This window comes from Watersipora subatra, chromosome 4 (genome assembly GCF_963576615.1).
Source record: "Watersipora subatra chromosome 4, tzWatSuba1.1, whole genome shotgun sequence".
Taxonomy (NCBI): domain Eukaryota; kingdom Metazoa; phylum Bryozoa; class Gymnolaemata; order Cheilostomatida; family Watersiporidae; genus Watersipora; species Watersipora subatra.
This window is the reverse complement of record NC_088711.1, coordinates 62,156,595-62,391,595: the sequence shown is the minus strand read 5'-3', so window position 1 is coordinate 62,391,595 and position 235,001 is coordinate 62,156,595. Positions and strand designations below refer to the sequence as shown.

General features: G+C 35.9%; 7 protein-coding genes across 10 annotated transcripts; 4 read left to right on the top strand and 3 right to left on the bottom strand.

The window, feature by feature from the left end:
• The first annotated feature begins 20,363 nt into the window (after nt 1–20,363).
• On the top strand, nt 20,364–37,206 carry LOC137394457 (D(2) dopamine receptor-like). Its single transcript, XM_068081179.1, has 4 exons — nt 20,364–20,645; nt 32,177–32,289; nt 32,505–33,277; nt 36,983–37,206. Exons 1-4 carry the CDS (start codon nt 20,364–20,366, stop codon nt 37,204–37,206), a joined length of 1,392 nt encoding a protein of 463 aa, XP_067937280.1.
• A 1,925-nt stretch (nt 37,207–39,131) lies between these two features.
• LOC137395266 (upstream stimulatory factor 1-like) lies at nt 39,132–52,244 on the top strand. 2 transcript variants are annotated; one of them, XM_068082134.1, is made up of 6 exons: nt 39,132–39,244; nt 43,119–43,278; nt 46,371–46,500; nt 48,969–49,108; nt 50,897–50,995; nt 51,460–52,244. In XM_068082134.1, exons 1-6 carry the CDS (start codon nt 39,213–39,215, stop codon nt 51,688–51,690), a joined length of 792 nt encoding a protein of 263 aa, XP_067938235.1. In that variant the 5' UTR covers nt 39,132–39,212; the 3' UTR covers nt 51,691–52,244. The 2 variants fall into 2 exon arrangements, with proteins under 2 accessions (XP_067938235.1, XP_067938234.1); XM_068082133.1 differs by having other exon boundaries at nt 48,969–49,112; nt 50,901–50,995.
• A 114-nt stretch (nt 52,245–52,358) lies between these two features.
• On the bottom strand, nt 52,359–120,342 carry LOC137395265 (receptor-type tyrosine-protein phosphatase mu-like). Of its 3 annotated transcripts, XM_068082132.1 has the most exons (21): nt 120,240–120,342; nt 108,294–108,426; nt 106,203–106,323; nt 95,889–95,953; nt 83,319–83,431; nt 69,427–69,517; nt 65,953–66,075; nt 65,717–65,814; nt 64,782–64,898; nt 64,206–64,363; nt 62,681–62,816; nt 62,269–62,412; nt 61,651–61,750; nt 61,483–61,559; nt 60,140–60,271; nt 58,897–59,019; nt 56,065–56,112; nt 55,108–55,301; nt 54,270–54,405; nt 53,509–53,617; nt 53,051–53,162 (listed from the first exon to the last, which is right to left on the bottom strand). In XM_068082132.1, exons 2-20 carry the CDS (start codon nt 108,361–108,363, stop codon nt 53,537–53,539), a joined length of 2,127 nt encoding a protein of 708 aa, XP_067938233.1. In that variant the 5' UTR covers nt 108,364–108,426; nt 120,240–120,342; the 3' UTR covers nt 53,051–53,162; nt 53,509–53,536. The 3 variants fall into 3 exon arrangements, with proteins under 3 accessions (XP_067938231.1, XP_067938232.1, XP_067938233.1); XM_068082130.1 differs by lacking the exon at nt 53,509–53,617 and having other exon boundaries at nt 52,359–53,162; XM_068082131.1 differs by lacking the exons at nt 53,509–53,617; nt 56,065–56,112 and having other exon boundaries at nt 52,359–53,162.
• A 7,591-nt stretch (nt 120,343–127,933) lies between these two features.
• Nucleotides 127,934–144,949, bottom strand: LOC137393550 (uncharacterized Golgi apparatus membrane protein-like protein CG5021). The gene is made up of 7 exons (XM_068080147.1): nt 144,836–144,949; nt 142,377–142,453; nt 140,134–140,288; nt 137,665–137,744; nt 136,635–136,760; nt 132,723–132,851; nt 127,934–128,461 (listed from the first exon to the last, which is right to left on the bottom strand). Exons 1-7 carry the CDS (start codon nt 144,848–144,850, stop codon nt 128,396–128,398), a joined length of 648 nt encoding a protein of 215 aa, XP_067936248.1. The 5' UTR covers nt 144,851–144,949; the 3' UTR covers nt 127,934–128,395.
• A 118-nt stretch (nt 144,950–145,067) lies between these two features.
• LOC137393291 (uncharacterized) lies at nt 145,068–146,148 on the top strand. The gene is made up of 2 exons (XM_068079777.1): nt 145,068–145,553; nt 145,922–146,148. Exons 1-2 carry the CDS (start codon nt 145,136–145,138, stop codon nt 146,143–146,145), a joined length of 642 nt encoding a protein of 213 aa, XP_067935878.1. The 5' UTR covers nt 145,068–145,135; the 3' UTR covers nt 146,146–146,148.
• Nucleotides 146,149–146,194: 46 nt separating this feature from the next.
• LOC137393290 (serine/threonine-protein kinase 31-like) lies at nt 146,195–208,061 on the bottom strand. Its single transcript, XM_068079776.1, has 23 exons — nt 207,936–208,061; nt 201,685–201,776; nt 199,040–199,138; nt 197,008–197,088; nt 195,058–195,112; nt 194,382–194,522; nt 189,613–189,687; nt 188,689–188,838; nt 183,570–183,739; nt 182,635–182,719; nt 178,094–178,260; nt 177,129–177,291; nt 173,949–174,077; nt 173,392–173,490; nt 170,211–170,300; nt 166,095–166,205; nt 165,710–165,826; nt 160,837–160,977; nt 159,251–159,430; nt 154,407–154,505; nt 152,138–152,251; nt 148,526–148,672; nt 146,195–146,333 (listed from the first exon to the last, which is right to left on the bottom strand). Exons 1-23 carry the CDS (start codon nt 207,984–207,986, stop codon nt 146,331–146,333), a joined length of 2,559 nt encoding a protein of 852 aa, XP_067935877.1. The 5' UTR covers nt 207,987–208,061; the 3' UTR covers nt 146,195–146,330.
• A 2,103-nt stretch (nt 208,062–210,164) lies between these two features.
• LOC137393757 (zinc finger protein 474-like) lies at nt 210,165–216,263 on the top strand. The gene is made up of 4 exons (XM_068080445.1): nt 210,165–211,146; nt 211,584–211,788; nt 213,678–213,879; nt 216,069–216,263. Exons 1-4 carry the CDS (start codon nt 210,167–210,169, stop codon nt 216,239–216,241), a joined length of 1,560 nt encoding a protein of 519 aa, XP_067936546.1. The 5' UTR covers nt 210,165–210,166; the 3' UTR covers nt 216,242–216,263.
• Nucleotides 216,264–235,001: the final 18,738 nt, after the last annotated feature.

The window sequence follows — 235,001 nt, the reverse complement described above, 5'->3', positions numbered from 1 at the left end:
CGGCAGTAACAGGCACATACTCGGTTTACTGCCCTGAAATAACAGACACTCATAGAAAATCAAAGGATTTTTCCCAGTTTTTTATGAAACTTTTTAACAATGGTGACATCTACATATAATTAAGTGAGTGGGCACAATCATTGTAAAATACTATCAAGCATATAAATATTTTAGTATATGTGTGGATGAAAATATAAAAAAATTTCACCTTTACCATTTCACTGCAGACTCAAATAAAAAATAAATAGAAATTTAAGATTTATCAAGACGAGTGCCTTTGAGGTTTATTTGTCTTTATTTAATATATAAATAATTGCGATAAATGTATGCATATATTTAACAGTTTTTATGTCATACTATCTAGTGAGTTCTAGGTTTAACAGTTGTGCTTTTTGTTTTATGGCAAGCAACTAATATAAAGGGAACAAATTAGTCAAGAGATCACTTGCTGTATATAAATGCAATGAGCTCCCAAGTCTATATCAGCTGTGACAATGGTGCTTAGGCTAGGAGAGCTCTTTGAAACAATGATTCAGTTGCTTGGTCAACCAATCATGCAGCAGCAGTAGTATAGTATTTAGGTGTTTCTCAACAGCCAACCAGATTCCAGTGCTCCAAAATCTGAACAATCATAACTTTTTAATTGGCTAATCTAAAAATAGGTAAACCTTCAAAAAGATAACTAATTAGTGTGAGTTTGCCTGAGTTTAGCTATGATGGAAAATTGAGCGCTTTTAGTTTGCCAACACGCAATGAGTTTCAATTTGACCTTTCATTTGACCTCTGTACCCACCACCTTAGCAAGATTCATAACTCTGCTCATCATCTACATCAGCAAGCCGCTTTTAATAGAAATTATTGAACATCTTTTCTTATGAGCTACATGTATGTATACATGTGCTCCAACCTTCGTGCTGTCAATCTGCAAAACTATAACAAAATTTATTAAATCTTTTATAATGTATTATAACAACAATTATTACTAGCTATCATCTGAACTATTCTTAACTGGTATGACTACTTAGTTGGTGTTTACAAAGGTGATGATGTATTTCATTTTAGTTTTTATTTGGTCATCAGACAAAGAGGAATAAAACTGGCGTTTATCAACATCTTTCTACTTTTTTATCATCTTTGACACCGTAGTCACGATAATTTTTATCATTTTTCATCTCCATTTTTGCTCTTTACCAAAAAATGAAATAAAATAGTTTAATAAAACCATCAGCTAGTTTATTTTATTACGGACAGTTAGCATTTTCCTTCTTTTTTACGTGCTGAAATAAAAAGAGCCCATTTATACGAAAGATTATTTTGTGCTTATCAGAGAAGTGATAGGAAGAGAAACACCTCACCTGGTTGCATTAACTACATCTAGGCCTTGTTTTATTTTGTTTGTTACAATCTTTGCCACTTCATCTGAACGTGTTTTAGAATTTCTTCAAGACTATAGCAAAACTGATAAGAAAGAGCAGCAGTACCACTTGAAAGAAATAATGGAGCCATTTGAAGAGCGTATCACAATGAGGAACAAAGGGGTTAAAACATGCGGCAGTCTTGCTTGTGGTGCAGTTACTAGGCATACAACAAATTTCCTAATTACAAAACTACTTAACAGCTACACAACATGGTAGCTGGCCGACTTAAATTTCAAGTAATAGAAATTATATGCAATACCCATAGAACAGGCTGGAATATTCAGCCTATTCTATGGGTATTGCACAGAAAGCTGAACTAGTGGAGCTGAACCGGTGAGGACCTTACTGGTTAGTACTGCCCACCAGTAATATTGACAACCCTGAAGTCACCATGAGATATGCATCAAAATAATGTACCAATTACCGATAGCACTCTTGGGCTAGGTGGTGTCTGCCCATTATGAAGCATATAATAGTAATAACACTAAGTAAGGTAAGGTAACTCCTTCAGCTACTTAGCCTTTTGTTTAAAATCACCCATCGAAGAACTTTCTCATAATGTTCTAGACTTTAACAATGCATCTTATGAACGCAATTGTTGGCAGATGTCAACTACTGTCATTTCAATTATTAAAATTTCATCCGTATTTAAAACTTTTTTCGGCAAAGGTGTAGGCTAAATTAAAGTGTTCTGATAAAGAGTTGTCTTACTAATAAATTTAGATTTTCAATAGGTGTTACTTAGGAGAACGTGAAATTACCTTAGAATTTAAAACAAGCAGGCTGAAATATCTTCTCAGAGACAAGCAAGCCTCATATAATGATCCTAAGTAAATGATGTAATACAAGACATTTTAATTTAGAATGATGTCATAATTGTAGACTGGGTCTTGCTGATAAGGGGTGTTTGCGCTACTAAGGGGTACGAGCTGTTTTCCGCAGGAGTGCAAGACTCAATTTTTATCTCTTCCATACATAAAAAATAAATATCTTAACCTCAACAATCCTGAAAATGATCTGGGCAGTTTACTCAGCCACGAGAAACTACGTTTCAAGCAGATAATAACAAAAAAGTGCTGGAAAAAACCGGCAAAGATCATAAAGAGAGTTATTTGTTATTTGTTGCTGTTTTGTGAAAACTTTAAACACTTCTTAAACTGACCTTCCAAAAACAAATTTTTTTCATATGCATGTGTTCCAAATATTTCTGTTATTCATTATGTTTTGAGCCTTTTTGTTTCATTCAAAAGCTTAATTTTGAATTAAACAGCGCTGTTTTTAATCAAACAGCGCTGTTATAACTATAGACTGATATCATAACTACAGACTGATATCATAACTATAGACTGATATCATAACTATAGATTGATATCATAACTACAGACTGATATCATAACTATAGACTGATATCATAACTATTGACTGATATCATAACTATAGACTGATATCATAACTATAGATTGATATCATAACTACAGACTGATATCATAACTATAGACTGATATCATAACTATTGACTGATATCATAACTATAGACTGATATCCTAACTATAGACTGGTATCATAACTATAGACTGATATCATAACTATAGACTGATATCATAACTATAGGTTGGATGCAATAATTTTAGACTTCTAAATTTTAACACTCAAATATGAATTATATCACATGTTTAGATTGCTGTTACAACATTGAAAACACTTAAATAATGAAAGGGGAGGTATGGGACAGCTAGCAGGCTCTGAATTGATGTTTGACTGTTTGTCTGAAGTTAGCACGTTTGACTATGATCTGAAGATTAGCAGTTTTGCAATAGCTTTCATTGAATAATCAAGATTAGAAGTCATGCAAATGTTCACATAGTGTTCTGAAAGCTTTGCCGTGCGTATTAATACCTTGTCTGTGATAGTTATGCTTTCTAGCTTACCTAATTTTAGGCATATGAAAGGATTATTATGGCAACTACAATACAGCTAATCAAGAAACACAGGCTTCAAAACCGGAATACTGTTAATGATTCGACTTTGTTAAGAGCAAAGTATATCATTTCTAATTTGCTATAAAGTCACATTAAATTAATCTCATATAAACTCAAATTAAACTAGTTGCTAATCTTGGTTCACTTATTACAGACCGAGCCATCATAAGAATTGCCTCAACTTATCTCAATCCATTACTCAGGTTTCTCAGAACGTTCATCAAAACTTAAGCTCTTGCTCCGTGCAAAACTCGCGTCAGCTTTTTTCCAATCTTAAGTCTATAATTTCTAAAATACACTGTATAAACAGTAGAACATAACTCTTAGTAACAACATATGTGATGATTGCTAGAAATCCATTGGTGTTGAAATAAAACATTTTTGTGCAGTCAATTGACCATAGCAGATTAAAAGTACTCGAAACTGACCAATAACGGGTAATGAGTACTCTAGATTGGCCAATAGAAAGTTATGAATCCCCTAAATAGCCAATTATGAGCACAATGAATTGGCCAATAGAGAGCCATAGTTCATTTGAGCAACTACACATTTCTCGTTTAGTAATTTTATCACACGCTGTTTGATTCATTAATAATTAATATTTAAAATGAAACAGATATGCTAGGCGTTTGTTTGTTGCCATTGGCTGTTCTCTAATGAATTATATAGGTCGATAAAAACAAGTCTGAGATTACAAACAACTGGTGTAAATAATCCAACTGCTTGTTTACTTGAGTTGCAACGTTTTTCAATAGACTTGGATACAAACCTGTTTTATATTGCTACTTATAGACTCTGGCCCTAAAAATAATGAAGCTGACAAGGCCTACCGCGTCTCCTGCGATTATTAAATACGAGGAGACTTTGGCTAACAGTTGAACTGAGTCTTAATCAAAGTTAGTCCTAGTCAACTTTTACTTAACCCTTATGGGTTTTTATCAGTAGCACAACTTAAAGTTGTTGTTCAATCTTTGAGCTTATATTACCGTAAATAGATGCTGCTCTTTTGCTGATGAAGGGCTGCTGACATAGTTTACTGTTTTGCCCCTAAACTATCTGGATAGCTCATTGATACATTTTTGTGTTGCATTGATTTATAATATCAGTGTACCAAAAATCTGTTTTTAATGAGTTTTTATTTTTCTACTAACTAAACATACAGTAACTTATTAGAAAACTACATCATTAATAGTTTGGCCAAACAACAAATACCATAAGTGTAGTGTGTCAATATTAACAAGTGACAGTTTTATAATGGACAGGTGACAGTTTGACGATATAGACAGGTGACAATTTGACGATACGAACATGTAGCAGTTTGACAATATGGACAGGTTATAGATTGAGAATATTGAAATGTGACATTTATGACAGCATAGAAAAGAAACAGTTTGACAATACAGCCAAATGACAATTTGGACAGGCGACAGTTTGACAATACGGACAGGTGGGCAATATAGACATGTGATAATTTGAAAATATGGACAGGTGACGACAGTTGGATAACATGGACTGGTCAATAACTTGCCTGCTACAAATTGTAAAAAGCAGTGCACTGTGGGAAACTCTTCGGACAATAATTAAATTGATTTTCTCTGCTGAAGCATTAGCTGAAGTATCAAAGAACGAGACTTCGATCAGAAGAAGTCGCTGTCATTGATGATGGAGAAACAGTCTTGGGATCACAAGTCGATCCTAGGCTAATGACTTTGGCTAAAGACTGCAGGATTATTGATGCCTTGTCATTGCAAAGTACGACATCGTACGCTACTGTTTGTTTGCTTCACTTTTATGCAAGATATAACATAGTAAACAAGACACAGGGAGAGCGTGTTACATAGAGTAATGAAAGGAGATGCTTGACAGCTTCAAAAATAGTAATGGCTAATCGAGGTGCGAGGCAAAGGAGAAGCCAGCTAGCTAGCGGCTCGCCGGCTGCGTTTAGCTATATTATTAAAGCTAATAAAATACAGATTCGACACAAAATATGTGAAATATAATTCATATTCTTATATATTTGAAAATGTGTTTTAGCACAAAAAAATTGTTTTAAAGAAGTCTCGAGCGTCTCAATAATTTTGGACAAAGAAATCTGTTTGCAGCTAATTAAAAATGCTTGCTGACAAGATTTTTGCAAGGCTGTCAAACCTTACAAACCTTTCCTCAAAGATATTCACCAACAGAACTGAACTAGGCTATACACTAAAGTGCAGTTGATGGAATTATCTGTGATCAGACTACTCCAACTATTATATGAATTATAATTTCATTTATTTGATACGAAAGTGTTAAACAGCGGCAGCACTGAGTATGATAATTATATTGATTGAACAGCAGGCCATATCAAGCGAGTTATAGGCGGGTCAACAAAGACCGACTGACTTTGGAATGGCCGAGCTGATGGTCTATCTAGCATCTGATCTCCTCCCTCATTAACCATTAGCCAGGTCAATATAGAGCTCCCTGCAGCGCATCACTCTATGGCTTTGTCTATATAAAGGCTGTTAGCTCTATAACTCAGCTGTTTCACCAAGTTACCTAAGGTAAGAATATAATGATTGTAGAGGCTAAGTATTAGTTGGCAAGCTTTGAAGGCGGTTTTAGCAACTGACAGTCCATCGGAGATTTTGCAGCAAACCTGTGGCTTTTCAGGCAAGTTTATGCTATTTCCATTTGGTAAAAAGTTTTATTGAGTCTGTTATGAATTGGTTCATTTTATTTTTTTCTAAAAATACACAAAGTATTTATTGTAGCTTTTAAAGAGAGAGCATATTCAAAGTACTATTACTGAGTAAATGAGAAAGTAACAACTACAAAAATTTACAAATACAGTTATTTTTGTCAATTTTATGGAGCGCTGAGCAAAGCAAAAGGCAAAAATCTCATATTAATTGGCCAGAATGTGACTTAAATATTTTTCAAGAATTTTGAAGTTTGCTATTGAAATGCTTCTACCATGTTTGTAGAAACAAAGATTTGTAAATAAAGAGGCTTTTTAAGTTAATTAAAGTCGGATATCTGGTTGTCACTAAAATCAGATATCTGGTTGTCACTAAAGTCAGATATCTGGTTGTCCCTAAAGTCAGATATCTGGTTGTCACTAAAGTCAGATATCTGGTTGTCACTAAAGTCAGATATCTGGTTGTCACTAAAGTCAGATATCTGGTTGTCACTAAAGTTAGATATCTGGTTGTCACTAAAGTCAGATATCTGGTTGTCACTAAAGTCAGATATCTAGTTGTCATTAAAGTCAGATATCTGGTTGTCACTAAAGTCAGTTATCAGGTTGTCGCTAAAGTCAGATATGTGATTGTCACTAAAGCCAGATGCCTGATGGCAAGGTTTTGATGATTGTAACCGACTAATCAAGCGATGCAGCTTACCTATGCCTATGTTTCTGTTAATTTAGCATTATACATACGTGTACCTTATGTTTACCTTATGTGTACTTTATGTATACCTTATGTGTACCTTATGTGTACATTATGTGTACCTTATGTGTACCTTATGTGTACCTTATGTGTACCTTATGTATACCTTACGTGTACCTTATCTATACCTTATGTGTCTCTTATGTTTACCTTATGTGTACCTTATGTTTACCTTGTTTACCTTATGTTTACCTTATGTTTACCTTATGTTTAATTGTCGACTGAACAACAACAGCTTTATGGTGAATATATATGTAAATAACCGCATGCCTATGTACTAAAGATTGCTGAATATTTTACACGTAGGATAGTCTAAATAACCCTTGAAAATTGATTTGCAACAAAATTCATATTACTGTTGTTTGGTATTAAAAAATTCACCATGTCTTAATCTGCTGTGTTGTAGGTGCAAAATATGTGGCAGTGTGATTACAAGCTTTTAAAAGCTCAAAAACGAACAATTAATCGCAGCCATCACTAAAACGCCATAGTTTGGAATCTTTTTATGTTGAGGACGTACTCAAACTTTGCGGTTATTGTTTTGACAGGTGATGTTATCACGTGAAATTAAAGGCAAATAAAAGGCTCAATATTAAACATCTCGTAGCACTATATTATGACAAAAAAGCCGAAAAGCCCATATCAAATATAGATGCTCGCAACTTTACAGTTTCATTTCAGCCTGGTCTAATCATTTAGTTGTATTCTGAACATGTGATCCATACTTCCTGCCAAATAGCGCGAACAATTTCGGCAGCATTTTTTGACTATCACTAGTGACCAACTTGGCTCGTCATGTTTATCGGATAATGATATGCTCTCCTTCAAGCTAAGGTTAAAAAATTAAACAAACTTTTACGGTAGATTTTGAGATATAAGGGCTCATAGCGACAGCATTACAATGACAATGAAATTGATACGTAAGGACAACAGACATGTTTATTGAATGCGTGAAGTATATTTGTGAAAATATTTTGACGAATGAGGTTGCCTGAAAGTGTTAACAGAAGCCATCGTGTTCAATTGCATCCCACTTGAGCCGTTTTGGAAAGAGATTCCAATCTACGGCGTTTTCGTAATGGCTGCGATTAACTGTTCATTTTTGAGCTTTTAAGAGCTTGTAATCACACTCCCACATATTTTGCACCTGTAACACAACAGAGTAAGACATGGTGAATCTTTTGACACCAAATAGCTGTAATGTGAATTTTGCTACAAGTCAACCTTTAAGCTTATGCAGGTGTGCAGTTGATGTGAACTGTGATAGCTATGAAAATGCTAAAGGATACAACTAAATCCTGTGCCCGCTTGTACAGTAATCACATTTCCACATAATTTGCACCTATAACACAGCAGAGTAAGACATGGTGAATCTTTTGATACCAAATAGCTGTAATGAGAATTCTGTTGCAAGCCAACCTTTAAAGTTTTCCAAATTATAATTACGAATATTCTACATGTATGATGTTAAACTGCAAGAATACAAGAGTACAACACTCTCTTCATTTTCACAGCATCCTTTTTTGTTTTCAGTTTTTCACCTTATTTTTACATAATGTCATTTTAGTTGGACATTTTTACAATAAACGGTAGGACTTGGTGCATCAGCGGCGAAGCAGTAGATTTTGTCAATAATGCTGTCTAAGAGTTATCCCCTTTGATTGGCCAACTTGACAACCTTGTTATGGCATCATTGTCTTGGACACGAATAGGCGCTAATTTTGTGGCTGAAATTCTCACGCTCAAAGTAAGAATTAAAATGATTAAGCAGCGTTAGTCTTTAAGTTGGTCTATGTAGAACAGAACAGGTATTTATGCCGTATGTTCACAGATATCAGTGATAGATGAGATATTCATCCAAATACTACCATAGCATGCCTGGCCTATTTTGAGTGCACTTCTAGTTAATGTAAACTTATAGCACTTATAGTCTCGCAGCTTTTATAATGTAATGCTGTCTTTGGGAGTATGCTGTTGGCTACCAGCCAATAAAATGTGTTAGTCAATAGCTAGTAATGTGACAGTTGTAGTAAGTTTTTATTGTTCTGTCGAAGGCTCTATTAATAGGTGCTCTCATTTAGCCAGATATAAGAACATCTAGCCAATCACGGCAAATATAGGAACATTTAGCCAATCGCAGAAAATATAACAACATTTAGCCAATCACAGCAAATAAAAGAACATCTAGCCAATCACAGCGGCTATAAAAAGTTTCACCAAAATCAAGTCAACATGAGCACGATAGAAAACCAAAACCTCATATTAATTTGTCGAAAAATGATATAAATACTTTTTGAACACACTGCAACTAGTACTCTGGTAGTCTTGCGTGCCTTTAGAGAGCATCATGTGTAATAACTATAAGCATAACTATACCCTAGTGTAGTAAAGTGATTCAGTGACACAGTTGGTAGAGTACTTGGATGAAAATTTGTTTATCTGGGTTTGATTCCCGTGCAAGGCAATCTTTTTTCCTAATGCTCTTAGCGTGGCTTGAGACAGACAGACAGGCAGACGAACAGATGAACACAGATCTTATTATAGAAATGATTTGCTATCTTATTGCTCCATAAGCGTAAGAGACAATTTATAAACGAAAGGACTTCCCTCCCTCCTACTATTAATAGTTGCTATGCCAAAACACATTCGCTCTAAGTTAAATATATTAAAATTTTTCTCACAAGTATCTCAAGTTCTTCAAATCGCTAACTAGTCACAAATAAACGAGTTAAATATAATTCTTAGCATGACTTTATAAAAATTGCTGTGTTTATAAGCCTAGAAGAAGACTGATGAGCATATAAGTTGCATGAACTCACTGCAGGATCTACAGATTCGTGCCTCTATTCGCACACTTCTACTTTTGTCATAAACATTTTGTAGAAGAATTCAAAGCTTCAAAATGATAATATTTTATTTGTTACAATAAATATACCTTGTATACCATGCAATCTGCCAATATAAAGTGGCCTTGGATTCAAATCTGTGTAAAAAATATCAAGAATATCAGAATAGTCAACCAAGCCAGAAATCATTAGACAAAACCGCTGTCAATATGTCACGCTAGTCGAGTAAAACTATAACTTGATTACAAGATATTATAATGATTATAAAATTATTACCTTATCATCCTTATTTTATTTGTTTTTCTTTCCTTTTATAAATAATATTTTACCATATTCTTGGAAGATTTCCATCATATAACATTAATATCATGCACGATATTGATTGCAGCGTCACTGTCTTTTCTTCCTTGCAATTCAGCATGGGAACAACCGCTGCCTCATCTGTAATTACTCTTCTCTGAAAGCGCTGACTCTCCGCCTTGCTGCACCTCAATAGCGCTAACCAAGAAACAGTCAATATTTGCAATAATTGCTTACTTCCTGACATAAGCTGGCAGCTAGCCAGCAAAACAATGAATTCTTCAACAATGTCTTTGCCAAAAAAACTGATGGCTCTTAGAAAGCTGTCAAAAGAACCACTAGTAGATTTAACTAGTAGATTTAACTATTAGATTTAACTAGTAGATTTGACTAGTAGATTCAACTACCCTAGGAAACTTATATTTCGCTAGTATTTAGTTTCGTGAGTAGCATACAGAGTAAAATTTCGCAGCAACTTAATTTCGCAGCTCTGATGAGTGCGAAAATATAGTGATGTGAAAATAAATGCAGTGGAACAAACGTAATTAGATTCCTCAGGTTCAGTTCATCGATAAAAAAAGAATTTCAATTTGCGACTAGTTTGTAATTGTGAACTGCAGGTAGAATGGTGTGGGCAAGGTCGATAATGCAATTTGATCGCTTGCTGCCATTTGTTTCTTGGACTATCAACAGGCCCGTATTCCCTGGGGCGGCTGGCGGGCCCCAACTTTTTGGAAATTTTTCACAGCTAAGTACAGTCAAACTCAGATAACTCACCCTTGGATAAAATGTAACATTTCATCTCAAACACAAAATTAACTCGAACGGATTTGTTTGGTCAGTTCCAACGCAATGATAAATTGCTTCAGATAACTCGACCCCGACATCATTTATTCGAAAAGTTATTTGCCCAACGGCCATGGACACGGGTTTTATCGCTGTAGAATATCACTTCATTCCAAGCTATAGAGACAAACATCGACTTTTAGTAGTTCTTAGGCATCATTATTATCATCATCAGCGGCAAAATATTCTTGTTAACGACTTTTATAAAGGTTTACAAAAGATCAAATTTTACCAAACACCCGCTTGGCCATGTCCCATCAAAAGCGTAAAACCTCCGAATGAACTTTAAAAAAATCCGCAAAATTGATCTTCGTTAAAACGTTCAAAAGAAAAATATGTCTTTTTTTTAGCGTTTTAACTGCGGTCAAGTTTTGCCTATTTTAATTTAAAACCATTTAGTCATTCACATCACCTAAAACAAAACAAACCTCAAAAAATAGAAAAATGTTGATACTTTCCGATAAAAACTTCACACGAGAGGCCCGGCTGAGGCCCTACATGAAAGAAACCTGTTGGGGGCTTACACTCCCCCCCCCTACACACCCTAGGTGTTCATAACTAGTCGCCTAACATTAGCCGCCCCAACTTGCAACCAGTGAATACAGGCCTGACTATCAATGAACAAACCTATTTAATTTCGCGTTTTCGCTCGTTCGTTATGATAGTTTAATTTCGCACATGAAATTTTCGCGAAAGGATGACTCCGCGAAAACGCGAAAGTTAGACGAGGCGAATACATAAGTGTCCTAGGGTAGTAAAATTAACTAGTATATTTAACTAGTAGATTTAACTAGTAGATTCGACTAGTAGATTCGACTAGTAGATTCGACTAGTAGATTCGACTAGTAGATTCGACTAGTAGATTCGACTAGTAGATTCGACTAGTAGATTCGACTAGTAGATTCGACTAGTAGATTCGACTAGTAGATTCGACTAGTAGATTCGACTAGTAGATTCGACTAGTAGATTCGACTAGTAGATTCGACTAGTAGATTCGACTAGTAGATTCGACTAGTAGATTCGACTAGTAGATTCGACTAGTAGATTCGACTAGTAGATTCGACTAGTAGATTCGACTAGTAGATTCGACTAGTAGATTCGACTAGTAGATTCGACTAGTAGATTCGACTAGTAGATTCGACTAGTAGATTCGACTAGTAGATTCGACTAGTAGATTCGACTAGTAGATTCGACTAGTAGATTCGACTAGTAGATTCGACTAGTAGATTCGACTAGTAGATTCGACTAGTAGATTCGACTAGTAGATTCGACTAGTAGATTCGACTAGTAGATTCGACTAGTAGATTCGACTAGTAGATTCGACTAGTGGATTCGACTAGTGGATTCGACTAGTGGATTCGACTAGTGGATTCGACTAGTAGATTCGACTAGTAGATTCGACTAGTAGATTCGACTAGTAGATTCGACTAGTAGATTCGACTAGTAGATTCAACTAATGGATTCAACTAGTGGATTTAACTAGTAGATTTAACTAGTAGATTTAACTAGATTTAACTAGTAGATTTAACTAGGGAAGGTAAGCATTTACGAAGAACCGTTGTATACCTGCCTAAAATTTAGAGCTTATTTCTTCACGTATAGGTTTAAAATTTGAAACTGTAAATACTTTTGTAAGTTAGAATTGAGAGCCATAGCTACATCTGCTAGAAATGAATTTTTTAAAATCCCCGAGTTATTTTCCGTTTGACTTTCTCAGCATAGATTGCGCTTCCAAGTTCGAGTTCACAAACATTTTTTGGTCATAGTTAAACAGATCAAACAGCAAGCATTATAACAAAACAAAAATGAAAAAATGAACAAATAACCTCGTCATCGGTTGGTGTTCTGCCTTAAGCAGGTCCCAAACGGTATCCTATGCAGTTTTCACCACTTGCTGGTAGCCTCTTTAGTTTGTTCTGTTCGCCTCCTTTACCGCCTCCTTTACCTTTAGCAATTGGCTGTAAAACAAAGCTCACTTCTGCATTAGATTGACTGCAGATTGAGTTGCCATAAGACTGTTCTGTTGAACATTACAGATCTGTCAATTCAGGCATTCTGTCAACGCATTCGGCTTTTTTAAATCCATTTTCTACCCATAGATGCTGAACCTAAAACAACACGTTATTCGACTGTTTCTTACCAACAACTAATTGCATTGGACTAAGCTATATGGTTATAGTACACAAGTTTCAAATGACAGTCAGTATTGGTTAGCAGAATCTCGGTGTGACACTAGCGTGACCTTCAGAAATGAGAGGCATTAACATATGTATGTTTTTGAACAGTGCCGATGACACATTGTCATAAGTTTGAGACGGTAGAAAACTTGGTGAAAAATGCTTGAAGATGTGAAAGATGGTAATCCTGTAAAAACTTTATATCGGTCTCTGTAAGAGTCCTTTGGCACGCTGAGCCAGCTCGCTGCCGCATCTCAATCCGCACCATACTACCTTACTGGACATTTTAAACTCTCTTTACTTAAACCTGCCGCTATGTCAACTTGTGACCAGAGACAGGTCTCATACTAAATGTTTGAGGCCTATTTACCTGCTTCCTGTTAATTTCAGGTAGATAAGATGTACCGCTACATTTAGAGTGACACTGAAACAGTAACTGTTAGATAATCTGAGATAGCTCACCGTGAGGTCTATTTGTTGACTTTCAGGTCCAGCGTCTTGATTAGCCATGCTATTGCGCATTGAGGTCTGCATCACTACTTTAATGATTGATAAGTGATAAAATATTTGAAGATGTATTTTTTCTTATCTTGATTATTGCTAATTTTAGATTGTTTATGGTCAACATCAATAGAACAAAACAAAAAACATAAAAGTAAAAGGACAAAGCATCTAGAGGTGTGCAACTAACGGTAGCAGTTACTATACTAGTAGTTATCAACTCTTTTCAACGCTCAGTCAACGTCTTATCTATATATATAAACCTCAGTTCTTGTCTTTTTGTTGGTCTTTTTGTTTTATTCTGTGTTCATTTACAGCAACTAAAATCTAGTAATTAAAGGTAAACTTTACCGAGAATTTTAATACACAACATTCAGAGTGCAAGTCTACAAACAAGCGTGCATAACCAATAGACTAAGCCTTCTTATCATTACTAGTGCTCCTACATATAGGTATATCCTTATCCTTATTGTACATGCTAAATATGCACTTATTATTATTATTACCTTTTACTATTACTGTTTTTAGAAAGATTTTTTAAAAGCCTATTTTTTTCGTAATTACCCCATTACCTATAATTATTTTATAATTATAGGTAATGGAGTAACCTATATAAAATATAATTATTTTATAATTATATTTATAATTATTTTAGTTTGTAATTTTGAAGTGTGGCGTTTAAGTTTCAAATGTGTAGCTGCACTCTTACTTCCTGTTTCGATAAATCTGTTAAAGCTAGATACCTTTCAGGTGGACAAATGTATTATCTGCAGTAGGAATTGCCTCTACATTCTCTCTCCATTTGGTCAGACGAAGTATCCGACAAAGATAGTCTGATATCTCATTTTTACGTTTGTACCAGTATCGAGCGGTACCAGTATCGAGCGGCACCAGTATCGAGGGGTACCAGTATCAAGCGGTACCGGTATCGAGCGGTACTAGTATCGAGAGGTACCAGTATCGAGAGGTACCAGTATCGAGAGGTACCAGTATCGAGCGGTACCAGTATCGAGCGGTACCAGTATCGAGCGGTACCAGTATAGAGCGGTACCAGTATCGAGCGGTACCAGTATAGAGCGGTACCAGTATCGAGAGGTACCAGTATCGAGCGGCACCAGTATCGAGCGGTACCAGTATCGAGCGGTACCAGTATCGAGTGGTACCAGTATCGAGCGGTGCCAGTATCGAGCGGTACCAGTATCGAGCGGTACCAGCATCGAGCGGTACCAGTATCGAGCGGTACCAGTATCGAGCGGTACTAGTATCGAGAGGTACCACTATCGAGCAGTACCAGTATCGAGCGGTACCAGTATCGAGCGGTGCCAGTATCGAGCGGTACCAGTATCGAGCGGTACCAGTATCGAGGGGTACCAGTATCGAGCGGTACCAGTATCGAGCGGTACCAGTATCGAGCGGTATCAGTATCGAGAGGTACCAATATCGAGCGGTACCAGTATCGAGCGGTATTAGTATCGAGCGGTACCAGTATCGAGCGGTACCAGTATCGAGCGGTACCAGTATCGAGCGGTACCAGTATCGAGCGGTACCAGTATCGAACGGTACCAGTATCGAGCGGTACCAGTATCGAGGGGTACTAGTATCGAGCGGTACCAGTATCGAGCGGTACCTGTATCGAGCGGTACCAGTATCGAGCGGTACCAGTATCGAGCGGTACCAGTATCGAGCGGTACCAGTATCGAGCGGTACCAGTATCGAGCGGTACCAGTATCGAGCGGTACCAGTATCGAGCGGTACCAGTATCGAGCGGTACCAGTATCGAGCGGTACCAGTATCGAGCGGTACCAGTATCGAGCGGTACCAGTATCGAGCGGTACCAGTATCGAGCGGTACCAGTATCGAGCGGTACCAGTATCGAGCGGTACCAGTATCGAGCGGTGCCAGTATCGAGCGGTACCAGTATCGAGCGGTGCCAGTATCGAGCGGTACCAGTATCGAGCATCAAAAACTTGAATACAACGAGCTTCTGCTGCAACAGCAACCTTTTCAATACATACAATTCTATGTACCCATTGCTTGTTTTTTTCTCTTAATTTATTTGAACTGCGCGAAAACACTTCTCTCATGATATGTGGTTTGAAAGTTAGAATAGTAAATGTTGCTATATGTTAAACAGAAATAAGTTTTCTGTGCAAAAACCTTTTGATTACCCGGGCAGCGCCGAGAATTCATCTAGTCTTGTACAATTTTTCACAGTGTTGTTTTTATTTTATTATGTCGATATAAGTTTTTTATGTTTTTTTCTAAGTAAAATATCAGGAGTTATTGAAGACTTGTGAGTTTTAAAAAAAAAATTTTGGTCAATTTGTTAGCATTCTGGTGCTGTTAGCGTTAGATATTTTCACGAAGTTGCTGAGAATCTGTACGTGATATTTCGAAGGCTGCAAATCCCAATAATGTTCGACACTAAACAGACTAGACATCCTTATAACAAGCAGGTATTTGTTATTTGTTGTATTTCTTATATTCATGTGATCAAGTAGCAGATGTTACACTTTGGTCCGTCCTGTAAGCTGCGTATGCTTCTTGTTTCTCCATTCAACTGAAGTCTTTTTGCCTGCCTATTTAGATACAGTAGCTTAGTTTCACACTCGTATTACTACTGATATTTCTGTTGCGTACTCTGGGCAGTAACCTTATACTTCCTTTGCCTTTTTTAAATATCCTTATGATTTGCTAGGGCTCAAAACTAGTTTATCACTTAAACAATAACAGGCTGTTTGAATGTGTGAATTTGGTTCAGAAGGTTAAAATGTCAGAAAAAAATAACATAGTTAATGTTTGAAGAACACTTACAAATTCAGAATCCTTCAGATTGTTGCGTTTTGGATAAGCGCTTTTCCTAAGAATTTATTTGTCTTCAGTCTAGTAGTACGCATGTGGTTTGCAATTTACAAGTTAGACTTTTGCATTTGTAGAACAAACATAAGTGGCAACAATTAACACCTTTAATAAAGTATTAAGCGCATCAACTGCATGTTTGCATCAACCTGGAAGAACATTTGTTGAAATTCGCTTTATTCCATTTAGAGGTGACCATCACTATATGATTAGACTAAGAGTGTTGCCTGAGTACTAGGCTAGTAGGTTAATCTGAACACTATCTATTATAGATATTACACTGATTGATGAACATGCATCAACTCGTGCATACAGTAAAGGCAGTAAAACGTTAAAATTGCGCTGTATTACCACTTCCACTGTATCTTCCACTTAATGTTAATTCTCTTAACAGAGAAAAGTAATTTCATCGCTATATGTCAAGCAATTTATTTAATTTTACTAGCTAACTGTTGCCTTTTTTATTTTTTTCACGGTTTTTGTATGGCATAATATAAAATTATTGTCAATAAAGTAATATAGGTACAATTTTTAAAAGTTCATATGAATTAGGATTTTAGTTACTACTATCGTAAATAAAATCTCAATTTTCTGATTTCATGAGAAAAACAAAGATTTTTATAATTGGTAGAAGCAAGTGCAACTATGAAACTATGAGGAACACCTAGCCTGCGCTCTTCCACTTCAACCGGTGTAGTTTGCAAACAAAGTTCACTTTGCTAATCTGTAAGCATTGATTATAAATTTGTTGTATGGCTTTGGAACAAGACATCTAAGTTGATAATTCTTGATAGCGATTCTAGTCAACTACCAGCACTGATCCTAATAAGGTTTCAGCTTTCAAATCTCGTGTGATATTATTGGACACTTTGACCTGTGCTGACTGTCAAATAAACTGCTGCCAAGAGCTAAAGTTAAAAGACTTCAACAAGTTATAAGTAGTGTTATTTTTAACAATCCTAATAAAATGAAGTGTTTCTCTCTGTGATCATCAACAGTTCACTGCCAGTATATATCATTTTATCACAACTTACCACAGAGACAATGTAATTGTCCGCGCGGGAAGATTGGCCTTGACCTAGAATATAGTAATTGAACTTTACGAAAAATATTTCTTAACAGGGGGTCGTAAAGTGTGGCTGCATCGGTAACATAATCATCGTGCGCTATAGCTACATCTATAGCTGGAATACAGACAGAATTGTACTCTATCTACTTCCTTCTTCTCTATGTTCAGCGGCTGCATTTGCTCGCGTAAGTTTGCCCCTGCTTCCAGTGCTCCCACAATGATTGGTACTACCATCGCTGAGGTTTTCCATATTCTTGATGTCTCTCTTGCCAGGTCTTGATACTTCTCCATTTTCTCTTTTTCTGTTATTCTTGCGTCTCCTGGCACAGCTATGTCACGGGTTCATGTGTGGTGATCTCTTTGTCTTGCACAACGTCTAGTCTGTGGGCTGGTGTGATTTATTATTATTATTATTAATATTATTATTATTTTTATGCTTATTATTGTTGTTATTTATATTATTATCATTGCTATTAAAAAACTGTTTTCACAACCAAAAGGGTGGTAGCAAGTGAGCCCATGCTTTAACTTGAAGCCAAATGGTTATCACCTTAATGATTATTTTTACTGAAGAGCTTTCCTGAGAATCTGGGCAGGCCCTAATAACGCTGTTTTCTGAAATGTTTCATAAGACAGTTCAGCGCCAAACTCAGCGAGATATAATATAAGCTAACTGCATATTGTTCTAAGCGCTCTAATTATTATAGGTATCACTTTTATGTAGACATTCCACAGCCTTTGAAGTTCAAATCCCAGTTTTTGCACACCTTCTTTTATCTTCTTTCCTCTCTACCCTAGCGTCTCCTGGGACTGTTATATTAATAATTTGACACTCTGTGGTTTCTTTTGTTGCTTAGTAATAAATCTGGTTTCTTGGTAAATCTGGTCTAATTATTATTATTTTTATAGTAATTTGTAACAAAATTGACAATCTACTGCACCTCAAGCAAAATAACGTACTTAACTTTGAGAAAATAAGTAATTTGTAAGTTAAGTTTTATCATATTTATTTAACTGTCCGGCATTGCTAAAATAATAGCCATGTTTCTCGCATTTTTTGCAGCTATTAATAATTGAAGAGCTATATCATGTTTGTCAACTTAGAAGACCTCAAACAGGTGCCATACATTTCAGCCAATTTTTTTTCTGCTGCTAAAATTTTATTGCTGGCCACACTTTCCACACTTTACAACATGAGTGCTTATCATGGCCAGTATATTATTTATGTCGGATAACTAGAAACATTGTGTTAACATTTGTTTAACATACAAGTAAAATCTTTTGTCAACTAACCACCAGAACAGCTGTCATGTCAACAACTATATGCATGCTTTTGTGGTGCAAATACAAAATTATACAATTTATTAGTGACAGACAACATTTTAAAAACTGTTATTATAGATATATTAAATATTAACTATGACTATTAACTACATTATATTAACCATATAGAGAGTAGACTTCTGTATATATTATTAACTATAGAATTAGTAGACTACTGTATATATTATTAACTATAAAGTGAGTAGACTCCTGTATATATTATTAACTATAGAGTAAGTGGACTTCTGTATATATTACTAACTATAGAGAGAGTAGACTCCTGTATATATTATTACCTATAAAGTGAGTAGACTCCTGTATATATTATTACCTATAGAATGAGTAGACTCCTGTATATATTATTAACTATAGAGTAAGTACTGTAGACTACTGTATATATTATTAACTATAAAGTGAGTAGACTCCTGTATATATTATTAACTATAGAGCGAGTAGACTACTGTATATATTATTAACTATAGAGTGAGTAGACTCCTGTATATATTATTACCTATAGAATGAGTAGACTCCTGTATATATTATTAACTATAGAGTAAGTACTGTAGACTACTGTATATATTATTAACTATAAAGTGAGTAGACTCCTGTATATATTATTAACTATAGAGTGAGAAGACTACTGTATATATTATTAACTATAGAGTAAGTAGACTACTGTATATATTATTAACTATAGAATGAGTAGACTACTGTATATATTATTAACTATAGAATGAGTAGACTTCTGTATATATTATTAACTATAGAATGAGTAGACTACTGTATATATTATTAACTATAGAATGAGTAGACTTCTGTATATATTATTAACTATAGAATGACTAAACTGCTGAGGATCCATACATTCACTCATAACAGGCAGAGAAAACCTTACTGTTTAAGAATTGAATTGATAGCATTGACGTTACCCACAGCTGTCATCCGATTTTCTAGTCATAAAATATAATGAAAACATTTAATTACCTTAAAGTTGTTTTTCAAGACTCAGCGTTCAGAATAAAAATTGGTTCTGTCTCACACAACGAATTCCTGATTTTTATAAATGCTGATTTAATTTTCATTCAGTTCTAAATTTGAATGGAAATTTACATTTAAAAGTTAATTACATACTTAGCCATCAACAATAGTAATGGTTTTTGTTCATGGCTTGGTATTTTGTAGCAAGGCTTCAACGGGCATTGCCATTGGCTAAGAGTAAACTGTATTATCCAGTCATAAAGACTGTTCATTCGAGTGCTCCCTAAGCAGATAAATTTCTCTATGTCGTTGCGACACTTGGTTGTAACCTTTGAAGCTACCATAGAGATTTGCCAGACGATTAAAGGGAAAGAGCATGAATTATGTAGAGCTTACAGCTTGCCCGAGGGAGATGACAGATGCATAAAAGTGACGGAGTTGATGAAATTCTGTTCATTCTTAAAGAGCGTGGCTCTCAACACAACTCAATACAACTTTTCACTTGTTTGCATATTGATTATCATAATAGCTAGTAACATTTTTTGCTTAGACTACAGAAGAGGAGAAAAGCAATGGTTGTCTGTCTGCGGATCCCATTCTTGGTAGCGTAACAGTTTTCGAGTGGATGACAGAGATATGGCTCTCGTGATGAGTGACTACATATGGCTCAATAGCAACCAGTCGGTGCACGATGTAACTAACAAGACTGCTGACACTAGAGCCAATGAGTCATTACAATACCCAGCAGCACTCTTTGCTATCTTTATTGCTCTCACTCTCTTTGGAAATATTCTCGTAGTCCTTGCTGTAAAAAGGGATCGTAACCTGCACACCGTAACAAACTATCTTATCGTCTCGTTAGCCGTGGCAGACCTCACTGTCGGATCTTTGGTGATGCCCTTCGCGGTCTATGTAGAGGTGGGTTCATTTATACTACCACTAACTATGGTTTTACATAATATAGATAATGTTTAAAAGTTATTCCTAAAATGTAAACTTCACCAAAACGCAGTGTCACAAGGTGAAACAATGTCTGAAATGGCTAAAAGTCAGGCACAAAACGAAATGCTAAAAATACCAATACCGATCTCTCCTGCAACAAGCGCATTTGTCTAAACATCTGTATTTTTGTAACCGGTCTATCTAATGGTAGAAGTTGTTTAGTTTGGATCTTAGGCTACGCTATTTGAAGTTTTCTTCTATCAGTATGCATGACTGATACATCCTTTGATGTTGCATCTTATTGCCATATAGGCTATCAAGTTAGCAAGCTTTCTTGTTTGATTAGAACCCTATCGCTCTCTTTTTGCTTTCTCTCTCCTCGTTGTTCATAGTTACTGCTGACTGGCTGTCACCCAATTCTTCTAGTCAACACAAAAAGTTCAATGTTCTATTTCGTTCAACAAACGCCTTTAATAACCTTGTGAAAAGCACGTGTTTGACCAAATGTAATTAGGGAAAGAGAGATCTACAGTAAAACGAATGAAAGTTTCACCTGCTCGTAATTGTGGGAGTGATGAAGCATTTTTTGCGTGTAAACAACATAATTACGTGCAAACATTACGGTTAATATGAGATCAGTGCAAGTAAGCTCATGAGACCACCAGAGACCAGAGGACCAGACAAAGTAAATTGAAGCTTGTAATTAGACAGGGCTAAAGTACTTGCTGTGCTTGTCATAAAGAGTAGCCGCATGACTGCATCACAAAGACAGCTCTCTGTCTTCGTAATAACACTGTTGCTTTGTATTTCATATTGAATACAAAGCAACAGTGTTATTGAAGCTACCATGCAATTTTTTTTAGTGTTATTGCATATGTAATATGTGTGCTCTCTCTCCGGACATTTGAGAAATGTAAACGTGCTGTGGTTTCTGTAGGCAACAACTGGGAATTACTGAATTAAAATTATAATTAAGCTTCCTTCTATTTCTTTCTAGTATTTTACCTTGAGATCTCAACAGCATCCAGCAGACAAAATACGACCAGTGGTTGTAATCAGGCGGCTGGCTTGTAACTAGGGTCTTGAAATGATCTGCTAGTCTGCAGTCTTATAATTGGGATTCCCAGGAGGAAAGTTTTCCGGACATTTTAATAAGAGCAATTAATGACAACTTTTGTTCTATTATGACATTGTTTGCCAATTATTATACGGTCTCAAGGAGCAGAAGTGATGCTAAAAGGTGCAGAAAATATGCTAACAGCAACAAATGGCTGCAAATGCAATCAAAGATTTTAATTATTGGCGAACTATACTAATTGTCGCAGAAAAACAGCTCATGCTCATCTTGTTGACAATGGATGGCCCTAAATATAGGCAGTCGGTTGTAGCGTTCGATGCAGCAAGAGACAAGATCATAGAAATGACTGAGAGTTTGCATCATCCTAAGGACAGTTTTCAGCATGATGTGCGCTCACTTAGTTAGTCCTATAAACTTAAGTATGCACGTGTGATTGTGTGACTGTGTGATTGTGTGATCGTGTGATTGTGTGACCGTGTGATTGTGTGACTGTGATTGTGTGATTGTATGATCGTGTGATTGTATGACCATGTGACTGTGTGATTGTGTGATTGTCTGACCGTGTGATTGTGTGGCCGTCCGATTGTATGACCATGTGATTGTGTGACCGTCCGATTGTATGACCATGTGATTGTGTGACCATGTGATTGTGTGACCATGTGATTGTGTGAGCATGTGATTGTGTGAGCATGTGATTGCGTGACCATGTGATTGTGTGACCATGTGATTGTGTGACCATGTGATTGCGTGACCAAGTGATTGCGTGACCATGTGATTGCGTGACCATGTGATTGCGTGACCATGTGATTGCGTGACCATGTGATTGCGTGACCATGTGATTGCGTGACCATGTGATTGCGTGACCATGTGATTGTGTGACCATGTGATTGTGTGACCATGTGATTGTGTGACCATGTGATTGTGTGACCATGTGATTGTGTGACCATGTGATTGTGTGACCATGTGATTGTGTGACCATGTGATTGTGTGAGCATGTGATTGTGTGAGCATGTGATTGCGTGACCATGTGATTGTATGACCATGTGATTGTGTGACCATGTGATTGTGTGACCATGTGACTGTGTGACCATGTGATTGTGTGACCATGTGATTGTGTGACCATGTGATTGTGTGACCAAGTGATTGTGTGACCATGTGATTGTGTGACCATGTGATTGCGTGACCATGTGATTGTATGACAATGTGATTGTGTGACCATGTGATTGTGTGACCATGTGATTGTGTGACCATGTGATTGTGTGACCATGTGATTGTGTGACCAAGTGATTGCGTGACCATGTGATTGCGTGACCATGTGATTGCGTGACCATGTGATTGCGTGACCATGTGATTGTGTGACCATGTGATTGCGTGACCATGTGATTGTGTGACCATGTGATTGTGTGACCATGTGATTGTGTGACCATGCCCATTAACTGTTTTGCAATGTGTAAGTTAGAGTACGGTTCTCCTTGACAAGCTCATTGGCAGCAATAATGCCACAATACTTGTAGTAGTGAGCAGGTAGCATTCAAAAACTTGTAAAACTTGTTGCCATCTGAGAAAATATTTGTAAGCATTTATTGACAATGACAGTGCACAAACAGCATAAGGAGCTCTCGTAGTACACCTGTGGGCCTTGCAGGGCCTTCGAAAATGTAGGAGAGTTTGGCACACAACAAAAAACATTGGGCTATCATGTGTTTTTGTCAGCACCTCCCAAGGATGAGAAAATTAAAAATAACTTTGAAACTAATAATTTCAAAAACTTTTTGAGTATAGCAGCTTGTACACATCTGCAGGAACAAAAGTATGTCTGCAAAACAAAGTTACTTCTGCGAGAAGCGTAGAACGTCTGTAGGAATAAAAGCACTTCTGTAGGAGCAAAAGTATTTCTACAGGTACAAAAGTATTTATTTAGGAGCAAAATTACTTCTGCCGGAATAAAATTATTTTTGCTTGAACAAAAGTATTTCTTGTAGGGGCAAAGCAAAGAATAGGCACAAGTAGTGCTGATAGTCTTTCATGCCTCCAAAATTAATTAACAAGTCTGCATCGGACCAAATGTGGCAGCATAATCCAATTAGGTTGTAAGGCTAAGGAATCAACAGAGTGCACATGAGAAACTGTATCCTCAAAGACGCATCAATATTAGTTTTGTTTTTTACCACTTGAGCGTAAAAAGAAGACGGAAGGCTAAAGGAAATTGCTGAGTATGAATACAGCGTAACATCAACATGCTGTGTGCTACATTCATGGTTTTCAATTAAGTGCAACAGAGAGCTTGCCTGATAGTCTTTGGCTTATGCATAATTCACATTAACATTATGAGGCATAGAGACTATGAACAAGGTCTGGGCAGCTCATGTGAATGAAAAAATATTTCAAGACTAAACTTTCTGGCTATCTTGTACATGTCTGAACAATACTAAGAATGGGTTACATTGCGGAGGGATTTTCCTACCTTGTGTGTGCTGGAGCTTCTTGTTTTCTATTTGAAGAGTTTTTCTAGGGTGTGAATAGTTGCATTTGCAAACTACTTATCGATCTGTGACCAGCACCAATCCGAAATCTCGAGTCTCTTCAGTCTATATGGCTGGTTGAACAACAAAACCATGATAAACAGGCTTTACGCTAGGCTGTGATATCTGATATGTGAACCAGGTTTAACACACACAGCCGGTTTAACTGTCAAAAAAGTCTTTTGCTTGACCAACTCAAACTCTACCTCAACTCAAACTCAACTCATATCAACTCATACCAACTCCTTTTGCCGTAACATTTGTTGGCTTGCTAAATATCTTTTATTCCATTTCTTGACCACTTCAACTCGTAACCTCGTGTGAAAAGTAAGGATTCTCTAGAGACAGCAGTTCTTTATTATATTTGTGAGACCTCTCAGTTTGTGGAGACACCAATGAATAATGCATAGTTTTGTTTGGTTAATGTGGTTGAGATCTCATTTAGGCTTTTAACCAGGTAGTTCTCCATCGACAGCTTTCATAGTGGAAAATAAGTAAATGCAAAACATTTTTCAACAATAAAACTTTATTTTTTCTAAACTACAATAGTTCTATATTTAGATAGTTTTTGTAGTGTAAACTTCTTTAATTAAACATTTTACCAGAAAGTTTAAAATGTTATTTAATGTTCCAAAGATTCTCTCTCTTGTAGTCTTAGTCTAAATCTAAGACTTCCAGCTGAATGGCTGTGGTTCTGCCAGATACAACTGAAACTCACATATGATTGGACACTTTATTATTAGCGAGTCCAATATTCACTGCTGCTCCAAAGTTGACTCACAATGTAACAAATGGATTCGCCTGACAATATGACCTAAAAAGCTGCTACAAAATTAATTTTTAGAGTTTAATTTGTGTGGGCGATCATTGCAAACTTTGATTACTTTGGTTTGAATATGGGCTCTCACGTTTTTACTATGTTGGTAGTTTGGTGACATATCTTTAATAATGTCGTTTCAACAACGACTGTCTTATAGTATAGACTTTATCACTTACTTCCATACTGCTCTCTTCTCTTGCTATCTGTTTGTGTCTAGCTTTCTCAATTCTATGTTATGCTTCGCTATATCTTTGTATCTGAGTCTAGATCTGCCCTGATTCCTCTTTCCTTCATAGAGTTGTGAAATTAACCAATAGTAAAATATACAACTTTTGGAATTTTCAAGTCTGTTGCTTTAAAATCTTTCATTCCAGAAAATATTTCATCCTTTTACACTCAGACTAGCCTCAAACTTCAAACAACGTTTTATATAATCATGTGAGAACACAGCTTTTGCTCGATGACCATATATGGTCATAATGAATAAGATGATAAACATCGGCTGTCCAGTATAAGAGTTGACTGTGGCTCCAACTGATCTTTCTTGTCTCACGCATCGGCACTTCTGTCAATATTGAAGGATACCTTTACACGTACTGCTTCTTGGGACTGATATCACGTGTCAAAAATACTAGTTTTAGCTACACAACTGTCTCAATGTAATTATTTTGATGAAAAACATCACAAGCTCAGATTTGAAAAGAAACTCATATGGCGTATATTGATTTTGATCCCTTGCAAGGTTATCATCCCTGTTGTTCTCTTTATTATTAAACAGTCGCCGTAGTCAGTTTACGTTTAGCAGTCAGCAGGAAGCGCTGCCCGGCTGCTAACAGAGAAAACTTACGGTATACATATAATGCCAAATAAAAGTGCGTTACTATAACACAATTGCTGAGACGAACTTAGAATGCTCTGGTAGAATTGATTTACTATTAAACAATTGCGACTTGATTGAAAAGAATGGAGATAAAGGCGTGTGGTTAGACTATGGAAGACTCACTGCTCATGTTTGAATAGCTGATAGCTGTTCATGAATAATAAAAGCTAGGTGAGTGATGAAAGGCACACGAGTGGCAGAATCTATATATGAATGCTGATATCCTGTTGTTCTAACCTGAGCGTGCGATGTTAGTCGCTTTGAACACGAATCTTTCATGTCTGTTATAAGACTAATAAGCTGCATTCTGACTCGCAAGTATCAACAGCAGCCTCGCATACAGCGGCCACATACATCGGCATACAGCATCACGGCCAATAAGAAAGTTGTAACAAGCCTGCTTAGCGCATTACGCTTGAAGCTTGTCAGTATTTTCATTTAGCAAATAAAAATTAGACATAAATAAACAGCTTTCAGTTTACACTATCAATCAATAATCATTTGAGCTCCACAGAAAAATAAAAAAACTACTTAATTTATTTACCTATTTTTCACTTTTGCTGGCAGCAGACGGCAAGATAACCTGCAGGTGTAAGATAGGAGCATGCCTATATTTACCTCTCTTTAGTATGTTCAAACCTTGAATTCTAACTGCGTGACAAGAAGTGAAATCAGAATAGAATATAAATAACTCAAAATATTGTTATACAGTGGAACCTCGGTTCTCGAACACAATCCGTTCCAGAAGGTTGGTCGAGAACTGAGTTGTTTGAGATCCGAAACAGGTTTTCCCATTAGAATTAATATATATAAGTTTTAATCCGTTCCAACACCCTGAATGTTTACCTTTTTAGTATTTTATACATTATTTTATGCATGAAATTGCACATTAAAACGCTGACCAACACATAAAAAGCAATGTATATCTCAGAAAATGTTAAGCAAAATGGCAGACAAAAATAACATAAACATAAATGTAACCCAGGCTAATCGTACGTTCGCGTTGTCGTAATCTTCCATACGAAAGATTACGCTAACATGAACGTGTAGAACTAAAAAAAAGGATAAAGAAAAGAATTATGAATAGGATTTTTTACTCGGCTACAGGATGTTCTTTTCTCTTAAAATACCTATCCAATGACACTTGCGTCTGCCTTCTTTTTAGCACTTTTCGGGAGTGGTTCATGATAGTGTCGTTAAAGTCATTGATGACTCTGGTGGCTGCAGCTGTATCGGGGTGGTGGAGTTCGATGAAATTTTGTAACTCGGCCCATTTGCTACACATTTGTTTAATCTCGGACAATGCGACAACAGTTGGTCACGGAGAGAGCGATCTACACCCGTACGCCGCTCAGCATCCCACCCTCACGTACGCACTCACGCGTTTGTACCGGCGTTCGAACTCCTATTTTTGTTCGAACTACGAAGCAAGAATTTCTCGAATTTTTTGTTCGGACTCCGATTTGTTCAAACTGCGAGTCGTTCGAAAACCGAGGTTCCACTGTATAGGACAGCGGCTATCTGTTTTAACAGAGCTATGGAATAAGCTTGTTTGTTGGTTGCAAAACAAAAATAGTTTTGGCGATTGTCTTCTCTTATTGTTGAATTTTAATACTTATTCCTTTGATCTATTACGAGCTTAAAAACTCATATTAGTTAGAGTTTTCAAAAATGGTAACCATTTAGTAAGGAAGACACCTAAAATTCTTTAACATTACTTTGCCAAATGTTGTTGCTATAAAAGTGCATCTTACAACCCTGATTATTATCATAAATTTTAGTTGACCTTATGTTTACCTTTTACCTAAAGTAGCTTGAAAATGTGTGGCAAATGGAGTCATTAGTTGCAAGTAGTTGCCATTGTTCTAGAGAATAACCATTGCTGAAACTGGTACCCGATATCTATGCTAGTTTAATATCCGTTTAGCATCGCAATCATTTATCAAAAGTTTTTCAGCTTTGCAGTTTTTATCATTGGGTGAGATTATGACCATTATTTACATATTGTGTTGGCTTCCTGTAATGTTTGCAAGCTTTAACAGCATTGAACTACAGCTGAAAATATTTTGTATACCAAGTTTTGATGGATTCATAACAATTAGCTGTTTTGTGTTTGTTATGATTCTATTGATTTTTGCCCTCACCCACAGGCACATTATTTAAACCTTGACAATGTTGGTTCACACGTTAATATTATAATCTTTGCTTTTTTGTGCAAAGAACAGACAGCCTGTGTGCTTGCCTCTAGCTCTAAAGGCAGCTTTTTATTTCATCTTTGATATTAAGTACCAGCGAGACTACTCTCTGTGGCCTCATGATGACTTGCATACCTGACGATAGTTTATATTAATTATTTGAATATACAATATGTTTATGTTTCATCTATTACCATTATTAAGCTCTTTTAATGCAAGTTAAGACAACCCTTCTGCCAGCAAAAGTGCGTATTTCTTTGTTGCAGTTTTTTGCTTAGTGTGGCGTATCTAGGATCGTATATTGAATGCTTCTTACACACATATTTACTCACTAAATCAACTTGACAATTTTCAACCAACAATAAAAGGAGTAGCTCCAAAGGATTCACCAGGTAAACTTTAGAAAGCATCTGAAATCTCATTGTGTAGAGAGTACGCTAGGGAGATGCACATGAGGTGTTTAAATGCTAACCCAGTACTCCTCTTAACTGTAAGAAAATTATGGTCTTTACCGTGATTAGAGTGAAAGGGAGACGATAACTCGCTTGGATAGGGTCTGTTGATAGCGAGTAAGCGAGCGTGTTATTACGCATCGGTAAATGCTGTAGCACGATATCTTTATAAAAGCTTAATGCTGGTAGACTGACAATTGAATACTTGTACTGTACTTGCCTAATATAATATGTATTTAGTTAGAGCTAGAAATCCGATTGTCAATAGAGCACTCACTATGCTGGTCACGCATCTATAAAAGTACATGGTGAGGACAACTCCAAGCTTTCATGTGGGAGCAGGATTAAATAAATAATTCAAATAATAAATAAATTCATTTCACAATAAAGACTCAAAAGATTTTTTGATAGTTTTATGTATTAAATGTAAAAAACAATTTCGTTTCTATATTTTATTAGAAAAAATTATAAAATACCTTTAGATTTCCTTACTGTATCCTTTTAGAGTAGAAGCCTAAAGGTACTGTTAAAGTGGCTATTGAAATAGGTAATCTGAAGAGCGCGTAACAGTGCTACGTATCATCACACTTATATAAAAGGATGAAGTGGCCTTCTGTGGCTACAAGCACTCTCTCCAACAGGTTTATCCACTTCAAGTAAACTAGATGTCATCTTTTGTATAGTGAGCAGTTAAAATAACTCAATCTTTCTATCAGCTAATCAGTTTGTGTCTGGTGTTCATCACAAGTTCCAATAGCTAGCCAGTGTCTTGAGTTCTCGGAAACATCACATTTGTTTATCTACGCCTTTTCTTGGTGGCCGAGTGTGAAAGGAGTGTACTACAGTCAGAGGCGTTAACAATTCTATCGGTGTATTATTTAACAAGTGAGAGTAATGTGATGTCGACAATTTGATAGTCTGTATCGTCCTTAAACATTCCGAGATGGCACGGGTCTGGGTGATTACAGAAATCTATTCATGATAGTAATAATATCAAGATATTAGTAAAATCGGTATTCGCAACAGTAAGTCTCTCAAATATAAATTCAACGCTTAATAAAATTTGTAATTTTAGCTTGTGATTCAGCGTGCAGCGTCTTTTGTGCTGCAGGCATACTAATCTAGGCTATAGGAAGAGCCATCATACAGGCTCTACCGGTTTTAAGACTCAGAGTACATATCTACTCTTTCTCTCTGTGGTTGATGGGAATGGGACTCCTTTACATAAATTTGCGACGATTAGTGAATCTCTTAGCCATAAACTGTTATCATTATAGATTCAGCTCTACAGGCGACTCGCTCTAATGTATACAGTTAATTGCTAGCTAAAGGCAGTAGCAGTCGGTGCACTCTCAGCCCCATTACGCAGTATTTGACTGCTTGCTGACTTTCTATTTTAAACCTTATTCCTTCAAGGCTACCGGATGTCACAGGAACAGATAAAGGGAAAGCCCAGAACTATTATAATCCATTTGAGCTGTTTTCAGGTCGATGCTAAAAGCAACTGTAAAACCTAGTTGTTGACCCTTAACTAGATAAACCTATCTCTTCACTGAATATGATAGAAGTGAGAATATGCTGGCTGACATTTTAGAACCGGCCATTGTAATATGTATATTTATTGAAGCAAATGAAAATTGTTTTTGAAAACGCTGTACAGTTCCAAGTTAGGTGCTGAACAAAACCTTTGTACAAAATGTGTTTTTCCAAGTCAAGGACTGAGCAAGACCCTAGTACGCAATGTACTATTCCAAGTCAAGGACTGAACAAGATCATTGTACGCAATGCACTATTCCCAGGCAGGGACTGAACCAGGTCCTAACACGCAAAATAATATATAAAATTTAGTTGAAAGCTCGCTAAAGTGAGGTTAATGTACAGATAATCATAAGGTTTAAATTGATTCTTTTTCAAAGTAGGGAATTGTGGAATGGTGTGAAAAGAGAGTGTTAGTTACTAGTTATTTAAGTTATGGCGTACTAGTCACTCATCAGGTACATGAACGCAAACACATTTTAGAGACATCTTTTCTTTCGCAGGTTAAGGTTTAAGTTATTGTAAACTTTGATGTTAAATAATTGCCTCGGTTCATGAAGCAGCTATATCGCTGTCATAAAAACTGAGGGTCAATTGCTATTTACCAGTAAATACTTCAAGAATGCTGTAAAATGGTTATTAAAAGCTCACCAAGTAGTTATAGCTAAAATATACTGACACTTATTTATACCTAAATGTATGGCCATGTATATTAAACACATGACCTTATGACTTTTCTACTCAGCTGTACATGTACTCTTGCACAAGTTCATTTATTACTGTTATAAAATATGAGTCGCAACCCTTACTGAACATTAACTATCAAATATGAAACCCAATTAAAACACTAAAACATTTGATTAATAAAAATCCTAGACAGTAGATATAAAGATTTGCCAAACCAAAAACGAGTTTTTTATATAAGTATATAAAAATTTGTCATTATGCAGAATAGCGTTTTATCTAGTCTGTCTTGACAAACTGTTGTTTTTGCGGAGTTGTCCCCCATCGAGCGGCGCAAGCAAAACAACAGCTTGTCACAATACGCACTGCACCTGATGCATCAGCTGCACTAAAAGGGAATTGTTCTCTTCTTGGCCGCAATGGCTTGGCCGCAATGTTATGCTGGTCGCTCCATTGATAATCATAACGGATTTAGCCTAAAAATATATGTAAAAAAAAGTACGATAAAAACGTTTAACTAGAGATCAGTGTCTGCAGTAAACTTTAATAGAACTTAAGAACTTAGGCAACAACAGCAACTAGACATATTGTTATTTGTGCGCTCAGTCAGTTTTATTTGTTCCAAAATAAATTCAGTTTCATTGCTGGCTCATTCATTGTTTTCAATTGATTAGATTATAAATAGATAAGTTATATGGATGCCGAAATTTAGTTACCATGGCCTCTGCTACAGAAGTTCAACATTAGCCAGATCAGGTCATTACAGTATGACTTTTTGCAACCTCAGTTGCAGTTTTAAGATATGTTAATGTTAACGTTTTTATCTCATTTTTTTCTGCATAAATTTTTGGGCTAAATCCGTTATGATTACCAATGAAGAGACCGCCATAACATCGCAGCCAAGTCGCATAGACGGAAGATAACAACTCCCTTTCAATGCAGCTGATGCATCAGGTGCAGTGCGTCTTGTGACAAGCTGTTGTTTTGCTCGCGCCACTCGGCGGGGGATAACTCCACAAAAACAGCAGTTTGTCAAAACAGGCTAAATTTTATCCTACTTGAAGCTTTTTGATACTTACAAAAAAAATTTGTGAAAAGGATTCTCTTAGCATCCAATGATTACCAGAGTGATGCAAGAGACAGTTGTTACATTATATTGTCACTTTTTAAAAAGTGCTCAGCAGGTTTTGTCACTGAGCAGTCTCTCAGCCTACCTTTTTCCATTTTGCAACAGACACTTTTAACTGTGTTGGCAAATAATTAAATAAAGGGGAAATCATTACCACAAGCATCTAGGAGTACTTGAGGTAAGGAGTTGTACTAGTATATTATGTTTTTAGATGATGGGCGGGCAATTTCTTTTACATAGAACAGTCTGTGACTTGTGGGTAGCCTTGGATGTTATGGCCTGCACTTCTAGCATTGTAAATATGACAGCAATCAGCATTGACAGGTATGCAAGTTTCTTTATTAAGAAGAAAAAGCTACACTTTACATTTTTCTTACTACTCAGTTGTGTAATACTTATTGGAATAATGCCAAATTTTGCAATTTTCTTGTCACTAATACAAGTTTATATATGACAACCTGGAGTTTTCCTACACCGAAAGCCGATAAAACCAAAGTTTCTAGAGCCCACAACTCTAATAACCCCTTTTGATGTTGCAGGTACCTCGCTGTGTTCTTCCCCCACTTCTATAATCAGAATAAGACATCCACGCGGTACAGGGTGGCTATGATCAGCCTTTGTTGGATAGTTTCCATAGGAACCTGTCTTCCTATTGCACTCGGGGCTAATAAAACCGACTCTCAGACTGAAGGAATCTGTACTTTCTTCAATCCGTATTACAGTGTAATATCATCATGCGTGTCCTTCGTCATACCGACCATTGTCATGCTGATTCTCTACTATAAGATACTGCGCATGCTCCACAAGCGTGCAAATACCAGGGCTAAAGCGAGCAAGAGCAGACTTAAACCAAATAATTTTCCTAAAGAACAAAACTCAGACAACAGCGTTAAAAGTGACGAATTCTGCAACTCTAGCAGTGACCCTCCATCATTTAGAGAATCTAGTTCTGTCGCCACACGCCAACCAGTAGTGGACGCTTTTAACTCGAAATTGATAAGGTCTAATAATGAGGTGTACAACAAAAGCACTTGTACAGCGGATGAGAAAGGTTGTTTAATTTCTAATTGTACCACTTCCAGCCCCTATAGTACATCTCCGACTATCACCAATGAGAACAACAACGAACTTTCGTCAGGAAAGAACGCGGAAGAGACTTTTCTGACCACAGCTAAAGTTGAACTAGAAAATGGCACAAACAGAAAAATCAGTCGCCTCAATTCTGTCGTTCAAGTAGCTCAAAACAGACTCAAAACTGACAGAAATACAACAAAAGAAAGGAGGGCTATCATCATGTTGATGGTGGTTTTATGTGAGTTCCTTAAACTTATACCCAAAACTTCTCTTTAAAAATAAACCTACACAAAGTTTTTGTAGATTTTATCAGAAAGTATCAGTATTTTTCTATAATTTGTGATTGTTTTTGATGTTTGAAATGATCTGACTGCCAGGATGTTTCAGATTAAAATCGACAAAATTTGATGGAGGTTACAGCGCTCAAATTCAAGCAAAAGTGTGATTTTGGCATCTATAATTACACTTAAGCAAAGAGAGTGACAGAATAGAGACACAGGATGCTGCAACTTGAATGCAATAGTTGATATCAATAACAAAAGAAACAGACAGTCGCCTAACTAATGACATCATTTTGTCAAGTTCTTTTTTTTTGAGCGTTTTAAATTCATTTTTCAAATAGGCATTAATTTATATGTATACTAAGTGAATGCTCGGCGTTCTCTGGGTAATAAAAAAATCTTTAAACAAAAAATTTAATTTTATTTAACATAATGATACAAAATTTACCATTCTAACTTTTAAACTTCACATCATGAAAGAAGTGTTTGGTTGAAATAAATTAGGAGGAAAAATAAAACTGTGTGTTTTAAGGTGTTTAAATGTAAATGTGAAATAATTAGCAAGTAATGGCTAAATATAGTCTGTTTTGCTACAATTACAATAAAAACTTATTTGGTATACAATTATGTGATTTTAGTTTATTTCAATGTTTGCATCATAATGCGAAAATATTGTATAGACATATAGAGTGGTATAGAAACCCATAGTAATTATCTAATGCAATCACTGCCTGGTAAAAATCATCAAAATCATCATCATTAAAATAGTAACAAACAATATGTTAACCTTATTAACTAAAGTTATCTACGACAACTTTAGTGCATTTTGTGGTTATGATCTGTAAAAAGAAGAAACATTACAATGTACTAGACAGACGTGTAACATAAATGCTGAATCTAACTTAAAAAAATTTAGCTTACTAAAAACATACTTGAAGGAGGTTTTAGTTCGTATTTTAGTAAACTCCAAACATTTACCTAAAATTTTATCCCTTATCTGTTTGCGAATTCATTTTTACAATAGCGGGTAATGCAGAACTGAGTGAGATAGAAGCAAAATAACATATCAAATTTTATTTTTATTTTGTCGTAATTAGTACAGCAATCGTCAAATTTTAATTTTGAGAAAAATTATTGTTGATATCGTATGACAGAAAACAAATTCGCTATGGTATGGCAAGGACAAAAAAGCGTCGTGTCTCATATAGTCAGGCAAAAAATATTTATTAGCAGAGGTATCATCACTCATGGGCGAAATGTATCAATTAATATGTCATTTAATGTGTGCGATTGAAAAAGGGTATACAGTAGGTGATAAGAGCAATAGTACTTAAGGACTGTGTAGCTCAGTGGTTAAATGCGTGGATAGAAACTTGTGGACTCAATCTCTGTGAGTTCAAAACAAGCGCAAAACGAGCTTTTCATTTCAAGGTTTCAATAGTTAGAGCTGGGCACACTGATCCACAGACACACAAACACTGAGATTTATATATATAGAAGAAGATGTAGACATATGTGTGAATGTAGAAGTAGTTGTAAATGTAGACATATACATAACAATAGTAACATTATTTAAATGGCATTTATTTAATTGCAGCAGCATGGACACACTCTGTAGAGAGAGAGTCAGCCTTCTAAAGAGATTTCTTTTATTAGCCTATCTAGTTGATAGTTCATTTTAAATATCTATTCTACTTTATTATAAAACTATTTTATGGTTAAGTAATTGTGTCATCACATTTATTATCATTTTATTGATCTATTTTTGTATCTATCTATTTGTCATGTTGTCTGATTACTGATACTCGTCTTCCTTTCAGACTGCTTCACCTACTAAATCCAGATAACCACTTGTCTGTCTGTTTGTCTGATTATCTACCTGTTTGTTCACATTTGCTTGTATCCATCAGCTGTCTACTGTCTACTTGTATGACTAGTTGTCTGTTTGTCTGCCTGTCTGTCTTCCTGCCTGTCTGTCTTCCTACTTGTCTGTTAGCTGTCTGTCTGTCTGTCTGATTGTCTACGTTATTCTTTTTTACTTGTCTAATGGTCTGTTTACCTGTCTGGTTGTTTATCTGTATGCCGGTCTATCTGTCTGGTTGTTTATCTGTATGTCTGTCTACCTGTCTGGTTGTTTACCTGTATGTCTGTTTACCTGTCTGATTGTTTATCTGTATGCCGAGCTATCTGTCTGGTTGTTTACCTGTATGTCTGTTTACCCGTCTGGTTGTTTTTCTGTGTGCCGGTCTATCTGTCTAGTTGTTTACCTGTATGTCTGTTTACCTGTCTGGTTGTTTATCTGTATGCCGAGCTATCTGTCTGGTTGTTTACCTGTATGTCTGTTTACCTGTCTGATTGTTTATCTGTGTGCCGGTCTATCTGTCTGGTTGTTTACCTGTATGTCTGTTTACCTGTCTGGTTGTTTATCTGTATGCCGAGCTATCTGTCTGGTTGTTTACCTGTATGTCTGTTTACCTGTCTGATTGTTTATCTGTGTGCCGGTCTATCTGTCTGGTTGTTTACCTGTATGTCTGTTTACCCGTCTGGTTGTTTTTCTGTGTGCCGGTCTATCTGTCTGGTTGTTTACCTGTATGTCTGTTTACCTGTCTGGTTGTTTATCTGTATGCCGGTCTATCTGTCTGGTTTTTGCCTGTAGGTCTGTTTACCTGTCTGGTTGTTTATCTGTATGTCTGTCTATCTGTCTGGTTGTTTACCACCAAATTTGTCTACCTGTCTGGTTGTTTACCCGTCTGTCAGTCTACCTTCTGGACACCCAAGAATCAGTATCGCTATGTTTTTGTCTAGAGTTCTATCCAGCAAGCTGACAACAGTCTCTTTAGACCCCTTTTCTGTTTCTACATACTTTTTAGTATCGATACTATAAAACTCAGATTTTGTAATCTAGCCTGAAACTGCCTCACTGAAGAAATGACAGTAATTGTAGTAATTTATAAAATAACCACTTTCAGCAGGACTCCAACTTGCGATGTTCAGTCTGGTAGACCAACACTCGACTCTATTTGAAACTAAAATACACGTAGAAAATACTACTTTGTTCACGGCAGCTATTACACACCTATGTTCTAGTAATGCATACATGAGCTGATAACTTATTCTGTATGAATGTTTACACAAGTTCATAACTTCAGTCGAAAAGTCTCCATACGTTGATAACAAATTATGTAAAAAAGTTTACATGAGTTGATAACTTCATCTGTATGCATGCATACAGGAACTGATAATTTCTACGACACATCAGGTCACAAACAATATTTTTAGTCCAGAAGCTAGTAATTATATCTATTCATACTGAAGTATATATGCACCTTGGGCGCTTTATTTAAGAAAGTTTATGTAAAACCTTTTTTCGAAAGGTTCGCATGGCAGTAGAAACACATTAGATAATTTATTAAATGACTTACGACCATGTTTTTGCACTATGCAGCTTTGCCTAACCCTAAAGTTCTTTGTGAATTTAAGCAAAAGTATTTATTTAGTAAGGGTGGTTGTCTTTTACCATTTTTATTATAGCTTGTTTAGAGGCTTTTACAGCTACAATATGTACACTGTTGTTAATCCGATTGTTGAGAAAGATGACAGCATAAACTAAAATAAGTGTAGACTACCTTAACTGTTTCTGCTGCCAATACTGAATGTTACAGGTGTTTTTCTCTGCTGCTGGTTGCCATTCTTTATAACAAACAATCAGCAGGTGATATGCAAGTATTTAGAGAAAGATGGGCCAAGCTGTACCGTCCCTGATAAATTGATGAGCTTCTTTATCTGGATCGGCTACATCAACAGCATGTTAAACCCTCTAATTTATGCTATCTTCAACGCCGAGTACAGAGCTGGCTTTAAAAAGCTTCTAAGATGTCTGAAATAATAATTATAATAATAATAATAAGTTAACAAATTTAGAATGTTTTTATTAAAGCTTAGTATTGTTTGGAATGTATTTTATTTTTTGTAACATTCTCGGTTTGATAAAGTCGTTGTGTAGGTGACATTGAGCTAGAGAAGACAACTCATCTTGTCCGCGTGTGTCGTTTAGCTTAGGTTTGAGTTTTGGTTTGTTATGTGTATCATCCTACCTTGAGATGGGAGTTTATAATAGATTGAAGATTGATCTACATGTATGTATAAGTATAGCCCACTCTTCCATTAGGGCTTAATAAAGAGTTTTGAATGAAGTACAATGTTTACTTTATGGAGAAATTCAAAGAGATACTCAGAGTTGCAATTGAAAACAATCAGATATCAAAAATCTTCAGCTACACTTTTTTTAGTTAATTTTGATTTACAAAATTTTTGTACGTCAAATATTTGAGCAAATAAAACAGGTTCATTGCAATGGTGACATTTTACAAGCTCATCTTAACAGCTCTATGACCGACTGTGTTATTTTGCTACATTTGGTTTTCCTTGGTAGGCAACAAGGTACAAACATACTACATTGTAATAAATTAAACGCAGAAGATACTGAAGCCCTTAGCTATGATTGCAAGATCAACTAGATCTCTTGTTCATTAGTTTATGTTAGGTTTATGGCTATTTCATAGATACAACCATGAAGTTATTTTTTGAAGCAAACTCTCCTACACCAATCTATGAGCAAAAATGTATCAGTCTACATATGAAACAGTGACAACTAATACCTTGCCTACTTAACAATTTACTGACCCTGCTATGACCTATGACCTACAAACAAGTTCTAAGTAGCCTTCAAATCATTTACACTATTTATTGCAAAAGTTAGTGCCTGGCAGCACCTGACAGCGCTAAGAACCATCTCACAGCAAGCACATTATACGACCGGTTTCTCTCCAAGATTATAATTATATTCGCATTGCGGAAGACCCTATCAACATACAATAAAACTGTGCAAGCATCTGGGGCATAACTTCAAATAATGACACATAGAAAATGCTAGAAATGTTGTTATTATGACAAGAGATGACACCATGTGTAAACTGCAGGCAAAGGACTTTGTTTCGAGTTTGAAGTTTTTACAAGACAATACCGCATATTAAAACAAAAGCCTTAAACTAAACTGAAGCTTTGGTTTAAAAATAAAACCTTATCAAACTACGAAACTGAAATCAGCTTTGTGTATGCAGATCCTTAATTAGAAATCCCTATTTATCATCATGCCCAGATGCTTTCAATGAATGGTATTGCATGATGTCAAACTAAACCCCAGACTAGTCATCATTTGATTTCCATGATAGATTTTTTGTAAATTGTGCACCTGAATTTAGCTAAAAAAGTTTTTAAAGCAATGCATGATGTGATTACTGTTCAAGTACTCTACTTAAAAGCCAATTCTAGTTTAGAGTGTGGCTGATATTATGTTGCTGCTTTTGAGTTCACATCGCCCTAATTGAGGTAAGATCAATATTTATGAATAGTCAGATTCTATCGATGTAGGCTATTAATCTTTCACAGTTATTTGTGACCGTTTGATCAGAGGCCATCAGACATGAACGTTGATAGATAAGTTACCGTATTTGAGTGAGTTTGCTGCTTAGCTACCATCGCCATTGTTGTCTTCCCTCTTTTCATCTAAAGTGTAGGGAAGAACAACTCTATATTGAAGAAATACCGACGCACGCACATATAAATGCCTCAAAGCAACAGCATTTTGTAGGTGTAATAACATTAAAGTGCATTTAATGCAACAACAAAAAAATTAAACAACAATGCAATCATTTATTTTATGAAAGCCAAATAATTGTTTAAACAAAATTAAATTTTGCTCAGCATTACAAATATTTTGGTGTACTACTTCGCGCGAGTTTCACTTTGTCGACGCCATTTTTTCTCATGTGATCCATTTGTTTGGTCCCGTGATCAGAAGCACATTTTCCTGCGAATTTTGAACAATCACATATGGATGAGCTGCAGCCAGAGTTAGACAACCCGTAAGTCGACCGCAAAACCATTATAACACAAAAATATTGTATACAGTTGTTTGTTGGTCGAAAAAACATATAGTAGAAAGTACGATGAACATTTGTCTAGTATCATGTATTTATAATGCTTAATTGTGGACTTACGATAGCTAGAAAAGGAAAGATTTGGAGTGTTAGCATGATTGAGCTAACGTTCCTCTAAGGGAGCCGAGATAATTTCGCGGCAGTGATGCCCAATCATTGTTCATGTCCTGCAAAAACAGATGAATCGGAAGCAACTAAGAAGAGGTGAAACCATGTTGACCAGCGCCAATCTATTTCCACTGTGTTAGATTTTGTTCAAGGAACCTCATGTAGCCTTATAGACACCTCTCGATGCGGAACAATGTGTTTGGCAATGAAGCTTCTGCATTTATTAAGCATCTAGTACAACACATTTACAGTAGTACTAATTTACTTGCAAGTTTGCTGCATACTTTATCTGAACTTTGCTATGCAGTATCTTAGCCTCGATACCAGTGATGTAGTGCTAACCTTTTTAACCATAACTGTAAAGTTGAGATAAGTGGATGTAGGCGACCAAGACTTGCAACACGTCTCCACCGCCACGTATTGGCGGTTGGAACAGCTGGTGAGCTGTAAGCCCCCCCCCCCCCCAGTGCGGTCCGGGGTGAAGCACCGGCCACCAAAACCTACAGGGCTTTAAAATCATGTATATGATATGAGAAATGAGCACATCTGTAGTAATAAATAAGTTGAGAAAATAATAAAAATCAATGCCTTTGTCCTTCAGCACAAATGCCGACTCCCATTTGTTTGCTGTAATCTGGTCTTAGCCTTTGTTGTAGACAACCAATTAGGATCACAATCTTGTCATGTTACATGGCCATTCCATCACTGAATTGTACTGTATGCTGCTTTTATATTGAATGGTCATTGAATGTCGACTATAATGACATTAGTTTACTTGAATCAATGAAATAGAGCTATTATTTACATTGAGAATTGGCAGTCGAAAATTTTTTAAGCTTATCTATAGTTATACTTGAAAAACACACGAATTTTCTATCTATAACGTAGTTAAGAAGAGTTAGGGTAGCACGACATCACTGCACGATAAGCTGCGAGAAGTGGCTTTTTCCTACATGACCATGATAAATGAATCTAAAGACACGACCGATTTTGTGCTATTTGCAAATATCAATAGATTGAACTTATTAAACAACAGCGTTTAGCATGTTCTCACATTCAAGTGATAATACCTAAACTGTTTGGTGCTGATTACAACCCTCGAGTTGCTGCAAAACTCTTTGCAAAGTGAGTCAACTTCACTGCTGAGTCTTTGAAAAGATGTATTAAACTTGTAAATGCTTCTTACTTCAATTACATTTGCTCATTTCGGTAATTGGTGCAATTTGAAAGCCAATGTCCTTACACAATTACATATACAGTAGCCACTCCTATGATGTATACCACTTATAGCATAAATTCTAGATGACGTAAAAAATGATGTAACATTTTTGCTTCGTACTACGTAAAAAATTTTATCTAATGTAAAGTGCCAAGTCGGGGAGAGCTCTCAAGTTCGATTTGAATGGTAACATATTTCCCCACATTAGTGAGAGAAAAAAAATAATGTCCGTATAGCGGTATATCTATTATATAGGGCCTATACAATATAGATAGATATGACAGATCGCCAGATGTGTCGCCAAAACAGAGAATAGATAGTGACGCAATTGTTCATAAATACTAAAAGGTGATCGATTAGTGCAGGTATTACAGTGTCGGTCGACCAATCTAAACGGGACGAGTTTGAGTATTGTCGAATGTTATCTTTTATCTTATCCTTGATCTCTGTATACAAGTGAACGATGAACAGGTAGACACCTCCCTTTTTACAGTAAAATATTTTTTGTTATGCTTTATTGTAGATATATAAAATATTTGTTATTAGTTCTACTTTTTAAAATAGACTTTGCTGTCTAAAAAAATAAACAAATCCTTGTAAATGGACCTCGAAATGTACATCAACTTATTGTAAAATTACCGTAATCATGAACCATAAAACGAGTGAAAGTGATGAGAAAAAGGAGAAAAGTTGTCGATGCGAACCAATAATACTGTAGTCACGGTACACCCAACAATTTAAAAAGTTTATTCTAGCTTTTCTTTTATGTATGACCAGAGGGGTGAGCTTGGAAAGATCTAGGAACGGATTAGGCAATTTACATGTATTTTGCTGTTCTTATAATGTACTATCTTTATAACATAGACGTTCTGGGAATGGTTTATTTACATTGTAGGAACGTCTACTGTATATCAGTTATATCGATCTAAATAGTTAATATCTGCTCTTTTTTTAGCTCCAAGAGCTGCTTCAATTTTCTAAATTGCCATATGAAATAAAGCTGTTGCTTTTTAGTAATTTTACGTAAAAGAATAGTTTCTTGTAATCCTACAAATAGGCTATTGATGATTTCAGCCTGAACTGAGGTCAAACATGGGTTAATTTAAACTAGACGAATTATTACCAACCCAGTACCCGCTGCCATCACCCATCTTGTGAAGTGCTACCCTCTTACCCTCACCTTCACTTTTAGTCCACCTTTCGACAACTTTTTTAAACTGATCTGATGAAAAAGACCGAGCGTTGCAGTGTTCGTACTCAGTTATCTAACGGCTGCATCGAGAAATGTCTCGTATGCTCGCATCTCAAATTATTCTCATATCTCAAGGAAAAAGCTTGCTCCGAGTTTTACTCATATCTCAAATCTCTCCCATTCCGGGTTACTTGTATGCTGAGGTATCACTGTTTTTATCTCTGTGTTTTATCACCTCTGTTCATGCAAGCTTAAATCTCTCCTACTTTTGGCAATTTCACTAACTTGAACTGGAATGCCAAAGTTTCAGCATTTTACAAGGACAAATACTGGACCAACAACCAAATTTTAGTGCAGTGCCCTTGTGAAGTCATATTCATGTTTGAATGAGCAGTCATGCAAGTTGAGGGTAAACACATACGTTACGTTATTATTACTACTATCTAGCAATTATTTAAAATTTGGATGAGTTAATATATCTTCGGAAAAGTTGTGTCAAGCCTCCATTCAATTTTATAATACATATCAACTGTTTTAACAATAAAATAGTCTAATAAGATTAGATAATCTTGGAATTGGAATGCCTCCGTTTGAGATGTGCCAGAATTTGTAAGCAAATTTTGAAGCTGGAAGATTGTCTTTGCTTGTGCTGATATTCTCAATACAATTGACAGATCTCAACATTTCACTGTCAATCATTAAGATATTGATTGTTTTAATGCAATGTTCTATATAGCCATGCCTTGATATTGGCAGGGATGACAAATTCTTTGTGTCGTATGGCTTGATCTCAAAGTGCGCTGGTATGCAGTTTTAATACCCGTAGGAGTCGTGTTCTCACAGAGAGGAACTATTCTCCCTTTTAGCACTCATCTAACAAACTTGTGAATAAAGACTAACTACCGTTTATTACTATGATTAAGGTTTTTGCTTAACTTTTATCTTTTGATCTCATCGTTGCATTCTTTGTGAAATCAAGAGAACAGGCCTAATAAAACAACTTCCAATAAGCATCATACCCGATTCTAACGAACGCGTCTAATATAAAATCTGCTGCTGCACAATTTAGCAGTTCTGCACATAATAAGATGACACAGACTTGTGCATTGCTTTTGCATTCTTGGGTTATGTTGAATATGAACTATGTATATGTTTAGAGCAAGGTGAGATCCTCCTCTGTAAATATGTCTATAGCCATCTTTTTGCCATACTAGGCAGTTTTCGTCGATTGAAGGAGGTTTTCAACTGCATGCTTGCAATTTATTTGTCTGTCTGTGCAGGACGATTGCTGAAGGGGACATAAAAGAAGCGAGTCTTGTTGAAACAGAGGATGCAGCATTTCAAACAGATGGCGGCCAGCCAGTTTCTTACAGCGTTTTGCAGGTAGCAGATGGCGATGACCACACACTGAGTCTGCCTACAGGCTCTACTGTTACACAGGTAACTATTATCTGTTATAGCAGTACTCCTTGTATGTACATGTATATAGCAAGGGTGGCTGTCATCTTGTTATTCGTAGTGTTCACACTCATCCTTGTAAGTACAGTGCGCCCTCGCCATATGATTTTACTCCATTCTAGGGTTGGTATCGTATAGCGGAAATTTTGTATAAAGGAGTATAGAAACTCACAGTAATTGTATAATGCAAACATCCTCTGGTAAATAAAAGTAATAAAAACTTTATATAAGTACTGTACATGTATATTAAAAATTTGTAACAAACTAGTATATTAACCTAAGTAACTAATTACCTACAGTAACCGTAATGTATTTAGTGGTTATGATCTGCAATAGAATGTAACATTACAATGTAAAATGTGCAGTATGTACCGTAGGAAGTTCTTACCTTTGAGACAGACGCATGACATAAACTTTAAGTTTAACTTGAAGGTTGACTTGCAACAAAATTCACATTACAGTTATTTGGTATCAAAAGATTCACCATGTCTTACTCTGTTGTGTTGTAGGTGCAAAATATGTGGAAATGTGATTACAAGCTCTTAAAAGCTCAAAAACGAACAGTCAATCGCAGCCATCACAAGACTGCCGTAGTTTTGAATCGATTTATTTTGACAACGTACTCAAGCAATTTGGTTATTGTTTTGACACGGGATGTTCTCAGATGAATTGAAAGGCCAATAAAAGGCTCAATATAAAACTTCTCATAGCACTAGTCGATGACAAACACTTCTGGTTTTACCGAAGAGTCCTCTTACCAAATATAGATGCTCGCTACTTTACAGTTTTGCTTTGGCTCGGTCTAATCGTCTAGTCGTAATCTGATCATGTGACCCATACTTCCTGCCAAACAGCGCGAATAATTTCTGCAACATTTTTCTACTATCACAGGTGACCAACAGGCTCGTCATGTTTATCAGAGGATGATATGCACTCCTTCGAGCTAAGGTTAAAAAAATTAAATGAATTTTTACAGTAGGTTTTGAGATATCCATTAAAATTATGAAATAGACAAAAAAGACAATAGACATGGTTTTATTGAATGCGTGAAGTATATTTGCGAAAGTATTTCGACGAATGAGGTTGCATGAAACTGTAAACAGAAACCACCTTGTTCAGCTACGTCCCATTTGAGCCGTTTGGAAAGAGATTCTAATCTACGGCAGGTTCGTGATGGCGGCGGTTAATTGTTCGTTTTTGAGCTTTTACGAGCTTGTAAACACATTTCCATATATTTTGCACCTACAACACAGCAGAGTTAGACATTGTGAATCTTTTGATACCAAATAACTGTAATGTGAATTATGTTGCATGTCAACTTTCAAATCCATTTAGCTTACTAAGCACACACTTCATGCTAAGTTTTAGTACATCATGTATGTGCATATTTTTAACTATTTTACTGAACTTCAACTTTTTCATCAGTAAAATTTTATCACATATCGGTTTCTGGCGCCTTTTCGTTGTAAGTTTTAGCCGACCTCATTAAAACGTTCTACAACCTAATTTGACAAAAAAGCCCGAGCAACACTGTTCTTGTAATGAAGCAGATTTTTGTTAGCAGATTAAGAGAAGTTGTCTGTTCCCTGGCCCTTTGTTCGAAGGGGTCGCAATTTCAACTTTTGTTACTAGTTTTGAAATGAAAATTTTATGTGAGGCTTTTCACACGAGGAATGCCGAACTGAAAGAAATCGGTCATCGTATCTCATTCAGGCGTTGTGAGGTTTTCGACGAACAGCATGCCGGCATCTTTGTTATTTTGACGTAATACGTATACCAACTGCAAAATTTGAATGTTGAGCGAAATTTTTGTTGAATTCGTATAGCGAGATAGAATTTGTATGGCGAGGACAAAAAACCATCCTGTTCCATTTTGTAAGGCCAAAAAAGTCATATAATCGAGGGCGCACTGTACATGTATATAGCAAGCATGGCTGTCATCTTGGTATTCGTAGCGTTCAGTAAAGTACAGTGGAACCTCAATTAACCAAAGACTCTGCATGAAAAATTTTCAAATTACAAAACGTCTTTTGGTAGAAATTTTGCTTCGATTTACGAAAAGTGGTCTAGCTATGAAAGGCCTAAATTTTTCCAAAGCACGAAAAGCCTTTTGTATTTGGGCCCATTTGCTTCTCATGGGTACAACATGATGTACAACCCGTCTCATTCAGTTTCATTTGCTAGCAAAAGTCTGTAAGAAGGTGTTTCGTTTTTGTTCGGTGGATTATAATTTAGTGTTATTATATATCACATAGGCCTACAGAGTAGGACAACATTTGTTTCTCGCACTTGAACTCTGTTTTTTTCTTTATAATGGCGGTTTTTCAGTTCGTGTCGATGTAAATAAATCTTTTAACATATGTTCTTAAATACATTTATTTTGAGCAAAACAAAACCAAAAAGCAATACAACACCCACCTTGCTTAGCCCTCATCCAGACGGCCAAGGGTAAACAAGCATACAGTTCATAGTTTTTATTCGTGATTTCTCACTCTTCTTTCCATGTATACTTTTTCTGTGCATTATTTATTGAAATGATTCTACCATGTATTTGTTATACGTTTTAAATTATTACATGTATTTATAATTTATATTAATATGGCCGCATTTTGTGGAGTTTGCAACGAATTATCGTTTATACAGTAAAATTGTTTTCTACATAGACAATTTTTTTACTTGCGGAATAAATTAATTTCTTAAGTAGAGGTTCCACTGTAACTCTAACATAAAGTTGCCCTCTTATATATATATATAATTATATGTTGGAGTTATCCTCTTGTTATGGTCACTTGACCAGGCTTTATTTACCTCAGACAAAAGATGCTTTGTTCTTGGTTTAAGGCTTAGAGTAGGAAGTAAAAATTAAATGTATTTTTGAATGAACTAAACTTAAAAACTGCTTATTAAGAACTCTTTTCTACATTTATAATCATCACATTTCTATAAGGTTGTTTTTAAAAAAGCCAACAGTTTCTGCATTTATTTCACTGTCCCTCACTTTTTCCTCGTCTATCTCCCCTTCCCTTTCACTTTTCCTTGTTGTTAGTTTGCTGATCTATGAGATGCATTCGCAGGCAGTCATATCAAGTCCATTCACGGCGACAGATGCCAACTCTGACACAACCTTTGCCTATATACCTGCTGGATCGGTGAATGCAGGAGGGGACAATGAAGCGGTTGTGACTAATATAGCTTCTACCGGAGGTGAGCTTTCTTCTTGTTTTAACAAGATGAGAGTTGGAACTGGCTCTTTGGAGTCATGCTTTTTAATGTAGCAAATGTAAATTACTGAAGGGTAGAATATGTCATACAGTGATGTGGCTGATCGCTTAGTCTTTATGTCCTGTAGTGTTCAGTCAAACTTCACTTACCAATTTGGCACACAATTTTTTGACAACAAAAATCTCAAGCAAATGTTTGTTTCACCTTACAAAATAATTTTTAACATACAGTTTGAAAGTATCTTAAAGTATTGCAGTTTTGTAAATCGGTACAGACAAAAGCAGTTGTTCTATAGTTTGGCTCTACAGCGCACAAATAACATTCAGCTGCTTTATGTCTCCCTTTATCAATATATCTCAAAATCTGTTGTTCAGTGTGTCCAGCTATAGCTATTAAAATCTAGGGATGAAAGATTCGCTTCATTCTGGATTGGATCTCGGAACCTCCCATTCACCAGGTGATAACCTAACCAATTGAGTTATGTGAGATGCAATGAATTTGTTAGGCGATATGAGTCATTATGTCAGTTAAAATACGCATAGCACTCTGCGTTACGCAACATCACTGAAGCTTGCTCTTTCGGTTCTTATTAGTAAGTTTAGCAATGCGGATACTAGCTTACTCAAGTTAGTCATTAGCAATGTGCTAAGCTAATGGCAAGTGGCAGACAACTATATTACCTGCCACTGTTTATAAGCTGCTTTTTGATACCTGTGAGACGCCGGGCCTTGGGCTAGTCAGCTACAAAATCATGTACCCCAACAAGACAAGCACGAGACGTAGTAGCGGTACAAGGGTAATGTTTGAATTTAAAGACAGCTTTTCTTAAAATTGGAAAATCAAATACAGTAGACCCCCTCCCCCCATACGACATTAGTTCTTTCCAGTGTTGGCATCATAAGACGAAAATGTTGTATGGAAAGGTGTAGAAACTAGAAAGCCATAGTAATTAGCTAATGCAAACACTCCTCGTAAAAATAATCAACATTTTATATACGCACTGTACATATTAAAAGTTAACAAAATAATATTTTAACCTTAGTAACTATAGTTACTTACAATAACTGTGGTTTATTTAGTAGCTAGTTATGATATGCAATAAATTCAACATGACTATGTACAGTACATATCGTCTGAAACTCGTACCTTCGCGACAGACAGATGTATAACATGAAATTTGTATTGAACTTAAATGAATTTTGCCTACTAAACACACGCTGGAAGCCGTTTTACTATGTATTTCATTAAACTAAACTTTAATTTTGTCATCATATTAATCTACATTACCTGCTTTCAGTTTTATTTTCACTGTTTACTTATAACGCATAATGCTGAACTGAAAAAGAGAGCGTGCATCGTATCTCTTTCAGGTCGTGTGGGATGGATTTCGGCAAATGGCATATCAGCATTTTCGTTATTCCGACGTCTTCAGTACACCGATCGACCCATTTAGTTTTCGAGAGAAATTTTGTCTATGCCATATGTTAAAAAAATGCCGTAAAGAGGGGATGAAAAAACATTGTGTTCCGCATCAAAAGACAAAACCGTAAAACATGGTCATCGCAACTCGAGGTACACTGGAATAGAAAGCCCTTGAGTAAATGCATTCAGAGTGATTATTTATGAACTCTTCGAAACCAGCTAGCAGTTGTGGTAAGAAAAAAAGTGATGCGAAGGAAAAAACCTTAGATGAGTGAAAGTAGAGATGATTGTTGAGAGAATAAAAAACAACTAAAAATAGAAAATCAAAACAAAATTATGTATAGATGGTCAATATCAATTTGAAGCTCATGTGGTCCGAGTTGACTTGCGCCGTATCTCTACCACCACCCTTACCTACACCCATTCTGTCTAAGGCATCACAAAGGCTGCACTTCAGCTCACCTGTCTTTAGTATAAAGGTGATGTGGTATAAAGACACCTTTCTATTAGTTATCTCTTGGTTAGTTTTGTTTCTATGTGATTGAGTTCCCTGGCAGTCTGGCATGCCGTGAGAGCTCATCAGGTGTAATAAATAACTGCGCAATTATTCCCAAATATGACAAGATGGTTGATTGGTGCAGGTGGCAGTGTTGGTCTACAAAGCTGAAAGTTATGAGTTCAAATCCTGTTGAAAGCAATCTTTTCCCAACCTCTAAGCATGGTGATGGGCTGTCACGGCTCTTATTGTAGTAAAGATTAGATATAGCGTGCATTGTGAAGTGTTTCTGGCAGTGAATGAAATTAAAATGTTATCTTCTGCGTATGACAGCGTTGACAGATGTGTTACTTGAAATGTGTTGAGGTTTGACTTTAGTTGATTGCGCTGTCGAACATTTAGACTGCCATGTAACCGAGGAGTGACACTGAGACTTACTTAAAAAACTACAGAGACATCTAGTTCAGGAGAGCAGTATGTAGCATGCCTATGTTTTTGTTTGCTATTTCGACTGGCTTCATTTCTATTATAGGTCAATTCTACGTGATGATGTCACCGCAGGATGTTATACAAGGTCAGAGACCATCGGCAAGAGGGTTAAGTGGTGGTGGCAGTGTAACATCTGGTGGCAAGTACAATCGTGATGATAGGAGGAGAAACACACACAATGAGGTAGGTTTGCGTTGTTATCGTCTGTCGGGTTGCCGAAATTTGGTCATTTTACGCAAAAAGTTCCACTTAACAACACGGCATTAACGAATCGTTTCACATAGAGATGGCTCAGCAGGTCATTTGAGCATCGAACTTGCCATGACAATGGAATAACAAATTCCTGTCTCTTTCCTTTTGGTGGTTAAAGGTTATACACTCTCGCAAATACTTATTTTTTAAGAGTGAGCGTTTGAAAATAAAAGCTAAAAATAAACCTTGCGAACTGTGAAAAGTAAGATATACAGCATAGTCTAAGTTTGACTACCTCTCTATCTCTACCTATGTATTGTCTGTCAAATATATCGCTGCACCTCGAGTCATCTGTCTTTAATGGAAGGGCACAGTGACGATCATACCTTTTTCTGTCGATTATTAATTCATTAGTTTATACTCTTACATATGATTTATCTTCATGCAGTGCATCTGTTTTAATGCTACATGAACTCGTCGTAAGTGTTTATATCATCAAGTCTTTTACAGTATGGTTTGATATAAATCAAATGGAATGTGTTTTGATCAGAATCTTTGCTATAACACGATTTTAAAATATAAACTTCGTCACGTTTCAACTGTAAAGAGTTCAAACCGCTAACACTACTAATTCTAAATGAAGTTTTATCAATTTGCTCAGGATTTGTTAAGGATGGGCCTATTCGATGCTCCATAGGTTCACAGATGAACACAGTCAAGATTGTTTTAACTTGCTTACAAGAAAACGCCATTTTCCTTGTGTATATGACAGAATTTAGGGATTACACAATTTTTTGTCTGAACTATAAAAGGTTTTCCACGTATACAGTAAAAGGTATACAAACATGTTTGAACTATATAGAACTCCTTTTACATTGATATTAGGTTCTGTAGCAGACAAGAAGACATTAATTGCTCCCTTGGTAGCATCAATATATGTAAACCTGACAATTCAGTTGTCTTCTTTCTTATATATTTGCTTGACATACTATTTTCTTCCCAAAAAATATACACAATCTGCAACGCTAGTGAGCTGGTAAGATGAATATGTTAGAAATACGTCATCACGGAAAGCAATAATGCTTGTCATCGATCAATTTGCTATAGAATTTGGTCTGTCTCCGCTTAGATAGGTTATTGGTGATCTATTGCTCATTTATCAAGTTCTTCTAACACTCACCACATTCATCTGTTTTCTTCTGCTTCAACCTTATGAATGGATAACTTGCTTGTTTGTCAGAAACTAGAACACTGTATTTTGTAAGCAATCATAATTATGAAATTGTAAAGCTCTTTTCATATAATCGTCTTTACTATTCTAATTTTACTTGCAGACCTCTGAATACACACCTTAAGACAAATGCAGACCTCTGAATATACACCTTGAGACAAATGCAGACCTCTGAATATACACCTTGAGACAAATACAGACCTCTGAATATACACCTTGAGACAAATGCAGACCTCTGAATATACACCTTGAGACAAATGCAGACTTCTGAATATACACCTTAAGACAAATGTTGATTATTGAGGTTCAACTTTGCAACGTGTGAATTAGTTAGAAATGACTCACATGACATGTCCTTCTTTCACTATCAAACGGCATCCTCCCTCTCAAATAGACTAAATTTTGACCAAAGACAAGTTATGCATGCCCTGTGCTTCTTGTTCATGTAGGTATAATTCTAGGTTAACTTTGCCTCTTTATTTATGCAAAGTTTGAAATGAGATCTGCCGTTGCATTGATGTATATTTAGCCCAAATATATATTCACAGGTAGAGAGACGGCGGAGGGACAAAATAAACAACTGGATAGTTACATTGAGCAAGTTGATTCCTGATTGTGCGGAGACGAATGCAGCGTCATCTACTGTAGTGAGTCACATACTATTTCTATTATATTTCTATGCACACTAACCTAAATAAGTAACTAGTTTTCTGTTGTCAGCTGTTTTCAAACAACCACTCGCCACGTCAGTTGCTCGTAAACTTTTTTCGAGGCTTCAAATATTCATAAAATAATGTTCTTTTTTCATTATGTCTATGACACAGAATGTGAATAGTGTCATTTGCAATTTGTTTTTAAATTATTTCAAGGCCTTTCGTCTAATGCTAACAATATGTTTTCAATGTTTTATCGATATTGCTGCGCTGCACCATAGCTGACTATTGTGAGGAGAGTGATTGAAAATTAACGGTTATAATGCCTCCATTTCTCAGTGTCTCAGAATTACTGTCTCTGTATAGCAAAAGTGCTATCCTGTCAGTGTCTCATAGCTACTGTCTCTGTATAGCAAGAGTGCTATCCTGTCAGTGTCTCATAGCTACTGTCGTTGTAGAGCAAGAGCGGTATCCTGGCCAAGGCTTGTGAGTACATCGCTGATTTGAAAGAAGCAAATCTGAGACTAGCGGAGAGTCTGAAGGAATCAGAGACTATTGCCATGAACAATGAGTTGCTACGGCAACAGCTAGAACAGTCTAAGGATGAAATTAGTCTTTTGCGAAGAACTCTTGAGCAAAATGGTCTTGAAGCAACCGGTTTGCCTACCGCTCCACCTGATGCACAGTAGAAACTTGGCTAATATAAATTTCTATGCTCGTTTTCTCTCGTATGTCCTGGGGCTTTTGGGATGCCGTCATGAAATTTCAAGGCACAATTCCTGTATAGAATTCAATGTTATACTCCTAAGCCTCTTTTATACCTCTCTTTATTCTATGACACCCCGAATGAATTCCACTTTATGTATGTTATGATATCTTTTTCATCTGTGCTGCCCATGCTTGCGCAGTCATGACTTGTCCATCACTTTTTCTATTGCTTTTCCACTAAATACTTCATTTTGCCGACTAGTAGCTAGCCGCCATCAGTCAGTTACTAAACAGCAGAGGCTCTCAAACGTATCTTTATGGTTATACTCCCCACCATTATCTCTTTGTTAATGTTCCATTTGTATGCGGATCAATACTTAGGTAGGCCTAATAGCCAGCATCATTGCTAACCAGGTTTACAAGTTATGAAGTACGTAGTAGCTCATATATTACAGCTTCATCTGTAGCAGCGTTAAGAGTTAACCAAATTACATCAGGTGCATAACTTTTCAGAAATAAAAATATAGAACTTGCATAGTCAAGGTGTAATCTATGTACATGATAAAGGGTATATATGAAGGCTCTGTTCAACGATCGGGATAAGATTTCGCTCACACCAACCATATAATAGTGTAGCTCTTGACAAAAATATGCAGACTAGAACAAAAGTCTAGCATTCAGTTTTTGGTGTAGACGTTTGTCTAATTTTGTTTTAGGGTAATAGCAAATACTTGCACTCTAATAGCCCTCCGAATAAGTAAAAATAAACTTTGTTGTAAGTGTATAGTAGATGAGACGGTTTTCAAGATCTGGTTTTAGAGACTACATACATATCAGATGCAAGACAAACTAATCATAGTTGGGCCTAGTTAGTTGGTATATGTGTCATGTATTGGCTGTTGAACAGCTGCGCTCCAAACTCTGCGTTATCCAAACTTAATACATCGGAATCCATCTTGAATGAACTCGCGGTTGACAAGTTATCTTCCTGATACCTCTGGGAGTCTGCGTCCTCCATGTCAAGCTCAACTGGTTGGGCATAGTGGAGGAATCCTTTCCCGTCAGTAAACTTTTTATTGATTGGCTCACTAGTTACTTGACTGCATACTTGCCCGTTGAGGATGCCTGATGGGGTCCTACTTGATATGCTGATCTCACTCTGCAGTGTACTTGTACGTGCACTTGGTAATGCACTGATTTGGCTCGTATCTCTGCTTGTCCTACTCACCGATGGTTGGCTGCTGACAGAATCGTTAACTAGGCTACTACTGCGGTTACTCAGCATTCTGGTGCTTTCGGTGTGGCATGATCTGTCGGTTGATTGTGCTCTGGAAACCGGTGTGTAATTGTAGGTGTCAATCTCAAGAGGAGGGATCATTGCTTGGTCATGGACATTTGGAGAAAATCTGCATATCACATCTCTCATGTATGTGTACAAGCGTGTGTACTCAGCCTACAATATATTGTATTTGGTGTGAGAACTTGAGCGTTCCAAAAATCTTATCTATTCTTTTGGTTCAACCAAATTTTAAATTTTGTAAAATCATTAGACAAAGGGTGTAATACTGTTCTCAAGGTTGTGTAAAACTCTTCTAAATGATAAAAATTATTACACCATTTCCTGTCATTCATCGGTTAATTAAAATATTCAAATTTAAGTTTGATGATGTGAGCTACCGTAGTTAACTTTGCTACTCGGTGCATGGCCTTGCACAGTCCTTGAATGGGGCCCAAAACTACAGGCAGCAAGCAAGCATGCAACAAGCAAAAAAATGTTGGCACTGCACTCTGACACTAACATCTTCATCAGCCACCTGAGTGCTTCTATCATCGAATATGTATGTTGGATAGAGACGATATCCTTTTGTAGTCGATGTCAACGCAGTGGTAAACCAAAAGAAACTCAACCTGAAAGAACGTCATGTTTTAAAGAATATATGCAGAATTCATATTTTATGATTAAAAACATTTATGGAAAAACTAAAATGGCACCATTACAATAATAAAAGAACTACGATTATGAGACACCGTAATATTTAAAGATAAACTTGTGCAAAATTTTAGTAGCTTTTATCAGAAATTATCGGTATCAACTTATTATCTGTCAGTGTTTTTAATGTTTGAGATGATCGGACCACTAGAATGTTTCAAGATTAAAATCGACAAAAATGCGTGGTAAGACCCCTCAGAAAAGAAAATGTGCGAAATGACATCACTAGTTGCTATCGTTGATATCGACTGTTGCGTTCAAGTCGTAGTGTTACGCTTATCTATTCTGTCGGTGTCTTTGCAACTATAGATGTCATAATCGTACTTTCGCTTAAAGTGAGTGTTTTAACCGCGATCAAATTTTGTCGATTTTAATCTTGAAACATCCTGGCAATCAGATCACTTCAAACATCAAAAACAATCACAAATGATAGGAAAATATTGATACTTCCTTGTAAAATCTACTTAGGTTTTGTGCAAATTTATCTTTAATAGCTATAAAGATTGATGCGTGTGGCGATAGCCTGTGGTACCCACTTATTAGCTTCGCAACAACATTCTGGTTACCTACCAAGTTCTCAATAAGCTGTGGTCTGTTTTGCATGACAGTTCTGGCAGCGTTGAACACATCCACCTCCCCTTCATTATGTAGTTTGTTAAGACAGATAGAGGCAGCACAGAAAACTCCAACTCTGCTGACTCCATTCCTTCAATGAGGATAATTTTACTGTATGTCTTCAAGATGGTAACTGTTGTAATAGCTATGGACCTAATACAGCTGCCTCAAGGCAACTGGGCTAGTTAATTGGCAGTTTGTTGGTCAAATTATGAATTTTTCAAGAAAATTAGTTATAAGCACCCTATATGTGTACTTCGCGATAATGATCTAGTGTACAAATCCTATATGAACTTTTTACCAAAATCTTTGAATATTTTATGTGATGCTAACGAGGTTTGTTTCACTTTAGACAAAACAAACAAATCTCATCCGCAACACAAAATGTGTCAACTGGATTTAATTAAAAATGGAAAACTCGTGACAAGTCAAGTTGTCATTTATTATTTGATAGGCTGTCAAATGTGTAAATAATATAAATGCTATTGGCGAATGGTCGAAGTAAAATTTTGTTGAAGCTAAGAAATTGGTTGCATTTATAATTTAACTGTACAAGCCAAAGAATAACTATAGTATCGTTCTATGTAGCTACAAAAATTCCAGCTCAATGTGCAATTTTCATTAGTAATTGTAGACTTTCATCAAAGTCACGCTATGTTTTTTCTGACGGGACAGCTGTGTCTCATTCTTTAAGAACTTGTGTGCAAAGAAAAGGCCTTCATCTCGAGAAGATAACTTCCACTAGTTTATCTCAAAAATGAATTATAATTCAGATAGGAAACGCTCGACTCACTTGCTTACAACGAGTGTTGGAGTGTTGTTTGCGCTCTGTAAATCCTTCCATTGCGTGGAAACCTCGAGTAAATCTAGTATTGCGTAATTTTGCAAAGGAATCTTCTGCGAGTCTGGCCAATTTTTAAGGAAAATAATCTGAACTGGTCTCGTCTCAGCTCCAAATGATGAGATGTCTGCTGGATTCACCAAAGCCTATAAAATCGATAGCGGAAATTTGTTATAGATAGAAATTCAAGTGGCAAGATTATTGTCAAGAACTCTAGACAGTACCTAAGTTTTATTATAAGGTAATATTCGAAAGGGAAAAGACCTAGTTACATAATTCACTGATGACATTCAGCAGCTGGATGTAGCACCATGCAGCAATGACCTTTGGTAAGATTGCCTATGAGCCAGCAAGAACATTCAAAGCTGTGTGACTCGATCTGTCTGCAATAGTAACCTCTAAGTTCATGCATTGGAAAGGCTAGTCACTTGCTTTCAAAGAAGCCGCGCTGCTCTGGTGAAGAGTAAGGAGTAAGCGGGTAAGGAGGCCAATCATTGGTTGGCAAAGTCCAATCATACTCCGCCATGACAAAATGAATCCAGATATAGGAAAGTTATGATTTCAATGCCTCAACCAAGATGTTACTGCTGACATATTCATGGGGCAAATCATGAAAGTGCTTATATGCTATGATTAAGGTCACCAGCATTAACTTGAAAACTCATTTAGTTTGTGGCTGCTCTCAGAAAAATTCAAATACTGTAAACTGAGTGGATATTGCAACTGTAGATAAAAAACTATCAAAATATGTTTTTATAATTTATAAAAAATGATGTCGTGCTCGAGATTTTTAATGCAAGTGTAACAGAAAACAATTCCACTCAGTACAGCCTTAAGATGGATGTTATATCTGGTTAGTGTTAGAGAGTAGAAGTGGTAGCTAACTGCTCGTTAGGGCTAAGCATTCACCTGTCCCATTTCATGGATATGTCGATTTATGTTCTCGTACAGAATTTTCTAGAAAACAAATAACACAATACACAACACTTGCTGGTATATAACCTATATTACGGGCATGGAAAAGAGAGAGTAAACAAAAGTCGTTTGCTCTTATCAAGTACTTATGAACAGACGATTCCTGTTTAAATTAATTATACATCTACTATGAATGTGCACAGTTATGAGTGACACACAAAGTTGGTGAAAAAATTATTAGGAGTAATCAATATTCAGCCTGCACAGAAATGTGTTGAGCTGTGATCAGCTGTCACTTGAATTTCAAATGCATGATATTTGTAGATGCCAAACTCACAAATAAACTAGTGCAAAAAGGAAACAGTAGACCTTCATTTAATCTTTCCTTCGAGTGACACAGGTCTACAAAGATATGATGCAAGTTTTAAATTTTGTTTAAAATTTTTAAAGCACTTAGATAAAAATAAATAAACAGACAATTTTTAAAATTGTGTTGCCATAGTTTTCTTAAATTTACTAAGGTACAAGCCATTTTTTTAACTGACATCTTGTTGAAATAATACAATAAATAAAAATTAGTTTTTCCATTTTTATGTATTCAACAACCACATCAATTTCATAGCATGTTCATTAGTAAAAACTTATAAGCGTTGCTTAAAGAGAATTTTGAACAAATCATGAAATTTCTTTAAAAGTAGTTGTTATATTTATTGCTAATTTTTATAAAAAGAATTATGCTGTTAAATTTAAATTGTTAAATATTAACATTTAATGTTGTTAAATAAATTTGTTGAAAGAATTTCCAGTTTTAAAATTAGAGTAGAAGCTGTAAAAGCTAAACAATTTTGAGTAGTGGAATTGTCTTCTCTTCAGCCTAGTGGAATTGTCTCCTCTTCAGCCTAAACCATTTGTGAATTTGGCACTTTCAGAAAGATTGTTAATAGGCTGCTATTTCTTGAAAAGAATCATAATTTGGTTCATATTGATTACTTGTTAATGGAATTATTAGACTTCACAGTAAGTTACCGTCACACTTTGGGAAGCATGCAAATATAAAGTATAGCAAACCCATAGGTTGAGAATTGAAGAACAATAATCTTTATAGAAATTGACAAACCAATTATAATATGCAAAATGCAGCTGGTGTTTGGAAAGTCTCATACTAAATCAGAGCTACCAGTTTTCCAAAGTGATGTTATTGTGGGCATTTTCATGGACCCGAGTTCTTTTTCTGCCGAACATAAAATACTTAATCTACTAAAGCTAGCAAACAAGTTTAATTAATTGGAAGACAAAGGGCTCATTTTATTTACACTCCCTAATTTAGTTAGAATAAATTTTAAAGAGTTGTATGCTCATGATGGCAAGGTAAACCAAAATCAGTTATTTTCTTTTATTAACTTCAGTTATTTTCTAACTTCTGTTAGAAAATAAATCTGAAGTTGGCTGTTTGTAGAATGACACAAGCAGCTGAGATGTAACGTTCATCCGCCTCCATCAAGAAATATTAAGCTGAACAAAGTCAACAAACCTATAGTTGTAAAATAGTAATCATGAGCGGTTGGACGCAAAAAGCGGAAAGAATAAAGATCACAGGAGCAGAATCAGCAGCCGTCAAAGCGAGACAGCTCAGAAATGACAACTTAATACAGCAACTAATAATGAATAACATTTAATTTGAAGCTTAATCAGAGCCAGGCTAGAGTTCAAAATTATTCACTGGGTTTATTGTGTCTTGGAGAATAGCAAAGTCATAAAATATTATTCATTTATGATTTGCCAAAGATCACGCCCACAATCTTGGATCAACATTATATTCAGGTAGAGAAGAGGTAAATGGTACAAGTAAAACCTTGCGTATGTAGAACCGTAATCAGACAGTTAGCATAGAAGTATGAGAATAGAAGTGATTCTTGGTTGTCGTAAGAATATCAGACACAGTTGGAACGATGATATGGTTGATGCTGGTTATAGTTAATAGTTAGAACGGAGTGCAGAGAAAACTACCGGTTGTGAGGACAGGGAAGGCTCTGAGAGAGCTTCATTAATACAATTGTAGAGAAATAAAGCAAACAAGAATAGGAGTTGTCTACTACCTCTCGCTCGTATCTTGAGCATCCCTCCGACTGCACTATGTCGTTATAATAAACCTGAACACATGGCAAGGTAGTTGAAGGCATGGAGAGAAAGCAATATATGCAACAAAACAAAAGCATGATATCGAAGCATCTTTCCATTTGACTACAAAAATTTATTTTTTGTTATATACTATAATAATGATATTATAAAAAACTCGTCTCACTCGACTGTGTAAACATTCACCATTCTCCGTGTACTTTGCTTACAAATTACTAATAAATAAATAAATTTAGCTACCAGCTTGCTACTCTCCGTGTATCTCTTTAGCCAAGTATATTTAAAAAGTGAGTGAAATGGATGAGATGCTTCCATATCTAGCTTTGTGCACACCAGTCCACACCAGCAATCACTAAACAAATGAATAAGCAAAACCATTTTCAACTTTTACAATAAACTGCGCTAGCTATGCGGTAATAGAGTTGTTGGTAATAGAGCTATTCAGTGATGGTTGGGGGCAGTAACTGAAGACATCAAGCTGTAGTTAATTTAGCACAGTTTTACATACTTCAACATAAGGGCATATCGTTAAAGTCAACCAATAGAGCTGAACACACTTTAAAAAAATGAGAGAGTTACAAAAGCTTCTAAAATTACTCAACGTTTTTTGGTGAAAGATAACTAATATTTGAACTGCCAACAGATTATCAAAACAGAAAGCAAATGCACAGCAAGCGCTGCCTGTCTCACCTTTTTGATGTCGAAAGTTTTGATGATGAGGCTAGGAGTGCTCTCACTCTTGGTGAGAGTTGAGCAGACGGGACCAAACCTCTCTTTCACACCTTCCTTCTTTGGCCAAAACTCGGGAAAGTTCTAAATATTAACACAAATAAATGAAATTATAAAAACAATAAAACTTTAGCAAAAGGGCGAAACTTGGTGTTTCTACAGACATTATTAAATTTGAGCAAAAGTTAAGCTCAAGTAGGTGCTCTCAGACAAATAGAGATTAAATAGATATTTCAAATCTTACATCACTTAACATCGCAACTCCTTTGAGCTTATTATTTAAGTAATACTTTTGCGGTCAATGTTTATAATATTCAAAATTTTTTTTATTTATCTTTTTATAGATTTTTTTCTCTGGCAAATATGAGCAAACAACTCCTATTTTTGTCGTAAGTTATTATATTTCCATGTTGTAGACTTTGTTTTAAGGTTCAAACCATGTCAGTTCTGTAATTAAGAATTTAATGGAAGCATGAGGGAAACATATACAAAAAATCTGTCGCTAGAAGAATCCCTTGGAATATCTAACAACAAGAGCAGCAAATAAATGTGGAAGTTAAGTGCTGCCCGAGTCATAATTTAGTATGCTTGAAGCCAAAAATAAAAATTCGAATTCAGCAATTCAATTGACAATTCTAAATTTAGAATTTTTAAAATAGCGTTGCCATAGTTTACCTAAATTTACCAAGGTGCAAGCCATTTTTCTTAACTGACAGTCTGCTGAAATAATACAATGGAAATAAATTGGTTCTTTCATTTTTATGTATTCAGCAACTACATAAAGTCTATAGCGAGTTCATTATTACAGACCCAGAAGAGTTGCTCAGAGAGAATTACAAATAAAGAGATATAGGCTAAACTCTAAAGGACTATCAGATAATAAATTTGACAAGCTTTGTGACATCTGACATCTGACATCTTTGTGACATCTGATAGCCTCTGGTTTAAGCTCAATTAATGTTAAGGAAGATATTATTCTCATTTGAATTGTCACCCATGTATATTTTTTTAAAAAGTCAACACCCAAAGTATAGGCCCCCCCCTACGCAGTAATTCATCCAGGTTACGGAGAGTGAGCACAACGGATAGGCCAGCAGAAACTAAATGTTACTTGCTGTTGGTAGCTACATGTATAATCTCAAACAGTCAAGTGCATAAGATATATGCCAGTAGGCAAGATCGTAAGAATGCAATCAGCACGTACCCTGGAAGTACATGAATCGTGAAGGACAATGACTGAAGTTATGTGCGCATCAAATATCAGCCTCCAAAAATCTTTGCATGTGTTCTTCAGAGGCCACTGTGTGACCACAAACTCATTGGCTATCCTGTAACCCTAGCAAATAGAGATACTCACTTTATGACATCTACAGATATGCAGACACGAGGAATACATTAACAATTAATGATATATAAATATTGATAGGGGTTAACATGTACTGCTGCTTTTATTGAGATCTGCTGACATTGAAAGGTTTTTAACACATGTAGAAACATGCAATCTTTCTCATACATTATCTATATACTAACAAACCTCTACAGAGACATGTGGGTGCAAATAACCGGAGAATTAGTAGGGTTTCTGGTTCTCAAAGGATTAAACTGACCAGCTACTTGCTACACAGCAAACAGAAGGCGGTGCTTCAGAGCACCTGCCTGCATGTAGTCAATGGCGCATGTCATATGAGCTAGTATTTTAGGAGCTACTAAGCATCCATGCGATACATCAGCTATGCTGAACTGTACTGTAGATAGCAGTTATAAACAAGAGTTAGGAAAACAAAAACAATATAGTAATTATCACAGCCACTTCTGATTTTAATACTTTGTTTCAGAGTATAGACTGGCACAAAAGTGGGTCAGTAACTCTGTCGGCTCCAATCAAATTGTGTAAGTGAACACAGGAAAATTTCACAGACACAAAAAGGCACAGTTAATAAGCTACAACAAATATTTTATGCTACATTTTTTTATTTGCATTTACTAAATAAAGTAAAAACACTTTTGGGCTACTTCCACAGTCTCTGTGCATACCATGAACAAAATGTAGAAGAAATATCTATGGTGCAACAAGCTATTTGAGTTTATCCTCTACATGCTGATTTTAGTGATATATGATGGACACTACAATTGCTTTATCAGTTGCCTAATAAAACAGTTTTAGCATTTACTAAATACATTTGTTATAAGGCAGTGCAGTTATCATAGCTTAAAAACAGAATATAATATTTCAAAGAGCTCAAGCTCGGGTCTTTATCGATGCATCACTGTATACAGGCTTATCTACTGCCAATAGTTATTGTGATCTATTGCTAATAGACTCTCCCCATACTAGGTTATTGTGTACTATTGAAAACAGAATCAAGGCAAAATTACCGCTATTCTCATCAAGTGTGAAGAAGGTATGCAATAGATGCTCTGATATCTCACATCTACCTCATTTACCTACCACCACATGTAGGAAGCACCGATATATATAGAATGTGGCTACAAGTAGAACAGCATACTGTTAGATGTTCATCAAATACTTCTTTGATAATAACTTACATTCACATAGACGGCATTAATAAAATCTGAGCTATCGCTGCTGTCAAAGGTCATTAGGTAGGGCCTGGCTCTCTCGGCTGCAACAACAAAAAAGGCAAACAAATTCATGTTGGAAAATAAGAAATAGTTGATGCAGAGGTTATAGCTACAGTTTATAATACTACTTACGAGGCTGTATCATTATATCCCGACTTTTTCTTCTATTCTCTACTCGATGCCCGCCGGCACAGTCTCCGATTGTCAACCGTGGAGTTATTTCTTTCAATACCTATGTGAATCAGATAGATGAACATATTTCTTTTTATATATAACTTGTCAAAAGTGCATAGAAGGTATTACTAACAGCCAAGTTGACATTCAAGGATTAGACCTACTTATGAATGCTGCTATGTAGAAGCTGCTAGCACATGGTCTATCGATGTCTATCGATGTCTATCGATGTCTATCGATGCGTATTTATGACTCCTGGTACTCAGTGCGGTCCAGTGCACCGTTAGAGGTCATCAGGTGTAATAATAAGCTGCACAATTGTTCCCTTTGATTTGGTCGATGGGCTCAAGTGGTACATTGCTAGTTTACCAAGCGTTCAATTCCAAGAAATGCTACAGTTCGTACTAAATCACACCGAGGACTTGGGAGTTCTATTCCTGGAGAAAGCAATCTTTTTTCTTACCCACACCAAGCGTGGCTGTGGAGAGATGTGTGAAAAGATAAACGCGTCTCTTATTGTAGTAAATATTGATGTCTCTTGATGCATCTAACTTAGCAGATCCTCAAAACACTGACCTTATATTCCCTTTCAAAGCCTGAGATCTTTGCTGAGCTCTTTGCCATCTGCTGCACAAGAGACGTGAGCTCTCCCGCTTTTATAACTGTACTCCCACAGGTTAATATATTTGCTACACACTGGTAGATCAACTTGAGCTGATTCTATATAGGCGTACAAAATGCATGTCAGGTAGCACTTGATTAGGTAATGTACAATATAACTAGGTCATATAGAACCTAACTGGGTCAGACAGACAGCTTAGCCAGACCAGTGTAAGTAGCAAGCTAAACACGTTGCAACTTAAAATGATATGCATCAATCACAATACAACTTTGTATAACTACATCCAAGTTTTGGCAAATGTTTAATCTGACATGTATTACACAAGAGTTATCAACACATGGAAAAAGAGAAGTTAACTCCACTTACCAGATGGTCGACCAAAGAAGGTCTGAATTTGCGAATGTCACAAATTGTGGAGAGAATGCTAATAGTCTTTTTATTTCTCATGTTGTCTAGCACAATATCAAGAGTAATGTATGCCCCAGTCCGACCGGCCCCATCTCTAAATCACATAGAACGAACGGGGATGACATTATGCATGAACTGAAACATTAATAAGTATAGTAACCACAATAACAGTGAGGCCACTGGATATATTTGCTACCTAAATGAATATGCATAAAAATTCATTTGCAAATAATTTACAGATAGCTAAGAGTCACTCCTGTGTGTCAAAAGCAAAGGTTTATACAATCTTACATGTAAATAGTTTTGATGTACTGAAATTTAAAATGGCGAATGCTTGCATAAACATAATCTAGTATTATTAGAGATGAACATGTCTTTGATAATCATGTAAGTGATTGAATTAAATACTTGCAAGATATTTGCAAATCTGCACAGCTGTTACTCAAATATATAACCTGCATGGTTTAAGGGAGGCAACTCCCACTATTTACTAGATTTTATAAAGTTCATAGCTTTTAATACCTTTTTACGATTGCCTTCCATGTTACATGTAAAAGACTTGTTATAACAGTGTATATTGTCAGGTTATCCTCACAACATACAAACTAAGTTACTGTTCGCAGGACTTCTGCTAGTTCACACAGAATCTAATCCTTGTCAATCAAATGACTCGAGTTCATACCGAGTCATAATAAACTTGGTCACATGACATCTATATAGGTCACATGACATCTATATAGGTCACATGACAGCTATAGCCTATACGCATGGCATTTGAGTTCACCTCTTTTTATCGCCTGATTAAAAAGCCTTAGAGAATTCTAGATAGAATGAATAATTGCTGGATAATTTTGTTCTTCTTCATGTAGGAGCTAATGCGTTCTGTCAGCTCACCTCTCCAGGGCTTTCTAATCCTTAGCTGAAAGCATCATCGCTCTTAGCAACTGCATGCATAATCAGCTGCCACTAATATGTATGGCACTTTCTAGTTAAAAAATTTGGAATGCCTGTGAAATATTTTGAAGGTCATTGTACAGCCTGAATGCACAGGATACAGTCTGCCCAGGCAGGTACTTTTACTTGCCAATTGAAACTCATCAAGTACGCAGTCTTCGGTATTTATTTCCACATAAAGTTGCTCATGGTTAATGCACACCCTAACAGTCTATGGCTTTGGCATTTTAATGATAATTGTCATCCGCTAATATTTTTATAGTATTCTATAGTTTATAGTAAGTATGGTTATTACACAATGCCCTAATAAAAAAGCTATGCAGATTGGACAGCAAAGAGTTTGTCTATCATATAACTAGTAGGCGTAAATTTGCAGTTAAAATCAATAAACACCCAAAATTTGTTAAAACGTTTTTCATTCAAATTTTTAAACAAATATGCCTAATGTAATGACCAAAAAGGTTCAAGATGGGTGAAAAGTGTTGACCTACTTTTTCAAGTCTCACTTGCAAGGCTCCGGTTTACTTACCCACAATGCACTAAAATAGGAGATGGTGTTGAGCAGGAGTTGTACCACGCTTTAACCTTTCGTCTAAACTCTAGCACTGCAGGGCAGTCAGGTATTTCCTGCTCAGTCCACGTGTGAAATTGAAAATGTGATACATATCGAGACTTCTGTTGTCCAACCTAAACAATGACCCAGAGTAGAATCTCAGGCTATTTGTACTTAACGCACTGTGTGCATAATAAGAACGAACCACATCACCCGAGCTGATGGATGAACTTGTTGAAACCTTGAAAAGTCAGCTTTGTTCCGCATGCATGTCAGTCAGTTGATGAATGAGAAGGCTGCCGCAGCAGCTGTCTACTCAACTTTTTATATCATGAGGAATCAAGATGAAGGCTAAGTTTAGTACAAAGTTTGGTAAATAACCACTAAACAACAAAAATCTAAAGATCATTAATTGTTAGCGTCGAGTTGACAAAATTTATAAGCCTGCAACGAATGGAAAGTCAAAAAAGTGTACTAGCACAAATGAATGAGGAACGAGCAGCTGTTGAACAGGAAGTAGACTGTTAAGACTGAACAGGAAGAAGAATTCACCTTGGATATGCTGAACTGTCTGATGGTATAGTGACACGTCGTAGCAACACTTTCGTGTCTTACATGGATATCGCCGTACATGCTGTATGTGTTATGCCAGTACTTCTCACATTCTTGCTGTTAACAAACACAAGAGCCGACAACTTAGTCTATTTGCCACTTGCAGCAACAGCAGATGCACCACATGCTACGCTGTTGAATGAATAAGGTGCAAATCATCTAATCAAACATACTGGAATATACAGTGTACAAAGGCAGGCAGTTAGAGTTGAGTGGGTCGGCTTATCAAATCGTAAAACCCTACTTATAATAGCAGAAGAGTGTCGCTAACACAAGGATATGAAGTTAGTAAAACTACAAAATTAAATGAGTATTTGCAGTATGTGTCACTACAAATGAACATACGTGTCACTACAAATGAACATACGTGTCACTACAAATGAACATACGAGTCACTACAAATGAACATACGTGTCACTACAAATGAGCATACGTGTCACTACAAATGAACATACGTGTCACTACAAATGAACATACGAGTCACTACAAATGAACATATGCGTCACTACAAATGAACATACGAGTCACTACAAAAGAACATACGTGTCACTACAAACGAACATACGTGTCACTACAAATGAACACACTTATGAAACTTATGAACTTAAGTCACTAACGTTTTATTGTCATTACAAAAAAGAGCATTCTGACTAATTGCAAATCTTATATCATATTTCAGCATATTTTAATTCAACAAACAACCTTTCCAAATCTTTGCATTTTCTTACTCTGTCTATTCTAAATGTTTATTGTACATCAATTTAAATGCTTTATGTCACACCATTTCTTCAATTTTATTGGCTAACTATTGCTCTTTTTTCTAAATAAATTTCTAGTCTAAAGAAAATCTCAGTTGATCAGTTCAAAAGCGATACCTTAGAATAGCTGAAGACATTGGTCAGCATAACTATCGTAGTTATGCCCTCCTGCCACACCATTCTCCAGAAGTCTGTGACAGTGTTGGATAGGGGTCCTAGCACAATAGATAAAAATAGCACTTTCTAAAAACTTTGAAAAAATGCTTTGAAATGCATTCAAGATGCAGCCGAAATAAAACAAGTAGGTAAAATCTGACCGGCGAAAGTCATGGAATGAAATAAATAGTACTTACCTTGAGCAGCAATGTAAGCTTTTACTTTTTTATCTTTCTGTTTTTTATAAATAAAACTAGCATTTATATAATCCGTCTCGACCAATGCTGGAGGAGCCTCCAGGCACACACGGCTGTGATCATCTGAAATAGATAAAAAAAATTCAAATGGGGCGGTTAGGAAGAATTTTCTATTCATGGAAAACAATCTTATGACAACCGAGAGATCACAGGAGTTATCTCTCTTGATATTATACTCATGCAGCATACAGTGAAGTTATTACTTCTGCTGCTGCTTTAAATCAAGGGTAAAGGTAAGTTTTCTTTTTTGATTTTACACTTTTACAGAGTATAGTAAAGTTTCCTCTCCTGATATAACTCTCAAGGAAACTGCAGTGGAGTTATCTTTCTTGACACGAGACTTGCGCAAGATGCAGTGGTGTTAGTTCTCTTGAAGCTAGAACTGCACACATGCAGGCTACAGCGAGGTCAAGCCTATCATGGCTGACATCCTCCATCAATTTCCCTAATTATTTGTGGCACTCTCCAATCAGATCATGGATTGTTGAAGGAATGTATTTTATTAATTACAGCTATTATCTTGATTACACAATTGTAGTAACAGTCTGTATCTATAAATGCTCTTCATATACTCTGGATTATTTTAGATGAACGTTTGTCAAGTAGGAATGTTCTCAGTTGCGAATGCAAGGTGTGGCTTACAGATTCGCAATCAATATGAGTCTGTATAAACAAGCAACTCATTCAGGTCAATGATTGCAGTTAGTTCAAAGCTGAAGATGATATCGCGTAAAAATGTGGAAAACTCACAATATGTATTGTAACAATACAGTTTTCCTAAAATCCTTGATGGTGTGAGGTAGCAGTACCTGGTTTATATATAGAAGATTCCCCAAGCTAATGGTTACATATGATTTTATTTATGTTCAGCAAGGGCATAATGTAGAGCATTAAGTGATAACATTTCATAGTTAACTAATTACAGTAGACTGCCCTACAACATAAATAATTCATTTCAAGAATGTTTTTTTTTAATAGAAATTTTACGTTATACGAATAGTGGAATACATGTAAATAGCCTAAATTACCACAAGATCATCTCAAACTCATCTCCCTTTGGCCCTTCGAAAAAATAACTTAACTTTTTATTTAATGACTGTACAGTAACTGTGTTATTTTTGATTTTTATCGACAACTTTTTCTGTTTTTTTATCACTTTCGATTGGTTTATGGTTCATGTCTACGATAATTTTATATTAAGTTAAGGAGAGTACACACCGTCAATGTCAATTTAAATCAGTTTTTTTCTCTTTGTTCTACACAGCAATATATATGCTACAAAGAGACCGATGTATATGTATAAAATAAAGTAAATCAACTATATATAAGTACGCCACTCTTATTATATCTTCAATATAATAAGAGCGGTGTCTGTCCGCCTTTCCAAAGCCAGGGTTAAAGGTCAAGATAAAACATCGCTTTTAACAAGATTCCAACTCATGAGATTCAGATTGCTAGACCGACACTCTAATACCGGCACCAATCAACCACCTTTAGGTATTTCTGAATCACTGAACATCTAATTATTCTCTGTGCTTCATCGACACACCTTACAATCTATCACGATGAACTAGACTATCAGGGTACTAGTATATAAGATAGAGATAACACTATATGTCAAGGTACTAATATATATGATAGAGATAACAATATATGTCAGGGTACTAGTATATAAGATAGAGATAACAATATATGTCAGGGTACTAGTATAGATGATAGAGATAGCACTATACATGTATGTCAAGATACTAATATATGTAATAGAAATATCCTATATGTCAGGGTACTAGTACATATGATAGAGATAACAATATATGTCAGTGTACTAGTATAGATGATAGAGATAACAATATATGTCAGGGTACTAATATAGATGATAGAGATAACACTATACATGTATGTCAAGATACTAATATATGTAATAGAGATATCCTATATGTCAGGGTACTAGTATATATGATAGAGATAACAATATATGTCAGGGTACTAGTATAGATGATAGAGATAGCACTATACATGTATGTCAAGATACTAATAGATGTAATAGAGATATCCTATATGTCAGGGTACTAGTATATATGATAGAGATAACAATATATGTCAGGGTACTAGTATAGATGATAGAGATAACAATATATGTCAGGGTACTAATATAGATGATAGAAATAACACTATACATGTATGTCAGGGTACTAATATATATAATAGAGATATCCTATATGTCAGGGTACTAGTATATAAGATACAGATAACACTATATGCCAGAGTAATAGTATATAAGATAGAGATGCCCCCCCATTTTCAAGGCTAGCTATGGTACTCTCATTGATCAAATCAAATTTGAAAATTTTTAGAACTGGAACTTTTTATTTAATCTGAAGCGAAAACTTTACATAAGTTGTTTACATTAATTGGATTTTACATAATAAAAGGTTTACGTTATAGAAGTGTCCACTGTACCTTTATAGGAGTGTTTACTGTACCTTGCATAATAAAAGGTTTACGTTATAGAAGTTTCCACTGTACCTTTATAGGAGTGTTTACTGTACCTTGCATAATAAAAGGTTTACGTTATAGAAGTTTCCACTGTACCTTTATAGGAGTGTTTACTGTACCTCGCATAATAAAAGGTTTACATTATGAGAGTGTGCACTGTACCTTTATAGGAGTGTTTACTGTACCTTGCATAATAAAAGGTTTACGTTATAGAAGTTTCCACTGTACCTTTATAGGAGTGTTTACTGTACCTTGCATAATAAAAGGTTTACATTATGAGAGTGTGCACTGTACCTTGCTTTTCCTTGTTTACGGGTTGTTCAAATGCCAAAATCTTTTGGCATTTTTGCTGACGACGTCAAATTAGAGCTACTATTTGTCTTGACGTAATACATGATTTTCAGCAAACAAAATCCAAAATTTTTTAAAACATTACAATTATGTTGGGGTAAGTAAAATATTGGTAGCAAATAATAATAGCACAAAATATGTAAACTAAATTAATTAAAACTACATTTAGCGTAAAATAAAGTAAGTTACAGTAAATTACACCACATACTTTTCTCACTCACTTTATCACTGAACTTATGCGTTGCTGAGCTTCCACTTTCTTTCATGTGTATCTAAGGTAAACTTACAATAAATAATTACTACTTTAATAAATCTTACATATAAGTTGAATCTTTACTTTTATTTTCTATATAATTTTATATAATGCACTTGTTTTAATGCAATGTGTAATTACCTAAAGAAATTATTGTTGTTCCTGAGATATAGAACAAATTAAACCAAATACAATTAATTTGTATAAGAATACTTGCTCCAACATACAGCAGTTTCTACATAAGTAGCAGATATAAAATGAGTAAACTCCACATGTTGAAGTCAGAGTGTTCACACAGTACACCGACTACTCACATGGTAAGACATTCCTGGCGTTGTTCTTAAGGAAGTTACATGGAAGACGAGCAATATCCTGGGGATAGTCTTCATCCCTCTTATGCAGAGCCTGTAAAGATATGACAAAGGATATCTACCAGGAAATCTATCAGGATATCTAGCAGGATATCTACCAGGATATCTACCAGGATATCTACCAAGATGTCAACCAAGATTAACACTATGAGTATTTATTTCTTTGTAAAAGTTACCAATTATCTTAACCAGTTACCAAAATAGTTGTGATCAGAGTCACTAGTCATTATTAAGAATAAAAAATATGGAACTTGTAAAAGCTTAAAGATGGCCGGTATTCGAGTTATCTACCTTGGCAAGCCTGTAGCAAAGCTAACCACAATGCATCTCATTGTCAGCATTTGGAGTCAGCACAGAATTAATATGCCAAGCAAAGGCCTACAGCTATCAGTTTAGCAGTTTTCAAGAACTCAATAGACAATAGAGAGTAAGGGCTAGTGGCTATAGACTCCTCATTTACTAGATTGTCTTTTATGGAAAATAGTATTTTTTAAATTTAACGTTTTTTATGGAAATTCATTCTAAGTCTATGCTGGTTACGAAGTCATCTTTCTACTGCAGCAAAAAAGATAGTTAAGTTTATTACCAAAGATGTCGGGTACCATGCTCTAACAAATTTGTGACTCTATACTTCGCAGCATGATTTGATCTCTTTACGTCTAGTTATGTTTTACACACTACAAAACAATAATAAGTATTTTTTGTTCAGAAAGTCAGACTATATGTTTGTAGTTAAATATTTAAGAGCAGTAACATACCAAACCAATAATTTACAAACTTGAAGCATTGCATTTCAGTCATTTTATGTTGAAACAAATACACAGATGTATTTGCTATTTTAGTGTGTTGCAATAAAAACTGCTTCAAGTTGACTATTTTTAGTTAACAGTTAGGTTTGAATGTGCAATATGCAATGATCTGCAGTAAACAAGACAGTTGTATTTATATATCATAGGTGAGCAGCTGTTTGACAGTAAGTTAAGAACTGAAATAGGTTTGTCACTTTTGCCTACTAGGTAGTCAGATGATTAAATTAGTGACTATAAACAAACATAGAGGTCATCATCTGTCAGCTGTTGTTATACAAACATTTTAAAACATTTTCTAAATATACCTCGAGCCTTTAGTCTATTTAAAGCAAGTTGCTCAAATACTAAAACAACATTATATATACAAGAGAGAGAATTACCCCGAAAAGAGAGTGCACCAAAAAATTGTAGAGTTTTCTTTGGTTGAGTAAAGAGTGGATAACTTTACAAAAAGAATTACGATTGATAAATTTATTAAAATATTTTTAAATATCTTGCAGTTTCTAAATAGTGGCTGCTATAAATAAAAAAAATGTAGTATTATGCAAAATAAGCTTTAGCATTAGCAAATGTCTTTAGTATAATTTACTTTGTTTAATCCAACGATAGAATGAAATAATAGAAATTTCCCAGACTTGTATTATGCTCTAGCACTATGAACTAATCTACTGATGTCATGTAACAATACAAAGAAAACATGACCACTTAACTCTTTGAGAGTACTTCAACTATAGCAATACATGAATGGTCACTAGAACAATACTAGGACAAATCAGCATAAGAACACTTCTGTTGTGGTGATGCAACACAAATAATAGTTAACATTGCTACATGGCCAGCATGAGCTACTGAGTATATATTACGTGATCTCCTGATAAGAAAAAGGGCAACAGTTTATTTAACAGTTTTATTGATGACCACATTTCATTCTTGTTGGCAATTACAATCAACTGACTGAACTTTTGATAAGCATAAGAATAGCAGAAAGAACAATGCTGGGTCAATTTGAGAAAAATAGCGTTAGACCATTCATATCACTGAGGTTTAAGTTACTAGTAGTTCATGTCATATAATTAGCTTGACCAAGGATATGTTGGTGTGAGGCGAGCCCTGAGCTCGCCTCACACCGGCGATGTGTTTAAAGCCAAGGAGCAGTGTTACCATCTGCTTAGCGATAGTGAGAGATAGTGAGAGTGTAACAAGTAACGCCAATAAAGTTACAGACACTAATAACTCTGTCGAGCTTTGACCCGTCTTCTGTGATAAATGACATTGATTTGCTTGTTAATGTGTATAAACAGACTGGTGTGATCTAAAGAGAAAGCTGTCGGATAAAAGACAGCAATCGCTTGCCATCACATGAAAGAGTGTAATAGAATAAGAAATGACGAAGTAGGCTTATGGAGTTTACCGCTTGCCAGTCAATTGCCAGTATTAATTTAATTACACGCAGCCAATTATTGTCTGTGTTTGAGTGTTACATGAGAGGCGTGTTAGTTGGCCTGCTTTTTTACATAAGAAGCGAGTTAGTCGATCAGCTTTTTCAATTGTTTGGTTGTCTTTTATTGTTAATCTATAAATATTATGACACTAATCACACTATGAATATTGAATTAGAAACATTTATGAAAATATTTTTGCTTGTTTCTTCGAAAACTTTCAATTTCAACATTCCAAGCATATTGCAGTCATGTTGGATGAAACTGCCTTATCTTCAGCAGCTGAAGTCTGACTTTATTCTGGTGAATGGCAAACTGTCTATCTTCTTCATTTGATAACATACACAGTTAACGAATATCTTATCAATAGTTTGGTACATGGTCAAAAAATCTCTTTGGCCTCAAACAATTTTAGAAGCTATTGTGAAAAATTGATTATGGAAGCTGCTGCAGTAGTTTGGTTATCGGGTTGATAAGAGGAGTGAGTGACAAGTGTTCAATAAACATCACCAATTGGCAGCGCTGACCTTCGACAAGGTATTATCAGTGTCAAAGGTCGTTTTATTATAGCAGCAAGGAGTCTTAATTGTATTCTGGTTGCTTGTGAGGCAAGGTTAGACCTCCTATATATTAACATCTACCCTCTCAATCATAATGGACAGGTTTTCATAATCTCTAATAGCATCCAGCGAGGCTAGCATAATCGCTTGAAACAAAATCTAAACAAATCTGCTCAGCCCTAGCTTCAGTTTAAAATGAAACAAGCTGAACTAGTTTAGCATTAGTTCCAATTCTATTATATGAAGTTGAATATACATGGTATCGTGCACAACTAAAATATTCTTAGCTTGAGAATTTGATTCAAGCTTTCCTTGGCAACACTGCCGATTGTCATTAATAACATGATAGTATTTCAAGTAGTCATCATGTTGAATCAATAAAATAGTCTTCTCTTGAAGAACATGACGAGTGAGCGATGAAAGTGATAATGTATGACAGGAGCTGAGCTGAGGCAAAATAGAGGGCAAATACCAGGCTTGATAGGCAGCAAATACCAGGCTTGATAGGCAGCAAAACAAATGATTATGGAAAGTACACATAGTTGATATGTTAATCCAGTAAACATAACTGTACAGATCAAACAAACACGCCTCTATTTTGTTACCTAAATCTTCAATAATGAGCGACTCACTGTCAATAACACAAATTTTATTAACTGAAGGTCAATACATAAATGATCAGCAAATTTTAAACCTGTGGATGAACACATATCTCCAAGATTGTTACATATTGTAAGAATACTACAGTCATAATACAACACCAAAGTCCGACTTCGTCAAAAACCTTTGTTCAAGAAAAAGGTTGCTTTTGAAATGCCAACTTGCTCGTGCTAAAAGATATCGGTAGTTTTACAAAGAAACAAATGCGGTTGACAACTTTTGTAATTTTAAGATCTTATTTCTAGTAATTAAATGCTAGAAAAATATAAGACAAATTAAGTCGCAAGATAAAATAAATAATTTTTAAAGTATTCAATATTGACGTGACCGCTACAACTATTACTTTGATGATCATCAACACATAGAGTGAGTCGTCATGAACTTGATTAAACTAATTACCAAATATTGATTGATAATTATTGATTAACAAATTTATAATGATTAACAAACGGTGATTAACAATTATTGATGAAAGGTTGACTTGCAACAAAATTCCCATTATAGTTATTTAATATCAAAAGATTTACCATGTCTTACTCTGCTGTGTTGTAGGTGCAAAATATGTGAAAAGGTGATTACAAGCTCTTAAAAGCTCAAAAAAGAACAATTACGCGCAGCTATCTCGAAAACGCCATAGATTGGAAACCCTTTCCGAAACGGCTCAAATGGGACGTAGCTGAACAAGATTGTTTCTGTTTACACTTTCATGCAAACTCCTTCGTTGAAATATTTTCACAAATATACTCCACGCATTCAATAAAACCATGTATATTGTTCTTACGCATTTATTTCATCATCATTGTAACGCTGTCACTTTGAGCACTGATATCTCAAAACCTACCGTAAAAATTAGTTTAATTTTTTAACCTTAACTCGAAAAAGTGCATATCATCATACGATGAACATGACGAGCCACGTTGGTCCACTGTGATAGTCAAAAAATGCTGCAGAAATTGTTTGCGCCTTTTGGCAGGAAGAATGGGTCGCCTGATCAGGTTACGACTAGATGATTAGACCAAGATCTAAAGGCTGGTTCACACTATATCGCCGTATCTCGGCATTGTCATTTCTGCATTGGTCGGCGATTATGTGAATCGTGAATTGATGTCATCGACGAAGCATCGGGGACACGTCAAGAAAGTTTGCAGCTGTCAGACTTTCCTATGCTTCGCTGAGCATCGACAACCGCCTTTCAAATTTGAACCATTTCGGCGATGATAAGTCACGGTCATGGATAGCGTGATGTATTCATATCCACTTATGATAGTCGCTGAGGAACTAGTGTTTGATTCCCACATGCGAAAAAAAAGAGGTTTTTTTCGCGAAAGTTTAAAAAGATAAATGTCACGGAGTATTTTCTGATGCAAACGCGGATGGGTTTGTGATAGTGTGAACATAACATTGTTATCATCAACAATCACCAAAGTATTGTGGGATCAACACCGTGTCTACGGCGATATAATGTGAACTAGCCTTTAGACATAAGAAAACTCAATATCTTAACCATAGAGAGTCATCGCTGTAAGAATGTCTGCTGAGTTTGCTGACAAGAAGAATGATGCACTCTAGCAGGGGCCCTAAAACTGTTACCTGGCAGCTATTTACTCTGTTTGACCAGACAGTATAAGTTTTAGAGAATTAGCATAAAGTATTCACAATGATTAATTTGAACAGTTGCTAGTACTTTTAGGCATTGCAAGAGTTCATATAAGACGTTCATTATCCAGCATGTCAGATGATTTTATACTAGTAAAGGTGATATCGAGTCCTATTTATTTGTAGAGAAAAGCTAGTAAAACATAATAAATATCCAATCCCCATGCCTGAATGATACTATGTTAATAGCTAACATGTGACATCAAAATACTCCATATTATGATGTGAATAAGACTGAGCTAAAATTTTAGGAACTGAGGCTTTGCTTACTTTAGTCGTCACTACTGTGCCTTGATTGAAGGTCATTTGCTAATGATGTGTAGATTTATTGCTAATGATTATGTAGATGTCATTTACTAACCATTTACTAACCATTTACTAACCATTTACTAACCAGTAGTTATGAATATATACATGAGAGAAACTACTTAACAACAACTAGACTGAGAGTGTCAAGGGTCAAGGGTCAAGGGTAAGACAATAGATCAGCTCATCACCAGTCCCTAGAGATTGTTGGTAATGCACAAACATAGATATTGGTTTGACTCATGATTGATTAGAGGCTGTATCAAAGCTTGCTTGTCAAAAACCACAGGCCGCTATTCACTGGCCACTGGCCACTGGCCAGTGGCCAGCCTTGGCCAGTGGCCTGCCTCTGGCCAAGCCTGCTCCAAGCCTTGCAAGTTATGTCTTCATAGTTGAGGACTATATAACACATTAGATGTGTTTGGATTTCCTATAAGAGTCAATTTGAATTCTAATGATTTTACCCTAACAATTTTAGGAGAATAATCATAGATTTTGTATTGATTAGTGTACACTGATTAGTCATGATTGGATAAGTTAGGGTATGTTAACAGTCGGTAAGTGCATATGTTGAGATGCATCATTAGAACCATGACCTTAGATCGTTGTAAATAATTCACTCTTTGTAGGCTGTAATTTTGTGTAGGCTAAAAAACTTTCATGGAATTCATTTTCTGGTTACCAACAAAGTAATCACGGTGTCGGCCGCATGTCGCTAAAAGTAGCGCACGGAAGCTTGTAAGACCAATTAATACCTATCATGTGTCTCACTACACAGTAATATATTTCTATATTCTGTCATGCTGATTATATTTAGGGATCATGTCGGAAATCTGAAATACTCTTAACTCTACCAGCTCCTACCCAAGTCACTCTAACTAAATACTCTTAACTCTACCAGCTCCTACCCAAGTCACTCTAACTAAATACTCTTAACTCTACCAGCTCCTACCCAAGTCACCCTAACTAAATACTCTTAACTCTACCAGCTCCTACCCAAGTTACTCTAACTAAATACTCTTAACTCTACCAGCTCCTACCCAATTCACCCTAACTAAATACTCTTAACTCTACCAGCTCCTACCCAGGTCACTCTAACTAAACACTCGTAACTCTACCAGCTCCTACCCAAGTCACTCTAACTAAATACTCTTAACTTTACCAGCTCCTACCCAAGTTACTCTAACTAAATACTCTTAACTCTACCAGCTCCTATCCAAGTCACTCTAACTAAATATGTAACCAGACAGTCCATTTAGTGTCAAAGTCTGCCAGGCTCACTGCTTGTATTATTATTTGGTAATGTTAGTAAACCGTAGAAAGCTGAATAATATGTTACCTTTACAACTTTGCTTTGGAGCTGCAGTGACGCCTATCATATGATAACATACATGTGCTCTATGCTACGAAAAAGTCCTTATTCCTTTCGAGAAATAATTGAGTGCAGGTTTCTATAATAGTTGGATTTTTCAAAATAATTATATTTATCTGCAGTGTCATAATATCAACCTATTATGAACCACAGACGCCAAAGCAGAAACTATAAGGCAAATTCTTGAACACCAACCAGATAGCCCTAACACTAGTTTAAAATCTTGAACATAAACCAGATAGCCCTAACACTAGTTTATATCTTGAACACAAACCAAATAGCTCTAGCACTAGTTTATATCTTGAACACAAACCAGATAGCCCTAGCACTAGTTTATATCTTAAATACAAACCAGATAGCCCTAACACTAGTTTATATCTTGAACACAAACCAGATAGCCCTAACACTAGTTTATATCTTGAACACAAACCAAATAGCTCTAGCACTAGTTTATATCTTGAACACAAACCAGATAGCCCTAACACTAGTTTAAAATCTTGAACATAAACCAGATAGCCCTAACACTAGTTTATATCTTGAACACAAACCAAATAGCTCTAGCAGTAGTTTATATCTTGAACACAAACCAGATAGCCCTAACACTAGTTTATATCTTGAACACAAACCAAATAGCCCTAGCACTAGTTTATATCTTGAACACAAACCAAATAGCTCTAGCAGTAGTTTATATCTTGAACACAAACCAGATAGCCCTAACACTAGTTTATATCTTGAACACAAACCAAATAGCCCTAGCACTAGTTTATATCTTGAACACAAACCAGATGGCCCTAGCACAAGTTTATATCTTAAATACAAACCAGATAGCCCTAGTACTAGTTTATATCTTGAACATAAACCAGATAGCCCAGCAGCAGTTTATATCTTGGACATAAACCAAATAGCCCTAGTACTAATTTATATCTTGAACACAAACCAGATAGCCCAGCAGTAGTTTATATATTGAGCATAAACTAGATAGCCCTAGCACAAGTTTATATCTTAAATACAAACCAGATAGCCCTAGTACTAGTATGTATCTTGAACCCAAACCAGATAGCCCTAGCACAAGTTTATATCTTAAATACAAACCAGACAGCCCTAGTACTAGTTTATATCTTGAACACAAACCAGATAGCCCAGCAGTAGTTTATATCTTGAACATAAACCAGATAGCCCTAGTACTAGTTTATATCTTGAACACAAACCAGATAGCCCAGCAGTAGTTTATATCTTGAAGGCATCCTTTTTAGGACTCAATTTTTCCAAGAATAAAGGTCACAGGGAAAGATCTTTGCATAGGATCAAAGTGTGTAATTTTGTTTTTTTCCATTTATCAAAGAATGTTGCATAGGAAATATTTCAAGCAGGGAAACACCATGGTTTTGGAAAGTCACATAGTTTGAAATAAATCCTTTTGCTGAAGGGAAATTCGGCCATCTTTGCTTTTCTCCACTCATCTCTTTCAATCAATAAGCGTGATCAAAGTAGTGACACTAATCATTATTGGGTATGAGAAAATATTCAACTACCAAAATCACAAAACTGTTTGTGATAAAAAACCCAAACTGTGCCTGATTATCAGTGAACTACTGTATAACAGTTGGCCAAGTGTTCTCTTGATTGTTTGACAATGCAGCAGAGAATCTTTGGCCAAATGTCTCTTGAGTGTTCGGCAATCTAACACAAGAATTCTATGGGTTCGTGTCTCTCGGTTGTTCCATAACCAGCAGTACCCTTTTAAACAATGTAGCATATGCCAAAATCTTTTACTAATATCTCTACACTCTTTGCTTACAGTAAGGCAGCAAAGATAAAAGCTTGTGAGAAGTTTTATAGAAAAAAAATCTTCATAGAGCAGTTGTCCTACCTTGATTGCACTAGTTGCTATGGTGAAGAAGTTGTAAGCGGATGAACAGAAGGGCAGCAGTAGAGGATGTTGTGCTAGCTATAGACATAGCAGCTCATCTAACAGAAGGGCAACAGTATAGTATGTTATGATACATATAGACTTAGCAGCTCATCTGTATATATTTCTATCAGACAGAGATATGACTAGAGAGCTGGTAATGAATATACATGATGAATAAACAAGTCAGAGAATTCACTAGTCATCTCAAGTACCTCCAGAGAATGACTCAAATACAACCTGTTTAATATGGAGGGTTTCCTTCCACCCTACTTGGCATGTGTATATATAGCTATGTATAAACATAGCAGTGTATAATACCTGTACAGGCGTATAGTTGTATTACTGGCTGAGATGTGCCTGTTTAAACAAGTCTGTTACAACACAAATACCAAATCGCCCTGAACCTGGGGAACTACATCGAGGCTCTATCAAATGAGAGTGCTTGAGTGATAACATATTCAAGATGTAAAATTATCGGTGCAGAAAATTTTAGTTTCGCAATAAAATTTGAAAAGATCTAACTACAGTCAACCCTCCATTTACCATGACTAACTACAGGCAACCCCACCCTAACGAGCTACAACCAACCCTCCACCTATCATAACTAACTACAGTCAACCCTCCACTGACCACACCTTTGCATAAAATTTGTCATATAATATGCCATGTAAAATTCTAGCAACCATTAGACTTCAAACCCGAAATAAATTCCAATATTGATATCTGATGTCTCTTCAATCATTACAATCAAAGAGTTTATTGAAACTTGAAAAAAAAAAAAAAAAAACAGGAAATAATTCAGTTTAAAGTTGTACGTACTTTAATTTAAAGTAAATTAAAGTACGTACAACAGTCAGTACCTCCCTATACCTCTGAACTTACTTGTGCAGGCGGCTAGAATAGAGTAGCAATAAAATTAAATATTACCGATACTTCAGTTTTATTTATTTTAAAATTTAGTATTTCACTTTTATTTTCTTTACGTTATTGTATATAGTCCATTTTTAATGTAGTAGGTAACTCCCTGATGTATTTCATAAAGAGCTATTCTAAGTTTTTAGCCTGTTGAGCATACAAAACAAATTAGAGTGTGTGCTTTTACAAATATTTATAGCAAAATATGACTGTTTTAACAGACGATGAAGACCTGAAGATGAATTCATTTAATAGGCGGAGCTTGTACTATATATTGAAGCCGGCTACTATCACTATGTTTCCATGGTGCGCAGTACTGCGGTGCAGCCCCCTCCGAAGTCGAGGGGATTGTATGTTTCCATGCTGCGCAGTGGTTTTCAGCAAATTAGCCAGAGAAGAGAAATTGTATAAATCGAATCGCCTGATGGAGAAATAGAATCGATCACGGATACCGAACGTCAGAAACGGTCTTTTTATGCTTCTGTCGTCATTATACTTTTATTTACAATACACATTCACAAGGTTTTGCAAACCTTAACACAATTTTTACAAAGTAATATATTTTTAATAAGTATTTTTAAGTAATATATTATTTAAACGTTAATTTAGGACTTGCCACCTATTTTTCGAAAAGTGTTGGCATCGATAACAAAGTCTAGAAAAGTAATCACCTCATCATCCTCGTGGGTGCAGACCATAAATAAATATAGGTGAAAGAAGATTAGAAGAATAGAACAAAAACACAAGATTAGCGGGATAACATTTGTACTAGTTTATGGCCCTCGAAAATCCGTCTCCACGGCATGAGAGCTATGCGCAGCCACTGCGCAATCGCTGTTTCCTTGCTACGAATTTGCACTGGCTTCGCACTGATCAGTGCGTAGTGATTTCAGTGCGAAAACGCCGTTTCCATGATTCGGTGAGGGCGCAACTCCGAAGCACTGCGCATCATGGAAACATAGTGTATGAGAGATACTTGGTATGTAGAAACAGATTGAAGCGTGAAAACTTACTAATCTGTGTTGGCTCCATGATTATAACCACAGTGTAGAAGTTAAGCGAAATTGCAGCATGAAGTGACGGAGTACTGTGGTGCTTAAATTATTATCAGCATAAAAAAATTAGAGCTCCTCGTATCAAAAACTCAAATGCTGAAACATATTCAGTCTAAAGATCTGATGAAAATGTAAAAATGAAAACAAATTAACTTCCTAGGAGTCGCTGAGCCAAAGTAACAGGTTTTGCAATAAACTGAAAGTGTCACTGTCGGCAGCGTCAGCAGCTATACTAAACATATTCACCGCTGATAGCTTTGTGCATTTCAATAGATAACTAAGAGAGTCTTGTCAGAAATACTTTGTTTGCTTCTGAATAAATAATCTTATGGCCATGCTAGCCAATACTGTAGGGCTTCACGATAGGGCGATTCAATTGTTTGGTGCCGATTGTGAAGGTAGACGATTTGGAAATTACCACCATTTAAAAATATATTGCCAATCGCATAAACGATATAATTGTATCCTGACGATTTATCTCACATCTTATGATTTTCAGAGTGAGCGATACTGGAACTAAAACACATGCGCCTTCTAGTCTTATAATAAGCTCATTCCATGGCCTTCTGTGTATACAGGCATTCATAAAAGAAACGTTTCTAGTTATCACAAACACAAAACAGTCTCTTTTTAAGTTAAAATATACAAACAAATCTTAACAAAAATGTGGAAGGATTTTTGTGTATAATAATAATATCGTGGTATATCATGAATCGTCTATAAATAGACAATTCGCGATATATCGTGATTTGATATTGCGATATCAAATCTTGTGGTGAATTTTGGAAGTCACCAAGCTCTAACTGTAAACATATGTTTGAGTAGAGATATTACTCTAGTCAGTTACAGTAGTGGAGACTTCTAACAGCATTGTCAAACATGAGATGCTCTGCCAACCCGTATTCAGCTGTGCATGAGATCCTCAGCTATCTCATATCCAGCTGTTGCCACTGACCTTTTTGATCTTGTAGATCAGATTGGTCAGAGCTGGGCTAATGGTCATTGACCTGAGCTTGCCTATAGACAGCCAACCTACTGAGATAGCGACATTTACATACACTGTAGCTAGAAACAAGACAACTCCAAACTTGACAAACCGACACGTGGCCGGTAAGACCAGACTGGTAACAAAGACCTATAACTAAATGTAAAAATGCTGTGAAGAAAAGGAGATTGGTCTTGCTAATGATATATAAGTTGACACAGGAAGGCAAGTGCTGTCAGGGCAAAATCAGTAAAAAGCGAGATGAAAATGAACTGATGGGTAAGATAAGACGTACTGAACTAAATGGTTTATCAGCCGAGAAATCTATCCCAAACTTTTGAACAAATGTGCGACCTGATAATGTTTATTATTATATGCTTGCATATAAATATGCTTAATATTGTGATATTTTATGCACACAATAAGGGTACTGGTAAAAAGCATCTCATAATACAATACAACTTCCGGCTCCGATTGTCCTAGAAGTGCATTCTCAAGACTAGCCATCTCTATTAATAGAGTACTTACAATAAATTTGATGTATTCTGTATATTATCTGCTCTTTTGATATTCAAAATAAATGGAAAAATGTTTAAAGAAATCATGTGGTAGTCTTACAACAATTTAATATGATCTAAATTCATTTTAATGAAAAAAGTCATCTCAGAGTCTAAACGAGTTGTTTTTAACAGGTTTCTGGAATGGTTTGTGACTGAACACCGATTTCTGTTGCTACTGATATCTTAAATGTCGGCATGGAGTTCTACAGCCAGCCACAAAAGGTTGCGATAAAATTTTCTAGCAACATATAGGCTAATGTTTTAAAGTTACACAGGCCTATGCATTATCTTTATTATATGCCACAATACAATGTCCAACCAAGTTGTATATTGGTAATATATTGTCCAATCAAGTTATATGTTGGTGATGCATTGTCCAATCAAGTTATATGTTGGTTACGTATTGTCCAATCAAGTTATATGTTGGTGATGCATTGTCCAATCAAGTTATATGTTGGTTACGTATTGTCCAATCAAGTTATTTGTTGGTGATGTATTGTCCAATCAAGTTAGATATTGGTGATGCATTGTCTAATCAAGTTATATGTTGGTGAGGCATTTTCCTTTCAAGTCATATGCTCAAGAATATTATATTTGTAGTCAAGAATTATCCTTATGATTCTCAGTTATTCATAAAAATATACTAACTATAAAAAACACTCACCAACGAGACATGAGTTACATTTATGTAAAAGTACGTCACACAAACACCAGCACCAAGAAGCATGTGTAACCATAAACCTATTATTAGACAGACCTAACCATAGACCTATTATTAGACATAGACCTAACCGTAGACCTATTATTAGACATAGACCTAACCATAGACCTATTATTAAACATAGGCCTAGACCCAACCATAGCCCTATTATTTGTGAGTGGGCAAGAAATTTGCTAGATGATTATTGAAAAAACTCCATCCTTTGTGTGACTGGTGCTACCATGAGTCAAAATGCTATCCTTTATTAGAACGCTCTTCATTTTTCTTTTTAACTCCGCCCTTAACTCCGCCTTTCCTCTCTCATATATTTATTAGCAAACTCGCTGCCAAGCTACTGTATGATGGGGATCCCAATGGACCCGAGTTTGTGCTTTCAGATAAAGCTTTAATCGAGTAATGAGCCGACCTAACAGGATATAGACAGCTATTAGAGAGCGCATCACACAGCAACAACATAAACAACACAAAGTCGGAACATTTTGACAACTAGGTTTAAGGACTCTCCTTGAAAAATGTTTAAAATAGATGTAGATCATAGACTCGTACGAGAAGAAACGGTTGATTCAAATTTCGCTCTACCTGTTCTACATGATTAGCAGTGAAATGAAGTTTACACAGCTGTCTCAATGCTCCCATTTTATTGTACAGACTGTTGTCTCCGTTTCTGATTATGACAGACACATATATACCCAGTCGAAGAAACTATTATATAAAATAAAAGTTTCATAACCAGCTACCTTGCTTCACTTATGATGATTGTAATATCCCAAAAGTAGTCATGACAGCTACAAACCAGCAACTCGTTAAAAAGGTGTGTTCATATTTTATCGGACTCTTGGATCTGAGAGCTACCATAGCATCTCTAAGAAAGAAGCAAAGACTCACCTTGAACTCTATGGAGAAAAAGTTATCTTTGAGCTTTCGCTTGTAAGAAGAAAGGAAGTCAGCATATAGCACAGGATCCATAGACACCTCCCCGATCCTCTTTTCCTCTAAAGCTAGACAATTGAGTTTTGAGGTTAGTCGTGCCGGTAAGGTGTGGTAAAGTCGTAGTTGTAAATACTCGATGCGCCGTTGGTTTGACATTCTCAAGTAGCAAACCATCTACTGCACACGAGCTGTTTCTTCTTACTGTCTGCTCAAGAGAGCGCCACACCCCTCACCGGCAATACAACTTTTGTCCCACTAGCCAAACTGAGCAATAAAAGTAGAGCAGAAAGAACGGTAACGACGGTAAAAGATTCAAGTAATAAATAGTCTTTATGTACGACGAGAGAGACAAGAAAGGGCATTGACTGAAAAGGCTGCTGGCAGCGGTTACTAACGGTTGTCAGCGCTCCCGCAATGAACAGACATATTCCCCATATCAAATCGTATCAAATAACAAATAATTCCCTCTCAGCATGTCACATAATACGATGTGTAAACACTGCACTCTACGCTTCACGTGCACAGCTCTTACGCATGTCTCTTCGCATATGCAATAATAACCCTTCTAATACTTTTAATCTCTGGCCTACACACAGCCTCTCAACAGTTCAATACTAAGTCTACTTGATGCTTGCGTTGACATCTTTTGCTTAACTCTGATTCGTCGGTAGCCTCTGAAATGTCTTTAATAGATGCCAGAGACGACTCTAGGGGCTTTCCGATCTGAACGCCACTTTCGCTGGACAGCTGACAATGCGGATAAAAGGTGAACTGTCGTTACTACTCGTCGTTACTCAACAAGCGTGGCAATTGGATATACGCGTGTTAGTCTCGGACTTTATTTTAAGCTGTAAGATGTTTGGCGCAGCAATGCCTCAGATCAATACTGTGAGAAGCTTAGATTGCACAATTGTGATGTATTAGTTTGCTAAGGACGGCTTTCACCACTTCGCGAGTCAGCTGATCTACTAGAAGAAAATAACAAATTTTCTCAAATAAAAACATTATTTTTGTACCATTTACTAACCTAACAAATGTATTTCTAATAATGGACTTGTTTTATTTGAAAAAACTAATGACGAACTCATGACCTATAACATGTGTATACTAAATGGTGTTGCATGATATATTTAAGGCTGCAGAACATGTATTTTACTATTTGATTGATCTAGTTGACTAAAAAGTTTTTAAGTAGCTATCCTTTTGTGAAAATAAAGTGGGATTTAAACTACAGATAAAAACTCAAAATGCAGGAGCTATCAACTCAATGATTATACAAATTAACCTATATTGTATTTTGGTTATAGAACTTCTGTAGTAAAAATTGTAAAATAATGCCACAATGAAAAATCAATGTTCGATTTGAAAATTAGCTTGTTTTAGTCAAAAGAGCAATTATGACTGAGACAACTCCCCGTATCGAACAGGTTTAAATATTATGCTTATGTGTTTGACTATGGATTAGTGTACTACACGTGTTTTCATTAGATGTACCGCCACATTGTTAATATTTAATATACATCTAGTGAGTGGCGAAAGCTTGTATAGAGCCGTGTCTGTCTGTCTGTCTGTCTGATGCTAAGGCTGGAGGTTGGAAAAAAAGATTGCTTGATGGGGACTCGAACTCTCAACTTTCAGCGTAACTGTACGTATGAACAGTCATACCTCGACATACAAGTATCCCAACATATGAGAAACTCGAGCTATGAGCAATTTTTTGAACAAGTCAATGACTTGAGATACAGGAAACCTTTGAGAAACGAGCATACAAGCCGATTCTCAATGACCGTTAAATGGCCAAGTATGCGAGCGGCCGCTTTCAAGAACAGTATTAATTGGTCTTTTTCGTCGTACCACTTTGAAAAAAGTTTCAGTAAGGTTAGCTAAAAGTCATAGTGAAACGAGGAAAAAACGTCAAACTGGAAACAGATAACAAAAAATTGAAATGATACAGAATTAAAGTCAAGTTTAGAAAAAGATTAAAACTTAGCTTCAGGTGTTTGAAAAGTGAGCTAAATTTATTTAAGTTATGTTCAAAATTCATGTTATGTTACGTAGCGTCTTGAAAAGTCTAATGTACTAAATGAGTTGCTGTCAAGTCTCCATGACATGAGGCGCTACACTTGTCTTGAAGGTAACAACTCCATACAGTACTGTATATAGTAATTTTACATTTTATTGCAGACCAAAACCACTAACTAGGTACATGTAATTGTTTCGCTTTGTGAGGGTAGGTACTGAATTCGAAAATTAAAAACATGCTTTTTTATCGTAATATCTTGTTTTTAGGTGGTTTTTCATAGTATGGATATAGATTAATTTGTATTTAGTTACTTTATAAAGGAATACTGCATTGACATACAAGCGTATTGACATACAAGCTCAGTTTCAAGTTGCGTTAAGCTCGTATGTTAAGGTTTGACTATATAGTTATTGCAACGGACGATCTCTCACGACACACTACACCGCCTAAGCACTATTAAGAATAATAATTTATAACCATATTGTTACGTTCTTTGATTTATCAATAACATTTTATGATTAATATTCTGCTTTCGCCTAGTTTCAGATTATTGCTATTATTATTTTTGTGATTATCGACAGCTGCAGAAAAATTGAAACAGTAAACTGCAGCAGAGCACAAGTATTATCAGTAAAAAAAGGTTTGGCATTGAAACATAATAACGGCACATAATAACCATCCGCTTATTTGGTCTGTAGTATTCAGAACAACTTGCCAGGCCAAAGGGTTGTCAATTTCCTAATTTCTCGTACAATCTATGAGAATATGGAAAACAATTATTTTTTAATGTTTATCAGCTAAAATAAAAGCTGAAAAGACAGCTAGTGTATCTGCATATACAGTCAAACATGGATAACTCGCCCACGGATTGCTCGAACACATAGTTAACTTGAACGGTTTCTTTGGTCCGTTCCCACGTAATGATAAATTGCTATAGATAACTCGAACTCAACACTGTTAACTCGAACTGATTTTTGCCCAACGGCTACCGAAACGGTCGTTATCGCTTTAGAAAATCACTTTATTTCAAGCCCTAGAGGTAAACCTCAACTTTTCGTAATTCATAAGCGTCGTTATTACCACCATTGGCAAAATATTTTTGTCAACGACTTTTCTAAAGGTTTGGTGAAATTTGATTTATACCAAACATCCGTGTAGCGATCGCCCTTCGGATGCAAGGTAAAGTAAGGTAATCTTTGCATAAACTTCAAGAAAAATCGGCAAAATTGATCGTGGGTAAAACGCTCAAAAGAAAAAAATGTCTTTTCTTTTGAGTATTTCAACAACGATCAAGTTTTGCCAATGTCAATCTAAAAAACGTCCTGGCAATAACATCACCTCAAACAACGAACCAATCTCAAGTGATAGAAAAATCTCTATACTTTTTGATAAAAACGTTTTAAACTTTACATTAGAAGCATTTAATTTGAAACAAGCCATTTGTGCTTTTGATTTATATTATAGTTTGTATATGTACATGTATCTACTAATAAATAAGTAAATACATGGACTTGTGACAGTGCTCTGATAACTTGGACGCTCTGATAATTCGAACACTTTCGCTCGGTCCCGTGAAGTTCGAGTTATCCATGTTTGACTGTATATTTAGTCACGGAATTTGTGTGTTATTTCACAGAATCGAATAAATCAAAATAGTCTTTGTAGTATATGAGCCACAGGCTTGAAAATAATATAAATATGTTACCTCATCCACATAACAACTTATGTATTATAAGCACAACACGTGTACATGTAATTAGATTATAAGCAACTGGTTTGAGTACATCGATGCGTGGTGTAAATATTGTTTGAATATACAATGGACAATATGTCCTGTTTACATAATCTAATATGTACATAATGTTATTACTGTAACTAATCATTTATAATATATCTACAGGGTCAGCAAGGTCTACGAGGTAGGTCAGCATAGCTACAAGAGGGTATTCATCACTTTATTGCAATATTAGAATGCTGCTTGCTGCAGACAAATCTGATAATATGCAGTTAGGTCTGATACGTCATTTCACCTTGTACTAGACTAAAATATTGAAAACAATGTTGAAACCCTAGCCTTATTTTTGTCATGCCTGTGCTAGCCTGAGAACTTGATGAGAATTTCCAATAGTAGTCACACTGTTAAAGCATTTCCATCGCATAACCGTATGATGAGTTTTACCGTTATACACGGGCTTGTCTGACAGAAGAAAACTCTTAAACAGCACTGGAGTTTTGCTTGTATTCTGTAAATTGTAGCCAGGTAGACTATAATTTATTGACAGTTATGCATGTATATGTACCCATTTCCTCTTATATTAATGTTTTACAATTTAATGTAGTCTATTAGTAGTCTCTGTACTAATTACAGAATTAATTTATGCTTCAGTATAGCTCACCAACGGAAATATTAAATATGTTTGTTGTGTTTTGTGCAAGTTAAATTTTAAAACATCAAAAACAAAATATATCTGATATGCAACATAAAGCACCAGTAACCATGGTAACCAGTTAATTGTAATTTGTTTGTTTAAAATCGAGTTTAGCTCAACTTTTTGCTATCATCTCCTGGCAAGCTTATCATACGCTATTTTCAACTAGTTTTCTGAGCAATAATTAGCTAGGTGAAAACTTGTATAATTTATATGCCAACTATAGTATAAACTAATCTGCATATGAATTAACTAATAACAGCAATTAGTGTAATTTTATTTAATTTAGCAATTTGACATGGTGCACATTGGTCAGCAGACACTATGAGGGTGTCAGGGGAACATATACTCGCTTGTCTTAAAAGTACTTTATAAGTTCCGTAAATACTAGCTAGAAGCACACGTGCCTGACTGAAAAAAGAAATCTAATAGGTCATTTATTAATAAAGCTTTTCTTTCCTCTAAAGGTGATTCCTCTTTTTCATCATAGCGCGTGACTGTAACAACACTAGTTTATATTTTACCTACAAAGATCTTGTATTCTATTCATCATTAAACATGGTGAAGGTGTGCAAAAAATAAAATCTCTAAATAATTAAAAATTTTAATAATATGACAAATTATAATGCTTTTATGTGACTGTAGAACACAAAATTTATCTCAGTGACATGAGAGAACAATTCCTCATATATCAAATGTGCTGTAAGATATCAAGTTTACCCTTGATATCTGAGCATGCCTTTATCACTCTTATCCGTATCACTTGCTCATACTCTTCACACTGAGTAGAAGGCCATATGTGATAGCTACATGACTGCCGGCATGCGCTTAGCACCATGTGCGTACTATTTACACGATAAATGACTCCATAAAACAAATACAATTAGACATATCTGGGAGTCGGCCATTAATGCTGGTAGTTAGGGCAACCTATTTAGTTTGCATTGATGAGTTATTACATAAGACTAGAACAGTTACAAAACAATTAGCTGTAATTATGTAGCCTACATCCTGCTAGGTGAATTCACAGTGATTAGCCGAGATTCCAGATTCTGCCCTACACACCACCTCGTAAAACATCCATAAGAACTGCAATCGTTTCAAACTTTGAACATTTCTAACCGATTAACCTATTCTGCTTCTGTAAATATTTTACTATTGCCATGTTTTACCCGCATGTACTGAGAGTATGACAAACGTTGATGAGTTTTGAGAGTACATCAAAACGGTTAAGTTTTTATGAAACTTTGGTAGTCAACGCTATCAATTCGCGCATCAGTGAAGTGTGAGGACTCTTTGACATAAAAAACAAAAAATCAGAACTTGTAAGAGATTTTATCGTCGTGATAAACTCAGATATTCCCAAGCAATCATTTCAGTTCATTTATGTAAAGAAGTTTTTTCAAATCTTTTTTCAAGTATTATTGTTTGTTGCGCTTGCATTGTATTTATATTTATATTCCTGTTGTAAGTTACATTGTTATACGGAATGTCATTTATATAGTAATGAAAAATAATATATATGGCAAATATTAGCTAGTAGATTTATGGTCAATCTCTATTGCTATGACTATGGTACTTTTAATAGCCATGTTCGTTTAAAACGATAACCAACATTTCTTTGATACATTCAAAGGGACATTTTTTTAAAGACTGCACCCGTTAGTTCAGCTTACTGTCATATAAGGTAAACTTCTATTTTAAACTAAATTTATAATATTAATGCAGTTGTAAATAAACAGTTAATTTTTACAGCATTGAAGTATGATGAATTTTTAAACTAAATGATAAAAAAGCAGAACTTCTAAGATATCTAATCATCATGGTAAACTCAGACATTCACCACAAACATTTCTGCTTGTTTGTCATGTTTGGATTAATAAATGTATAAAATACATTATATATAACAATGTAACTTACAACAAGAAAACTGATATAAATACAGTGCAAGCGATAGATTAAATAGCATTACCCTAGGACACTTACGTATTCGCATCATCCAACTTTCGCATTTTCGTGGAGTCATCCTCTCGCGAAAATTTCATGAGCGAAACTAAACTATCATAACAAATGAGCGAAAACGCGAAATTAAATAGCTTTGTTCATTGATAGTCCAAGAAACAAATGGCAGCAAGCGATCAAATTGCATTATCAATCTCGCCCACACATTTCTACCTGCCATTCACAAATACAAACTAGGTCCAAAATGAAATTTTTTTCTCAACAGTGAGCTGGACCTGAGGAATTTAATTATGTTTATTCCGCTGCATTTATTTTCACATCACTATATTTTCGCACTCATCAGAGCCGTGAAATTAAGTTGCAGCGAAATTTTACTCTGTATGCTACTCACGAAACTAAATACTAGCGAAATATAAGTGTCCTAGGGTATGATGGAAAATAACACAGTGAAAAAGATTTAGCAAATTTTTTTACATAAAGAAACTGAGATTTTATCCTTATAAAAAGTAAAATAAAAAATATGTGAATGTATTTTTTAAAAACCTCATTCATATTAGCATTTTACAGTAATCCTTTATCATCAATATATCAGCTAGCCTTGACTATAGATGTAACAGCTAACCTTGACTATAGATGTATCAGGTAACCTTGACTATAGATGTGTCAGGTAACCTTGACTATAGATGTATCAGCTAACCTTGACTATAGATGTATCAGCTAACCTTGACTATAGATGTGTCAGGTAACCTTGACTATAGATGTATCAGCTAACCTTGACTATAGATGTATCAGCTAACCTTGACTATAGATGTGTCAGGTAACCTTGACTATAGATGTATCAGCTAACCTTGACTATAGATGTATCAGCTAACCTTGACTATAGATGTATCAGCTAACCTTGACTATAGATGTATCAGCTAACCTTGACTATAGATGTATCAGCTAACCTTGACTATAGATGTATCAGCTAACCTTGACTATAGATGTATCAGCTAACCTTGACTATAGATGTATCAGCTAACCTTGACTATAGATGTATCAGCTAACCTTGACTATAGATGTATCAGCTAACCTTGACTATAGATGTATCAGCTAACCTTGACTATAGATGTATCAGCTAACCTTGACTATAGATGTATCAGCTAACCTTGACTATAGATGTATCAGCTAACCTTGACTATAGATGTATCAGCTAACCTTGACTATAGATGTATCAGCTAACCTTGACTATAGATGTATCAGCTAACCTTGACTATAGACGTATCAGCTAACCTTGACTATAGACGTATCAGCTAACCTTGACTATAGATGTATCAGCTAACCTTGACTATAGATGTATCAGCTAACCTTGACTATAGATGTATCAGCTAACCTTGACTATAGATGTATCAGCTAACCTTGACTATAGATGTATCAGCTAACCTTGACTATAGATGTATCAGCTAACCTTGACTATAGATGTATCAGCTAACCTTGACTATAGATGTATCAGCTAACCTTGACTATAGATGTATCAGCTAACCTTGACTATAGATGTATCAGCTAACCTTGACTATAGATGTATCAGCTAACCTTGACTATAGATGTATCAGCTAACCTTGACTATAGATGTATCAGCTAACCTTGACTATAGATGTATCAGCTAACCTTGACTATAGATGTATCAGCTAACCTTGACTATAGACGTATCAGCTAACCTTGACTATAGACGTATCAGCTAACCTTGACTATAGATGTATCAGCTAACCTTGACTATAGATGTATCAGCTAACCTTGACTATAGATGTATCAGCTAACCTTGACTATAGATGTATCAGCTAACCTTGACTATAGATGTATCAGCTAACCTTGACTATAGATGTATCAGCTAACCTTGTCTATAGATGTATCAGCTAACCTTGACTATAGATGTATCAGCTAACCTTGACTATAGATGTATCAGCTAACCTTGACTATAGATGTATCAGCTAACCTTGACTATAGATGTATCAGCTAACCTTGACTATAGATGTATCAGCTAACCTTGACTATAGATGTATCAGCTAACCTTGACTATAGATGTATCAGCTAACCTTGACTATAGATGTATCAGCTAACCTTGACTATAGATGTATCAGCTAACCTTGACTATAGATGTATCAGCTAACCTTGTCTATAGATGTATCAGCTAACCTTGACTATAGATGTATCAGCTAACCTTGACTATAGATGTATCAGCTAACCTTGACTATAGATGTATCAGCTAACCTTGACTATAGATGTATCAGCTAACCTTGACTATAGATGTATCAGCTAACCTTGACTATAGATGTATCAGCTAACCTTGACTATAGATGTATCAGCTAACCTTGACTATAGATGTGTCAGGTAACCTTGACTATAGATGTATCAGCTAACCTTGACTATAGATGTATCAGCTAACCTTGACTATAGACGTATCAGCTAACCTTGACTATAGATGTATCAGCTAACCTTGACTATAGATGTATCAGCTAACCTTGACTATAGATGTATCAGCTAACCTTGACTATAGATGTATCAGCTATTCTCAAACCTGTGTGTGTGCTCGCTGAAAATCCAGAATTTTTTGCTAAAATCTTGAATGGCCAATAAATTTCAAAAGAAAATTATTTTTGGTTAGGTAAAACAGTTTCGAAAAATTAACTGAGCATCAGTTTAAACTTGTTCAATTTGTGAGCGATTGTTGGGTTAAAACAACCAATCGTAGCAGGTGAAATTTCATCTTTGCATTGAAGCCGATTAATAAATTGAGCAGTTATGTTTTAATATTTGTAATAAGTACAGCCCTAACCAAATGATCATCAATGACTTATTATCATTAATATTATTTTATATTAATGATAGTAAAAATTCAATGATGACCATTTGATTTAAGCTGTACTTGTCATATTAGTCATATGCGGTATATTCGATGGTTGAGAAAGTGCTGAAAAAACTACAAAACTCTTATTAAAATTTATTTTCTAACAAATTTCAAGCAGAAAAAAATTATCTTCTTTATGATTTGACAGTTGCTGAAAGGAAGCAAATTTTTGTGTTTGGCTACGCAATATCTTGCCAATGACATCATATGTGTTTAACTCCTAGTAGCAACTCTGCTCGTACTTTTATTAAAATAGTACTTAGTGCTAAAGCCAACTATTGTCTACTAAGAAGCAATTTACTAACTTTTAAATTTGAATTTGAAACTAAAACGTCAGCAACTGATTCATACAAATAACTAAAAATATAGATAGTAATCTAAATTACCTAATTATAACCAACTTAAAGTATTTAAATTGAGAAATTTAGATTTTAAGTGACCTTTTCTGATAAGGATTTTTTTAAAGGCAAAACTGCTTCTATAAAAGATATATTCAGAGCATGGAGTGATAGTCATTGAAGTTAAATTAGCTAAACCAATAGACAAATGATTTTAGCTCTTGATGATAAGCTCTTCTGCAGATATGCTTTTCTGCAGATATGCTTCAAGCACTAAAAGAACTGAAACTATCTCAGCTTTTGCCTCCAAATCCTATCAATGGCTCTACTCGACAAGCAAAACAAGAATTAGAAATTGGCTGACAATATACGCTGTCTCGTAAAACCACTTCATTGATAGCTGCAACTTCAACCAAATTCTTTTTACAAACATAACTATAGCTTCAACTATAGAATACAAGTACCAAGTCTCAAAGAGCATTAACTCTCCAAAGACTGGGCCTCTTGAGTCCAAAAAGATTTGGCGAAATAAAAAGAGTAGTGTTGTTTTGCTTTTTTTTTGCACTTCTCATATACACGGAATTACGAAACTTTGGTTTCTTTGTACCTGTTACGTTCTTAGTTGAATTCTGAAGTCTCACATTAATAGAACTATTACTTTTTGAAATATTGTTAAAATGAAACACGGCTTTTGACAAAACATCAGTCTCTAATGATACACGGATTGACATTTTTGGTAACGAGAGACTCGAATTAGAGAAAGCTAAAAATCTTCTCTTCAGCAACATAAGATTTACACAAAATCTGGTTATTTTTCTATTAATAGCAAATGTAGACATACTCGGTGGGACGCCACTATCATGTTTCTCAGGCTATCTCTAAAACATATCTTTTCTAAAACATCACAAAACTATTAACTCTATTTGATTTCGGATTTTTCCATTGAGTTCTGTAAGCTTGTAACTTCAGTATGGTACAGAGTTAAAAAGGAATTGTGCTATTCTAAGTCCTTTCAAAATTGAGGGAAAGTTGTTGATACACTTTAGGGTCAAGCCGTTCGTATATACAGTATTAGGCTTGAAAGTGTTAACAATGGCAGTTTTTCTACAAAACTCTGATAAACACTACAGCCTGCCGTGGATGACGATTATTTCGAGCAAAAGATTTTTTAAGTGAAACTCTTGAGGTACTTGTCAAATGTTGGCAAATGCTGCCTAGTAAAAAGTTGCTAATTGTAATTTGTTTCTTCAGTATACACATTCTAGAAAAATTAAACTGAGCTGTACACAAAAGCATACACTCACCAAAAGGATGTAGAGCAGACAAGACTGAATCGGTAGGTGACTGCTTGGCAGAAAGCGACCTTGACAGGTTCTGTTGAAGATTGTTTGACTTTCCGCCATTCAGTGACACTGAACGAACTGGCTGTGAGAACTTCTTTATTCGATAAAAATATCCCCCATTCTCTTTTTCAAAATCCTCAACAGACATACCTTCGAGTTGCAATTTTAATTTATCGGCGTTGACAAGTCTATGCTGACGTATCTATGTCTTTACGGCAGCTTTATGTTTCTAATAAATTATTAGTAATTAATCTCTTCAGCTAAAAATTCTACGACGACACAGAAAAAAGTGGCTACTGCGAGGTAAGCTAGAATACGTCTGCTGCTTTCACGCTCGAGTAAAGGTAATAACAACTGACCAGCATGTGTCTAATTTTATATAAGGCTAGTTGCTCCTGTAATGAGCTAACTTAACCTTTCTTGCTGCCGTCTACTGTAGTTGTAACGGCAGCTCGTGTTGCAAAAGTAAAACCTGTTAAACTTGTTATATCACAAGCACGCCCCTTGAATTCCTCACTATGTCAAACCGGTGTAGCTAATAGTGTGGGAGGAAGCCATACGCAGTCCGTTTTCCTCAGTACATCAAACGAATGTAAAATTTTATCACATAGTATTATAGTTTTGCCATCTTGGAAAATGCACATGTCAGTCGGGTAATGCCTTGTATGCTCAAATGCGTATTCCCGAGCTACACCAATAAAGGTATTTGCATGCTCCATCAAACAACATTCTTCGCTCATAAACAATAGCTTGTGGGAGGGTTACGGAGTCTCCAGCATCAACAGAGTGGTTTTGTGGCCTGTTTTATTCACTCATAACACCTGTGATGTAAGAACTTGTGGCCTACAAACATGGCCAGTCTTCTGAATAATCAAAACAGGAAGATACGAATGTCGACTTATGCTGAACAGCACCTAAAAGGTCAGTTACGTGCGTCAGTCTTTAGCCCATAACTCTTCTCCTTCAAAGCTGTTCGCCAGCAAAGAAAACAAGCAAATCTAAATATGCAACTCTCAGACAGTATGGAGCCGTCTAATCAGCGCCCCCAGCCAACTGAAGGAGTCACAGATTACCTGCCCATTTTTAAACTCCTATTTTTTAGCATCGTACTTTTAGCCTCGTATTTCTCTAGTCGAACGCTGAGAGAGTGTACTATTCAGCTAATTCTTAGACAGTAATTACAAGTTAATTGGCCAGTTCATATTGTCTAACTGCCATATTTTATAGGTCAGCCTCTTTCTCAAAACTAGCAAAAAATAGGCAGCTCTTTTAAAAACTGACTATATATTCACTGTATACTGCCAGTATATCGTGGCAGTCTGGTGTACTGTGAGAGATCACCCGGTGTAATAACTAGGCATTCAGTTATTCCAGAATTTTCAGATTTCCAGAAGATTCCAGAAGTTGTTAGAACATTGGACCACCACGTTGAAAGACATGAGTTTGAATCTCATAGAGCGTAATATTTTTTGCCAGCCGTCAACCGTGGTTACGACCAGACAGATGGACACGGCTCTTATTATAGTAAAGGTTTACAAATCCTTACCTTTGCCTTTTTTTGCTTTTTGTTCTTTTATTTTCTTTTTAGCAGCTGGTGTGTCACGATATACTCTGCAATAAATACCAATAAAACATGTGAGAATTTGTGGAGTAGCTCAGCTAGTGTGTCACGATATACTCTGCAATAAATACCAATAAAACATGTGAGAATTTGTGGAGTAGCTCAGCTAGTGTGTCACGATATACTCTGCAATAAATACCAATAAAACATGTGAGAATTTGTGGAGTAGCTCAGCTGGTGTGTCACGATATACTCTGCAATAAATACCAATAAAACATGTGAGAATTTGTGGAGTAGTTCAGCTGGTGTGTCACGATATACTCTGCAATAAATACCAATAAAACATGTGAGAATTTGTGGAGTAGCTCAGCTATCAACTATTATAACCTTTTTCTACATATTTTAAAAATCTAAAGTTTTAATATATTTATATTTGAGTGAATAAACCAGAATGTTTGAATTCCAACAATTATACATGTATTTTAAGTCTATCAAAGCATTTTAAGTTGCCTTTTAGAACAATTATTTATAATTCTTTGTGACAACTTAATCAGCAAAATTCATTAATAGATGTTTCAAGTTGCATGGACACTTTTAAGATTCGTGTAGCTGTAATTTATGTTATTATATTTGTTCTCGTGTTTACGACTTTTTAGAAAAATATTAAAAAGCATATTTTAGTACTGCAAAAAACGTTTGGCAGTAGGTGAGTGTGCAGCATCAACTTCTTTTAATACTCATAATGAAATAATATAGTATAAAAATTTTATACTAATATTTTATATATTATATTATTTTATATTTAATATAAAATAATATAATATATAAAATAATATATAATATCATTTTATATATTATAATATTTTATATTTAATATAAAATAATATAATATATAAAATAATATATAATATTAGGCCCTTATATCAAAGGAGATTTTACTAAGCTCTTCTTTCAAGACAGTTACTAAGCACTATTAATACCGTAAAACCTCTATTTGACCGCCATGGCGCTCTATTATTCAACCCTCTCCTTATAGTCGCTGTCAAATAGAAGTGGTGTTTAAATAGAGGTGGCGTTGTATTTTTCAAATAGCTCGTCAGAAATTTGGGAAGATAAATTTAGCCCTTTTTCTGACAAAGGGAATGTTGCCTATATTTTGCACTATCCTTTGCGTAGAGCAACATTAAACCTTTTGGGTGCTATAAATCTGCTATAACTTACCTCCAAATTCTCATAGATCTCTAAATAGAAGCCGGGAAATATGTCTAGCAGTTAATATCTATTGCTTGCAATTAACCTGCAATGATATTATAGCCTGTGCCCAGCTTTGCAATTTGTTGGAGCTTTCAATTTTTTATTTCATTCTAATTGTGAAGGTATATTTTCAGTGTATAGGCCTAACTATATTTAAGAATGTTGTATAAAAAGTTAAAACTCGTTGAACTCATTGATGTTTGCTTACAAATTGCAACCAAAACTGGCTTTTTATGTGCAATAGAAGAGGAGTTATGAATTGTAAGCCGAGTTAAGATGACTGCAAGTATGCTATTATATAATATGCTATAAATCTGCAAATTTAGAAGTTATATAATAATAATAATCTATCAAATGCTACATATATAATAAAAAATGACAATAACCATACTTATAACACATCTAGCAACAACAAAATAAAACTTTTGAAACAAAAATATTTGCATCATTTACTCTGGCAGTTTTTTTCTGATTGTTGCTTTCACTTGAAATAATTTCATCTTCTTCTGGCAGTTAAATACCTTCCACAATGTTTTCTGACCTCAACTCAACCTCCGCACTGCTGACTAGTCAATATTAGCATCCAAACAATATTTTGAGTAGAGCAGAGCTATTACACCTTGCACTTCACACAAATAATGATAAACTTTTAGCTGCATGGGTGCTAAGCACACAACCTTTAGCCTTAAACTAGTCGTTCATATACGATACCATCGTAAATGTAATCCATTTTTCACATACATGTATGTCGAAGTATTAAGACTGAATTAAACAAAGAATTACTATAATTATCCTGGCAGAGTTATTAATTATTTCTATGGTGTTGTTTGAAAAATGTAACGAAAAAAACCGAAAGCTTTGAAGTTGGAAAACAGACTTCGATACAAACAGGAACAACGAAAGAATTAAACGTTATTGCTATAACCGAGTCAATATTAATACGATTTTGTGGGCACTTTTCTACGGATAACTTGCTATTATGGGTTTGTGAACATCAAAAACTGTAAAGTGGCAGTCAAATGAAGGTGCGGTCAAATGAAAGTGCGGTCAAATGGAGGTGCGGTCAAATGGAAGTGCGGTCAAATGGAGGTGCGGTCAAATGGAGGTGCAGTCAAATGGAAGTGCGGTCAAATGAAGGTGCGGTCAATAGAAGTGCAATCATTTTTCAACTCTTCTCCAATTGGGTCAGTCAATTAGAAATGGCTCTCTAATAAAAGTGGCAGTCAATTAAAGATTAAACAACATGTTTAATATCAAAAGATGTGAGCCCTACCAAACTATTGAACAACAAGAAGTATGTATTATTTGCATCATTATTTGTCAAATTTAAAAATTAGCGCTAAAATTTTAGAAAAGTTACAATATCCTAAAATGGTTATTACAGTGAGTACAAATATTAATCTTAATAAACAATTTTAATCAAAAATTTAATTACAGTTTAATCAATTTTGCTAGTTGAATTTAATAGTTTTACTATAAAAATGCTGAACTGCGTATCAAATCCAACAATATCACTTTTTGACAATAAATATCAAAAGAATTAAAATAAGATAGCAAAATGAAATAATTGGAATAATAGAATATAATGTAAACTACTTGTAGGACAAACTTAAGCCAATAGAAATACTTCTAGATAAGCACTGAAAGGGAAACAAACTTCATCGCAATAAAATAGGATTTTAAAATGTATTTGTAATAAAGAACATTGCAAAGTACATTTAATAATATAATGTATAAGTTACCACAGAAACATTACTATAGTATGCTTGATTCATGACCCATGGATGACTTAATTAACAGCACATTGAACCGAACTGTTTGATCTTTATGAAACATGAGAAACTATTGACTATTGAGAAATCGAATGTGGTTTTTAAAAATGAACTCTTTCCAAAAATACAAAAAGATTCAGTAGGATACACAACCTTTCAGTTTTTAAAATAATGCAGGTAATATCATCTAGGTTTAAATGCCTTTCTTAGTTTAACGCTCGACTGGTTGCAGAACAATTTAATTATGATAGTTTTATTATGATAAGTAATAATCACAGTTCAATATTTTTAGTATATAATGCATCTTTATTACACCTTTTTAAAGAAAGTTTCATAAACTAGGTTGGCTTTAGTTAACTCTGGAACGTTAACAGTGGTTGTGATTTTAAAATTATAATGATATTTTAAAAACAATGATAATTTTAATACCTCAGTGTATATTTCTTTAACAAAAATATCTTTAGTTACCTTAAAGCTGATCAATACAGTTGATAGAAACAATGCATATTTATTCTTTTGAGAACGCTTATAACCAGAAGAGTGTGTTGCTATAATAACATAACGTGATCATCAGCGTACATAGACATAGACTTGTCTTCATAGTAACATAACGGGGTCATCAGTCTCCATAGACCTAGATTTGTCCTTATAGTACATGTAACATAGAATGATCATCAACATTCATAGACATATACTTGTATTTATAGTAATTTTTCAACCTTTTTAATCATTCAGCAAACCAGAGTTGTTTGGAGCTGAATACTTCGATCACCGATTTAAAAGACAGAAGTTGTCTCCTCAACATCAAACAAATATAACACATTTTATGCCAGATCATCTGTTTTGAATCAGTAGGTAGACTTTGGTAATAAGTAGCTAGTTAATAAGCAAGTACTTGCAGATCTTACCCCAGACTACAATTTGTTTCAAAACTTCTGACGTTTGCAAGAACATTGTTACTCAGCATTGAATTGGATGAATACATAAGCACGAGCAAGAAAAGGCAGTGTTGAACAGTATAGCAGATAAATACGGGTATGAACAGTGGCTTGAGCCAAAGTGAAGCGCTACCTTCCAAAAAGTCACACTGTAAGGTTTATCTTTTATCTGAAAAGTTTATCTTATACTGTTTAATCCTCCCAATAATTCAACTAACACTTAACAATAGTGGCTGGTGATATGAGCTTAAAGCTAGATAAGGTGAGACATAAAAATTGGTAAAATTTAATGAATTTGGTGGAAAAGTCCATAAAAAATAATGCTATTTCCCTTCAATTAGAAATGGTTACTGCATGTCCTTGACAGTTCCAGGAAATGCATCAACATAACAGACTCACATGTGATTTCTACAAAACAAATATTTACTCACTATCTATACTCAAATCTCTGACATTAAACACAACAAAACTTGGTTGATTCAATTTCAACTTTCACCTTTTTTAAAAGTATATTATATTATTACTGTAATACTGGAATGCTTTTGTGTACCATTACAATTTGGCTGCATATATTTTACTAATCATGAAATTGATTAGTAAAATAATTTTATCAAACTATTTGAATAAAGTATGGCTATTTTGCAATTTTTATAAGCAAGTCTTTTTCACATTTTGCGAATCACAGTAAAACTAAATTTAGAGTTGCTTCCCTTGGTCATCCTGCCAGGGGATGACAAGCCCGAATACAGCTGACTGTAATTGCACAGCACTATGCCATATTTTGAATAAGTTTATATGGCAGCTAATTGAACAATCAAAAGTTTTTGTATTTCAAGGTAAGTTGAACATTTTGAGCATGAACACAGGATGAGTCATGAGCCAAGAAAACTATTAAACTCATATCGCCATAACAGACAGAGGAATCAGGGCAGATTCAGGTTGACATACCAAATAAAATGAAAGTTCTAATTTTTGCTTTTGTAGGACTTCAACTTGCTTTACTAAAAAATTAAAAAAATGATAATTTACTTTGCTTACTTTCAAATTGTTTCAAAGTTTTACATACTGTTAGTTACTAGTATTATGAAATAGCATTATGCAGCTGAAGGCGTTTAGATTTGTTAATAAAACATTAGCTCGAGACTAAAGCAAACATTAGTCAGCAAGAAGTCACCGGCCATCGTATTAAGTTATGTTCAATAGGATAGAAGTAGGTAACAAGCTGTGTGTTTAGGATGAATTTGTGAAGGCACTAAAATGCCACTCTACATGGCTGTAGGAGTATTGAGTTCAGATAATTGAAAAATTATTACTAATTCATTGAGTTTGACACAATATCAAAGCCATGATAGTATTGATCAAGCCACTGTCCAGAATGAAGAGTTCATTAATATACAGCAGGACATCTTAGTTCAGTTTGTTAAATTTAGTAATTAATAACAAAGTTCTATAAAAACATCAGATAGGGAAATACCGTGAGCGCATATGCTCAATCATCAGAAAAACTTATGACAATATTATTGCTTCTGGTTAAAACCAAATTTTTCAGTTTGGCAACAATTTTTACGAAATGTTTTGTTTTACCTTCTTTGAGTGTATCATCTTTTCTATAAACCAATAACTGATGCTATCATATTTTTGCAGAAAATTATGATGAACCTTATTAAAAAGGAGAAGCTAGATTTATGAAAGACAAGTATTTATGAATTTTGAGAAATATATTTTATGACTCGTGTCTTAATTAGTGATGGTTTATTACTAAAAGATTAGGGCGAAATTTACAGTTGTTATATCTGTAAATTGGTCCATGATATTTTGCATGATTCAACTTTTTTTGCTAAGAATTCCTTGCTTCTTTATAATAACCCTGGCAGCAAGGACAACAGTGTGTCTAGGTCGGTAGTAATAGATGATTCAGTCTCATGTGCTAATTGTTGGCCATATGTGTAGGTTTGCCATGTCATGACTACTTTGTGACACATTTGGGTCAATTTCTGATGGCAATCATTTTTTCACTAGTAATAAATTTTTAACAGGATTATTATTTTAAACTGTCTCGATCTAATTTCTGTTGATATTTTCTGGCACAATTTCAGTTCATGAATATATTTTTATTGGTGTTCTAAACTATCATCATTTAATTATTATTATTTGCGCCATGATAGCGAGATATTGTAGTCACCTAATCACTGTACCATGATTGAGAGCAATAAAATTGAAACAAAATATATAAAACCATATATTTTAAATTCATATTTCAATTTATACATAAAACAAGTACACAATACACAGTGTTTGCAGAACAAATTCTTTTAAAATTTTTCTAATTTTAGTTTAAAATATTGGATGAGATGCAATCCTAACAGACATCTTCACATCACGACAGAGCAACTATAAAAAGGAGACTGAGCATTACTGATCTAGTATCAAGCAATAGCTAGCCTCAGTACCTACAGCATTTGTGATCAACTATCAAAATATCTAAAAACTGCACAGTTCTAGACATGGAGCAACTGTTGCTCCAAGTCTAGAACGATTAAATTTCAAATTCCTCAACTCTGAGGAAATTGATACCAGACAGACAGTGAGCCCGTTACATTGACCCGAGTTGCTTGACCTACTGGAAATTCCATGAAACATTGTCTATTGACCCCTTGATTGAGTTCATATTCAGTAAACATACTTCTAGCCTGTGTACCTTGTATGAGTGAAAAAATCATTTTACCTTCACGACTGTACAAAAAAAATACACTATTTACTATTTTCTAACATCACGTTAGATTGAGAAAAGTAACATATCTCCATTAAAATGTGTGACAAGTTGCTAGATTCAGCATTTGTAGGTCAAGTTATGGAGGTTTGCGCCTACATTGTATACTTTCTATCAGAATGTCCGCTATCCATGGAGACATTCTGATAGAAAATGACTAAAATGGCTGGAGCATGAGCACAGGATGAGTCATGAGCCAAGACAACTATTATACTCATATCGCCATGACAGACAGAGGAATCAGGGCAGACTCAGGTTGACATACCAAAATGTAGCTACATGTAAGTCTAACATGAAGCTGAAAGAACTAGACACAAACAGATGGTAAAAGAAAACAAAAAACAAAACAGTATGGAAGTCAGTGATGAAACCTAAACCATAAGACAGCCATTGTCGAAACAACTAACTGCAAGAAAAGAGAGAGATTACACTTTTTCTTGCCTCGTGTATCTAAGTCGCACATGTCTGCTAGGAGTGAGTTTGAGTAATATTTAAACAGTAAACTTACAGACTTTAGCACAACATTGGTTCCAATTACATGCATCAAGAGCAAACATTCTATCAGTGAAACTAAACCATTGCTCAAGGTACATATTACTTTGTAGTGTAACACTCCTGGCAGGAAGTGTCTATGAAACACACATCTTATCAAGATGCAATAAAATTTCTAGCATTTTTGCCTCTGAATTGTCCACATCCTTGTAGTCATGTTTTATTTTTTTCGAAAAAATGAAACAGAGGTAAGTATACACATTCCCATTTAGTAACATGAAAGTAATATGGTATTACCGTTTTATTGCATTTATAATTATATTTATAATTATATAGCCCAATAGCGACTACTGATTAAACATGTAAATATTACCTGCTGTCGGACTGTCAATTGTAATGTAGAGACCACCATGTTTAGAAACATACACGTAAATTGATGCATGAATAATGTAAGCCCTTCTGCGCAGATAGACCACCCACCATCAATAAGCAGGTGGATCTAACTTTGTCTTTGTGCCAAAAAGCTAAGTTGCTAACTAGTACTATGATCAACCTTTGGCTCTTTTCATGATTAATTAAAGTGCATTTATTATTAGAACACTTTCTAGCGCGTAGCTCACATGTATCTGGGGTAAATCACATAGAAATTAATTGGTTGTAGATTAGTTAAAAAGCGGTCTACATCAGGAGTTCTCCAGATCTTTTGAGTTATTTATCGAATTGTCACGTCAAAGTGATATACTTAATATAAGAATCCAAAGCATACTCATGTTTCAGGTGTTGGCAGTATGGAATTCTTTGTTAACTAACCTCAGATAAATAAGCAAGTTTAATCATTCAAATCAAGTCTCAAGCAACACATTGACTCGAATAGCTGCTGTATATTTTTTCATCTAAATAAATTAACCAACTACTAACCAGGGCCCAGCCCCACGACTAGCTATGCTGCTGAGCACATAGGTCCTCAATGCACATTATTTTTCTTCTATTTCTCACTGCTATGTACTTTTTTTGATAAAATAAAAAACAAACAAGCATACTCGCTTACAAAACAATGCATTGAGTTTGGTCGATATGCATTCCTTCAGTAACCCATGCTTTACCCAATGTAGTTTGCTGTCATGCTGACTTGCTTTGAGTAAAACCAGGCATGTTTGTTGCAAGTCAACCTTTAAAGGTTGACCAACAAAATTCACATTACAGTTATTTGGTATGAAAAGGTTGAACCAACAAAATTCACATTACAGTTATTTGGTATCAAAAGGTTCACCATGTCTTACTCTGCTGTGTTGTAGGTGCAAAATATGTGGCAATGTGATTACAAGCTCTTAAAAGCTCAAAAACTAAGAGTAAATCGCTGCCATCATGAAACCGCCGTAGATTGGAATTAATTTATTTCTCTGATGTAGTCAAACGATTTGGTTATTGTTTTGACAAGTGATTTTCTCACGTGAATTGAAAGGTCAATAAAAGGCTCAATATAAAACGTCTCGTAGCACTAGTTTATGACAAACACTTCGGGTTTTACTAAAGAGCCCTTACCAACTATAGATGCTCGCTAGTTTAAAGTTTTGTTTCGGCTTGGTCTAATCGTCTAGTCGTAATCTGATCAGGTGACCCATACTTCCTGCCAAACAGGGTGAATAATTTCTGCAGCATTGTTCGACTATCACTGGTGACCAACAGGCTCGTCATGTTTATCAGAAGATGATATGCATTCCTTTGAGCTAAGGTTAAAAAATTAAATGAAAGATATCAGTGCTCAAAGTGACAGCATTACAATGATGATAAAATAAACGCGTGAGGACAATAAACATGGTTTTATTGAATGTGTGAAGTATATTTGTGAAAATATTTAGACGAATGAGGTTGCACAAAAGTGTAAACAGAAACCATCATGTTCAATTACGTCCCATTTGAGCAGTTTTGGAAAGGGATTCTGATTTATTGCAGTTTCAAGATGGCGGCGTTTAACAGTTCGTTTTTGAGCTTTTAAGAGCTTGTAATCACATCTTCACATATTTTGCCTCTACAACACAACAGAGTAAGACATGGTGAATCTTTTGATACCAAATAACTGCAATGTGAATTTTGTTGCAAGTCAACCTTTAAGTTAAGTGTACATTATAGCTCAGGCCCGTATTCCCTGGGGCGGCTGGCCGGCTGAGCCTCCCCAACTTATTAGGAACTTTCCGCGGCTAAGTGCAGTCAAACTCGAATAACTCGCCTTCGGATAAAATAAAACATTTCATCTCAAACACAAGGTTAACTCGAACGGATTTGTTTGGTCCGTTCCCACGCAATGATAAATTGCCTCAGATAACTCGACCTCAACATCATTTATTCGAAAAGTTATTTGCCCAACGGCTATGGAGACGGTTTTTATTGCTGTAGAATATCACTTTATTCCAAGACATAGAGACAAACAACAACTTTTAGTAGTTCCTAGGCGTCATTATTATCATCAGTGGCAAAATATTCTTGTTAACGACTTTTATAAAGGTTTCCAAAAGATCAAGTTTTACCAAACATCCGCTTGGCCATGTCCCATCGAAAGCGTGGAAACCTCCGTATGAACTTAAAATAAAATCGGCAAAATTGATCTTTGTTGATCAAAACGCTCAAAAGAAAAAGATGTCTTTTTTTTGAGCGTTTTAACTGCAGTCAAGTTTTGCCTATTTCAATTTAAAAATGTCTCGTCAGTCACATCACCTAAAACAAAACAAATCTCAAAAAATAGAAAAATGTTGATACTTTCCGGAACTTTTTTTAAAAACTTCCCATGAGAGGCCCGGCTGAGGCCCTACATAAGAGAAACCTGTTGGGGGCTTACACCCCCTCCACACCCCTAGGTGTTCATAACTAGTCGCCTAACATTAGCCGCCCCAACTTGCAACCAGTGAATACAGGCCTGATATAGCTTATAGCAATCACGTTTGAGTATCATGTTTCAGTCGTGGTAACAAAACATGTTTTCACATTATTCGGAATAGAATGATTAAAAAATTCAAAAAAACTTTTTAATATGTATAGAGGAGTTGGCTTGACCTTTTTAGGAGTTGTTACCTCTTACCTTAACCACTGAACTGTGGCTATTGCGAAAACAGCAACAGAAAACAAGATTATTGTTGTGACAAAGATAATGTTGCTTTGATTCCAGATGATGGTCCCACTTGTAGAGTTCAATTGAAAATCTAAAAAATACAAGTCGCTTTGATCACCCAAATATATAATATATAATTTTAATATATCACGCAAAATTTGTCTCCAACTCATTCAAATGCTGTCTAAATATTGAAAGCATGTCAGCTAACCAGCTGCACATTCAGTGCTTCTTCAAACTCTTTGACAGCTATCCATAGCAAAATCGACAGCCTGGAACCAAACACAGCTCAAACCAGTATTTTTTCAGCATTTTTCAGCATTTATTATTGCATTTATTATTGCATTTATTATTGCATTTATTATTGCATTTATTATTGCATTTATTATTGCATTTATTATTGCATTTATTATTGCATTTATTAGTTCATTTCATCACATTACTATGTTTTCTATTTCTACTTTTCTGTATTCTTTTTTAGGTATCAACTCATTTTTGCACAATTTATTACTATATTGCTGTATTATTTGATTACTGTAGAGTCAGGTTTGTCTTCCTTGCGGACAGGCAACTCCAAAAAAGGGAGTGGGAACAGAAACACCGTTATGTAGAAACAGTGTTTAGCATGTTCTCACATTCAAGTGATAATACCTAAACTGTTTGGTGCTGACCACAACCCTCGAGTTACCGCAAAACTCTTTGCAAAGTGAGTCAACTTCAATGCTGAGTCTTTGAAAAGATTTATTAAACTTGTAAAATTAAACTTTCAAATGCTTCTTACTTCAATTGCATTTGCTCGTTTCGGTAATTGGTGCAATTTGAAAGTCAATGTCCTTACACAATTACATATACAGTAGCTGCTCCTATAATGTATACCACTTATAGCATAAATTCTAAATGATGTAAAAAATTATGTAACATTTTTGCTTCGTACTACGTAAAAATTTTTATCTAATGTAAAGTGTCAAGTCGGAGCAAGTTCTCAAAGTTTGATTTGAGTGATAACCTAACTCGCCGCACTTGTAAGAAAAAACGACGTACGTCTAGCGGTATATCTATTATATATACAACTTCTATGACATTCTAGTTCCTTGTGGTAGATTGCCAGATGTGTGAAAAAAAACAAAGAATAGGTGGGTGCGCAATTGTTCATAAATTCTTAAAGGTGATTGATTGGTGCAGGTGTTACAGCATCAATCTACTAATCTGAATGTCACACGTTATTCAATCATCAAAAGTTATTTTTTATTCTAACCATGACCCCTGGATACAGATCAACAACAAACAGGTACCTAGATACCGCTCTTTTTACAGTAAAATTTTACATTTGTTTTGCTTTATTGTAGGCGTATAAAATATTTGTTATTAGTTTTACTTTGTAGAATATACTTTGCTGTCTAGAAAAAATAAACAAATAATCGTAAATGGGCATGGATTAGTTTGATAAGTTATGGATGTGTGCTCCCCATCAACTTATTATAAAATTATCGCAATCATGGTCTATAAAACCAGTGAAATTAATCAGAAAAAAATAAAAAAGCTGTTGATGCAAACCAATAACACTGCAGTTACAGTACAGCCAACAAATTAAAAAGTTATGTCTAGTTTTTCCTTTTTGCGTGCCTAAAGGGTAAGTTTGAAAAGATCATGGAAATTATTAGACAATTTACATGTATTTTACTGTTCTTATAACATAAATTCCCTATAACATAAATGTTCTGGGAATGGATTATTTACATTGTAGGAGTGTCTACTGTAGCTAGTTTTGACATAAAACCAATTATGAACAAACTATTAAAACATGAAGTTGTTAAAATTCTTATTTCTTGTAAACCCAAACCAGTGCCAGATTTTTTCCAGGTGGGTTTTACATAATTGCATTTCATTAGGACCCTTAATTCTTTGACTAAGAATTTAAGGTACATCCCTCTCTGTCACGTAAAACTTGATTGCACTAGAATGACTAGATGCTTTACAATTTAAACTTAGGTCAGATTCTTCAGCATGCAATTTGATACGCTTCTGCTAGACCTAAGGATTTGTCTCCTCTCCGCGACTTACAAGTTGTATTTTCGTACAGAACTCCATTGGCCAAGCGGAGATCTGATTCTTCTGACATTGTACCAGACATCAGATCAGTCTTGAGATTCTCTACTAGAAATCACTTTTCTTCTTGTGGCCCTCAACTTCATACCTTGAATCAACAGAAACAATAAACGTGATCAGGATTGACTCGGTTTAAACCCGGTTTAAACTAGCAGGTAAAAACCGCTCTTCATGGTTTTTTCCACATTCTTTAGCAGACCACAAATGGCAATCTACAGCTTTGAACACACTCATTAGATGCGGCGCACACACACACACACACACATACACGCACGCGCACACGCGCACTGCGTTTCTATTGTACAAATGATGCAGAGTTGGAGTTGTGCACACATTGATTTACCGCATGATAAGTGTTTCAATGGACATTCGTATATTGAAGATTAACATGAGCGCATGTCATAGTCATAGCAGCGCATGTCATAGTCATAGCAGCGCGTGTCATAGTCATAGCAGCGCATGTCATAGTCATAGCAGCGCATGTCATAGTCATAGCAGCGCATGTCATAGTCATAGCAGTGCATGTCATAGTCATAGCAGCGCATGTCATAGTCATAGCAGGGCATGTCATAGTCATAGCAGGGCATGTCATAGTCATAGCAGCGCATGTCATAGTCATAGCAGCGCATGTCATAGTTGTAGCAGCGCATGTCATAGTCGTAGCAGCGCATGTCATAGTCATAGCAGCGCATGTCATAGTCATAGCAGCGCATGTCAGTCATAGCAGCGCATGTCATAGTCATAGCGGCGCATGTCATAGTCATAGCGGCGCATGTCATAGTCATAGCGGCGCATGTCATAGTCATAGCGGCGCATGTCATAGTCATAGCGGCGCATGTCATAGTCATAGCGGCGCATGTCATAGTCATAGCAGCGCATGTCATAGTCATAGCAGCGCATGTCATAGTCATAGCAGCGCATGTCATAGTCATAGCAGCGCATGTCATAGTAAGAGCGGCGCATGCCATAGTAATAGCGGCACATGTCATAGTCATAGCAGCGCATGTCAGAGTCATAGCGGTGCATGTCATAGTCATAGCAGCACATGTCATAGTACTACCATCGCATGTCATAGTCATAGCAGCGCACATAGCGTACAAGTGCGCTTCTATGACATAGACATAGTCATGTCTATGTCATAGCGGCGTACTTGAGTCTCGTCAAAGCGAACTAGGAATGACTGAAGTTTGGAAAATGTTTAAAATGGAACAGCTTACACGGCATTTTTGTGCACATCATTCGCAAGTGTCATTACCATCTTTTACAAGCATGAGACATTCGATAAGGAATTGTCGGTAACAAAATTCGCTTGTTTTTTTCGTCGTTTTCATATTGCGGATGACGCAAACTCGCGGAAACATGGAAACTTACTGATTAAATTGCTTGAGAAAAGTCTAACATTGCCAGGCTTGTCATTTCTGACTGCCTTCTGCGTCATTTGAGCCAGTCAGATTGTAATCTAAGAGTTTTCAGGTTGGAGTGAAGCAATCAATACACACTTCAGCTACACAGTCTGTCTAAATCAAGTTTAGTTAGTGCCCGGTGCTCCTGCTAGACCTAAGGCTATGGCTAACAGTTGCTAATACAGTGCAGGATCACATGCTACTTTTCATGGGACTATCGATGAGACTTCAAACTTGACTAGTTGATTGCGCTTTGAGTCCTCTATGTCTTGAAGTCACACTTGATAATTAAGTTCTGTATTACAAGCTTGCTTTAAGTTTTACTTGCAACAAAATTCACATTACAGTTATTTGGTATGAAAAGGTTGAACCAACAAAATTCACATTATAGTTATTTGGTATCAAAAGATTCACCATATCTTACTCTGCTGTGTTGTAGATGCAAAATATGTGGAAATGTGATTGCAAGCTCTTAAAAGCTCAAAAACGAACAGTTAATCGCAGCCATCACAACAACCCCGTAGTTTGGAATCCCTTTCTAAAACTGCTCAAATGGGGCATAGTCGAACCCGATGGCTTCTGTTTACACTTTCACGCAACCTCATTCGTCAAAATATTTCCACAAATATACTTCACGCATTCAAGACTACAAGCAGCAAAGCTTTTTCTTATATCTCTAGCAAAGCATAAACAAACAGAAACATCTTTCGAGAAATACAGACAGTTTTTACAAATCCCTGAATGAAGTACAATAAAGAGCATACCAGATGAAAAATCAGCTATCATTGCAAACAAAGCATATGAAAAAAAGGTCTATCACTTAGATGTATGTATGATAAACTTTTTGCACATAATCAATTTGCCTCGACCACAAACTTGATTTTGGGTTTCCAAGAAATAATTAGCCTAAGGTTGCTTTCTGATTTCTTCTGACTAGGGGAGTACTTTAATTGGGATCCACATAAGGCATTCAAATTCCACTTGCACACCTTGCCTTGGTTGGTGTACATAATACTACACGATAACGGAGTCGGTGGGCGATTCTATTGGCAGTCGATAAAGGTGTCTGTGGTGATGCAGTATTAATCCTTTGACAGGCGTGGCGATGTTTACTTGTCTATATATACTCATCTGTATTATGCACATTCTTACGAGCAGAGCGACGCTAATTGTTGCTAGTGACAGCATTCTTTTAAAATTATTTTTGATATACGTTAAAATATCATACAGGTTTCACTACACTCTGTATGATACACTACTTTACCTAAAACATATTTGACTTAAAAAATCACTACTTACGACTTATTTTGATAATGTTGCTGTTAAAGTTTTGAGAAAAACCCCAAAATGCTATGGAGTTCGAAAACGGACTTTGACATGCCATAATAATGGAAGCGCCTGATGCCAGTGCAGTACACTTAAAGAGGTTTTTAAATGTTCTTGTAAAATTTTTTAAATCTCTAGATTTAATTGTGAACAACCTTATGAATGAACTGAAACAATGAGTCAAATTTAGACCTTAGTGACTTCTAATCAGAGTGCAGTTCTCATGATTCCGACAACCGATCTTCTCGAGTTACCGTTACTAAAACCATGGCAACTATTACAATAAAAAAAGAATTCCTGGATATTGGTGCAGCCTAAAGAATTATTTACTGATCTCTTTTTATTGTCTGTTTATAATATTCAACAAACTAAATGATGAGTATAAAAAAATCGATAATTTTTTGAAATTAATTTGTCTGCAAAGGGAAAAACTCGAAAATAAATTTGCCTTCCAAAGGATTAAAGTCTGTAGTTCGGATCTTTTAGCTAGCATAAGCCACGAATTGACTTAGAGCAAATGCTGTTGGTTTATGCTATTCTCTTTTCTGAATTTGTTCAGATTGATCTGTGATATAGTAATTACTGTGTCAGTAACATTCCGTTGAAAGCAGCGTGTAGAAGGTAAGCTCAAATTCATAGGTACGTGTCGAACTAAAAAATTACTCATCACTTTCTCCACGACAAATATTTTGTTAATTGTACCTGTTTGTCTTTTAACATTCCTGATTTGTTGCGCAGAAACATATCGGCCCTTATTTCTTAGGTAACACCCTTACATACGCAACATATATCAAAATCTTTTTTAAAGCGCAGAATATTTAGCTAATAACAAAATAAAACATTTATCCTGAAGCTGTAAGCTTTGCTAGAAAGCTACATAAGGTTTCCGATGTCAGCTAGCAAACTAGTTATATAACAGTACCTCTTTAGGTTTTGCATCCGAAAGCATCATAAATCTCAAACCGATGAGAGAGCAAGCAATACTCATCAGCACCTGCTACATTGAAAAATTAATGACATTCATGTATTTGTGTAGAGTTTTTAGACTGGAGTTTGTTGGCAGTTGTAGTAGATGTTAGACGTTTAAAAATATTTTGGTATGTATTGTTTGAGGCAGAGAACTGGAGTTGGCATCTCTTTACATTCTATAAATGTATTTGTTACCTAATGTGTACTTGGGAGACCACTGCTTTACATTTCCTATTTAACCAATTTGAAAAAGAAACCATTTTTTCTAAACATGAAGAACAAGATAGCATTGCAGCTTTTCTTCCTGCATAAAGTGAAGCATACAAATCACTCTATGGGTGACTGCTTTTCAGGGTGTTCATAGAACATACCATTTTCATTTATTTTAACTTTGAGTTGCTTTCTCATGATGACTTGCGACTGCAGCATGGTATTGTACTTTTAGATATGATTTTGTGTTTTGTACAACAAGTTGTGAGCATATCAATTGAAAAATCTATTAAATAGGTGCCGTCTTTTATCTCTTTGGTGTTCTGTCATGGGACAGGGCACTAGGCACCCCTTCTCCCTAAGTTACACACGGTTAGGACTCAAGCTAATTGTTATCAGATGTACCTTGAAGTTGTGCACAGATAGTTGATACTTTCTTAATGTTTAAGTACTTCCTGAATTCAATGTCTGTCAAGAGATCAATAAAAAGGTTACTTTTGAGAATATGAAATCTCAGTCTAATAAACAAGCATAAATGTTTTACACTGTAATTTTCGCAAGACAAAAGCTTTACAGTTTTGGAATTAAAGGGTGCCCCGAACTCCATACGTGTAAAAGCAAGATACCAAAGCTATTTGCAGTGCTTGATACGATATTAAAAAATGTCTAGGAACCCAGAGGTCTGATAGTAAAACTCACCTTTCTAAAATATAAACTGTAACTACTAGTATAGTCCTTATCATAGTTATTATCGCATATCTACTGTAGTATATATATTTCTTAAAGTCCGTATTTCGGCGTCGTCTTTGTCGTCTGCATTCCAGCTATAGATCTTAAAATCTTGATATTAAAATTCTGCATTCTGATGGCTTTGAACTCGCGACTAATAACGCGAACACATACACAAGTTTCTTATCCAAGCGCTCTACCACTGAGCTAGAATGTTCTCATACACCTCATACCCCATGTGCATGCTAATTATTTCAGCACTTCACCCACCCGTTACGATGCGTCTGTTTAGAAATATTTTGGGACCTACGTTTATGCAACACGATGCTTCTTCGGTTTTTTTCCTTAGGGCTGATAATGTATCTCGAACTTAGAGTTTGACAATTTTTATACTGATTATATACGTTACCAAAATATATACGTTGCATTGACATTTCGTAGTTTACATACTTGCTATTTATTTTACATCTACATGTACATTTAGTACGCTAATAATTTGTTCCAGCGGCTCAGAAGACTTTTTTCCCAGCTAAATTATGTTTTTTGGATTCTAATTTAGGAACCTTGCGTTCCACAATCATTAAATACAAACAAAATCTTTGTTATGTTAAAAAAACTAAAAAATCTTTTTACGTAATTTCTTTTAGTTCAAATTAAAACAACTTTGTTTGTATGAATATTTTTCATTTTGTAATTTATTGTTTATTTTAATAGTGGTATAGTATATTAACAAGCGCTATCACCTTTCCTCAACAGCCGAATGTTTCGTTCGTTAAATGCGGGTTTAAAAAAGTTCCTATCAGTGCTCGCTTTGTGTCTTAGCTTACACATATTTCCTTCTAAATCTAACGAATTAGTAGTTCATAATTATTTTCACATTTTACAACAATCATTTGTAAGAATAATGTAAGATTATATGTAAGATTAATGTAAGCTTATCCGTAAGATTAATGTAAGATTATCTGTAAGATTTACTGTAAGATTTATCGTTAGTATCAGTTATTCCTCACTCTCTTATATTTACATACTTTGAGAAATATATAGATAGATAAATTTACATTCTCTTATTACATTTATAAATTTCGTATAACTTTTGAAGTTAATAGTATAAGTTTTTAAAGTTTTTTGCATTATCATTTTTATTTCAACTTGCATTTTTTAAACATAATTTGAGTATCTGTTTGAAGTTTAAACATTATTCATTTTTCTATCACTGTTATTATTACTTAGTTAGTTTCCAATCTTTATTATTAATATTAATTTTTCATTCAACAATTTTGGCAGACCTGGTTCTAATAAAATTTCAACTACAAAATATTACCATATTCTGTCATATTTTTTTATTAATCTGTTAAATACATGTATGTTCAGAAGTTACACATTCTCTAATGCCTGCAAAAGAAAGAACCTGTTCTGCACACAATCATTTCCTCATGATATAAAGTTTGAAAGTTACAGTTGTTTGACAAAGTTTGAAAACCTTTATAGTTGTTTTTATTTTCTCTCTAAATTTATATAAACTACACGAAACACTTCTCTCATAATATGTAGTTTGAAACTTAGAATGGCAAATGCTGTTATATATGTTAAATACAAATCAATTTTCTGTCCGAAGACTTTTTTATTACCCGGGCAACGCCTGGTAGCACAGCTAGTCCTATACGTATAAAGTGACAATCCTAGCTAAGGATTTACAGAATTCATAGCCTTCTAACACAAAACAAGATGATATCAATGATTTATATTTATTTCATCAAGTAAAACCAAACTTTTCCTTTTCCATCAAGTGTTATATATACTTGCATATTAGCCTAATTTAAAATCTAAAAACAATTAGTGATTAATACATGTGCACACAACTCCGAACTAATACAAATAAAAAGACAGTTTTCAGATCACGCAAACTTTTTCTAAAATTTCTTCTATGCAGCTATAAAAATTCACACTGCACTATATAAATTCACACTGCACTATATAAATTCACACTGCACTATATAAATTCACACTGCACTATATAAATTCACACTGCACTATATAAATTTAACTCCAGCAAACTAGAACAGAATTTACATTTTAATGCTACCTTAAATAAACTTTAACAACACCAATTTGTGTCTACTCTGGACATTGCCAGCTTGATTTTGTATTAACTGGAATGATCATTGATTGGTAAAACTTTCTAGTTTTTAGCTGTACTCGTGATAAAATGGCGAGAAATTTAACCGTGCATTGTTAATGAACCTTTATAAATACATTACATATTAATACTTGTTTGTTGTTAACCTTTTACCAAACAAGTATAAGTTTTCTGATCCTAGATTGTATTAACAACTTTCAAGAGTGAAAGCACTTAGGAGAGCACAACTCCTTTGAACTGAGTATTATTTGAAAGCTTCGTGTTTGTAGAGCTCAATAAAACAGCAAAAATCAAATATAGTAAGTTTTTTTCGCGCTCTTTCCAACATGTGATTTTTTAAAGGTAACTGATAGTTCTAGTGTAAAGCTTTTGAGGTGAAGAAGAAAACGATTTCTATTTTTATCTTCATTACTAAAAATTTCAGTCAGTGTGTCATTAGAAGCTGTTGTTTTGACAGCAGCCATTTTTCATTTCATAGTCAGTTAGAAATGCTCTCAGTATTTTGGTAATATCTTAAAAATAAATATTCTAATAAACTTGACACCTTAAAACTTTACTGAAAGCGTAAGAGACCACAAAAAAAGACCAGCACTAGGTAATTTTAGGTAAACCCGAAGTATGAAAGTGCAAACAAACTAATATTATATTGGTGTTATTTTTCATGTTATCTCTGTATTTTGGCAATAACTCAAGAACTAACAGTTCAGTAGACTTGACACTTAAGAATTATACTGAAAACATGCCGAAAAAAAGCAATTTAAATCTAATAATTCTACATAGAATGGAAGTATGGAAAAGTAAGTCAAAATTATGAAACAGAGTTTACATGGGCATAAGATCTGGTTGGAAAACATTTCTTTGAATTGTTCCCTGCCCCAAGCTTCATGATTTCAACCTATCACATTTAAGTTCAGTTAATTAATGAGTTTTTTTATAAAATTCTTTCTGTCTTGCTAGTTTCTAAACGGCTCTTATGCAGCATATTCTATGTCTCTAGACTACTAGCAGCTGTTGCTCACATCACATGACATACAGTAGCCACTATAATTACAGGACTGTTGACCTACAGTATAATAATAGGAACAAGAGTTGGGTGACCATTAGCACAATAGACCCTTGTGAAAGTTTAGCTTGTGATAATCAGAGATGTGAATTCCTTACAATGAAAAGTTTTGATTCACGAGATAAAAGGACTGTCTATTTATTTTCTACATCTTCCTGGGGTACCAGAGCCAAATTTAGTGAACGCAGCTGTACTTTTACTAAGTTGTGATTTGATCAGGTTGCAAACACAAGGTGTATGAGTGATGCATGAGTGAAAATATATGAACGACAAATAGTAACCTTTCTTGCTCGAGGCTGCCTTTTGGTGCCTGTTTTTTACTCACTGTGCCCCTCTCCATCACACAAAGTCAATAGATAAAAAAATCGATGCATTGAACAATCGATAAAGCACTATCGATATAAGCACTGGCTGGCATCACGCCAGCAACAATTGATCGTTATTGAACTAACACGATTGTTGCAACAGAATTGTAAAATAGAGCCTGTTAAGAAAATAATCTTCATAGAAAAATGCAGTACCTGAAATGTGAAACTGACAGCTGCCAATAAGTGGCTGTTGCATTAAAAGTAATAATTAAACTAAGTGATAATCTAAAATAGTATATGATTTAACTAAAACGCATATCCGATGATTACTTCAAAGCAGGCGTAAATAGAATAGAAACAATCGGTCAAGAACGACCTTGTGAAAAACTGTGAGCTAGCAAATATCACAGTTTTCAGAAAAATATTTCATTTAGAATACCAACTCAGTTTTGGTCATGGACTGTGTCACTGTGGGTAAGTGACGAAATGCTTTAAAAAGGTTCGGGTGTTCAATCTATGCAGGGAGACACGTTCTCTCTTCTCCCTAGGAAACACATGGCTAATACTCAAGCTAAGTGTTCCAATTTGCAGTAGTTTTAATGGTCTTACCTTGAAGCTCTGTAGATATAGTCAAGGTTTGCGCTTAAAGGTAAATTTCTTGACAAATTTAGCAATTTTTAAAAATGAATACAAAGACGCTTCCGAGCATATGTCTGTCTAACGAACAAGCAGAAATGTTATACACTATAATTTTTAGATAACAGAGCATTAAAATCTGCCCCAATCTCTACACATGTGAAAACTGTGGATACTACTTGTTATGGTATTACAGCATGTGTAGGAATCCAAAGGTCTGATAGTAAAACTCTCCCTTCATACATCTAAACCGTTAGTCCTATTATGGTCTATCATAAACCATATTATAAAATTATATAAATATTTTAGCTTTATTAAATTACAGAGCAGCAAAAACTAAAACAAACAAGCATCGGCATATGCAGAGCCAGTTTTAACCTGTCATGTAACAAAAGCCAAAGAAAATGCCAAAAAACATCAAACTAGATGTCCAAATTGGGTATTGAGTGTGTATTGAGCTCTAAAAACTGTGCATGCTGCCAGAGTACTCTGAAAAATCCAGAAAGCTGATAGATTGAAACTGTCTACTCGTAGCCTCATACTCTACCGCACAATTACAGGTGTCTACACAGGAGATGCCCCGAGGTCATACAGAAATACCAGTGCTAATTTCATCTCTCCTACCTACATTGTGCTACTGCCCGAGGTGATAAGTCACACCTCGCCGCTAACAGCTGACTAGCTCTGTTATCTGCTACACCATCAGTTGGTCATTCGGGTGGCCAGTTTTCATTCTCAGAATTCTCTAACCGGCTGGTAACCTGTGACTTATAGAATGGAGAGCAGCAGTGCAGTAACACTATTTTCTCTGAGGCTAACCTTAACCCACTTTATCATGTCAACATGAAATTATACAAGGCTCTTCCTACCTATGATCAGCCAAAAAACATTATTATTAAGTTATTAAGTTGTTATCAAGTCAAAAGGCTTTAACATCACGGATGTCACATTAAACAAGTTTCTTAGCTGTGATCATACTTATTTGCTTGAGAGAAGTTACTTACAATGATAAACTTGCCATCAGAGAATTTAAATTAATAGTAAAAAATAATGAACACTATTCTTGATCGGGTGAGTTGATTGGTTAATGCACAACCATCGCATGTACTTCTCTTCAATATACAACCAAGGCCAATGTATAACACTGATAAAATCGACCACAATGAAACAAGGACCGCTATTATTGGCCAGTACGCAACTAGCAAAGTTATTATTGGCCAATATACATTGTAAAAACAGCGAAGAAAATATTGGTCAATATGCAACAGGCCGAAGCCTTATTTTTTCAATACACAACCAGCTTAGGTATTTTTGGCCAATACACAATCAGCTGTGAAGTTATTGGTCAATGCACAACCAGCTGAGTTATTATTGGCCGATATACAACCAGCAGACATATTATTATATGTAATACGTACCAGCCGAGGTGTTAATGACCAATATATCAACAACCAAAGCCAAAATGGCTGAAATACAAAAAGCTGAGGTATTAATATATATAGTAACAGCTGAGGTATTATTATATATACTACAGCTGAGGTATTGTTACAAAACCAGCTGAAGTATTATTGGCCAATATATAACAAGCTGAGGTATTTTTGGCCAATATATAACACGCTGAGGTATTACTGAACAATGAACAACTACTCTATTGTACTAATAAATAACCATTTTTAAAGTTTCGGGAACAAGGCATTAGCAATATCCATCTGTCAGCATAGTCATACAAGGTGATGTCAGCATGGTCACACAGGATGTCAGCATGATAGTAATAACTGTATATAACATGATAGTAGTAATAACTGTGTATAACATGATAGTAGTAATAACTGTGTATAACATGATAGTAGTAATAACTGTATATAACATGATAGTAGTAATAACTGTATATAACATGATAGTAGTAATAACTGTGTATAACATGATAGTAGTAATAACTGTGTATATCATGATAGTAGTAATAACTGTATATAACATGATAGTAGTAATAACTGTGTATAACATGATAGTAGTAATAACTGTATATAACATGATAGTAGTAATAACTGTGTATATCATGATAGTAGTAATAACTGTGTATAACATGATAGTAGTAATAACTGTGTATAACATGATATTAGTAATAACTGTGTATAACATAATAATAGTAATAACTGTGTATAACATGATATTAGTAATAACTGTGTATAACATAATAATAGTAATAACTGTGTATAACATGATGGTAGTAATAACTGTATATAACATGATAGTAGTAATAACTGTATATAACATGATAGTAGTAATTACTATATATAACATGATAGTAGTAATAACTGTATATAACATGATAGTAGTAATTACTATATATAACATGATAGTAGTAATAACTGTGTATAACATGATAGCAGTAATAACTGTGTATAACATGATAGTACTAGTAGTGGGTGTGTGAATTTTAGCAAAGATGCACACGTTATTACAGGTCATATTCGTCAATAATATCTCTTTAACACTCGATCAATCGGAGTTGTCTGCTTTTGAATAAACTTACACTGTTGCACAAGGTACTGGTTTTTTAAGAAATGAGCTATTGGCATGTTTTTAAGGACCATCGCCATCAGTGAGTCACCTTCCATTGAAAAGTGTGGTTTTCCAAGAAAATTTAGCCATCCGTGTAATTTTTGAAAGTCATGCGAATGTCAAAACATTGATTATATTGGATACTGAATATTAAGTTAAGCCTGAATTTTGGTGAGCACACGACGCTATGATTGACTTTTTTGAGTAGTGCAATATTCAATAATGTAATGCTGCTACTAAACCTACAATGGATATAAACTATGCAGATCCAAATAAATCTATATTAGATTAACTATTATTTGGGTTAAACTTTGTGTTTCTTCAACTACATACTTTGTACCTAAATAAAACACCAAAAACTCTGATATAATGTTCATGCAAATATAGAAAGTCTTAGTTGAAAATGGCAATGTAAGACATTTCTCATAAAAACTGTGAACCATTGCATAAGCTCGCTTGACAGAACGGCACATTCTCCAATACAAATAAACATTAGCAAACTTTTAATAACAGGAAATTACTATCGTATGAGTTTCCAAAATGTAATATACTACATACCATCATGTGAGACTGTCCATATAATCCATACAGCAGGTCTGACCATGGAATGGCTAATATGCTACTCAATGAGAGACTACACTATTAGCTGTACAAGGGAACTATTACTAGTGTTAGACATTCAGGTGCAGCACTAGCTCACTCTTCAGTGAGCAGTGACATTACCCCTAAAGCTAAGGGCATTCTGATGACAGTATGTGGGACTATACACGCCCCTACCTATGATGATTCACAGCCTACTAGATAATCACATGACTTTTTGACACAATGTCAATGTTTACATGACCTTTGCTGACCTCATAATTATGAAAAACGTGTATGGCTGCCTTTTTAGCAGGTGATTGGTAGTACGCATAGACCTAACTGTGATGTAGATGCTGTGACATACCGGCAGCTGACAAAATAAAGCATGCCTTGCAACACGACAGTCCCATCATCAAAGTAAAAGAGAGCTTTGATATAAAATAGTTCAAGTCAGTTTTTATGCAGATAAACATGTTACAAAATATTGTAAGCTTTCAGACTAAAAGCTAAACATGGACATCCAAGATACCCTACTATACTGGGTTCCCAATCTGATTGAGAGACCGTCCATGAACCAGTCTCTATACAAATATTAGTGACCTTATTTAACTGAATGAAGAGATATGAAAGTGAACTTGATTGAGTTATTTGTTCGTTGAATTTTTGAGCTGAATGAAGATATTTTAGTATGGAAACAGACTTTGAAAATTTTTTTCAAAAAAAGTATGTTTCTAACAAACCAAGAAAGGAAATCATTACAATTGGGTTTTATTGGAAATTTTGATTTATCATGTAGCAGAGTTGTGATGTGACACTCAAGCAGACCAATGAAGTATACACAGTAAATATATATTATTTATGTGTGCCGGCAAATCCAGTTTCAAATTCGTTAACGGTATTAGCCAATTTGGAACATATTTGAAAATGCATTTTACCTGCTGCCAGAACAACAATATAATGCTTACATAATTGGACACTAACCAAAGCATGGCAGTTGTAGGACAAGGGGAAGTGACATGACTGCAAATTATGTTAAAAGGAGTAGCAGCAACCGAATGTTAATGAATTCTGAGCTGACATTGAAAGCACTCATATAGTACAAGTATATTTATTAAACAAAATAGGCTATACATCAACAAAAAGATGCACACAAAAAATGAGAACCCAAATTAGGGAGAGATCAAGACAATCCAGTTAATGGTCGGAAACTGTTCAGCGCTTGGAAAGAAACCTTATTGATGTCAATGAAGCATAGCCTGGGCTCTAGAGGACTTCAACCTAATTTTCCCTGGTCTATTTCAAACAAACAAAGGCTGTATTTAGCATTTCATAATGAAACAGGGCTACAGATTGTCTTGTCTCATAGTACCATCCGACCATATGACTAGCTCTGGACTAATCTCTACTTAGTATTTTAGCACCGGGTGCATTATTAGGTGAGATTAAGGAAATTATTCTTTTTTGATAGTTAATCCAAATTTAGTGATATTTTCTATGGGTGAAGTTTGTCCAATAGACAGACTGGGATAGATAGTCATCACTTTCTACGCCAACAATTAAACACCCAAGAACCGATGTTTGTTTTATAGCCTTGTCATAGGCGACTAACATCTGGAGGAATTCGTGATAACCAACTGGTACAAGTGGAAACCCATGTGGAGTTGAGCACTCACCAGACAATATGTGGCCTACCTGCAGTCATGTGAGAGTTTGCTTTGTAGACAGACAACCACTCTGGCTTTAGCCCTATTGTGTCCGGCAGTTTCTTTTAATCATATAAAGATCATTGCCTTACAAACTATTCATCTTGGCAACCGCCTAAGTCCTCCCTGGCACCTCTTTTCTCAATAGGTGACGAGTATTTCACCTGTGCCAGTCATCAGCAGCGGTCTGACAGTGTTGAGCCATGAGATGCCAAGCGCGGAATGCATACATGCAATTGCTATTATTGATACAATTAGCAATGCATGTGTTATGTAGCAAATTAACCTAGGATTTAAAATCTATGACACACTTGTTCTACTTGGGCTCAATGAGTATAAAGCCTCTGGCGTGAGGCCTAAGGACACACGCTACTAGTAGTAATTTCCAACTAGAAATCTGAAGGTGACAAAAGTATGTTAAGCTGAGTTCCACGTTTAAATGGCTCTATTGAATAAGACGACCCTCGAGTTATGTTCACAGTGGGACTTCAGTATCATTCTATATCTAGTTAGTTGGCTTATAACTCCTCCGCTCTTTTCAAATTCTCTCAAAGTCAAAAATATCTACATTCCACTATCTCACTTCTAAAAGCAATAAACTGAGGAACCGATCTACGCATAAATAAAGACCTGAAGGATTTGAGATTAATTTGGTCAAATCAAATCTCAGTATCAACAACAAATCGGTGACAATATTTACATGCAGAACCACTATGGTATCATAACATTTTATATACATGTATTTGTTTAGCTTTCTATTTAAGCAAAACAATGAAAGAATGGAGGCAGCCGTAATATAGCATATTGTACTGCATTTTTATTCCCTTCAAAAGTTGATGCACAACGCTTTCTTATTCAAATAGGCCGTGTTGTTATAGCAATAGAAACACATATTAGATTTTGTAGATAAATCATCAATAAATCACTATAAAAGGGGCAGCGGCCATATTTGGAGAAGTATAGACGACTCCTAAACCATGCAAATATTCAAATGGCAATGCGTCATGAAGAATGTTCCAAATGATGATGACAAACAGCTCTGGGTGTAGGATTTTATAAAAATTATTTAAAAAATCAAAATTTTTTAGTAAGTAGATTGTGAAAGAATCTGTAACCAACCATGTTTATAAAGCAGATGAAGCATCGTTATCTTTATGCTTGGCTAAGTGTTAATTTGATAGAATATTGCCAAATTGAGTGATCACAATTTACTACTACGATAAGACAAATCCTTACAAACACCGCAAAACCATGATCACCTGTTTCATTATTTCTCTTGACATATCACAGCTGTTTTGTGCCTACAAAGATTTAACAAAGTTCCTACAAAAATAAAGCTTCTACTTGACCAGCCACAAATAGCACCTGTTACAACTTGCAAAGTCAGTGCATGGAAAAAACTAATGTATACCCTTGTGTCAGCAATACAAACAAAACATCAAGCATCACAGCTGTACGTTTCAAGGATTATGGGGACATAAGCTGACAGAAAGCCTGAAGTTCTGAAGGCCTGAAAGGTCTGAAGTTCCACTTGTTCTCTCCGCTAATATTACTCTTGATGTCTAGGGGTCGAGTGTCTATAGATTAAACAGCTGATTACAAGTGAGTTCACACATGCCTGCTGCCTTCCACACCCTAATATCTATCCCATTATCCGTTATCTCTTGACAGTCTCAACATCTCAACAAACAGATTAGAGATCTAATCACAAAGTAAACACTATATAACAATGAATAGAGATGAGTGCTGCACACATTAACTTGGAATACAAGAAGAGACCGAAAGAGAAACGGCCCTGTCTAGAAAAGATTATAACCCTGGTAAGGTAAAGTGTCTTAGTTGTTAGGTGACAAACCTTCTTCTCTTTTGACAAATAAAAGCAAAGTGGGAAGAAAGATGATATTATAAAAAAAATCAGTGACCTCTGTAACATTAGATGAAAAAACACTTGAAACGCTGATGTTGCAAGCCAAGATTATAAGGGCATGCCGCAGTCAAGTTGAAAAGGAACAGCAGCATCCGCTGAGTCATGACTGCAGAAAATAATATTGAAACAAAGAGCACATAACGTTAATGTATAGACATGCATGAACTTTAATGTAACTATAAAAGACTGTAGAATGAACAAAGGTGCAAATATCACATGACACCTTCCCTAACGCCACCATGAGCTAGAATTGAGCAAGACTTTTGTATAAGAGAACCTTTTTGGCTGTTTCTACATACAGCTTTGTGTACAACTAAATGTACCAAGATTTACTAGTTCCTACCAAAAGTTCACATGTATAAAAATATCGACTGTCGATGAAGTTATAGGAATAGCGAATGTCGATGAAGTTATAGGAATAACGAATGTCGATGAAGTTATAAGAATAATGAATGTCGATGAAGCCATAGGAATAGCGAATGTCGATGGAGTTATAAGAATAGCAAATGTCGATGAAGCTATAGGAATAGCGACTGTCGATGAGGCTATAGGAATAGCGACTGTCGATGGAGTTATAGGAATAGCGAATGTCGGTGAAGCTATAGGAATAGCGAATGTCGATGAAGCTATAGGAATGAAGACTGTCGATGAAGCTATAGGAATAGCGATTTTTGATGAAGCTATGCTTGACTTGTTTAAGTCGTCTCAAACTACGGGTATGTGCATTAAACTCTGTAAAATTTTCACCATGCGTTGAACTCAAAAACTAAATTTTTTCACATGTAAAATTTGGATCAAGCAAACGGAAAATAGGTAAAAAATAAACACCAATAGAAGAATAACCCTATTTATAGATCACCACTACAGTTAGAGAATGTTTAAAAAAATGTTATGTGAAGCCAAAAACCTATTTTTTACTTCAGCATGTTTCATTACCAGAACAATTCACTCATTTAGGTATTCATGATGCAGCATAAAGGAAAATATGAAGGTGCATCACGGGGTGGGTAAACATGAAGCTGATATAAAGTACTAATTACGAAAGCATTGGACTGACTTAGTAGGTTTAGTACACTGACCGGATGATCGGCTGTACTTTGACTTCCTATTATGCACTTCAGTAATAACACCATAAAATAATCCATAACTATTGTCCATGCAGAGGTAATTCTATGCACAAGTTGGCTTGCTGCTAAAATAGCAGAATTATTTTCTTATGAGTTGAAGTAAAAAATTCAAATTAAGTTTGTGGATATCAAAAGGAACGATAAAATCATTGGCTTTAAACTTTTATGTACCCAAAAGAGTACGCATGCATAGAATTATGAACATGCGACTTACGCAAGAAGGCGTTGATAGCATGTTAGCATCTGGTCATCTTCCTAAATATCAATTATAAACATTCTGTATGTATTCTTTGAGTTGTTTCCATAAAGCCGATCAAGAAAATTCCTGGTACAGTTTAGGAGGATTGAATTAATGCCTGCAAAGCCTTTGCACTGAATCAGATTGTCATTGTCAACAACTTTGAAAAATAAATTTATCAAGTTGCATCTCATTCGGAGAACTTTTAACACAACAGTTGATGAGATATTACGAGGATAATTCAATAAGTAATAATAATTTCTTTATACATTAAAATATTATTGTGACACATGCATAATTCTTTGGAGTTATGTTCTTTTAGGTGTTGTTTTCACACAGTAATGTTTTTAAGACCTTTTGAAGCTATCCATTTTTGGAGACTATTTCAAAATGGCTGCCCCTCTTGAAATTGGCTCACATGTTGAACAGAATGCTGTAATAGGATTTTCGTTAAGCGAAGGAATCAGACAAAGTAATATTTGTCGGAGAGTGAGAGCTCAATATGGTGACAGTTGTTCCATCCAAAACAGAGTTCTCGAATGGTCTAACCGTTTTAAGGAAGGACCTCTATTGAGGATGAACCAATGTCAGGTGGGCCACAAGAGGCAGCCACATTAGCCAATTTGGAGGCAGTGTATATACAGTACTTTTCAGGGCAGATAGGAAGGTAAATGTCAAGGAAATTGCTGAATTATTGTGCATCTCCATTAAAACAATACATTCCATCCTTCATAAAGATCTTGGTTAAACAAAGGTCTGCTTTAGGTGGGTACCAATAATGCTCAGTTATGCCAGCAAAGCTAAGCGTTTGGAAATGTCTAGAAAGCATCTGTACAGGGTTCAACAAGACGGAGATTCCTTCTTAAACAGATTTGTGATTTCTGATGAGACCTGGGTGGCGCTATGAGCCAGAGCAACAGTTAGTGAGTGAGGTGGAAGCAGCCATCATTTCCTGCCACAGAGAAGTTCAAAGCGCAGAGAAGTGTCAACGGAGTCGACAGTATTTTGGAATGTGAATAAGTAAAGTGAGATTTCTTGAGCAGACAACCACATAGCCTGTCTTGACAAACTGTTGTTTTTGCGGTGTTGTTCCCCCGTCGAGCGGGCGAGCGACACAACAGCTTGTCACAAGACGTACTGCACCTGATGCATCAGCTGCACTGAAAGGGAGTTGTTCTTTTCCGTCTATGCGGCTTGGCTGCGATGTTATGGCGGTCGCTCCATTGGTAATCATAACGGATTTCGCGCAAAAATTTATGTAGAAAAAAAAAAGATTGCAACGTTTAACTAAAGACCAGTCTCTGTTGTAAACGTTAGTAGAATTTAAGAATAAAATGAAAATAAAATCTATAAGAACAAATAAAACTGACTGATACAAAAATAGAAATAAAACTGACAGATCACACAAATAACGACATGTTTAGTCGTTGCTGTTGCCAAAGTTCTCAAGTTCTACTAAAGTTTACCGCAGAGACAGGTCGCTGAGTAAACGTCATCTTATTTTTTCTACATAAATCTTTTCGCGAAATTCGTTATGATTACCAATGGAGCGACTGACATAACATCACAACCAAGCCACATAGACGGAAGAGAACAACTTCCTATAAGTGCAGCTGATGCATCAGGTGCACTACGTCTTGTGACAAGCTGTTATGTCGCTCGCCCGCTCGACGGGGGAACAACTCCGCAAAAACAACAGTTTGTCAAGACAGGCTAGGAACCACAGCATACCGTGAAAGTTACTGCCAACTGATACACTGAGTCAAAAAGACATTAAGAACAAGAAAAAAGACGTCTAATCTCGAGGTGCCATTCTTCGGCAAGACAATACAAGGCCTCATACCGCTACTCGAACCCCTGAAACCATCAACCATCGAGGTTGAAACTCTTGGACTACCCACCTTACAGCCCTGATCTTGCCCTTCTGACTATTATCTCTTTGGTGCCTTAAAGCCCTATACCAGAAGCATTAATGTGGAGACTCACGACGAGGTCAAAGCTACTGTTAGCTAATGGTTACGAAGGCAATCTACAGAATTTATGCTGATGGAATCGAGGAATGTGTACCAGGATGCCAGAAATGCGTTGATGTCTGGCAATTATGTTGGATAATAAAATAAAGTATCAACTCAACTACAACTTGACTTTTAGTAAAACTATCTTTACTAATTGAACAAAAGTTTATTGTTTCATCTAATTCAGCTGAACCTGAGCCTAAATAAAAAATGTGTTCATATACCTAAACAAAATAATAGACTCTGGCTAATAACTTACAGGTGCCCATAACGAGAAGGAGGGTGACAACTCTTAAAATGTCTATTTTTAGCTTGTACTAGTAATGGCATGACTAACGAGTGCAAAATTTTAAACACCTTGATTCCTGAAGCATTTATTTCCAATGCGTCTTCGCAAGAGGCTAATATTGCTGTTAAACAGTTGTTTCGTAAACTATCTGACTCTCAAGTCCTAAACTGGGAGATAAGACATGACAACTCCTATGCCCGGTATTCAAGTGTGTATATAGCATATAGCTGACCAGAGATTTCTCGCCCACTCTCAGCCTCACATTCACTTATATAGCCTTTTTTTTTAATTATTACTTTTTCAGAATAATTGTAAAAGCTACAACAAGGGATCAGCAAGCTACAGCAGTGCGAGTGAGAGCTGAGCTGAAAAATGTCTTCCAATGTCCAATCATATGTATTTGAAAAATATTTTGAGAAAAAACAAAAAAGGAATAAATTCTCGCTGAAAGGAAGTTTATACATCTAAAAAATGCTCGCAGATGAGAAGTAGACGTCTCACTCAGAATGAACATTTGTGTCCAATATCAGTGTGAAGAGAATTAGAAAGACTGAACGATATGACATAATGCATCCGGTCAAGAGCTGACAAGTAGAAACGTTTCAGCTACCTGCTAAGACTTATGTTTTATAGCAACCACCTACTATATGACTCTAAAATGCTTCAAACCATGGAGTTCACTAAAACAAGACCTGGATGCATAGCAGAGTTATCTTCTTATTTTAGAAAAGAGGGTAACTCTCAATGGATAACAAATAACACTGAAGGTAAAAAGAATAAATATAAAGGTATTACAGCAGTAATATGCATAACACAGTTACCATGTGACTATCTCAGACCACCTGCGTGCCCTGCCTTGATTGAGTTGTTGTTGAACTCTTGGTCAAGGATGACAGCGCCTGCAAGTGGATGGAATATTGTATGTCCTTTCAGTTAAATACTAAACGACTTCAGAGGAGATGGCTAACACTAGACTTATCCAACCCTTTTACACTGAAACTGACACTTCTCTAGCTGACGAGTAAAAACAGGCTACAGAGTGAACGGATGAATATACTGTTGTAGGTTTACTGTCAAGTAGCCTGAGAGTTGCTGCTATCAGTGGACACAGACTATGACACTATGGACAAGTTTGAACAGTAGAAATGCATGGTCGGACTAGTTTATCCTAAAGATTTTGCTATACAAATTCCAGAAAGCTACTATACAACATGTTATACATACTATACATGCTTTTTACACAAGCCAATAGAGTTGTACGATAATAGAGTGTACATGTTGAGCAGCAGAGAAAAGTATAGTACCTGAAAATTCAGTTGAAAAATTCAGTTTGAACAAGCAAGTGCCTCTTCCTATATTTATTGCTTAGGCCACTCATTTTATATTTTTAGGTTCACAGATTTTTTCAACACATTTTAGAGTATGTCGGTCGAAATAAAAATGTCAATGTCTGTTTTTTCTTTTTTTTAATGGCAAATTTTCAATGTCGAAATTAGAAAATAAAATAGACACACACACACACCACACACACCACACACACCACCACCCACACACCACCACCCACACACCACCCACATGCATACACGCACACATATATATATACACAAAAACTATACAAATAAATATTTCCATGCAAATATAGATAATAACATAGCTCACTAAACAAACAAATTATAGACATATACTACGTGACTAGAGCTTGTCAAGCAGATATTAAAAAAGAAACACACAAAATTACAAAAAGTTTAAATCAGCTGTTACATGTATGCAGCCCCAGAAAATCCTGAGTTGATTTCCTTGCAATGAAGTAGATGTTTTCACGTAAAAATAGTGTGAAGAAATTAGCAAACATACTCGATATGTAAGCAATAAGAAGAAAGCTGCGAACAAATTTCTTTTTTTCTTGAAAGTTTCAAGATAGTTCTAAACACGGCTGCTTCGCGCAGCGTCGATATAACAATAATAGTAATGATAAAGAAAACATTTTAAATACAGTTTGCAAATTGTAATCAGTCAAGTGACTATCGTCAGAATAATTCGTCAAACTGCAATAAGGCTAGTAAAGTCAACCAAGAATTATTCTACATTATCCCGTAATTGGCTTCCCATAACTATCAAAATATTCATCTTAAGTGGAAGTAAATGTTTTGAAAGTCCAGAAATTATGGCAGTCGTCAAAATCAAAACTCTTCATCAGTTCAACAGCGTCTAGCACATTTCAACTTAATCGTTATCATTAAATATGTGAATCCAGAACAGACAAAACCAAAAAGTCCGTTTTCCATTCCTTTCTTAGCAGTAAAAAGGGTGTCGAAATGGATTCGCTAGGTTTGCAACCACTAGTAATATTCTGAAAACGGGCTCTGCACGATACGTTCACACCTTTCGTCCGAGCATTGTCGACACTAAACAACAAGAAAATCCCCGTTTAGCCGTTCTGGATGCTGAAATTTTGCTGCCTCATAGAACGCACTCATAGAATTTTGCTGCCTCATACTGTTTCATGAAACAGCCAGAAGCTGCCTCATAGAACAATACGGCCCTGGTTACAAAAAAGCTAACGTTACGTTTTCAAATAAAAAACATTAATCAACAAATTGCAAGTTTCGGCGGTTCAAATAAAAATAAAAGTACACCTAGACTTTTTATTTTTTCAGCGGTAGTTTTTATCTCGCGTCGGCTGATCCGTGAACCTAATAATCAAAAATGAGTGGCCTTACTTCCTATTTCCTGTCATTATTGTGTTTTGATATGACGCTTTTTATCCATGCGGACATATCAACAAATAATTGTAACTAACATTGCAGTTAATCCTTGAAGACAAATTCTTAAGGTAGTGACTACAAAGCTACGGGTGTCCTATCCACCAACTAAAACTATTGTACGTAGGATTAGATGGCTAATTAGTACTTGAAACTTAAGGCCCTAGTGTGATCTGAACAAAGTAAGAAGACATGGGAGGCAATATCTACCTAACGTAAGGCACTAAACTAGGACAATGCCAAGTATTCCAATGTAAGCAAACAAAAACAAAAGAATTTTATTTAAAATTAGTAGAAACATGGTTTCCATGAATATTTACATCAATGTATCACTTTGCTCATCCTATAAGTGAGATTATATCCCTTATAGGATGCGCGGCATACATAAAGATACCCGGTACGTGCTGCCAGCGGTTCTGATTGCAAGCCAGTCCTGCTTTAATCTCGAGCAGCACTTTGAGACTTTATTAGTTAATGATAAACTTACACAAAACTTTAGTAGATTCTATCAGACAGCATTTGTATTTTTCTATCATTTGTGATTGTTTTTGATGTTTGAGGTGATCTTGCTACCAGGATGTTTCAAGATTAAAATCAATAAAACTCAATTGAAATTAAAAATGTTAGAAAATAAAAAGAAAAGCATATCAAAATAACGTCACCAGTTACGCGGCTGCCTGTCTCTCACGTTATTGATACCGGCTATTTTGTTGGTCACTTTGCCAAAGTGCGACTATGGACTTCATAACCGTATGTTCACTTGAATCTCAGCGTTTTAACGGCGATCAAGTTTTGCCAATTTTAATCTTAAAACATCCTGGCGGTCAGATCACCTCAAACATCAAAACAATCGTAAATGATAGAAAAATAACACGAGAAATTCTCCTGTCATACAGCCCACGACCAAAGTGATATTGGAAAAAAGAAAGGGTACTGATGGTTGAGAAATGCAATATTAGCAGTCAAATGGCACTGCAGTGCAATAGGATAACTGCAATGGTAGCTGCAATGTACTGGGTGTTATTATGTACAACAAACAGCTATAATGAAAGGAAAAGATTATGTGTTTTTATCTCTCCACAGCAATAGGAGAAATGCAATATTAGAAGTAAAATGGCAAGCTGCTGCGTAATATACACATGCGGGGGGGGGGGGGGGCTGTATATCATTGGCGATAGCAACCAATATATCAAGAAGTTGTGATATTTATTTAAACAGATTTTAGCTGGTTGTCATAGAAATAGATGTATATTTATAAGAAAATGTAGGCCTATTACTTAATTTTGCAAATATTAAAAACGGCTTGGCAGTACTGCGATATTGGGCACAGCCGAAGTATCATCAACAAAATCTTTAGAATAATAATAACAGTAACATATTGCACACCATCGGTCACTATATACTTCGATTTTGTGAATTCATATGATTATTCTTATAACTAAATCTCATAATAATCTTATAAAATCAAATAATTATTCTTACAATTAAATATTGTAATAATCTTATAAGAATCGTTAAGAAAATATCATCAATCAAAGAATAAAAAAATGTTCTCGTCATAAAGGGGCATTGTAGTTCGGCCCTAGCTTGTACATAAGTCGTAAAGAATTTCGGCTAACGTTTTAAATAATTTAATGAAACCTTTGGTGATTGGACAAAAAACATAGGCTGATAAACTGTGTACCACAATTTCATACTTGTAAATCGGTCTACGCCTCAAGTAGTCTACGTTTATTACAAAAACCTTTGGATAAATTTGATTACAAGTAAACAATGCCATAGACTGGTGAAATGAGCACGGTTTTCTCGTGAAATGCGCACTGCTAAATAGTTCTGTCTGTCGCACGGCTTTATTGGCGTATAGTAGGCCGGTCTCAACTTTTATTAAACCAAGCTTTTCAAGCGTTTTGTGGCGATTTTCGGCCAAATTAATCTGTCTATTTGTGTATAATCCGATCAGATGGGTAAGTTTTAAGATACTGTCGACAATTTACAAAAACTTGATAACATATTTAAATAGGCTTATATGTGTTTTGTATCGTTATTATATTTTAACGACTCTACAAAACGATGGTTAAATTTGTTGATGAGATCTCGAAACAAGGGTTTGCGACGTTGTTGATGAATAATTTTCGTAAGTTGTGTGCACATGCATTTATCATAATAATCTATCTAATAATAAATCTAGTAAGCTTTGTGTATGTTAAACTAGCATTATATAGGCTAGGCAGTCCGGCTATTACATATATTCAGACAGTGTTAAGTTTGTGAGAAGCGCATAATAATAAGGTGTGGCGGAATAGAAGAACTTGAATGGAGATTCCCTCTGCCCAATGTTCAAACAATCACCATTATGAGTCAACTCAAGTTCGGAGTTATGTGAATTTACCGTACTTACAGAGGAAAACATCTGCCTAGATACAACGCCTGAAGCGTAATCTTTCAGAGACTTTCCAGCACCAGCCCTGCATTTTATATATCCGTATAGATTAGCTCCATTCAGTATGTTTGCTATAGCCACTACAACCTGCGGAGAAAATGCCAGGGCTAAAGACCCTTCTAACCTATTCATCATCAAATTGGACCAATAAAAATGACTGTTTTATATTAATGACAGTTTTCATGACAAAGCAAATATGAAGCTAATAAAACTCCCAAATTTACTACTCGGCCATCAGCAATGAAACTTCTATAAGACCCAGAGAAAGAAAGCAGCAACGGTTAATGACCTCTGCTAGGAATGAATATAGAGTATAACTAATAATAACTACCATAACAGGGATGTAGGAAACATACCACTGAGATATGGTAGTTTTAAAATATGTATGTTGTATAAAGGTGTAATTAGGGGGTTATCCTGCCCTTATGATATGTATGTTGTTTATACTGTAGGTGTAAGTAAGGGTTCATCCTAGCTAGGGACGATATGTATATTGTTTATAGGTGTAAGTAAGGGTCATCCTACCTTCATGATATGTACATGTATATTGTTTATAGGTGTAAGTAGGAGTTATCCTACCTTTATGATAGGTATATTGTTTACAGGTGTAAGTAATGGGTCATCCTACCTTTATGATATGTATGTTGTTTATAGGTGTAAGTAAGGGGTCATCCTACCTTCATGATATGTATATTGTTTATAGGTGTAAGTAAGGGTCATCCTACCTTCATGATACGTATGTTGTGTATAGGTGTAAGTAAGGGTCATCCTACCTTCATGATATGTATGTTGTGTATAGGTAGGTGTAAGTAAGGGGTTATCCTACCTTTTAAGATATGTATATTGTTTATAGGTGCAAGTAGGGGTTATGCTTTGTTTTCAGAAACAGCAAAAACTAAATTACAACTTTAACATGGTGACATCAACTTAAATTATATTACAAGACATAATTATCCTTCATAAGTCCACACTTTAGCTTACTTGTATGTTGCACTTGAAACAATATTTCATATTACCAAAGGGAGGGTGACAGGTACCTCTCGTATTGATAATAGGTTTCAGAGATTTTATGACAGTGATTGAATATATAGGTTACCCAAAGGGGCACTGATTTAATACATTGTAAGTGTGATGGTCATGATATGTTGTCACGGTTGTGACAACTTTATACTGAATACTGAACTGATCAAGGAATATGGCTAGTAAACAGGAGAAACAAGTTAAGATGTAAAAAGGACATCTGATGCAGGCAATAAATCAATAACATGATGACAGCAGTGTTGATCATGTTGTTCAACCTTAAGGTTGGATAACTAGCCAAACATTATTTGAGCAAGAAAACCTGAGAAGCGTAAAATGGTGCAAATGAAAAAGCTAATAATGCAGTATCACACTACTACACACTCTTACCATCCACTACACACGCTTACCATCCACTACACACGCTTACCATCCACTACACGCGCTTACCATCCACTACACGCGCTTACCATCCACTACACGCGCTTACCATCCACTATACACGCTTACCATCCACTATACACGCTTACCATCCACTACACACGCTTACCATCTACTACACACGCTTACCATTCACTACACACGCTTACCATCTACTACACACTCTTACCATCCACTACACACGCTTACCATTCACTACACACGCTTACCATCTACTACACACTCTTACCATCCACTACACACGCTTACCATCCACTACACACGCTTACCATCCACTATACACGCTTACCATCTACTATACACGCTTACCATCCACTACACACGCTTACCATCCACTACACACGCTTACCATCCACTACACACGCTTACCATCCACTAAACACGCTTACCATCCACTACACACGCATACCATCCACTACACGCGCTTACTATCCACTGCACACGCTTACCATCCACTGCACACGCTTACCATCGACTACACACGCTTACCATCCACTACACACGCTTACCATCCACTACACACGCTTACCATCGACTACACACGCTTACCATCGACTATACATGCTTACCATCCACTACACACGCTTACCATCCACTGCACACGCTTACCATCCACTACACACGCTTACCATCCACTACACATGCTTACCATCCATTACACATGCTTACCATCCACTACACACGCTTACCATCCACTACACACGCTTACCATCCACTACACACGCTTACCATCGACTATACATGCTTACCATCCACTACACACGCTTACCATCCACTGCACACGCTTACCATCCACTACACACGCTTACCATCCACTACACACGCTTACCATCCACTACACATGCTTACCATCCACTACACACGCTTACCATCCACTACACACGCTTACCATCTACTACACACGCTTACCATCCACTACACACACTTACCATCCACTACACACGCTTACCATCCACTACACACACTTACCATCCACTACACACGCTTACCATCCACTACACACGCTTACCATCTACTACACACGCTTACCATTCACTACACACGCTTACCATCTACTACACACTCTTACCATCCACTACACACTCTTACCATCCACTACACACGCTTACCATCTACTACACACTCTTACCATCCACTAAACACGCTTACCATCCACTACACACGCTTACCATCCACTATACACGCTTACCATCTACTATACACGCTTACCATCCACTACACACGCTTACCATCCACTACACACGCTTACCATCCACTACACACGCTTACCATCCACTACACACGCTTACCATCCACTACACACGCTTACCATCTACTACACACGCTTACCATCCACTACACATGCTTACCATCCACTATACACGCTTACCATCCACTACATGCGCTTACCATCCACTACACGCGCTTACCATCCACTACACGCGCTTACCATCCACTATACACGCTTACCATCCACTATACACGCTTACCATCCACTACACACGCTTACCATCTACTACACACGCTTACCATTCACTACACACGCTTACCATCTACTACACACTCTTACCATCCACTACACACGCTTACCATTCACTACACACGCTTACCATCTACTACACACTCTTACCATCCACTACACACGCTTACCATCCACTACACACGCTTACCATCCACTATACACGCTTACCATCTACTATACACGCTTACCATCCACTACACACGCTTACCATCCACTACACACGCTTACCATCCACTAGACACGCTTACCATCCACTACACACGCTTACCATCCACTACACACGCATACCATCCACTACACGCGCTTACTATCCACTGCACACGCTTACCATCCACTACACACGCTTACCATCCACTACACACGCTTACCATCCACTACACACGCTTACCATCCACTACACACGCTTACCATCGACTATACATTGTTACCATCCACTACACACGCTTACCATCCACTGCACACGCTTACCATCCACTACACACGCTTACCATCCACTACACACGCTTACCATCCATTACACACGCTTACCATCCATTACACATGCTTACCATCCACTACACACGCTTACCATCCACTGCACACGCTTACCATCTACTACACACGCTTACCATCCACTACACACGCTTACCATCAACTACATACGCTTACCATCCACTACACACGCTTACCATCCATTACACACGCTTACCATCCACTACACATGCTTACCATCCACTATACATGCTTACCATCCACTACATATGCTTACCATCCACTATACATGCTTACCATCGACTACACATGCTTACCATCCACTATACATGCTTATCATCCACTACATATGCTTACCATCCACTATACATGCTTACCATCCACTACACATACTTACCATCCACTACATATGCTTACCATCGACTACACATGCTTACCATCCACTTAAGGTTGAGCCGAAAGGCGCTGGTGAAGATATAGAGTATCCAGATGAGCTGGTTGGTGAACATAGAGACCCAGAACATCCTGCTCTCCGCAGCTCCTATTGTTTGCAGATCTTTGCCCTGCAAGGTACATAGTATCATAGCAGCTCAACCCGAATAGATAACAAACCTATCACACATATTACAAAATTACACATATTGCAAAATTACACATATTACAAAATTACACACATTACAAAATTACACACATTACAAAATTCCACATATTATCAAATTAAAACATGACAAAATGAAAAAAGATTCCATTCAACACATAAGCTATGAATGATGATGCTCTTAGAGCTTCTCCGGTTTAGCTAGACTGCTACTAGAGTACAACAGAAAAAGGTATTAACTAATAGTAGCTCTCTTCTAGTACTTAAAGGTTGACTTACAACAAAATTCTTGTTACAGTGGTTTGGTATCAAAAGATTCACCATGTCTTACTCTGCTGTGTTGTAGGTGCAAAATATGTGAAAATGTGATAACAAGTTCTTAAAAGCTCAAAAACGAACAGTTAATCGCCGCCATCACGAAACTGCCGTAGATTGGAATCAGTTTATTTCTCTGACATAGTCAATCCATTTGGTTATTGCTTTGACACGTGATGTTCTCACGTGAATTGAAGGGCCAATAAAAGGCTCAATATAAAATAAGGCTCAATATTTTTGGCCTGAGTGTTTTTACCGCGATCATTATTTTTTCCATTTTAATCTTCATAAATATCTTGACAATGAGATCGCCTAACACAACAAACAACTGATAGACAAAAAATACTTTCTTTTAAAATTAACTTAAACTTGACGCAACAACATCTTTAAGAGCTTGTAATCACATTTCTACATATTTTGCACCTACAACACAGCAGAGTAAAACATGGTGAATCTTTTGATACCAAATAACTGTAATGCGAATTTTGTTGCAAGTCAACCTTTAACTTTTGAGAAGGGTACCATGAGAGTAATGTATGACGTGTAGGCCCTACCTCCTTTGACTCGTACTTCCAATGACTCTTGCCCTCATCGTCTATATAATTCCACCACCTCAATCCAACTAGGAGCCGACCTATAAAATTCCAAGTTCAAAACAGCGAAATAATCATCAACAACATGAGATATGGTGCTACCAGAGAATGGAAGCTGCACAGACGGAATGTGCAACCAAACCTCAATTCATGACCACCTGAACAGATTAATCGTTGACACCAACTGTAAGGTTTGTTTTAGGTTAGGCTTTTTAGAGTAGCCTACTAGTTTCAGCTGAACATTTTGTGCAGAATGTCACAAAAATGAACTGCTGAAGATCTACTCTTTTCAGACCTATTTTATTCAGCTATAAATACAACAATAAATTCACACAGCAAGGTATTCAGCTAACTTTAGTGAAAACTCGCTATAAACAACAGTCATATTTGCAATATTGTTACCAATATCATGCCAGAATCTAGATTGAGAAACTCGACACAAACCTACTTATATAACTTAAAATAATTCTTTTCCTTTTCAGGTCGCAATTTTATCGTTAAAATTACACAAAACATCCAAACTGTTGAAAGTTGAAAAAACATCGCAATTGACAATAATAAATTTAAATAATGCCCAAGATTACTCATACATAGTTTTAAACTTAAAATTCTCTCCTTGGAATACTCAATCAAGACTCCACATAATACTCACTGCCTAACTAGGCATCAAGGGCTGAATGTCGTAACCAATGTGAGAGTCCAGTTTACAAATGTGTGTGTAGCGCAGAGGACTGCCAAAATTCAGAATAAAAATCAAATAACTCGGTGCAAGCCCACTCCTATAACTAAAAAGTTGTTTCCTTTTTCCCTATTTATATTGGCTACTACTTGAAGATCAAATTTTATTGTTAAACTCGGCGCAAAACATAATAACGCTAATCAATATGAGTGGGTTCATAGATATGCATTACCCTAGGACACTTATATTTGCTAGTATTTAGTTTCGTGAGTAGCATACAGAGTAAAATTTCGCTGCAACTTAATTTTGTAGCTATGACGAGAGCGAAAATATAGTGATGTGAAAATAAATGCAGTGGAACCAACATAATTAGATTTCTCAGGTTTGGTTCACCGGTAAGAAAATTTTTTTCAATTTGGGACTAGTTTGTAATTGTGAACCGCAGGAAGAATTGCGTGGCCGAGATCGATAATGCAATTTGATCGCTTGCTGCCATTTGTTTCTTGGACTATCAATGAACAAAGCTATTTAATTTCGCGTTTTCGCTAGTTTGTTATGATAGTTTAGTTTCGCACATGAAATTTTCGCGAGAGGATGACTCCACGAATACGCGAAAGTTAGATGAGGCGAATACATAAGTGTCCTAGAGTATATATAACAAACTGATAAAAATGGCAAAATTACCTAAACTTCTACAGAAATCATTTTAAAGCGTACCGACCCGCAACCTAGAGCATTTACGCTACGAAGTCTGATTACTAACTGTATAGACGACTCCCTGTTATTCACATAGGGCAACCAGTGTAATATTTTACTCATTTTGTAGAATGCCAGACATATGATAATGAATTTCAATGAATCTAGTGGTTAATAGAGCCTTTCTATTAAAAAGGTCAAGATGAGTTCACAGCAGGCCCGTATTCCCTGGGGCGGCTGGCCGGCCCCAACTTTTAAGCAATTTTTTGGCGGCTAAGTACAGTCAAACTCGGATAACTCGCCTTCGGATAAAATGTAAAACTTTATCACGAACACTTGGTTAACTCGAACGGATTTGTTTGGTCCGTTCCACTGCAATGATAAATTGCTTCAGATAACTCGACCTCAACATCATTTATTCGAAAAGTTATTTGCCTAACGGCTATGGAGACAGTTTTTATCGCTGTAGAATATCATTTTATTCCAAGCCATAGAGACAAACATCAATTTTTAGTAGTTCTTAGGCTTTAGTAGTCATTATTATCGTCATCAGTGGCAAAATATTCTTGTTAACGACCTTTATAAAGGTTTGCAAAATATCAAGTTTTACCAAATATCCGCTTGGCCATGTCCCATCGAAAGCGTGGGAACTTCCGTACGAACTTAAAATAAAATCGGCAAAATTGATCTTTGTTAAAACGTTCAAAAGAAAAGGATGTCTTTTTTCTGAGCGTTTTAACTGCGGTCAAGTTTTGCCTATTTTAATTTAAAAACGTCTCGTCAGTCACATCCTCTAAAACAAAACAAATCTCAAAAAATAGAAAAATGTTGATACTTTCCGATAAATTTTTTTAAAACTTCGCACGAGAGGCCCGGCTGAGGCCCTACAAAAGAAAAACCTGTTGGGGGCTTACACCGCCCCCCTCAACACCCTCAGGTGTTCATAACTAGTCGCCTAAAATTAGCCGCCCCAACTTGTAACCAGTGAATACAGGCCTGGTTCACAGAGACAGCTTATGATAGCCTATATTGAAACGAAGAACTGACAATCATACCTGAGACATTTTTTGTGGTCCAGAAATCAGCAGCAAGGAGAATAATCAAGATGATAAAAGTGAGGACAAAACTGCTAGAGAAAATGTTGCAGAATAGATAGACGAGAATTGCGGAGATTTTAAAGAGGAGATGGAATGTGACAGCTATGGGGTATCTAAAACAAAATACAACCCGTTGTAGTTGAGCACTCCTGCTCTGTTCCATGAACTGTTAAAGTTTAATATGCTGTCAAAAGCGAGCATGCACGCGTGAAACAAAGGCTAGCAAGCTAGTAAAGAACAAAGGCATACATGCCAGTATAGTATATAACAAATAAAGGTTCACGCCATAGTCATTTAAAATTGTGATACTAAAACATTGGTTTTTGAGTGTCCCAAGTCCTAAACACATCGGAAATGGAGCACAAAACTTGAGATGTTCTGCTTCGAATGCTGAACAAACATCTAAAACTTAGAAACCATTGAGATAGCTGAGGAAGCCCGAAGATGTCACTTGATTAGCAATTGAGGTCTCCCTCTCTTTTCGTCTCACATGATTTTTAGAATTCAATCGTTATACAGATATGTATACATGGCATTGTATACGTATGCATGTTCAATGTGGTTTACTAAATACTGAATGTATTTTGTGTTTTGACTAATTATTGGTGTATCATTGTATTTCACTCTTTTAGTGTTTATGATTGACACAAAAACCTGTTGAGGCAAGGTTAGGGTACAAATTGCTACAGATATGGCAATGCAAACCACGGATAGCTTTAGTTTATGAATAAAGTATTTATTAGAACACCATGGTATTTAAAATAGTGCTATCTTTCCCAATTTACAGCTTTTGATATGAAATAATGTAGAAATGCTTGAAACATTGTTTTTTCTTCAGAAAGAAATTAACTACAGTCAAACATGGATAACTCGGCCACGGATAGCTCGAAAACATGGTTAATTCGAACGGTTTCTTTGGTCCGTTCCCACGTAATGATAAATTGCTATAGATAACTCGAACTCAACACTGTTAATTCGAACTGTTTTTTTGCCCAACGGCTACCGAAACGGTTGTTATCGCTTTAGAAAATCACTTTATTCAAAGCCATAGAGGTAAACTTCATCTTTTCGTAATTCAAAAGCGTTGTTATTACCACCATCGGCAAAATAATTTTATCAACGACTTTTCTAAAGGTTTGGTGAAATTTGATTTATACTGCTATACGATTAATAGCACGGGCTTGCCGGGTCACGCGCGCAAGGATTTTCGCCACGCACATACAAAACAAAAACAGCATGTTGTTTTGTATGTGCGTGGCGAAAATCCTTGAGTGCGTGACCCGGCTAGCCCGTGACGAATAGTTTTCCGACGTTGATTCCGTGTTGAATCAACGTCGGAATGTTGAATGTTTAAAACGTCTTAAAATTGTTTTTATTAAACGTATACGTTGTCTTAGCTGAAAAAACTATTCATCGTTTGACCTAAACACAGAATACGTGTGTACATTCAATAAGTATCCATTCAAAAAGTGTGAGTGATATACAATGTACCGTTAAACCTCGTAAAACTTTTAATTGAACTGCCTCGGAGTGTTGCTCTTAACGAATCCCAGGTAAAGTAAGGGATTTTTCTTTGGTAACTTTTTCTTGAAGTTGCATAAACTTCAAGAAAAATCGGCAAAATTGATCGTGGGTAAAACGCTCAAAAGAAAAAGATGTCTTTTCTTTTGAGCATTTCAACAACGATCAAGTTTTGCCAATGTCAATCTAAAAAAACGTCCTGGCAATAACATCACCTCAAACAACAAACCAATCTCAAGTGATAGAAAAATCTCTATACTTTTTGATAAAAACGTTTTAAACTTTACATTAGAAGCATTTAATTTGAAACAAACCATTTGTGCTTTTGATTTATATTATAGTTTGCATATGTACATGTATCTACTAATAAATAAGTAAATACATGGACTTGTGACAGTGCTCTGATAACTTGAACGCTCTGATAATTCGAACACTTTTGCTCGGTCCCTTGAAGTTCGAGTTATCCATGTTTGACTGTACCTAGTTACATAAGGTATATGTCATGAGAAAATTGTTCTGGAATTCAAACAAATTGTATGTAGAACAGCCTCCTGGAACAGATTAGTCGAAAACAGTAGTTGAAAAGTATAAGTAGTAATTTTCAATACTAAAGCTAGAGAACATTTCTACCTGATGCAAAATCTATTCTTAAGTGAGAGTATGAATAAGAAAAAACCAACTTGAAAGTCTTGCTAGGTGCAACCTTGTCTTCTTCTCCGAACTCAATTGTATCATCATGCTGAGAGGACAGAAGGTTCTGAAAAGTGCAACAATATTACCGGGTAAAACCAAGGATATAAAATCCCCCACAAGGATAGGCGGCGGACATCATGTAGGCGGCATTTAATGATCGAGCCCTGTTGGGATGAACCCGAACACGGCTAACCCGAATATGACGATGAACCCGAATAAAGCCGCTAGTAAATTAACAAATATTATGAATAATAGGGGTTATTATATTGATCTGTTGGTTTTATTTTGTTGTCAAAAAATATAGTTGCCCAACATCGTCATCGTTATGATCAGTCAGTAAAGCATTTGTGATATTAATAGTCGCCATTGTGAAATAGCCCAAATTTGGTATTAGATTTAGATTATTAAAACTAGACTGCATAGCTTTGCCTGCTGTCCCATCATCTTATTGGCCAGGTCAAACAATATGACAACGATGAAAGATTGTCATTTTATATAAGGGTGGCAAAATATTAATAAAAAGCTAGAGAAAAAAGGACGCTGTTCGGATGAGTTCGGGTAAATTATATGTAACTTGAAGCATATACTACGACGCCTAAAAATTTCAAAATTGATAAAAATAGGTGATTGAATTGTTTTATTCTCCATGGATCCATTTTTTGGTCAGATATTACCCCTACACTGTAGAAATTCGAGGTTTGCTATTGTCAACCGCAGGGGTCTACTGACTGAATGAGTTAATGACAAGATAGCAGCGAGCCGTGTTTTCCAAAACCAAGGTTAACTGTGTTAGCTCTGAAACCCAAGCTAGCACAATCCCAACAAGGCTCGATCATTGAACCCTGCCCATATGATAGCTGTCGCCTATCCTTGTGGGTGGTTATATCATTGGTAGAACAGAGAGCAAAATATACACAAATATACACACTCCTGCGCCCAACTTAGGTCTGAAGAAATAAAATGCTATTAAAAGGTTTTCTACTCATAAAACATGATGCATACATACTGATATAGTTACTTGACATAAGAAATTTTAAAGTACGAATTATCTAAAGCGTGGTTAAAATTTAATAGTTCTATTTAGAAATGAATGTTTCATAGGGTCTGCATTAAGGTGTGTCTAACATTAGACCATCTTGTGTTGCAAAATTAGAAATTGATAATAGTAAACTTTATGTTCCTGTAGATCTTGTTTAGGGTAGAGATGTCCTTATCCCCTCTTTTCAAGCCAGTGTGGGCCACCGTCTCTTCTGCATTACCAATGAGATGCTAACATAGTTTTTAAAAAGTGAGTCCACCTTTTTATTAATTTCCAAGCTTGACAATCATTATTTATGGTCAGTTTATTAAATTCATTTCATTTGCCAAAAGCGTACTCCATTTAAGGCAGACAAAAAGCTATGATAGGAAACTTTCCTGGAATAACATGATGCATTCTTTGGGATTCTCATTAGCATATCCAGTGTGGCCACCATTTGAAAACGCCCACCATTTGAAACTTAATACTAATATGGTTAATATATAACATAGGATTGACAAACTGACTCGTAAGTATAAAAAACTTCCTGAATGTAGGCCAAATAGTAGCTACCCTTCGAATGATAGGTTGCATCGGTAGTTATGGGTAGTATTGAAGCGTGTGCACATTTACCTATGTTTAAGTTCAGTAACCAGCCACTGGCCAACTGTTCTATTTTAGCTAAATGATCTTGTGGCGTAATGCTATGATACTGACAGGTAATTGGTCGATAAACAATTGCATTATCTGCAAACAGCCTTATACAGGTATTTTCAAAACTGGTAAACAATGGGAGGAATTCAATAGAAACAGCAAAGGCCCAACACTAAAACCCTGTAGAATTCCTGATGTTACCCGAGTGGGCAAATAGTAACATTCATTTATAGATATGTACTCTGAAGCTTCTACTAATGAGCCAGAGTTCGATCCGGTTGACCAACTTGTAAGTCAGACCACGTCTTCTGTCTGATACTATTTTTATCATACTAAAATGGCAAAGCTACCTTAGCGTATGAATTAAATTACACAACCTCTTCACTTGATACAACAAAAAAACGAAAGTTTATAAAGATTTTTGCGCGTCTTTCTTCCTGCTTGCGAAATGTGTTGGCCAAATTTGATAGTTTTGACCCTTTTTAACTCTAAAGAGCCTTTAGAAATCCAAATATCAAAACACAATGTATTTTCTGAATTAATCTGTGACTATCCTAGCCATGAGGACCTGCTTAAAACGTTTGAAACTCAAATAGCCAGGGAGATAGTAAGGATAGCGTACATGAAACATTTGCCGTAAAGACGCTGATTAGATATAAAAATACAAAAGTAAAAATTGCCCTTCTATAAATGAAACAAAATTTTTACAACGTTTTGGAATTTTCTTGTTAAGTAATAATACTGTATATCATTCCAGAATTATTTGATGCTTACAACGTTGTCGTCCATGACGTTGGCTGTCTCAACGGAAATCAAACAGTTGCTCGATTAGACGAAGGTTTAGAGCGGCTTTGCAATTGGTCAGTTTTGGAACCTAACATAAACACATCAAAAGGTATTAGCCTTAGCTCATTATGTATCATCTCACACCACGTTAATATAGTTTCGGTGTATGGTAGTGAACTTAGGATGATGGGTATTTTACCAATTCAACCACAACCTTTTATCGGACAAGTTTAAATAATGGCATGAGTAGTAATGAAAAATTAGTGTACAAGAAAACGACACATAACGATGAATAGAGTATTCGGCTGGCTAAAAACTGCTGGTTATGCTTTAGCTTTAAGCACAAGTTTTGAAATTTTATACTACCTCATAAATCTTCGAGCTCCCAAGTCAAGTGTAAATCGGGAACCTGAGGTTGACGTAATATTTTTTCCTGACCAAAAGCAGGCCTGTGACGCTTACTTTAGTTATGGTTGTACCAATAAGTCATGCTGGCTGTCTCATGAAGAAACGTCTTCAATGAAAGTTAAGCAATTTATCGAAAAAACTAGGCGCTCTTTAGATATTTGTGTATATTGCATAGCTTCTCAGACAATGGTAGATTCTGTTTTGGAAGCGCATAGTCAAGGTGTGCTTGTGAGAGTGGTTACAGATCAAGCTCAAGCATCAGAACATTCAGCAATGGTTGAAAAACTCCGATCATCTGGTGAATATCTATAATCATGGTTACTCCAAGCTTTTGTAAACTGCTTGCATAAATCCAAGTTATGCTGCATTTCATTGCTGTGCTTACACCTTTTGTCTTGTCACTATCCAAAGATATTAGCATCATATTATGATATGAAATTTTGCTCGAGGCTAATCGATTGAAAAATAAATTTGTTGTCAGCTGATTTTTAAGCATGCTTACATGTTTGAAAAACGTTGTGATTAGTTGAATAACATTAAAATGCAGCAAACCTGCATCACAAAATTGTGTAATGATATGAAAAGCATGATTTTATAATAGATTTGATTACAGTTGTTTTAAAATTTAGATGACAAGATATAAACAAACTCAAGTATTCATTCCAGGGATAGAAGTTAGAACAAACAACAGTACATTCTTCATGCATCACAAATTTGTCATATCTGACAATACTCAAGTGATGACGGGATCCTTTAACTGGTCACGCAATGCCATGCTCGGCAATGACGAAAACATCACATTCATACGAGGAGAAGGACAGATAACTCAGCGATACATTGATGAATTCGAGAAGCTTTGGAACAACTATAGTCCTGAACTGAAATCTTAACATGCTAACTGTCTTTATTGGTGGTATAAATATATGTAAACAAAACTATTAGACTGTAAATTTGTTTGCACGGTTGCCCTTATGTACACTAACACAAAGCTAGACTTTAGTGTTGGTAATGATGAAATTCTAAACTTGATATCTAGGTCTCATCCATGTCATCGGTCCCATCCATGTCATCGGTCTCACTAAAACATAGAAGGTATACTGTTTCATTTCGAATTGTTCGATAATAACAAAAATCAAAATCGTAACAACAAGATCATGTCTCTGGAAAGCTCCAAATTAATATACAGTCAAACATGGATAACTCGAACTTCACGGGACCGAGCGAAAGTGTTCGAATTATCAGAGCGTTCAAGTTATCAGAGCACTGTCACAAGTTCATGTATTCACTTATTTATTAGTAGATACATGTACATATACAAACTACAATTCAAATCAAAAGCACAAATGGCTTGTTTCAAATTAAATGCTTCTAATGTAAAGTTTAAAATGTTTTTATCAAAAAGTATAAAGATTTTTCTATCACTTGAGATTGATTTGTTGTTTGAGGTGATGTTATTGCCAGGACGTTTTTTAGATTGACATTGGCAAAACTTGATCGTTGTTGAAATGCTCAAAAGAAAAGACATCTTTTTCTTTTGAGCGTTTTACCCACGATCAATTTTGCCGATTTTTCTTGAAGTTTATGCAAAGATTACCTCACTTTACCTGGGATTCGTTAAGAACAACACTCTGAAGCAGTTCAATTAGAAGTTTTACGAGGTTTTACGGTACATTGTATATCACTCATGCTTTTTGAATAGATACTTATTGAATGTACACACGTATTCTGTGTTTAGGTCAAACGATGAATAGTTTTTTTAGCTAAGACAACGTATACGTTTAATTACAACAATTTTTAAGACGTTTTAAACCTTCAACATTCCGACGTTGATTCAACACGGAATCAGGGTTTGAAATACCTCTAGGGTTTGAAATAAAGTGATTTTCTAAAGCGATAACAACCGTTTCAGTAGTCGTTGGGCAAAAAACAGTTCGAGTTAACAGTGTTGAGTTTGAGTTATCTATAGCAATTTATCATTACGTGGAAACGGACCAAAGAAACCATTCGAGTTAACCATGTGTTCAAGCTATCCATGGACGAGTTATCCATGTTTGACTGTATATCAAAAAAGAGATATTTATGCATGCATGGTTTGTAAATATACTAATCAAAATATGATGCCTGTAATATAATCAGAATATGATGCCTGTAATATAATCAAAATATGATGCCTGTAATATAATCAAAATATGATGCCTGTAATATAATCAAAATATGATGCCTGTAATATAATCAAAATATGATGCCTGTAATATAATCAGAATATGATGCCTGTAATATAATCAGAATATGATGCCTGTAATATAATCAGAATATGATGCCTGTAATATAATCAGAATATGATGCCTGTAATATAATCAGAATATGATGCCTGTAATATAATATGATAAACATTTGAATGAGCTTTGAAGCAGCTCTTAACGTTTAGAGAATTTTGAGCTCAAAAAGCGAATAGGTCTGTTTCGCGAATGTAATTGGCTGGATATGACAACAGATGTTGTTTTTTTTTACAAAAGTTCAAATCTGGTCTTAGATAACTTTATATTTTTGCAATTAATTTTTTCGAAACAAACTTATAAAGTATAGTGCTTTTATGTTCCAGCCAGAGGTATAATAAAATTTCAACAACTATTGCGTCTCATTTGAATTTATTGTTAAATGCTGTAATACATGTATTACAGCATGTATTACAGCATGTATTACAGTATGCCATGTAATACATGGCTGGCTATGATTGCAAACTAAACAATTCAATTACATTTGAATTGTTTTCAGTTTGGTAATTTATGTTAATTGTTATTTATTTCTTCTGTGCAATACACTTGCCAATGTTAGTTCATTCAGTTCAATGAAGAAGCTAGGAGTCGGACAGTAATACGAAAAACATTAGTTGAAGGATGGTGATGGGAGGGTCTGAATTTCTGATGGGAAGGCAGCCATACAGACAAAATGTTTTAATAAAAAATGGATAACATTAATCCACTGCTGGAAGTTTGATTAATTTGGCCGTGTTAGTATTTTGTTCTACAGTGAAGATATTCAAAAATGGAATAAAGCTTAGAAAAATAGCCACATATAACTAGCCTAGGCGCTTTTCACTTAGACGAATGACTAAGATAGCTGCTATGCTTGTATCAAAAAATGAGGACAAAATTGTACTACACACACTCAGAAAAGTGCACATGACATTTTGTTAGGTTCTTATGGCTTCTTTCACTTGCTATCACAAAACTATATAAAGACAATGTGAGAAATTTAAAGTTATCACACCTCATCAGTATCCGTGGTTGAAGCGGAAAGTTGAAGGTTGGATATACTGTAGATCAAGGACTCGATGGACAAGACTGGAGTGTCTCGCAGGTAGTCCAGGACAGCTTCTGAATCAGAGCTCAGTTGTATGTATGTCCGCCTACCAGTCTGTGAAAACAAATTTTTAGTAAACATTTTGCCGTAAATAAAATATTTTAGTACAAAATATGCTAGTAAATTTTTTCATTGGTAGGCTTACCATCTGTTATCAACTTTCCATACATAAAAACCCTAAACATTAACAGTAATACTTGAGGAGAGCAAGCAATGCAAAAGCATTCCAAAGCATCACCAATTTGTTGAAGTAGTGTCCATTTTATCAGACGCACCCACTAATCACAGTGGTACCTTTATTAGATGCACCCACTAATCACAGTTATAGTACCGTTATCAGACGCCCCCACTATTCACAGTGGTACCTTTATCAGACGCACCCACTAATCACAGTAGTACCTTTACCAAATGCTCCCACTAATCACAGTGGTACCTTTATCAGACGCCCTCACTATTCACAGTGGTACCTTTATCAGACACACCCACTAATCACAGTGGTACCTTTCTCAGACGCACCCACTAATCACAGTGATACCTTTACCAGACGCACCCACTAATCACAGTGGTACCTTTACCAAACGCACCCACTAATCACAGTGGCACCTTCACCATATTGGCCTGTGTCACCCATAAAGCAGGCTCACAACAGGTGAATAAGAGAGAAACAAAGCAAATGGGTCATGATCACAGAAACCATGGTTAAGTCGGGATTGTAAGATTTGGAGTTATCTACATTAGCAGAAAGAGAAAATTCTCAGTTATTTTGCAAAAATTTTCTTGATTCTAGCTTAATTACAGCAGATTTCATGGCCAATAAACTGAATGCGCGTTTACCATTAGTGCAAAAACATAGTTCCAAGAGAACTGGTGTTAAAGTTTGAGAAACGCAAACCAATGCACAATTTTGTTTACATTTCAAAACGTCATAGCAACCAATATCAAGAGGTTGTGATATTCATTTAGATTTCTGTGTTTCTATTCAAAAAATTATGCTGAATTCAAAAATCTAAACAGATTTTAGCTGGTTGTCACAGAAATAGCTGTATATTTATAAGAAAATGTATTACTTAATTTTGTAGATATTTAAAACGGCTTGGCAGTACCGCGATATCAGGCACAGCCAAATCATCAGCAAAATCTTTAAAAAAGTAACAACAGTAACATATTGCACACTATCGGTCACTATATACTTCGATCTTGGAAATTCGAATAATTATTCTTATAATTAAATCTGATAATAATCCTATAAAATCGAAAAATTATTCTTATGATTAAATAATGTAATAATCTTTTAAGAATTGTTAGGAAATTATCATCGTGATTCCCTTTACATTTACTGCTTTTGACATCAGTTGGAACACCAAAGTACTGATTACAAGTGTCCAAAATGTTAGAGTTATCTTTAAAATCGGCAAAAAAGAAACGAGTATATTTATCGGACGCCATTTTTTAGTACTTCCTGTTTAGCTGAGCAACGGTTTTAAGAGGGTTTTTTCGAGGGTTGAAGACTTCTATTGGTTAAACTGATTTCAGATTCAGAAAGATCACTCTTTGATTGGTCCAGATGCACGCGTTACAAAAATCGTTACCAATATCATAAATTCAGTCGGTGCAACTTCAAAGTCGGAGAACTCAACTTCGTGATTTGCGACTTAACCATGGTTTCTGTGACCGTGACACAAATGATAACATTCTGTAGGCAGCCACCATATTGCCTACGCAATTGGAGTCCATTAGAAAAAAGCTTTCAACAAAATGAAGATTTACTACACATTTGTTTCAAGCAGATATCGATCTGCTTTCATCCGTTGATAACCTAAAACCTTGTAGATATACAGTGAAACTCGGATAACTCGCCCTCGGATAGCTCGAACACATGGTTTACTCGAAATGATTTGTTTGGTCTGTTCCCACGCAACGATAAATTGTTTTAGATAACTCGACCTTAACTTCGTTAACTCGAACAGTTTTTTGCCCAACATCTACCGTTATCGCTTTAGAATATCACTTTATTCCAAGCCATAGAAATAAACATCAACTTTTAGTAGTTTTTAGGCGTCATTATTACCGCTATCGGTAAAATATTTTCGTTAACGACTCTTCTAAAGGTTTGCAAAAAAACAAATTTTACCAAACATCCGCTTGGGAATAGCCTTCTGAAAGCAAGGAGAAGCGAGATAACCTTCAGATAAACTTAAAGAAAAATCGGCAAAATTGGTTTTTGTTAAAACGCTCAGAAAAAAAAAAAGTCTTTTTTTACTGAGCGTTTCAACCGCGATCAAGTTTTGCTTATTTTAATCTGAAAACGTCCTGGCAGTCACATCACCTAAAACAAACAAATTTCAAGTAATAGGAAAATATTTATACTTTCTGATAAAAATTGTTAAAACATTACATGAGAGGCCCCTTAACTTGCAACGAGCAATCAATGCTTTTGATTTATATGTAGTTTGTATATGTACTGATAAATACATGCACTTGTGACAGTGTTCTCAAAACTTGAACGCTCTGATAACTAGGGAACACCTTCTCTCGATCCCAAGAAGGTCGAGTTAGCCGAGTTTCACTGTAATTTAAAAAGCCACTCAATAGACGTATAAACACTACTGTAGAATGCAGTTAACTATCCAACTTACAGTTTTTTCAGAAAGCACGAGTGAAAGTTTCCCTAGAACTGCTACTGCTAGAGGCCACTAAGATACCTGTTACATGATTGGTGAAATTAACCTTGTAGTAACATGACTTGTCTGCTTAATTTCGGTGTATCTCATTTGTTTTACCACTTCACCTTAACTAAATGATACTTGATCGATAAAGACTTGATGATATCATGTGTTAAGCTTTTGTAATAATAATTACTTAAAATGTTTCTAATTAATTTTATTGCGAGCAGGTTTTAATGGCATCGTTAGAACAAATCACACAAAGGGTTTTATATATTTACAATTATATTTATCTTGCTGAAAAACAAACATAGCAAAGGCAGCTATCCATGACTTTCACTTTAGAAATATTTGACTTGTTAATTTGGAGCCCATACCTGGAAGTAAAGAATCTGACCATAGTATATGCATAAGCAAAGTGTTTTAGTCATTTGTAAGCAGTTAATCAAAGGAGATTACTTGTACAGCAGTTTCAACTAATTTGTGATCAAGTTTTCACTGTCGTTATAGTCATCATTCACATATGAATAATTAACACATTACACGAACAGGGGATGACATTTAATTTTTGCTAGAAAATGATTGGCTGTTGACTAGCCACTCACATTCATTTAAATGCTTTGTACTACAATATTTGGTAAATATCAATGCGAGTGTTACCGCCCTCTAGAGTCTAAAATATTCTGATGATATTTCTATAGAATCGGTGTGTCTTTTCATAAAGCCTATGCCACTGTCCAGAAATTCAATAAACAAACCAGTTGTCAATCTGTTAGCTAGTTGTGTTTATACAATACAGAAAAACCAAGTCATTGTTGACAAACTACAATATTCTATCTTCGGCATAACCACTCACCCTACAGAAGAAGACGGCGTCGACTTTGACATGTTGAGCTAGAACAGATGAGTCGATGATCTCCTTGACAACACTGGGTACATATTTATTCACACCAGATGGCGCTTGGAATGTCTACATAACACAGAATATAATTGATAATTTCTTACATACTGTAAGTTTATTAGAATGACAAAAACAGCACTTTGCAAATGGTCTTTATACAGTTATCATTAACTAGGCAACATAGCGGCTTCTAGCACTCATTATTGACCAATGAATATGGAAGGTGGAATACCTAGATATTCAATATTGGCAGAATCCAGTCAATAGAAAGCGCATTATCTGGATATTTAGTATTGATCCGCATTCATATAAAAAGGATTACAGACGCTCCCCGACTTACGAACGAGTTACGTTCCGAACGATCGTTCGTAAGGTGAATTCGTTCGTAAGTTGCTTCAGTGCTATATTTTGTATTATAAGTTATGTTTAAGGCCTATATAAGTATATTGAAGGTTTATAAGTATTTTTAAGGCTTGTATAAGTAACCTGTATTGATTTGTACTGAAAAAAAACATTTAATAAAATGGAGAGAATAATGTGGTGGACGCCGGGCCATGACACTGCATTTCTTATTTATTGTATGTGTTGTCTTTTATTATATCGTTGTTTTACTCGTTATGCTATCACTTATGGTCACTTATATTGTTGTCATACCAACGCACTAATGATCCTATTTATTCTCTTTGTTAGCCGGTGTTCTTACCATTTGCCGTTAGCCGGAACGGTTGATATTATTGTATATAACTGAGTGCGCTCATTTAGTTGAGCAGAGCAGATAGCCGTATGCTCCTCGGCTAGTGAAATTTCCTTCGCTAATAAAAAGCTGAATAAAACTACACGCACTCTCTTCTCTTTATTTATTAGTCTAGATCGTGCCAAGTAAAGGTCGGCAAATTCCTTCACAATACATAGAGTAAAAATAAAAAAGTTCTTTGCACATTGGAGATACGTTCACGCGCTTATGCACTGCAACGAACTGGGCAGAGGAAGGTGGATGCTGGGTGGTGCTTCCGAGTAGTGCCTCTTTCCGCTGCTAATAGCGTCAGTATTAGCGGCGGACATGTGCGCAGGCATGTTCGTATGTACCGTTGTTCGTAACTCGAATGTTCGTAAGTAGGGAACCCTCTGTATAGCGGTTTCCAAAAATGGAGTTATCTGCACTCCACGAAAGTTTATTTACAGGACAGCACTTATGTGCAGGGCTTCAAGGCCACGAGTGTTATACAATGGCTCTAGCAAATACATAAGCTGAGTTGCTTTCAATCAAGCTTTGCTAATACCATATAAGAATATTGCAGTAATGTCCTCCTTAGGGTTTATTATCTAAATTACAATCAAATATTTTCAAATGAAATGCCAAAGTGCCATTGCATGCTTTTTTATTCGCATAATTAGCTGAACTAAATTTAAGGAGTATCAGCTCCAGGTGATGTGGTGAGTAAATGAAATTCAAACCTAAAGAAGAAAATGCAAATATGTGTCAGATAAAATCAAGCCACGCCAATAAGGTTGAATGCTAAGTTAGCATAAGAGACATAACTACCAGTAACAATTTTGAGCAACTTGTGATTATCAGGAGGAAACAATAAACTTTAATAAACTTTTAGGCAATGTTATTACACACACTCGCTGACCATTAGCCTCCGCTCAGATTTTGTTTAAACAACAATACAGAGATGTTCGATATGTATGCGTATAACATACCTCTATTACCACAGGTTTGATATGTATGCGTATAACATACCTTTATTACTACAGGTTGGATATGTATGCGTACAACATACCTCTATTACCACAGGTTTGATATGTATGCGTATAACATACCTTTATTACTACAGGTTGGATATGTATGCGTATAACATACCTCTATTACCACAGGTTTGATATGTATGCATATAACATACCTTTATTACTACAGGTTGGATATGCATGTATATAACATACCTTTATTACTACAGGTTTGATATGTATGCGTATAACATACCTTTATTACTACAGGTTGGATATGCATGTATATAACATACCTTTATTACTACAGGTTTGATATGTATGCGTATAACATACCTTTATTACTACAGGTTGGATATGCATGTATATAACATACCTTTATTACTACAGGTTTGATATGTATGCGTATAACATACCTTTATAACCGCAGGTTTGATATGCATGTGTATAACATACCTTTATTACTACATACTTGACAAGCATGTGCATAACGTACCTTTATGACCACAGATTTGCCATTGAAGGAGGTAAGTGTACTGCCATCCTCTTTATAAAATATAATGTCTCGTTTTGGTCTAATGTAGTGCTCATCAGGCTGTAAAACAGTCTCCATTATATATCAATAAGTAAAAAAAAAAGCATAAACAGTAAAATACAGCAGACACTCTTATGACATAAACTTCCTAAAAAGTAAATCGCACTCAACGTAAATAATTTACTGGAAAAGCTCTATTTTTCACTCCTTCCTCTACAGTGACGTTCTAATTGGAGGCGACATTCAAGTATAGGGTGATGCAAATTTTTTTGACTAGCTGATTAGAATTTTGAAAAGATAAGCTAAACACTATTACGGGTGAATCGATGCTAATGTCGCCTATATTTTGCACTCTTCCTCGGGCAGGGCGACATTAGTGATGTCAGCATTTTTGCTTAACGGTTTGTCATATACACGTAGGTTGAAACATCAGACCAAGTTGAACAAGAAACTGCTTTAAGTGGAACATATTAGACCGACCGATACAATTAATACTTATTTTGATGGTGTCACTTTCGAAGTATGGAAGAAAAGACCAACCAAATTTAGAGTTAGAAAACGGATTTCGATATGCCGGAACAACAGCTGTTATTACATCATACGCTGTTCCTGAAGAGTATTATCATCAGTCTTCAAACATTTTAAAGTCTTCATATCAGGTTGTAAACCACCTTTATGAACGAATTGGAAAACGATAGGTCGGATTTAGACCTTAGTGACTTAGAATCTGAGCGTAGTTTTGATAATCGTGATGATCGATCTTCCAAGGTACACTGTCACTAAAACCATGGTAACAATGAACAAACTGTTATTGATGTAATCTAGTCATTATTGGTATGACTTTTTGAACAAGTTTTTGAATAACTTTTTACTGATGATTACGTTATATTATGGGTTCATAAAAATAAAATATAACAAAGGTCAAAGTGGGGTTCTACTAGAGGTGGTGCTTAACTGAACATGGCGCTCAAATAGAGGTTTTACGGTATGCAAAGTTTTTGCTTCATATCATGTAAAAAAACTCCATTTAGCGTAAAGCATCGAGTTGAAGCAATTTCTCAAATTCAATAGGAATAGCGAGAATCTCATAGTTAGCCTTTAAAATATCATTATCTCTTTTGTCATACTTGGGAGAAAAAATGATGTATAGGAGTATCTCTACTATATATATGTACTAGTACCCCGGTAGTCTAGTGTGAGAGATAGCAGGTGTGCCAATCAAGTGCAGACAATAACCCGAAGGTGGTTGATTGGTGCGGGTGTTAGAGTGTCAGGCTACTAAGATGAATGCTAGGAGTTGGAGTCACACACAGAGCGATGTTGTATCGTAACTTCGGCTTTGGACAAACAAACGGACAGACCCAGCTCTTATTATAGTAACGATATATTTTTGTTTTACTTTATTTTGGACATATACAATATTTAGTGAAGACAAAAAAAGAAAAAGGTTCAATATTCTATATCAGCGACTCTCAACCTGTGTGTCAATTGACAGTCGGGATAGCCGCATGTTGGGGGACTGTATTAAAAGGGTCTTAGCCGTGTTACTGGTTATGAACTGCACAGCAAGTAAATGTAAACTTTTATTTTAAAATCGGCTTCCAATTAGACACTACAAAGTCAAAAACAATAAAGTTTATACAAATCATGAACTTTATCTGACCTAGAACTGCTTCACATGTAGTATGGACTCGTTTCTCATACTAAATTGAACCCTACATAAAGATGCTCAACAATGAACTAGATTGACATGCTAGCTGTCAAAATTGGATAATTTACTAGGTTGTTACAGTAAGAATGTTTTATATTAAAAGAATCTATCACAAAAAATTAATTACATAGTACTTGACCATCAAAAACTTTCTTTGCTTTAAGATGTTAAATGGCTGTTACCAAAATGTTTTGTTTGCAAAAACTGAGACCTTTGAATGATATACAGTCAAACCTCAACCTATTGATCATTGGGAAATACAAATTGTTTGACATGACATTGTAAACTTGAACAAATATCAGTCTCGACATACGAAACAATTTTAAAATTTGCAATGCCCACAGTTTTTCAAAACCTTACAGTTTTGGAAATCCATGAATATATATGCAGCTCCAATTTAAACAGTTTGAGTCTACGACGATCACTTTATCATCCATTTTTGGTTCTAAATTCTCAAGGTTTAGCTAAGGTTTAAAAACGAAGAAAGCCTATGTTATAAGTAAAACAAGCGGTTACAATAAACAATATCTTTGGAACAATTCATTAAAAATTATTTGAAGTGGCCTAGTAGCTATTGTGAGAAGGAAAACGACAGTGATGAGAAGAAATGAACCGCAAATATGTGAAAAGGGTACGGTACTTTTCGGACTATAAACCGCACCCTTAGATAAACCGCATCTGCTTTATTTTCCAAAAAATGATAATAAAACAATACATTGGCCGCACCTTTGTATAGGCCCCAGAACTCAGGACGGCGCCTTTTAACGCGGCATCAACTTTGCTGTTTAAAACGGAACCTAATGGTACTGTTTCGTAGTAACTGACACTTTTTAACCTAGTGCCTAACAGAACAGTACTGTTAGGCATTGTTTCGTATTTTCTTTCATCGCTAGAGGCGCACTAACCGGAGATTCCGGTTAATGCGTCCTAGTGGTGAAAGAAAAAGCCACAGAATAGTCACACCCTTACATAAGCCGCATGGCTCAAATTGTCAGAAAAAAGTAGCTGCTAATAGTCCGAAAAGTACGGTAAATGGAATCATTAACAATAAGTACAAACCATAAATACAAAAGCAAAACATGTATAACTAAGTACTGTAATGATAACATCAAGCTCCTCGTAGTTTAAGTGAAGTGACAGATATACGGAGATAGAGGTAAGAATACAGAGTTGGACAAACTCTGCTTTTCTAATCACCAACTCTACCTACGCACTGCCTCTCTACCTACGCACTGCCTCTCTACCTACGCACTGCCTCTCTACCTACGCACTGCCTCTCTACCTACGCACTGCCTCTCTACCTACGCACTGCCTCTCTACCTACGCACTGCCTCTCTACCTACGCACTGCCTCTCTACCTACGCACTGCCTCTCTACCTACGTACTGCCTCTACCTACGCGCTGCCTCTCTACCTACGCGCTGCCTCTCTACCTACGCGCTGCCTCTCTACCTACGCGCTGCCTCTCTACCTACGCGCTGCCTCTCTACCTACGCGCTGCCTCTCTACCTACGCGCTGCCTCTCTACCTACGCGCTGCCTCTCTACCTACGCGCTGCCTCTCTACCTACGCGCTGCCTCTCTACCTACGCACTTCCTCTACCTACGCACTGCCTCTCTACCTACGCACTGCCTTTCTACCTACGCACTGCCTCTCTACCTACGCACTGCCTCTCTACCTACGCACTGCCTCTCTACCTACGCACTGCCTCTCTACCTACGCACTGCCTCTCTACCTACGCACAGCCTCTCTACCTACGCACTGCCTCTCTACCTACGCACTGCCTCTCTACCTACGCACTGCCTCTCTACTTACGCACTGCCTCTCTACCTACGCACTGCCTCTCTACCTACGCACTGCCTCTCTACCTACGCACTGCCTCTCTACCTACGCACTGCCTCTCTACCTACGCACTGCCTCTCTACCTACGCACTGCCTCTCTACCTACGCACTTCCTCTACCTACGCACTGCCTCTCTACCTACGCACTTCCTCTGTACCTACGCACTGCCTTTCTACCTACGCACTGCCTCTCTACCTACGCACTGCCTCTCTACCTACGCACTTCCTCTCTACCTACGCACTGCCTCTCTACCTACGCACTGCCTCTCTACCTACGCACTTCCTCTCTACCTACGCACTGCCTCTCTACCTACGCACTGCCTCTCTACCTACGCAGTGCCTCTCTACCTGCGCACTGCCTCTCTACCTACGCACTGCCTCTCTACCTACGCACTGCCTTTCTACTTACGCACTGCCTCTCTACCAACGCACTTCGTGTTGGTAATACGTAGGGCACAGCGACAACCAAAACCTCTTTTTATTTACTTTTACTTTATTTGATAGTTTCTTACATATAATTGTAATTTGGTTTTTCAAATTTAGTTTTTCAGTTTCATATGACTTATTCTTAAAATGATATATTTAATTATCTGAAGCATTCGTCCCTAAGTTCTTCTTGTGGGATTCGGAATGGATTAAACAAATAAAACTCAATCATATAAGAATGTTTTCTCTAACATATGATGTTTTAACATAGGAATTAAATACGAGAGCAGATTAAAGTCCAACGTCGATATTTGACCGCATTTGTTTCGTCAAGTTTATGAATATGTTATAAAAATCCCAATACAGTCAAGAACTTATGGAATTAGTTAAAGCAAGTGTTAGCTCTAAGTATACATTCAAACATTGAAATCAAGTGATTAAACATCCCTGGTATGACAATTTCTATCTATCTAACAGTATCACCAGCGATCTAGTCTCATGTTTGAGAGGATAGAAAACCTACAGTTTAATGTGGTTTACCCAAGTACCATTGGCAGCATTTCTTCAAGAGCAATACAAAGAAATTTTTTAATATTTGTTATACCAAACATTAAGTGAGCTTGGCATGACAATCTATCTTCAGATGGTTAAAAAAGCGATGGAACACGATCTGTTACTTATCACATTGTCACAAATGATGCTGGAGAAATGCGCAAATTCATCATATAAGCAGAATTGAAAGCTATTTCATGACAACAAACAAGCGCAGTCCTGTCCAGCTGCTAACAACTGCTAACGAAAGAACAACGATGAGACAAAGATGGATACCTTAGGAATACCGAGTTTTGGATACTGCAGAGCAAACTCAGGGAATACTGTGTCAGTGAGATCTGCCAGATTGTCCATGTATTCCTCAAACTCGACAAGCAGCAACTGAATCTGGTCACGCAAATCATCAATTTGCTCCTCCATGTCACTCACATCTGTGGCAGACGGCTCATCATCATTCTACAATCGAGTTATTCTCACATAAGCAGTCTACTACAAACACAGAGAACATCAGTGGAAATGGCAAGCTAAATTACAATGCAAAGCAAGTCATATAGAGCGTAAGATAAGAGAACACCATGTAAATGTGCCGTGAGAGAACTGGCTGACGTATCATAAAATACTAACTGCAGATGTCATTACGAGTACTGGCTAAAGTTGTTATAGGCACTATAAGCACTAATGATTAAACAGTACTGAACATTTGCCCATCTCTCAGATGTGCACACAGTATAATTCTGTTGAGCTATATATGGTGGATAAAACAGGATGATCAAAGTATTGTCCATATAAAAGTAGTGCAAAAATAATCATTAAAGGTTGACTTGCAACAAAATTCACATTACAATTATTTGATATCAAAAGTTTCACCATGTCTTACTCTGTTGTGTTGTATGTGCAAAATATGTGGAGATATGATTACAAGCTCTTAAAAGCTCAAAAACGAACAGTTAATCACAGCCACACGAGATCGCTGTAGTTTGGATTCTCTTTCCAAAACGGCTCAAATGTGATGTAGTTGTGGGAGATGGTTTCTGTTTACACTTTCATGCAACCTCATTCGTCAAAATATTTTCACAAATATACTTCACGCATTGAATAAAACCATGTCTATTGTTCTTACGCGTCTGTTTTATCGTCATTGTAATGCTGTCAGTTTTAGCACTGATATCTTATAACTTACCGTAAAAATTCATTTAATTTTTTAACCTTACCTTGAAGGAGTACATATCGTCTGATAATCAAGACGAGCCTGTTGGTCACCTGTGATAATCAAAAAGTGCTGCAAAAATTATTTGTGAAGTATTGGGTCACATGATCAGATTACGACTTGACGATTAGATCAAGAAGAAACAAAGCTGTAAAGTAGCGAGCATCTATATTTGATACGGGGTCTTTAGTAAAACCCGAAGTGTTTGACATAAACTAGTGCTACGATAAGTTTTACATTGAGCTTTTTATTGGCCTTTCAATTCACGTGAGAACATCATGTGACAAGACAATAACCAAACTGTAATGACTGCGTCAGATAAATAAACAGATTCCAATCTACGGGGGCTTTTCGTTTTTGAGCTTTTAAGAGCTTGTAATCACATTTCCACATATTTGGCACCTACAACACAACAGAGTAAGACATGGTGAATCTTTTGATACCAAATAACTGTAATGTGAATTTTGTTGCAAGTCAACCTTTGAGGAATGATACTAATACTAATGAATTAACTTATATTTTATGTAAATCTAAACATTTTGCATTTTTTGTATCAGTATTTTGTATAAGTTTAGGTTTAGGCACGAGCAGACAACTTCATGAGTTTTCAAGACCAGCAGCATGTTTAACAGAGTAATTAATGATAAATGATAACCTCTCTGAGGTCATCCAAATCAGCAAGTCGGTGCAAGAGCTGAGAGCGCAGCTCCTTCAATTTCTTTTCTTTCTTCGTCATCCACTCAAGCTTTTCTGGCTTTGTCACTCCAGCATACGTCTCCAGATGAGTAGCCTCTGCCTAAAACAGTGTAAAACTCCAACATTAGACGCTGATGTCCAGATGAGTAGCCTCTGCCTAAAACAGTGTAAAACTCCAACATTAGACGCTGATGTCCAGATGAGTAGCCTCTGCCTAAAACAGTGTAACTCCAACATTAGACGCTGATGTCCAGATGAGTAGCCTCTGCCTAAAACAGTGTAAAACTCCAACATTAGACGCTGATGTCCAGATGAGTAGCCTCTGCCTAAAACAGTGTAAAACTCCAACATTAGACGCTGATGTCCAGATGAGTAGCCTCTGCCTAAAACAGTGTAAAACTCCAACATTAGACGCTGATGTCCAGATGAGTAGCCTCTGCCTAAAACAGTGTAAAACTCCAACATTAGACGCTGATGTCCAGATGAGTAGCCTCTGCCTAAAACAGTGTAAAACTCCAACATTAGACGCTGATGTCCAGATGAGTAGCCTCTGCCTAAAACAGTGTAAAACTCCAACATTAGACGCTGATGTCCAGATGAGTAGCCTCTGCCTAAAACAGTGTAAAACTCCAACATTAGACGCTGATGTCCAGATGAGTAGCCTCTGCCTAAAACAGTGTAAAACTCCAACATTAGACGCTGATGTCCAGATGAGTAGCCTCTGCCTAAAACAGTGTAAAACTCCAACATTAGACGCTGATGTCCAGATGAGTAGCCTCTGCCTAAAACAGTGTAAAACTCCAACATTAGACGCTGATGTCCAGATGAGTAGCCTCTGCCTAAAACAGTGTAAAACTCCAACATTAGACGCTGATGTCCAGATGAGTAGCCTCTGCCTAAAACAGTGTAAAACTCCAACATTAGACGCTGATGTCCAGATGAGTAGCCTCTGCCTAAAACAGTGTAAAACTCCAACATTAGACGCTGATGTCCAGATGAGTAGCCTCTGCCTAAAACAGTGTAAAACTCCAACATTAGACGCTGATGTCCAGATGAGTAGCCTCTGCCTAAAACAGTGTAAAACTCCAACATTAGACGCTGATGTCCAGATGAGTAGCCTCTGCCTAAAACAGTGTAAAACTCCAACATTAGACGCTGATGTCCAGATGAGTAGCCTCTGCCTAAAACAGTGTAAAACTCCAACATTAGACGCTGATGTCCAGATGAGTAGCCTCTGCCTAAAACAGTGTAACTCCAACATTAGACGCTGATGTCCAGATGAGTAGCCTCTGCCTAAAACAGTGTAAAACTCCAACATAAGACGCTAATGTCCAGATGAGTAGCCTCTGCCTAAAACAGTGTAAAACTCCAACATTAGACGCTGATGTCCAGATGAGTAGCCTCTGCCTAAAACAGTGTAAAACTCCAACATTAGACGCTGATGTCCAGATGAGTAGCCTCTGCCTAAAACAGTGTAAAACTCCAACATTAGACGCTGATGTCCAGATGAGTAGCCTCTGCCTAAAACAGTGTAAAACTCCAACATTAGACGCTGATGTCCAGATGAGTAGCCTCTGCCTAAAACAGTGTAAAACTCCAACATTAGACGCTGATGTCCAGATGAGTAGCCTCTGCCTAAAACAGTGTAAAACTCCAACATAAGACGCTGATGTCCAGATGAGTAGCCTCTGCCTAAAACAGTGTAAAACTCCAACATTAGACGCTAATGTCCAGATGAGTAGCCTCTGCCTAAAACAGTGTAAAACTCCAACATTAGACGCTGATGTCCAGATGAGTAGCCTCTGCCTAAAACAGTGTAAAACTCCAACATTAGACGCTGATGTCCAGATGAGTAGCCTCTGCCTAAAACAGTGTAAAACTCCAACATTAGACGCTGATGTCCAGATGAGTAGCCTCTGCCTAAAACAGTGTAAAACTCCAACATTAGACGCTGATGTCCAGATGAGTAGCCTCTGCCTAAAACAGTGTAAAACTCCAACATAAGACGCTAATGTCCAGATGAGTAGCCTCTGCCTAAAACAGTGTAAAACTCCAACATTAGACGCTGATGTCCAGATGAGTAGCCTCTGCCTAAAACAGTGTAAAACTCCAACATTAGACGCTAATGTCCAGATGAGTAGCCTCTGCCTAAAACAGTGTAAAACTCCAACATTAGACGCTGATGTCCAGATGAGTAGCCTCTGCCTAAAACAGTGTAAAACTCCAACGTTAGACGCTGATGAGGACTACTACATTAACATATTGTTAAAAATAAAAATTTTAGGTGCTTGTAAAACGTACAGACTGTTATCCAAATATTTGCATGGGAACTTTCATCATGAAACGATGTGTGAAAGCTGCCACGATACTAGTATATAATGGATTTCTGTGTTTTAACATTTGAAATATGAATAAATAGCTCATACCACTAAACTTTGACAAACGACTTAAATCAATTCCAATATCAAAATTTGAGATGTAAAGGCAAATATTTGCACACAAATAATCTTATTTTGCTCAAGTCGTTCCAGAACCTAAAACAATGATAAATTCAGTACAACCTTTACTTATGAAAGAAATTTGTTCCTCAAGCCATTTTGTAAGTAGAAAAGTTTGTAACTCGAAACCCATTTTACAATGTGAATGCTCTAATCCGATCCAAGCCCTCACAAAACTCACAGACAACATTTGTCAGACAACATACTAAATACATTTTAGAATTTTATTATTATATTATTCCAAAATGAAAAAAAAAAGTACACCTAAAGAGAACAAAGAAGCAATGATCAAAAACTAAAAACTGTATGTTTAGCTATCTAGACAAGGTTTAGCGAAGACCGTAGGGAATGGCAGGATGACGGTCAGAGGAGGTGGGTATTGTAGTGTTGTACTTTCATCAGACATAAAATGCACAACATAAATTGCCAGAAACTAAGTTGTTCTACCTTTTATGTGACATGATAAATCCAAATTATACAACGGATGACAACAAAATATTTGTTGCTTACTGACTTTTACTAGCGAATGAAACTTCAAAACAGGCTAAAAAGCTAAATATTTCATAAATAGAAGCACAATTTCTACCAAAAATTTCATATGTAGAGTAATTCGTAAGTAAAGGTTCCACTGTACTTAAAATGCTAACATAGCATTATAATAAAATGGATTACATGAAACTATATGAAAGATCACATGTAAAATATAAATTATATGTAAAAAAACTAAAAAAAACAGAAAAATGAGGTGTTTTTGTAGCATTACCGAAAGTAACAAAAGTTGTATATGCAGCTCAGCAATGCATATGCTTGGTAGTAGAATGAGGAATAGAAATATAGCGTATGGTAATTTTCACTAGCACACTTCAAGTTTAAATTAACTTGATTTATAATCTTATATTTACAAGTTTTTGTTAATTTTTATCAGTTTTTACCTTTGCTCACAAAATTTTAATGTTTTAGGAAACTTTGGATATCACCTGACGAAATCACTTCAATTAATCAGACAACTATTTACTCAAAATTTTCATTATGTTTAAAGACTTGTTGCTAGAGTCGATGCGCAGTCAAGCTCTGACTGTGTGAAATCTGAAGCTTATTAGCTAACAATAATGAGTTCGTAAGATTAGCAACATTTATTTTTCAAATGATTAATAACATTTTAAAATTATTGATTAATTAATAATTGATATAAATTATTCATTCGTCTTCTTATACACAATAGAATGAATGCACTAAAACAACAGCTATAATCATGCGATCATTACTATAAGTTATTGATCTAAGCTGACCAGTAAAACCTGAAACCGAACAACTCACACATCTTGTCTGTCCTTATAGCAATAACTGATGTATAAGAGAGAGCAGTAAGAGAACACAACTACGCCAAAATAAGGATTTAGATGAAAATGATAGAGCGATCAGCCTTTCTACTAGTTTGTATAAAAATGTACTTACTTCTGGCAACTTTTTAAGCTGAGTAAAACAGTCCTCATTATACAAGATTATGTTTGAAGACTAAATTGCACAATTTAATCAAAAAACTATACAATCAAAACATGCTATCCATTGCATAGTTTGAGTTTACGGAATTTCACTCCTCAAATAAGTATTCTTAGCAACTCCAGATGCTGCAATATCATTACTAACTTACATTATGAGTATAACTTACATTACGAGTACGCCTTACATTATGAGTGTAACTTACGCTATGAGTGTAACTTACATTATGAGTATAACTTATATCATGAGTATAACTTACATTATGAGTATAACTTATATTATGAGTATAACTTACATTACGAGTACGCCTTACGTTATGAGTGTAACTTACGCTATGAGTGTAACTTATATTATGAGTATAACTTATATCATGAGTATAACTTACATTATGAGTATAACTTATATTATGAGTATAACTTACATTACGAGTACGCCTTACATTATGAGTATAACTTACGCTATGAGTGTAACTTACATTATGAGTATAACTTATATCATGAGTATAACTTATATCATGAGTATAACTTACATTATGAGTATAACTTATATTATGAGTATAAGTTACGTTATGAAAAGAAGTGATATTGCATCACTGCGTGATAAAGAAAAATAAGTTTAATATTTCTGTACTCTCATGAAATAAGTTGGCTGTACAATTTCATCCTTGGACTATTTGATATGTAATAATCGTCTACGCTTCACACATATGCAGCTAACATCTGTGGAAAAATGAGCTCTGCAGGTCGATAAACCCTTAGATAAGCACTTTATCGATGTAACACTGTCTAATAGATACTGACATGATATACAACAGTCAAGCTGATATATACTAACCTCTAGCATAGTTAGTTCCTCATCAAGGCTACTCAAAAGTTTAAGTTCTTGTCCGACCTTGACCCGCAAGGCGCAGCACATTTCCTTAATTGCTCCAAACGTTGGATTACCTTCAGACTGCAAAGAATAGTGGAAAGATCAATCACATACACACCTAAAAACATTACCGATCATAAAACAACAAAATAATATAACATTAATATTAGCATCAAACAAAGAAAGTTCACAATAACCTTGGGGCAAATTTATTACCTTTACCGGCAAAGACTCCACTGCCTATAACAAGGACACAGTGAACAATAAGTTTATATTGGTGTTCGGGAACACAAAGGTCCAAAGTTTGGTCACAGACATAGAGAGTGCAAAGTAAACTGAGGTAGCCTACCATGTCAATGACGGCTAGCTCTCCTTGGAGTGCTGAAATTGCTAGTTGTGTGGCCGTCTCTATCTTAACTTCACTCATCGCTTCAACTTCTGCTCTCTCCAAATTCAGGCTCTGTAAACAGGGGTTACTCATTGCATAGACTTAGTGCAAGAAATCTATAATGCAACCTTTGCAACACGGCCGTATATGACTTGTCAAAAATTACAAGTTTTCGCTGCTGTTTGATGCACATGTTTATGGTGTGAGACGAGAAAACATAAACTACTGCGTGCTTGCTCGTGGTGTAAAGATTTGCGAGCCAAACTGCGCCAGATTGGCTCGCACCAAATGATGGCTACACAAGTCAACTGTAGGCACTCTCGCTATCTTATAAATATTAAGACAAAACCTCCAGCCTCCTGGTTAGCAAAAATGTCTTTAGTTAGCCAACGAATTGAGTATTACATGTCCTACTGACGCTATAGTCCCATGCTAACGTCCTAAAGTTTTCCATGCAGAAAGTTACATTATATTTCTGGCATTAGAACGCATGCTTCAACTGCTTAAGAACACTGCTCTAACTGTTGCAAGAATTGAAACAGTTGGAGCATCTGAACCGTATCTGCTTTCAGCTAGATTAGACATCACTGGGAACCAGAGCTACTAGCTTTATTCACTACAATAAAATACTCTACAGTAGCAAGCATGTATATTATGAGTTATCTTCTTTCAGTCAATGTTACGCTAACATTGACTGAAACATTGTTGCTTGATATGCTACAATTCCATTAACAAATACTGAATATGTTCGCAGGCCACTTGAAGAATTGTTACAAGTGCTAGGAACTAGTGCAGGGAGAGGACATATGTGCTTAGTCACGCTTGGCTTACCAGATGAATCAACATATTTCTGTTGTTATAAACTGTATAGTTACCAATTGAATTGTAATTCGTTTTTGTCCTTTGACTTTTCTAAAGTAGGTTCTGTTTTGAACTAAAGAGGTACAACTAGTCTCCGAAATACACTGATATGTAACATGATCAGAAGCGACCATGAAAGTTTTCTCTCAGCCCTGGTGAAACTGAGAACTGAATATACATGTATGTATGAACATAGTGATGTCTGATAATAGTACATCAAAATAAAGCTAGGTCAGGTCAGAGTTGTATGTATCATTTTAGGCTAGAGAAAAAGGAAGCTACATGTATATGGCTTGTGATTCAAACGTCTTATAACGTTAGCAAGACATGATTTTTAATTCTCTAAAAATGTATACTAAATGTAATGATGGTGAATGTCTAACAGTTTTTATAGTCTAAAAGGTGAAAAGCAATCCTTAAAAGGTTAGTGCGCTATTTCCCTGCCATAGTTGAACCTTTTAGCAGCGATAATGCTAGGTTGTACATCTCTAGCTGAATGGCACGAATTTCAAGATAACGCAAACCTGATTTCAGCCTTTCATAGGTCAATATTTTGTAAGTACTTGTCACCATTAGCCTATAGGGATGTCAGCTCTCAGGAGAGTAATTCCAATATTCCATTATTACCTGATTGATATTAGTAATGAGCCAGTAAAAGAGTCTGTCAAACGGCTGCCTCGAGTTGAATGCCTTGGTGGCAAGTAGAACCAACCGAGACACTGCAACAGTTAAGGGTGCCGCGATTTAACAAGCGGAGATATTGCTAAAATGGCGGATATAAAACTGAGAAAACTTCTTCAAACTCATCAACAACAAAAAGCCTATCTCCAGCGAGAACTTTGCAGATTAGATGAGTATCGAAGACCAAGTATAGCACTCGAACCAATGCAAGGCCATGATAGAGGGTGTGTCTTTCCAACTACAAATGCTTCGTGTGTAGATTTGAAAGAAATTAGGCTACAGACTATCAAACGAATGAGACGGCAGAATTCTGGTACTAATCACTTCAGTTTTCACCTCAACAACCAACAACATCGAACTGAGCAAAGGCACCAACAGCGCAGCAAGTTGGCTCAGCTTAAACCATTAGACAATCAGTACTCTCCAGTGACGCCGAACTTAGCTGTTAGGGGCGAGCGCCTTACCACCCTCCCACAGATCGAGCGAGACCAGCGCAACAGACAAGATGCTGAATACAGAGCCATAATGACCATGAATAACAAACGACTAACTGAAAGGCACCCAAAGCCACGCCCGCCATCCACTAAGTTGGACGACCTCTACAAACGGTATGAATTAGCTGACCGAACATGGGCAGACAATTATGAGTATGAGCTGTTTAAATTGCAAACAGTAGCAAAAGTTCAAGACTGGTTGTGCGATAATCCAGTTACAGCACAGGTCTCACATTTTTAGAAAGGACCACAGGCTAGAACTATATGCACAATGTTGGGCTATATAATGATATCTGTGCTAGTGATGAACAGGTATATCTACCTATTTATTACACTTCCATTATATAGTTTTAAAATGATAGCGCAAACTATCAAGTTAAAACATTGCATCAAGCATAAAATTAATAAATGATGAGGTTTTAAAATAACCTCAGCACTGTATTTTTTCATATTAAAAATATTAAAAATACATGACAATGCAAAAACAGGTTGCTACATTATGAAAAAGCTGATGCTTTATTTTGGAATACATCATTGATATACAGCTGAAGATTTACACCAAAATACTGTACGCTATGTTGGAGGCTGAGAGTTGGGTTACTATATTTGTAGAATTTCCGGATATGAAATTACCCAATAAACATCATAAATGCCGTACTTACAGTAAGCTTGATCCCACTGAAAATCAATGTTATTACTTGTCATGACAAGTAATACCAACTCAAGTGCATTCAGCATGCAGCTTCTAGTTCCAGTTCCGTGGCAAAGGAACAGCTCACTATTAACCCTTACATACAATAGCTGAACATATGGACTCTTACGAGTGTGCATTGAGTTCGCCAGAAAGCCTTTTGATACGCTTCCGTGACTTGCAGACTATCGATGTGACAAAGTGGATAAACAACCAAAGTCAAAAAGTATGACTAGCAAAATCTCGTAATGTTATCGATCTATTGCTTGCTCCCAAGGATAGCTAAGCATAAAAAGGGTTTAACATTTTTTAAACCTTGATCAATACTTCTGCTTTGATAGATATCTGACAATGTTTCATTACTCTCTGATACCTAAAGCTCTTCCTGAGGGAGTCCAAACTAAATACCATTGACAGTTTACAACATGAGTGTTGTTTTAAAAGAGCCCAGTCATTTGAAATACCTTATTAACAGCCCTAAACATACGGAGACACAGCGGAGATAATTTTTGGCAATTTGTATTTAAAGAAAATTAGTAAGACTATTTTATGAGGTCATGACCAGTCAATGAGAAGCTTCTGAGGCACCAGCTCTGCTTGTATGTATGCTTTCTATACTCTTAAACAGCATATAATAATCTTCAAGTAACAAATAAAAAACTATCTTCCATATTGGACAAATGACGATCAGATTTCCATTAAAAAATTTACACGTTTCTGGCATAAAAATGAACACTTGAAATTGAAAAAGAATCGGTCATGCATGCAGCTATTGCTGGGGCCTCAAAACTGTAAAAGTAAGCTCATCCACTTTTAAGTCTATGACCGTGTATTATTTTTCTTAATTCTGATGTGATGCAACTTTTTAGATTTGGATTGCGTGAGACTGGTAACCAGTTCTAATCAGTTTTTAACAAGGGCAGTTTTAATAAGCTTATGGCTCTCAACTAGCTGACAGTCAGCCAACTATATGCACAGACATCGTTCGATGATATAGCCTGTGTTCTCTTATAAGTAGATAATTAAATAACAACTCATTAGAATCTGTTCTTTGAATGACTTATTTTGCCCTGATCATGCATAAGTCACCATCTTGAACTATTGCCAACAAAGCTAAGAAAACATTTAACAAATGATAGTATTTTTGTGGTTTAATGGTGAGATCCAATCTGTACCTGATTATCATCCAAATAAGACACCTCAAGGAGTTTTAAGGTCAAACAATCATCTGGAATTCCTAGTGTTTCCACAGCCACAATTTGAAAAACTATGTCGGCCAGGGCTTCTGGTTTCAAACACCAACATGAAATAACTAAGTGAAGAGAGCGCACAACTCTTCAATAGGCTCACCTGCTGAATAATCTCCAATTCTTTTCCTAGCAATGCCAAAGCATCCTCAGTGTTCTGCTGAACTTCATTTATCTTCTCTCCTTCTTGTTCCTGCAAGCAGATAGGATCCGCATACATAGATTTGGTGATGAATTTTAAAGCAACAAAACATCGGATGGCAGGCAATAGCGGTGCAATAAGTGATATGCATATTCCTGCACAGTCAAACCTCGACGCATAAGAAGCTAATCGGTTTTGATATTTGCTTTGCATGTCAAAACCATCATATTTTCGCTAATTTGTTCCGGAGCAAAAAGCAATGAAGACATCAATTACAGATAACATTACAACAAATTGGTGTAGTTCATGTAATTCAAGGGATGTAAAGGCTGAATGCGAAACTTGAATTTTGTGTTAAAATTAAATTAACAAAATATACTCGGTCAAAAGGTTTCTATAGCTGACACACCTTTTAGTCATGTGAAAAGATTCAACAGAAGTGCAAATTTAGCAATGAATGAATTTTGTGGCAATACATGTGTTAGAAATATAATCTTAACTTACACTAGTTAAAGTTCAAATTAATTTAGTTGATATATTTTTATTACTTTTCACATTTATTGCTAATTTATCTCCTGTAATTTTATTTCCAGCTACAAGATTGTTATTTTTGGAAATATATCGGACTCTCACATTGAAAATTGCTTCACAGACAAATAAAATGCTCAAATTTTACTTATTTGCTGCAAAAACTTGTATGTAGGTCTACATTGTAAAGGTTAATGTAGATCAAGGTTGGACTGGACTACAATTTAGATCGAGACCAAAGCATGAATTTGCCCAACCTTGACTAATTGAAGCTCTATAATGTCAATAAAAACTTTGCTAGTTCCTTGTTGTTGCTCAGTAAAACAACAGCACATCTCACTATGTATGTCCTGTTTCTGCTTAATGTCTATTGTTGTAACTTGGTTATCTATGCTAATAGCTAATAGATATACTAAAAGTGCTGTGCTCGCTTTGCCAATACAGCAAAACCATAATTTAAGACCCTTCAACATACTAATTTTGACGCATGCTATGTAAAATTTCAGCAAACATTTGTCTCGACATATAAAGTAATTTTCAGCATATAATGAACAAATTTTTTAAACTCAATTTCAACACTCACAGTTTCATTCGCATAGTTTGTTTTTAGTGTTCCAATAAAATTAAACAGTGATTCAAACCTTCATTCTTTAGTTTTCAAATAATGGTTCTCAGGAAGACTACTGCGAGTGGTAGTAGTGCTGAAAAAAAGGAAGAAAAGACTTTTTTGAGAATCGAAATATAGTAAAAATTGTTAAATAAAACTGCATAAAATTAAAAAAATATATGAAAAATTACATTAATTTATAGTACACACAGGTTAAGTTAGATTGGCTGTCTCTATCACATCTACCTACAGACTTTCTGTCTGCTGTATTGCCAAGGGTACACCTCTGTTCACCCAGCTGTGAATATAATGGCAGGTTACAATAAAAACCACCTTTTATCGATTGTTACTTTATTTATTGAACTTTTGATATACAATTTCATTTTGTACATTGTTTTTTTTTTAATAAAGCATTCATGCTAATTCTATATGTAATTACTTGAAGTGGTTATCATTAACGCTAGTTAATGATAACCACGATAATGTAGTTATTTCTGTAAATAAAAAAGTTATGACGTTTTATGTGTCCCTATGTACAAATTGCTATTCGTTTTGCAAATAAATTCACTCTGTACACAAAGGTTTGATTAATTAATATACTTGCGAAAGGGTTAAAAAGCTTTTGGTATACAATAACTTCAGTTATTGCCTTAATATTTGAAGGAAATGTAAAAACCAAATGAAACATCTTCATTTATCCTTAAAATGTTTCTCGACTCGAAAAGAACAATTTCAGCCAAAATCAAAAGATTGAAATAGAAATAAAGGCTAAAGATTTACATGTTGTTAACCCATTCAGTACGAGCCCAAATTGCTACAATTGAATCATCCTACTGTACCAGTCTATTTATTCCCTAATGAATAGAAGTTCAAATTATTTTCCTCTCTTAGACTATAGCAGTTAGTAAATAAATTCAGCGCAAGAAACTGTCTATCCTTCAAATCCTTACACTCTACTTCTAATCATGCCATAATTACTAACATCAAGTAAAAATTACAATTTCTGTTCCAGACTTGATTTTGGAGTGGGATTTTCCATTGGAAAAGGGGAACCCCCTATACTGATATTGTCGACACTGCTTAGACTAGTAGAAATATTAGCTATTGCAAAAACCTCTCTTATATGAAAGCAAAAAACGCCTTAAACTTGATGAAACCGGTTTTATAAGGTTCATTGGTTGTCTAAGGAAGAATGTCAGCTTCTTAAATTAACATTGCGTGGAATAAACCCTTTATGAATAAAATAATTCGATTTTATTTGGCTAAATAGTTGTAAAATGGCATGCTAACAGGTGCACATTACCAATAACAAATGTTTGAGGTGTTTAAAAAATTTATCATAGCTTTGTACGTACATGAAAGTTCAACTTGAAAGTTGTAAACTTCATGTGTTTTTTGCACACTATCAGTGAAAAGCTATGATGGGCCAACTAGTTTTCAGTAATGAAGATCTTGGCAATGAAGTGCTAGCCTGCGCTTCAAGCAATCAGGGAACCAAAAGCAAGGATATACAGAGCACAAATTTGTCTCCATATAAGTCACTAATGCCAGCTCAGACATTCTTGGTATGCGCATCCGATAGCATTGGTACAGGGTCAAACATGTAGGGGTTTGCTAGAAAAACTTTCACCATATTCTGTAAACTTTGGGTTCACTTTTTGAGTTTTTGAAGGTGATTAAAATGTGAGAAACGACTTCATGATATCTTTTGTCGTAATAAAAACAAAAACCATTAAATAAAAATACCGAGTAACTTACATATTAATATTCAAACAGCATAGATATAATAGACAATTTGTGATTTTACATAATAGTACAAGCATTGTTGAAATGTCGCAATAGCAATAACTGCAAACCAGAAAAATAAAATAACTTTTCAAAAATTTAAACTTGATGGAATGTTATTGCTGCAAATAACAAACATCACCGGCGACAAATAACTGCAGGCAACTTACATCGAAAAAACCCACACCAAGCAGACCTTGCTAAAGAAGAAGTTGTCCTGACCTGCCATTGTTTGAAGTTGGCTATAGTTTCTTCTATATCACCATGAAAAGGTTCGGTACTTGAACCCGAGTCAAAGGCGTCCAACTTGGCCAGGATATTCTTTAATAAATTAAAACAAAACGACTTCACAAACAAATAGTGCTGAGCGGAGAAGCACAAATGTACAGATACTGAATAAACTACATATACCAGCACTTGGATAAGAACGCTTGTTTTCAAAATGGTATACATGAAAACAATAAAACATTATGGCAATTTGAAATTGTCCCTTTGTGCAAAGATACTTAATGGTAGTGAGGAAGATTAAGTACGTGTATGTCTGTAAATGGCGGCCATGATGACAGATGACAGATAAAGGATTCCACGGATGGAGCATAGAACTTTTTTACAATTGTAAATATAGTTGTTGTACAGAGGCTGTGAATATAGTTGCTTGTACAGAGGCTGTGAATATAGTTGCTTGTACAGAGGCTGTGAATATAGTTGCTTGTACAGAGGCTGTGAAAGTAAACTAAAACAAATAAAAACCCCAAAGAGAAATAAAAATAGAGACTCACATCCAACTGAGCCCGTCTTTCTGTAATCTTTCGCAGTTGACCTTGCTGCTGACAGAGTTTGATTGCTTGACAAAATTCTGCTCTTGCTTCATTGCGTTTTTCCACCATAGAGTCATCTAATGTATCACCCTGTAAAACAAATACAAGCGCAAGGTAAGACGGTTTATCAACCTTACTACATATTCTGCCTGCAGTTATCAAATGTGTTTTACTGACAGAGTAGACGCTCCTATAACGTAAGCTCCAGATAATGTAAAAAGTTTATGTGAAGTTCTTCCTTCCTACTACAGTGCACCCTGATATACGATTTTTTCACTTTACGAAGTCAAACATTGTGATATCTTCACCTCACTATACGAATTTTATTTAACCATACGAATTTGAGAAAAGTTTCGCCCGAGTTAAAATTTGGCTGTCGGTGTGCTCATAACACACGTCGAGATAAAAAAGACACCAAAATATAGTTTGCCGAAAACATTCTTAGAACGTTTAGAAGAGACACGATGATCGACTTCTCTCATGTCCGCGTGGAAAATTTCGTGTAAAATACACAAGTGAGAGCAAATATTCGTTTGTAGCGTTATTATTGCTTTTACTATAAACTTTTAAGTCAGCATACGTATATAACTACAAGTATCTACATTTAATTAGTTATTTATGGAATCTGAGACCGATACAAACATTACAAAACGAAGGAAAAATGATTTCTATGTCAACAAAGTTGGATGTCATAAGTAAGAATAAGAAGGAACACGTATTATTAACATTGTCAAGGAATATGAACGCAACCAATCAGCATTTGCAATTATTATTAAAACAAGAACTCCATTAAAGCAAGCACAAAAGAGCTTCCGACTGAAGATTTGAATGAGCTAGATCATGCACGCAACCGGCATTCAAAAGGAGCAACCATTTAGTAAAGGCGAGGATGTAGAATATACAGAAAACCCCACATTCGCAGAAATATTTCAAGTGTTTAATTTACTGATGTGGACTGGTACATTAAAACAATGCATGTATAATATATATTATTTATCTCTTGTGTGGCATGTTTTTCATATTTTATTCATTTTATTTGTTTCCTTTTGATTTTATGTTTTATTTTCTTGTTTGACCATGTCTTTGCATATGGGCTTGTTATCTTCTACGTGAATACAATTCATCGTATGTATGTATGTAACTCATATAACTAGCTACTCAAGATAGTTGACGCATCCACATTACTTTCCGAAGCTTGCTAAAGCCCTGTCCCCCACTAGGGTATAAATACGTACAAACTTTGTATGTATGGTTACATTGATTCTTGTGCACATTTCATACAAGACAAACTACTGTACCACATTCTCTGGATCCTTTTACAAGCGCTAGCTAGCAATTTTCTGCATTGCACCATCAATTTTTTCGTAGAAATAGAAAAATTGGACAGGAATTGACAACTTCTTTTAGCCTGCTAAAAAAATTCCAATTCATTACGTTTTAAATTTATTTTCAAGTGTACAGCACCATAATTAGCATTGATACGTTTTTGCCTCCTCTCTGCTTTACTCACTACATGTACCAGCTAAAGCGACGTTACTCCAAAGGTATGTACGTCCTTTATAGAAAATAAAATTTCATTTTTCTTTTCGGTAGCCATTAAATGGTCAAGTGTGCGAGAGGCCGCTTTCTATAACTGCATCGCTCGGCCTTATTGATTTAGGTTGAAAAAGGTGTCAACCGGATAGGCTAAAGTTTATAGTGAAAGTTAAGATAGGAACTGCTGAAGGATAAAATTTCGTGATAAAAAGTTGAATCTCAGTAAAATAGTTCAAAATACATACTAAAACTTAGTTTTAAGTGTAGGTTTAGCAAGCTAAACTTACTTGAAGTGAATTCAATGTTTATGTTATGCGTACCTTTTGAAGGCAAGAACTCCTTACCGTACATACTGCATTTGGTACACACATTATAATTTTGTGTTTTATTGCAGATCATAACCATTAAAATACACTAAATACAATACAGTTACTGTAGGTAACTATAATTACTAAAGTTAACATACTATTTTGTTGCTAATTGTCAATATGTACACATTTAAAAAAAAATTGACGATTTTTACCAGGGGGTGTTTGCATTGTATAATTACAATGGCCTTTATACCCCTACATACGATTTTTTCACCATACGATGCCAACCCTGGAACGAATTAACATTGTATCTCGAGGGTGCAACGTACGTAAAAAATATCATTTAACGTAAATGACAAGTCGGACAAGTTCTCAAATTTGATTTGAATGTTAATCTATCTTGTCGCACTTATGAAAGGAAAAATGACATGCGTATAGCATTATATCTACTATTTATACAACTTTCGCGACATTCTAGTTCATCGTGATAGATTGTCACTTCCTACTACGTAAAAAATCTCATTTAACGTAAAGCGACAAGTTGGACAAGTTCTCAAACTTGATTTGAGTGTTAATCTATCTTGTCGCACTTATGAAAGGAAAAACGACATACCTACATATTATATACAATTACAACTTCCGCCACAATCTAGTTCATCGTGATAGATGTGTCGACAAAACATAGAATAGGGTAGCTGTGCATTGTTCATAAATACAAAGGTGATCGATTGGTGCAGGTGTTACAGCATCGGTCCACCAATCCGAATTCCAAGAATTGAAATATCGTCAACAGTTTTCTTTTATCCTAACCTTGACCCTTGGATACATATAGACGGCCGCATTTATATACATATAGTATCGCTTGTTTGTAAATATTTGGTTATTTTGTATATTTGTTATTAGTCTTACTTTGAAGAGTACACATTGCTGTTTAGATAAATAAGCAAATCGTTGTAAGTGAATGGCGAAGATGTGCTTTCCTCCTCAACTTATTGTAGAATTACCGCAATCTCGGTCTATAAAAACCAGTGAGATTGATCATAAAAATGAAAAATACTAACAGCCCACAAATTAAACAAGTTAATCAAGTTTTTCCTTTGTGTGTGGCTGCACCTTGTACAATCTGAATCTTTAGAACAAAAACTAATTCAAGGATTATGATACCAGTTATTCAGTGTTCACTTTCTCTACCATTGATAGACTCCAGGTTATTCACAATACCGGTAACTCAGTGTTCAATTTGTCTATCTTTCGTAGCACAACTTGTCATAGCCCGGAATTTTTCAAAACTTACGGGTTTCAGCTGACGAAGCATTGACTGCTGGTTAGAGTATTCCGTGTAGGCAGTTCTCACAGGTGTCACTGCAGCACTGTACCTTTCCCGATCGGGACTGTCATCAGCCAATAGTGTGATGGCATGATTAAGTATCTGATCCTCGGCGACGCGAAGTTTAGGCCTGTTTATGCCGGAGAGACGAAAGGGTCAGAATGAATTGTATAAGTACAGTAGTACACATATGAAAATGTTACAAAAATTGTTCAAATGGAAGTAGGTATACGAAATGCAGCGTAAATAGACTTAACAAGAGAAGAATTGCCTTCATTGGGCAAGGGGGAGTAAATTACTGTTTCCATTCTTGGAATGGGTTCAGAGTTGCTTCTACTCTAAACCATAGAAATGGAAAAACTATGAATGCATTTGACGCCGTTTGCGTAAAGGTATTTGCTGTGAGAGTACTATTTGACACGATAGAAACTCTCACCACTGATGGATCTGAATCGATAACATTCAGCTAACCTCTCCTAGCGAAGGTAAAATATTTTCAGCATACTACAGTATTGACCTCTTGCTACAATTAAATCTTCTAGCTTCAAAAAATTTCCTTACTAGAGGTGACTGTCGTTCACGCGACTTGTGAAGGAAGACCTGTACACTAGGCTGTAAATTCTGTTGATATCTTGTAATATCGAAGATAGCAATAAGGAACACATTAATAAAAATGCGATCAGGTGTCCTGGCTTAGTTAGCGCAACTACTTGACTGCGCATGAATTGAAAAGTGACCGTGACCTGAAAGCTGTGAGTCTAGTAGAACAAGTTTTGTTTTGAGGGATAGATGCGAATATTGAAAAGATCTATGTAGTGCAACTACAAATTGTTGAAACGGTAGGATGTGAATTCGTCAGCGGCGGGCAACTCCAAACCCATTTGAAGTATGGAATCATAGTGAATATGAAGAAAAGATTTGGTTGGTCGAACCTCATGCATCTGACGGCTTCAAGTTTGGAAGAGAGTTCACAGTTTAGAGTGTCAATGGACCGTCTGCCAGCCAGCTGGCTGATCTTCTTTGTAGCGACAGACAACTGTTTTTTGAGATAGGCGTTATCATTTGCAAGCTCCTCCAGCTTTTGTTGCGACGATGAAGCCTGGAGAACAAAAGAGATATTTTCTTAAATATTCTAAGCATAATATTTTATTACTATACAAATTCACTATAACATAACCCAACTACCAGATGTGATTCCTGGTAAATGTTTATCATCTGTGGATGAATGAAATATACTATTACTATACAAATTCAATATAACATAATCCAACTACCAGATGTGATTTCTGGTGAGTGTTTATCATCTGTAGATGAATGAAAATGGCTTATGACTTTCGACAGGCCAAAATCCTAACAGAAATGACTAATTCAAGATGCGGTAGATGCTCCTATAACACATACCTCCTATAACGTAAATTCAATATAACATAACCCAACTACCAGTTGTGATTCCTGGTAAGTGTTTATCATCTGTAGATGAATGAAAATGGCTTATGACTTTCGACAGGCCAAAATCACAACAGAATGACAAATTCAAGATGTGGTAGATGCTCCTATAACACATACCTCCTATAACGTAAATTCAAGATAATGTAAATTCAAGATAACGTAAAGAATTTATGTGACATTTTGCTTCGTACTACATTAAAAATTCCACATGCAGTAACGTAAAGTGAAAAGTCAGGCGAGTTCTAAAATTTGATTTGAATGGTAATCTATCTTGCCGCGCGTGCAGGAGAAAAAACGACGCCCGCATAGGAGTATGTCTACTATATATACAACTTCCATGACATTCTACATGTAGTTCATCGTGATATATCGTCGGATGTGTCGACAAAACAGAGAATAGGTAGCTGCACAATTGTTCATAAATGCGTAACAGCGATTGGTTGATGCAGGTGTTACAGCATCAGTCTACCAATCTAAATGCCACAAGTTGAAGTATCGCCGAAAGTTATATTTTATACTAACTTCGACCTCTGAATACATATAGACGACAAACAGGTAATATCGCTTTAAAAAAAATCTTTTTTGATTTGCTTTATTGTTGATGAATAAAATATTGGTTATCACGTTCACTTGGCAACATAGACTTTGCTGTTTAGAAAAATGAGCAAATCGGTGTAAATGAACGTCGAAGATGTGTGCTCCCATCAATCTGTTGTTAAATTAATGCAAACTGTCTACAAAACCAGTAAAATTCATGAGAAAGGGAGAAAAGTTGTTGATGCAAACGAATAATACTGCAGTTATGGTACAGCCAACAAATCAAAAAGTTATGTCTAGTGTTTACTTTTTGTAAGGCCAAAGAGGTGAGTTTGGAAGGAAATGGGCAATTTACATGTATTTTACTGTTCGTATAGCATAAATTTACTATAACGTAAACGTTCCTGTAACGGAGTATTTACTTTATAGGAGTGCCTACTGTAGTAAACTCATTCTACTCCATTAGTTGATACAAAAATATTATTGCTTGAGCAAATGTTACGAACTCGAGTATATAGCCTCTGATCCCAAGATAAATTCATCCCAGTTATTGGACAGATATTAACCCTTTTACTAACTCAGCTTCTGCAAAATCTTTAAATGTAAAAGACAATGGGCAGGAAGTAACAAGGATTAGCCGTATTCGGGGATGGCAGGTGTTGAACAAAGATGTCCTTAAAGAATAGAGAAAGCATAATATTATTATGCTTTATTAGTTATCTTGAGGTGTTTACTGATGTTCTAAAAAAAGAATCAAGGAGATTGACCCACTAGAAGCTGAGATATAGCCAGCCAAACACAGGTCTACCTAATAAAGAAACAGAGGAAAACCCTTCAAAAATCCCGAAAACTGTGACGTATGAAATCGACTTAATGTTCATGTGCCGGAGTTGCGCACCCTTACCGCCGTTACGTATAATGATTGTTTTGGCTACAAGAAGTGAAACGCTTCTCGCGATAGTGAATAATTTACAGACTAGCTCTGGTTTCTCAGAAAAATCAAGCAAACATTGTGTGGTAAAGGCATTTGCCCACAACCCCTCGCCGTGAGTTTTCAAAACAAAAGAGCAGATTTTGATTATTGTGCTTCAAATTTTAACTCGATCTCCACGGATATGCTCCGAAGATCCTCTGTTCAATGAACGGCGCGTGTATAGTCTATATGCGACATCCGCGATTGCAGTTCGTTTAGAATAAGAAATGGAAATGTGAATATTTGCTCATTCACCATTTTTCTACTGTGTATCTACTTGCAGCATTCAGTTGATTTTCATGATTATCGTCACTATTAACAGACTAAGTTCACTACAGCCATATTCTTAAAAAGAATAACTTGACCGTGCTGCACTTGCTGTAAGAAAAGAAAACGATAACTTTTGATTTGATTTTTCTATTGATCTATTATCTTATCTATGATTATTTTTTATGATTAATATAATAATCATAATGCATATTATACAAAATAATAATATAACTGCATATAGAATAAATGATGTAACTAATATAATTTATAGAAAGTGATAGCAGAATGTTGCGAAATAATAGATGCGTGTAATTATTTTATTCTAAAACTAATCTACACGTCAAATGGACTGGTTCGGAATTCTCAGAGCAATGATTGTTAGGCCCGATTTGATTGTTCTATACTTCCAATTAAAACGCCGTGATTGTTATAGGAGAGCGCGTTAGTTGGCTTAATTGACCAATGGCACACAAATCGATTTCATACGTCATATATTGATGATTACCAAAACACTTATGTTTTTTGGTAGACCTGTGTTTGGCTGGTGATATCTCAGCTTCTGGTTGGTCAATCTCCTTGATTCTTTTTTTAGATCAGTCAACACCTCAAGATAAATAATAAAGCATAATAATATTATGCTTTCTCTATTCTTTAAGAGATTGACAAATACTGTACAACCTCTATTTCAAGTTCACCGCCTTTAAGTGAACCGTTACCTCTTTTCGAGCGCTACTCTAGAAGGGTTGAAAAATAGAGCACCAACCACCCTTTAAATGAACGTGAATTTTATTTGAACGCCACTATTTGAGATTTTTGATCATTACGAACCCGTAATAGAAAGTGATCAGTAGATAAGGGTCCCCAAAACTGTACTAATAATGACTCGATTACATCATTAACAATTAATTAATTCGTTGTTTCTGTTCGTATCGAAGCCCGTTGTCCAACTCGAAATCTTTACAGTTTTTTCATTTAAACTTTGAGTGCAGCGCCATAAAAATAATTAGTAATTGTATCAGGCTAATAGTAGTTCCTCGTTTAACGCGGTCTTGATACTTTGATGCATGCGAAAAGGTTTTGCGCACTTACGATGAAATCTGTGCTACTACGTATGTTGAGGCTAAAATTTTGAGGTTATTTTGATTACACTTGGTTTCTCTTTAATTGCGCGAGAAGTGAAAATTGGATCACATAAAAGTTTTGCTCGACAAAAATTTTTTGGAAGCTATATCAACTAGCTCAGCTGTGCAAAAGAAGAGTTGAGGTCAGAAAACCCTGTGGAAGGTATTGAACAGACAAAAGAATATGAAATGGTTTTAAGCGAAAGCAACAATCAGAACGCAACCAGTCGAGCAAATAATATTTTGTTTTAAAAATTTTACTCTTTGTTTTTGAATGTTTTATAAATATAGTTTGTTTATGTCATTTGCTTTTGAATATATATATTTGTAGCATTTAATAGATTATTATCATCATATATTTTATACGCTTGCGATTTACAGCATATTATTTGATAGGATAATAGCGATTATATAAACTCGGCTTACAATGGATCGATGCTCATAACTCATTTTCTATTGCACATAAAAAGCTAGTTTTGGCTGATAACTGTAGCAAACATACCAATGAGTGCAATGAGCTTTTATTCAACATTGTTGAATGTACATAATTATAAAATGAAAATATACCTTCAAATTTAGAATGAAATACAAAACTTGAAAGCTCCAACAAATTGCAACGCAGGCTGTAAGATCATGGTAGGTAATCGCAAGCAGTATATAGCAACTGGTAGAGACACGTATCAGCTTTCCCGCTCATATTTATTTAAAGATGTGCAAGTCGGAAGTAAGTTAGCAAGCTTCTTGCATAAAAAGGGTTATGTCGCTCTGCCCAAAGGAGAGTGCAAAATGTAGGCGACATTCATAACACCCGCGAAAGGGTTACATTTATCTTCCGAAGATTCTGACAATGTGTTTGAAAAGTGTTTGAAAGATACAACGCCACCCTTTATTTAAACATCACTTCTAATAAAGCGTCACTATAGGAGTAAGGTTGAAAAATAGAACGCCATGGCATTCAAATAAAGGTTTTATGGTAAAAACATAAAAGCTTGTACTGGCCTGCAAGTAAGTACAGAATAACTGATCAAACAAGCTCATTAGCAAGTTCAGAACCAGTAAATAACAAGCAGACCAATGACCAACTAACAATGAAGCTATTATGGATTAGGATGAAACACTGTACCTGCGTAGTGGAGGAATCCCCAGCACCTTTGTCAGCTGTAGGCTTTTTTCCGCGAAGTTTTTTATTTGGATTGCGTGAGTCAGCCCTAGAACCAATAGATGAATATAGTGACAGCACGGAGGTGAGTGGGCACCAATTATAGAGTGACCGAATTTATACAGTGACCACACAAATAACCTTTAGCTGTCTAGCATTTGATGAGCAATGAGATAATCCAGCGATGTTTGTTTCCCAAATCTTATTGTTAACCGAAGATGCTCACATTTGTTTCAACTATTACTGAATGTATGTTGACTCATTCTTCTCTCCATCTCACGCACAACAAAACTACAGCAAAGCTTAAACAAATGAGGCCTGGAGTAACTGGAAATTACTGTTGTCCTAGACAAGCAAACGAGGGAGTACCTTCTCTCTTATAGGAGATAAATAGTGTGTCGATAAAATTGTGTTAAAAAAGTGGAGCTAGTCAAACAACATACACTTTAGAGAAATGTTTTCATTTCATCTTTAATTATCATATCTAGCCTCTTTTTTTCTAGTTTGAGACTTTTTTTACACAATTTTCCCTTTCTTCTTTATAACAACTACGATGCGCTTCGGAAGTTCTTTAAAGAAATCATTTAAAGATCAATAAGAAAAGCCTTCCCTTTTTCACCGTTATTATCCCAGTTTTCTTTAGAGCAACAATTTAAAAACTTTACAAGAAAAGGCATGAAGGACAGTTTAGCATCATCTGCCATCATAGACCACAATTATCTAAACCACATTTGCATATACTAATTTACAAAACTGCAATGTTTGAAGAAACTTTGGACGTCATATCTTGAAAGTATTTTTGAGGTTGAAATAATTACTTGCTCTAATTTTACGCGGCGAGTCAAAAAATTAACGCATAATCAACCTACAATTCATAGAAATGTTTACAATGAACTCACCCGCCCTCTGCTGCAACTAGACTTCCAAGAGTAACACAATTCGACTGGAGGAGTAGATCTCTGAGATTCGAACCATTACATGTATTAGGATTTACTAACTCAATGCTTTTATCAGGCATAGCTTGGCAATTCAATACAACCTCCTGCCACTCTTTGAGCATGTCATTAACCTGCAATCACCCAATATACTGGACAAAGAAGCCAGCATGAAGTAGAAGTTACAATGTTTATTCAGTAGCCTCATCAACTAGTAGAGTTCAAGTCTAGCACAAAGTCCATGGTAATGTTCAATAGAACAACAAAAACTCATGGTATCTACATGCATGTTACATTACTACGCAGTCCTCAATGACGATATGAAGTGAGAAGCGTATAAAAACTTGATATACCGTAAAACCTCTAATTGAACGCCACCTCCCATTGACTGACACCCTGAAAGAAGGGTTGAAGAATAGACCACCGCTCTCCTATTGAACGCCACCTCCATTTGACTGCTACTTTGACATTATTTGATCTTTTCGAATCCATAATATCAACTGATCAGTAGAAAAGTGTCCACAAAATTGTATTAATAATGAATCATTTATATCAACACCAATTAATTCTCTTGTCCAATTCCAAAGCTCTCGTTGTTTTGTTAAAAACTTAAAAGCAACGCTGTAGCAATAATCAATAACGGTTTCAGGGTAGTAGTAGCTCTCTGTTTAACACGGTATTTCTACTTCGACGTAGCCTACACTTATAAAAAAAACGGCTTAGATTTACGATTATAGATGAACTTTCAGAGCAACGCTATAGAAATAATTACCGTCTCAGGCTAATAGTGGTTCCTTGTTTAACGCGGTCCTAATACTTCGAAGCACACGTACATATATATAAATATGGTTTAGATTTACGATGGTAGATGAAACTTAAAAAGCAACGCCATAAAAATAACTACTAACTGTCTCAGACTAATAGTAGTTCCTTGTTTAACGTGGTCCTAATACTTCGAAAGACATGCATGCAACCTTTGGTTCAAAACTTGCAAACCGGTTTACATACCGGTTTGCAAGTTTTGGACCAAAGGTTACACAAACTTTTAGCAAGCAAACGTTTACGCGTTGCATTAGTGCTGAATGCAGCGGGTGAAAAATTTGGTCTGCCAAAAACGTGTTTGGACGCTAATATCGACTATTTCAGCAGTGCAGAAGATTTGAGGCCAGAAGATATTATGGAGCGTATTGGACAAATAGAAGATGTTCCTTCCATCGAAAGCAACAATCAGAACGCAACTATTTGAGCAAACAATGGAAATATTTTTGTCTTCAAAACATAAATTTTTGTTTCTGCATGTAATATAAGTATGGTTAGTTTATGTCACTTATTTATGAATACGTATATTTGTATCATTTGATAGATTATCATTATATAACTTATAAATATGCAGATTTACAGCATATTATTTAATAGTATCCTTGCAGCTATCTTAACACAGCTTACAATGAATTGATGATCATAACTCCACTTCTATTGCACATAAGAACCTAGTTTTGGCTGCAAACTAGCAAACATATCAGTGAGTGCAATGAGCTTTTATTCAACAATGTTAAATATCCTTCGTTTTTTCATGACGTCATTTTATCGTTGTCGGCCGTCTTCATAGACAATTTTATCGTTAAAAACACGAAGCTTTTGCAATGAATTTTTGAAAACGATCCTTCTGTTTGCAATTCTTTATTATAGTATCAAAACAACACCAAAAAGTACTATTGAATAAAAGAAACCGATCGTTTCTACAAATATGGCAGCTTTTTCGTGAACGAGCGCATGTGCAAACGTCTTGATGACGTCAAAAAAACGATGGATAGGCATAAAATGAAAATACAGTCAAACTCGGATAACTCACCCTCGGATAGCTCGAACACATGGTTCACTCGAATGAATTGTTTGGTCAGTTCCCAACGCAATGATAAATTGCTTTAGGTAACTCAACCTCAACATCATTAACTCAAACAGTTTTTTGCCCAACAGCTACCGAGACGGTTGTTACCACTTTGGAATATCACTTTATTCCCAGCCATAGAGATAAATATAAACTTTTAGTACTTCTTAGGCGTCGCTATTATTGTCGTCGGCTAAATATTTTCGTTAACGACTTTTCTAAAGGTTTGTGAAAAATTAAATTTTATCAAACATCCGCTTTGCGATGGCCCTTGGAAAGCAAGAAAAAGCGAGATAACCTGCGTTTAAACTTAAAGTAAAATCGGCAAAATTGATCGCGGTTAAAACGCTCAGGAGAAAAAGATGTCTTTTATCTGAGGGTTTTAACCGCGATCGAGTTTTGCCAATTTTAACCTGAGAACACCCTGCTGGTCACATCATTTCAAAAAAATCTCAAGTGATAGAAAAATATCTACTTTCTAATAAAAAAATTTAAAACTACATGAGAGGCCCCCAACTTGCAACAAGCAATCTATGCTTTTGATTTTTATATTGTTTGTATATGTACATGTATCTACTGATAAATACATGCACATGTGACAGTGCTCTGATAACTTGAACGCTCTGACAGCTCGAACTCTTTCGTTCTGTCACGTAAAGTTTGAGTTATCTGAGTTTCAGTGTACGTTTTCAAATTTAGAATGAAATACAATTTGAAAATTACAACAAATTGCAAAGAAGGACACAGGCTATAATATCATCGCAGGCCAATTGCAAGGAATAGATATCAACTGGTAAAGATATTTCTCAGTTTCTCGATGCACATTTATAAAGATATCTTTAACAAGTTGGAGGTAAGTAAGCAAATTTGTTGCATTCAAAATGTTCAATATCGGTCCAACAGAAGAGAGAGCAAAATTTAGACGACATCCGCTGTGCCTGTACTAGAGCTAAATTTATCTTACGAAAATTTTGACACGCCATTTGAAAAATAGACCGCCAGCCTCTATTTGAACGCCGCCTCCAATTGACCGCCACCGTAGAGGAGAGATTGAAAAATAGAGCGCCATGGCTTTCGATTAGAGGTTTTACGGTATCGATACTAATAAATCGCGCTTTATCATTGTGTGCGTATGTGTATCCATGTGTGCCTGTATGTGCAGGTGTGTGTGTGTATTCGCATGTGCATGTATGTGTATCCAAGTGTGTGTCCACGTGTGCCTGTATGAGGGTGTGTATTCGCGTGTGCAGATTTGTGTATCCGTGTGTGTGTGTGTGTGTGTGTGACGGTGTGTATATGAGCGTGTGTGTATGTGCGTGTGTACGTACATCTGTATGCACATGTGTATGTGTGTGTATTAATGTATTAATATTAATATATTGTATTAATAAACCCAATGTTGTCATCATGTGTTTTTGTGTATGTTAGACAACGTGAACGCTATGCATTTTCTACTGAACAATCAGAAATGTTTTGTAATAAGCTTGCAAAAGCCACTCCATTTCCACAATATTTTGCTCTGCTAGATACGCACAGTGCATTAAGATATATAGGGTCGGCTTACATGTGAGTTCTTATAAATTACCTGATTTCAGGGCTGTATATCTAAACCCTGCTTATGTGAGATAGGCTTACACGTGAGTTCTTATAAATTACCTGATATCAGGGCTGTATATCTAAACCCTGCTTATGTGAGATAGGCTTACACGTGAGTTCTTATAAATTACCTGATATCAGGGCTGTATATCTAAGGTTGGCTTAAGTGAGATAGGCTTACACGGAGTTCTTATAAACTACCTGATATAAGGGCTGTATATCTAAGGTTGGCTTAAGTGAGATAGGCTTACATGGAGTTCTTATAAATTACCTGATATCAGGGCTGTATATCTAAGGTTGGCTTAAGTGAGATAGGCTTACATGGAGTTCTTATAAATTACCTGATATCAGGGCTGTATATCTAAGGTTGGCTTAAGTGAGATAGGCTTACATGGAGTTCTTATAAACTACCTGATATAAGGGCTGTATATCTAAGGTTGGCTTAACAGAGATAAGCTTATACGCGAGTTCTTATAAATTACCTGATATTAGGGCTGTATATCTAAACGCTGCTTATGTGAGATAGTCTTATATGCGAGTTCTTATAAATTACCTGATTTCAGGGCTGTATTTCTAAGGTCGGCTTATATGAGATAGGAATACACGCGAGGATATACTGTAGTTAAATGTAGTATGTGATCTGCCAAGTACGCAAGTCTTGAGATCTCCAAATAGCTCAACATCCTAAATTTTTTGTGATGTTTACCATTTTCTGCTATGTAGTTAAACACAAAGATAGTTCACTGATTGGCTATCGCGAATTATCGAAGAAAATGTATCGTGTAACATGTTCTTTTTTTGCTGGCATTAAGCCTGACGATGCCTGGGATTACTTTCGTCTGCTATCAGATACTCCACAGGGGGTATTTAAGAGGCTCGTTTGCTACCAGATACTCCACAGCTGAGTATTTAAAAGGCTGGTTCGCTACCAGATACTCGACAGGTGGGTATTTAAGAGGCTGGTTCGCTACCAGATACTCGACAGGTGGGTATTTAAGAGGCTGGTTCGCTATCAGGTACTCCTCAGGTGGGTATTTAAGAGGCTGGTTCGCTACCAGATACTCCACAGGTGGGTATTTAAGAGACTGGTTCGCTATTAGATACTCGACAGGTGGGTATTTAAGAGGCTGGTTTGCTATTAGGTACTCCACAGGTGGGTATTTAAGAGGCTGGTTCGCTATTAGATACCCCACAGGTGGGTATTTAAGAGACTGTTTTGCTATTAGATACTCCACATGTGGGTATTTAAGAGACTGGTTTGCTATTAGGTACTCCACAGGTCGGTATTTAAGAGGTTGGCTCTCAGGAATCAGACATAGTTTTAAAACCAAATATTTTTGGCGAACTGACAGAAGACAATCAAGTTTGAAGCATTACGTGTTTATGCATGACTGCAATTCTCAACATAACAGTACTGAATTGTTTTAAATAATGTGCAAACTTTTTATAAAACCACATTAAGTACATTTTCATTAGAAGTACTAAGTATTAAGTACAAGTTTCATTAGAATTTATGACACAATTACAGATAAAACAAGTCAAACAAGATCTTACTGAATGTGGACAAGAGAGTTGATGATCATACATGACATACAGTACCTGACTAACGCAATCAGCCTTGGCTATAACATCCTTCAGATGATACCGTACAGCTGCCGGCGGCATTGCGATCATCGCTTCTGTGAGCTGTTTTAAGTCATCAGATTTCACAGTTGACTCGTTACCAAAGTCGATAAACTGCACCAGATACTGTAAATAATAGCATCAATAGTGATACCATTAAGATGTTTAACAATGAGAAGCGAAGCTTGAAAACTCTGAGAGCATGCATGCCCCTCAATCAAAGTAAGCTCAATTAAGTAAACAAGCCTATTCCATGCAGAGAACAAAGCTGCTCATTTTGTTAACAACATACAGCAATTTCAAATATATAACAAACTATTCATTTAATTCATACAAGAAATATAATCATATGATGACAGACCTTGACTAAACAAAATTATACACTTCGGAGATTTTCAAGCTAAATACAAGTATTGTAAAAAGTAAACTTAGGACATCAAACATGTTACGCAAAACAATATAAAATGAAAAACAAAATGAAAAAACAAACACACAAATAAACATAATGGAGCTGGCTAATGAGAGGCAAACAGAAGATTAATCACAGCTAGCATCTATGGCAGACTGAAGTGCTGCGGGAGATTAAGTATTTGCGCAATCATTTTGGAACAACGGAAAGAGGTAAATTGGTGCAGATATTAGAGTGTCCATCAAGCTGAGAGTGAAAAGTCTGAGTCCCAAGAAAGCAATATTTTATTCTAACCTTTAAGCTTGGCTTCAAATAGATAGATGGAAGGACAAAGTAATGATTGCTTAGATCCTCTTCATAACTCTAGAGGTAACGACTTTATCTCAAACAGAGCAGTTCAGTTGCATTACATACTAGAGTCCGTGTTAACAATTTATTGACAACCAATGGCTTCAAAGACCATAACCACCTGCATATAACCACTGACTTACTTCAGAAGCTGATGTTTTGCTGAGTATTTCACACCTGTACCAAGAACTATCTTCATAGTAAAGGGCTGCACACACCTGCAAATGGTTAACATACTAGAAGGCTGTGCACGCCTGCTTAATGGTTAACATAGTAAAGGGCTGCACACACTTGCAGAATGGTTAACATAGTGAAAGGCTGTGCACGCCTGCAGAATGGTTAACATAGTAAAGGGCTAAGGAACTGAGCACACTTGCACAATTGTAAACACAGTGAAAGGCTGTGCACACCTACTGAATTGTTAACCTACTGTAGTAAAGAGCTGCCCCCACTTTCAAATTGTTAAAGAAATTCAAAAAATATGAACAGAGGTCACCAGAATTGATTATCTATTGCAAGGGAAGCATCTGCTAATGTAGCTATACTGTGTAGCCAGAAGTTTATATAAACTTCAATAAGAGTAATGTGAAGTATTGAGACGCTTTTATCTTAATAGATCAGCTCAAATGGAAAATTCTACATTCTTCTCCAGCTAACATGAAAACTTGGTATATAGAAAGAGAATAAAGGATGGCTGCTAGGAGACCTGATAAAGACCTGACATATTTAGTGTAACTCGTACAAAAATTCAACTTGGTAGCAAAGTGCTCGTAGTTTTGTCCGTAGTAACTTTTGAAACATTCTCAACTTTTTTAGTAATCTTAACTCGAGATTCTATAAAGGCATTAGACATAAAAAACTGACCCAAGTAAGACCTGCTACAGCATATCCAAAAACTCCATACAACTTATGGTGATATTTTCAGTTTTTCTTAGTTCTTTAGAGTTCACCTTTATATGATCACTCAAGCTCAACTTCATCACATGTAACAATATTTATACTTGATGTAGGCCTACTTCAGTTAAACTACAATAAAAGTGAATTGGAAAAATATACATTTGAAGCTTGAATTTAAACCATAGTACTTTTGTTTATGTGTATATGTTTTTTCTTTTGTGCGCAGAAAGTATTGAAATTTCTGTGAGAACCTGATTGTCAAAATACGCAGAGAATAAGGATCCATGCCTCCATTAAGGCTTGATAGTGTCATAAGATCACGAGAATGATGACCAGCAAAAAGATAAATAAATGATGAAATATTTGAGACGGAGCAAACTACTGTTGATGGTTTGAGAAATTTCGCAGCAAATACAAACAACACCAAGTTTTTGACGGAATGCACTATGTTTTGCTGTTACTATCTATTTAATAGATTTTAAAAATGGAGAACGTCAAGTCACTGCATGCTATACTAGTAATATAACTCAAGTAACTATATACTACACTAGTAATATAACTCAGGTAACTCTATCCCATACTAGTAAAATGACTCAGGTAACTCTATCCTATACTAGTAATATAACTCAGGTAACTCTATCCTGTACTAGTAAAATAACTCAGGTAACTCTATCCTATACTAGTAATATAACTCAGGTAACTCCATAGATATAGTAAACCCTAGATATGCGAATAATCAAAATAAGTGAGGCCTATAAATAGCATGACGCAATGTCATGGTGATGTGTAGAGTCAATCAACTGATCTATTAACTCCTATTGACTTAGCACTAAAAACTGCTCAATTATTCCATAGTTTGTGTATCTGAGACTGCCTATTTTATTGAAAATATATAAAACTTATATAATGACTTTGGATGAGAAAGGCAAGAATCTTACACGCATGGTAATGAATAATACCAATGATTTAGAAGCTTCTATATCATTGATAATACAAAGAGTGACCAAATAGAAATTAAACTAATAACAAACTAATGAATCAAATGAGATTTAGAAGCCGTTAAGCTGGACCACTGTATTAAACACCCATTAGACATGACTGAAAATAACTAGATGAGATAGTTTTTGTCTAAGGTTGGTTGAACTAGATTCCTGCTTTGAAGTGGCATAGTGTATTCTGATTTTAATATAGCGATTTACTATAGCTTTGAGGAGACTGTTGGCATGCACTGTGCATGTAAAACCTTGATTGAGGTTATGTAATAAGTAGAGTTGCACAATGATCGCGTTAATTAAACAATTAACGCAATCAATACAAATACACGATTAACTGAGCTGAGCCAATTAATCTTCAAATAAAATGCAGCCGAGGTGGTTTATGACAAGCAACACTTTTTTACCAATTAAATACAACCGCAATTATTTTGCACTCAACTATGAAAACACTAAGTGAGTCACAAACGTAAAACTTGTTTATACAATGAAAAAAGTGCCGAGCCGATCTAGTTGCAAGCGGCCATGTTGATAGCTGTTTGAACATGTTTCTAGGTAATAGCTACAACAGCGATTCCAGTATTATTTAATATCTTACAATTTATTTTTTGTTTATATTTAAACACTTTTTTAGGTAAATTATACATGCATTTTAATTTTTCAAAAAAATCACAATCATCTTTAGCTTTAGAATAATAGTAAAATAAGATTGACACGTTATTGGAACATGAAAGCAGAAAAATGTCCTCCGAACTAGGTAGCACATTTACAGATGTTGTTGGAAGCATAAACAAGAAAGTGAAGTGCAATATATGCCAGAAAGAATTTGCCTACCACCACAGCACATCATCATTAAGATGTCATTTAACTAATTCTAATCATGCAGCTCAGAATTCATCACCAGCTGTAGACAATAACTACTACTGCTGACTACCGCCACTATTGTTCCCTGTGAGCGGCTATCCTTTAAAGCTAGCAATATTGTATGTAGGAAGAGGGCATCTCTTCATTCGGATAATGTGACTAAGGTGTGCTGCCTCAGCCTTTGGCTGGCTTAATTATAGACTTCCATGGGCTATTTTCATACTCATAATAATTAATACATTGTAACTTATGTACATTGTACATAACATGTACTCCTGTTAACAATAATTGTTTCAAATATAATTAATTTATATGTAACTGTATTATTTGTTTTCGAATATGCAGGTTTTTGCTAGATTAATTCTAAGATTAATCGAAGATTAACTGGTTCAGATCAGTTATTAATCGCGATTAATTTCTATAATCGTTGTGCAGCTCTAGTAATAAGACATATATGTTATTGTCTGTGATGTTACTTGTTTAAAAGTTCTGTGTGATACCATAGCTCTCCATGTGTGAACGTAAGCACTTTTCTGCAGCAATACATATTCGGCCTATCAATGGGGTCACCAATCCTCTGTTTTTAACTGAGATTAGGGTTGTCATCACTACTTTTACTTCCCACTACTTCTACATCGGTCAAGCACTTGATACAGTCATCACACGGGAGTTAGAAAAAATTCCTCATCACCGAACTCCTCATCTTCACCTTCCTCAGCTTTTGTCTCGTCTTTCTTTTTCTTTCTAGCCAGAAAATGTAGCAGGAGTTGCCCAGTTTTTCAGCCCTGCTCACATCCAGATCAATACAGTTAGCATTGGGACTTGGTGTGATATCTTCTTTTAAGCTCGATATGCTTGATATGCTCTCTAAAGCACTGCATATCCGAGTTATTGTTATAGCCTCCCTACCTTTTTCACGATAGATCGTGTCATGGTAAACAGAGAAAACTTACTGTTACGTTTGACTTAAAAACTAGTATGACAAGCATGCTTTAACTACTAAACTCATTGCTCAGCTGAAGGCTTTGTTGCTGTGATGCACATCACTGCGACGTAATGTCGTGAAAACAACAGCCAATTATAGGCCTCACTTTTGCTCCATTGTAATGATAGCTATTCACCAATCTAGGGTTTACTATATCTATGGGTAACTCTATCCTATATTAGTAAAATAACTTGGGCAGCTCTATCCTATACTAGTAATATAACTCAGGTAACTCTATCCTATACTAGTAATATAACTCGTGTAACTATCCTATACTAGTAATATAACTCAGGTAACTCTATCCTATACTAGTAATATAACTCGGGAAACTCTATCCTATACTAGTAATGTAACTCAGGCAACTCTATCCTATACTAGTAATATAACTCAGGTAACTCTATCCTATACTAGTAATATAACTCGGGAAACTCTATCCTATACTAGTAATGTAACTCAGGTAACTCTATCTTATACTAGTAATATACCTCGGGTAACTCTATCCTATACTAGTAATATAACTTGGGCAGCTCTATCCTATACTAGTAATATAACTCGGGTAACTCTATCCTATACTAGTAATATAACTCAGGTAACTCTATCCTATACTAGTAATATAACTCAGGTAACTCTATCCTATACTAGTAATATAACTCAGGTAACTCTATCCTATACTAGTAATATAACTCAGGTAACTCTATCCTATACTAGTAATATAACTCAGGTAATTCTATCCTATACTAGTAATATACCTAACTAATGCAACTAATATAACAATAATTGGTAGTTCTATGCAACATCAGTGACGACACTAAAACTAAAACAATTGAAAGCATTCAGTTTATATATACAAGGAAACTTGGATAACTCAAACTTCACGGGACCGAGCAAGTGTTCGAGTTATAGAAGCGTTCAAGTTATCAGAGCGTTCGAGTTATCAGAGCACTGTCGCAAGTGCATGTATTTATCAGTAAATACATGTACATATACAAACTATATATAAATCAAAAGCACAAATTGTTTGTTGAAAGTTGAAGGGCCTCTCATGTAAAGTTTTAAAAAAACTATAAGAAAGTATAGATATTTTCCTATCACTTGAGATTTGTTTATTGTTTTAGGGGATGTGTTCTCGCTTTCTTAACAATAAGAAAGCGAGAAATGAGAGAAATTTGCCTACTTGGCCATGATGAGGAAACTTGACAACCTCAGCTGACTGGCAGAGGGCTACTAACTCCTGCTGGAGATTAGAGTATTCTGCAGCACCACTTAAGTCTTGTATGTAGAGATTATCTACACCTTTGCTGTGAGACAATACACCCTGAAAAACATGTCACATTAGTGAACCCTCAACTTTCCACCCTAAAATAGCAATGAAAAAATAAATGGATAGCTCGTACAACTCTACCAAATTAGACTAAGCTTATTGTATACAGAGGAAAAATTATAGAATATGAAGACTAGCATATATTAGAAGACAGTTATTCTCTGAATTTTTATTCTCTGAGATTAATCACTAAATCTGCAGCATGCTATTTAAAAAGGAAGTGCCTTTTTTTGTTACGCAACATGTTTAGTTAGAGGAGTCTATTTTAAAAACACGAGGAGAGGTTCATGAGCAAATGGAAATGAGAGTCACACTACTAGGTCAAACTGAAAAACCCGATTGGATTTTCATGAACAGTGAAAATTGTAAAGTTCCAATTGCCATGCTAGCAACAGGCACATTTAAGGCCACACTCTTTCTTGCCAGGCAGAAAGACCTTTCAGAGAATGTCAAACTATTAACTGAACAGCAAATATCAAAACCTTTAAGCCATAGCCATCATCCAAATTCTATGTTACTAAATACTGACCTGAAACATGCGGAAGTTTGGCTGTTGTTGTTGAGGCAGTGGTTGAGCTGCAGCTCTAAAAGACACAATTAAAAGCTCCTATAAGCCAACACGCTTATATAAACTCTACTACGTTTAACTTGCCTATGCTAGTGGTCACTAGAACAGGGGTCTGCAACCTTTTCCACTCAAAGAGTCATTTGGACCCGTTTTCCGCAGGAAAGAAACCAATGGGAGCCACCTGCAATGATTTACTTGCTGAGAACAAAAAACAATGCTTTTGAACAATAAAATAGCTAATGATAACTTGATAGTAACGTGAAAATATTACGTTGTTTATAACGTTACTTTCAAGAAAAATTTCAACTTCATGTTTAATTCTGTCCTTCTTTTAACAAAACGCTGAACTTAAATTCTAACTGCAGCAAATGTCATATATGCAGCATTTTTTGCTCAAACTAGCCTTACGCATCAGTTCCGAAATGGCTCTCTATCTCTCATCTCCCTCTATATATTTTTGAGCAGAGGCTGCGTGTTTATTCTGAAAGTGTATTGCGATATTTGACTTTCTGTTTGCAAATTTCTCATTACATATTAAGCAAACTGGTGAACCAGTCTCATCAGCAGTGAAAGCAAACGAATCAGCCCCATAGTACTTGATGTTCTATTTCCACTCTCATTTTTCTTTCCTTAGTGTTCGCCATAGTTTGCCTACCTGGGGTAAAAAAATTAAGTTTCGTGCCGGCTGGTGTAATTTTGGCGGCTTCACTGGCGCATAAATAATGACGTATAACAAGCAAAAATGTTTCAACTATCACCATAATTACAATTTTTTAAATTATATTACAAAATTTAGTGATAAAACTTATGTTTTTATGAATTACTCAGCATATGGTAAAAAAAGGAAAAAAATCAAAGTCAGAAGGAGCCGCAGTGATGGGATGAGAGAGCCGCATGCGGCTCTGAAGCCGCGGGTTGCTGACCCCTGCACTAGAACATAACCATGGTAAACTTCACAGCCTGCTTTCGCTCTTTCCAGAAAATCGCTCAATGGACGGCAATACCTGAAGGACCGACCAACTTTCGGTATTATTCTCACAATGACCAATAGTGCCTGTCAGCAAAAATATGTTAATTTTTCGCGAAACATAGAAAATTCAGTAAATATATTCTTAGATGAACAAATATTTCTATGCATCGACCTTCATCGATCTACTGATCAAGCTGGAGCAATGTTGTTAAAAGTGTGAATCCATTTTGAAAGCATAGATAAGCAATAGCCGTGGTTTTTTATATTGTGGTAGAAACATCTGATGACAATGCGTGTTTAACTAGAAATGGCGATTTATACTATCTTCTTCATCTTCTTCTGTTTTTTTTTCAGAAATAGTCTATTTTTCCTTGGAATAAAAGGCTAACACACCCAATCTAATAACGTAAATATTTCTTTAGTATTTGCTGCCAACCAAAATGTGCTGTTTCTCAAAGTTGTTACAGGCTGAAGCTGCAGCACTATCATAGAACAGTATTTTGTATATGGAAATAATATCCATGAAGTATAAACAGAAAAATAGTATAAATAGAAAGATACACAACAGTGATAAAACAAATCACTCACTCTTGTTTCTTCCATCAATATAAAGATTCAAATTGTAAGCAATATAATGTATTGCACTGGAGGTTCCATAAGCTTAATCTGCATACATCAGTTCTGCTCAGGTAGTTTCTTATGCAAATCTACTTACCACACCTACATGTAAGTTAGGAGAGAGCTTCTTACGATATCTACTAAAGACCTTCCACAGAGTGTGACAGACCAATATTTTGTTGCCCCAGCACAAAACTTAGCTTACATGCCACAAAAACAAATTCTATAGGAACCGTACGCGCTATAATCAATCACACTAAAAACTTTTACAAAAAGTTTTACAAATTCAATATCTTTTACCATTAGACGAGAATAACACTTACGCTGGTGTTCTATGCCCAAAACCATTAGACGTTGATGAACCGAGTTGAAATCCACTCCCGGCAGAAGCGCTTCCTTTCCCTCTATACATAGACAGAATAATATATGAAACAAAAATATTAAGAAAAGAGACATGGCCGCAAAAAAAGTCAAACTTCGATTTGAGTTTGACACATACAGACTTTTGACAGATGATGTGAAATAGAGTAGGTGTTTGTCTCAACAAGGAATTTAATTAGCAACATGTATACAACATTCAAAGTTCTCAAAAGCATCACCATTCAGTAACTAAAGGTCTAAGATCAATTCAAAGTCTTTCTTATTTCTCTATTAATTTAACCTTTATATATTATTTAAACTTAACACGTAGTTTTCATATAGTTTAATATCATGTAGTTTGGTTTAATCATACCTGTAACTATTCAGAGTAAATTTGTCACAGACTTTTGGAATCTGGAGTGAGTTGAGCAACACGCAATGTAGTATTTAGAAAAATGTATGTTTTAACATACAAAGCAAATATTGGAACAGATTAGCTTCGATTAGATTAGCTTCAGATTAGTAATGAGTCTTTAATCAAACATGATTGATGAAATACAGAACAGAAATATTATCACATGAAGTGAATATTTTACATACAGCTCTATGTATAAGTAGGAATTTTAATCCAAGTGATTAGTCGTGTGGTAGTGAAGAACAAAGCATAATGCGGATGAATTGCTAGTGTTTGGAGCAGTGGCAGATGATCCAACTTCTATCACTTCCATCACTGTCTAAATTGGTGTTTTCAGCTTGACACTTTGCTACGTGAGCTTTAAGCCTATATGCGTGACCTCGCGTTACGACAGCACACTTATTACATTTTGCCTTGAAACCTTTGCCTTTTGCAGTACGAGTGAAAAACTGCAGAAGGGGATCCTGTTTGCGAGGCATGTTGGAAATTTGAAGCACAACTTGAACTTTTCAAAACACAAAAAACTTGATAAACTGAATTCTAACAATCCAACTACTTTGGCTTGTGCCCAATAAATGAAATATTAGGTTGCAAACTTAAAGCTTTTGTCCAAAGGATTTTATCGTTTTAATTTCTAATTATAAGTAATCCTTTCTCACTGGCTAGACTTGACAAAGTATTCATTCATTATTAGATATGATGATTGGATTAGTATATTTCACATGGTTTTTATATTTCATCATTAAAGAGATCACTATATCACTTGATAAAAGCAATTGAAAATGAAATTGACTAATTCATTGTTGTGCTAGGATTTCATGTAGTTTCAACATGAGCTCTGCAATCAATTTACTACTGCGTCCTAAATAAACTTCCACAGCTGATAATTACATATAATTGCATTTCTACCGCACATAAACCATTACGAGCTTAAATTATGGTTTTTCACAAAAATAATGAAAAAATTGAAAAATCCATAAAAACCGGTTTTTTCGGCTAGTTTAAATCATTGGTTTAAACCGAGCCAACCCTGTCGCAAATAGTACCAGAAAAGTTTAGTATGCCTCAGGTCTTAACTCATATGTCAGTCTTCATTCTTGACGGAGAAAATGAAACATCAGTTTCAGTTATAACTGGTTCATTATCATTCATAGCTTTATACTCTTTTATGTAAAATTTATATAACATCATGTTTGCGCCAAATCGACAGTTTCGTCAGCTATTCAAAGAAAATAAAGAACTACATGAGTAATGGGTGAATCAGTAATCCAGTTTAAAGAGAAACGGTTTAGAATAATGGTTCAACATAATACAGCATGACCTTTTAGCACAGAAGCCAATTTTATGTTAGTCAATTTGTCAGCATCAAAGACTGTTGATCTCCATAATTTTAAGTCGTACAAGCATCTACGTGAAGTACCGTGAAATTTGTTAGTGCGTAGACCCATGGTTTAGAAAATTGAATACTCTTTTTATAACCAGCAATAACTTTTTTGAGCGAACAAAACTCTTAAATTTCTATGTACAGACTTGAAGCTTCAATTTTTAAATGATGACAAGACAAATAATGAAAGTGATACCTCTTTGAAGCTGAAAATACAAGTTCTATATTATCAACTACCGCCCTCCGCATGGACAGACATGACTGTGCATCTTCCTCATTCTCAAAGATCGCAAATCTACAATTACAATTTGACCAGTTTTAACATTTGAATTCAGCCAATAGGGTGCAGCCTGACTAAATGTGTGAGCCTACCAAATGTAGTGTTCAGCAGCACTACGCGGCTTGTGGTATACAATGAGTAAAATTAGCATAAATTTACTGAATTTGTAATCAACTACGTTATTATCAACGTATTACTATCAACAATAACTCTCTTTATAATTAGGTAGTTCAAGGCTTCTGCCATGGCGAGATAACTTCAAAATGGGAGATTTGCTAAACAATAGAGGTATGAAACCATCTAAGAGAGCTTATGAATTGCCTATGCAACGAGGTACATAATCAGAACAGATGTCTGTTGTGTGCCAAGCAATTGATTATCACAGCCTACAAACATTAACTATCGAGAAAGATCTAAAGCTACAGTTGTAAACAGTGCAACGGGGTCCATGGGCTTACCCACTGCCAGTGAAGTCTCTATAAACCACAGTCCATGACACAGATTAGACTGGTTATAAGTTAAAATCTTCTTAGGAAGTGCTACCCGTACTTCTTAAGCATTATTGTCATTAAATTCTTATGTTACTAAGAGTTAATAAAAAAATTATTGTAATTAAAATGGAAGGAAATACTTTTCGCAACGTAAACGGATAAAGCTAGGTGTCTTGAGCTGGCACAAAAACGCTATGCGAATGCACACAGCTACAAATTTCCCAGAATTCTTTATCCTAATTCTCTCTTTGGAGTTGGGGACTCTACAGTGAATGTGTATAGAATGCAAAAAGACTAAAGAAAAAGCTCTATGATTATGGTTCTTTTAAGAAGAGCAAGGGTGTAAGTCGAAGCCAAAAAATCGAGCTATTAGAAAGAGTCAAAAAAATTAAGTACATAGTCTTCCGGTACATGCACCAATGATCAGTGTATGATTGTATTCAGGGTGCGTGGTTGGTGCGCGGGGCGACCCCCTTACCTGGCCCTGCATTAGCAGAACTTTTTGAAATTTAGGCATCTTAGAATGAAGGAGAGGTGTGTTTGAGCCCAAAAAAGTGTAATCATTTATTTGCAGCAAACAACAAGTTTAGAGGTAAAAATTGACTTTAGATATGATTAATTAAATTGGTGTTTTATAATGTTCCTTAAGCTATTTATATCCAGATTACATGTAAACAGAAAGTTAACAAACGTTTATGCAATAAAATAAAATCAAGACAAAATCAATCACAAAACCTCAACAGCCATTTGGTTTGGCTGTGCAGAAATTAGCCATCATTTCTGCAAACTACCATAAAAAATGTTTCATAGTATTAGCTACATAACGATGCTATTATAAAACAGACATATTAGGGCATACTTTTTGAATTGTTGTTTTGTCGTTGAAAGAAATGATCCAAAGTTCGTTCTTGACCTTTCTTTTGTGACATTTTGCTTTTAAAATTGCTTGTAGTACTTCTTTCGAAAAAATTGTGGCTCATTTAGGGATGTTTATTGGGACCACTCTCATTTGTTTATAAGTTAAACAAATTCAAGTCAAGGTTATTAAAACTGGTTCGTTATAACGAGCTCTACTAGGCCGTTTTTGTTCATTTCCTCCCAAAAACAAGTTCTCAGTGAAATGAATTGTAATTTACTCCATTCTTGATGGATTTTAAATCTTTTTTTTTTAATTTTTCGCCATATTTATGGTGGTGCATTTGCACCATATGCACCACAGTAGATCCGCCCCTGGTATTCTATAAAGAGAATTCTAGGAAGGATCCTATAACGCCTCCTATAGCCTCCTATAAAGGATCGCATGCATTATAAAGGATCATATGCACTCCCTGCGAGATCTGATGCATGCATAATGGGGTGACAGTAATTTTATATGATATAGTTAATCTTGTTAACTTCCATTTTGAGGTCTGCAAATTAAATTGGTTTCCTTCGTTTATAAAAACACACAAATGTATTTACAGCCTTTACACGGCACACTTACAGGCCAGCCAGATTGGAGGTGCCACTCCGCATGCCAAATAAGAAAAGATTTTTAGGGTCCAATCACCATCTGGATTGCCCTAAGGAGGGGAGAGGGGAGGCACACTACCAGGAGCTCACTGTGAGGGGAAAAAGTAATGTGCACCGGTACTCTTTATTTTATAAGGGTCTTGCGTGGACGACCATATACAACGTCTATTTGTCATCAAACAGTCACGATTGAAAGTGCGTGGACGACCATATACAATGTCTATTTGTCATCAAACAGTCACGATTGAAAGTGTGTGGACGACCATATACAATGTCTATTTGTCATCAAACAGTCACGATTGAAAGTGCGTGGACGACCATATACAATGTCTATTTGTCATCAAACAGTCACGATTGAAAGACTAAACTTTTTGTTACTACATATTTGAAAAGGATGTACTATGGTACTCCTGTAGGAAGCAATCAGAACAGATCAACATTCTGTCCACAAATTGTTTAACATTTTATTGGTGGCTGAAGTGCTGCTTCTATCCGGTGGTTGGTGTAGCTGAAAGTGAGCTTTATGATAACTAATTTCATACACAAAATATAACATACCCAAATGGAACTTGGCCATCAGACCTGGGTGGCATCGGCTCCTTGACATGGCATGGGCCAAAGCTATTTTGTAGGAAATTTGCTAACTTCATCTAAAAAGCCCAAAGCAAACTGAATGGACACGTGAGGAAGCTTTAAGACAAATGTTACCTTGGACCTAGGAAGAGTGGGTGTAGCTATTTTAGCTCACGAAAGTTATATCATGAGGAATAACTCAAAACAACCAGGAGCAATAACTATCAAATCATGATAAAGTTCTGTACTCATGTCATTGGACATGCACGCACTAGTCGGAATGACTTCATTTCAAGTACGCACATTGTTTTTCAAGTTTTTGTTGAGACATGTTTGACGTTTAGACATGGGGATCCATGATTATGACATAAGCTATGACATGTGTGGCTAGAACATGTCATAACTTATGACATGCTCAAGCTTATGACTTATATGACATGAAAATTCACATGTAATATAACTTATTATAAGATCTACAAACTGTTTGAGTTGTTGATTTTTTGCAAAAGCATTAACAAAATCCTGAACTGCAAGGGTGAGCTGTTGTGGTAAAGAACATTGTGCAGCAGGGACCAGCTGTTGTGATAAAGGACATTGTGCTACAAGGATCAGCTGTTGTGGTAAAGGACATTGTGCTACAGGGATCAGCTGTTGTGGTAAAGAACATTGTGCAGCAGGGATCAGCTGTTGTGATAAAGGACATTGTGCTACAAGGATCAGCTGTTGTGGTAAAGGACATTGTGCTACAGGGATCAGCTGTTGTGGTAAAGGACATTGTGCTACAAGGATCAGCTGTTGTGGTAAAGGACATTATGCTACAAGGATCAGCTGTTGTGGTGAAGGACATTATGCTACAGGGATCAGCTGTTGTGGTAAAGGACATTATGCTACAACGATCAGCTGCTGTGGTAAAGGACATTATGCTACAAGGATCAGCTGTTGTGGTAAAGGACATTGTACTACAAGGATCAGCTGTTGTGGTAAAAGACATTATGCTACAAGGAACAGCTGTTGTGGTAAAGGACATTATGCTACAGGGATCAGCTGTTGTGGTAAAGGGCATTGTGCTACAGGGATCAGCTGTTGTGGTAAAGGACATTGTGCTACAAGGATCAGCTGCTGTGGTAAAGGACATTATGCTACAAGGATCAGCTGTTGTGGTAAAAGACATTATGCTACAAGGAACAGCTGTTGTGGTAAAGGACATTGTGCTACAGGGATCAGCTGTTGTGGTAAAGGACATTGTGCTACAGGGATCAGCTGTTGTGGTAAAGGACATTATGCTACAGGGATCAGCTGTTGTGGTAAAGGACATTGTGCTACAGGGATCAGCTGTTGTGGTAAAGGACATTATGCTACAGGGATCAGCTGCTGTGGTAAAGGACATTATGCTACAAGGAACAGCTGCTGTGGTAAAGGACATTGTGCTACAGGGATCAGCTGTTGTGGTAAAGGACATTATGCTACAGGGATCAGCTGCTGTGGTAAAGGACATTATGCTACAAGGATCAGCTGTTGTGGTAAAGGACATTGTGCTACAGGGACCAGCTGTTGTGGCAAAGGACATTATGCTACAGGGATCAGCTGCTGTGGTAAAGGACATTATGCTACAGGGATCAGCTGTTGTGGTAAAGGACATTATGCTACAGGGATCAGCTGTTTTGGTAAAGGACATTGTGCTACAGGGATCAGCTGTTGTGGTAAAGGACATTATGCTACAGGGATCAGCTGTTTTGGTAAAGGACATTGTGCTACAGGGATCAGCTGTTGTGGTAAAGGGCATGCTATCATATATAGTCAAGCATCGACTTGCGATCACTCAGACATACAGTGCAAATATCTTGATATACAAAGCAAAATTTGAGCAAATAGTTCTCCCATATTTTGAACTTTAAAAATTTCCGAACTTTCTCCAAATTTTATTTTTATCAGTGCATGAAAATATTTAGCTAATTAAAAATACATAAATTAAGTTACAGTAAGTTACATTGTATACATTTCTAACATACGTTGAAATCTTAAAAATACATTGCGAAGCCTACACTTCCGATCAAATTTTTAAATAACAATTTATAACAATTTTGGTTTTCCACATTTTTTTCTTACATCATTTTGTAGAGCGAGTTGGTTCTTCTAATGCTATACCCAACTACCTGAAGTATTGATCATAGTTGTTAAGCTTTGGTACAAATCGAACAAAATACAATTGCTCCAATTTTTACAGAAAATGGTGTAAGAATCCACAAAGCTTTAATATTTGGCAGCAATTTGTCCCACACTATTCCCAAGCTTGAAAAGATTGCTGTTGTGGTAAAGGACATTGTCCTATCAAATATAGGGTAACCACGCTTCAACTTGCGATCACTTAGGCATACAGTGACCGCAAGTTGAATGTTGAATCAACATACAATGATTTCAACATGCAAAACATGTCGAATGAACAAAAAATAAAGGAATTTTTACTGTATTATGAAAAAGCCCATTCAGGTGTAACTGGATTCACACTTCACAGAAATATTATGATTGTCCAGAAAACTATATGGATGGAATAGCTAAATGGGCTGTGATAAAAAAACTAGCAATTTTAAACAGTGCTAACTGTTTGGATTTAACCCATAAACACTTATATATTTGTCTCCCTAGATATGTCCTTTGCGCAATGAACTGTTGAAATTGTTCTCAAGAAGATAAAACAGAGCTGGTGACTATGCGTCGGCTACTGCAAGCTTAATGCAGCCGATGCTGAAATGGCGTACCACCAGACCCACATCAATAATAGTCAGGACACTCTAAAAAGCGTTATGTTTACGATTAGCTATAGGCAGATGGAGCTCGACAAGGATACCCAAGAGGAATTCACCAATGCCATCGATTCCAGCTTGTATGTATAGAATGCACTACGGTTTGGCCTAACACCAGCCTCAACAACCTTCAAATGACTAACATACAATGTATATATATATATATACAGTGAAACATGGATAACTCGCCCTCGGATATAGCGAACACATGGTAAACTCGACTGGATTTGCTTGGTCCGTTCCCACGCAATGATAAATGGCTCTATATAACTCGAACTCAACACTGTTATAACGAACTGTTTTTTGCCCAACGGCTCCCGAAACGGTTGCTATCGCTTTAGAAAATCACTTTATTCCAAGCCATAGAGGTAAACCTCAACTTTTCGTAATTCATAAGCGTCGTTACTACCTCCATCGGCAAAATATTTTTGTCAACGACTGTTCTAAAGGTTTGGTGAAATTTGATTTATACTGTTATACGATGAATAGCACCGGCTAGCCGGGTCACGGGTGCAAGGATTTTCGCCACGCACATACAAAACAAAAACAGCATGTTGTTTTTGTTTTGTATTTGCGTGGCGAAAATCCTTCAGTGCGTGACCCGGCTAGCCCGTGATGAATAGTTTTCCGACGTGGATTCCGTGTTGAATCAACGTCGGAATGTTGAATGTTTGAAATCTAAAAAAAACTATTCGTCGTTTGACCTAAACACAGAATACGTGTGTACATTCAATAAGTATCCATTCAAAAAACGTTAGTGATATACAATGTACCGTAAAACCTCATAAAACTTTTAATTGAACTGCCTCGGAGTGTTGCTCTTAACGAATGCCAGGTAAAGTAAGTTAATCTTTGCATAAACTTCAAGAAAAATCGGCAAAATTGATCGTGGGTAAAATGCTCAAAAGAAAAAGATGTCTTTTCTTTTGAGCATTTCAGCAACGATCAAGTTTTGCCAATGTCAATCTAAAAAACGTCCTGGCAATAACATCACCTCAAACAACAAACCAATCTCAAGTGATAGAAAAATCTCTATACTTTTTGATAAAAACGTTTTAAACTTTACATTAGAAGCATTTAATTTGAAACAAGCCATTTGTGCTTTTGATTTATATTATAGTTTGTATATGTTCATGTATCTACTAATAAATAAGTAAATACATGGACTTGTGACAGTGCTCTGATAACTCGAACACTCTGATAATTCGAACACTTTTGCTCGGTCCCTTGAAGTTTGAGTTATCCGAGTTTCACTGTATACCGTTTCTTTTACCCATTTATAAGCCTCCAAGAGCATGGAGGATGTCACATTTTCGCTAGGTTTTGGTGAAGCTGATAATCCAAAAAATAAGATAGCCCAAAACAATTTTCTTCATAGTTTAGAGTATTTCTTAGCATTTTCATTTGTCGGCATTTTTAGAAATTAGTCAATATAGCCAAAATAAATTCATGTAATAGCTCTACTAAAAATGTAATCCTGATGTTGATATAGCTGGTTATTGGCTTTTAACCAGGGTTGGAAAAATCATGATTTTTTTTTAAATCAAAAAATATCAGATTTTTTTTTATTTAAATCAGAATTTTTTGATTTACATCGAATTTTTTTGAAAACACCAATTACAAGCTTTTCTTTCATAACCGCTAACACAATATTATTTTATTTTGTTGAATTGCGCCACATGAAAATATTAGCAACATAACAAAACAACCTTGCATCACTTTAATTTACTAAAAGTTGTTTTTATTTTTATTTTGACCAAGTTGTGCAGTTCAGATTCACAGTAGACCCTTTATAAGTCCCATTTTTGAGGGTCAGCCTTTGAGATAGAAAAGTTCTGAAGAAAATAAATCAAACATGATATTTTAGGATGATTTAAATCACAGGTGTCCTTTAGTGGGATATTGCCGAAGCCGAGCCGTAACACACACACACCTAAACAACAAAGGTCCACGTAGTTATGAGCAAAAACCAAAAGTGTCCATCTAAATATCTCACCAATCCAATGAGCAGCACACACAAAAACTAAACCAATCGACAGGAACACCAATCATGTCAAAATATTCCAAGTTTCAAGTCATGTCTTGTACAACTCACCTTATGGTCACTCAAAACCCTTCTCTATGTCCCTATTAATTTGAGACTGTCCAAGTGCTGTTTTCTAAATGGTCGATGCTAGCCTAGCATCCGGCTTCAACACCTCAGTAACTATCGGGGCATCACTGAGTGTTCCCGAACTTTTCCCCGATAGTTACTGAGGTGTTGAAGCAGGACGCTAGGCAAGCAGCGACCATTTCGAAAACCGCAATCGGACAGTATCAAATTAATAGGGACTTAGAGACAAGCTTTGAGAAACCATAAGGTGAGTTGCACAAGATATGACTTGAAACTTATAATATTTTGACATGATGGGTTGTTCTGTCGATTGGTTTAGTTTTTGTGTGCTGCTCATCGGATTGGTGAGATATTTGGATGAATACTTTTGTTGTTGCTCATAACTCCGTGGACTTTTGTTGTTTGTGTGTGTAGCCTACGGCTCGGCCACGGCAATATCCCACTAAAGGACATCTGTGATTTAAATCACAGCCTTTGACATGGACAAAATCAAAAAATCATCAAACACGAGCTTTTTAAGATGATTTAAATCCTTTGATTTTAATCGGCCAACCCTGCTTTTAAGCCCGGCTCACAGCTTCATTCAGCCAGAGAGCTAAGAAGCCACTTGCTATAAGGTAATGATTCCCATAGGGTCTTCTTATATTACATAAAGACTAAAAATAATGCGCATTGCGTGATATTAAAATTCTATTTTAATATCACATAATATTGTAAAACACTGCAATGAGACCTCATTTTCTCAGTATAAACATATGCTAACACGTGCCCATGTCTATGTAGTGCAATAGAGTGCCCCATACGACATCGGAGAACAAATGATCATCGAAAGACACCTCGTCGGATTAAAAATGTGCACCAGTAAGTAGCGAGTTACCATTTTATTTACATTCAAAAGTTGTGTACAAGAAGCCGGCGTTTGCAGCACATATTATAAGTGCAACGAGTTAGCTCAAAAGCAGGCCTGCCAACCCAAGAGCGGGGCAATGCGTGAGATTTGGTTTTGGGGCAATTGATGTATCAATGATAGTATATATATATATATATATATATATATATATATATATATATATATATATATATATATATATATATATATATATATATATATATATATATATATATATATATATATATATATATATATACAATTGTAGAAATTGGGGCAAAAATCTCACGCATTTTCATTTTTTCTCTGGGGTGATTGCGTGAGTCTCACGCCCAATGCGTGAGAGTTGGCAGGTATGCTCAAAAGGGATAATGCGCACGTGAAACGTCGCCAAGAATGAGAATAGGTATATAATATGCAATTATATATTTACCCGAGGAACTTTATAATTTCCTATAAAAACTGTGCGTTCAAACTCGCCCATCTTGTTAACTGGAGATTAGACAGAAGTACAGAAATTACGTGGTAAGGGAATATTATTAATAGGAATAGCGTTCCATTAACGCATGTCCTGTCGCAGTTTGACAGAAGCCTTCACCTTTCGTCTGCGAAGGACATGCAAAAAATACGCTCATAAACGTACTTACCAAACTGAATAGTCAATAAACATGTAGTCTGTACATGCCATTAATTTGCGCTGTTTTGTTATGTCCATTGAAAAGTAGACTGAAATATAAGCTGAAACCTCTAAAGATATTGTACGCTCTTTATGTCTATGGTGTTTAGTCTCCGAAACATAATTCTTACTTCGATAATACTAGGTTTTAGTACGGCTTGTAAGCGCCCATTTAGACGACCTCAATGGCCGTTGCCGCGACGACGCCAGCAATATTATAAGTCAAAAATGTATACGAAAAGACAAAAACAGTGACGACGTTTATATTTCAACTTAGAAATAACAATCAGGTATGACTGGTTTATTTATTTGCATAGGAGTTTACAATAAATAGTCTTGTTGGTTTTGTTACCGATGTTATAATACATCTGAATTGGATGAAGTTCCTAGTCTTTGTTAACTGGCGTACGCCACGCGTGTTCAATCTATCTATCTATCTATCTCTGTAAAATATCTCAAGTGGCCGCTAGGCCTGTAGAAATAAAATGGTGCATTAGGCATAAAAATAAGATCACAAATAAGCATAGTCTTATTTATCTAAGTCTGAAGGATAAAAGTATAAGATCGCTTGGTCTAGTTATAAGAGAATCAGATGTTAAAATTTCATCGCACGGTTAAAAAAAGAGTGTTTCATTGCACCTGTATTGATTGTGTGTCTGATATTGGAGCCTCGAGTAAAATAGGATGAGTTCTTAATTACAAATCTATTAAAATCGACCATTAGGTCTTGGCTTAAAATTTTTTGCAGTGTGCTTTCGTCCTTGATGCGTCTTCTCTCTGCAAGTGTTTGCCATCCCATTTTCACCATTTCTGATGATATACTATCAAATTTTCTTAAATTGTTGGCCCACCTAAAAGCTTTTCGGTTAATGGATTCTAAATCTTGTATACTATAATCAAAATGTGGACTCCAGACTGTGTTGTGTCTCACAGTTGAATTAATTGTTAGTCCAATTTCCCAGCTGCTATTTGAATGCTCTGATGCAAACGCCCAAGCTCTTTTAAAATTGGTTGATAATCTTTTTAGCGCTTCAGAGTTCATTACATCCTATATTTATGTACTACATGTATATATTATCGTTTGGTAATAGGTCCCGCTAAAAGTCATGTACGAATGAGTTTTTAAGGCAGCAACCAATCAACATTTTATCTAATCATATGCTTATTTCGTTTGATAACTTTTGTTTATTGATTGCTTACATACAGTCTATAATCTATTGTATTAGGGTTAAAATTGGTCCCCTTCTCAGTGTATTACTCACGAAAATCCACTGATAGCAAAGACGTAACTGCAGAACATTGCTTCTTTGTCTATATCCGCTTGGGGTTTGAATGTATGGATATTAATATTCTGGTCATTTCGTGTTTAGTTCTTGGAGAAGCTAATTTTTTTCACTGTGTTCACTGAATAAAAAGGTATCTATCACGCTCATGAAAGCCAAATGTTGTTAAAACTTTATTTGAAGTAGAAAACTAAGTTTTCATTATGCTTATTGAAACCTAACACTGATAGACAATTATTGTTGTTCGCTTGATGCATATTAGGCAGCATGTCAACTAATAGAATGGTGTTTAGCCAAGTATTCTGTATGATTTATAATTACCAATCCTCTAATAGTTTTTATTGAATAATGCGATGGTCATTTGCTGAGTTTACAAGTAAATTGTGTTTATCACGAGAATGCATAATTCTGTGAGTATGCATAAAACTCTTCCACAGTTAAGGAAAGCTATCAGGACTTATAAACACAGTTTTTATTATTAATGCTGCTCAGCATTGCTACTCATTGTTTCACTACTAAAACATGTATATTCTTGAAAATAGTGAGCGTAAAGGGTAATTTTATTTATGAAGAAGTGCTGTAAGGTTGCAAAAGTACAATAAAATATCATTATGTTGTAGATGGAACCAGCTGCTAGTCAGTAGAAGAAGTTAAATATTGCCAGCAGTAGCTAATCTTTGCCGTGCATAGCAAAATTATTCCAAAATGCCTCGACCAGTATCTGTTGTCTGCTACATATGCGGTCGGGAGTTCGGCACAAAATCCATCAGCATACACGAGCCTCAGTGTCTTAAAAAATGGCACATAGAGAATGACCAATTACCAAAGAAAATGCGGCGACCTCCTCCAAGAAAGCCAGAACCCCTGCCAGATATTGCTATCAAAGGTTCAGGGTCGAACGCTGCCAGTAAAGGTCAGTATAACATTGAACAACTGAATGAAATGGCATGGCAGGCTGCCCAGTCCAATCTAGTACCATGTGAGATCTGTGGGAGAACATTCCTACCAGACAGGCTTATGGTGCACCAGAAAAGCTGTCGGCCTGGAAAGTCTGCTAGACCTGTGAATGCATCACGGCCGTCTACTGCAACCCGTCCTGGCACTGTAACATTGGAAAACCCTCGAATATTAAAACGGGAAATGTTGGACAATGGAATATCAGCTTCCCCCAATCCCAGTGTGGCTCCGCCTCCTTACACGCCTCAGCCAACCGAACGGGACATCCTCCGTGCTCCTGGAGAGTTCAAGCAATGCCCTTCATGTAAAAGATCCTTTTTACCAGGTCGACTTGAAATGCATGTCAAGTCTTGTGGCGCTCCTATATCTCGACCATCTCCTCCCAAAACTCCAAGAAAGAGTGCGCCGATCAGTGCTAGGTCCGTGTCAAGAAACAAAAACAACAACTCCTCTAGACCGACATCCGCTCGTACATTTTCTCGCGCAAGTACAATAACTCTTAACAGCAATTGTCAGCAGCCGGCTCCACCTCAGGCTGTGAAACCTACTCAATCGCGAGGCACTTCAGCATTTTGCTATATTTGTGGGAGGGAGTTTGGCTCTCGGTCTATAGGAATTCATGAGCCGCAGTGTTTGAGGCGGTGGCACCAGGAAAATAACCGTCTCCCTTTGCAAGAACGTAAGCCACCACCTATCAAGGCAGCAGCCAGCCGGACTAGTTTGCAAGGGTAAGTGAATGAGACATCGAGCTGCAGCAGATCTTTGATTGGCTGATCCATCTACCTGTGTTACAGTATGATATCATCATCGTGTTTACTACTTGCTCCTTGACATGGTTGTAGCATCTTAGCTTAAACGCAATAAAGTTGGCATGCCCAGAGTTTTATATAATCATTAAATTTAAAATTAACATGCTTTGAATGTTAAAGATAACCAATGAAGCAATAAATCATCTTTTGGCTGGCTTTCACATCATATTTTCAGCATTTCGATAATGATAGCAGTTTAATCAACGGAAGAGTTTGAAAGGCCAATGTACAATTTGTCAAACAGTGTCAAATCATTCTTGTGGAACAATCAAGTAATGGTTTTATTAGGTTTGTCAGTCAAAATGACTTTATTAGAACCCACACTAGTTCTAGATGTTGTCTATGGGTTCACACAGAAAAGATGATCAAGAGGAGACTACTCCTGAGCCATCTAGAGGTGGCATGGTAACTTGTGGAAACTGCAGCAAGTCTTTCCCTCCAGAACGACTTCCAATACATCAGAGGGCCTGTAGGCCATCCAGACCTGGCACCAGGACTCTCTCCAGGTCTACATTTTCTAGTGCTTCTTTTGACGGGCCATCTGGAGCCAAAAAGTTTAATGTAGGTGCTCTACTTCTATAAGTTTGGTTCCTTATTTTGTTGTAGCTTAGACAGTAGCATTGTAAATTGTGGAGTTGTGTACTCCTTACTTAATTGATACCAATATTGCTAGTTTCCTTAGAAATAAAATTAAACTTGCATTTATTAATATGGCATATAAATGTGTCAAACACATAGACTCACAGACTAATTCAAGAAAGTTTCATGTTACTAGTAACTCTCTAGTCCAGGGTTTAACGACCCGCGGCTTACGAGCGCATGCGGCTCTTTCATCCCCTCAAGAATGATGAATCAAACATTGTCGCTTGTTATTGTAAAGGATTTGCCGGCTTTTACTTAGTCACAATCTAGATCTGAAGAAATGTTGCGTAAACGTAAGAGAAATGAGCGTGGTTTTTCATTCGTTTTATTCCGAAGGAAATTCCGTTGGTCGTGGAGCTGCGACTACTCTGATTTTCTAGTGAGACCGGTCCCTATATATACACATATATTTACCCTGGACCGTATAATGAAACCGGGTAAGAAGCCGCATAAGAATAATTATTAATAGAATCGCTAACACGGTGGCTTAGTTACAGCCAAACTAACAAAGTATTAGTGATAAGACACATAATAAAGACAGGTACACCATGCAAAATATATATAAGAGTAATTATATGTGAGTTATAAAACATCAAAAAATAAATTTGTGGCCCAGCGTCTGCCACATTATGCGTCATTATTTATGCGCCAATAAAACCGCCAAAATTACACCAGCCGGCACGACACTTCTTGATTTTTTTACCCCAGGTAGGCAAACTATGGCCAATTGTAAAAAATGAAAGTGACAGAGGAAAATAGAACATTTGATCCTACGTAGGCTGATTCGTTTGTTTTCACTGCTGATGAGATTGGTTTACCAGTTTGCTTAATATGTAATGAGAAATGTATGCTGACACTACCATTTTGACTCTAATTCACCGCAATTACAGCACACAGAAGAAACGTAGCACATTTGCTGCAGTTAGAATTTAAGTTTGGCATTTTTGTTAAAAGAAGGACTGAATTAAACATGAAGTTGCAATTTTTCTTCAAAGTAACCATAAAACAACATAATATCTTCACGCTACGTTCGAGTTATTATTAGCTATCTTATTGTTCTTTACAAAAGTGTAATTTTGTTTTCTCAACAGTTAAATCATTACACATGTCAAACCTTTTTGTTTTATGGTGTAAACATGGTATAAATGCCTTGAAAACTAAACAAAAATGCTACATGTAGTATTTATTTATTTTTAAATTTTAAATTTCAAAGGGAGTTTGTGGCTCCCACTGTGTTCTTTCCTGCAGAAAATGGCTCTAGTCACTAGTATCCATCAAATCTTTAAAACTCGTAGAAATTAGAAAGCTAGAAATGATACGGGTGGATGCCTAGAGAGTAGAAGAAAATTGCCTTTTCTTTGCTTTCACTAGTTGAGGCTTTAACCTTTTTTCCTTTAACTAAGGAAAATTAATTTCTCATATAAATTACATCGCATATTGATCTAAGGGTGAGGCCATAGACACCTATTTTCATTACTGAAGCATTACAGTTAAGTTCAATCGCCATCCAAGGCCACTAAAGATGTCTATGACCTTACATTGTATTAAATTATGGTGCAATCCATGAAGGTGATATTTCCATTGGGTCATAGACTTATAAATTCAATAGTTTGCATGTTTATAATCAGGCATGCATGTCTATTAAGAAGTCTTAGTTTTTTCAAGGAATTCAGCTTCTCATACAGTTCTTTATGAAAGACCATCAATCACTGCTTTGGACTCTGTGAGTTGCTAAGCTGCTGTCGTACTATTAATTGATATCAAAGACTGTTTGAATTTTGTAAAAAATCTATGTCTTAACTGTATAGCCTACTCCTCCACCAAAGAAGCCTTCAGCGATTTCCCGGCCTCCAACCATGGTCTGCTACATTTGTGGCAGAGAGTTTGGCTCCAAGTCTATTGGCATACATGAGCCTCAGTGTCTAAGAAAATGGCACCTTGAGAACAAAGGCCTGCCTAAGAACTTGCGACGACCCGAGCCGAAGAAACCAGAGATGAGAAACATTTCAGGTGAAAATTAAATATTGATTACGTTACCAGAAGTCAAAATTACTCGGAGGTGTTTCAATTTATTTGTTTCAATTTATCAAAGGTGTTTTCACAATTACTTTGTGAAAAAACCTCCTATTATTTGAACAGGAGGTTTTTTCACAAAGTAAGTGGATAAGTTTTGAGGATGAGTTCAAAATTAAGCTTCCTATTTGGTATCACCTGTAGATCTCTCACTGGAAGCTAGCCTTTAATCTCTGATGATTGTGACTTTGCAAACTCTCCTGAAGCGAGTAATTTAATACCTAAGCATGTTTAATCCGGAGTTTAATCCTTAGTTTATCTCTAATTTAATTCCATCGTATTTAATCTTAGGTTTAAATCTTGTCACATTCCTGTGTCACATTCTTGTGTCGCATTATTGTGTCGCATTCTTATGTCACATTCTTGTTTCACATTCTTTTGTCACATTCTTGTGTCACATTCTTGTTTCACATTCTTGTGTCACATTCTTATGTCACATTCTTGTGTCACATTCTTATGTCACATTCTTGTGACAGCATGCTGCCTTGAAACTGAAACAAAGAATTTCCTATGTTTATTATACATGTACGTACATTGACCTACGTTGTATTTCTCTATAGTTATCTTCTCTTTATCAAGTGAGCATAACTAAGAATTATTTGCTTTGTACTGAAACCACATTATTCATAAAAGTAAGGATATTCATACAACATCCGAATATGCTACACTTCTATACTCATAAAAAAGGAATTTTCTAGACTTACTCTAGTACAATGTAGCTGGCTATATTGGATCAGTAACTGGAAGGTTGCAGTTTGGTCATTGCTTGGCACTCCTTTATTTGGGAACATGAGTTGTCTTATCAATACCCAGCCTTCCTGTACTTCTTTTAGGTTTCAGTCTATCTAGTTTAGCTAGCTTAGTTTGAGGCATAGCAGGTAAATACTATCATACTTGTTTGTTACAGCTCATAGTTCATATGATGTCACTGATGCTATGAATGAATGACACTGTATAATGTCTCTCTTGTTTGTTACAGTTCATGGTTCATATGATGTCACTGCTGCTATGAATGAATAACACTGTGTCATGTCTCTGTTGTTTGTTACAGCTCATGGTTGATATGATGTCACTGCTGCTATGAATGAATAACACGGTATCATGTCTCTCTTGTTTGTTACAGTTCATGGTTCATATGATGTCACTGCTGCTATGAATGAATAACACTGTGTCATGTCTCTCTTGTTTGTTACAGCTCATGGTTCATATGATGTCACTGCTGCTATGAATGAATAACACTGTATCATGTCTCTCTTGTTTGTTACAGCTCATAGTTCATATGATGTCACTGCTGCTATAAATGAATAACACTGTATCATGTCTCTCTTGTTTGTTACAGCTCATGGTTCATATGATGTCACTGCTGCTATGAATGAATAACACTGTATCATGTCTCTCTTGTTTGTTACAGCTCATAGTTCATATGATGTCACTGCTGCTATGAATGAATAACACTGTGTCATGTCTCTCTTGTTTGTTACAGATCATGGTTCATATGATGTCACTGATGCTATGAATGAATAACACTGTATCATGTCTCCCTTGTTTATTACAGCTCATGGTTCATATGATGTCACTGCTGCTATGAATGAATAACACTGTGTCATGTCTCTCTCATTTAGTACAGCTCATGGTTCATATGATGTCACTGCTGCTATGAATGAATAACACTGTGTCATGTCTCTCTCGTTTGTTACAGCTCATGGTTCATATGATGTCACTGGTGCTGCTATGAATGAATAACACTGTATCATGTCTCTCTCGTTTGTTACAGCTCATGGTTCAAATGATGTCGCTGCTGCTATGAATGAATAACACTGTATCATGTCTCTCTTGTTTGTTACAGCTCATGGTTCATATGATGTCACTGCTGCTATGAATGAATAACACTGTGTCATGTCTCTCTTGTTTGTTACAGCTCATGGTTCATATGATGTCACTGCTGCTATGAATGAATAACACTGTGTCATGTCTCTCTTGTTTGTTACAGCTCATGGTTCATATGATGTCACTGCTGCTATGAATGAATGTCATGTCTCTCTTGTTTGTTACAGCTCATGGTTGATATGATGTCACTGCTGCTATGAATGAATAACACTGTATTATGTCTCTCTTGTTTGTTACAGCTCATGGTTCATATGATGTCACTGCTGCTATGAATGAAGCGGCATACCAGTCAGCTCAATCTAATCTCGCTGCATGCGGCTCGTGTGGTCGAACCTTCCTTCCTGACCGACTCCTCATTCACCAGAGAAGTTGTAGACCAAAGAGTTCAGTCACAATGCCCAGGATTAACTAGCACTTGCCTGAGTCAGTCTCTTATCTCCAAGAATACATGAACTGTCTATTGTGCTCTCAACCAACACACTAATTGGTCCTGAGAAACTCCATATCAAATCTTCAGTTCTATCAATTCATATTTACCATTTTATTTTTAGTATAACAGACAAAGGCTTTCAAATATTTTTTAATAAAGCAAGTTATAGAAATTTATTATGATATTTTAGTAAATCTTCATAAAGCTAAAAATTAATTGTGTTCTGCAGCTTTGCAGAGCTATTCAATAGCAAACCTTTAGTTGACATATTTGTGTCTTCTGAGTTGTCTTCTCATTGCTGTATAATGTAAGACATGAATATGGTACTCAAATTTATTTTTGTACTTGTTCGTTATGTTTACATACATGTAAGATTATGGAAATAGAGGTACTTTCTCGATGGTTCTAGCAGTCGCACTGGCATAAAGCATACAAGAACCAGTAAATACTAATTTGTGGGAGTTGTGCAACCTTACCCTCTACAGCTAAGAGAGAATATCTTGTCAGTGACTGTATCAAAGTGATCAGGTGAAATATCTTCAGCTACTGGTACTTGATAAGGTGATAAAAATTATCTTTGAACTTAACTCTTCTCATCACAGTAAACTGTCATGCATATTAAGGCAGAGAGCAACACCAAGTTTACCATAGCCTCTGTTCACAAATCTTCTGAGTATTTTGCATTTTTAAAATGCTCAAAAAGTTTGATTATTCAAATACCCTGAATATTATGTACTGTACACTGTATGATGTACTGCTACATTCGCTCGGTAATAAACATCAGTTACTATGCAGACAACTTTACTATCTATACTTGTGTGAAAGGAGGAATAACTCTACCAAAGTTGCTACCTAGTATAGTTGGAAGTCAATCTTGTAGTAGTTCAAATGAACCTAAATTAGGATCTCCGTTTGTAGAAGCTTGAGTTGGGGAGTGCGTATGCGAGTTGCCTATTGCGCAGGTAACTTACCTATTGCACAGATAACTTACCTACTGCGCAGATAACTTACCTATTGTGCAGGTAACTTACCTATTGCGCAGGTAACTTACTTATTACGCCGGTAACTTACCTATTGTGCAGGTAACTTACCTACTGTGCAGGTAACTTACCTATTGCGCAGGTATCTTACCTAATGCGAAGGTAACTTACCTATTGCGCAGGTAACTTACCTATTGCGCAGGTAACTTACCTATTGCGCAGGTAACTTACCTATTGTGCAGGTAACTTACCTATTGTACAGGTAACTTATCTATTGCGCAGGTAACTTATCTATTGCACAGTAAGTCACCTATTGCGCAGGTAAGTTGCCTATTGCGCAGGTAACTTACCTATTACACAAGTAACTTACCTATTATGCAAGTAACACACCTATTACGCAGGTAACTTACCTATTGTGCAGGTAACTTACCTATTGCGCAGTTAAGTCACCTATTGCACAGGTAAGTTACCTATTTAACAGGTAAGTTACCTATAGAACAGGTAAGTTACTAGGTGTCTATGTAAGTTGCTGAGTGTATATGTAAATTACTGAGTGTATATGTAAGTCACTGAGTCTATATGTAAGTTACTGACTGTACATGCAATTTACTGGATATATATACCAGTTATTGAGTGTACATTTATATTTTTGGGTTGCTGTATGCATATGCAGTTGTCCAAGCAATGCCAAGGATTAGGCTACCAAACGAATTCTAACCATGATTGCAGCAAAAAAGTTCTCCGAATCATAGTTTATTTGGATTACGAAGCATTGGCATTGCATGATGTATGGCTTAGTTTGTTTGTTTATGATAGTTATGTGGAGTTTTTTGGACAAGTACATTTGTGATTGAAAATCTGATCTTTTCATCGCGATGATAGACATCATTTTGACTAATATTTTGAGATAAAAGTATATTTTATCTAGTTTTCTCGCATACAGTTTCCCTACACTTTACACTGTAGGGAAACTCATGAGAGGTAATGTAGCATTTGTAGAACTCAAGTAATGGGAGATTGATGTACGTATCTTCCTTTTAACTCATCATTGCTTTGAATTTGGATTACTTCAATTTGTAACTCTTCAGGAGCATTGGCTGGTTCCACACCGAATCGTATGGCAAAGACATTCAACTCTCTTTGCTTAGCTTTCACATAATAAAATCTTCGCTCAAACACATCTAGCAGTTTTGCACACTCATGAGCTTATTCATGTGTACTTTCAAGAGTTTCATACTGCAATGTCGGAAGATGTGAGTTGTTATCTCCTTCCAATTGCACTTTCCATAGTTTTAGTTTAGCTCCAAAAACCTTCACATTTGACAGCAAGGCACTTAGAAGTTGATTATGGTTTTGGATAAACTCGGATAAACGGTTTGTAATGTCAACCAAGGCATGATCACATAACCACTTGCTGTCAACTAGCATCCTAACAGGTCTGCCTTTCATCTCCATAAATTCTTTAATTTCCTGTTTTTGATGGTATTTTGATTTCTTGTTTTTGATGGTATTTTGATTTATTGGCTGAGTTTTTTGAAAAAATTTACTTTTGCTGGCGCCAGCAGTTCAGCAGCAGTGATGATGCACTCCTTCACAAAGTCTCCATCACTGTCAGGTCTCAGCTTTTTGCAAATAACTCAATACTTGCATAATAATTGCAGAGACAACACTCAGTCTCAAAAAGCAGTCTAGTAAATCCAGCTTGTACCATTAAACAATTAGCAATTTAAAGGATGAATAGAAATATATCTCTATTTCTATAGATTCCCACTGCTAGCTATCGCAGATTGCATAATTCATTATAATCAAGTACCACATCTTAGCAAGCTGATGAACTTTGCAAATAGAAACAAAATCGGTGTTCAGACGTTTTTATTACGATTATGATTCCACATCGTTCATAATATAGGTGATAAACTATACATCAAACTACTGTCCGCTTTTGATTAGGTATTGTTGTTGTACCCACATGGTGTATATATTTGCAACTACAGATGTCTCATAAACCCTGTGCTAGTCTAAAAGCCTACCGAGTTCTGTTCGTCTTCAGATCTCACAACGCTCAATGTCTAGAAAAACTTCTCACAAGACCAAGTTTCAGAATTCTATCTAAACCACATCAGCCAATGAGTTGTTTGAGCCGTGTTGAGCGGATTACATAACAATACAGCCCAATGTATTTATCATATGGATATTCTGCACCATTCAAGCCTTCATAAAGTATATGGTAATAGTCTAACAGAGAAAACAACACATATAAAAAACGATATGCGACTCAGTAAATCTCTGTAATTGAGAGAATCAAAAGTAAACTAGCAGTTGCTACTTAAAGGTGTGGTTGCGTCATATTTGAGTTGATTTTAAAAGAAAATATTTTTTTTGTCTATCAGTTGATATATTGTTTGTTGTGTTAGGCAATTTCATTGTCAAGATATTTGAATATTAAAATCGAAAAAATTCGATCGCAGTAAAAACGCTCAGGCCAAAAAAACATGCCTAGATATGCCCAAAATGATGTAACGCCTGATACAACCTGTCTCTATTTCTCGTAGTCACATCGGCTATTTGCGATAAAAGTCTAGTCTTACGCGGCTCTATTGGCATATATTTTATTTTGTATTTGCTCGTGTTGGCTAAAATAAAATTCTAATTCCAGCTACAGATATATTATTACCAATGTCTCAAACGCCTCAAACAAGAAAAATTAAAAATTTGTCATACCAGCTGCTTCTAAATGCTGTGTAAACATTTTAGTACCGACTACCAATTCTACCAGTCTACGATAATTACGTTTGAGCAAACTTTGTAGAATAAGGTCTTTGTATCGGCACAGTTCCGTCGCTACCCACACTAACGAAACACAGCCTCCAAAAGCCCCGCCCACATTATGCCCATTGCCTATCCTGGGGTTGAAGCTGTATATCATAGCCCACACTGAAAACTAGTTTCTTACTTTTATTAGCTGATTCAAGTACTAAACAATGGTCGAGCTATGCAAAAGTGCCTGTCCATGCAGCTCTGATTGCACTTCATAAATCCATCTATCAAAAAAGATTTCAGCACAGGTGTCAACTGGGCTATGATATATTCAATGTTCTGCAAATCATTTTTTGCATTATCTTCAACAATATTATTTTATTATATAATTTTTACAAGCAAAATCTTTTTATCTCGGCATAAAGCTTTTATTAAAAATGTCCATCAAGTCGTGGCCACTCACTTATTTTCAGCTGATAAAAGAAGACAAATTAATCTTCTGCAGCAAACTCAAACAAAACATCATGGTTTATGCATCACACATTTAAGTCGGTCTTTCCCAGTTATGGCAGTTTCCACGCTGACAAAGCTGCTTCTGCTGGTGAGGCCACATAAACATCATGTGATCAGTAAAACAAATGCAATAAATATATGTCATTCATAGATATGTCATTCTAACGCGTATTTACTGAAAGCTTTCAAACTGGGAGTTACTGTAGATAGAATGCGAGTGTAATTTTAAAAATGAATAAATGTCTAACAAAGGCATAAGTACGCCAAGCTAACGATTCGAAGCTTTGGTTCTGGAAGTTAAAGATATGCATTGATCAATCGATTTTCTTCACTTTCTACAAGTGAAAAGTGAACATCTCAAGTCAAATCATAAATCTAATTTACTAGATAAAACTGCCACAGAAAATTTGAAGCAAATATATCTCAGTGAAACGACAAAAAATTATAAAGCGATGATTGGTGATAGCAAAAAGTTATAATTTTATTAATTAGTACATGTATTAATGAGTACTAAAAATATTACCTTCAGTATATTCATCGATCTAAGCCATTGTATTGCTAGATGCTATGGATTAAAAAGAAGCCGTCAAGAACTGACTGTACATACGTATTTCGCACGCACAGGAAATTACATTGTAACCTCAAACAGGGAAATATAATCTGAATGTAAACTCAACAGTATATCTATAGGAGACTCAAAGTAAAAGATAAATTTACCTCCATTCTCCTATCTTCCTCCGTAGCCCTTTAATCACCTGATGCCAAGAAAACTCGGAGTCACCTTCGCAGTAACTTCACAGCAATTTTTAAAATACTGTTGATCATCAATAAAACGTGTCGATCGAGTAATTTATTAAAGTAACGATGTTAATTAATTTAGTAAATATCGATGTCCATGCGATTCAATAATAGAGTAAAATCCCTAAATTGAGTTATCACAGACAACGAGTTTTACAAGTGATAACATTTATTATACAACCTATAAAAAATTTTGTGCTGATGATTGGCTAATGAAGCGACCTTATATTTATCGCTTGTAGACTCTTTTCAGATGTATTACTATAGTTACGTCACGAATGAAGCAACCGCTGGAATGTGAACTTTCTAAAAGATGGCCTCATTCAAACGCATATATTTCTGGACAGGATTGGTCTACAAAGACAAAAATGACATCAAATTGTAGCTGACGTTTTAGCCTTTTATTGGTTTTAATTTCTTTAAATCGACCTGTTTGACTCAACCACATCTTTAAATGGCGGTTAAAGGGAACATGTGAAATTGATGGTCAGATGATTAGAATAGTTGAATGATATTTCAACCATTGTCTCTAGAGGCAGCCATGGCTACTCACTACATTTGCAACTTATGACCGAAGATCGCAGCTGTCTGTTTGGGATAGCGATTGAACGGTTTCGGTAACCCTTTATTTTTTATCTTACTTTATCTTGCTTGCGGGCTCTTTATAAATAGTGTTCGAAAAGCCATAGCTCACAAAAATTTCCAATTACCGGCTTTCTTCCATTAGTAAGGCATGTTAGCTTAAAAGTTGACTTGCAGCCTTTAAGCTGCAAGTCAAGACTCTTTTGCTGCAAGCAAAATTCACATTACAGTTATTAGATATCCAAAGATACACCATGTCTTACTCTGTTGTCTTGTAGGTGCAACATATGTGGAAATATGCTTACAAGCTTTTAAAAGCTAAAAAACGAACAGTCAATCGCAGCCACACGAGACCGCCGTAGTTTGGACTCTCTTTCCAAAATGGCTCAAATGTGACGTAGTTGTAGGAGATAGCTTCTGTTTACACTTTCAAGCAACCTCATGCGTCGAATTATTTTCACGAATATCTTTCACGCATTCAATAAAACCATGTCTATTGTTCTTACCCGTCAATTTCATCGTCATTGTAATGCTGTCACTTTCAGCACTGATATCCTATAACCTACCGTAAAAATTCATTTGTTTTCAAATTTGGCTCAAAAGAGTGCATATCATTGTCTGATAAAAATGACAAGCATGTTGGTCGCTTGTGATAATCGAAAAATGCTTCAGAAATTAATCACGAAGTATGGGTCACATGATCAGATTACGACTAGACAATTAGACCAAGCCGAAACAAAACTGTAAAGTAGCCAGTATCTATATTTAATACGGGGTCTTCGGTAAAGCCCGAAGTGTTTGTCATAAACTAGTGCTACGGGAAGTTTTATATTGAGTTTTTTATTGGCCTTTCAATTCACGTTAGAACATCACGTGACAAGTTAATAACCAACTGTAATGACTACGTCAGAGAAATAAACTGATTTCAATCTACAACGGCGTTTCGTTTTTTAGCTTTTAAGAGCTTGTAATCACATTTCCGCATATTTTGCACCTACAACACAACAGAGTTAGACATGGTGAATCTTTTGATACCAAATAACTGTAATGTGAGTTTTGTTGCAAGTCAACTTTTAATAAGATATGATACTCCATTGTTAAAAATGATGCAATCCATGATAGTTAGCTGTGATAATCAATCAAACCTAGTTCCCATATACGCCGTAAGCACCGACGACAGTACCGCAGGGCTATCAGCGGTGAAATGTGAACCTGTGCACCAAATACAGCTGATAGGTCAATCGCCGACAGCCAACGCAAGAGTTCAGCGCTGTTCAACTTTTGGGAAGAGCCACGAGCAAAAATTTCCAAAAAGCGCTGCACAGATGAAGGTCAGTACTTTCGAGACGGTATAGCTGTGACACACCTTAATGTGAACATTAGCCGCCGAACCTAGCGCTGTCAGTAATTTGCCGCACAAAATTACTGCCGGGTCTCGCATTTGATATGAGAACAAGGCTTAAATATAAAATATTCACTACTACTACTAGCCTTAACGACAGTCTCTAACCGAACAATACCGGTATTATATAAGATATTGGTAGTTTTCAATTATCACTTAAAAATTGGAGTTGTCATCTTGCTTTGGATAGCTCATAGAGCGATGTACAGTCGCTCACTCAGGTAATTTATATTATTAATTTTTACCACTTTTTAGTTCGAGTAATTGAGAACCCCTACATTCGATAATAACTCCGGAAACAGACTAAATATCTAACTGCTATAGATAGAAGCAAATGCCCACCATGATAGGCCTCATTCTCTGCCACCTGTTGAGACAATTAATGATGTTTGGCAACCAGACTACATGATGAAACGTAGTTTTTGTCTCTTTACACAACTTTGTTCTTTTGAGCAGCGAGTTTGACCTTGGTGGCCTATTCTTGACCTTAACCAGCAACCAACTACGTGTTGCAATCTACGTGTATATGAATAGCATCACAGATTTGTCTGAGTTAGTTTTAGAGCAGATTATTTTGCAGGCTGGATTTAATTAACAGCGGGTTTTAAGACACCCATCTCTATTATTCTAAATCGGACTAAACATCTCTAACTTCCGTTCCTGAAAAAGCTAGGTTTTGTCACATATTTATGGGCGGTGCTTGTTATGCCGATTGTGTTGTTTTTAAGACCAATATTAAATTGCTGTGAACAAGCCTTCAATACTCTGAAAGTTAGTGGACCAATCTTTATTTTGAGTACAAAATCGGAATCAGCGTGTCTGATTTACTTAGATAATACGATAAAAGTTGTATGTGACAGTTATGGTTTAGGTTTATCAGTTGGTATCTTGGCACAGCGTAGTGTTAGTTATCAATCTATGTTTAGAGATTGCTTACAGTTGCCCTCAATCTATAAGGCTAAGCATGACCTTCAGTCATGCCTGCAGACATTTGACTGGTCAAACAGGTCCAATGAAAATATTCTGATTAATCTATGTTCAAATTTTATAACCGTGTCCAGTTGATAACAAAGATTAGCAGCTAGTATAGATGTGTACAGTATAGACAGTGTTGACAGATGTCGTTTGTTTGAGGCTACAAATAGAGGCTATAATAAAGGCTAATAAAAGCAATAATAAAGGCTACGGGCAGCGCAGGCATCACGTATCATCACTTGACATGGCATCACGACAGCATGGCCATGCATAAAGAGTGAGCTGAGACTATCTACATTATCTACTGTACATTCACAGCTAAACTTACACTGGTAGGTTGACCATACAATTTTTATGGTGTCAGGAGAAGCGATTAAGCAATATGGAGGGAGAGTCTATTAGTGCCTGATGCACTGAAAGATAGCAACTTAGCCAAAGGTTTCAAGAATTTTATGAGATAGTTCACAAAAGTTTAGAGATGACGAAAAAGTCAGATGCTGACAGCAGTTCATTATATTTAATCTTCTCTTTCTGGTAGAGCGATATTAACCCTTTTGGATGCAATAAATCTACTAACTTACCTCCAACTTGTCAAAGATCTCTTAATAAATATGCATTGAGTAGTTGAGAAATATTTCTACCAGTTTGATATCTATTGCTTGCAATTAACTTGCAATGATATTATAGTCTGTGTCCTGTTTCGCAATTTATTGCAACTTTTAATTGTCATTTCATTCTAAATTTAATGACTCATTCCTATTTTATACCTACATTTAACAACGGTTTATAAAAGCTCATTGCATTCATTGATATGTTTGCTACAGTTTGCAGTCAAAACTAGTTTTTTATGTACAATAGAAGATAAGTTACTATAGCGTTGATTCGTCGTAAGTTCAGATTATTGCAATGATGCTATCAAATAATATGCTATAAATCTGCAAATTTATAAATTATATGATGAAAATCTACCAAATGCTACAAGTATATACATCTTCATGAACACATGACATTCACAAACCAGATTTATAATAAATGCAGAAACAAAAGTTAATGTTTTAAAACAAAAATGTTTACCTCCTTTGCTCGGATAACTGCATTCTGATTGCTGTTTTCGATGGAACAAACATCTTCTGTTTGTCCAATACCTCACACAATGTCTTCTGATCTCATTTCTTCTTCTGCTGTACTGCTGAACTAGTTGATACTAGATTTTAAACAATTTTGTTTAGCAGAGCCAAACTTTTACGCTTTGCATTTAGCACAAATTTTGATGTCATAGCTAAGATAATAGAACTTGAAAATGCTGGGGTGACAAGCAGAGTTGATGAACCTACAGACTGGATTTCTTCATCGGAGGCGAGGAAATGAAAAACTAAGACCATGTATTGACCCCAAAGATCTCAATAGAGTGGAGCTGCTGAGGAGTATCCAGTAGGAAGCTGATTTTAACTTTGAACAAGCAGAGAAAGACTCATGAGACCAGATCGTGAAATTGATATCAGAAAACACACTGCAGAGATCCTTTGATCCACAGAAGCCAGTAATCATAGAATGTGGTGCCAACACAAAAGGACTTAGAACAGTGATGATACAAGATGGAAAACTAGTATGCAATGCATCTCAGACATTAAACGACACAGATTTAAGGTATCATTCACTAGATCTCAAATTTCTAGCAGTTATACTTGGCTGTACCAAATGTGATCAGAATATTTATGGAAAAACGGCTTGACAGTTTTGTTTGGTCATCGTCCTATAGAGACCAAACTCATTAATGAGATGTGGCTGTATCTGCAGAGGTATGGAATGAACCTACAGTATATTTAAGAATCACATCAGGTGGTAGCAGGTATGCTGTCAAGATCCCCTGTTAGCTCTGTGGCTCAGGAAGAAGACACATTGGCAAGATACAATGTGTTTCTGAAAGGTTTGGCAGATACTAACCAAACTGAGTGCACATATATGACTGGCGAGAGACTGCAGAGAATGTTGCAGCAGGGTGATGGTGACCCGACATATCAACAGCTGGTAAAGATGATCACACAAGGGAGCTCAAAGTAAACGGCTAGCTGTGAAGCATTTGTGCGGAACTACTGCGCTTTTTAGAAAGAGCAGGCCGTTAAAGGTTGGCTGGCAACAAAATTCACATTACAGTTATTTGGTATCAAAAATTTCACCATGTCTTACTCTGTTGTATTGTAGGTGCAAAATATGTGGAAATATGATTATAAGCTTGTAAAAGCTCAAAAACTAACAGTTAATCGCAGCCATCACGAAAACACTGTAGGTTGATATCCTTTTCCAAAACGGCTCAAATGAGACGTTGTTGAACTCGATGGCTTCTGTTCACACTTTCATGCAACTTCATTCGTAAAAATATTTTCACAAATAAACTAACCGCATTCAATAAAACCACGTCTATTGTCCTTACCCGTATATTTCATCATTATTGTAATGCTGTCACCTTGAGTACTGATGTCACAAAACTTACCGTAAAAAATCGTTTAATTTTTTAACCTTAGCTCGAACTAGTGCATGTCATCCTCTAATAAACCCATGAAGATCCTGTTGGTCACCTGTGATAGTCGAGAAATTCTGCAGAAATTTTCGCGCTAATTGGCAGGAAGTATGGGTCACATGATCATATTACGACTAGATGATTAGATCAGGCTGAAGCAAAACTGTAACATAGCAAGCATCTATATTTAATAAGGGCTTTCCAGTAAAATCCAAAATGTTTGCCATAAACTAGTGCTACGAAAAGTTTTATATTGAGTTTTTTGTTGATCTTTCAATTCACGTAATAACATCATGTGTCAAAACAATAACCACAATCTTTGAGTACTTCATTGAAATAAAGTGATTTCAACCAACACTCCGTTCATGATGGCGGCGATTAACTGTTCATTTTTGAGCTTTTAAGAGCTGGTAATCACATTTCCACATATTTTGCACCTACAGCACAGCAGAGTAAGACATGGTGAATTTTTTGATACCAAGTAACTGCAATTTGAATTTTGTTGCAAGTCAACTTTTAAGGATTGACCTGTCTATAGGATAACTTACTTAGGGCTACCCTTAAACATGATGACAGAGAAATTTGACACCCTCCATGGGAGCCTTCAGTCAGCTGAAAGCATGAGGCGCCAAAGCCAGATATATGTTATACTGGCAAAACATGTCACAGAACCTCTAACTAAAAGCAGAGACTTAAACTGGTAGATGAACGAGCTAGTACAGTATTACAAGGGCGCAAAGAAATATTTCGTGGATACAGGGTTTTCTTGTGGGTACATAGCGATAGTGCTCTTTACTACGCTAACTTCGAGTTTGGAGAGTTCGCAGTTTAAGCACATGACCTAAACCCCGAGGCACACACCAAGCACTGGCAAGGCTGAGTCTGCTGTTAAAATAATGAAATGCCAATTCAGGACTGTAAGTGACCCTTGAATGGCCTTGATGGAATGGAGAGCCTCTCCTAACAGAACCTTTCGCAAGAATAAGAATGCAGAATTGCTTCTGCATACAATAATAGCAGTTAAAGCTTAACACTCTTGAAAACTGGACAACTTGTGCTTTTAAACTTTTCTAAAAGAGTTGTGTGCACTTGAAACTGCCAAAGTAAATTGGTTGTGGATGTAATTAACCATCAGTTGACAAAGAGCCATTTTTTGATGAACTACAACTTTCTGTTTGAATTTACGGGAGCAAAAACAACTGTGTAACTAATTACCATGAAATGTAAACATTCTTGTTCCATCAACATTCAATGTGGTTGCAGTACAGCTCTGAAGTTGGAGGAAAACCTGAGGGATAAATGATGGCAGATGATGAATTAAACCAACTTGACACATTAGCTAGAGAATACAAAGAGAAAGCTGAAAAATCTGGGACTTGGAGACATTACCTTCAGGTACTTGCTTTAAAAAGTACTTTAAACATACATTTCCTAACATTTCATGCCACCACTATTATCTCTGTCTTTCCTCTTTTATCTCTCTATATAGTTCTCTAACTATATATCTCTGTCTCTCAACCTATCTGTCTATCTCTCTCTATTGCTCTGTCTCTCTCTCTGTCTCTCTCTCTCTCTCTCTCTCTTCCCTCCTCTCACTCTCTTTCACTGTTTTATTCTCTCTCACTCTCTCTCTCACTCTCTCTCTCACTCTCTCTCTCACTCTCTCTCTCACTCTCTCTCACTCTCTCTCACTCTCTTTCTCTCTCTCTCTCTCTCTCTCTCTCTCTTTCTCTCTCTCTCTCTCTCTCTCTCTCTCTCTCTCTCTCTCTTTCTCTCACTCTCTCTCTCTTTCTCTTCCCTCCTCTCACTCTCCTTCACTGTTTTATTCTCTCTCTCTCACTTTCCCTCACCCTAGCTCTCCTCCTAATCGCTCCTTGTTTTCCACTTTTCGCTCTCTTTTCCCTCTCTCCTTTCTCTTCCCCCTTTTTTTTCTTTTTCCTTCTCTCTCTCCTTGTTTCCCCTCTCTTTTTCCTGTCATTGGCTCTATCACTTGTCCAGTCTTTGTCATCTTTCATTTTGCCTGCCTCTTCCCTCTCCCATCATTTTTCTTTGATCACCTCTCCTATTTTGCTACTCTTTTACTGCAACTCTTCTAGCCTCGCCTCTCCATTCCATCTCATTTTTTTTCCTCTCACCTCTTCTTTTTCTTGCTAACATGAATCAAAGAAACACTCTTTTTACTTTAACACAGTCCCGTCATTTTTCCTTTCCAATATTTACCAACCGACACACTCCAAAACAATAATTAGCTTTTGATAAAACATTTACGTTAGTGCTACGTTTATTTGAATGCCCCCACTATAAGAGCAAGAATAAAAATTGAGCGCCACACTTTAATTGAATGCCACTTCTATCTGATCGCCATTTCGACATTCTTCAATCTTTATAAGCCCATAATAGCAAGCGATCAATACAAAAGTATTCACAAGATCTTACTAATAATTACTGGTTTATATCAACAACAATCATTTCTATTATTGTGATCGTTTATGTCAAAGTCCGTTTTTTACTCTAGAGCTTTACGGTTTTTTCGTTAAGATTTTGAAAACAACACCATAGCAATAACTAATAACTGTAACAGGCTCATAGTAGTTCACTGTTTAACGTGATCTTGATACTTCAACGTAATTAAAAAACTTGCTGACAGTCACGATGGAATCCGTATGACTATTTTGAGACAAAAATTTGTGTTTAGCTCACTTGCGCCTAAAAGTTTCTCAGTTTTTCAAATAGCATCGGGTAAAAGTTTTGCTCAGCTGAAAAAATTGTTCAAATGCGAATATCTATTAGTTCAGCAGTGCATCACCAGAATTAAAGCTACCAGACACTGAATAGTATTTTATAGCCAGAAAAAGATAAAATGGGGCCAAATGATAGCAACAATCAGAAGGCAACTGGCCGAGAACGCATTGCAAGTACTTTTGTTTCACAGATGTTAATTTTCGTTTCTGTGTGTATTATCCCATGACCAAACACAAGCAAAGCGATCAATTGGCAGCTTTATGATAAATGCATATGCGCACACAACTCCCAAAAAATTATTCATCAACGGCCGTTACCAAACCCTTGTACCGAAATCCCATCAAAAATTTTAACCATTTTTGGGTAGACTCCTTTAAGTATAATAATGATACAAAACACATATAAACATATTTAAATATGTTACAGAGTATTTGAAAAATTGACGCAATATTCTAAAACTAACCCATCTGATCGGATTGCATATAAATATACAGAAAAATTTGGCCTAAAATCGCAATGAAAACTTGACAAGCCTTCTTTAATCAAAATTAAGATCGGCCAACGAAACGCCGATAAGGCCATACGACAGAGAGTAGAACCATTAAGTCGTGCGCATTTCACGGGAAAAAAGTGCACATTTCACCAGTCTATGCCAATGTCCAATTGCCGAAGGTTTCTGTAATTAACGTAAAAGTACTAAAAAGTAATCGTTTCGTTTTTGCCGATTCTACCGGACTTTTGACATTTTGGACACTTATAATGAGTGCTTTGGTATTCCAACTGATGTCCAAAGCAGGGAAGATAAAGGAAATCACGATGATGTTTTTCTAATGATACTTATAAGATTATTACAATATTTCATTGTAAGAATAATTATTTGATTTTATAAGATTATTATGAGATTTAGTTATAAGAATAATCATTCAAATTTACAAGATTGAAGTATATAGTGACTGATGGTGTGCAATATGTTACTGTTATTATTTTCCTAAAGCTTTGGTTGTTGATACTGCGGCTGTGCCTATATCCGAAACTGCCAAGCCGTTTTTAATATCTGCAAATTTATGTAATAGGCCTAAATTTTCATATAGATATACATCTGTTTTTATGAAAACCAGCTAAGATTTGTTTTGATTTTTAAATTCAACATAGTTTTTTTAGATGTAAATCCAGAAATCTAGATAAATATCACAACTTCCTGATATTGGTTGCTATGACCAATGATATACAGCTCCTCCCTCCTCCAGCCTGTGTAATAATATTACACAGCAGCCTGCTATTTTACTTCTAATATTGCATTTCTTCTAATGCAGGAGAGAGATATAAACATATAATATTTTCTTTTCATTATTTCTCTTTGTTGTACATAATAACACCCAGTACATTACAGCTACCATTGCAGCTACCATTGCAGTTCTCCTATTGCACTGCAGTGCAATTTGACTGTTAATATTGCATTTCTCAACCGGCATTACCCTTTCTTTTTCCAATATTACTTTGGTCGTGGGCTGTATGACAAGGGAATTTCTACTAAATATGTTTCGGCATTGTCACTTGTTCTTAAATATATATTTGTAGAATTTGATAGATTTTTACTATGTAACTGATAAATTTTCAAGTTTATAGCATTTTATTTGATAGCATCATTGTGGTTATCTAAACTTGGCTTACAATAGATTGATGCTCATAACTCTTCTTCTCTTACACATAAAAAGCCGGTTTGGCTGAAAGCAGTAGCAAACGTATCAATGAGTGCAATGGGCTTTAGCGCAACATTGTTAAATATATTTATAAAAAACTGCCTTCAAACAAAGAATAAAATAAACAATAGAGAGCTCCAACAAATTGCAGCGCTGGCTCTACGATCATCTTAACTTAATCGAAAGCCATAAATATAAGCTTGTAGGGATACTTACCAGCTTCTCACTGTATATTTATTTAGAGATCTAGGACAAGTTGAAGGTGAGTCACATCAGGTTTCTAGTGTCAAAAAAAGTTAGCATCACTTTGCCTGAAGGAGAGTGCAAAGTATAGTTGACATTTGCGTCGCCCGTAAAAGAGTTGAATTTATCTTACCAAAATTTTGACGGACTGTTAGAAAGATACAAAGCAACTCTTTACATGTAATTGAACGTTTGAACTTTTACTCTAACAAAGTGCCACCATGTGAGAACATAGAATATAGATACATAAAAAATAGAACATCATGCTGAGCATAGAGTGCCGTCTCATTCATATAAAGGTTTTATGATCGCTCATCATTACGAAAAAACTATGGCCCAAAAATGCCCTAAAAGAGCCAACCTCTTTTCCTGAAATTAGCAACAAGAAAAATATGAACAGCGTCTCTTTTTAAATTGCCGCAAAACAAGTTTTTTTTCTAAAATCTCTTTTTATATTCAATATTTTCTTAGTTTGCTCAAGCTATTATTTCTAAACTTATAAAATTATAGCTTCTAAAATACTGCTTTACAGGCACATGGCCTAGCTAACTACAGTGTGACTCTTAATCCTACTTACAACAGACACAGACTAGTCTATGACATAGAATAAAGTTGGTACAAAGGAAACCATCCTCTCAGCTATGATGAACATCAGCAGATGATCAGTAACCATAAGGCACTTCTAGAGAAGTACAGAGAAGATACCAAGCAAGACTTTAGTACTCTTGATTCTTTAGGAAGTTCTGTGAGTGATGATGACATATTCAGTGAAAAAAATCTTAGGAATGCAAAGGAATTTAGTGATAAAGTATTCTCAGCTAGTAAAGTCTGTCGCAACGGGCTTGTTCGTGTATCTAAAAAGATTCTCCAATCAAGCATTGATGTGCTGAAGAAGAAGGATGAAGAAGCTCCTTGTAAGTTTGCTATTATCGGATTGGGTTCCATAGCAAAGGGGGATGCAACTCCTTACTCTGATCTAGAATATGCCATCCTTGTGGAGAAGGAATCAGATTACTTTGAAAAACTAGCAGTAGACAGCTACTTCAGAATAGGAAATCTAGGTGAGAGTCCTCTAAAGTCCTTTGATATTGATGAGTTGAAGACAAACAGTGGGTTTAGTAGGCTAGCTAAGACGATTGTCACTGGATACAGAATAGATGGAATCACTACAAACTCTGGTAACATCCCAACAGGTAATGGTAAGGAGGGAGGTTTGAGTCTGACACTAACGGTAGAACAGTTTATGGAGCTCTACAAAAAAGAAGCAGAGAGACCATTCGATGGATTTGCAGGCGATAAATCTGACATGCTTTCCTCTACCATTGTTTTACTTTCTAGTGAAGAAGCAGAAGGCAACAGTCAGCTCTACACACAGTTTACTGATAAAAGAGCATTGCATGCAAAGTGTGCAAAAGAAAATCAGTCTGTCACAATGAAACGTTTAGAATCATTTGTAAAAGACATGAATAAATATGATTTTTTGCCCGAGTTTGTCGAGTTTCAACCACCAGCTAATCTGAATGTCAAGGTGAAGGAAAAGATATTCAGATATCCGACACTTCTTGCTAACAACATGAAGATGTGTCTCGAACTCAGTTGTTGTCATTCATGGGATATCTACTCAGAGCTTCAACAGCAAGGCCTTCTGTCACCAGACACGCATCAGCACCTGAATATTCTCCTCGCTCTCTCTATATACATACGAACTTCAGCTTATCTCAAGATGAAATCACAGACTGACTCTGTACAGATCGATCAGTATTATAAAGGTGATCAGGAGTTATCTTACATTGTTCCAGCACACTTGATAGTACTTATGGGCTGCTTACTCATTCCTATCAAGGAGTTTGTCAACTCCAAAATGCCTAAGCCAGCTGATTCGTCTGAAGATAAAGAACGGCTGGAAATATCTTCATTACTTGAAGATATTAGCATCCTTAAAATTGATACCTGGGTAAAGGCAGAAGTTCTTTACTTCACAGGTCAATATACTGATTCCAAAAGAGAGATAAGCAAAGCACTTGGCAAACCAATCGATTCAACCAGCTGCTCTTCATGTTGTGAATTGCTCAGGAGCAAACCATTATCACTTCAACCAAATTCACAAAACGACATTTTTGAAACAAAACGCATCGAGTTATGCGCGTATCTGCTGTATTACACTGAAAACTATAAACTAGCGTTGGAATATTTTAAACACTTTCTCAAAGGAAATGATCGACATAGTCTTTGGGCACTTCTAGCTGCTCACTGCAGTAAAGAGATAGGAGATTACAAAGCTGCTCAGCAACTGCTCAAAGAGGTATGCCTTTAATACTCTTAAGATAGATATTTACAGGTGATGGCATTGCTTGTATTCTGATCTAGCCACCTCGAGCAGCTGATTGTAATTGTAGGGAAATAATATCTCGATCAAAGTGATCTTGTCTTACTAAAAAAGAGCTTAGTTAATTACTGACAGTTTGACTCAAGTTGCTTTTTGGTCATTGTCAAAAAATCAATGTTTTATGATATTTCAAATTTTGCAACAACCTTTGAAGAGTTTCAACTAACATGTGCATTTTTGGTTAAAATAAATGGCATCTTGAAAACTAGAACATCAACATATGAAAAATTGCATTTATTCAAAACTTGACCAATCTTCACGGCTTATCAAAATTAAATACAAAACAATAGGTAGTAACACAATAAAAATGAATTTCTTTTTCTTACAGCAATATTATTGTATCAGCAGTTACCATCACTAAGAAAAAGTATTACTGTTACAAAATATACCACCTAATTTATCTTCAAGCTGCCACCAGCATTACCAATTACATGTACACGTAGTTTAGTGACAATTGTATATGCTTTCTGCTTACATGCACTTTTCTCTCCGCTTTATACTTTAAACTTTTAAAATCAATTGCAACCCTCTGGAATACCTTCTATAATCCTTTGGTTCTTTTAAAGTCAATATGTCTTTACTTCATAGCCTTTTATTTTCTTAAATTTGTTGTATATCTTCAAATGATAATTCACAACCAAAATAAGCAAACCATCAAATCTTGAATTGCTTTTCAAAATGAGAAAGAAGCTTAAAGCGCAGTACAGTAAATGGTAGTATATATTATGTATTACTCAACTCGCTATATACTGTACTATTTGAATTTGTCACTGGCAATCACATATTTATCTGTGTGTAACTTCAGTTATATTTTATATTTCATTTAATTACAGGATTATCAAAATTTTTATGGCAAAAATGTGTTATAAAAGTTTTGTTCATAACAATGCAAATTGTATACCCATCTAAATCCTAATTTTATAACCTTACCAGAACTATAAGATACAAGTTTAATACTAACAGAAAAAATAGTTACAGATAATTATGTTTATATTTAGGAGCAAACATCCAACATTCATTTGTCACCTACTTTGGTCCTCTTGTAGTATACTTATAAAGCTCGTATAATATTCAGGCACCTAAAATGGATTACTTGCGAAAAAATGTTTTTTTTAAGCTTATGTAGGGTTGATATATTTAGACTAT

Bases quoted from the DNA above. Each gene is read 5' to 3' on its own strand.
- LOC137394457 (XM_068081179.1), top strand. From the start codon at position 20,364: ATGGCTCTCGTGATGAGTGACTACATATGGCTCAATAGCAACCAGTCG. The intron at 20,646-32,176 runs GTGGGTTCATTT...TTATGTTTTTAG, and splicing joins CCTTCGCGGTCTATGTAGAG to ATGATGGGCGGGCAATTTCT. The intron at 32,290-32,504 runs GTATGCAAGTTT...TTGATGTTGCAG, and splicing joins ACAGCAATCAGCATTGACAG to GTACCTCGCTGTGTTCTTCC.
- LOC137395266 (XM_068082134.1), top strand. From the start codon at position 39,213: ATGGATGAGCTGCAGCCAGAGTTAGACAACCC. The intron at 43,279-46,370 runs GTAACTATTATC...ATGCATTCGCAG, and splicing joins CAGGCTCTACTGTTACACAG to GCAGTCATATCAAGTCCATT. The intron at 49,109-50,896 runs GTAGGTTTGCGT...ATATATTCACAG, and splicing joins GGAGAAACACACACAATGAG to GTAGAGAGACGGCGGAGGGA.
- LOC137395265 (XM_068082130.1), bottom strand. From the start codon at position 108,363: ATGTCTGGTACAATGTCAGAAGAATCAGATCTCCGCTTGGCCAATGGA. The intron at 62,413-62,680 runs GTAAGTGGAGTT...ACGCCTATATAG, and splicing joins CTTCTTTGGTCGACCATCTG to AATCAGCTCAAGTTGATCTA. The intron at 54,406-55,107 runs GTGAGTCGAGCG...TCCTCATTGAAG, and splicing joins CCAACACTCGTTGTAAGCAA to GAATGGAGTCAGCAGAGTTG.
- LOC137393550 (XM_068080147.1), bottom strand. The intron at 137,745-140,133 runs GTATGATTGTCA...GGAATTTTATAG, and splicing joins GACCACAAAAAATGTCTCAG to GTCGGCTCCTAGTTGGATTG. The intron at 128,462-132,722 runs GTAAGTACGGTA...ATCCACTTGCAG, and splicing joins CTAGGCAGATGTTTTCCTCT to GCGCTGTCATCCTTGACCAA.
- LOC137393291 (XM_068079777.1), top strand. From the start codon at position 145,136: ATGAATAGAGTATTCGGCTGGCTAAAAACTGCTGGTTATGCTTTAGCT. The intron at 145,554-145,921 runs GTGAATATCTAT...TATTCATTCCAG, and splicing joins TGAAAAACTCCGATCATCTG to GGATAGAAGTTAGAACAAAC.
- LOC137393290 (XM_068079776.1), bottom strand. From the start codon at position 207,986: ATGGGCGAGTTTGAACGCACAGTTTTTATAGGAAATTATAAAGTTCCT. The intron at 173,491-173,948 runs GTGAGTCTCTAT...AATTTATTAAAG, and splicing joins AAAGACGGGCTCAGTTGGAT to AATATCCTGGCCAAGTTGGA. The intron at 152,252-154,406 runs GTACGTTATGCA...TGTGTTATGTAG, and splicing joins GCAAATCTGTGGTCATAAAG to ACATTCCAAGCGCCATCTGG.
- LOC137393757 (XM_068080445.1), top strand. From the start codon at position 210,167: ATGCCTCGACCAGTATCTGTTGTCTGCTACATATGCGGTCGGGAGTTC. The intron at 211,147-211,583 runs GTAAGTGAATGA...GGGTTCACACAG, and splicing joins AGCCGGACTAGTTTGCAAGG to AAAAGATGATCAAGAGGAGA. The intron at 211,789-213,677 runs GTAGGTGCTCTA...TTAACTGTATAG, and splicing joins CTGGAGCCAAAAAGTTTAAT to CCTACTCCTCCACCAAAGAA.